Source organism: Hyaena hyaena, unplaced genomic scaffold, assembly GCF_003009895.1.
Source record: "Hyaena hyaena isolate Hyena2069 unplaced genomic scaffold, ASM300989v1 scaffold_8, whole genome shotgun sequence".
In the NCBI taxonomy this organism is placed as follows: domain Eukaryota; kingdom Metazoa; phylum Chordata; class Mammalia; order Carnivora; family Hyaenidae; genus Hyaena; species Hyaena hyaena.
The window spans coordinates 2010783-2252124 of record NW_024080640.1 but is presented as its reverse complement, the minus strand read 5'-3'; the positions used below and the strand labels follow the sequence as shown (position 1 = coordinate 2252124).

The following is a 241342-nucleotide window of genomic DNA, read 5'->3' as shown; positions in this document are numbered from 1 at the left end:
CGAGCCCAGCGGTAGGCTCTGTGCTGTTAGTTCAGTGCCTGGAGCCTGCTTCAGATTCTGTGTCTCCTTCTCCCTCCCCCTTCCCCTGCTTATGCTCTGTCTCTATCTGTGTCTCAAAAATAAAATAAAAACCTGAAAAATTTTTTTAAAATCTTAAAGAAAACCCAACAACCTAGTTTTTAAAAAAAGTAATTCTGAAGGACCAAATTCTACAGGCGCCTGGCTGGCTCAGGAGGAGTGTGTGACTCTTGATCTTGGGGTGGTGAGTTCAAGCCCCATGTTGGCTGTACAGATTACATTAATTAATTAATTTTTAAAAAAGGAGGAGCCAAATTCTAAATGTCAAGAAGTTTTAGGACTAGCTTAACAAATATAGTTTGTAGTTTCTTTTTTATGCAAGCGAAAAACCCAAATATGATAAACAGGTCATAGAGAACTCTTTAAATAATTCTAAAATAAAGATTCTAAGTAATTAAACCAAGTGAGGCAAAGAAGAGGAATATACCCTTCACAGAAAGGCAGGGTGGCACCTTGCCGCTACCCTTTGTTTCTCCCTCCCTCCAACCCGGCTTGTCAGGGCCCTGCTGTGCCTCTCTGACTTCCTCCCAGCTCTCAGGAGGCTGACCATTGTCTGACTTCTATCAAGCTTCCTGACTGTCCCAGGGGCCCGGACAAAGGGCCCACCCTCATTATGGGAGGCTGCAAGTGACAGATAGACAAGTCAGGGTCCTGGAAGGACACAGGTGGCATTAAATGGAGGCAAGTTGGCAGAAATGTGAACAGTGTTATGGAAGCCAGCAGGCAATGCCCAGGCACCCAGGGCTTAACATCATCAGGAACCATTACCACTCTTTGAGGGACACCACCCAGGACCTGTGGCCACACAAGGTGAGCGCACAGTCTGGACCATGTCCCTGTCCCCCTGTCTCCTGTCAATGCCTCGCACTAGCCAAAGCCACCCAGAATCCAGAGGCCAAGGGAGCCCAGGACCTGAAGACTGCAAAGGCCAGCCTCATTGGGGCATGGAGTGAGGCAGAAGAAGGCAGAGGATGGTTGGGGGAGGGGTGGCAAGAAGAGAGAAAGGGAAGAATCTGATGGGGGGTTGGGCGGCATGCCCTAGAGCCCAGGGTTACCTCAGGCTTCTCCCCTGGGACAGCCAAGACCCCCAGCTCCTCTTCCAGTCTGGGAGTTCCTGAATGAATGAGTGAATGATGAATTTGAGAATATGGGTGGCGGATATAATGGGAAGAGGCTGGCTCGTACCAGCACTACGAACAAGGTGGATTGTTCTCCCCAGGATTTGCACCCTTCTTGGCCTTTAAGGACTGTTTCCTAAGTACTCACTTCAAGGCCCTGCAAAGGATCCCGAGCTGGAGAAGCAGAGGCCATGGCAAGGGTAGGGGGTGCCATCAGGCACTGGGAAGTCTATATGGCCCTTCTTGCCGGGGAAGCCTTGCTTCTCCTCCATCTCCCTGGAAGCACACTCAGGAGTTGCCCACCCCCTACCCACACCGCCATCCCCACCCCACCCCTACCCCCACCACAACTCGCACCCCCCCACCAAGACCCCACCTTCTCCACCTGGGCCACTCAGGGCTGAGATCACAGGGCTCAGTTAGGTGTTGATGCTGCAGGGGAGGGGAGGGGAGGGACAGCTGGGTGGAGACCAGAGACCAAGGGACCTGTCACCCTGATTAGTATAGTGTGCACATCTGCAGAGTAGCACCAGCTCCCCAGAGCAAGCCTCCTGGTGGGAGGAGCAGAGCTTGGCCTTGGGACCTCGAATGTTCTCAGAGTGCCTTGGGAGATAGGGACGGTGGTGGCTAATGGGGAAGGGGAGGCTTTGCCTTCATCAGCTGGCGGTGTCAGGAGGGGCCTGGCACTGTGCTGGGCATGTGCACCCTTGTACATGTGCATCGTCTGTCCTAGAAGCTTCACCCTGAGGGTCCGCCTCTCCCGCGCCCTGCACCCCTTTCAATTAGGCCGGATGTTTAGTGAAGGCTATTTGGGTCCAAGGGTACCGAGGCAGAGAGGTGGGGAGCCCCGAATCTCCAGGGGAAAACCTCATGAGGGCTCAGTTTCTGAGGTCCAAGAACCAGCCCTGGGGTGGAGATACGGGTCAGGATGGGAGGGTGAGAGGCCTAAGGCAGGTCCCCTTCTGAGAGGTCTCTCCGGGAAGTCCTCAGACATCCTACACCCCACTTCTACTTTGGACTGGAGCTTGGAAAGCAGCAAATCCTGCTACTGAGCATCACCTGGGATGAGGGTCAGTGGCCCAGGGGAGGGTTCAGGGGCAGAGGCCCCCTCATTATGCTTCAGCCTTGCCCCCACCCCAGTCTTCAGTCTGGGTCCTCACTGAAGACTGAGTGAGAAGCACGCAGCCCTGTCCCCGGTGAGTAAACTGACCTCTGGTGTGTGAGTGACCCGGGTCCTCACCTTGTCCTGTGCCCCATCGGTTCCCTGTTCCCAGGTCTGTTCCCAAAGATTTTCAGATACATTGACAGTGGTGTTCCAATAGAGACCTTCTGCTTTCTTAGCAGGGCCGCTGGTTGAATGAGAGGCGGAAGGCTTCAGCAGCTCTCCACCCCCCTCCCAAGCTTCGTCATGTTCAAATCCCTCCACGCCACCCTTTGCCTGCCCTCCAGCCCAGCTCAGCTCAGGCTTCGAATTTTAGGCTACCCCAGGGAAAGAGCAGGGGGTAGCTCCCATTTCCACTGAGCCCTGCCCCACAGCCTGTTTTTCTCTGGGAGCAGAAGGGAATGTGGACGAGCTCAAGGGGTTATACTGTGAGGTATTTAAGGTGTAGGAAGGAGCCGCGGGGGCATTTTCCAGGGGAGCCTGACCACAGGGCTACTAATGAGCTGCACCCAGACCTTAGGTCATGTGCTTTCCTGGGCCTGAACATCTGACTCATGAAACCTGAGGTGATGCCTATGGCTGTGCAGCCCCCCAAATGCTCCATCAAAGCTGCAGCCTCCGTATTGCTCACTGGGGCCACCGTGTGGCCATCTCAGTGCCTCCGCCCTTCTCTCGGCGGCATCCCTTATCCAAGGCCATTCTTGCTCAGGCAGCTTTCCTGCCTACACACTGCCCAGGACCTTCCCTGGGGACAGCTTAACCTGGATGGGACAGGAAGACAGTATAGTAAGCTGTCCACAGGTTAGCCTAGAGCAACCACTAGGAAAACTACTAAATAAATAGTAAAAAAAAAAAAAAATCATTCAGGAGTAATTTAAATCTTATACTAGAAAATATTCACCATGTAAAAGAAGGCAGCCTGGGAGAAATAGAGGAACAAAAAAGGCATGAGATATTTGGAAAACTAGCAAAATGGCAAATATAACTGTGTCAATAATGCAAATGGATTAAGCAATCCAAGCAAAAGGCAGAGATCATCAGTTCAAATTAGAAACCAAGATCCTACAATATGCTGTCTAGAGGAGACAGATTTTAGATTTAAAGATATAGGGGCATGCTCTCTCTCCCTCTTTCTCTCTCTCTCTCAAAATGAATAAACATTTTTAAAAATTAAAAAAATAAAATCTATCACATCTAGTATAGCCCAGGGGGATATAGTCAATAATGTGGTAACAACTTTGTATGTGATAGATGGTAACTAGATTTATTGTGGTAACCGTCTCATTATGTATATAAATATGGAATCGCTATATTGTGCACCTGAGACTAAATACAATATTGCGTTTCAATTATTCTTCAATTAAAACAGTAATATAATGATGGCATATATTGGAAATCTAATGGTTAATTTAAATTCACATTTACTATATTTATGTTAAACATAAACTTTGTTCTTTCTTTATTTTTTAAAAATGTTTTATTTATTTATTTATTATTAGTATAACCTCTTGAGTTTTCTTATGGTTGCTGTTTGAATGCTATATCTTTTTCTGTCCTTTTACTTTACATCTATTTGTATCTTGATTTTTTATTTTTAATGTTTATTTAGTTATTTATTAATGTTTTGTTTATTTTTGAGAGAGAGATAGAGACAGCGTGAGCAGGGGAGGGTCAGAGAGAGAGGGAGATACAGAATCTGAAGATAGGCTCCAGACTCTGAGCTAGCTGTCAGCACAGAGCCTAATGCGGGGCTCAAACCCATGAACCGTGAGATCATGACCTGAGCCGAGTCGGACACTTAACCGACTGAGCCACTCAGGTGCCCCTATTTATTTATTTTGAGAGAGAGAGTGCAAGCAGGGGAGAGGCAGAGAGAGAGGGAGAGAGAAAGAATCCCATCCAGGCTCCATGATTCTAGCACAGAGCCTGATGCAGGGCTGGAACTCACAAACTGTGAGATGGTGACCTGAGCTGAGCTCAAGAGTGGGATGCTTAACCGGGTAAGCTACCCAGGCACCCCCAGACCTGATAGATTTTAAAACAAAGGAAGGTACTAAAGATAAAGATGGACATTTTATCATGATTAAAGTTTAATCCATCTAAGTGGTGACAATTATAAGCATATACACCTAACAACAGAACTATACTTCACACCCTATACAAAAATTAACTCAAAATGGATCAGAGACTCATGGTAAGAGGTAATACCATAAAACACTTATAAGAAAATATACAAATAAATCTTCCTGACTTTGGATTGGGTGATGGTTTTCTAAATATGACACTTGAAGTATAAGCAACAAAAGAAAAAAAACCAGATAAATTGAACTTCATCAAAAGTAAAAAACTTTTGTGCTGCAAAGGACACAATAAAAAAAGTAAAGAAACACCCCACAGAATGGAAGGAGACACTGGTTAGCTATATACCTGACAAGTGATTTGTAACTATAATACACAAAGAACTCTTACAACTGAATAATAAAAAGACAACTCCATTAAACCTGGGAAAAGGATTTGAATAGACATTCCTCCAGAGAAGTTATATAAATGACTAACCAGCACATGTAAAGATGTCAACATCATGAGTCATTGGGGAAATGCAAATCAAAACCACACTGGGATACCACTTTATTTTTTTTCTGAGAGAGAGAGAGAAAGAGAGAGAGGCAGCGTGAGCAGGGGAGGGGCAGAGAGAGAGGGAGAGACAGAATCCGAAGCGGGCTCCAGGCTCTGAGCTAGCTGTCAGCACAGAGCCCGACGAGGGGCTTGAGCCCACGAACCATGAGATCATGACCTGATCCGAAGTCAGATGCCTAACCAACTGAGCCACCCAGTTGCCCCTGGGATACCACTTATACCCACCAGGATAGATATAATATATATATATAAATGAGCATTCCAATATATATATATATAAGTCAGACAGTAACGAGTGTTGTAGAGAACGTGGAGAAATTGGAATGCTCATTTATTGCTGGTGGGAATGTAAAATAGTACAGCCGCTTAGGAAAACAACTTGGCAGTTCCTCAAAAAGATAAAGACAGTTACCACACGATGCTTCAATCCCACTTGGCATACACCCAAGATACATTAATGCATAAATCCACACAAAAACTTGCACATGAATATTCACAATAATCCCAAAGTGGAAGCAGTCCAAATGTCTATCAGCTGATGGATGAATAAATAAAATATGATATACCTACAATGGAATATTATTTAGCAGTAAAAAGGAACAAGGTACTGATGCATGCCACAACACGGAAGATGCTTGAAAATATGCTAAGTGAAAGAAGCCAGACACAAAGGACCACATATTGTAAAATGTACTTAGATGAGATGGCCAGAATAGGCCCATAAATCCATACAGAAAAAGTGTAAATGAGTGGTTGGTTGACAGGGGCTGGGATATCGGTGCTGGTGGGAAATAGGGGGTGACTGCAAAGAGCACCGGGATTCTTTGGGGGTGACTAAATGTTCTAACAGTTGATTGTGGTGATGGTGGTGAAAACGTTGATTGTGGTGATAGTTGAGTATATTCACATCTGGGTGAATATACTCAGTTACCGAATTGTATACTTTCCCCCCTTTCTTCGCCCCCAGCAGCGCCCTGGGAAGCCCGCGCAGCCTGGACCAGGTGCAGGGTTGGCTTTAGTGACAGTGCTGTCTCAGCTGCGGTCCACCACAGCCACACATCCCAGTTTTTGTTTCTTTGTTCAACTTTATGTATGCTTTCGAGTGCTCCCTCCCCACCCCCGCTGCTGCTGTCACATGAGATCCCATGACTTTCAACTTCACTCATGGGCTGCTCGGCTATCAAATCAATGGCAAAGTTTTCATTCACCCCTTTGTGACGACCTACAAATTGGATCTTCCTACATGGTGGATATGTGTAACCTTCTCCCGGAGGGACGAGGATCGCACTGGAAACGCCTGGCACCCACAGCTCAGGTCCCGCAGCTCCAGGTCATCGCTGCCGCCATCTTGTGGGCTCTGAATCATACTCTTTCAACAGGTGGATTTATGGTATGTGAATTATATCTCACTAAAGTTGCTACCGAAACACAAACCATAAAAAGGGAACCTGAGGCTACCTCTGGGTACGAGGACATCTGATGCCTCATGATAGTCCAGCTGTGGTTTTGATCTCCTGGCCTCTCCCCCTTGTCATCTGATCCCTCTCTGCACATTATGTGGAAGGAAGAGCTTCCCTTCCCTTAGTCCCTATCCTAGCTCTTGTTTTTCTCTAAAACTGTGGGGTGGGGCTGTGGTGTTGGGTGAGACCAGAAGCTTAACCAGCTTCTGCTGGTGTGGTGCTTCTGCTTAACCAGAAGAACCTCCTTGGCCAGTCTTTGTCCAAACTCCAGTGAGACAGCGTCTCCTCCGGCCAGCGTGAGTGGGAAGGCAGGAGCAGAAGCTGACTGTCAACGGAGTCAGGAGAATGGCAGAGAGGGGTGCTGAGCTAATCCAAAGCAGAGGGCCCTGGGCAAGTGTAGGCAATGCCCCCTATTCCCCAGCCTCCATCTGGCTTCTCAGAACCACAAACTGAGTTGGGTCCGTTCTGAGGCAGGCTGTCAATGATAAGCTTTGCCCTTGCTTGGGATCTGAATTCTGGGGCCCTTGTCCCAGAATCGCAGGAATGGGGACCAAAGGAACTTCTGAGACTCAGTACCCCCACCCCCATCCCAATTCTTGGGTTTTATAATGGGGTTGAGGCAGTGGGAAGAGAGACTCATGTGTGCCCATCCACCAGTACCCGCCAAGCAACCCCCATGGCCACACCCAGGGATTAAAGCAGAGGAAGGGAGGAGCTGGCAAAGTGGACCTGCGGGAGGGGCGCACCCAGCCCATTGTGCAAGGGAGAATAAGCGGCAATCTTGTAAGTGCATGAGTTCCCAGTGCTGTGGGAGAACCGAGGAGAAGCAGACGCTCCCCGTGTGAAGCAGTCAGGGGTGGTGGATGAAGAAAAGGCAGACATCTCCACAGCGGCGAGGCGTCAGAGCAGGGTGGAGCGCCAGTCCCCCCACTCTCCAGCTGAGCGATCCTGCCTGGGCTGCTTCAGCTGTCCGAGCCCCAGTTTCCTTGCCTGTCAGAGCCACGAGGGATAAGCAAGAAGAGAAATGGGTGGGAAAAAGAGGGAGTGGCCGGCTGGAAGCTACATGTGTGTATCTTGCCCAACTTCTTAGCTGGAGCCACAAAAGAGACTGAAGACCCCCTAGGTTGGAATAAGCACAAGAATGACTGGCAAGCTCCCTTCCAGGCTGGAACCTCAAGGAGGTCCCTGTATGGGCGCCTGGAAACCTCCTGCCCACCCCCAGCTCCTTGTTCCAGTGCAGGATTCAGATATGCAATCTGACTGCATCAGTCTCTCTCCGCCAAAACCAAAACAAAAAAATGTACACACACTCCTAAAATCCCAGCGGGTTCAATCCAACAAGGAAGTATTCGGTTCCAGCTGTGAATATTAATCTGTGCAGTGTTGGTCAAGTGTGTGGACTGGCATTTCGTACTGAGTAGATGTGCTGCGGCTTGGCACAGAGCCTGGAACACTGTGAGGTGGACCTTGGCGGGCATTTAAAGGACAAAGGGTGACCTTCCTGGAGGGGGACTGGTGGGCTACTTATTCTGAATTTGGGGGAGGGGTAGCCAGGCTGTAGGATACGGTTGTGGAATTCAGATCTCAGATCTCTGATAAACAACACATCCCCCACCTGTCAGCCATGGTTAGCCTTTGCCTGGGGTGGACATGATGTTGGGAGCCAGGAGGAGGGTCCTGGGGGGAGTCAGGAGGCTGAAGTAGGAGCCGCTGAGATTGCAGACTCAGGGGCAGGTTGGCAAGGGTTGTGGGGGGGTGGGGATGGGAGCTGGGATCCTGCACAGCCTGTTGCAAATTGCCATCTCTAAACAAAATCGTGTGGCGTACGCATGCTTGCATATGGTTGCGAGAGCCAGGTGAAGGGTGTGGAAGAACATACCTGTGTTACCCTTGGTCACCTGGGAGGGGGGAAGTAGATGGGCAAGGGAAGGGGCTGGGGCAGATGTAAACGATAAGCTTTGTCTTTATACCTTTGTAGCATCTCATCTCATTTGTTACAACTGGTATGATTTGAAAGATATCAGGTAAAGTACAAGAAATTAATCATTTACTAATCCTTTCTGTCCCTCCCTCCTCACCACTGCCTTTTGCTCCCAGCCAGCAAACCCAGAAAGGTTTGCTACTTGGCAGTACAACCTGAAGCAGGTCAGGACCGAGAGGTTACTTACGCTGGGGTCTTCTGTGAGCCCACATGTCAGGCACACGTACACACGCATCGAACTCTCTTCACCTGCACTAGGGGTCATATCTTCATTTTATAGGTCAAAGATTTCTGCTGAGCGAGGTGGAGTAACTTCGTGGAATAAGTAGTGTGGTTAGCATATCGGCTAAGGACCCAAGAGAAAAGAGAATTGCCTTCCAAAGGGTTTAACTAAGGAGAACTTAAAGAAGGGACTACTTCCAGACCTGCAGATTCCGTGGTAAGAGAATCAACAAGGGATGTTGAAGACCAGGGACTGACAAGACCAGGAAGCCATCACCACCCCTGGGCTGAGAGGACTCATGGGAGCCCAGGGGAGCAGAAGGAGGGAAGAAATACCCGGAGCCGCTCTCCTCTCCTGCCTCCCAGCCCTTGCCTGTGCCTCTCATTGGCTGACCCCAGAGGAAGCCAGGGGGCTGCGTCTGTAGGGGCCGAGAAGGAAGAGAATGAGTGGGAGTGGGTAGAGATGGAGAACCACCAGCAGAGACAGTGAGTGCGGAGTAGGAGTTGAACTCAGAACTTCTGCTGCCCTACATAGCAATATGTGCTCCCGTGTCCACACATCCCCCCGGCCCCCACACACCACTCTGGATGTGGGGCCATCCTGCCAAGTAAGGGCCCAAGCCCGAGTCTTTCCTTCTTTCTCTGTCCGGAATGTTCTCTTCTAAGGAAAGGGCTGGGTTTTAGTTAGGACAGCTCCATCCGGCAGAGAAACGTGAGTCCTGTATTCCAAGCCTGACACTGGTGTGCACCTATGATCCCGTGCTCACACTCCTCCTCTGCCAGGAACTGCATTTCCCCTTCTCTCCACCTGCATGGGGCGTTCCACCAAGGATCATGTTTTGTTTATTGCCATATCCCTGTATTTGGCTTGATGCCTGGCACAAACGAGGCTCCCGGTAATCACTCACGGTGGAACTCAAACGACTCTCAGGATGCTCTTTCTTCAGGGCCCTGGACTTTATTTCACTGAGTGGGTTTTCCAGAAGCTTCTTGACCTTCTGTTGCAGATAAGGAGTGCGTCGAGTCCTCTTTCCAGCCATTAATTCACATAGCCTTCACAAAACACTCTGTTGGAAGGATGCTATTAGAGCTATGCATCACAGCTAAGAAAAATTCGCCACTGAAAGTTAAATGACTTGCCTGGGGTCACCAGTAGAAAGTCCCATCAGACTCAGAGCTTGGTCTAGCAATTCTCACCAGAGTCCGCTTGTAGCCTCTGCTCCACCCAGTCTCCCAGGGGACCTGCCTTGTAACCCGCACCGTTTTCTTTAACTTTGATGGCACTAGGGCTGCCACTTCCCTGTTTCTGTTCTGGCCTGCTGGCCCTGGCTCTCCTCTGCTCCTGTGAGCCTAGCAACAGGCCTGCTGAGGCCAGGTCTCGGCATCACGGCTGCCCCTCCCCCCATTGCCAATTTCTTAGGCCTTTTTAGGGGTCCACACTCCTGCGGAAAGATGCTGCCCTCTCTTAAGGTGCATGGGGAGTGGGTCAGCGGGACCTTTAGTCCCTGCCTGGGCTAGGGGGAAGGGTGGCTTCTGCTTGCTGGCCTTTACAGCGGGGAGGGGGAGGGAGACTGCTTTGGCAGGACTCAGGGCTCCACCCTCAATGTCCCTTTGCCTGTGAGCTTGGGGCCCATCCCCACCTCCCCCTGCTTCCCAGCTGCACAAAGGAGTTTGTGGCCAGCTTTGCTCTTTCCTCACTTCCTCCCTTTGGCCCCCTCTGCCTGCTGAGCCCAGGGCCCAGCCCTGCCCCGAGTCCAGGCTCCCCCCCTCCCCCCCACCCCACCAGGCCTGACTTTTTTTTTTTTTTAATATGTTTTATTTATTTCTAGGAGAGAGAGAGACAGCGTGAGCAGGGGAGGGTCAGAGAGAAAGGGAGATACAGACTCTGAAATAGGCTCCAGGCTCTGAGCTGGCAGTCAGCACAGAGCCCGACCCGGGGCTCGAACCCACGAACCGCGAGATCATGACCTAAGTGAAAGTCGGACACTTAACTGACTAAGCCACCCAGGTGCCCCACCGCCAGGCCTCACTTTAGGAACTGGAAAATGGGCAGGGACCAGCCAGCAAAGGGGGGCCTTGGCATTTGGGGCCAAGCCTGGGCTTACTGGAGGTGACTAGGGGTGCTGAGTAGAGCCTAGGAAGGAAATGTGTAGGTGGATAAAGGAGGAGGAAAGTGGGAGCCCTTGATCTCAGAGGCCTGGAGCAGCACCTACTGCTGTTATTTGTATTTACTGAGCACTTAGCATGTGCCAACCACTATCCGAAATTATTTCTATAATCTCACTGCCAGTCTATAAAGTAGATAGTATAATCCTCAGTTTACAAACAGGGAAACTGAGGTACAGTTAGGGGCCTAAGGGCACACGGGTTTGGCTAAATAGGGTTTTGAACCCAGCCCAATCCTCTTCTCCTGAGCAAGAAAAAAGCTGAACGGGGGAAACCCAGAGCAAATGGAATAATCCAAAGAGGGGCAGGAAAAGCTGCTGTACTGGGGCCCCAGAGTGATAAATCTGTGTGTATTGTGCGGGTCTCCTCCAGGGATCACATGCAGGAGAGGGTCCCAGCTTCCTGCCGCTGGGGCTGCGCTCCACCTCACCTCTGAGCCAGGGCTGGGGTCAGGATGGAGTTGGGGTCCAGGGCTCGAGGTGCCAATCAGGGAGGCAGGCGCCGCCGGGCTGGATGACAGACTCCAGAAGCCCTCCCTGAACAAAGACTGGGTGGGAGGCGGCCTGGTGTGTCCCCACCCCGCCTCCCCCAAGCGCCTGCCGAGCCGCGACCACAGACAGCGAGGCGGAGCGAGCATGGCGGGGCCCCGGGCCGCTCTGCTGCCCCTCGTCCTCCAGCTCACCAGCGTGGCCGTGGCCTCGGCGACGGACGGAGGTAAATCGGGGCGCTGAAGGCCTGGGGGCGGCCGGGAGGGACCCCATTTCTTATTCAGCCCAGCCTGAGGGAAGGGGCTGGGGCCGCGCTGCCTCTCCCGACACCCCGCCTGGGGTACGGGCGCCTCTCCGGCCGGCCTCAGTCCTCCCCGTCGGTGGGGCAGCCAGCAAGGGGGCGCGGCCCCGAGGCTGAGGTCAGGGGCCGGAGGAGAGAGAGGGGGCTTCCTGCAATGGCTGGAGAGGAATTCCTGCAGGCAGCGGTGGGGGAGAGGCTGCCTTGGAATCTGGGAGTCTGAAGTTAATTATTTGTCTTGAGAAAGGGGGAAAAAAGGAGGCCCGCTATGGGAGCTGCGTGAGTCTGTGTCTGGCCGCCTTCTAGGGGGGCAGGCAGGAACAGAGGGGACAGTGCAAGGACTTGGCAGCCGGCTGGGGAGAGGGGAGCCGAGGACAGCTCCATGGGGAGCCATCAGGCTCAGTGAAACAATCCGGAGCTCTTTATCTGCTGAACTCTCCAAGCAAGGGACGGTCCCGTCTTCCCTGTAGGAGACCCCCAGCCTCTCCCTGACTCCCTTATTGTGACTGCTAAAATAGGCCTGGAGAGGTGGCCTGAGAGGAGGGGTCATGGGGGTGGGGGCGTCAAGCTGGGACGGGGTGGGAGGGGGATTGAAGATACTGATCATCTTCAGCTGCCCTTCAGGGCGCCAAGAAGAATGCTAGATACGGGAGCCGAACCAAGAGAGCACGGTTATAGCCGGCAAGGGAGGGGGAGGGGAATGTGCACAGGAGCTTTGGGTGCCGGCCTTTGTTGGGGCGTTAGAACCTGGATGTGCGGACTAGCAGGGCAGCCCGGCAGTTGCAGAAGGTCACATTTGGACTTGCTGCCGGGAACCTTCAGATGTGTGGCTTAGAGAGGTGGTGCCAGAGAAGAGGGCAGGCGGAGGCAGGGAGGCCGGCTCCGGCCTCCTGAGCGGAAAGAGGGGAGAGGAGAAGAGGGAGGAGTGGGTTGGGGACAACTAGGTGAGACCAGAGGCTGATGGGTCGGGGGGTACAAAAGAGGGAAGCTGAGCCCCAGATTTCTGATAGGCGGGGATAGCATTAACCAAGGCAAGGAACTCCAACCAAAGCAGGTTTGGAAGGAAGAAGAGAACTTAGCTTTCAGGTTAGACTCTCCAACCCCCACTCGGGGGGTTGGGGGCAAGGGAGTGGATGACACAGTCCCCTACCTCACAGGACCAGTGTCTTCGAGAAAGTGTCTCTCTGTCCCCCTCTTCCTCCTCCAGTCCCTCCACTGCCCACCCCCACCCCAAAGAGCGATCTGGTCTGGGATGTCAGTGGAGTCAGCCTATCCCCACCCCACGGTTTTTACTTTCCCGAATGAAGAGGAGGGATTAAAGTGAGGTGGAAATGGCTGTCCAACCTCAGGCCTGAACTCAGAGGAACCCCTTTTCTGACAGTGTCATCAAAACCCAGGGACAGGCTGTCTTTATTCTGCCTGGTGCCTTGGGAGCTAGTGGGCGCCCTGCCGACTCCTTCCCCCAAACCCCTCAAGAAATACAGCCAAGTTACGGGGTGCCTGGGTGGCTTAGTCGGTTAAGCGTCCGACTTTCGCTTAGGTCATGATCTCGCGGTTCGTGGGTTCGAGCCCCGCGTCGGGCTCTGTGCTGACTGCCAGCTCAGAGCCTGGAGCCTGTTTCAGTCTGTGACTCCCTCTCTCTCTGACCCTCCCCTGCTCACGCTGTCTCTCTCTCTCTCTCTCCTAGAAATAAATAAAACATTAAAAAAAAAAAAAAAGAAATACAGCCAAGTTCCACCTTCTGCAGCTCACTCTGCCCAGTGTGGGGTCCTGTCTTCCAAACCATGCAGGGGGGGTGGGTCCCCCTGCGCCCCACCCCCATCTCCCTGCCCACTCGCCCTCCAGGGAAGGAGAAAAGGTCTGCGAGGAGGGTGCTGGCATGAAAGCGTGGAAGGAGGAAAAGGCAGCCCTGGGTGGACCAAAGTGACCCAGGCCAGCTTTCCCAAGTAGCAAGAACCTCTGTTCTTGAGTACAGAATGTGGGGTCCCAAGGTGGGGTCCCCAGGCCCTGGAAATAGTGACAAGGCTGGGTGCGGGGTGGGGGTGCAGCAGAGGGAGCAGCTGCTCTCCTTGTGCACGTTCTCCAACAGCAGTGCCCTTGCTGACAGGTGACGACAGGCAGTTGGGGCGCCGGGTCTGCTCACACCAGACTCCGGGCCCCTTGAAGCAGCCCCGCCTTGCACATATCCTTCTCCCTCTCCCGCCCTGCAGCCTGCGCTGGTTTCTGGGCCCTCCCTGCCTGACTTGTGGGCTCCCCGGGCTAAACCTGGCCAAGACCCTGGCCCGTGTAAAGATGGATGACCCTGACACGCTCCCCATAGCTGGGGACCCCTACAGCATCAGGGAGCCTACAGGGAGGCCCTGATCTAGACACTCCCCCCTCGTATCCCCAGCAGGCCAGGGTCCCTGGGGCTGATACCTGACAGAGAGGTTCTTGCTACTTGGGAAAGCTGGCCTGGGTCATTTTTGTTCACCTTCTCCCTTCTCCTTCCATGCTTCCACTCCAGCACCTTTACAGGCCATATCTCCTCCTCTGGAAGGTAGGTGGGCAGATGGACAGGGGTGGGGCACAGGGTGACCCCTCCTTCGTGGTTTGGAAGACAGGACCGAGGAAGTCTTGCTAGGAAGCCCCTCACCCACAGGCCCCCCTTGGTTGCTTGTACTCTTCAGGTGGGGTCATCCTCCAGAAGCCCCCTGGGCACGCTGACATCCAGGACTACCAACAACAGGCACCAGCCCACTCCTCATCTCATGCTGGGGCCCCACGGGAGCAGTGGCGCCCCCTGGAGGAGCGACTGGAAAGGCTGGAGCTCCAGATAACGGAACTCATAGAGCAGGTAGGGCTGAAGGCTGGAGGGCTTGTGTGTGGGGTAGAACAGATCTTGTGTAGTGAGAGGAAAGAAAGGTGGGCTAGGAACTCTAAAACAGTGTTTTATCTTATTAGTTTTTAACGCCAGCTTTTTGGCTTTTATTATTTATTTATTTATTTATATTTTTTATTTTAGAGAAAGAGCACGAGTGGGGGACAGGGGCAGAGGGAGAGAGAGAGAATCTTAAGTAGGCTCCATGCTCGGTGTGGAGTCCGACTCAAAGCTTGATCCCACGACCCCGGGATCCTGGCCTGAGCCAAAATCAAGAGTCTGACACTTAACCTACTGAGCCATCCAGGCACCCCGAGTTTTATTTTAAACGTACATGTAGAAGTTCTTATATGAACAGTTCTTCACACTGATTCTTTCATATAAATGAAGAACTTCCAGCATATTTGTTTTTTCAATTTAGATTTTCATATTCCTTCAATGTTTGACAAATATGGAGCTCCTACTATGCTTAAGGCATCATCAGGAAAGACTTTGGGTGGATAAAGGACTTTAACTGTTGGAGAGAAGGGATTGGGTCCCCTTCTGTCCAAAGGAGAGGTCTGGGGGCCCCAGGTCCCCCGGAGAGCCTGTCCAGACTCTGGTTCCTGAGAACCGTGTCTAAGCCGGACGCTGTGCGGAGGCCGCCCACCTCTCCCCTGGAACCGTCAGATTTCCTTCTCGTCCCGCTCAGTCTTCACGCCCTGCAAGTCTGCGGGATGTGTCGGGTAGCGGGGAGCTGAGCCAGGGCTTCCCACCTTCCCCTCTACCTCTTTCCCCAGAACAGAGAGCTGCAGGCGAGGGTGAGGCAGCTGGAGTCCTGTGAATGCCGCCCAGCTTCTCCCCAGTGCTGGGGGCTGGGGCGGGCCTGGCCCGAGGGTGCTCGTTGGGAGCCCGACACCTGCACAGCCTGTGTCTGCCAGGATGGAGTCGTGCACTGTGACCCCAGGCCCGACCTGCCCCATTGCCATGGTGAGTGCCAGCCTGTCTGCCTGCCAGGACCACCTCAACCCCTAGAGATGGCCGCGACTGCCTGAATGACAGCACTGTCTTCTCCCCAGGCTGCAGCCACTATGGTCAGTCCTATGGCAATGGGGAGACCTTCTCCCCAGATGCTTGCACCACCTGTCACTGCTCGGTGAGTTCCTATGACCCACCTGGGTACCCCATACTTTGCCCCCTCACCTACTTCACTTAAGCTACTAGTCACTGTGGTCTGGTGTGCTCAGTCTTATGTAATGGAGTCTGTTTGCCCCTCCCGCAAAGTCTTGCCACCAGTGAGTGGCTCTGGCTGATTCCAAGTGGCTCTATTTTCTGGGGCTTAGCCCCCCACCCCCCACACATGGTGGGGGCCCCCAAGCCCCTCTGATTTGGGCCTGGCAAACAGCGGCATGGAGGGCAGTGAGGATGGAGTTTCTTGTCTTCCTACATCGCCCCTTCTCCTGTGGACCCTCACTGTCCCTGCTCATTCCCCTGTCCCCGTCATCTACCTGCCTGTTCTGTCTCACTTGGCTCCTCATCCACATTCTTCTAGCCTTTCCTTCCTCGCTCCTCCATTGAGGAAGTTCTCAGTCCCTTCCTAGGATCTCTCCACTCTGGGAACTTGCTGGCACCTGGAAGAGATGCTTTCTGGGGGCCAAGAGCAGCAGGAGATGATGGGGGTGGGGGTAGGAAGTCTCTTTCTGCCCTCAGACCGAAGGTACCCCTGTACCCTGAGCTGCCTCAATTCTTGCTCCTCTGGTGTGTCCCAGGCTGGGGTGAGGTGTCAGTCCCAGAGGTCAGACCCTCCGGGGCTCTGATGGCCATGCAGCCATAGTCTGCTTCCCCGCAGGAAGGAAGCGTAACTTGTACCCAGAAGCCATGCCCAAGAGGACCCTGCCCGGAGCCAGGAACGTGCTGTCCTCACTGTGAGCCAGGTCAGCCTCCTGCCGGCCTCATCTCCTGCACTCAGTCTGGGGCCCCCAGAGCCACGCTCTGCTGCCTGCCTCATGCCCAGAGGATGCCCGCCTACCCACTCTGGCAGTAATTAGGGGATTCACAACTGAAGCACAGTCAGCAGTACTCACTGTGGCCTGGGACTGATCCAAAGGCTCTGTATGATCTTTCTCCTACCCTCAGGGAACTTCTAATCTAGTTGAGAAAATAAACAGATAGTTAATATAACAAGATTTACAATCCAAAGAATAGAGTAGAACGTATAGAAGGCAGTATGTAGTCAGCTGCCAGAGGCTCACTGGTAACAGACTGCTGTAAGCCTTGCATTTTGGACTTTCTTCTGTGGGCAATGGGGAGCCACTGAAGACTGCAGAGCCAGAGCGTGGCTTGTTCAAAGGAGTGTTTTAGGAATAATCATCTGGTATGGGCTAGATGCAGACAGACTGGTTAGCGGGCTCGTACACGTTGTCTAGGCTTGGAGCCAGGGATGGTGGAGGCTGCAGGGGAGGGCTGTTTCTGAGAAACGGGCAGGAGCTGGTGGGTTAGACCCCATGCAATAGTGGGAAACTTGGAAGGCAGTGGTGCCAGTGACATGAAGAGAACCGGGAGGAAGTGGAGGAAGCGGCTCTGCTGAGGGGTGTTACTAGCCACGGGGCAGGGAGATGGAGTTGTCTGATTTAGCCAAAAAAATACAGGATACCTTGTTAAATTTGTTTCACCTAAACAACACATGCTTTTTTTAGGTAAGTATGTCTCATGAAATACTTGGGACATACTTATACTAAAAAATTATGGATTGTCTACATGGAATTCAAATTCAGCTCAGCATTCTGTATTTCATGTGGCAGAATGTCAGCTGATAGGGGCAACTGGTGGGTCAGGGGCTCAGGAGACCAGTGAGGTCTGGAAACGTAGCCTGGAAGTCTTGGCCAGAAATGAGGAGTGGAATCTCAGGAGTTAACAGATCTTAAAAAAAAAAGGGACACACAAATTCACACACACACACACACACACAGATTTCAGGACACGTGATGCCTCAAGGCCACTGCTAGCTCATATGGTATCTTCAATGAAATTTTTTAAAAAGCACCCTTTCCTCAACACTTGCATCTATTGTAAGATAGCAGAAATCCAATTACGTTTGAGTCAGATGCTTTACTGCCATCTGCTGGAATGTTGTAGTAAATACACAAATCTGTTGATCACCTGAATGGTGCCCTTTGATATGCTTTCCTGATGGGTGCTTTTGTTCCAGTACTCTGGGTCTCTTACTTGGGGGCCTGGCCCTGGTTTTGCAGGCTGCCCTGGAGGCCACAGGGCTGGGGAAACATGGCAACCAGAGCCCTGTGTCATCTGCACCTGCCAGGTAAGGGAATCAAGCCTCACCCCGGCCGTCAGGCGCATCCCTGATGCTCAGCACGCATACTCCAGGCCTGGTGGTGCCACGCCCGATCTGGGGGCCAGACAGAGCTGCTGCCGCCACCCAGGCATCGAGGCCTGCAGCCTGCTATAGGCCCACTAGGCCAGCAGAGCAACTCAGCTCGGGCAGTGGAGAGGGAGGGAGGGCTCAGTGTCTGCCCTGCAGGCAGGGACCGTGCGGTGCCAGGGGCCCTCATGTGCAGAGCTCAACTGCCTGGAGAGCTACACCCCACCTGGGGAGTGCTGCCCTGTCTGCCGGCCAGGTGACCTCTCGCCCTACCCTGCCCCTCCATCCCCTCAGCCCCGGAGGGTCCGGTACCTACTTAGGGTCATGCCTTCCCTTGGGTGATGTCCACTCACCCTGCTCTTTGCTGAGCGGCCTGTCATCTCGGCAACCCTCCCCAGGCTGTGAGTATGAGGGACAGCCTTATGAAGAGGGGGCCCACTTCCTGTCCAGCTCCAACCCCTGTCTCCAATGCTCCTGCCTGGTGAGTCCCCACCCCTTTGTCCAGGGCTCGCTCTTCCATATATTCTTCCTGCTCTACCTTGGGTCGTACCTGCTGCTCTTTCATCACCTCGTATACCTTCCACGGCCTCCTGCCAGTGAACCTCATCCTCCATCCCGGTCCCGTGCCCCACACCTCCAAGGACGTCTGACACTTGCCCACCCTGCCCTCTCTGGGAGCCAGACCGGGTAGCTTTACGGCTCTTGGTGCCTTACAGAGGAGCCTGGTTCGCTGTGTCCCCATCAAGTGTCCACCCAGCCCCTGCCCTGAGCCAGTCCCAAGGCCTGGCCACTGCTGCCCGACTTGCCAAGGTGAGAGCCCTGACCCTGTCCCTTCCCTGGCAGAGCTCCAGGTGGGGATGTCACACCATTTCTTTAACTCCAGAGCCCATTCTGCTGGCTCGGCCCTGGGGGCTGTGGTCAGTGGGGAAGTGATGCCCGGCCAAGGCTGCTCTGGAGCTGAGGTGCTGAGGCTCAAATCCTGTCCTTGCCATTTCATGCCTGTGTGCCTCTGAGGGAGTTACTCTGTGCCTTGATTCCCCATTTGTGAAGCATGGATAATGCCCTTGATAAATGTGGAGCATTTTCATTAGCTATGTGCACAGAAGACACAGGGTGGGCCCTCCAGGCAGACCACTAGAGGGTGACACTGAGTCACACACCAATACTGTCGCAAAGACAGTATTGGAAGCAGGTGCCAGGTACTGCGTAAACTCGGAGGAAGGAGACCTAATCCAGCCTGGACACAGGAAGGAGAGCGTCCTGGGGGCAGCATGTCCTGGGGGAACCTTCAGGATAAAGAGCAGTTAGCTAGGTGAAGGTGGAATGAGGCAGAGGGTATCCAGGAAGAGAGGAGAGCTTGCACAAAGGCTCGGGACTGACAGCAAGTGTGAGGTGGGTGTGTGGTAGGTGGGAAAGTGCAAACATGCACGAATGGCCAAGGCTTACAGTGAGAGTACAGTGAGAGTGAGGAGGGGCGAAGAGCTGGGGGGAGGTGGGCGTGGCCACACTGGGTCCTGGGAGGCCTTGCACTGGAAGCCCTCAGGAGTCTAGGCAGAGACATGGCCTGGTCTGGTCTGTGCTCAGTTGTGAATCCCCAGAGGGCATGTGAAAGACCGTAGGGGCCGGCTGAAGCTGGTTTCCAGGCTGGCCCCTACCAGGCTTCCTCTGTGCCCATCTTTACCTCAACCCCAGGCTGCACGGAAGGTGGCTCTCACTGGGAACATGGCCAAGAGTGGACTGCCCCTGGGGACCCCTGCCGGATCTGCCAGTGCCTGGTGAGCCCCGCTGCTGCTCCCACAGCCCACACCCCCTCCCCATCCCCAGGCCAACCATATATCCATTCCTTCATTTCACTGAGCACATCCCATATGTACTGGGAGGGGACAGAGGTGGAGAAGACCTGATCCTGGGTGCTATGAAGGTGAGGACAGGCTGTGCCCATCTGTATGCCCAGTTCTGAGCATAGTAGGTATGCAGCATGGGTTTGTGAATGAACTCAAAGAGCTTGCAAGCTCCAGAAATGATACAGGTCAGGGTATGACAGGCAGCAGCAGCTCCAGGGAGAGAGAAATACAGATTACCTCAAGACATCTAGATCTGTGCTGTCGCATCTGTAACCACTACTGCGTGTGGCCATTGAGCCCTTGAAATGCAGCTGTCCACTAACAATAGAACTCCCTTATGACCCAGCAATAGCACTGCTAGGAATTTACCCAAGGGATACAGAAATGCTGAGGCATAGGAGCACATGTACCCCAATGTTCATAGCAGCACTCTCCACAATAGCTAAAACATGGAAAGAGCCTAAGTGTCCATCAACAGATGAATGGATCAAGAAGATGTGGTTTATCTATACCATGGAATACTACATGGCAATGAGAAACAATGAAATCTGGCCATGTGTAGCAACATGGATGGACCTTGAGGGTGTTATGCTGAGCGAAATAAGTCAGGCAGAGAAGGACAAATATCATATGTTTGCACGTATAGGAGGATTAGGAGGAACTTGACGGAGGAACAAGGGGGAGAAGAAGGGCGGAAATGGTGGGGGAAAGGGAGAGAGGCAAACCATGAGAGACTCTTGAATGCTGACAAAAACTGAGGACTGATGGATGTGGGGGGGAGGGGGGGATGGGCATGGAGGAGGGCACTTTGGGGATGAGCACTGAGTGTTATGTAGAAACTAATTTGACAATAAACTATTTGTAAAAAAAAAAAAAAAAAAGAAATGCAGCTGTCCAATTTGAGATGCGCTGAAGTAGGCTTAGTACAAAAGAAAGGAATATAAAACATCTCGTTGCTACTTTATGTTGTTTATATGTTGAAATAACTTTTGGGGGGGGCACCTGGGTGGCTCAGTTAAGCAGCTGACTTCAGCTCAGGTCATGATTCCACAGGTGGAGGTTCGTGAGTTCGAGCCCTGAGTCGGGCTCTGCATTGACAATGTGGAGCCTGCTTCGGATTCTCTGTCTCCCTGTCTCTCTGCCTCTCCCCTGCTGGTATTCTCTCTTTCAAAAATAAATAAGGGTGTGTGGGTGGCTCAGTCAGTTAAGCATCTGACTTTGGCTCAGGTCATGATCTCTAGGTTCATGAGTTTGAGCCCCACATTGGGCTCTGTGCTGACAGCTCAGAGCCTGGAATCTGCTTTGGATTCTGTGTTTCTCTCTCTCTCTGCCCCTCCCCAAACTCATGCTCTCTCTCTTTCTCTCAAGAATAAATAAACATTTAAAAATTTTTAATAAATACTTTTTGAAGTTTTTAAAAAAAGAAATAACTATTGGATATGTTGAGTTGAATGGAATATATATTAGAATTTAGTTTCATCTGTTTCTACTTTTTGAAATTTGACTACTAGAATAATGTTATTTATTTATTTATTTTTTTGAGGGAGAGAGAGCACGTGTATGCAAGCAGGGGAGAAGCAGAGAGAGAGAGAGAGAGAGAGAGAGAGAGAGAATTCCAAGCAGTCTCCATACCCGGCACGGAGCCCAATACAGGGCTTGATCTCACAACCATGAGCTCATGACCTGACCCAAAATTAAGAGTCAGAGGCTTAACCTACTGAGCTACCCAGGCGCCCCTACTAGAGAATTTAAAATGACTTGTGACTTGTTTCTACTAAGCAACACAGATCTAGAAAATCTTCATGGAAGGGATGGTGTTTACCTAGGTCTTAAAGGGTGAGTAGAATTTAAGCAGGAAGAAAAGGGGAAAGACACCCCAGTGCTATGAACAGAATGTTTGTGTCTCCTCCAAATTCATATGTTGAAATTCTAATCCCAAGGTGATGATATTTAGAGATGGGGCCTTTGGGAGGCTCCGCCATCATGAATGGGATTAGTGTCTTTGTTGAAGGGACCCCAAAGAGCTGGCTCCTCTCGGCGGTGTGAAAGCACAATGAAAAGGCAGGTGTCTAGTAGCCTGGAAGCTGGTCCTTGTCAGACACTGAATCTTCTGGCGCCTTGATCTTGGACTTGCCAGCTTCCAGAACTGGGAGGACTAAATTTCTGTTATCTATAAGCTCCCCAGCCTATGGGGTTTCATTACAGCAACCCAAGTGAACTAAGACCCCAGGTGTAGGGAAAAGTCAGGGCGAAGCCTGGGGGACAAAGGTGGGGACACGGAAGCCTCGTGTCCAGGCAGGGAGCATCCTGAGAAGGGCTGTTTCGAGCCAGAGCCATAGAGCTTCCTGATAGCCTATCGAGGACTGAGAACTCCACTGCGAAGGAAATGGGGCATCCACCCCCTTTGCAACCACGTGTGTCCCTTCCCTGTTCATGTGGACCACCCTCCCAACACTTGTGAGGAGAGTCACTGGCTGCCCACTTCCGGGACTGGACATAGTGAGCCCTGATGTAGGTGTGAACTCAAAGGGCAGGGTCTGTCTGGGAACAGCCATGGGGAGTAGCAGCAGCTACTGTTTACTTGCCAGCTTCCAGAGGTGGATGTCACACCAGACACCATATCTCATTTCATTCCCATCACAAGGCTTTGAGGACAGGACTGTTACTGTCTTTTTTCAGATGGGTAAACTGAGTCACAGAGAGCTTCAGTAACCCGCTAGGTTATACATCTGTATTACTTTCCTAGGGCCACCATAACAAAGTACCACAAAGGGGTTGCCTTAAACAACAGACATGGAGCATCTCATGGTTCAGGAGGTCAGAAGTCCAAGGTCAAGGTGTCGTCCACAGGGCTGGTTCCTTCTGAGGGCTGTAAGAGGGAATCTGTTCCAGGCCTCTCTCGGGGCTTTGGGTGGTTTGCTGGCAATCCTTGGTATCCCTTGGCTTCTGCCTTTGCTTTCACCTGTTGCTCTCCCTGTGTGTGTCCCTGTGTCCAAATTTCCCCTTTATTAATAAGGACGCAGTTTTTGGAGGGGCCACCCCACTCCAGTATGACTTCATCTTAACTAATTATATGTGCAATGACCCTATTTCCAAATAGGTCATGTTCTGAGGTGCTAAGGGTTAGGACTTCAACATATGAATTTGGTGAGGGGGGCACAGCTCAACTCATAACATCTAGTAAGTGGATCAACTGGCATTTCTCTCACCTGATGGAGCTCTAATGGCCCCTTCCCCTGCCCACTCTGCCCCCTCCCAGGAGGGCCACATTCAGTGCCGCCAGCGAGAGTGCACCAGCCTGTGCCCATACCCTGCCCGGCCTCTTCCAGGCACCTGCTGCCCACTGTGCGACGGTGAGTCCGTGGGTGGAGTCCGGAGTGGGGGTTCAGAAAGCTCACCTGTGCCCCAGCTCAGTCTCCCATGAAGGCCAAGACTTCAAGGCGCCCTCTTCCCCAACAGGCTGCTTCCTAAATGGGCGGGAGTACCGCAGTGGAGAGCCCGTGGGCTCTGGGGACCCCTGCTCGCGCTGCCACTGTGCTGTGAGTGTGGCTGCCTGGCAGGGAGAGTCTGGCTTCTGGGCCTGCCTCCTGAATGCTGATCAGGCCCTGTTGGCAGAACGGGAGTGTCCAGTGTGAGCCTCTGCCCTGCCCGCCCGTGCCCTGCAGACACCCAGGCAGGATCCCTGGCCAGTGCTGCCCGGTCTGTGATGGTGAGCTGGGGACTCGAGTCACCAGGAGAGGAGCAAGCACTGGCCCAAGAGAGGCTCGGGAGGGGGGCGGGGGCCGGCGTTTGTAACTGTAGGCAGCTCCCTTGAACTAAAGTACAGGACAAGTCCTTGATAAGCCTGGGCTCCTGTCACCACTAGTGAGGGTCACGTTCTCAGTGTCTCATGGCAAACTGGGCACCATGGTGGGGCCCTTGATCCTGGAGGCAGGGGAGGCTGGCTCATGGGGGGGAGGGGGCGGGTGGATGCTTCAAGGTGGCGTGAGGCTTCCCCATCAGCATCCAGCCCCGCCCCCGGTCCCCCTGTCCTCCCGTCCAGGCTGTGAGTACCAGGGACACCAGTATCAGAGTGAGGAGATCTTCAGGCTGCAAGAGAGTGGGCACTGCATCCGCTGCTCCTGCCAGGTAGCCAGTCACGCCCTGTCACACCCCAGATCCGCCTCGTCCCTTGAGGACCTCTCACCCAGCATCCCTCCTAGGCTGGCGAGGTCTCCTGTGAGGAGCAGGAGTGCCCGGTCGCCCCCTGCACCCTGCCTGACTCTGGCCCCCAGCTCTGCCCAGGTATGTGTGGGGAGGGAGAGAAAGAGGAACAGCTTCAAAGGAGGCCACTTCCAGCCGCTGAAGGTGGAGACGTTCCTTCCCAGGAAGGGGGCCACTGTCGGGCCCACCGACCATTCCCAGTGTGTGTTTAGAGGCCGCCATAGGCATGGCCAAGCCAGGGCCCTGTGGCCTGGGAAGGTCGGGAATGGCAGGAGGTGTCTCAGTTGCCATGGTGACAGCCACTCTTGCTGCAGCCTGCGTGCTGGATGGAGAGGAGTTTGCTGAGGGCGTCCAATGGGAGCCTGATGGGCAGCCCTGCACGGCCTGCTCCTGCCATGATGGCGTGCCCCTGTGTGGGGCTGTGCTCTGCCCCCCAGTCCCCTGCCAGCACCCTACCCAGCTCCCTGGTGAGTGCTCCACTCTGACCTGGCTTTCCCCCCCTGCTTCGTCCAGCCCACCCTGCTCAGCTGGGCTCTGACCAATCTGCCTACCCAGGTGCTTGCTGCCCCAGCTGTGAGAGCTGCACCTACCACGGCCAAGTGTATGCTAATGGGCAGAACTTCACGGACGCAGACAGCCCTTGCCGTGCCTGCCGCTGCGAGGTACCACCCCAGGCCTGCTACTGCCCTGCCGAGCCCTACCTGGAGCCCACCCCCATTGCCCTCTCCCCTGCTCCCAGGATGGGACCGTGAGGTGCTCCTTGGTTGACTGCCCTCCCACAACTTGTGCCAGGCCCCAGAGGGGACCCGACCAGTGCTGCCCCAGGTGCCCAGGTATGTGCTGACTGCACCTGTCTGGCTTGCGGGCCCTAGAGCCAGCTCTCGCACGGCCCCACGGACTCAACAGATACCCTGGCAAGCACCAGCCTTCTGAATTGTTTTCAGTCTCACACAGCTGAGAACTTTCCGGAACTCACATGGTTCACATCACTCACATGGGTGGGAGGGAGAGTAGAGGTATGTTTATCCCTCGATGTTTTTATATGTCCCTTCCCTCGCATTCTATATTTGCTCTTCCAATACCCCTACCAGTCAGATATATATTTGTATGTCTATATACAGCAGGTTCCCGCCACAAACATTTGGGTGTGGTGTGCGGGAGGCTGGGTGCCAGGATGCATTGTGACCTGGTCCCTGCCCTGCCCTCTTGGAGAGTTTGTGCCAGAGTGTGTATCACCAACCCAGGCACATTTATGTGCGAGCTCCTTGGCTGTTCACCCTCAGAGGCATACACACATGCATCCTGCAGGTCAATGGGCTCAAACACACACACACACACACACACACACACACACACAAGCGTGTGCTCAGAGAGGTACCCACGCCTGCGTACCCAGACCCCTCCTCCACTCTCTCCACGGTGCTTCCTACTGGCATCTCCTCAGTGGCCCTGGACTCCAAGGGTATGGGCTGTCAGCCCATCCCTAGAACCGTCAGTCCTTGCCCCCACTCCTGCCCCTCCCCCCACCCCAATGCTCAGATTGCATCCTGGAGGAACAAGTATTTGTGGACGGGGAGAGCTTCTCCCACCCCCGAGACCCCTGCCAGGAGTGCCGGTGTCAGGAAGGCCAAGCCCGTTGCCAGCCTCGGGCCTGCCCCAGGGCCCCTTGTGCCCACCCGCTGCCTGGTCCCTGCTGCCAGAACGACTGCCACGGTGAGGTGCATGCGATGGGGAGGGGGGGGTGTCCCCTGGGATGGCTTGGCCCCATCTGGGGGCTTTTAGGGCCCGATGGGCAGCCTACCCAGGGAGGAGTGGGGCCCCTCCCAGGTCTACAGCTGCCCCCTCCCCCAGGCTGTGCCTTTGGCGGGAAAGAGTACCCTAACGGAGCAGACTTCCCCCACCCCTCTGATCCCTGCCGTCAGTGTCGCTGTCTGGTGAGTCTGCCACCTGGGTGAGAGGAGGAGGCCAGGGGAGTAGGGGTGGCCCTTGGAAGACCAGGAGAGGTCCCCCAAGGTGGCAGTCAGAAGGAGTGGGGGTGGTCTCTGCCCCCCGCCACGAACCGGGCGTGGCGTGGTCCCACTGTTGCAGAGCGGAAGCGTGCAGTGCCTCTCCCGCCGCTGCCCGCCGCTGCCCTGTGCAGAGCCGGTCCTGCCGCCCGGAGAGTGCTGCCCGCAGTGCCCCGGTAGGATGCGCACCCCTCGGGCACGGGAGGGAGGGGCGGGCGTCCGCAGCCTCTCCTTGGACGGCTGACGCGTGCGCGCTCTCGCCGCAGCCGCAGCCTCCGGCTGCCCGCAGCCGGGGGGCGGGGGGCCGGCCCGCCACCTGGAGCATTTCTCCCCGCCCGACGACCCCTGCCGCCGCTGCCTCTGCCTCGACGGCTCTGTGTCCTGCCAGCGGCTGCCCTGCGCGCCGGCGCCCTGCTCCCACCCGCGCCAAGGGCCCTGCTGCCCCTCCTGCGACGGTAACTGGCGCCCCCTCCCGGCCTGGGCGGCAGCCCCACCACCCCCGCCACCGGCTCCCTCCAGCCCTGCCCCCAGCCTCACCCTCCCCGGTCCCCTCTTATTACGTGTCCCCCTTTCTCCAGCCGCTAACACTGCGCGACCCCAGTATCCCCCTTTCTCCAAGCCCACCACTCCCACGTCGGGGTTCTCACTAAGAATGTGGGGGGACACCGCCCAGTTGGCCGGGCCAGGGAGGCCGTGGTCCTGGCTGACAGCCACCACGACCCCGCCACTGTTTCGCCGGCCCGCCTAGGCTGCCTGTACCAGGGGAAGGAGTTTGCCAGCGGGGAGCGCTTCCCCTCGCCCACTGCCGCGTGCCACGTCTGCCTCTGCTGGGAGGGCAGCGTCAGCTGCGAGCCCAGGGCCTGCGCGCCTGCTCAGTGCCCCTTCCCGGCCAGGGGTGACTGCTGCCCTGCCTGTGATGGTGAGGGGCAGGGGACTGTGGGGAGGAGGGGCGGGGAAGGCTGGGGCAGCGACATCCTTACTGCCCTAGAGTGGGTCCGCAGTATCTGTCACAGTCACAAAAAAAATTGGACTAAAACCTGGAGTTTCTTCTGCTGCTGATGCTACTTGGCTCTGTGACCCTGGACAAGTTACATAACCTCTCTGGGCTTAATTTTTCTTAATTAAAAAAATACATTTTTTAAACTGTATTTTTGTAAAATACATATAACATAAAATTTACTACTTTAACCATTAAAAAAAATTTTTTTTTTTTTTTTTTTTACCATTTATTCACCCTTGAGAAGACAAAGCAGAGAACCAGTAGGGGGCAGAGAGAGAGGGTGACAGAGGATCTGAAGCAGGCTCCAGGCTCTGAGCTGTCAGCACCGAACCTGATGCAGGGCTTAAACCCACAGACTGTGAGATCATGACCTGGGCCGAAGTTGGAGGCTCAACTGACTGAGCCACCCAGGCGCCCCTACTTTAACCATTTTTAAGCGTAACTCTAATTTTAGTTCCTGTAAAAAAGAGAGGGCTTAACAGGGCCCACCCAGTTCCCCAGTCTTTGGTCACTTTTGTACTATCTTAGCAACACTTGCTACTTACCCTCTCATACTTGTAATTTTATTTAGTTAACTATTTTTCTTCAAATTAAATTTTTATTTTATTTAAAAATTTTTTAAATGTTTATTTAGTTTTTTGAGAGAGAGAGAGAGAAACAGAGTGTGAGCAAGGGAGGGTCAGTGACAGAGGCAGACACAGAATCCTAAGCAGGCTCCAGGCTCTGGGCTGTCAGCATAGAGCCAGACGCAGGACTCAAACTCGTGAACAACGAGATCACTACGTGAGCCAAAGTTGGACACTCAACCAACTGAGCCACCCAGGTGCCCTACCCTTTTATTTATTTATTTTTATTAAAAATTTTTTAAAAGATTTATTTATTTTTGAAAGACAGAGAGACAGAGAAAGAGCAGGGGAAGGTCAGGGAGAGAGGGAGACACAGAATCTGAAGCAGGCTCCAGGCTCTGTGCTGACGGCTCAGAGCCTGACGTGGGGCTCGAACTCACCAGCCACAAGATCATGACCTGAGCTGAAGTCGGCCGCTTAACTGACTGAGCCACCCAGGCACCCCACCATCCTTTTATTTTTAAATCTATCTAGAAAGGAGTCTTCATATCATACTGTAAATGAATTAGATTTTCCAGGAAATGAAGATTACCCTAACTATTAATACAGTTAAAACATCAAATTTGAGTCAGATACTTTTGCCTGCCAAGGCTTTGAGACTGAGTCTCGCCCCCTCTCTCTCTTTTTTCTGTTAAGACTTTGTTTCTTTACGGGAGTTTTAGGTTCACAGCAAGAGTGAGGGGAAGGTACCGAGATTTCCCATGTGCTCCCTGCTCCCACACATGCACAGCCTCCCTTCTTACCAATGTCCCCCACGGGGGATCTGATGTGGTTTCTATTGATGAGCCTACACTGACACATCATTATCACCCAAAGCGCCCTCTGTTTTCAATAAAGGAGGTCAGGGGCGCCTGGGTGGCTCAGTGGCTCAGTCAGTTAAGCTTCCAACTTCGGCTCAGGTCATGATCTCGTGGTTCACGAGTTCTGGCCCCGTAACCGGCTCTGTGTGCCTGGAGCCTGCTTCTGATTCTGTGTCTCCCTCTCTCGGCCCCTCCCCCACTCATACTCTGTCTCTCAAAAATGAATAAATGTTTAAAAAAAATTAAAAATAAATAAAAGAAAAAGAAAAAAGAAGGTCAGCAAGTGTCAAAGAGCTGCTTGCTACCACCCTGGGATCCCCTCCCCACCCCTGATTAATCAGAGGGCTTGGAGGAATATTGGAAAGAGGATAGCTTGATCAGTGTCTCCTAAGGCATCTCAGGCTATTTCCAGCTCTGGCTGGGCAGTGGCCTGACCTAACTCTAGGGACCGATTCTGTGTGGGTCTTTCCAGATAGATTACAGGCTGAAAGGGGAAAGTTTGCCCTTTGGCCAGTGCCCTCATCCCAGACTCCTCAGCTCCCCTTCTCCTGCTGGGATTGAGCCCTCCCCTCACCCCCAGTTGCTGTGTCTTTGAGGCCTCATCTGGGGCCCAGGTTTGGAAGCGGATGGCTGCTCACCTCTCACCCTCTCTGCCCCCTGCCCTGCCCCTCCCCGCCCTCTCTCGAAGGTTGCGAGTATCTAGGGGAGTCCTACCTGGGCGGCCAGGAGTTCCCGGATCCCCGAGAGCCCTGTGATGTGTGTACCTGCCTTGGAGGCTTCGTGACCTGTGGCCGCCGGCCCTGTGAGCCTCCGGGCTGCAGCGACCCGCTCACCCCGGCCGGACGCTGCTGCCCGACCTGCCAGGGTAGGACAGCACCTGCCCTCACTGCCCCTTCTGAAGCCCCCAGGGGCCCAGAGCCACCTGGTCTCACCACCGTCACCCCACAGCAAGCCCACAGCCTGTGCTTCCCTCAGACCCCTCTCACGGGATCCACGGCCTCCTGTCTGTCCCCGCTTCTTCTCACACTGACTGTTGCTCTCGTCAAATAACTGGTCCTTGTGCTTCCAGAACTTCCCACTCTTAAACTATCTCGTCGCCTTCCTAAAATGTCACATCACCAGATTCAAACCCATCGGATGACTCCTATGCCCCGGAGCGACCAGTCACGAGGGGCAGCGTCCCTCCCGCCTGGCTCCCTTTGCCCATGATCCTGAGCCCAGCCCGTTTCTTGCCTTCAGTCCCGAGTGTACCCACTCCTCACCCGGCGCCCCGCAGACGGGAACTTCCCAGCAGCCTGTGACCCCGCCTCCGGACCTTACCTCCCTTTGGGCACACCGCTCACTCACAGCTGGCCAGGCCTCTCCTCCTAGCCCCTCCTTCCCGGCCACGGCGGGGGGGGGCGGGGGGGGCACACTCAGCTCTCGCTCTCTGACTCCCGAAGCGCTGGTAGAGTCCTCAGGCCCAGCGGTGTGCGTGGCCGTGGAGGGCCCGCTCATGTCTGCGCTTTCATTACATTTCCTGCTCTGCCAGGATGCCTCTATCATGGGGTCACCGCGGCCCCCGGAGAGACCCTCCCTGACCCACTTGACCCCAGCTGCTCCCTCTGCACCTGCCAGGTGAGGTGGCCTTTTGGCAACATGGTAACCTTGCGTCCCCTGATCCTCCTCTCTGGCCCGGAAGAGCTTGTCTCCAACACCCAGGTCTCACAGGGCACCGTCTAGCGGAAGAGGGTTGGATTCCAGGCTCCTGGGCCAAGGGAGGGAGGTTGAGCCTGGCAGGCTCAGTATGGGCGTCCTCCCACGGGGCGGCGTGTAGCCTGGTTTGAGGTTGCGACGACGTGGAGTCGAGAAGTAGCAACTGACCTCTCTCCCCCAGGAAGGCTCCATGAGCTGCCGGAAGAAACCATGTCCCCCAGCTCTCTGCCCCCGGCCCTCTCCAGGACCCTGCTTCTGCCCTGTTTGCCACAGTGAGCTGCCTTCCACGTGCCCCAGCACCCCCCGCTCATCCCCACCCCTACCCGCTCTTTCTGTCAGGCCTGAGTGAGGCTGGACCGGGCAAGGTGGCACAGCCCCTCACCCGAGAAAGGTGTTTCCCGCAGGCTGCCTCGCGCAGGGCCAGGAGCATCAGGATGGGGAGGAGTTTGAGGGGCCCCCAGGCAGCTGTGAGCGGTGCCGTTGTCAGGTAGGGCGGGGAGGGGAGGGGGGGGCTGGAGGGGGGGGCGGGTCACCGCGCCACTGGGGCACCTGGCCTAGAGGGCAAGTCACTGAAGCTGCGTCTCCCACAGGCCGGCCAGGTCAGCTGCGTGCGGCTGCAGTGCCCACCTCTGTCCTGCCCGCTCCAGGTCACAGAGCCGGGGAGCTGCTGCCCTCGCTGCAGAGGTACGCCCTGCCCCATGCGGCGCCCCCTAGCTTCTGCCCCTGGGCTCAAGGCCGCCCCACCTCCCCCTCCTTAGCTCTCCTCCGGCCTTCCCCACTCCCTGTCCACCCACCCGGCCCTCCCACACCTTGGCCCTTAAGCTGTCAGCCTTGCAGGTCCTCCCTGTCCCTCCGTGCCCCAGCTTGCCCAGACCACACCCACTCATACCAGCGCCTTCCCGACATCACTATTCATCACCATCATCATGATAACTAACATTTGTTGGGCACATACCATATGCCCGATTCTGAGCTCTGCACTTCACGCAGATCTCATTTGATACACACATCGTCACATAGAAACTATTCTTATTTCCATTTTATAGATGAGAAAACTGAGGTACAAAGAGATAACATAACATGCCTATGGTCACGCAGCTAGTAGGGAGCAGTCAGGATTTGCATCTAAGCGATCTGGTTCTAGAACATGAGCCTTTTTTAGGCTGCCTCACCCTATACGCTGCTCAACAGGGTGTAGCTTCCACAGAACTGTCACAGCGTCTCGTGTGCCCTTGAGGTAGGCAGGAGAGATGAAATCCCCATTTAACCGGGCGGGGAGATGGAGGCTTGGAGAGACTGTTACCTTGGGCACATGGTTAGTGATGGAGCCTGTCTGTTATCTCACATGCATTTATTACATGCCTGTTGCATGCCAGGTACTGTGGCTGGTGCTGGGCAAGCCAGCAGGCGTGGGATGGGATAAGAGCCGGGCGTTCTGAGCCTAACCCAGGTCTTTCCCGTCCACCACAGAGAGCAGCAGTGCCTCAGGCCGTCTTCCCACCTTGTCCCTCTAGATCCCCCCTCCGGGCTCGCACCTGCCCTGCTGACCACCCAGGGTGGGGGGACAGGAGCATACATCCAGAACCAAGACTCAGAGCTCATCCCTGCCCACCTGGGACACAGGCTGCCTCACTCATGGGGAGGAGCATCCCGAAGTCAGTAGCTGGGTGCTCCCCCAAAGCCCCTGCTCCTCCTGCATGTGTCATGAGGGCGTCATCAGCCGTGCTCGTGTCCAGTGTGTCAGCTCTTGTGCCCAGCCACACCAAGGGCTCAGTGACTGCTGCCCTTGCTGCTCTGGTACTGGGAGCCTGGGGCCAGGTAGGGGAGGGCAGGGAGGCAGCACCGGGGCTAGGCCGCAGAGACAGGCTGCTCCAGGAGAAGTGACCCCCCCATTCTTGCACACACCCCAATCTCTGGAGCTGGGGGCACTATGGGGGCAGAGAACCCCACCCCCTAGCATTCTTGCCAGCCTGAAGCCTCCCTGGTCCTGTTCTGCCTCAGACTGTGAATATGAAGGCCGGAAGTATGAGCCAGGGGAAAGCTTCCAGCCTGGGGCAGACCCGTGTGAAGTGTGCATCTGTGAGGTGGGTGAGGGCAATGCTGAGGGGCCGGGCACCACAAAGGGGGCAGCCTGGACGCCATGGGGAGCCAGCAGCATGCTGGGAGATAGGAAGGTGCCCCCTGGGGCCAAGACAGGTGCTGAGTGGGGTGGGGGCAGGGGGCGGGCCCTCCTGGCCGGGGCTTTAGGGCAGGTGGGTATGTGAGGTAGGGGGAGACACCTGGGAAGTGCTTGGGGGGCATGTTAGGGAATTCCATTTGAAAGGAATGGTGAGCGGATGAATGACGTCCTATGTCCGCAGACTTGGAAGGGGAGCGGAGGAGGATGGCGTGAGAGTGCAGGGGGTCCACAGTCATGAAGGTTCAGGCCCAAGTAACTGGAAAGAGAAGGGGACATCATCTCTCGGGACTAGGGCATGGGGTGAGGAGCAGTCTGGGGACACGCTGAGTCTCTGCAGACCGGAGTGTAACCTGCCCCAGGAGGAGGTGCAGCAGGTGGACGGAAGGGCTTGGAGTTCAGGGAAAGAGGGTAGCTCTTGGCTTTCAGGGCCTGGGACCGACCCTGTTTGCTCACTCATTTTTGTAGCTGCAGCCTGAGGGCCCCCCCAGCCTTCAATGTCATCGGCGGCAGTGTCCCAGCCTGGTGGGCTGTCCCGCTAGCCAGCTCCTGCCCCCTGGGCCACAGCACTGCTGCCCCACCTGTGCCCGTGAGTCCCTGGGTATGGGGGTAGATAAGAGGGTAGGACTGCCATCCCCAGAGCCAGCCACTCTCCTCAACAGTCCCGGCCCCCACCTTTTTTTTTTTTTTTCGAGTCCAATGGACTATTCAGGAAGCCCTGGCTGAGGAGGCCTGCATCTTGCCCGCCCCCATCCGGAGAGGGGAACTGGGGAAGCTGGTAGGGACCCCTGGACTCTGAAGCCAGGGGCAGTTTGTGGAGCATCTTGCCCAGCAGGTGGCGCTGTGGGATGGGCGTTTCGCAGGTTGCTGGCTTCTCTAGAGCAGTAATGTGAGGCCAGAGGGGCTACAGAGGAATCCTTATCAACGCTTGTTAGCATATGTGTCCGGGAAAGAGAAAAGGACTAACATTTATTAAGCGTCTACTGTATGCCGTGCCTTGGACTTGGTGCTTTTACTAAACACTCTCATTTAACTCTCATTTACTCAGGGAGTGGTATTACTATTCCCTTTTACAGATGAAAAATCTGAGGTTCAGAGAGATTGATTAGTCTGCCCCAAATGGCCCAGGCACTGAATGCTGGAGCCAGGATTAGAACCTGGAGCACCTACCTTGCTGTCTGTGCTTCCTTGTGCTGTTTTAGCCAGGTAATATGAAAGGAAATAGGAGAGAGAGCAGGCGAGGCAGGCAGCCTGAGGGTCCTTAGGGACCGTAGGCCGAGGAAGCCACACCTTGTCCACTCCCAGGCCCTCCACCCTAGTAGCCTGCAAAGTTCTTTTTTAAAAGCCCCAGCTTTTCTTTGCTGAGCCAAGTGGAAGGAGGACTCATCCTCCTGCAATCAAAGTGCTCGGGATTATGGGTATGCACTGGCCCTAGGAAGTCTGGGGACACCGCGGGTAAGTGGGTTTTTGCCCCCTGCTTTTCCTCTCCATCCCCAACACTGAATTCTTGTCTTCACAGAGGCGCTGAGTAACTGCACAGAGGGCCTGCAGGGGTCTGAGGTGGCCCTGGCGGACCCTTGCTACACCTGCCAGTGCCAGGTGAGCCCCCTGCCCCGGGGACTCCCAGAGCCCTCTATTCGTCCTCCTCTGTGCGCTGTGGCCGCAACTCCTCTCCTGCAGCGGCTCCAGGCTCCCTGCTCACCCCGACGCACATCCACATTTCTTGAATCGTATCTAGCCCACACCCTGCTCCCTCCCTGTTCTTCTCTACTGATGGTGTTCACGTGCCCTTCCACAGGACCTGACGTGGCTCTGCATTCACCGGGCCTGTCCTGATCTCAGCTGTCCCCAGTCGGAGCGCCACACCCCCCCTGGGAGCTGCTGCCCCGTGTGCCGAGGTCAGTGCCTTGATCTGCATCCTCTGAGCGTGAGCCCAGGGGGGAGACAGAATGGGTGGCATCCAAAGGCTAAGTGGGTAACTTGAGGTCTATACTTCAAATGCAGGCTTTGTTCTCTTGTAGAAATGAAGGGTCATTCACTGGGGTGCAGAAGGCAGAGGGAAGCAGAGAACGAAAGGTGGATTCTCAAGGCCTGGCCTGAGGCTTGTCACTGGGCTCAGAGGCCCCAGACCCATTGCATAGGCATTGCACTGAGCTGGCAGCTGGCCATGGGAAGGGTCCAGCCTCTGGCTCTTTGGGCTTCCAGGACCCTTTCCACTTCCTGAGCACTGGTTGTAGGGACTGCCATCTAGTAGGTCATTTGGGTACCAGGTGCAGAAATCAGTACCGTCAGGGTGCTGGCGGAATGGCGCCGACCTTCAGGGTGAACTCCAGGGAGGACCCCGTTGGAAGGACAGTGCTCCCCCATCCTTGCTTCTTCCTCCTCAGAATGTGTCGTGGAGGCTGAGGGCCGGAGAGTGGCGGATGGAGAGAGCTGGCAGGACCCTGGCAACGCGTGCATTACTTGCACCTGCTATGTGAGCTGGGGGTGGTGGGCAGGTACAGGGTGGGGTGGAGGACCTTACAGATGGATAAAGGGAGGAGTCTCAGGACACTGGACCAGTAAATATGGGGTCCTTGAGGTAATTAGAAAAAGGCGCCCCCTCTGGGTGAGAGCGGGCAGTGGCGTTCTGTGCTGGGGCAAGGAACTAGGGGCTGGATTTCATCCCCCTCTTGAACATGAAATGGGTGTTCTTGTGGGGCAGGGGCAGAGAGAAGGGGCTGCTGTCTCAGACTGTGACCCAGAGGCTCCCAGAAGCGTGAGGCTAGGGACCCCAGGCCCTGTAGGAAGTCCCTAGAGCAATGGCATCTGTCCTCAGCGGGGCCACGTGGAGTGCCACCTGGAGGAGTGCCCCGCCCTCTCCTGCCCCCAGGGCTGGGCGAAGGTGCGAGAGGCTGGCAGCTGCTGTGAGCGATGCCAAGGTGCCAGCCAGAACGATGGGAGCTGGGGACGAGCGAGACCCGGTGTGAGGGACGGGCAGTTGACGCTACCCCGCTCCTGTCCCCTCAGCCCCCGCCCAGTCGTGCGCGCACGAGGGCCGGGCGGTGGCCTCCGGGGAGCGCTGGGCCGTGGACGTTTGCACCACTTGCTCCTGCGTGGCAGGCACCGTGCGCTGCAAGAGCCAGCGCTGCCCGCCGCTCTCCTGTGGCCCCGTGAGTGCCGCGTCTCGGGCGGTGGGGTGAGTGGGCACGTGGCACCGCCTTCCTGGTAAGACCCCGCGGGAGGAAGGCAGCAGAGCTTGGGTAGCGGCCGCGGCGCGGGGGGCAAGGAGTGGGGGTGGGGTTGGGGTCGGAGAACCCCACGGCGGTGCAGTTCCAGGTGCGGCCACAGGGCGGTGCCCTGAGCCCGCTCGCGGTGAGCCGGGGAGATTCCCGGGGGATCCTCGGTCCCAGGGGAGGGTCTTCGAGGGGCACCGCCGAGAGGGTCTGACGAGATCTGGGGCTGAGGCCAGGACGAGGCCCCCGCCCTGAGTCCCGGCAGCTGCTGCCCTCGCTGCCTGCCCCGACCCGCCTCCTGCATGGCCTTCGGAGACCCTCATTACCGAACATTCGACGGCCGCCTGCTGCACTTCCAGGGCAGCTGCAGCTACGTGCTGGCCAAGGACTGCCGCGGAGGGGACTTCAGGTGCGCAACCCCCTCTGCCCTCTCCCTAACTCCTTACACCTGTCCCTGCTGACCCCCTGCACCTGGGCCTCTCACGCCACAGAGTGCACGTGACCAACGATAACCGGGGCCGGAGGGGTGTGGCCTGGACCCAGGAGGTGGTGGTGCTTCTCCGAGACGTGGCCGTGCGGCTGCTGCAGGGCAGAGAGGTCACGGTGAGCAAAGCTGAGGACCCGGGCATGGTTGATCCAGTGCTTTCCACTGCCCCGACTTCGCCCCTCCTCCTGCCTCCCTCCTCCAGGTGGACGGGCGCCCGGTGGCCTTGCCCTTTCTGCAGGAGCCGCTGCTGTACGTGGAGCTCCGGAGACGCACGGTGATCCTGCATGCCCAGCCCGGGCTCCAGGTGCGGCTCAAGGCCCAGTGGGGATGTGGGAGCCTTGGACCTGTTCAGGCGTCTGTCCGTAAAGGGAGTGGGAATACCAGCTAGGTCCAGAGCCACATCAGGCCAGTGAGGTCAGAAAGGTCTGCTGGATTCTGAGGGGAGGAGAGGAATCATGGTCCGGGACCTTGGGTGCAGTGAAGGGAGTTCTGAGCCGGCTTTCTAATCTTGGTTCAGCCACCAACACAGTGGGACTCTTCTGCCAGTACCAACCCTCTCTAGCCGTTTTCTTATTGGTAAAAAGAGGGAACAATTCCTTCTTGACAGAGGCTGTCAACTAAGGCCTCCTGGGTGGTTTCTGAAATTCCTTCCCAATCCCATGTCCAAGGGTAGGTTTCTCCCTGCCTTCGGCAAGAAGTACAATTTGTAAATTCATACAAGTCTTGTCTACACTTCTGATCTGGACTCTAATTGTGTTTCATCCTCTCCAAGGCCCTAATGCCGATGAGAAAGTGAATCTCAGAAGCATTTCAGCAGGGGGCCCAGTTCAGGGGTGCCCACGGGAGAAGGTGCCCTCCTGCCAGGGCTGTGGGCAGCTCTTCATGTCTTCTGTGTTTGCCCAGGACTCACACAGCACGTGCCCACTTGGCTTTGGCCAGGGCAGCCCCCTCTCCATGGGGAGCCTCTACCCGCCCATTCTCCTGCCCTGCAGCATGGAGTGTGCTGGCAGTGCCTGGGGCCAGGACGGACCATGGGCTTCTTGGGGTCCCCACATTTCCCCACTCCCCAATGTCAGCCTCTCTGCACAGGTGCTGTGGGATGGGCAGTCTCAGGTGGAGGTGAGCGTGCCCGGCTCCTACCGGGGCCACATGTGTGGGCTCTGTGGGAACTTCAATGGCTTTGCCCAGGATGATCTGCAGGGCCCTGACGGGGTGCTCCTGCCCACAGAGGCTGCATTTGGGAATAGCTGGCAGGTGAGTGGCCCAGGAGCCTGGTGGCTGAGGAAGGCACGGTTGAGTGCGAGTCCTAGAGCAGCCCTCCTACATGGAAAGGAGGGTGGGCACAAGATGGGCATTGCAGTTTCAGGGTGATTTGGGGGCTTCTTGCCTGTCATGGTGCTGGGGGAGGCAGGTTGGCCCGCTGAATGAGCCCTCATCATCGGAATCCGCAAGCCCTGCCTTGCCACATCTGAGGCTGTGTGACCTCGGATAAGTCACTTAACCTGCTCAGGGCCTTGGCGTGTCCATTTGTAAAATGGGGACGAGGAGAAAGTAGCTGGTGCTTCCTTTGCTATTCTTGTAGGAAAGTTTTTGAAGTGAAACCAAAATATTTAGTGGAAAGTGTCTTGAAGAACATAGCACACAAAGGTCAGCCGCCAGTGGATGCTGTCACATCAGGGTCACTCTTGCCACCTAGGTCCCAGAAGGGCCGGGCCCTAGTCGGACATGTGCCAAGGGCCGCGAGGTGGATCCGTGCAGGGCAGCTGGTTACCGTGCTCGGCGTGAGGCCAATGCCCGGTGTGGGGTGCTGAAGTCCTCCCTGTTCAGTCGCTGCCACACCGTGGTGCCACCAGAGCCCTTCTTTGCCGCCTGCGTGTATGACCTATGCGCTTGTGGCCCTGGCTCTTTGGCTGATGCCTGCCTCTGTGATGCCCTGGAAGCCTATGCCAGCCACTGTCGCCAGGCAGGGGTAACGCCTGCCTGGCGGGGCCCCACACTCTGCGGTGAGGGGGCAATGCCCAGTGCGAGTTGGGGAAGAGGGAGGCACAGAGGGCTCAGGTGTGGCTGCGGTAGGGTCAGGGAGGGCTGCAGGGGTGAGCAGGGCCCCTTGAGCACTTCCCAGGTGCCCCTGTGACTCTGCCTTCCACTCCCCCTGCAGTGGTGGGCTGTCCCCTGGACCGCGGCTTCGTGTTCGATGAATGTGGCCCGCCCTGTCCCCGCACCTGCTTCAACCAGCACATCCCCCTGGGGGAGCTGGCCGCCCACTGTGTGAGGCCCTGCGTTCCTGGCTGCCAGTGCCCGGCAGGCCTGGTGGAGCATGAAGCCCACTGTATCTCCCCCGAGGCCTGCCCCCCAGTCCAGCTCACTGGGGACCAGCCACCCAGACCTCTGCCCAGCCCTGGCCAGTAGTCCCAGGGGGCACCCTGAGCCAGGATGCCACCAGGACTCATCAGGTCAGAAGCCTCCCCTCCAAGAACAGCTCCCACCCTGACCGGAGCCACGGAAAGAGTGCCCCACCCAGGCACTGGTGGGAGCCCGGGCCCATGTCCCACAAAGACTTCCCCATGTTCAATCAGAAGCAGTAAAAGTGGGGCCTCTCCTACAGCTTGTGTGTATGTGTGTTTTCTCCTGGTGCTGGGATGGTGGCTGCTTGCAACATGGGGTGCAGTGGTCAGCATCCCCAGAATCAGAAAGGTGGCAGCTGTGGGAGCTGAGCCCTCACTTCTTGTACCTGCCTGGGCTGCCCCCACCTGCCAACCCTGGTGTTACCTGGGAAACCCTGCAATGGACGGAAGGAGCACCTGAGTATCCTGGTCCCAGCTCTGTGCTCACACTATGTCACAGGCGTAGCCCAGGGTCCCCACATTGGTACCTCTGTGGATCCCTGTGGAATCCTAGGGGGCTGAGGAGTACAGAGAAGGGGGTCAGTTTCTCCACACAGCTTTCCCTTTCCTCCTGATTTGGGGGACACCAAAGGCTAGGCACTTCTAACAGCTGGTGACATAGGGACCCCCATGCCTGGGGTGGGGAACAGGAGACACAATAGACTGTGACGAAATATGGACACATATGCATGCATGCACACACAGACACACACACACACCCCTCAGAAACACATATATAAATGTGTGCAGCACATGCACAGACCCATGTGTGCATTCACAGCCACACCCACCCTGGATGGACACGTGAACAGGGGACATCTTGTAGGGGAAAGAACATGGGTTTTGAAATAGACAAAAAGCCTATTTCATTGAAAAGTCTCTTTTCAAAAAAAACTCTGTTTTTGCCACCTATTGGTTGTGACCTTGGTGTTTTAGGCACCTGGGCTAAAAGATTGGGGTGTGGGGGGGTACTCCATTCTCATTGCCAGGTCCCTAATCTTTCAGCAGGAGTGAAGAGAGAGTGTTGGGCTGAACTGAGATCTCCTGCCCTGCGAGCTCAGCCCACTTCTGCTGAGGCCCACCTGGGAGAGGTGGCCTCTTTCTCTCACGGAGGGGTCACAAAGCCACAGGCAAGGCTGCTCCTGGCAGCAGGGGGTGTGAAACTTACGGTTTGTACCTCCCCTCATTATAACCTGTACAAGCTGTGTTCTCATCTGCTGTATCTTACGTGTCCTGAGGAGGAGTAAACAGGGTGACCTGTGGCCGGCACTTTGCAAGGGGTCGGCTTGGAGCAAGCCCCTGTCCTGCTCACCATTGTCTTGCCCATGGCTGCTTGCATGGGCATTTGCCTCCAGAGGAAGGGACATTGCCACATGTTAGCTAGAGTGCTTTACTGTCTAGGCCGTCTTCTAATCTGTAAAATTGGGGTGATAATGATAGCACCCACTTCTCAGAGTTGCCTCCAGAATGGATTACACGCAGGTCGCATTTTGTTTCCTGCATGGAGTAAGTGAGCTGTTGGCAGCTGCTGTTTGTGTTGGGCATGTTACACGCTGATAGGATGCACTTGCAAGCGTCATACGTATACATAAAATACATACTCTTTCTGGATTGCAAACAGGCATGTGCACATGCCTCTCCCCAGCACTGCCATCCCCTGCAGCCAAGGAACCCCGCTCAGAGGCGGGCCAGAGTCTCTCGGAGACTTGGCTGCGGTCCGGGCCCTGGCTCAGATGTCAGGTCTATGCATTATTGAGCTCAGGAGCCTTTGTCTCCTCCTCATTCCTGGTCCTCCCTTCTCCAGGCTCAGCAGCAGAGGAGAGGAGGGAGGGGACACCGGCCCTGGCTCCCCAACTCCATGGAGCAGGCAGCCATACCTGGGGACCCAGGGCTCCCTTGTAGCCCCAAGCAGGCCTTGGCTCTGTACCTGCACCTCTTCAGATGCCCTGCGGGCCTGGGCCAGCTCCAGGCTGCCCTGCAGCAGGTGAGGGAGGTGGGGCATCGTCTCTAACAGGCAGAGTAGAGGCCTGATGCCATTTCGTTTCCCCCCCAGGTGCAAGAGAGCCGGGCCTGTCCCTTGGGACTGGAGCTGCCTGCTGTGTTGCTGGCGATGGAGCGGACCCGGCGGGCCCAGGAACAGGTAGGGGTTGGCTGAGTGGCGTGGCAGGGGGCAGGGTGAGCACTGCTTCGTTACCCTGGCAGTGCGTCTTTTTGCAGCTCCTGTGGGACTTGGAGCTGCTGGCTGGGGCAGGGCTGAGCCTCTTCTGGCCCCCCCGGGCCCAGTTCCACGGGCTGAAGGACCAGGCCCAGTGTGCATGGAGCCATTACGGCAAGCCCCGTGGTAGGAGGGGTAGGGGCTCTGAGCAGCTGACCAGTTGGGTGAGCAAGGGCATGGCTGAAGGCAATGGGGTCAGTGTGACATCGAGGTGATTGTGGTTGGGAGGGAAGGGGAAGGGGTATGGGCTTTGGACACACATGGGCCTGGGTTGGGTCTCCGGTTTGATGCTCCCTATGGACTGTAAGCCTCTGTTTTCTCAGCTGTAAAATGGGGAAGATAGTAGATCTTACTCAGAGGGAGCACCAGTGAGCTCATTTGTGGAAAGGATTTAGCACTGTGCCCAGTGCACAGGGTCTGTTCCTTACATACAGGCTGCTATTGCCATCCTGCAATTAACATCTTGGTCAAATCAGTTGTGCGGTGACATCTCGAAGCCTGTAGCCATGGCAGCAGCATCGGAGGCACGCAAGCCTGGCACAGCTCCTGAGGGCCAAGGCACCAATGCTTGGCCCAGGGTACACAGACCCTTCCCTCCGGGGCTGGTGGCTGGGCTGACCTCTCTAGGAGGGAAGGTGCTATGGTGACTGGGAACTAGGACCGTGCCTCCTAGTCTGATTCCCAGTCACCAGTTGTCCACGGCACTCTGGGCAAGTTGACAGCCCTGTCTGAGAGCTCAGGCATCCTCAGCTGTGGCAAGAGGGGGGTGTTTGTGGTGACTGCTAAGGAAGTGTCCAGCTGACATTGTTGGTCAGGGCCACGGTCTCATCTGAAGGCCCGAGTGGGCAGGAGGGTTCCATTTCCTCCCAAGGAGGGGCAGAGGACAGGGCCATACGGGGGCATGGATACCAGGAGGAGGGGTCATTGGGGGCCACCTTAAAGGCTGCCTACCACACTGGGGAAGGATGCCCTGTAGACTGGGGCACCCTCTACCTTTCCAGAGTTCTAGGCCGTGTCCATTGCCCCCGGCTGGGGACTCCCTGAGCCAGAACCATCGGCCTCCTGAGGGGTGAGTCTTTCTCTTGGGAAAGCCTGTTTCGGGTTGCCACACAAAAGGGCCAGGCACTGGCCCCTTTTTCCTATCTCCTTCCACAGCCCTGCCTAGTGCCTCTTTCTTGTGCCCAAGGCTCATCCTGGGGCTCTCACTCAGATGCTCCCGAATGGTTGCTCCCACAGCCCCTAGAAAGGGTTCCCCCTGAGTTCCAGCTCCTGGGATCCAGTGGTGGGTGCAGGGGCTGGGAGAGGCTGCCCTGGACTGGGGTGGGGAGACTGGAGACGAGCTGCCTCCTCCCTCCAGAGCCCATGGGCCACAAGAGGCGTATCTGAGGCAGCCTCTGTGCTCCTGCAGGGGGCTGGCAGTAGACCCATCATCAGCCCTGGATCTGGGTGAAGCTGCGAGGGACAGAGACCCAAGGTGGGCGAGCCCTGCTCTACCTGCAGCACCCACACCTGGTACGCTGACACCCTGGCAGGGCGGCCAGACTAGGCGGGATGTCCTCCTTCCAAGTGCCAGGATTCCAGTCGCCTCCCCACTCATTCTTCGTCTCATACTGTATATTGGGTGCCAGGAGCACCCAAGGACGACAAGCAGGTTTTATTTTATGTCCCCGTTCTACCTGACTGGTACTAGCTGCCCCAGGCACAGGGTCCGGGAGGATTCTGAAGCTAAACTGGGGCTCAGGGAGAGTGTCCTGGGGAGGACTGTCCATGGCAGCCTAGTGAGGAGGGAAGGGACTAGAAGCTCCTGCCACCTATCTGCTACCCTCGCACCAGGCCCCTGAATATACAGAACACAAGAGAGACTTGGGGGCCCCAATACTTGGTCCCTGTCTCTGAGGAGAGCACAGCCTAGTGAGAGTATGACAGTAAATGGGCAATTAGAATTCTATGGGATGGATGCTGTGAACTCTGGGCCTATTAATTTAAATGAAACAGACTCTCCAGTTATTTGTTAAATTAACACAGTTAAGCATTAAGCTTTTAATTGTTCTGTCGTGCACAGGAGAGAAGAGCCAAGTTCCAATGGTTGTTTGTCTGACTGACAGAAAGTTTTATAAACAGAAGATCTCTTGGGGAAAGAGAGATATTAATTACAATATTATAACCAGAGAGACAAATTATCTAGTAAGACAACAGATGAAAACTGTGAGGGGACAGGGTTTGGGGGTTGTGTTCCCTGTTCATGGCAATCTTTTTTTTTTTTTAATGTTTATTTTTGAGAGAGAGAGAGAGAGCGCATGAGCGAGTTGAGGAGGAGCAGACACACACACACACACACACACACACACAGAATTGGAAGCAGGCTTCAGGCTCTGAGCTGTCAGCACAGAGCCGGACACAGGGCTCAAACCCATGAACCATGAGATCATGACCTGAGTCAAAGTCAGACACTTAACAGACTGAGCTACCCAGGCGCACCCATGACAGTCATTTCTAAAGACCAGGGAGTCTTGTTACAGCCTCCTTTGTTCAAAAATTCTTCAAAAGACATTTCTTTTCGCAGAGAATATACCTATTTGGTTACTGTTATGCAGTGTGGACATGTGAATATTCATAAAGATGGAATTAACTTAAAAGTTCTCCATTTAGGACCTTACGAAATCAAGTTCTTTTAACCAGTTTTATGGGAGGCAGAATGACTCTCCTTCCTCCACAGTTGCAAGGGAGCAGTGACAGTTCACTTCTTTCGATTTCTTTTGTTAATCATGAAACTTGCAGTTTTTAGGCCAGGCTTCAGCCTAAAATGTCATTTGTTGAGTTTCATTTGATTTTACTGTCAGCAATCAAGAAGGAGCTAAAGAGGGTTTTTCTTACTAATAGTAAAATAAGGTGTATACAGGGGGTTTCTTTATGGGCCGAGGCTCTACCAGGATGAAGGGGGAGGTGTTCTATGTGGGCCTGACAAGCCTGGCTGACACACCCTTCCTGCCCCCAGGCCTCTCCTGGTGGTTTTGGGGACAGCATGTGCCATGCCTCTGAAGTGCCCTGCCTCCGCTGGGAGGGTGAGGAAGATGTGGTGGGCTGCTTGCTGGCGGACAAATCCGACAGGCGGGCACGCAACAGGCAATGTGAAGAAGGGTGGACCCGTGAACTGTGACAGCCTTGGAGTTCAATCAGTCCTCAGGGCATCCCCTTCCCCTTGTGTGCTGGGGAAGGCTTCCCAGTTCCAGTTCAGGTGGAATGTGAGGGGCTGGGACCTGAGCAGAGAGTTCCCGACATTGGTCTTTCTCCTTCAGGTTGCCTGCGAGGGCCGAACCCCGCCACCAGCAGTAGCTTTGGGGACCCAGGAGGTTCTGAGTTCAAGGTGAAAGAGTCAAATGTCCTGGGCAAGGGCCCTCTCAGCTTGGGAACAGCAGGCGTGGGGTCTGCCTGGGGGGAGCCTACTGGGGGGCGGTGGTGCTACCTCCTACAGCCAGGGGGAGGAATGGACCTCACTGAAGTACATTTCAACCCTACATAAAAAAGGCTTAACGAATTCAGGAATCAGGGAAGGGCTGTAATGGAAGTGATGCCCACTGGGACAGCCACTGAGGTCCCCAGGGTCCCTTGGGGGAAGTGGGCCTGGCAGGGGGATTCCCTCACAAGCCTGGGCCCAAATGCTTTTGCTTCTCAGAACCTGGCGCAGAGGGAAGAGAGGAGACCCGCAGGACCCACAACCCAGAGGCCCAATGGACAGCCATCCACGAATGTATGTGGTAGAAAGCTCACTCAGGGAGCCCCATGGCCCTCAGGCCTGCCCTCCCAGGGCCTGCCGGAAACCCAAGTTCCCCTGGAGGGGCTGGGCTGGAGCCTGCGCCAGGAGAGAGCAGAACTTCAGAAACTGCTGGGAATTGAGATTCCTCTGAGGCAGAAAGAGGGGGACCCTCGGGAGCAGAAAGGAGAGAGCCCCCGGGGTCAGAGAGGGGAAGCCCCCCTGGGGGAGAACAAAGAAGTTCCTGAGAGACAGAGAGAGAAGACACACCAGGGTGAGAGTGGGGAGGCCGCTGGTGCTCTGAGAGAGGAGGTCTCTGAGTATCCCTGGTGTGCGCCTCCCCAGAGTGTGAGGAGAGAGTCTCCTCAAGGTCAAAGAGGAAATGGCCCTAAGTGCCAGAGAAAGAAGGCTCTCCAGGAGTCGAGAGAGTGGACTCCTCCTCAGGGCCAGGAAGTGAAGACCCTTCGGGCTTCCCCAGGCCCGAACTGGGAAGTGGCTGAGGAAGAGGTGCCCACACAGCCCCCAGAGGAAGGCGGCTCCCTGGGAACGTCTAGGGATTTCTGCAGGGCCCTGGGAGAACAGATTCCGCAGCCCAGAGGTAGGGAGAGCGCTGGCTCCGGGAAAAGGACCAGCCAGCGGCGAGAGTCGGCACCGGGCACGGGAGGGCAGAGCGCCGCCGGCGAGCGGGTACGCACTCCCCTTCCACCCCCGAAGCCCCCGACCCGGCCGCCGCTCCCAAGCCCGGGGACCGAGACGCTAGCGGCCCCAAGCGCTGGAGGGGGCTCCGGGCGGCAGGAGCGCCCCGCAGCTCCCCCCGAGCACTCAGGGCCGGTGGGCGACCCGCACGGGCTTCAGGACCCGGAAGCAAGCCCTGGCCCGGCGGAGCAGATGCCGGGTGCCGTCGGGGAGCCGAGGGGCGACGTGGAGGCCCCCGAGGCCTCGAAGGCCGCGTGGCCCCGGCCCCGAGGCAGGGAGGAGGCGTCGGCGGGCGTGAGCGCAGCGCAGCAGGAGACCGCTCTGCAGAGGCTGCTGGAGCTGCACCGCGCGGCCAGGCGCCGGCGGCGGCAGGATCGCGAGCAACAGCGTCTCCGCGTGCGTCTCCGCAGCTGCCGGGCCGGCCTGGGGCGGGCGGGACGCGAGGGGCGAGGGGCGGCCGGCCGCTGACAGCCGTCTCCCCCCGCCCAGGTCTGGGAATGCCTCCGCATCGCCAGGAACCGCCACTGCCGGGTGCACCCTCTGGGGCCCTCACCCAACCTAGCTCAGCTCCCGCCACAGGCAAGGCTCCCAGGAGAAGGCGGTGGCGCCACCACATTCCGGGCCTGGGCGGGGGTGGGGGAGGGGCGGGCTGGGTCCAAGCTGGGCGCCCCCTGGGTCCCTCTGGAGTGCGTGCCTAGCACACTTGCCCCGACCCAGATGGAGGGCGGGGAGGGGGTGTCAGTCCGGGTGCTGCCCCCTGCTGGCTCCATCAAGCCCGCGGGGTCCAAGGCCGGGGGCGCTCATCGCTCTACACCACCCCAGGAGGATGCGGCGGGGCAGCGTCGCGCCCTGCGGCAGCAGCTGCAACAAGTGCACCGGGAGAGGACCGGGCGGCTGCGGGCCCTCGGGGCCAGGTGAGGGGGAGGGCGTGGAGGCTTAAGGGGCGATAATGGTTCCCCTTCTCTGCCATCTGGGATGACCGGCCACTCTCTTCCAGGAACACTCAGAACTTCCAGCAGCTACTGTGGCGGCCTCGCACTGAGGTCCCTTTCCCAGGAGAGGAGCCCTCGTCCTTCCCAGCCCCCTCTAGTCATTGCTGAATCCTCAAAGGGATGATTAAAGAGATGGGGATGAAAGAAAAACCAACTGCAGGCTAGAGGTAGTTCCAAGAAAGGCCCAGAACACGGTCTCGGGCCTGGGAGGGCCAGAAACACACACACAGCAGTTCAGCCCCGCGAGGAGGCCTGTTATTTCTTCTGCCCTCCCCTAACTCCACTGCCAGGCCAAGGTCAGAGAGCCAGATCACGGGGGTCCAGCACCGTGAAGGCCCCATTCTTTCGGAAGAATGATTCGATGCGGCACATCTTACAGGAGACCAGTTCTTGCTTCACCGGGGGTCCTGGAAAAAGATGCCAGAGGCCAGAAATGGGTTCTGGGAAAGGGAACTTGACCGCAGCATGGGAGCCCTGCCTTCAGAGCCCTAGGAATCTGCCTGTATTGTATCCACTTTGTATCCTTTGTGAAGGAATAAAAAGTGCTTCTGACTAATGGGGGCCTTGGGCAAATTAAGGAGCCTGCTGGTGCCCAGATCAGCAGCCAGGCAGAACCAGCCAGTCAGCATATGCCTTCATTTCCCCCACCTCAGGCTCTTCCACAGAGCGGCTGGTGGGACACCCAGCAAGGCCTGTCACAGGGACAGACAGAGTTAGACATCTCTGGGAGAGACAGGGCTTCCTTCTACTTCCTGTTCCCCTGGGACTTGCTTCCTGCTTTTGTTGGAAAGTTATTTCCTCTCCCTTTAGCACCCCGGGGACAGTGGGGGTAATTTTTAGGCAAAACGTCAACTGTGTTTATCCCAACCATCCACCTATGGATGGCATTCAAACCTGTGGAGAAAAACCCATTACTGAGTAGTCTCACTTGAAATTCATGACCACAGAGCAAAGGGACACGGCGTCACCCAGCAATCCCACAACGCTCCCTGGCGTGTTCCCTTTCCCAAGCCCTAACTTCATCCTCAACTACACCACTGCCTCCCCACCCTCCTTTCCCAATGGGGACCCTTGACTCAGCCTCCCAGAAAAGGCAGACTCAGTCCAGATGGATGAGCCTTACCGCCAAAACCGTCACACACACACACACACACACACACACTCCCCAACCCTTCTCTGTGCCCCTGACCTCTCCTATCAGATTCCAGCATCTGGAGATCCCTGGACGAGCTTACCCAACCTCAGGCTTTAAGTAGCACCTATATTCTGACGATCCCCTAATATGCACCTTCAGCTCTGGCCTCACTCGAGGGGACTTGCGTACAGCCACTTCACCGACACCTCCAGCATGGCCAGGGCTGCTCTGTCCTCACACATACCCCAGCCCCACTCCTCTCTGTCTTCCCTGTCCAGCGGCCTGAGCCAAACACCTGGACTTCCCCGTGGCTCTCTTTCCCCTTCTGTCATTCAGTCCATCAGCAGGCTTCAGAGATTCTTCCTCCAAAACAGAGCCTGAATCTACCTCAGCTCTACCGCTGATCACCCTGGCCCAAGCCATCCTCCTCCCTCCCAGGATAACTCAGATGCAGGCCTCGTCTGCCAGAGCTCTTTCTCTGAACAAAGCCACTACTTACAGAATAGTGTCCTACCAGCACCATTCACAAGCAGTTAAAACTCTCAATGGCTACCTCTCCCACTTGGAATAAAATCCAGATTCCTCCACTGTGTCACTTAGCTTCCAGCCTTTAGGTGGGTCCTCAGAGAGGCCTTTCCTGACAATCCCATCTAAAACGTCTCATGCCCCCTGCCCCTCGCCCCCATCGCTCCCTAGTCTCATCGTGGAACTTGGCCCTCTCAGATGTTTCCTTTGTCTTATGTTTATGGCCTGGACCCCCCGCTAGAATGGACACCCCCACCCGCACGTCCTGTGTGCCTAGTGCCAACAGCATGGCCTGGCGTGTGGCAGGAGCCCCGGGTTTGTGAAGTGAGTGAGTGCTGGGAGGTTGGGGCTCACCCAGCTGCCAGCCGTACGTGAAGTTGGTGGTGATGGGGAAGAGGTAGCGCATCTCTGGCATGTCCAGTTTTCGGGTGTTGAGGTAGCGGTAGCGCCCCTGGAAGTCGTGGGAGATGCCTTCATACAGCAGGGCCCGGGTGGCGGGCAGTACTGGATACATTTCTGACTGAATAGGCGTCTCCGGGGGAGGGCTGGGGCCCTTGGAAGGCACCGCTTTGGGGGCAGGTGGGGGTGAGCGTGGGGCTTTGGGGTGCAGGGTGGGCAGTGTGAGGGGTAGGCGGGTTGCAGCCTTAGCCTTCTGCTTGGCCTTCACCATCGACCCGTACTTGTGGTGCCATTCACAGCGCAACATCTTCTCCCGCAGATATTCCTCCTTCCAGAAGTTCTGCCGCAGCGTATCCATGTTGAGTTGCCGCGACATGGTAGCAAGGGCAGGACAGGTATCGGGGCGGCTGCAGCTGAGGGGTGAGCACAGCAAGCAGAGTCCTTCTGACAGCAGGTGGCTGCCACGGACAGTCACCTGGCAACCAGGCCTCACCTCACACAGGGCCAGGGTTCTACTTGCCATGGCCTTAGCAGACCTCACGTGCCTTGATCCACACGCGGCCTCAGGCCGGGGCCCGCTGGCAAAAGCCCTTGATCCCCAAACCTCTTGCAGGATCCAGGGCCAGTCTCGTATCACAGGCCTTTAGGTTTCCTGCGTTTCTGCTCCCAGCCCTTGGGGTCAGGTCCCTTCCCAGCCCAATAGAGACCGAAGTCGGGGAGCCAGAGGCCTGTACACCAGCCTCCTCCTGTCCCTCCCCACCAGACCAGGTCACTGTTGATTCAGAGGACCCGTCCCTGAGTTATGACTTCCGGGAACCATCTACCTGGTCCAACTTTTCTACGCCTATATCTTTGGCAGAACCTTTCCCAGCCCTGCCAATCGAATCTCCCCGACAGCCTTGTCCCACGCGTGTCCTGTCTAGCACCCAGCCTCAGCTTAGAGCGAAGCAATAACATTACTTTAATTTAACATCAACAGTGACACCGAGTGACAGCACAGGGAAGAGGTAGTGGAGAGAAGACACTCAGGCTTCCTGTTCCCTAACCAGCCTTGACTTTAATGGCAGAGTCCCCAGCAACCCAGAAGCACCTCACCTGGCCTCTCAATGCAGTGGGAAGGGACAGGGACTTGGAAATCAGAGGCTCAAAACTTAGAGGACCGAGGGCAAGCTGGGGGAGATGCTGCCTGGCTGTGAGAAGGCCCTAGCGCAGGTCTTCGGCCGTGAACATGCCCCTGGCCCGGCGCAGGATCGAGTCCTTGGCGGCATCGTAGGGGTGCTCCTTGGACGGGATCTCCAGAACAGCCGGGATGGAGCGCTGGTGGGCATCGAGCGCGTGCCGCACCATCTCTGCGATATACTGGTTGATGAGAATAATGCCGATGTCATCCCGGTTTAGAAACTGCCTGTTGGGAGAAATGAGAAGGGAGTCCAGGGCAGCCCGCTCCAAGGAGGTGAGGCTGGGCTGCGGAGGCAAATGTGCTTGACCCGGCGCGTGCAGAGGGCAAGGGCAAAGGCTGCTAGACTGAGCTCTCTCCATTCTAACCAGAACCAACTTCACTCAGAGTCTAAGGGCCCTGGCTGTCAGGGTTGGCTTCCACCTCCCCTGCTTGGAAGGCTCCCAAGTGAGCTGGTGCTCAAGATCAGGGCACATGCTGATGTGATCTGCTCGCTGCGCTTACGTGAAAAAGAGAGAGAATAAGAATATATATGTCTGCCCCTTGTATGTGCATAAAGAAAAAGCAGAAAGATAAGTAAGGAATTAAGTGCTTTCAGGGGTGGAGGAGGGAGGTAATGAAGTGGAAAAAGACGGGTGGGAGTGAGACTTCTCAATATGTATAACTTTGAAATATTAATTTGCAAACCCCATGAATACCTTAACTTTTCAAAGGAAAACAATTTCTCTAAAGGGGCTGAAGAGACCACTAAAGGCCTCAAGGTCTATACTGAAGTTTGGCATGGGCCAAATACATGAGCCAATACAACACACAAAGAGGAAAACCATACTTCCCCCACAGAAAGGACCTAGCACTAGGATCTTCCTTTCTTGTAGTCACCCAGGCATTATTTAATATATTAAAAACTATTGGGGCGCCTGGGTAGCTCAGTTGGTTAAGCATCTGATTCTCGGTTTCAGTTCAAGTCATGATCTCACGGTTTGTGGGATGGAGCCCTGCGTTGTGCTCTGCGCTGACAGTGCAGGGCCTGCTTCGGATTCTCTCTCTCTCTCTCTCTCTCCTCCTCTCCCCTGCTCACACACTGGCACATGCTCCCTCTCTCTCGAAATAAACAAACATTAAAAAAACCCATACATCTATATATAAAATTATTTTTACTGAGCACCTGCTCTGTGCCAGGCGCTAGGGCCGGTTAGACTTGACGATCTCTGGGTCTCTTTGGATGGAAACATGGAATGGTCCTGGAGTAAAATCTGTCCTTCTCCCATGACAACTTGGGTCACTTTACCAGAATGCTTAGCGATCAGGCCAGTTCAGGCCTATCATCCCTAGGCAGCAGGAACTAGTCTCAGCCAGCAGCTCATGGCTGGACTGTTTAGGGGAAAACAGGTGAGAGTGGTTTGTTACTGAGACTTGGCACCAGGGGCCTTAGAGAAGGGGTGAGAAGACACAGGGGGCTGGCATCCTCATTTCAAGTCACCAGGGCAACTCCTGAGTTAAGGGACATGCCTGCATCCACACTATGAAGCTATCACTCTTGACCCAGGACAGGAAATGAGGACTTCAAACGCGAGGTCTTTTTGCTAAATGCACTTATTCTGGTGGCTTTTTTAAAAGAATCTTAATTATATTCTCTGTACTTGTCATATGCAAATAAAGTTTTTCTTCCTTTTTGGTTAAAAAAGGGGGGAGGGCAAGGTCTTAGCACAAAGTAGGATACAGTCCTAATATTCTGCCGGTTATGCTCAGGACAATGGGAAATTCCAAGACTGAAGAGTTGGACCTGGCTTAAGAGAGTTGGGCCTGGGTTCAAATCCCCACTCCCTCTCTCCCAAGTGGTGTAACTTTGGTATGTGCCTTAACCTCTGTGAGCTCTAGTTTTCCCACTTGTAAGTGGGGATAATAACCCCTACCTTAAAGGATGATTGTGAGCCTCTAAGGGACATGAATATACGAGAAAGCCCGACCCACCGCCTAGGTGTTCGCTCAGTGTGTGGTTCCCTTAGGGGTCAGCTCCCCAAAGAGCTGAGAGCTAGCAATGCTGGCAGCCAGCTCTATGGGTGAACGGGGGCGGGGCTGAGACAGGTCCCAGGGGCCGGATGGGCCGAGGGGCGGTGCCCGTCACGAGCTCCGTTCCCCTTCTTTCCTGACACACAGTCATATGACGGATGAGCTCGTGGATCTGACACAGTCCGGGTCCCCCGGTACCCCAAAAGAGAACTTGGGGCACAGAGGCCTCCTCCGGAAGGGCGGCGGGGCAGACTTCCTTGATCCTCGAGGTCAGGGTCTGGAAGCCCCTCTCAGACCCCGAAGGCTGGGTCTCCGCGCTACCACCGCCTATTCCCCACGCTCCGACCCAAAGCAGAGGGACCCATTCGGGCCTCGAGGGCTACCGTACCGGAAAGTGTCTTCGATCTCATTGATGGTTGTATCCTTCTCCACCACCAGGAAATTAGGGTGGCGGTTCTTGTTAAGCTCCCCTATGCCGCCCAGGAGGAAGCCAGTAACTGTGTCCTCGTCTCCGATCACCGCAATTAGCTTCCCCCTACCAGCCATTCTCGAAGACAGGTAGGGCTCAGCGGCGACAACCTCAAGTCCCCGAAGCCCCACCTCCGCAGCGCACGGCCTTTATGACCGCACCTCCACCCTTTAGACATGCGCGGTTCAGCACGTCTCCTCCCGAGACATGCGCATTATTAGTAACACGGCCTCAATCTGAATACGCCTGCGCTGTAAAGCGAGGCCCCGAACCTGGGGACTACGATTCCCAGAAGTGCGTGCGGCACCACGGACTCACGCTGGCGCGTTCCATCGCTTGTTCAATAAACCAGTTAAACCCAGCGCTGTCAGACCCTGAGACCTCGGAAGAAAAGATGTAGGTTCTGTTCTCAAGGGTAAGGTCCGAGCCTGTATCGTGTGTGTAAGTATTAACTATGGCACATGGTTAACAACTAGTACGTATTTGTTTCGTAAATAAAAGATTGAACAAGTTAATGGGGACACTGACTAGTGAACAGGCAATTACAAAGCGGTTTGTTAATTGCTAAAATGTGAGAAGGACATGAAGCATCCACTGTAGGGGTAACTGACCATAGAGCGATGGGGGAAGAGTGCTCAAAGAGGGTCGCCAGAAGGATTCAGGGGAGAGAAATAAGGACAAGAGAGTGTTCTAGGAAAGAGGAACAGCATATGCAAAGGTTTAGTGACTAGAGAGCGTAAGTGCCCTAAAAAAGAGTTAAAGAATCTGGAAGTTATCCTGAGGACAAACTATCCTGAAGCGACTGGAAAATGATGTCATGAGGTATGAGTTCTAGAGCTTGTGCTGTCCCGGGGCTGTGTGCATACCACTGTGGTAAGAGATATGTGGAGCGGTGGAGAAGGAGATGGAGTCAAGAGATACTTATTTAGAGACAGAATGGACAAAACTGGTTTTCAGACTGGATGTGTTTGGGGAGTGAGAGAGAGAGATCCAGGTGACTCTCAGGTTTCTGGCCATTGCAACTGGGCGGGTAGCAGTAACTTTCCAGAGAGAGTGAGCTCTGGATGGAATACAGACTGAAAAGGAAAGGTCCAGCTTTCCTCCTCCATTTTTTTTTTTTTAATGTTTTATTTACTTCTAGGAGAGAGAGAGAGACAGCATGAGCAGGGGAGGGTCAGAGAGAGAGGGAGTAACAGACTGAAACAGGCTCCAGGCTCTGAGCTGGCAGTCAGCACAGAGCCCGACGCGGCGCCCGAACCCACGAACCGCGAGATCAAGACCTGAGCGAAAGTCGGACGCCTAACCGACTAAGCCACCCGGGCGCCCCATTTCCTCCTCCATTTTAACAAACAGGCATCCTGGTGTTCAGCCTGTGGCTTGTGAATTTAGAGGGCTTGGAAGCTCCAGATGGTCTCGTCTAGTGGTTATTTGTATGATTGGCTTGGGATTTGGGCACACCTGGTTTGAATCTTAGCCCTGCTACTTAGAGGCATGATTTTTGGATTTATCACCAAAATTCTCAAGACCTTGAGTTCTTCAAATAAAGTATGCCCATCTGATAGGGCTGTTAAGCTTAAGTGAGATAGAGCCCATAAATGCTTGGCGCCCAGGGCCGTACTGGGGAAGAGCAGCTGGACGCCTATAGACACACAGGTGGAAGGCAGCTGATGCTGAGAAGGAGGCCAGCAGGCCATCCAGGGAAGTGCTCACATCTGGGGTGAGTGGGGAGGGAGGGCAGAGAATGAGGAAGGATGTGCGTAGAAGCACCCGGGTTAGTGCCTGGCACAGAACGGTCACAAATGGTTGGGTACTTAAGAGAATGGACCCTGCCTTCAGTGGTTTTAACCGGTAAAGTTAAGGAGCTAGATACATTCATCAAACACTCATTCATTCAAACAGCGTTTATCAAATGCGGCCATGAGGAGGCTGAGGACGCAAGATTGATAAAATATGATTTCTGTTCTCAAGGGGCTCCCTGTAGGATGGAGGGGAGGGTGAAAAATATGGAGAGGAGGTCAAACACACAATAAAGAAGGTCTTGGTGGGCGCCTGGGTGGCTCAGTCAGTTCAGTGTCTGATTGTTGATTTCAGCTCGGGCATAGTCTAGCGGTTCGTGGGTTCGAACCCTGCATCATGCTCTGCACTGGCTGTGTAGAGTCTGCTTAGGAGCTTAGGATTCTTCCCACACACACACCCCACCTCCTCCCCTCCTGCATGTGTGCACTCTCTCTCTGTCTTTCTCAAAATAAATAAATAAACTTTAAAAAAATAAAGAGGCTCTGGAGGAATCTTAAGAGGGCAGGATTCAGAGCAAGGAGGGGGAAAGGAAAGAAGAAACTTGATAAGGATCGAGGAGGGAGATAGGCTACTGAGTAAGGAGGTGAGGAAGGTGGTTCAGAGCTGGGCCATATGTGTTGGGTCTTCTCTGGCTGGCCCACCACTATGTGCTGAAATGTCCGGGACAGGTCTAGAGGTGGGAGATCAATTGAGTGAAATGCTTCTTTGCCCTGCGCTGGCTACTGAGTTACTCATTTGTCACACCTGCCTGTATTAGGCCTTCCAGGGTCAGGGAACTCAGGCTCGTGGGGAGGAGAGTCTGTAGATGCAAGGTCACAGATCTGTGTAATAACACAGGCATAGATGTACCCTCAGACATCCCAGTTCGGGAGCTGGTGGGGCAGATCCAGGAGGGGTGGGGAGGGGACCAGGAAGATGAGGAGAGTGGAGAGGCAAGGGTGTTTCTGGACAGTGGCCCAAACTCCCACATGGGTCCCCCGGAAGCTAGAAGCTGTGAGGGTTTGGAGTGGAGGGCGTGGTGGGGAGAGAGCACGCGGAGGACTCAGGATTCCTTGCATGAACAGGTAGGGGAAGCTGGTGTTTGAACCTGGAGGCCTAAGAAGCCTTGTTAGAAGAGTAGATGTTGGCCTGGGACAGGCGAGAGCTGTGGAGGGGCTTCAAGCCAGAGAGACGCAAGTTCCTGTAATGTGAGCCTCTCAGGCTTCAGTGTAAAGGGTGGGCCCGGGATGGCTAAGGCGAGGGGCTGGCAGCCCAGTGAGACTAGTTAAGTGGCTAGTGGGCCAGGGAGGCTAAGTGACCAGGCTGTAGGGCCAGGAAGACTAGTACACAGGTTGGTGACCAGGGAGGCTAAGTGAAGTGACTGGTCAGCCAGGGAGGCTAGTAAAAGGCTGATGGGCCAGGGAAACTAGTTAAGCACTGGTGGAACAGGGAGACTAGTTAAGAGGCTGACAGGCCAAGGAGGGCAAATGAACAGATTGGTTGGCTGTGGAGACTAGTTAAGAATCTGGTGGGCCTAGGGGCCCAGTTCAGAGGCCAAGGAATCAGGGAAGCTTAGAGGCTGGCAGGCCGGAGAGTCTAAGGGAAGAGGCTGTGGAGCCCAGAAGGCTAGCTCAGAGGTTGGTAGCCAAGGAGGCCAAGGGAAGAGCTTGGTGGGTAAGGGAAGAGGCTGGTGGGCTAGAGAGACTAGTTTAGATGTTGATGGGCCAAAAAGTCGAGCTTAAAAGCTGATAGGATAGGGACTAGGGAAGAGGCCAGTGGGCCATGGAGACTGGTTAATAGGCCAATGGGTCAGGGAGACTAGTTAAGAGACATGCAGATGAAGCAGATTAGTGAATAGGCTTATGGACAAGGGAGGCTAAGAGAAGTAGTCTGGGGAGGCCAGGGGAAGAGGCTCATGGGCTAGGGAGGCTAGTTACAAGTAAGGGACTTGTTAAGGGACTGGCAGTTAGGGAGACTGAGAGGCTGGTGGGCCAGGGAGGCTAAGGGAGGAGGCTCGTGAACTAGGGAGGCTAAGGGAAGGGGCTATGGGCCTGGGAGACTTGATAAGAAGCTGGTGGCTGGGGAGGCCATGAGAGGAGGCTGGCGGGTCAGAGAGGCTAAGGGAAGAGTCAGTGGCCTCAGGACTTGTCAGTGGCTGGAGGGCCGGGAGACTAGTTCAGAGGTTTGCAGGTAAGGGAGAACACACAAGCAGGTGGGCCAGGGAGACTAGCTAAGAGGCCAGGGGCCAGGGAAGCTAATTGAAGAGGCTGTGGGCCTCGGAGACGAGTTCAGAGGTTTGTGGGCCAGGAAGGCTAAGGAAAGAGATTGGGCTAGGGTGACGAGTTAGGAGGCTGGTTTCGGTTGGGGCTCTGAGCAAGGTCAGAACTGCTGGTGCGGCCAGAGCAGGTCCAGACCTGACCCTGGACTTAGCCAGATTGAAGTTTCCTGGGTTTGCATGGGGTTCTGCCTGTCTGCTGGGTGAGGAACATTCCTGTTTGAGTCTGTGCCGTTTTAAGGACCTAATTTGTTGAAAAGTCTTTGAGGTCAGGCTCAAGGGGAGCTGGCCTCCCAGCAGTCATAGGGCAGTGTTCCAGAACACAGTGTCCATTCACCTCCCCCTCCCACCCCCGGCTCCCTAGGAGTCTGAGGACCAATCCTTGGTTCTTTCAGGTATTTCACCGAGATCCCTGACCTCACCAAATACATGATGGCCTCCCACAGAGAGCACGAGAACAGCCAAGCCTCTGCGACAGGCCACACTTTATTTGGAGTTTTCCACTTACACGACTCTCAGCAGAGCCGCATGACATGTGCAAAAGTCCCCCCAGAAAGCTGGGCCTCGCAGTGTGTAAAAAAGGCCCCCCCATGGGGCAGAGCTGTGCAACCGTAAAAAAAAAAAAAAAGAGGAAGAGAGAGAGAGAAAGAAAGCAGTCCTCCAGGAAGCCTGGCTGAGGCCGATGTGAACCGCTCTGGGCCAGGCCACGCGCCAGCGCTGCTGCTGGTCCTGGGTCTGTTTTCTCCTCCGATTGTGCTTTCTTTGCAAGTCCTTAACACTCTGGGGTCATGGCCACCAGAGGGGCCACACACAGTCCTTAGCAGTAAGGTGGTCTGGCCGGCAGTGCGGTTTGAGGGTGACCTCTCTCACACGTGCAGACACCCCCAAACACATGCTTCCCCACCGGCCTCGACCCTCCCCCAGCCCACCCTCGTGTCACATTCACGGGAGGAACACTGCCCTGAGACAGAAAAAGCCCTCCAACCCCTGGGGTCATGGCGGCGGGGGGGAGGCTAGGCCTTCATTTCACACCCCAGGGCAGGTGTTTGTGGGATCTGATTGTGTGCGTGTGCATCTAGGTGTGGTACGTGTGTGTGTGAGAGTGCATTGGCCGGAGGTGGGGGCTGAGGCTGGGGGAGGCACTTCAGGGATTCAGGGCACGTTGACTTTGAAGGGGCTTCCGGGAACACTTTCATCACCCCACTTGACAATGAGGATGTAGTCCCCTTTCTCCTTGACGGTGTAGGTGACGTTGTACACCCGGTTCCCCATGTGCTTCACGTACACCTCCTCACAGGGGGTCTTGGGCCCATGCACGCCCACCATCATCATGTTGGTGCCTGGAGGGGGAGACAGAAGGGGCAGGCTCACACCAGGGACCCACAGCCCTGTGGTGCCCCCCACCTCCCCACCCCCAGGAAACCACCCTCTCCTCCCTCAGCATGCCTGCTTTGCTGCAGTCCACGGTGAAGGAGTTCTTCTGGCCCACAAAGGCCTGGGACAGCCCAGGGCCCCGTGTCACCACCTTGCTGGCATCCGAGGAGAACTTGGGGATGGAGCTATAGCTGGAGCCACGGCTGGAGGAGGATTTGGTCACGGTTTCTACCAGAACCGTGGATGTTTCATGAAGGCTGTGGCCTCCAGACAGCCGGGGACCTGAGGGACAGCGTGGGATAAACACGAGCAGGGTCAGAGGTCTGCTGCCCAGGGACCAGCACCAGCAGCCCATGGGCCGCATCCCTTCCCCTTGGCAGCAGCCAGCATTCCTAGAGTGCCTGGCTGTGCACACCAGCTCCCGCTCACCCCAAGCCCCTGGGCCTCTGCTGGCTCCAGCATGAGGTGGGAACTCAAGTCCCAGGGTAAGAGTCTTGCTTTAAAAAGGAACATATATCCACTAATCCTTCACACTGCTTCCAAAAGGAAAGCTTGCTAAATGTTTCCTGAGCTCTGTGTTCTAGAAAGCCAGAAACATATGAAACCGGCAGGGGTAGGGGTGGGTGTGGGCAGAAAGTTAAGCTAAAGCTTGGGAGCCATTGCTGGGGGAAAGTAATCAAGTGACAGACAACAGTGAAGAGAAGGATGTGATTTTCAAAAATGATTCTCTGTGGCTCCACAGGATGGCATGCTGTGGAAGGCCAGGCCCACTGTATTCCTGGTAAGTTGTCTGTGGATTTTAGGTCGGACTATGACTGAGTGTGAATGGCCTCTGGAGTCATCCAGGCTGGGCTGCAGGCTGGGCTGGAGGGATGGCCCCTGCCCAGTGCACTCACCTGTGACTTTGGCCTTGAAGGGGCTGCCCACGATGTGCTGGGGGCCACCATACTTGATGGCGATGAGGTAGTTGCCAGGAGCCATGGGAGTATAAGTGACCACATGGCCCTCAGGACACTCCCGACAGTCTAGCTGCACCTTGGAGGGGCCGTCAATGGTGACAGACAAGGCCCCTGAGCCCGCGTTCAGGGTGTTGACAATGAACTCTGATGGCACGCCTAGGGGCCAGAGGTAGCAAGGCTGTAGGTTAGGCCCCACACTCCCAGAGCAGACCTCTGCAAGGACTCGGCCCTCTGGGACAGGACAGTATAGGACCAGAGGCTGAGTGCCCGGGTCTGACCCTCGTCCCTCGCCCCAGGCACTCACCGGTGGTGCCTCCCTCAAGTCCAGGACCATAAGCTGACACCAAGCCTGGGTCCCCAGCCTGGCTCTGTTCCCCAACGCGGATCTTGAAGGGACTGCCAGGGATGTGGGCACCGTTGAACTTGACATCAATAGAGTGGACACCGTTCTCATGGGGGATGAAGCGGATGGTATGCTTGTCTGTGGGGCAGAGGGTTGGTGAGTGAGCCTTTGTCCTTCCCCTCCCCATCCCAGAAGGGCCTGGTATGGGTGGGCAAGGCCAGGGCCAGCTCACCGCTGTCCAGCTCAGAGACGTAGCACTCCTCCACTGCACCCGAGGGCGTGTGCACCCTCGCATCGATCACGCCCCGAGCACCATTCAGCTGCACCGCAAAGGACGCCGGCTGGTTCACCTTGAGCCCCGTCTCCTGCAGAGGCCACAGAGGGTGCTCAGACTCCTGGGAGGGTCTGGAACACTGCTCTCTGCCGCCTGACTGACCCCAGCCCCAGGCTGGCCTAGCTCAGGGAAGCTCTCTATAAGGCCATGGGAGGAGGAGGTGGGGGCTGGGCCTCTGGCCTTGGCATCTGCTAGGAGGCGGGCTCACTTGGTTGTGCTGGGCACAGTGGGGGATGAGGGGGGATGAGGGGGATGAGATGATATGCCCTGTCCTGGCTAAGGAGGTAAGACTCAAACACCATAAAGCAAGTCAGTGTCCAGAGGCCCAGAGGAGGAAGGATGTGGCCTAGACTGGCCTAGGGAGGCTCCCTGGAGGAGGTGAGTCACTGAAGAGGACTTGAAGAAGCACAAGATGGACAATTGGAGGTGGGAGTGTGGGAAGATGATCCTGGGGTGAGGCATGGCGCCCCCTTGCTGTACAGATACTGGGAAAGAGGGAGAGACATCTGCCTGACTGTCCCTTCCAAGGTCACTGCTAAGCCCCTAGACACGTGGACCTGCCTTCACCTCCTACCTCTCTCTCAGGATGGCAGAGGGGCTCCATTCCGTGGCACATACCTGGAGGCTGGTGACGGTGAGGCGGCGAGCGTCATCTGAGAGGGAGGCCACAGGCACCACAAAGGGACTGTCTGGTATGTGTTCATCATTGAACTTGATGGAGACCTCATAGTCACCTGGGGAGAGAAGGGTGGTCAGCACAGGCCCCTGGATCACGCCACCCACCGCCTCTCAGGACAGGCTCCTTGGGTCAGGACTCAGGGTCTAGAGTGCTCCGTGCACACTCCCAGGGGTGTGGGGTGGAGGGAGATGGGGTAAAGAAAGAGCAGGGGCAGTTCTGCAGCCATCTCTCTGCTCTGGTCAGTGAGCAGAAACCCAGTCTGGAAGGTCAGGCAAGCCCAGCCCCCACCTCCATCCTGGACACCCACCTGGTTCCTGGACAACATAGGAGACCCCACAGGAGCCATCTTTTCGGTCCTCAAATGCAATCTCCGCCTTGCTGGGACCCTCCACAGCAATAGACAGGCCTCCAGCACCCGCTTCTCGGGTCCAAATGCTGAATTCAGCTGGGGACAGGGAAGCAGGGCAGAGGCAGTCCTTTAGCACGATTGCCCATCCTGCCACTGCCCTACCCCCACCCCCTCTCCTGGACACTGTCCCTCACCTGGCACGCCAGCCACCCCTCGCTCCAGTCCTGTGCCTCCGGCCCGCACTTTGTGGGCACCACCTTCACCCAGTGGCCCCACAGTGAACTGAAAGGGACTGCCAGGCACGTGCTGGCCACGGTACTTGACAGTGACTGTATGGGGCCCCATCTCCTGGGGCACAAAACGCACACTGTAGGCACTGTCTTCTCCCTCCACAATCTCTGCAGCTTCCATCTTGCCCGATGGGCTGGTCACCTGTGCAGTCATGTCCTGGGAACTGGCCTCACCTGCAGGAGGTGGGGATGGTCAGGGTGACACTGGGGCTGCTCCCAGCCTGGACCTTGCCTCCCTCCCTCCCTCAGACCCCCTTCTCTACCCAGAACACCCTGGCCAGTTGCCCATGCCCTCCCCAGCCTGTCCCAGGGGACAGAGGCCCAGCCTCCCTGTGAGGACCCTGGCCCAGCATGACCCTGCTTACCCTCCTGCTGCCGGGTGATGCCGCCAAAGGAGCCCATGCGCTCCCGGCCCAGGAAGTCCCCGAAGACCGCGGGGAAGGGGTCCCCGCCAACCTGGGTGGACTCCTCCACCCGCACCTCACGCTTGGTCTCTCCACCCCGCGTCTTGCTGATCTCGGTGCGCTCTGTGCGGGTGTATGTGTGGCTGCTGCGTGTGAAGGTGCGCGTCAGGCGCTCCTGGGCAGACACCATTTGGAACCAGTTCCCTGTGGGACACAGCAGTGGAGGTGAGGGCGCCGGCAGGACAGAGCCCCGTGGAGGTAGGCTCTGGGCCCCCCCCACCCTCTCCCCCACCCCCAGTGCCCTTCCAGGCTCCTCCCGGCTCACACCTGGGATCTTGAGGTTGAGGTCACAGGTGCTGCCGATGGTGGCAATGGAAGGTGCCTGTCTGCGCCGTGTGATGCTTTCCTTCATGCGACCCTCGCCGGTAACCTTCACAGTGAATGGGCTTCCTGGAGGGGGAGAGGCGAGGGGAGCAGATGGCTCAGACCACTGGCCTCCCAGCCTCTCTCTGCCCAGCTGTGGCCCAAAGCTTACCAGGCACGTGCTTGTCAGCAAATTTGATGTTGATGATATAGGTGCCAGGCTCAGTGGGGCAGTAGGTGACTTTGCATGTGCCATCTTCCATGTCCTCACAGTTGATGTCCACCTTGCTAGGGCCTTCAATACTCAGCCCCAGGCCCCCATAACCTGGCCGGAAACAAAGGACTCATGTCCCTCAGGCCCTGCCACCCTGCCCTCCCCTCCCGCCCCTACAGGCTCTGTCTGGACCAGGCACCCAGCACACATAACCGCTCATGGAAGCTGGCTCTGCCGGAGGAGGGGTAAGCATGCCCTGAACCAGCCAGCCAGGGATGGGCAGTATGGAAAATTCCCTCAGGCAGGACTCTTAGGTTCCAGTGAATGAGGGAGACTCAGAAACTTAGGAGAGCTGAACTTTCTCTTAACATTTGAGAGGCATGACCTGGAACATAGACTTTCCCCCAAATGGACCCCAGAATGTGAATCCCAACAGAGACTGGGCCAGGAAGTTCAGGAAGGAGGCAATGGCTAAGGGGGTGCTGGGCAGGAAAGTTCAAGTCCTTATCAGAAGCACCAGCCAAAACAAGAGGTTTCTGGGGCAAGAAGCACCTGCGTTGCGAGTGTCCACGATGAACTCTGCCACCTGGAAGGTATGTCCCTCGGACAGGCCCTTGCCCCAGACCCGCACCTTGCTGGCATCTCCGATCTCAGATGGCCCCACCAGGATCTTGAAGGGGCTGTTGGTGACATGCTTGCCACTCTTGCGCACGCTTACCACATGCTCCCCAACCTCCTTCGGGGTGAAGGAGATGCCTGTGGAAAGGGGTGGGGGCTCAGGCAGGGTGCCCTAGGCCTGGCGGAGCACCCCTTCCCAGCCCCTTTCAGGTCTTTCCTCCCCTGAGGTCCCTCCCCAGGGCCCCAGGCTCACCGATGTGCCTGTTGGGCAGGCGCTTCAATAGGCAGGGCTCCTCATTGCCTGAGGGGGCGCGGATGCTGGCGGTCAGCAGGCTCAGGTCACTCTCTGTGATCTTCAATGACACATCCGTGGAGGTGCCCACGTTTAGCTGTGAGGTCCTCATCGAGTCGTCACCTGGTGGGGGGGTTTGACATGTCAGGTGGTTAAGATTCCAGGTAGCATGTTCTCATGGGGCGCAGGAGACCTCCTAGCAGGACCTCCCCCCTCAAAGGGCAGAGAAGCCCCCAAGAGAGCACGGTCTTCATTCACGTGTTAGCTGCCAAAGATTATAGATGCGCCCACTCCCCCAGCTGCCTTGAGGGTGCCTCCAGCCCGAATAGAAAAAATCCCTAAGCTGTGTGTTTTAATCACAAGTCACATGGTTTCATGGAACCAAAACACTAGACCAGTCGGCACAGACCCCTTGCTTGCTTTGTGGCTCTGATCAAGTTGCTTAGCCTCTCTGGGCCAACCAGTGTATCAAAGAGGTTTATCAGTACACTAACTTCACAAGAGTTACTCCAAAGCCTAAGTGAAATGATGTATTTCAAAGCCTGAGTGGTGCTTGGGTATTTCTCACCTGCTCTAGGGAATGGAATGTTCTTGATACTTGCCCAAAAATGCCCTCTTCCACCCAGAGGGTCCCCTACCCTAACACCCTGGGTTACTTGAACACGCTGGTCTTGCACATCCATCGTGTGCTGGGGCCCGTGTGCCTCCTTCCACCCCACCTGTGATCTTGGCCGTGAAGGGGCTCCCTGGGATGTGCTTGTCATCAAAGCGCACGATGATGCTGTAGTCCCCAGGGGCCGTGGGGAGGTAGGACACGGTGCAGGTGCCATCCTTGTTGTCCTTGCAGGTGATCTCTGCCTTGGATGGGCCCTCCACAGCCAGGGACAGGCCCCCTGTAGGGGGGGGTGGGGCTGAGATCAGAGGTCCCGCCCTCATCCCTGTGCCTGGCCCCCTCCCCCAGCCCTCTGCCTAGCGCTCCCCTCACCTTCGCCTGCATCCTTGGTGACAATGGTGAAGGTGGCCGGCTTATTGACCATGCCGTGGCTCAGGCCTGGCCCGTAGGCACTCACGTGGCGGCTATTGATGGCATCCACGTAGAACTGTAGGGGGCTTCCTGAGGGAGACCGAGAAAGGGGACTGGGTCAGTAGTGAGGATGGGAGCTGCCTGAGCCCCACCATGGCCCCCAAGTGCCTTCCTGCAGCTTTCGTGTCTGCCTCCCACCAAGATACAGCCTCCCCAGGGCCCGGCGTGGTGTCTGCACACAGCAGGCGCTCAGTGAGCATTTGTTGAAAGAAGGCAGGCAAGAATGAAGTCAGTGTGGGTTCCTCCCAGCCTGGCCCCACTTACCAGGGATGTGGTTGCCGTCATACTTGACCCCCATCTGGTGCAGGCCTTTCTCGGTGGGCGCATACCTCACCGTGATGGTTCCATCCTTATTGTCAGTGATGTTGGGCCGGGCCGTTTTCCCAGAGGGCATCCGTACCTCCCCTGCCAGGGAGCACAGTCATGTAGGCGACCCTGTTCATCCTACCCCAGCCCACCCTGTCCCTGCTGTCCCAGGCACCAGGAGACAGCCTGGAGCAGTGAGAGGAAGCCTGAACAGGGCCACAGAAGGCTTGAGTCTGAATTGCAGCTCTGCCCTAACCTTGGGTAGTTCACCTTCCCGCTCTGGGCCTGGAAGAAGTGCCCCCTCCGAGCCCTCCTGCCTCGGGGCCCCAGGACAGTACCTGTGAGTTCCCCTTTCTGCACAGTGAAGGGGATGACCAGGTTGAAGGGCCTCAGCATGGACTCCATTGGCTCTACAGGCACCACTGGCTCCTCTGTGGCCTGGGGCAAGGGGAGAGGAACAGTCATGGGCTGGGGAAGGCCTAGGGAGCTTGGCCTGAGTCCCAACTGAAGTCAGAGAAAGTGCGGAAAGAACAAGATGGTTAACGGTGAAACCAGAACGGCAGGAGAGGTGTGTCAGCTGCAGAAGAGGTGCCGTGCTCAGCTCGGGGATCCGTCTGCCCAGCCTGGCTCCCGCCTGCTCCCCAAGATGGCTCCCAGACCGTGCCCCAGCCCTTGGCCACCAGGATCAGAAGGAAGAAATGAAGGAGCAGGAGGAGGAGGAGGGTGAGGTATCCCCCAGGTGGGTGGCGGCAGTACCCAGTGTGTGGGGTAGGGGCCGGGCCGGTGTGGCTGCAGCACGTCGGGAGGCTCCTCCACGTGGGGCATGGGGTCGCACGCCTGGGAGACAAGGCATGGGAGAGCACGGCTCGTTACCCGGTAGGCCAGTTCACGCCAGCTTGGGGGAGTGAGAGCTGACTCCGAGGCTGAAATCTTGGGCTGTCCTTGAGGCCGGATGGATAATCTCGGTGCTTTACCCTCTAGAGGGCTTCATCGTCCTGCACGGCCACCGTGGGGGGAATGTATAGGGACAGGGGGCCTGAGGATCAGAGAACTTGGCAAATTCCTCCAGGGAGAGCCGACTGAGCACCGGAGGGGCCAGAAAACAGGGGCTGTGCTCAACTCCCAAGTTGGGAGGCTGTGGGAAGCCAAAGGCTTGACTCGAACACTCTGGCCCCAGAGTCCATCAGATGTGAGGACAGGTTCTGGGATTCCTTTCTGCTGCTAAGAGGGCCCATCTCCCCAGCCGCTGTCCAGGGCCTTGGAGCTTACCAGCACGTGGAAGGGGCTGTTGGGGATGTGCTCGCCTCCAAAGCGGATGGTGATGACATACTTGCCCGGCTCGGGCGCTGTATAGTAGATGTCAAAGGTACCATCGTGGTTCTCAACCACGTCCACGTCGAGCTCTGCCCCATCCGGCGTGGACACTGTGCATGTCACCTTCCCCTTGCCTGCCGCCTTGGCATCCACCGTGATCACGGTCTCCTCCCCGATCTGGATGCGGGGTCCCAAGCAGGCACCTGCCACCCGGCAGAGCCAGGTTGAGAATCTGTGGGGGCTGCGCCCAGTCCCCCTCCATTCCCAGCTGCCCCTGCCACCGCAGCCCACAGCGAGAAGAGAAGTAAAGGGGCACTCACCCAGGCCATGGCCTCCAATGGACACTGGAAACAGAGAAGAGTGTGAGGCCACGTAGCCGTTGGGAGGGGGCGGGGGGTGGGGGTGGGGGCACGGGAGGTTGGAGAGGTGGGCCCTCTGACCAGCAGTCCCCTGGGACCCGGGCTAGGGACCTGGAAGAGCAGTGAGGGGTGCTTGATGGTACACAGGGGCGGAGGACGTGGGGTGGCGGCCTACCTGTGACGAGACACTTGCTGGCATCCCCAGTGGGCAGGGCATGGATGCGGAAGGGTGAGTAGGGGATCTCGTCACCACCATACTTGATGGTGATGGTGTACCGGCCACTCATGTCCGGCAGGTAGGAGACAGTATATGTGCCATCCCCGTTGTCTCGGATGTTGGCTTTCTTGGGCTTTCCCTCAGGGTCCTGGGTGGTAAGCAGAGGTCAGGGCCTGCCTGTGCCCAAACCCTGAGTGGGGAAGCAGGCTACACACAGACGCACTCACCAGGATCTGGACGGTGAGCAAACCCTCCCCAGCATCCCGGGCATCGATGGTGAACTCCACGGGCAGGCTGGCGGGGATGCCAGAGGCGTTGAGGCCGGGGCCGCTGGCCCGCACCTTGCTGGCATCATGGGCAGGAAGCACCTTGATCTTGAAGGGGCTTGAGGGGCAGAAAGGATGGACAGTTGGCCGGGAGTCTGAGGGGAAGACTCACCTCAGACATGAACAGGAGGGATGACTGTGGCAGGGGGAGGAAGGAACAGACCGCATCCTGAGTTTTCTGGGGGGACTAATCGAGGGTACCCATGACAGACCCTAAGAATTTCTGCATTCTGGGGAAGATGCTGTGGTTGGTTTAAAGAAGAGGGTACAGGAGGCTGCCTTCTCCCAGGGCACTCATTTTGTAGGTATGTGGTGGGAAAGCCTGGCCCAAGGAAGAGCAGGTGGGGTGGCTGAGACTGAGAACAGATGAGGCCAGGATGGTGGTGGTGAGGGAACCCCCAGGGCCCCAGCAGAGGCCTGCAGGTAGGGGCCCAGTAGGAGTGCCCCAGAGCTCAGCCACAGCATGGGAGCCCAAAAGCACTTCTCACCTGCGCGGCACTTCCTGGTCAGCATACTTAACGGCTACCGTGTAGGGCCCATCAGTGGCAGGGGTGTAGTGGACGGTGTGGGTGCCATCTCCATTGTCACGCACCTCTACAGGTTCGGCCACACCTGAGCAAGGGGGGCAGGGTCAGCAGAGCCTCCTCGCATCCTGCCCTGCCCCCTTCCACCCTGCCCCAGACATTCTGTACCTGTGGGGCCCAGCACGGCCACTTGCAGTGGGGCCCGGCCGGCTTGGCTGCAGTCCACTGTGAAGGTCTGGGGTACCCGGGCCCTGACACCGGCCCCCAGCCCCGGCCCTGAGCACTTCACCTTCCCAGGGTCCACCACATCCTTCACTGGCACCCGGAATGGGCTCCCTGCAAGGAGAAGGACGTCAACCCCTGCCCACCTGCCCGGGAAGAGGTCTTCCCTGCCCTCCCTGCCTTTGAAATACCCCCGAGAGGCCAAACCAACATGTGCAAATGCTTAAACTGGGTCAAATAAACCTGGCCGCAGACTAAGGTGAGGCAAACCTCATGTGCTGGGTCACAGGAAGAAGACCTTCCTGCGATAATAAAGTGCTAAAAATGGATTATCTTAAAATACACTTTGGACCATGAAATTAGAAAAGTGGGAAAAAAATGCCCAATTTCAGCATGCTCAAGCTCTTCACTAACGGAAGACATGACCTGCCCAAGCAGCTCAGCCCTGTTTATTGCAGACAGAGCAAGAAGGCATGAGAGAGAGAGAGAGAGGCTCTCTGCTGGTGAGAGCAGCCTGGACCGTATCTGAGTGACCCAACTCGTGAGGTCTGGCGCTCCAGGCAAAGGCCGGACGCCAGCACTGGGCCTGTGGGAATGAACTGAAGGGTTGTCCCATCAACAGCCACCACTGCTCTGCCTCGGCCACAGCCTCAGCAGCCATGCGTCATCCCTGCTGCCTTCCCTGCACCCCCCTCACCCACCCACCCTCTGCACACCTGGGATGGGCCGCCCTCCAAAAGTGATGTTGACGTCGTAGTCTCCAGGGGTGAAGGGGATGTACTCCACAATACAGCTACCATCTTTGTTGTCCTTGCAGGACATCTTGGCTTCCGAGGGGCCCTCGATGGCCAGGCCTAGGCCTCCGGTGCCAGCTCCCCTGCAAGGTAACACTCTTATCAGCTCTGCTAGGAACAGTGAGCAGGGAGAGGGAAGAGTCTCTGAAGGAGGTGTTTGGAAGACAGAGGACAGGCTGCCAGGTGCCCGGCTGAGGAGAGATAAACTAAAGGGGCTGGTCTGGAAACACCGGGGGAGGCCGGCTCCTAGGTCACCCTGGAGGGGGGAGGGGAGAGGGCGAATGGCCGGATCAGGGTGGCTACCGCATCCGTGCCCCAACTAGGGAAGGGAGAGGGTACCTGGTCTCCACAGTGAAGTGGTTGGCCTTGTTGACCAAGCCACTCTCCAGGCCCGGCCCGAAGGCCCTCACGCGGGTAGGGTCGCAGCCCTCGGTCACGCCCACTCGGAAGGGGCTCTTGGGCACAGCTACCTCATCATACAGGACCTCCACCAGATGCATGCCTGAAAGCCAGACACACGGCGGGAGTCAGGGTGGGCGCAGCCCCCAGGATCCCATCCACACTGAGAGTCATCAGCTCCCCACCCTCCCCGCTCAGCCCATGTCCTCACCCTCTTCGTAGGCTGTGTACTGCACTCGGTAGGTGCCATCCCCGTTGTCGGTCACATAGGTGTCCGTCTTAGCGCCCGAGGGGTTGAGCACACGAGCTGTCACGTGGTTCCCACCGGTGGCTGTTAGGGATCTTGCATCCACGGTAAACTCTGTGGTCACCTCACGCAGGACACCTGGGTCGCAGGAGAGGAGCACTCCGTGTGAGTCAAGGGCAGCCTCACATAGTCGCTCATGCCACCACCCTCCCCAGCCGCCAGGCTCTTGCTCTTGTCCACCTGCTACGTCCCATCCTGGGCCCAGCCACCGTCTGCACCCGTGCACTCCAGGCCCATCCCCCACAGCCCCTGCTTTACTCCCATCACCACCCTGCGATATTCTGTTCATGTTGGGCACCCTGCCAGGCTGTGGGCTCCTCGAGGGTGGGTCTGGGTCTTCTGTCTCCCTAGACCTTCCACCCTCATGCCTCACCAGGGACTGGCCTCCAACAGGTGGCCACTCACACTTACTGAGCTGGGCTGAACTAGCTCCTGACCTTCTACCCCAGAGCTTTCCCTCTGTACTCTCCACACTGGGGTCCATAGCTTTCTCAGACCAGGCACCTAATCTGAAAGCTGGGATCTCCCCAGAAAGAAGCACATAGTTGGCCACGTGAGCAGAGGCAAAGCTCCACGCCCAGCCTCTGGCCCTTGGTGCCTTCTCAGGGTGTCTGAGCCCTAAGGACTCCAAGCCTGCCCCCAAGCCCTCCTTTCACCTCTGCCTTGGCCCTGCCTGAGCCCTCAGCCCTGCTCGCTCCCTCCCGACGATGACCAGGGCTCCCTGAAGGGCTCCTCTCACTCACCGTGAGGCTCCACTCCAGGCCCCGAGACCTTGATTCCACTAGTGTCGACAGCGGGCTGCACATGGACGCGGGTGGGGAATTTGGGGACAGGGTGCCCGCCATACTTGATGGTAATTGTGTAGATGCCAGGAAAGGCAGGGCTGTAGGTGATGTGGTAGGTGCCGTCGGCGTTGTTGTGGATCAGCACCTCGGCCTTGACACCGGCGTCCGACAGGATCTCGATGGTCAGCTCAGCCTCGCCAGCCTCCGAGCAGTCCACAGTGAAAGTGGCTGCCTCGCCAGCCTTGCCACGCTCCAGGCCCGGCCCACTGGCCCGCACCTTGCTCGGGTCGAACACAGGCCGGATGGTGGCCTTGAAGGGTGAGCCAGGGATGTGGGCTTCGGCAAACAGGATGTTGATGGTGTACTCGCCAGGCTCCGTGGGCAGGTAGCTGACAGCACATGAGCCATCACCATTGTCCTGGCACTCAATCTTGGCCTCACAGGGGCCCTCCACAGTCAGCCCCAGGCCTCCTGTGCCAGCCCCCTTGGTGTCAATGGAGAACGGTGCTGGGGTGCCTACCAGGCCGCCTTTGAGACCAGGGCCATAAGCGCAAACCTAGGGAGAGGAGCAGGTATATGGGTTCCTTACTGGCCTCTACCATGCCTGGTCTTCATTTCTCCCCACCCAGCTAAGCACCTTTAACTGCAGCAGCTACAACAGACTGAGTCCTTACAACAATTCTAGATGAGGCAATGGAGGCAAAGAGATTAAATAATTTGTCCCAGTTAGTAAGCTGGAATTCAAGCCCAGGTGTGATCAAAGGCCGCACTCTTAATAACTAGGCTGTCTCAAAGACAGGTCCTGAGATGGAGGATCACCATGGCCTTGGATCCCTTGGCTGCAGTCACTCCAGGTACATGGGCCCTCTGGCCTCCGTGACTCATCCGTTTTCCCTATAAACCCTAAATCCCAGCTCCCTTCAACTCCTATCTCCTCACCTTGGAAGGGTCAGGGGGCAGGACACCCTCCACAGCAAAGGGGCTGCCAGGCACTGGATGACCGTCGTAGGTGATATCCACCTTGTAGGGTCCCTCCTCAGGGGGCATGTAGCGCACGGCCTGGGTTTCAGCTCCACCCCCAGGCTCCAGCTTGCAAGGGATGGGGCGGCGGGAGGGTGAGGTCATCCGCACATCCAGCTGGCCCTGACCACCAGCCCCACGTGTGTTCACAGAGAATGCCTGTTCTTGTCCCACAGCCACCTCTGCGGAGAGATCAAGGGGCAGTGAGCAGAGACTCCGGCCCACGCCACAGCATCCCTCCCTTCCAGCGCAGCGCCTGCCCCACTTACTGCTGTTCAGGCCCTGAACTTTGACTTTGCTGAGGTCCAGTGGAGGTGCCACATTCACCACAAAGGGGCTCTTGGGGACAGGGTCCCCACCATAGGTCACTGTCACTGCCATGTTGCCCTGTTGGGTACAAAAGGAGGTTAGAAGTGGGTGGCTTAGACACAGCCTGGCAACATGCCCTTGGCCGATGTGGATTTCGGGTCCAGCCAGAGAGGATAAGTGGCAGGAAAGGGGCCAAGACAACCCAGAAGTGGTCCTGGGAGACGCACGGAAGGAGATGCACAACCAGGATAGGTGGGGCGGGAAGGAAGCGGGACACACCTGCTGGACGGCTGTGTACTTGACAGTGTAGGAGTAGTCATGGTTGTCGATGATTTCAAAGTCCCGCACAGCCTCACCCTTGGCAGCCCCGGCAAAGTGCACATCCAGCTTGGCCTTGCCGGCTCCCTTGGTTAGCACCGTGAAGTGAGTGGGCTTCCCAACTTCCACACCTGAGGAGCGCCCCCCACAAGACAGTGGTGAGGGCCTGGTGGACACGTAGCCTCAATCCCAGCCTATCCCAGCCCCTGCCCAGACACCTACCTGTGCGGTTCAGCCCAGGGCCCTCAGCCTTGACCTTGCTGGCATCATGGGATGGGTCCACCTTAATGTGGAAGGGGCTGGCAGGGATCTCCTAGATGGAGAAAAAGATTTGGTCAGCGTAGGCAAAGGTAGCTTCTGAAACAGCCCCTTTGTTTCTTCTGAGGCATGCTGCCTGCACACAGAAAGTGCTCAACTCATGGCTGTGCCACTGTCCCCAAAGGACAGGATACCAGGCTGCAGCTTAGGCATAGAGGGTGCGGGCCACCAGGGACTGCCAGAAGCCAAGGGTAGAGTACCTGGTTGGCAAACAGCACCATAATGGTGTAGCGGCCGGCCCCTGGGGGTGTGTACTTGACTGTGAAGGTGTCATTGTCATTCTTGATGATGTCAAAGTCGATGTCAGCTTCTGCAGGGCCCACCACTCCAGGGGCGCACTTGATGCCAATACTCACATCACCTGAGGGGAAGCCGGTGCAAGGCCATGAGTGGGGTCTCAACAGCCTAGAAGCTGTAAGCTTTCTAGCTGTAAGCCTAGAAACTTACCTAGAAGCAGGATCTGGCCAGAGTGTGAGCCCCACCTACCTGGACCCCACCTAGACTCTGCCCTGGACCCCGCCCACTCCCGACTCCCACACCCAGGCACACCTTGTCCAGCCTCGCTGCAGTCCACTGTGAAGTAGGTAGGCTCGTTGGCCTTGAGGCCCGTCTTCTCCACGCCTGGGCCATACACCTTCACCCGCTCGGGGTGACTGCCTTCTCCCACGTTTACCTGTGGGGAGGGGGTTGATGCTCAGCCCAGGGCCCCTCCCACAGGCCCCATACATCACTACCCACTTCAGCCTTAATGGGACCAGCCTTAGCCTCTTTGTGGGCTTTGAGGTGGGAAGTAGACACAAAGGCCCAGAGACAACCAACATCTCCCATGTGGGGCTCCGCCCTCCCTCTGGGGCCCTAGGTGGCAGGGGACAGGACAGGAGGACACACCCGGAAGGGGCTCTTGGGCACATTGACGCCTCCCCAGGAGATGATGATGGTGTGTTTAATGGGCTTGGTGGGCACGTAGGAGCAGCGGAAGGTGCCGTCGCCATTGGGAATGACCACGATGTTGACAGGGCAGCCATCGGCATCCTGTGGGCGTCAGGGAACAAGAGTCTTAGAGCACTCTGGCCTCCTCAGAGCACTGGCTCCCCCTGCTGGCCTCAGGCAGCCCTCAGGCCTGGAGAGCCCAGCCCCCCGTGCTCTGGTGGTCAAAGCAGGCCCTGGGGGCCCAGAGATCTGGCTCTAGGACATTTGTGTGGCCCAGCCTCCCAGCCTAGGCATCTGCAATGTGCTGGCTGGGGAAAGGCTGGGCTAAATCAATGTTTCTAAAATTGAATAGTGAACATTTTAAAGGAAAATCATCCTCTTGAACCCAAGAATACATTCATTAACTTCTAGGGATTAGTGAACACCAGCTTGAGAAACTGACTTGGGAAGTAACTGTCTTATTCAAATCATCTTGCAACTGCAAAATTATTAGTACAAAAAAAATAATACATTTTTGGTAAAATATGTTCATAAGGTTATCATCAGAAAACACAAAATTTTTAAGTTTCTTAAAACTTTGGTTCTTTTGGTTCCGTGAGAGGCGAGCCAGGCCAGTGATGCTGCCGTGTCCTCTGCCTCTTACCTGCCTCCACCTTCCCAGGGTTCCTGCCCAGGGCAACGGGGGTTGCAGGGACCGGCAGCACCTTACCTGGGCATACAGATTCAGGTCTCCCTTGCCAGCAGCACGGGCATCGATGGTGAACTCTGCAGGCCTGTCCACGATGCAGCCAGTGGGCTCCAGGCCAGGACCAAAGGCCTTCACCTGTGCAGGGGGAGGAGCAGAGGGCTAGGTTGGCGACTGGAGGAGAGCCTGCTCACCCCATCCTGGGCGAGTATGCAGGCCCAGGGATCCCACCTTGTCCGGGAAGCAGTCAGGTGCGGCTGGCTGGATGTGGGCAATGAAGGGCGAGTCCCGGATGTCCTCATCATCACAGATGACATGCACGGCATACTCCCCGGGCTCCGTGGGCCAGTACCGCACGTCGCAGGAGCCATCCCCCTTGTCATCGCACTCAATCTTGGCCTGCGAGGGCCCCTCGATGGAGAAGCCTGGGTGCGAGGGAGGGAAGATTGGGGGGTACAAGAGGCAGCTTGGACACTTGGGCAGGTCTCCTGTTGCTCCCTCAGTCACTCCTCCGTCCCACCCTGTCTCATCCTGATACTACCCAGCATTCCCGCCTCCTGTCCCCAGGCACTTCCCGTGTCCATCGCACCACTCCCCAGCGTTTCCGCCTGCTGCCACCCAGCCACTTACCCAGTGTCCCCACCTCCGTGCCAATGGCCTCCACCACAAAGTCGGCCGACTTGCCCACCTGGCCAGTTTTCAGGCCGGGACCCCAGGCCCGTACCTTCTGTGCTCCTGCCTCTGGGCTCACCTGTACCTCAAAAGGACTGGGTGAAGAGGGATCTGGTGTCAATGTCAGGAAGTTCCTCTGCCAGAGGTACCACTCCTCTCTTCCCTCAGGTAGCCCAGCTTCCCTTCCTTCCCCTCCCCGCATGGCGGGTGCGTGGTGCTTACCTGCGTGGGATGGCATAGCCGCCCCACGTGATGGTCACCACGTACTTCCCAGGCACCACAGGGTAGTACTCACACTCGAACACACCATCCCCAGCCTCTCGCACTTTCACCGGCTCTTCTGTGCCCTCTGTAGAGATGGGGAGCAGAGAGGGAGGGGATCAACCATCTGGAAGTCACTGATCCTCAGTTCCCTCAAGGAGCCCTGGGGACCCAGGCTCAATCTGAGGGCAGTGCTACTAGTGGGCAGAGCTGAAATTCCAGCAGGGACTACATGCCATCCCAGTGCATGATAGCCAGAGTAGCATGTAGGGAGAAGAGGATCATTCCCAGTTTGTAGGTGGGAAACTGAGGCAAGAGAGGAGACAATGTGCCTAAGGTCCCATGGTACCTCTGGTCAGCATCTCCTTGGAGTCTCTCCAGGGATCGGGGGAGGGGGCATGGTGCTGGCGGTCACTGCCCTCAGGAAGTGGGCCGGCGCCATATTTCCTCCCTGCTCTCCCACCCCCCAGTCCTGGGCCCTGGCACTCACTTGGCCCCTTGACAGTGACCTTGAGCTCCCCGCTGCCAGCACCCTTAGTGAACACCTTGAAATCAGCCACCTCTTTCACACGCACACCCTTGGGCTGCAGGCCCCGCCCAGAGGCACGGCAGGCATTAGGGTTACAGGCTGGGGGTTGGAGAGAGAAGATTAAAGGTGCTGAGGGGCTGAAGACAGAGCCTCAGCCCCTCCTCACACATCTCCCACCTCAGTGGGCAGTCCTTCTGACCCTCACGGGCACAGGCTACGGCCTCATGCAGCCCTCCCCTGTGCTCCCTAGAGCCCCTGACACAACTGGGGCCCTTGGGAGCCATGCTGGACGAGGCGCCTGCTACAAGAAACCCTCCCTGCTGGGCTTCTCAGAGTCAGTGTCACTTGGGACACAGAGCATGGCAGAGCCTGGGCAGAGAGTGGGGCAAAGAGAGATAGGGGAGGGCCCTGAGCCATCCAAAGCCACCCACCTAGAGCCATCTGAGGCTTCTCAGGCAGAGCCACCATAGCAGCCTTAGGACTGAGTCATGCCATAGAACACTAAGCAAGGCCACAGAACGAGATATTCAACATAACACGAAGCCTTCCGCAGGTCACAGGCAATGCATGGAAATCAGCCTGCCACAGAACACTACCAACGGCAATGAACCCAGACCTTGCTCAAAGAAGGGTGATCTCAGACTGCCACGGAACACATAAAATGGCATAGAGCCCAACAGGGTGCCAAAAAACAGTCAAGGACATATAATCCAGGCCTACCACAGGACACAGGCAATGGCACGGAACCCAGGGCCTGTCACAGAATGCCATAGAAGGGGGGCAATTCCACACTGCCTGGGCCATGCCACACAGCACAGGCGAGGCCAGTCAGCTATGGCCATGCTGGCCCCGCCTCCCCTGGACAGTACTAACGTGGCACCACTTTCTTGGCCTGGTGGACAATGGGCACGGAGGGGGCATGTGTCAGCAAGCGCTCTGAGCGGCAGGGAGAGAACCAAGTGGTGGGAGTCACCACCGAGGGCCTGGGGTATGGGTGCCTACCACATAGGCCCCCACAACCCTTGCAAGGTGTCACCTGCCTATATACTTTGCTGTGGTCTCCTGACCCTCCCTCGGATAGTAGGTGGAGAGATGATCAGGATGAGATCTCTCCAGAGCGACCCCCTTCCCCCCATGGCTATTCTACCTATTTTAAACCTTCGGCGGGCTCCCCTCCTACCCCTGGATTTAGTGCTTCATTTCCTGTAAACCCTCAGACCCGGAATTTGGTGGCAACTCTGTGTCCTGGCCTCAGGGAGGGTGGCTGTGGGGATGGGTGAAAGGCCTTTACCTTCTGCCACATGGACAGGGAAAGGACTGCGGGTGATGGGGGCACCAGCGAAGGCCACATGCACCGTGTGGGGCCCCTCCATCACAGGCCTGTACGTGCATCGGAACGTGCTATCGCCCTTGTCCTCCAGGGCCACCTCCACTGTGTCCCGCCGGCCCTGCGGGTCCACGATCACCACCGCCACATCACCAGTGCCGGCCCCTGCCACAGACAAAGGCCATCAGTGCCCCCCTCTCTGGACACACACAGCTGCTCGGGGCTCCCTCCCTCTGGGGCCACCTACCCTCTAGCTGAGACCCTGCCCGTGTCCCCCATCCACATCACCCCATGTAGTCACGCACTGCCTGCCTGACATCCCCCTGGGGCCCATCCTTACCCGCGGTATAGATGTCAAAGTACGTGGGTTTGTTGGCCACGTTGCCCACAGGCTCCAGGCCAGGGCCACGGGCTGACACCTTGTTGGCATCTCCCAGAGCCATGCCCACGTTCACCTCAAAGGGACTGCGTTCGATATTCTGGCCAGCAAAGAGCACGGTCACCTGCAGGTCAGGGGCCAAATGTTAGCTTCTCGGGGGAAAGCGGTTCTTTTTTTTTTTTTTTAATTTTTTTAATGTTTTATTTATTTCTAGGAGAGAGAGACAGCTTGAGCAGGGGAGGGTCAGAGAGAGAGGGAGTCACAGACTGAAACAGGCTCCAGGCTCCGAGCTGGCAGTCAGCACAGGGCCCGACGCGGGGCTCGAACCCACGAACCGCGAGATCATGACCTAAGCGAAAGTCGGACGCTTAACCGACTAAGCCACCCAGGCGCCCCTGAAAGCGGTTCTTTTGAGAGGGGGTGGAGGGGCAGAACGGAACCGAGGAGGGGGAGAGGTGGGCTGCTGGTCAGGCTGGAATGGGGTGCAAGCTAAGAGGGCTCCACGCAGACAGAGCCAGAGATGTGAACAGAATGGGGAGGATCGTAGGGAGATACCTTGTGCAGCCCAGCAACCTTGGGCACATAGGAGACAGCGTAGGTGCGGTTCTTGTCATTGTTGGGAACCACCTTGGCCTATTGGGAAAGGAAAAGACTGGAAGTCACAGTGGCTGCAGCCCCTCCTGACCCCGCAGGGCCTGGCAGCACCCATGGGTGGCGCTTTCCCCCCAGTCCCCAGCCTAGTAGTTAATCCTGGCAGCTGTCTCCAGGCCCGTCCTGCTGTTAGCCTGCGGTCTCTGGTTCCAAGCCCATGCCATTCCCTCTCTTCCCCAACAGTTCTCATACCTCCTCAGTGTGGCCCTCAGGGTCCTCAATGTAGACCAGCACCTCGCCCACGCCGGCGTCCACCGTCTGCACAGTGAAGTGGGCAGGCTGTAGCACAGTGTTGCCGTGGGGCTCGATGCCTGAGGGACAGATGCAGAACCACATTACTCAGGAAGACCCCTCCTGGGATGGACCCAGCTGCCCAGGGAAGACCGTCAGGGGCTCAGCACGTACCAGGCCCATAGGCTATGGCCTTCTTGGGGTTCAGCTGTTTAGAGCGAACAGGGGCACCAGGTTTGAGTTTGGCCTTGGGGAACTGGGACAGGTAGGTCATGACAGAATGCTCATCCACGTTGGGGTCCACGATCTCCTCGGGGGCAATCACCTGCCACGGGGAGTAAAGGAGTTACAGGGCGCCCTCTACCTAGTCACCTTGGCCCTCTCCCACATCTCCACCAGGCAGCCTCAGACACCCAACCTCCATCCCGGCCCTTCTGCCCTTCCCCTCTCCCCCGCCCTCCTTGCCCACGTACCTGGGGCACCCCGAGCCAGTCATCCGCCTGCTGCATGGCCTCCCGGGCGTTCTCCACGGGCTGGTTAGGATCCCAGGCCTCCCAGTCAGGGCACAGGCCTACAGGATGGTAGAGGAAGGTAACGGTCAGGGGAAAGCGCCAGTCAGAATGCAGGGCATCTGCTCGCCTGACACCCTCACAGGCTGGGGCTTCACGCCCGCTGCCACGCAGCTCTAGGCCCCCCACCAGCCAGGTCCCTGCTGATGCCCTACGTTACGGCCCCTCGCCGGGATGCCCAGCGCCATGGAGAGGCGCGGCGGCCCTCCCTGGCGCCAACAATGAGGCCTTTCTGCCCTGGCTGACATAGCCTGGCACCACCCCTGCCGGTCAGCCTCCTGCCTGCCCAGGCCCCAGCGCAGACCTGACAGTGTAGACCCTGTCAGGACAACCCCCCCCCATCCCTCCCGCCTCACTCCTGCAGGGGTGGGCAGAGGTAGGGCAGAGGTTCCGTCCTGGACATGCCTCTGACCCCATCCTCTACAAGGTTTCCTCACAGCCGCCCTCAAGTCCTAGAGCTCCAAACACTTCCCACCTCAGCCTTAGGGCCCAAGACACCCTCTCCTTCCTCACTACTCACTTGGGGAAACTGAGGCACACAAGGGCCTGTTTTGAGAGGATGGGTTCTCCTCTGTGGCCACCCCAAACCCAGCCCTCCTAACAGGAAGAATGCTGAGGCAGCTCCAGATCGCTCCTGTCAGGGGGTGCAAAGGTCAGGGGGTGCCTGGTCCAGGCCAGAGCTGGAGGAGGGGTGATGCTCGTTGGCTGGGAGGGGGCCGGCTCAAAGGCTGGAATCCATGACCGGCCGGAACAGCTGAGCTCACTTCTGGCGGCCTCACCAGCTGTGGGCAATGGCTCAGCAGCTGGGAATGCTTCCCGGGCGGCTGGTGCCCCCGCCTCCCACCCCCTGCTCCCCAGCTGACCCCAGACTGGGGGAGGATTCTCCCAAGGGGCCATGGCTCCCCGGAGGCAGAGCTGACCGACTCAGGTTAGAAGGCAATCTCTTCTTGGGAGGTGATGGTCAGAAAGGGAGATGCATGTGAGGCGGGGCTCTAGCTGGTGATGCCTCAGTCTTCTCATGGGCCCTGACTGCCCCCACCTGACCAGGCCAGGGCCTACCCTTGGAGAGGGCAGGGCTAGTCCACCTGCCACTGGGGAGCAGCACACCAGCCTCAGTCCCTCCTCAAACCTCTGCTAGGGTCTCACAAAGAAGAACCTTCAGGGTCTAACTCCTGGGCTTCTTGCTACAAGTCCTACCACATTTCCTTTCTCTCAGCTCAGCAGAAACGGTACCCATATGGCAAAGCAGAAAGCTCAAGGAGCAGGAAGCTGAGGCCTTGGGCTCAAGTTCAGTGCTGCCGCAGATAAGCTGTGTGATCTTGGACAAGTCACTGGCCCTCACTGCCCTTGTCTGTAAATGAAGAACGCTCAGCCTGTTGCTGCAACTGCAGTGTCTGTCACACCTGTCAGGAAGGCCCTGTCGCCAGCAATGATTCTCAGCTGGAGCAGGGGGCAAGCCCCACAGGCGTTGCTGACCCCCTGGCCCGGGGATATGCATTCTGACAAGCATGGGCCTCGGTACCACCAGCGAAGGGCTCCGTGAGGGGCCCGCTGGCCCACTTACCAGGGGCACAGTTGTCCACCAGGGCACCCAGAGCTTTGCCGTCCTGCCAGTCACGGTTGAAGTTGGTGATGGGCAGCTGGGGCACCTTGTTCTGGATCCAGCCGAGCAGACGCTGCTTGGGTGTCTGCTTGCGGGCGTCCTCGTCATCCTCATCCTCCCACATGGGCATGGAGATGGAGTAGTGTAGGATCAGCGTCCAGATCAGACCCAGGATCAGCTTCAGGTTCCCATCCACGATGGCCTTGCTGTCTGCAGAGCGGAGGGGACAAGCTGGCTTCGGTGAGGGGGCCGCCCTCCCGCAGCTCAGCTCGCGAGGCAGCCGCGAGAGCAGGGGGGTCGGACCTCCTGCCCCTTTCTCTGCCTCCCATATTCTCAGCCCCATGCAAGGCCAAGGCCAGACCCAGAGGCCTAACGTTTTGGGGCCCTCCCATTGGAATGAGGCTGCTTCCCAACGCGCCCACAGCAGGACTTTCACCTGTGGAACAGCGTGTGCGTGGTCCTCCATCAGGCTACAGGCATCCTGGCAATCATCCGCGATTGTAAGCCTCGTGGGGCTGGCGCGGTTTTCATTTTTTAACAGTTTTATTGAGCTATGCCTGACAAGCCGCAGGTATTACACAACCGTACAAGCTTTGACAACGTGTATGCGCCCCTGACGCCATCACCACAGGTCACACACATAGCCATCTCTCCCTAAACTTCCTTGCACGTACCCCCTGTGGTCCCTCCGCCCGCCCTTCCTGTCTCCCTTTCCAGGCAGCAACTGGTTTGCCCTTGGTTGCTATGGATGAGTTTGCGTTTTCTAGAGTTTTATACCAATGGAATCATATAGTATGTACCCTTTGGCTTTCACAGACACAATTTCTCCATACGCAGAGCCTAGAACCTAGTAGGATCTCAGTAAATACTGGTTGAATGAATATGTTAAAAACTGAAATTGCAGAGGAATCGAACTAACCTGGTCCCAGCCAAATTCTCCTCCAAACACCGTAAAAGGCTTTTGGAACAAAGCTCGGAGAGAGGGAGGGGGTACAGTGCATGCTTGGGTAAGGCTCGAAAATCATGTTTTCAAATGCTGGGGACAGTGGGATTTCACACGAGCCAGGAGGAATGTCACCCGTGCGGACTCAAGTCTCAGTCAAAAGCTGAGGCTCTTCACCCATCCCCACCTTAGAGGAATACTAGGGACCAGAATAGGTCCCCCAAATTTGGGAGACCTAGCTCTCCTTCAACAGCCAGAGAGAAATATCCAGAAGCTGGGACCGGGGGGGGGGGGGGGGGGGGGGGGGGGGGGGGGGGGGGGGCTTCAGTACGAGTCTTTGGAAACCAGCTTATTTGTAAAGGACAATGCAGGCCTGAAATCCATCAGCTTCCCAGAACACCGCTTTTAGGAGGCTGGGAGGGGGCAGAAGACTCAGCCTTGTTTACTGGTGTTGCCTGAGAGATGGGAGAGGGTGGGGCTCGAGGCACACCCCCCCCTTATACAACTTTTCCTCGTCCTCTAGATGTTGGGAGAAAACAGGAGACCAAAGGCCTGGGGAACCCTCGTATCCTCCACCCCATCCTCTGGGAGGGGAGGGGGAATCGCAGCCTCTCTGTCCCTCTGGCCTCCAGCTCTGGCCCCCTTGGCTCCCCCACCCTTCCACTGATTCATCCTTCCTTCCCCGGCAGCTCCCCAGCCCGCCCCCTCTCCCCCTGGCCCCGCTGCAGCACAATGGTTTGGCAGCTTTCAGATTCCGTGACACACTCCCTCCCGGCCTCCCGGTGCTTCAGGGCGCTCTCTCAAACACACAGGCCGCCATACTCTCACACAGTCCTGACACCCAGTGCCCCACAGCCTCTCACCACCCTCACAGCCTCCAAAGCCAGTGCACCAGAAGTGCTTCTTGCAAACTGGAGCCAGATTCCTGGGAGGGAGGCCTTGAGGCCGCTGGGGGGTGGAGGGGGTGTCATTCATATTTGCTGCAGGGAGAAGTCTCTCCCCAGTAACTGGCCCTGGGCCAAACAGCAAGTGGTCCACTGCGGCCTGGGGCAGGAGAGGAGCCCGGAGTCCTCCTCCGGAGCAATGACCTTCCCCTCCCTACCCACCCCGGCCCCAGGCCAGGCACCTCCCTCACACCCTGATCCACCACTTCTCCAGCTTGGGGACACCCCCAAAGGGGCAGGAGGAGCCCTACAGCCAGATCCGAGGCCACCCCAGGCCTCAAGGGGGGTGGGGAAGGAGAGAGGGCCCTGGCGAGGGAGGTGCCTGCACAGCTGCTGCCCCCTCCTGCCCCTCCCTCAGCTGTTGGCTCTAGAAGGAATAGCAACTGGGGAACAGCTGCGGCACAGAGCTGCCTCATTAGGCCTCTTTGTTTGGAGGGGCTGAGGGGGTGGCGGGGGCTGGGTTGGGGTGCTGGGGTAAGGGCACACAGCTCCTTCAACCCAGGCTGAGCACCCCCGCCTTCGGGTGGACTTCCCAGCCCCCACCCCACTCTTGGGAAGGGAAGTGGGGAGTCTTACGCCCTCCCAGGTGCCCAGATGCTCCATCTCAGTCTGAGATAATACCCAGAGGAGGCCCCCTGGACAGCCCCTTCCCACCACCGTGGACAGAGGGAACTAGAGGAAGCAGAAAGCCGCCCTGGTGGGGAATCCCTTCGCGTCTCCTCAGGGTTGAGCAGCCCTGCCGCCAGTGCCCCTCCCTCCACCCTCAGCCTCAGGCCCGGCCCCAAATTGCTGACAGCTTATCTCATCAGCAAGAGTGAGCCACTTGGCCCAAATGGGGAACAGTTCCCCTTCCTCTCAGCGGGAACCCAGGAGCGTCCCTCCCACCCCCAAACCATCTTTTCCTTCTTCCCCCTCTACTCTGAGCCGGCCCCTCCACAGTAGAGCCAAGGGGCCCGAGCCAGGCACCGCCATGGGGGAGGGGAGAGGTGAGCTCAGGAAGGATGAGGCCTGGAGAGGGGCCGGCGGCCCCCAAACAGGGAGGGGAGAGGAAGGCTGAGCAGTTTCCTATAAAGTCCTGGTGAGGCCCCAGGCCCTCCCCTTGGGACCCCACCTGGGACAGCCCTGTCCATCAAATCTCAGCATGCAGGGGACAACAGCCCCAGGACTGACTTGGCTCTGACTCCCCCACACAAACCCTCTGACGACCCCCCCCAACACACACACACATACGAATGTAGTCCTCACCCCCACTACCAACACCAGGGCCCCCTCCCCCACCCCCTGTCCTCCTGCTTGTCCTTCTGGAAAGCTCAGAGACATCTGCTGTGTCACGGAGGCAGGGCTATTTCCAGGCCAGAGTGGGTGGGGTGGGGGGGCAGTATTGGGGCAGGAGGGGTAAGGCCTAGAGAGGGGACTGGACAGGGCAAAGGGCCCCGGACTGACTTCAGCTGCTAATTCAGGAGGCCTAGAGATGCCCTGAGGGAGAGTGGGGGTGGACAGATATCCAATCTAAAGAAGTCTTTGCGGTAGCCTGGTGGGGGAAGGCATTTGACCCCATGTGAAACTCCTCTCCTGGGCCTTTGGGGTGCGCCCCCGAGGGGCCCTTTCATGTAAATTACAGCAAGACTCCACTGGGGTAGGGGGTCTTCCCCAGGCCCCCAGCCAGCAGGGAGGGCTGGAGGGCTGTGAGGGGAGGAGCAGCCACTGACCACTCAGAGCCCACCCTCAGCTCCCCAGGCTCCCAGGCCTGGAGTGCTTCCCCACCCCCACCAGCACTGATACACCTTCCAAATCTGGTTACACTCAATGACTTCCTCCCTTCTACAGGCCTTCCCCTCCCTCCTCTCAACCCAGACAGTTAGCTGCAGCCAATCCAGGCCTAGGGGGTGGGCTGGGGGCTTGGCATGGACTTAGGGCAGCACCCTCCTGGGCAGGCTAAAGCAGGAGGTGGATAGGCAGGGGTTAAGGTTTTCTGCCCTCGCTCAGTGCCTTTTTAGGTTTCTGAGGCTGGGCCCTGCCTGCCCTGGCCCAGGGGCCTGAACCCAGCTGCTAAGCACAGGCCTGTGGAGGGCCCCCCACCCCATGCCTGCCTGGCCACCAGCTTCCCCGGACCTGCCTTCAGCCAGCTCCTCCCCCATGGAGGTGCTGGGAGGCAAAGAAGTTATTTGCTTTGTTTAGGGAGTAAATGCCCCCCAGGAATCAGTAATGGGCACCCTGTCTTCTCAAACATGGGCTGGGATGGCCCGATGGCACGAAAGGGGACAATGAGTAGCGGCGGTTGATGGGAGTGTGTGCGGGGAGGCTGAGCTGGACGACCTAGAAATGGTAAGCTCTGGCCTCCCCCGGCGACCCCCAAGATGCCGCTGAACGGACAGAGGGCTGTGAAGGCAGTGCCCATGCGGCCTGCATGGATGGAGGGAGAGCAGGGGCCAGGGGCCTCTCCCTGAGCCAGGGGGCCACTCTCTGCCCTATCTCGGCCCACCCGACACCTGTGTCCTCCGCTGCCCCCGCGGGCCAGCCCTTTCTTGGGGCACTTCCCCCTCCCCGCTGTGCCCGTGCACTGCTCGCCCGCACTGACCGATGGACACGAGCTTGATGTGCTCGCGCTCCAGAAACTCGAGGGCCACAGACACGTTCTCCAGCTTCATCTGGCGGAAGTTGGGGCGCGGGTGGAACTTGCGATACATGCGCTTCTGGCTGAGCACCTCGAGCAGCGCGATGAGGCGCAGCCCGTCGCTGAGGTCTCGCTGCAGGTCGGTCAGGCGCTTGCCCACACACTTAAGGTGCTCGTTGCACCAGCGCGTGAACGTGTTCTGCTGGATCTTCTTCCACGGCGCGTCCTCCGCCAGGTCCTTCTCTGTGGACGGCATGTCGTCCACCTCGTCGCCCAGGCCGAGGCCGGCGGCCTCTGAGTAGTTGCTGTTGTTCATCATGCTGGCGTGGGCTGGGGCGGGGGCTGCTCTGCCTGCTGGGGTCAAGCTGGGCTCGGGCTGGAGCGCTGTCGGGGCGCTGTCGGGGCGCGACCGCGGGACTCGCAGCTCTGCGCTGCTCTGCTCTCAACTTGTCTCGGGCCCCTGGCTGGCGGGACTCGGCGGGCCTCCTCGGCTCCTTGGCCGCTGTCTCTCTCTCTCTCTCTCTCTCTCTCTCTCCCTCCGGGGGCGGAGCAGTGCTCGGGAAGTGCGGGCCGGGCCGGGGCGGGGGGTTTAAGAAGCCCCCGGGGCCGCCCCCCCACCACCACGCCGCGCTTGCGGCCCCCGAGTCCACGTCAGAGCGCCGGCCTCCCAGGAATGCCGCCCGGCCCGCGGGTGGGGGCTGAGCCGAGCCGGCGGCCCCGCCTCCTTCCTCCCCTCCCCTCACAGGGCCCCGGTGGCGGGAGGGGCTCCCCCCCAAACACACGCCCCCCAGCCTCGGCCCAGGTCTGCGGGCCCAGGCGGGGCTCCCTCCCGCGCAGCCGCTCTGGGGAGTTGGATCACAGAGCTGGAAGGCGAGGGGCGAGCGTCCCCAGTACCCCCCAAACCAAGCATTGTCAGTTCGAGATGAAATACACCCCTTTCATACGCTGTGGGACTACAGAGATAAATGGGGAAACTGAGGCTAGTGGTTGAGGCAAAACACACTGAAGCAGTGCTGACAGAATTTTCTGGATGAATTAGTGGCGGGACCGTTGACAGGGCTTGGGAGTCCTGGCTCCCTGCCCAGGGTATTGTCCACCTGCAGGGGAAAGGAAGTGTATGTGCTTCAGTACAGACAGACTGAGAGGAAGCAGGGACACTGCCCAGGCCAATTAGAAAGAAGGCTTGGGGGTGCTCCACTTTACAGGTAGAAAAGCCTCATTTGAAGCCCAAACCCAGGGTCCCAGGGGAAAGACTGAGGCTGCCCCTGACTCAGTGTCCCTGTCACCAGGGACCTCATCCCCTCAGAATGAAGCTGAGCTCAGGAAAATAGTACCCAGTGAGTCACACTGTGTCTCCCCCCCACCCCACCATGTCTGACTCAACAAAGGTGATGAGAGGGCAGGGAGAGACTCTGTCCCTTTGTGCCAGGGAGCCCCCTGGGCAACGTGCCCATTTGGGCCACAAGGCAGATCCTTCCAGCAAAAGGACGGGTTAGCCAGACAGAAACAGGGAGAGCCTTGCCCAGAACAGCCAAGGGGAAACGTGACGGGACTGGTGGGCAGGGAGAGCTCAAGGGAGCCAGCCAGAAATCCTAGGCAGGACTGGGCTCAGGGTAAGCCAAGGGCGGCTGGAGGCCTCGGGGATGGTGACAGCAAGGAAACTGAGGCACCCAGAGGGGCTGTTGGGAGAGGAAAGAGCCATCAAATGTACTTATATAGAGAATATATAATCTGCAGCTCTGTGTAGCATACATGTGTTCTATGTCTCCTGGTCCCCCTTTTAGGCCAAACTTCCTCAGCTGCCCCATCCGTCTTGACCCAGTAAGTTTGGGCCGGACAGTCCCCGACTCAAGCTGTGTGATGATTGACATTTGAGAAGGTTCTGGGACCTTCTAGGTGAATCATTCTGTCTTATTCCTCATTTATCCCCAGGCAGTGTGAAAAGGAAGGAGACTGGGCATCTTTGAGGGCTGTCTCTTCAAGGGCAGGATGAAGGCCATCCCTGTTACCGAGCTCAGAAAAAGAGGGGTTTGGTGGCGGGGGGGCAGTGCTTATGGCAAAAGGAGTCCACGCATGATTTCTTTCCGTTCTCATCAGGTAGGGAGGGGGAGGAGTAGAGAAGGGACCAGAAACAGAAGAGGGACCTGCTGTGCGTGGCTTGGGAGGGGGGAGCTCTGGGGGCCCTGATAATGACAGGCGAGGTATAAATAGCTTGGGCCCTGCGGCTCATGTTCTGTCGGCTGCCTGTGACGAGGTGCTCAGGAATTCCACTCTCCTCTTGGCATGCCCCCGTCTCCAGAACTCTCATTCCCCCATGCCACCTTTGTCCCATGTCCAAAACCAACCATCAGGCATCAGTGCTGACCATCTACTTGAGAGGCTAAGCTCTCTCCTGTGGAGAGATGCCCAGCTGGGGACACATGACACATAGCTGGGGCCCACAGGGAGGGGTGCGCGCGCGCGTGTGTGTGTGTGTGTAAAAAAGGTAGACATTTGACACCCAGTCTGAGGTGCCAGCTCAGAGTTCAGTGAGGTTGTCATTGAAGCCCAGATGAAGAAACAGGTACAGATCTGAGACATCTCTCCCGGGGAGGAGAGGGAAGAGTAGACGGGGTTTGCTCGGAGCTGACAGCCTCTTTACAAACCCCAGTGGCTCACAGTCCTGTTTTGTGGGCATTACCCGAGGTCCCCCAGCAACTTGAGGGCATCTGTTAGGGAGCTGGGATTTCAGAGGGAAGCCAGTGAGTGAAGAAAGAACTCCCAAGTATAGCCCACCTTCTCTCTCTCCCCTCTCTCCCTCTTCTCCTTCCCTCTCTGCAAGAGAGGTTTGTGTGCGGCTCCAGGGGAGTAAGTGAATGGTTGGCAGACGAGGGAACCTGGTGCCAAGGATGGTTCCCGGCATCCTTCTTGCCCCCTCCCGCAGAAACCCGAACCTGTTGCTCTCCAGGATAAATCGGGGCCTGACTCAGGCCCCAGCCAGCCAGTCACAGTCAGCCTGACCCAGGCGCAGGCTGGTGACTCAGCCCTCAATATAGCCCATGAGCCTAGGCCCAGCCATCAGCGCTGGAACAGGCCGTGCACAATGCCGCTGCTGAGGCCTGCCAAGTGGGGCCCCCCCTCCCTGAGGAGGGCCGACGTGCTCCTCCCCCCTGAGTCAGGCACAGAGAGGGGCTTACAGGGGGTTTCATCAGCTGAGTATTTGGGGCAGAGCTGGCTGGGGCCAGAGGCCTTTTATAACCCCCTGACTCACCACCCACTGACCTGTCTCAAGAGACCAGGTTGCTGGCCATTCACCTGGCCCTGCCTTTCCCATCAAGGGGCGCTGCTTGTCAGTTACTGGCTTTGGCCATAGTTTAACCTGGGCTGAGCAGAATCTAAGTGACCGGGTCCAGCGGGTCATGTTTGAAAATCTTGTTTCTCTGGAGTCAGGGACGTTTCCAGAGTCACCTATGAGGATACCTGATAGGCCAAGTTCATAGCTGGCACTTCGATCAATCAGTGATACTGACCGTAGCCCTGACTCACGTGCCGGGGACACTCTGGTAGGGTAGAAAAATCTATAGGCCTCTTCAGTTCTGGCTCTGCCACCTTGGGCAGGTAATATGTAATGCTTTTGGCCTTCTATTTTCTAATCTATAAAATGGAGTTAATAGTACCCTCATAGGAGATTTTTTGTGTGAAGATGAGGAGAGAGAACAGGTGAGGTGATTAACACAGTGTCTAGCAGCTAATAGGTGACCAGAAAAGAGCAAGTTTGCTTCCTGCGCTAGTACCTGGTAGACCACAAGGTTTCTAGCGAGCAAGCCCTTCCTCACAGCTGTCCCCATTCCCTGCAGAGTCCATTGCCAGACTCACTACACAGTTCTCCTCTTCCCTTCCCTGTGTCTTAACACTGCACCTTCCAGAACTGGAACTTCTGATCATTGGAACCGCCCAGGAGCGGCAGGTGGTGGCCCGGGGAGAGCAAGCAGAGGGGGCTGTTGTGCAGAAAGGGAGCAGCTGTCCAGAGCTCAGCAGCAGGGAGATGGAGAGCCCCTGGGTTTGGTTCTAGCTGTACCTCGACCTGGATGCCTGCCTCGCAGTGGCTTGTGAGAGACACCCCTGTAGAATTCAAACTAGCTCAGGTGACTGTTTCACATTCAACACGAGAGCCCTCTTTATTCGGGCAACAGTTATCAACAAGACCAGGAGGCACAAAGCCCCAAATGATGAAGACAGCTTTCTAAAATGAGCAAAACGGCTGGGGGGAGAAAGCAGGCCCACTTTCCTGCCCATTGCTCAGGCTCTAGGCTCAGGCCTGGGAAGGACTAGATAAAGTCCTAACTGGAGGCTGACTGCCTACCAGATCGTGACTTCCATCTTGGCTTCTAGTTACAAGTTAAATCAGCGATCCTCTCTGGTAGGTAATCTTCCAGTCCTTTCTACCACATATGTTCTCCTGCCAACTGGTGGTCAGAGTAAAGTGGATAAAAAACAGGGTTCCCCTACACTCAACAGCAAGGGGCCAGTGGTACCAGAAGGATTGTGAAGGAATTTCTTCAGTTTAGGTTACAGCTGAGCACACACAACCTAATGTCGCTGAGGGCAGTTCCCTAATTCTAGTGTGCATTCTAATCAACTGAGGATCTCGTTAGAATGCAGATTCTGTGTCAGTAGGTTTGATGTGGGGCCTGAGATTCTGCCCAACAAACTAACAGTGCTGATGCTGCCGGTCTGTGGACCACACCTGGAATAGTAGGGGGCTGGGCCACCCCAAATCAGCACCACCTTCAAAGAGGAGTCCTTTACAGGGAGCAAAGGAATGTGTGGCACTGTCCTCAATCTGCCTAAGTGCAGCTCTGTTTACAGTGACTGGTCATGATTTTAGCACTGGCCCCAGGGCCCCCTGAGGAAAAGGCTGAGTAAGAAGTGAATTCATTTAATGCTTAGCAGTGCCCAGTACAGCACACACTCTATAGGTACACATTACTTTGGATATTTGGGTGAATGGAACAAACTCCTTTGGCATCAGGTAGAAAAGAGGCAGAGGAGGGTTCCAGTAAACCAGCAGTCATGGCGCCATTTTGTCCACTGTGGTTTATGAATACACTTGAGGGCTCTCCTATGGAAACATTCATACGGAACAACCAATCACAAAGGGTTCCATAGAAACAAAGGTAAACAAGGACACTCATAAATTACCTTATTGTTCTGCCTATCTCCACTTTGATCCCCTTTCCATCTTGTTCCCTGCTCTGAATTCCAAGAGACTGACCTTAGGTCACCTGGGCATCACTGTTCTCTGGGATCACCCATTGAGAGGTGCCAACAGAAAACTGACTGGTGGGGGGAGAGGGTGTCAGGCTCTGACAAGGGCCGTACCCCTCTGTGGGTCTGGGGCCCCTTTCCAGGCCTTTACCCTCCCCTCCGCCCCTCTCTCCTTCAGGTCTGCAGTGGGAGACCCTGTTGGTGGTGTCTGGGGACCTCACTATTCCTTGCTGGTTCTCTAACTCTGCCTGTGTACAGAGTCCCTTCATTTAAACATTCTTCAAGTTAAGGCTCTTGAGCGTGCCACCTGTTCACTGCCGGATTCTGCATGATAAGTCCTCGCTGAGACCCAATCCCACGAGGACTAAGCCACGAAGGCTCATATGCAGATCTTCTCAGGGCACTCTTCTCACAGCAGATGGGTGTGGGCACGGAGCTAAGGGCAAGTCACCTGGCCCCCCTCACACAGTGTCCAGCTTATTCCATTTCTCTGTGCTCGGATGAGCTGCTGGAGGTAGGGTTTATATGTGCAGACCTATGCATCTGCGATTCGGCTGGAACACAAGGAGCCACCCTCATCTCTGAGGTCATCTGTAGGGTGAGAAACCATATTTAGGAGCCCGATCCATATGGGAGGCACCCCATTAACGGGGACCCGCTGTTTGGGTTGTGAGGTGTTTCGCAAATAAAAAGCCACAAAGTCTCATGTAATTAGGTTGATATTTAATTACACGGAACCCAGGTTCTTATACAAGGCAGGAGACGGCAGCCAGCAGCTCCCCATAACCTTTCCAGCCTGGGTGACTGAGGCTAAGGAGATGGGGACACACGGGACACATGGGAGGGGAGGGGACTCTGGCACAGTGTGAGGGTAGTGGCCCCTGGGGATCTGCCCCCTCGGCTGGCCCAGCTCTGCCATCACTCCATGAGGCAGAACTCTGGCTCCTGCGGTCGCATGTTGGGTAACACATACAGAGCCACAGCTGCGATAGCCAAGAACACGATAGGCTTCCACATCCCAAACATGTTCTGTGGGGACCAAAGACAAATGGTGAGTGCCCAGCCTTCTGAACCCTTCCCTAAGCCAGAGAGTCCCCTGCCTAGTGGCGCCGGAGAGACATCGGGAACCTCCTGGTCTGGCTCTCTCTCGCTTCCTGGGTGACGGCTGAACAGTGTGGTCCTAGTTCCAGAACAATGCTACACGTGTCACCTGAGGTGACTTCGTGTCTTCACGTCCCACGGAATGAGGAGAGGACCCGCTCGTAGGCGTAGAAGCGAGCTCAGGAGCCAGACTTCAAAGAGCATCCAGATGGTGGCAGTGAGAAAGAATCAAGTGCCATGGCAAGAAAAAGAGGGTAAATCGGGCCCTTTGGGGAAAGCAGCGATGCCTCGTTGGCTTTATGCAGGCAAAATGAACTCAGCCAGAACGATAAGACTTGGGGGTGGGGGGTTAGGGAGTAAAGAATACACTGTGGAGTGTACGCAAATAGGAGGTTCTTAGGCAGCCCCGACCTTTTGTGGAGAACGCTGTTGGTTTGAGGAAACTCAAGGAAGCCAGTCACTGGCCCTGGGAGGCAAATGCCAGGGTCCTTAACACAGCCCCGGTCACCAGCGTGTTGACTGACTTCCTGAGCATGTGCCCGTGCGCTGAGGCTTCTGGACTCCGAGGACCATAGCAAATCCTGCTGATTCATGGGACAACAAAGCATCATTTAGGGAACATGAAATCCTGGGCAAGAAAATACATACTTTGCGAAATAGTTCCTGTTTTTATTACCTTTTCTTACTGTATTACTTGAAAGAATTTGGGTTTTGAGTTATAAGCTATGGTGTGATAAGATATGGTGTTTTAGGTAAGAACAGAGGATAGCCCATTGATCCAAGGAATGCATTTGCTCAGAGAATAATGGATCTAAGAAGAGGATTTTAAGTCAATTATAAAGAGCAAAGATCTCCTACATTTGTAGAAAAAGTTACTAAAAAGAACTGAAAAAATGAAATGGAAAGTGAAACAATGCTGGAAGTGGGTATACAGAGTAATTTATGTAAGAAAATAACTGGAGGAGCACCTGGGTGGCTCAGCTGGTGAGGCATCCAACTTAGGCTCAGGTCATGATCTCACTGTGGGTTCGAGCCCCATATCGGGCTCTGTGCTGACAGCTCAGAGTGTGGAACCTGCTTTGGATCCTGTGTCTTCTCTTTCTGGCCCTCCCCTGCATGCTCTCACTCTCTCTCTCTCTCTCTCTCAAAAACAAACATTAAAAAATTTTTTTAAAAGAAAATAACTGGAAAGGAAAAATATTTACATGCTCAAATGCTTATTTACTAATGTACACTGCTAAAAACGTCAGTCTGGGGGTGCCTGGGTGGCTCAGTCAGTTAAGTGTCCTACGTTGACTCGGGTCATGATCTCACAGCCCCGCATTGGGTGCTCTGCTCTCTGCACAGGAGCCCGCTTCAGATGCTCTGTCCCTCTCTCTCTCTGCCCCTGCCCCACTTGCATGCTCTTTCTTTCTCTCAAAAATAAACAAAAACATTAAAAAATAAAAATAAATAAAAACGTCAGTCTGATGTTCTCGAAGGACAGAGCTGGACCCATAAACGTGAACTTGTACCCTTCACACCAGTCAGAGGCAAGTTCCAGACCGGCTGAGTGGAGGGCTGGTAAGTCGTGTCAGGCTTTCCTTTCAGGCTGCGTTACGAAGTTGACAGATCAAACAAATGGTTTTGGACTTTATCGAGAAGTCTGACAGATTTTCCATGATCTTGGAGAGAAGAGGAGGAAATAAGAGTAGGGTGCCCACACGGTTTGCTGTGTGACCAATTGTTAAGTGACCAAGGAGCTAGATAAAAGAGAGCCTGGAGAGACACCACTCAAGGCTCGGCCCTCATCTTTTTTTTTTTTTTTTTAATGTTTTATTTATTTTTTGAGCGAGAGAGAGACAGCATGAGCAGGGGAGGGTCAGAGAGAGAGGGAGACACAGAATCTGAAGACAGGCTCCAGGATCTGAGCTAGCTGTCAGCACAGAGCCCGACGCGGGGCTTGAACCCAAGAGCTGTGAGATCATGACCTGAGCCGAAATCAGATGCTTAACCAACTGAGCCACCCAGGCACCCCTCGGCCCTCATCTTTAATGTTTGTGAACACGTGGAGGCAGGCTGGTCACCCCTGAGGAGGGTGTGGAGCTGGCAGGGAAAGGGAGAATTTGAAACTACAGGGTCAAGATTAAATAAAAAAAAGAAAAAAACAGGGGCACCTGGGTGGCTCAGTTGGTTAAACATGACTCTTGATTTTTGGGCTCAGGTCATGATCTCAACGTGGTGAGGTTCTGGGCATAGAACCTGCTTAAGATTTTCTCTCCCCCCTGCCCGCCCCCCCCCTCCCCGGTCTATCCCTCTCCCTCTCTCCCTCTGCCTCTTTCCTGCCCTTACATGTGCATGCGCATTCTCTCTCTCAAAAAACAAAACCAAAAAAACCAAAAACTTCACAGATTACATCAGTGGACTATACCTAATAGGAACGAAGAAGAAAAAGTTCTGCCTCAGATCCAAAAAATCAACTACAGGTAGAGAATGGCAGGAGGATACTTAGCATATGCAACACGGCAAAGGAGCTTTGTAAATCACATGCACAGGAAGTTGACAAGGTTTGATACTAGTTGTCAAGAGAGCTAATGCAATTGGAAGCTGTGTGAAGACGAGTGTGAGGGCTTCCTAATTACTGCTCACAATGAGGAGAGATGGTAAGAGGGGGAGAGCGGGACTGGAATTTTATCGTTGCTACTATCAGTCCTTAGAATCCAATTCACAACTCGCTGGCTGTATTACTTGACCTCTCTATGCCTTAGTTTCATTACATATAAAATAATAAAAGCTACCTCGTTGGGCTGTTGCAAAGATTAAATGAGTTAATGTATGTAAGGTAATTAGAACAGTGCCTGGACCAGAGCATGTACGATGGTAAAGCGTGTGTTCTTCTTAAATGATTTCTGTGGTGTTTTATCATTTATGAGACGCTTTCATAAACATGAACTCAGGTGATCCTCACATTAGGAAGGCAGAGGTTTCACTATCCTTTGCTTGTAGTTGAAGAAATTAACATTCTGATTATACATTTTGCCTCCTGGGTCTAAGTGGTAAGAGGCAGAGGCAGACCTGGCCAGGGGCTCTGACTGCCCATCCACCACACTTTCCACAGAACTACACTCAGTTCCTGGATGAAGAGCTGCAGAGTGAGGCACAGCCAGGCTCCCCACGAACACCCTGACCCAGGACCCTCTTCCGCTCACTCTGCCTGAGCCCTGCTGAGGAGGAGAAAGGCTACGGCTGAAGGCTTTGGGTCTCCTCCCCGAGGGACTGAGAAATCTGGATGTGGACAGAGGGAGAACAGGCATAGGGAGAGACCCTGTCACTAAAGGAGAGAGTAACTGGCGTGCCTTAAAGAAGAGAAAGGAGAAAGGAAAAAGAGTAGAAAAGCTAAGGGGTGAAGGAAGGAGAAAAGTGCTACCGACGTATGTTTCAGCTGCTCCCCCAACTTATGCATTAAACCAGCTCCACTCCATTTACAGGAGTGAGGGGAGGGGGCAGTGACGGGGGAGAGGGGAGGGGAGCAGGAGAAAGGAACCAGAACAGACCAGGAGAGAACAACTGATTGGTTCTAAAGACAGGTGGAACCCTAGGGCTATACCTTGGGCCCCAAGACCACACTCTGTCTCCTAAATTTGGTATCCTGTTGACAGACTAGATTACAGGGATCGCGGCCAAGTGGAAGGTGTCCAGAATATGTCAGCCTTGGTGCCCTGAGAATACTCGCACCTCATTCTTTTCGCCAGTACCACTTTCTCTCCAAAAAGCCTGGCTTGGGAAGCCAATTACAATAGAATCTGGCCCCTAAAAGGGATGAAGAAAGAACTATAAAACATTTCCTGGCATTCTTGTTCTGATTTTTCTGAAGACCAGAAGTCCCAAACCAGACAGCTTCTCGGTAGAAAGTACATGATAGGGTAGAGGGTTCTGTTCTGTGTTCACCAAGTGTGAAGGACAAATTGAGGCTGCCCTCCTCCAAATGCCCCTCAGCAGGGGGTTAGGATTAGGGTTGGGTTGGTCACAGCTCTCTAGAATTCCTCTCTCACCCAATGGGGGAGGCAGCAATTCCTTAATTTGCCGTCCTGGGTGGCGACAGCAGTGAGAGCTTGGCTCTGGGGCAAAACAAAGACAAAGAGCACTCGGGTCAGCCTTGCAGACAGACATCAGCTCATCAGAAGTGGTCAGGCATTTTTGAAAGTGGCAATAGCGCTGGAATCACCCAAAGTTTTCCCAGCCAGGAAACAGAAAGTCAAACCACGTCAGCAGTAATGCATTGCCACTCGCTGTGTGTTAGGAAGACATGCCCGTGCTTAGAGATGCTGCGGGCTTTGCAGTTGCCCAAGGAGAAGCCAGGGGGCAAACCCAGCCCTGAGTATCCTGTTGTCATATGGCTAAAGCAAGAAGCAAGCGAGCGAGAGAAAAAGGAAAGAGGAGAGGCCAGGGCAATCTGCACCCCCCCCCCCCCGTCTACCCCTCAGAAGGAGAGGACTCGATACCAGTACCTGTATTAGGACGACGTCTCGGCCCACCAGCACCAGAGCAAAGCCGATATGACCACCAGGCCTACAAGAGGCAAGGAGAAGATGGGGGGCTCGGGGGCAGGGGATGGCTGCAACATATCAAATGAGAAGGAAGCACGAGGAGAGGCCAGGAGGTGAGGGGTGGTATAAAAAGACATAAACATATGAATCCAACGGATAATGAAGATGAGAAAACAAAGGGAAAAGAGAAAGAGATCAAGAGGTTAAACAGGCAGTGAGGGCAGCCGCATCTCTTCTCTGCGCCCTGGGCCTGGTTCTTCCCACTGGCAGCCTGCGGAAGATGCAAACCTGAATGGGTTAAGCAGCTGCTGAGGTCCAAATCAGGCGGTGGGGCCAGGGTCCTGGCTCCTCATACCCCTCTCACATCTTGGCAAGCAGGGGTTATCTGCCCTAGACCTTCTTGCAGGTCAGTAACTCTGGAAAAGTGAAGCTCCGAGAGTAAAGCTGGGCTCTCCAGATGAGGAGGACGTATACTTCTCCTAGGTCACTCAGGGAAGAGCCAGTCTCCTGTCAGGCCACCTGTCCCTTTGTGAGGCTGCACGTTCTGGCTGCTCTCCACCAAGTCTCAACGTTCTGGGCTCTGGTCCCTATGACCCTCTAGGAGTCTAATGCTGTTGTTGGGAGACAAAATGCACGAAAACAGGCTAACAATGGAAGAGTGTTAGTTCTTTGCAACAGTCTTCCAGAGAGAAAGTGAATTTGCAGGTAGTAACACACATTCCATTAGATCTGCCTGCAAAAGATGCAGGACCTGCAAGGCAGAGGGATACCTCCATATGTAGACCCGAGGAATGTGCTCGACTTTGAAGTACAAGAATCTGGTTTGGCGTTTAGAGATGTGGCACCCAAGACAAGAAAATCTAGGAGGCTCTGACCCATCATGTGGTAGAATACGATGAATTCAAAGACACAGAACACTGGAGAAGAGAATGTGGTCGCTCCTACTTTTTACATCCTAAGTGACGGTCCTCTGGCATGCAGAGAACTGCATGCTGGATCCTCAGCCAGTGCTGCAGACTGAGCTACCAGAAAATTCCAGGTAGCCTTAGACCTCACTGGGGATATCCCACCGTAAGAGACTTATTTTCTTCCCCTGCATTTAGAGAGATGGAAAGAGCCTGTAGTGTAAACCGAGGACTTATTCAGGAAGTAGTCACTCTTCAAGGAATCAGAGCCCCCAGTTAACCTCAACCAGGGCAGGAATTCAGCTGGTACATACCTGTACAAATGTACCAGTAGTTACTTTGTACAGTTGGTAAGCTACTCAGGAAACTCCCATCCCAACCTCTCAAGATCTAGCGTGTAAAGGGTTAGGGCTCCAGCTGCTCTTCCTCAGACTGGTCAATGCCCCTGCTGTATGGACTGAAACATTCAACTACTTCTGACCACCCCCAGCTCCCTTCCTCATACCCTGTGATATACAGAGCCCATAAGCAACACCAGCCTCCCCACATCCCTAACAGCAACAACAAAGGCCAACCTAATAGGGCACCTTGGGGAAGCAGGACAGAGCGACACGCTGACGAATAGCCTGAACACCGCACACTGTGTCCTCAGTGCAGCGCCAGTTGAGGGCTGAAGAGCCCTCCTGATGTGAGGAACAAGAGCTACCACATAAATGAAAGGAGGTCGGGCTGCAGTGACCCCACCCTGGTTCCCAGAACAGGGATTTCCGGGACACAGGTCCACAGCAAATGGGTCTCAGGCCGCAGTTTCCCGCAGAGAGGCCATCTCCGCCACTGCCGGGCTCCGTCCCCACTCTCCCCCAGCGCCACGCCTCAGGGCGTGCGGCCTCTCCTCCTGCGGGAGTCCGTCCTCCGTCCTCCTGCTGGGTCACCCTCCACACCAGCGCCCTGGAGCCCGGGAGCCCACTTCCCACTTGATCCGGTCTTGGACTGTGGTTACCTTTTTGCTCTCAGAAAGCTTGAGGGGGTTGTTTCCCTCCGAAGCTTCAGGGCAAGCGCCGTCACGCGCGTCTTTGTCGTCTTCCGCCTTGCCCTCCTGCTCCTGGGACTCTTCAGAAGGCCCCTCTTTATCTTCTGCGGACTTCATCTCTGCAGGGCCTGATGCCTCAGAAGCTTCGTCCTCCCGGGACTTGTGCTTCGTCTCCTCTCTGATTTCCTTCTTTCCCTTCTCCGTTTCCTCCTTGGTTACACTATCTAAATTCGTGTGGCTGGCCTTGTAGTACAGCACCACCTCCGGACTCTGCGGGGTGGAGGCAGGGCGGGATGGGGGCTGCGGTCACCTGCGAAGATGACTACCTTCATGACCAAGCTGGGCTATCTCAAGAGCACTCCGCTTCCCAGCATGGCACGGTGGGCAGGCAGCCCCGCGTTGTGGTACTGGGTCTCTCCCTGCGCACAGTGTGGGGGGCAGTCACGCCCGGCCTCGGGGCCCACGCAGCCATCTGGCCACTGGCCATTTCAGACGGCTATCAGAGGGACATTCCTGAGCTCCGCACCTCAACTGCTACTTCCTACCCCTGCGGGGCGACTGCGACTCCTATTTTGCCCAATCCTCTCTCACTTATTTACAGCTGCTCTGAATAAATTCCTCTCTCTCTTCACCCATTTGGTCCCACTCTTCTGCACGTAACCGAGGAAGAAAAGGGGCCCCAGGAAACTGGGCTGAGCTCCCTGGAGCAGTCGTCCATCCTCCATCCTCCGGGCGATGGGCCTCTGGGGCTGTGCCTCCGGGTAGAAGCAGTCTGTATTCCACTCCCCTTAAAAAACCTCACTGGAAAAGGGAGAGCCCAACTGCCACCAACAGGGAACTACTCTTAACACATCAGAGAGACCAGCAGCTTCTTTACAAATACCTCACCTGGCTGAAATGGTGGTGGAGACGATTCTTCTTCCCCAGATCTCTGCTTATCTGCACTAAGGTCATCACTCACCTTCCCGTTCTCATAGCTGTATTCAGAGCCGTCCAGGCTTGGTCTGGTCACCTTTTTATTTTGAACCCCGTTGGCGTTTTTGTTCATATTCTTATTGCCATTTTCCCCCTTGCCGTCTGTGGTGACAGAGGACTTCTCCTTGAGCTGGCGCAGCTCCTCCTGGCAGCACTGCAGCTGCCCCTCCAGCTGCTCCTGCACAGCCAGAAGCCGCCCCTGCTCGTCCATGCTGGCCTGGTACTGCAGCTGCAGCTCCCGCAGCTTGGCCTGCAGCTCTTTGATCTGCGAGGGGCGGAGCGCCAGTCACCCACAGCCCCTCCCACTCTGCGGGCCGGGGCCCTGCCTGGGGGCCGCAGCCTCCGACGCTGCCCTGCTAAGGCCCATGGGGAAGCAGACAGGAGAGGACGCACTAAGCTGCGCAATGCGAGCCTCTAAAGAGGTTCCACAAATGGTTTCTCTTTAACTGAGGCCCCTGATGAGTTACCTCTAACGTCATCAAAAAAGGATTTAAATTATGTTTTTACCGTGACCTCTCTGGGGAATAGCTACAGGCCTAGCCCTTCTGAGCCTCAAGGCTTTATTATTGACACCTGCTTCACTCAAGCAATTCTCTAATAGGTACAGCTGCCCAAAAACTGTGTTGTCTACTGCTGGGAGTATACATGGACTCCAGAACCTTGCCCTGGAATCAGAGGCAAATTCCAGCCCTGCTCCCTAATCTCTGGCTTTGTCTTTCCCGACTTCTGGCATCACAGGCTCCTTGGTAGGAGCCAATGCTAAGCAGCCTAGGCCCACATGTGGCTTGCTCTCCGAACTCTCCCACGCACACAAGGCGAGCGCCGCTGGGCTGTGGACGGCTCTAGGGCAGAAATGCTGCCTTCTGTCCCAACCCTCATGGATGCAGGGCACCCTTCCTGGCATTAAAAGAGATCCAAGAGGAGGCACGGCTTTGCCCTCGAGGTGCTCACAGTCCAGATGAAGAGACAAGACAAATACACTCAAAAATAACTCAAGGTGAAAAAAAATGCAACTCTATAGAAGTGCTCTGGGACCCAGCAAAGGAGAAGCGTGGCAAAAGGAAAAAAGTTATTCGGAGATTCCTGGTGATGAGTAAATCTCAGGACAGTGAGCACCTGAGGAACACCCATCAGTGACGCGGGGGACTGCCCAGCCTCCTGGGACTCAGTCCTTGCTCCGTTCCTCTGACCAAGAAGAGTGAGCAGTGAGCTCTCCAAAATGAGCTGTGACCTACGACCTCCTCTGACTCTAGGGGCTCCTAGAAGAAACCTTGCCTCCCAGATAGCCGTTACCTCGTTCTTGTCATTTGAGGAGGCAACAGGCTTCTCGAGGCTTTCCATGCACTCCTTGAATTCCTTTTCACAGGCATCCAGCTCTCCCTTCAGCTCTTTCTGTTGTTCCAGCAGCTTCTTCATCCGCTCTTGCAGCTGGTCGTGTTCCCCCTGGCTGAGCTGGTACATGGCCTGCACTCCCTGCAGCTTGATCAACACCTTGGCGACCACCTCCTCACAGTGCTGTGGAGGGTGGGGGAGTAATGTCTGCACCCTGGCAAGCACTGGCCCTCTGCCCGCTCTCTTTGCTAGGCCCTTTCTCAGGCACAGGATAATGGCCACAAGGATCCGAAGCTGCCCTGGGGCGAATTCCGTATTTCTTCCCATAAAGCACCAGCACTGTGATGGGAGCATCCCCGTATCAGACAGACGGAGTGCCTCATTCATCTCCAGTGAGTTGCCCAGCGCACCTTCCGACCCCGCTGCCCACCTCACTTCTTGCACCCTTCCCCGCTGACCTATCTAATAAGACAAGAGCCTTCCGTCCCTGTCTGACCTCTCATCTGGCTACTTTTACCTCTATGTCTTCAGGCTCAGCAGGCTCATCGTCAGCGCTGCTGCCGTAACTCTTGTAATAGGTGTCCGAGCTACTGCTGCTCCCGTAACTCTTCTTGTAGGTGACGCTGCTGCTGCTGCTGCTGCAATTCCTGCCACAGGTCTCGGGGGTACTGGTGCTGCTCTCATAGCTCTTGAGAAAGCTCTCATCACTGGCCTGGGTGCTGCCGTAACTCTTGTGATAGCTCTCATTGTCATCGACGCTGCTACTATAGCTCTTACGATAGCTCTCGTTGCTGGCGGCTATGCTGCCGTAGGTCTTCTTGTAGGACTCAAGGCTCATTTTTATGCAAGGGGACTGCACTTGGAGCAGCTGCATTTCTTCCAGGCAGAGCTGCAAGTCCGCCTGCAGCCTCTTCCGCTCCTCGAGGAGCCTGCCCTGCTCCTGCTGCAGTAGCTCCTGCTCGGTCTCAGTGCCCTTGTACAGCACCTGCAGAGCCTGTATCTGGGTGATGATCATCTTGGACTGCCAGGAGTGGGCGGGGAGACATCATCATTACTCCAGACCCTGCCGTCCTTCTAGCTGCGCCCCTCCTGGGGCAGACGTCTGAGAACACACTTCAGAGATCTGCACACCCACACTCGTCTCCCCACAGCCTAAGTCTGCGATAGCCCACGGCTCCTGGCAGGTGTCAGTTTCTTGCTCCTTGGGGGAAAGTCCCCCCAGGCCAGCTACTCTGGGATTTCCAGGCTCCTGTCTCTGCTAGTTTCAAAACTGTGGTTTCCAAACTCTCCCTGCAGCTGAGTGGGTATCAGGAACACTCTGGCTCCCTACCCTACCCTCTTCTCAGTCAGGATATACCCATTATCCTGATCTTGGGGCTCAATCCCCCCCCTACCCCCACTTCTAAAATCAGCCCTGGCCTTGAATTGAGCCTACAAAGAATTCCTCCCTCAGAAGATGTGGACCTGGAATTAAGGTCTCACTACAGGTCCCTGCACCTCCTGCCCCAATTCTGAATCTGGCCTCTGGGCGTGTTTCCCAGGCCCTCTGGGCCTGGCTTCTTGGCTGCAAATGCTCAGGCTGAGATCTGATCAGTTAAGGAAATATTTTATACCTGGTTCCTGGTCTCTGTGTTTTCCAGGCTGAAATCTGATGCCTCTAGAAATCTGACCAAATCTCAGTTGGGACTTCTGCAATTCCCTTGGTCTCCAGATCTGGGCTAATATTTGAATGAACAAATCTAGCCTAAATTGAAACTGTCTACCTGCTCTTCCTTGCCCACCCTGAGACCTCAGACCAAATGCATCTCTTAATCCTGAATAGACTTATGTGGAAATCTCCACCAGTGCGAGCAATCTCAGAGGCATGACCCCTTCCTGGCGCTTGAGATGCAAGGATTCTTTAGTCTGACCCCCCTTGACGTGGCTGTTATTGCTACCAAAGTTCTAATGAAGACAGTGTGGCCTGTAGCAAAAATGCCACATGCTAGGAATTCTTCCCTCAGAAATGAATGGCTCCAGATGTGTCTCATGTAGAATACGAACATAGGTTTTGGTCACTGAAAAGTGTACCACTCAATTATCAACTACCTTATAAGAAAAGGATGACACGCTTAGAGTCAGTCCCACGGAATCCAGACACTCAACTGATACTATAAATATGGAAGATGATATGTTGAAGGGGCTGCATCAAATTATCAGACACTTAGATTCCCGGGTCACCCGGTTCTCCGTGTTCACAGAGCTTCCATTGGGCATGTATCTGACTGAGGTCCTCAGGCCATAGCTAAAGCCACAGCTTAATGAGCCTATGGGTGGTCATGGCTGAAGAAGGGCAGGGCCTCAGTCTCACCCTTACTCCTGGCCGGAGAGGCCTTCCTAACTCTGACCCTTCCACGAAACCCTCTTCCCTACCGTGCTATTGTCCCCGGAACTGTCCCCCTGCCTCTTCTTCTGGTTACCTTGTTAGGACCGCACTTGGAGGACTTAGACGATTTGGAGTTCTCGGGATTCCCCAACACTTCCTGGAAACGAGCCTCTTTGAAAAGATGCAGCTCTTCGTGCAGGTATGACTGTTCTTTGAGCACGCGTTCTTGATTCTGTACTAGTATTTTCTGCTCTTCCTGCATACCTTGGTAGAGCACCTGTAGCTCACACAGGTCTTGTAACTTTGTGAGTAGCTCCTGACTCTGTGAGGTGGAGTGGGAAGGAAGCGGGCGGGAACTGTGGGGGCCACATGGGAAGACCCAGGCCTCCTTCCTGCTGGGGACCCCTCCCTTGGGAGTCTCTGGGTTGGCTCTGAGCAGCCATCTGGGACGGGGTCGGGGTGAGGGGGTGGTTTTTCTATGGAGATCTGCCGGCTGAGTAGTCACGATCTCCTAGGTCTGTAGGTATTCTGTAGTTTACAGGGTGCACTCGGAGTACATTTTCTCCAGATGGACTAAAAATCTAAATAGAAAGCTGGATGGATTTCAGGGTACAGTACGTATTTTAAGATTTAAAACCCTAATCAGCTATAGTGAACTTTTTGGTTTGAAGAGATCGGTGCCAAAGGAAGGAGTGGCTGATTCAGACAAGAGAAGGTCCGGTCCCCACCCTGTTATTTTTCCCAAGTACAGTCACACCTGGGATGCTTCTCAGAGCAGCCTCTCCATGGCGAGCAGCCGTTCCCTGGCTGGGGTTACCTTCTGGAAGAGGCCAGCTTTGGGGAGCGGGAACGTGAGCCTGTGCAGCTCCTCCTGCAGCTGGCCCTGCTCCTCCTGCATCCTCCTCTGCTCCTCCAGGAGCTCGCACTGCTCCACCTGCAGCTGACCCACCTCCTTCTGGCTGGCCTGGTACTGCTCCTGCAGTCCTGTCAGTCTGGACAGCAGGGTGTCACACTGTGGGGGGGGAGGGCGGGTGTGGACGGTGGTTGGTTACGCAGAGGCACTTCTCGGCGTTGTCTGTGCCCTCCTGCCTCTAGTGGCTCGCCAGGGGCTCCCTCCCCGTTCAGTCCCCCGGGACTGACCGTCCCGAGCCACGCTGCGCCCATACGGGTTTAGACACCGAATGGGAAGCCCCAGCAGGCCGCTCATGAATGCTTGGCTATGCTGTAAATTCTGTCTACTGGCCCCTTCTGAGAGCCCTGTGGGGGGAGTGTTATCGACGCCCCTCCCTCCTCATTCGCCCCGCCCCCGCCCCCCCACCTTTCCTTTGGCCCTTCCTGTCGGTACACACCGTTCTCCCAGCCTGCTGGGAGTTCTAGTTCCTGTCACTGTCATTATCCCCAGTTGGTTTTATATCTAATTATATTCCTTGCCAATAAAAAACTTCACCTTCTTTGTCCCCAGTTTTGTTTTCATTATCATCTTTTTAAATCTTGAAAAAGATGAGCGACTGCTGACTTTGGGTTGCGAAGACTAAATTATCCCATGATTCCAGAAACCCAAACCTGCTAATACCAAACTCGTCTCAATGCTGTGTCAGGACAAGAGGAAAAGCTGGCTGTGTCAGCATGCTCCTCCCTCCCCATAGTCCCTTCCAGAGGAGAAGAGGGGGTGAGCTCGCCATGGGCACTCGGGGCCTCTAAACTGAGTAGGAATGGAAGAAGGAAATGTGAGCCTGGGAGTCGAGAGGCAGACGGACTGTTGGAGTGGCCCAAATAACCTCCCCGCTCTGTGTCTTCCGAGGCCTTTCCCTGGGGACACAGCCTGCTGCTGGTTGAGGTGGCAGCCATGAATAATCTGGCAGAAGGTGGCTCGCTCCACCATCTTTTGAGAATCCTGTGCCTTTTCTCAATCATGTTTCAACACCTTCTATTTCCTGTCAGTGATCAGGAGCTGAAAGTGCTCACCACAGGGTAACTGAGAATGACTTGCATTTTACACACTATGGAAAAAGAGAAAATGAGTAAGGAAGGCCTTATTTATCACTACTAGGATTTATTACTAAAGGAGGTGAGAAAAGAGCAGTATTCTGTTCAATTTAAAGAGAGTCAAACTCAAGCTCAGAGAACTTCACTATTCTGAAGTCACAGAATAAACCCTGAAAGAACCGAGGTCCTTCTAATGTCCCATCAGCACTCGGGACACAAGACCCATGTCATTTGACAACAGCATTTGCAATCGGCCTGAGGAAACTGGGCCTCCTCTTTCTAGGCCTAGTGATAAAGGCTGTAGATAAGGGCTTTTGTGTATGTTCTTCTCCACGAATGATAATATATCATGACAGTTGGAAGAACAAGTATAAATGTCTGCACACATGGAACCAAGTGCAAAACCCTCAGGTGTTCAGACTGGATCCAGCTATACAGCTCCTACTAAGCTGTGGCTTGGACTGAAAGTCAAGATCAAGGCAAATTGTTTAAAATTGACCAGCGTGAGACTCAGCCTTTGTTTCCTCCCTTGAACGCTCAGCTGTGATGAGACTGGGAGCTCATCAAGCCCCTTTGCTGGATGACTTTCACCTTTTGCTTTTATACCTCCTTCCTCCAGAGGAAGTACCCAGGAGATCTCACCTCTCTTAATTACAATTACCTTATTAGCACATTTCCCCTTGTCCTCTGGGACGGGCTGGGTGGTCTTGAGCTCCTTCAGCTCCTGCTGGCAGAGCAGGAGGTCCTGCTCGAGCTGATCATACATGTGCTTCTGCCGCTCTAGCTCTTCCTTGCTGGACCGGTACAGCCGCCTCATCTCCTGAAGCTGGGTGTGCATCTCTGCGTTCTGGGGTAGGGGAGGCAGGCCCCGCCATCATCCCAGAAGCCCCTGCAGCTGCACTCGCATCTCTCAGACAGGGATGAAGGGAGCCGACCTGGTCCTTTCAAGTCCCAATCTCATCCCAATGGGGGCTACCCAAGATGGACCAGACCCTAATGGGATCAAGGAGACCTTCCAGGGCTTCCATTTTGGGGAGGTGGGGAAGAAAGAGGGCTCCCTTTTCATAGGCTGATTTTCTGATTTAAAAACAAAAGAAGCTGGGGCACCTGGGTGGCTCAGTTGGTTAAACATCCGACTCTTGATTTAGGCTCAGGTCATGATCTCACAGTTCTCTCTCTGCCCCTCCCCCACTCGCACTCCCTCTCTCAAAATAAATAAACTTAAAAAAAAAAAAAAAGGAAGCTGAAAGCATTGTGGCTTTCTGAACTCACCTTTCCTCTAAGCGCCTCTTCCCCCACCCCCGCCTGCACCGATGGATGTACCACAGGACTCCTACCATGCCCCTCCTCCTCAGCATTATCGCTCTCACAGAATATCCCACCTGGCTACATTCTCCCTCACCTGGAGTTTCTTTTACCTTCTCACTGCTCTCCTGGAAGGAGGCCACGACGTCCTTGAGGCGCTGCACCTCCGCCTCATGGTACCGCAGGTCCCCGCACAGTTGCCGCTGCACGTCCAGCAGCTTGTCTTTCTCGCTCGTGATGTGCTGGTACTGGAGCTGCAGCTTCTGTAGCCGGCACATTAACTCCTGCCGTGCGGGGGGGCTTCGGGAAGTACCTCTGGGATCCTCAACCCGCTCACCCTCCCTGAGTCCCTCGCAGACACAGACAGTCTGAGAGCTGACCGGTCCCTGCCCCTTGCTGGCCTCTCATCGAGCGTAGCACTCGAGTGCGGCCGCAGGGCCACCGGTGCTGCACAGGGGGCAGCGGCGCTTATTGTGTCTCTCTGCTCTGGTCCACTTCCCCCCAAACCTCTTGGCACCTAAGTTGGCCCTCACCTCCTTTTGTTGTTACCTTCTCACTCGGGCTTTCTTCGACCGTGGATTTCATGACTTTGAGCTGCCGGAGCTCAGTCTGAAGTTGTAGCTGCGCCTTCAAGAGCTCATTCTGCTCATCCTGGCTAGCATCGTACTTTTGCTGCAGGGCGCAGAGTCTGGTCTTCAGCTCCTCGTTCTGTGGTGGGAGGATGTGGGCAGAACAGTTACTCTCGAGAAACAGCAGACCCCTCTACAGACCAGTTTGGTTCCTTCCCAGATGCAGACATCTTGAGGATGCTCCCACAGATCTATGGTTTGGTTTCTTCTCTGAGGCAGACACTCAGTACTGACTACCGTTGCTGGAACGCAATGCTTTGTGACTTCTCCAGCTAGTCTCCAGCAGACTGTACCCTTGATCGCAGGGCAAGAGGTAGCAGAGCACAGCCTTGCTCTGCTTTCGTCCTTCCCCGATGCAGCAACTCCACGGAGGCCCTCCTGCCCTCCCCAAATGCTCTTTCCCTGTCCGTGTTTACCTGGGCGGCACTGTGGGAAGTCTGAAACCGAAGCACCTCATTCTGTGCACACTTGAGCTCCCTCTGTAGCCGCTTCTGCTCTTCCTCGCTGGTCCGGCGATGATGCTGTAGTTCTTGCAACTCACAACACAATTCCTTACACTGTGCAGGACGTGGAACAGAAAGGCTGCATGAGCACAGGTACCACATGCACTTGAAGAACAGGCTTAGGAGAATATGGCGTTCTTTTCACTGGCATATTTACATTGGGCAAGCGAGACCCCAGAGTGCTACCTCCTGCCATAGTGCGTGCCTCCTCTGTCAGCCCTGTGCCCAAGGAGATGTTTCTACTACAGGCAGGAGAGGGTAAAGGGGACAGTGAAGGTGCCTGTCTTCCCCTACCTTGTTCTGCATGTCATGCATCTGCTCTTCAGCTCCCAGAAGCTGTTGTCGTAACAACTGGGTTTCAGGATCAGGTTCTAGAAAATCCATTTCTGAAGTCTGAGACTCTGTTGACATCGTATTCTTTACCATTTGGAACTCCAGCCACTTCTCTGTTGCTCTTCGTGTCCTGTAATCCAGAACCCCAGAGCCGTGTTTGGGAAAGTGCTGTCTGGCATCACCTGCTTAGCGTGTTTGGTCCTGAGATCTTTATTTTAGGCAAAAGATAGTAAAGAGCCTTCTATGGTGACTTATCTCCCAAACGAGCATGCTGAGCAGGTGAAGAAAAAGTTCCAGCACTTCCATCAGGGCACGTTTGGCTCTGGGAGACTAAAGAGTTCAAGTCTAGTTGGGCTCAAGGCTGGGCCTTGTGTCAAGCCAGCTCCAATCTGGAGGCACTACACCATTAGATGGGGACCACAAAGGAATCACTTCTGATCTACTCTGGGGAAGGCAAACCAGACCCCAATTCCCAGAATGGAAGCAAACTCAATGTTAGGACTCAGGTCCCGGGACTGCTGGGTCCCCATGCCTGCTTCTAGGCAGTATCCATACCCTTTGGATACCATGGAAAGGACCAGCTCTCTAGGAGTAGAGGGACGTTCATGAGCCTGGCATCTGCCTTCACCGGTGCTACTCAGGCAAAAGCTCAAAGCGGGGTCCTACGGAGCCCGGGCAGCCTGCTGGGCTGTACCTCTCACTCTCCAGATCTGCAAGCTGCCCCGTGAGGCTGCTGTTGCTCTCCTGCAGGGCCCGGTACTCCTCGTTCAGGAAGCGGTAGCGTTCCCGCAGCTGCTGCAACTCTTCTGCAGAGGCCAAAGGGAGAGATGTGAGCTCCTCGGGGAAAAGCACTGATGATCAGCCCCTAATTTTCCTGCCTAGAAATCTGACAGCAGAAGGCTGACTAGCTTCTCTCTTTCCAAAGACAGAAGAGATACCACATGCAGCGGCTTAGAAGACAGGGCCCCGGAAATTCCACGTCGCTTTGTGTCCTCCTTCAGGGAGCTGCCCTTCTTTTCATCTTCCCAGATCTGCCCCGCGTGCCCATCTTCGAAACCCCAAGCAAGGCAGGGTCTTGAGATTTTTAGGAGCTCATGAAGGTTTTAATTGAGTTTCTGGGTTATTGTATTTCAAGTTTCCATCGAACTGCTTATGATTATCTTCTTATTACTCTTTTAGTACAAAAGCTGAGGGATGTAGACTCCAGGTGTCACACTGCCAGTGCTGGTCCTTTCAGAGACGGCCCAGGCCTCCTGAACATCCTTTTACTTACATGGACTGCATGCAGTCAAGAATTCTTTCTAATGATCTTTTATCTGCTGACCGAAGAGCCCGCCCCAACCAGACCCACATATCATCCTCAATCAGCAGCAGAGATCTGGCTGAAATGTCCCAGAACATGTCCCTAAGTACCAGGAACCAATACTTTTTAAAGTTACAATTATACAAACACCTCTGTTTTGTTTCTTCCTGATTTAGGAATTATTTCTCTTATGGGGCGCCTGGGTGGCTTACTCGGTGGAGCATCCAACTCTTGGTTTGGGCTCAGGTCATGATCTCTTGGTTTGTGAGTTTGAGCCCTGCATCGGGCTCTGCACTGACAGTGTGAAGCCTGCTCAGGATTCTCTCTCTGACCCTCCCATACTCGCTCTGTCTCTCTCTCAAAATAAACTTAAAAAAAAAAAAAAAAAATGGGGGGGGGGAGTGGCACGCCTGGGTGGCTCAATCAATTAAGCATCTGACTTCAGCTTAGGTCATGATCCCATGGTTTGTGAGTTTGAGCCCCGCATCGGGCTCTGTGCTGACAGCTCAGAGCCTGGAGCCTGCTTTGGATTCTGTGTCTCCCCCTCTCTCTGTCCCTTCCCCACTATGCTCGGGTTCTCTCTCTCTCTCTCAAAAATAAACATTAAAAAACAGAGTTAAATCTTTTTTAATTCAAAAAACTAAAAAAAGAAAAAACCAAAACAGAATTACTTCTTTTAGAATACCAACCCCCCTGATATTTAAAGAACATTAACTTGCTCCATTAGAACACAAGGCCTATCTTACCTATGTAAGATTCAACACCTTGAAATTCACTTCTAATGTCCCCTCTTTGTTCCAATCAAAAGTCCTTAGAATACTGCAGGTTACCAGAAGGAAGGAAGGAAACTAATCTTTAATACAATCAACCATGTACCAAGCATCAGACGTGATGGTTTCAGCCTCAGATTCAGTTAGTATATGAGTACTTCAACATAGTAGGCATTTCATTTAATCCCCAAAATAGCGCTATAAGGTTTTCTTTTTCTTTCTTTTTTTTTTAAAGTTTATTTATTTTGAGAGAGAGAGAGTGCACACACACTTGCAAGTGGGTGAGGGGCAGAGAAAGGGAGAAAGAGAATCCCAGGCAGGCTCCACACTGTACAGAGTCCAATGCAGGGCATGAACTCACAACCCATGAAATCATGATCTCAGTCAAAGTTAGATGCCTAACCGACTGAGCCACCCAGGTGCCCCTTTCTCTCTCTTCTTTTTTAAATAAACTTTAAAAAAACATTTTATTTTTTAATTAATTTATTTTAAAATTTTTATTTGTTTATTTTGAGAGGGAGAGAGAGCGAGCGAGAGAGAGTGTGTGTGCACGTGCACATGAGCAAGGGAGAAGCAGAGAGAAAGAATCCCAAGCAGGCTCCAAACTGACAGCACGGCGGAGGGGGGGGGAAGGGGGGGCTCTAACTCATGAACCATGAGATCATGGCCTAAGCCAAAATCGAGAGTCAAAAGCTTAACTGACTTAGCCACCCAGGCACCCCTAAATAAACTTTTAGTTTTACAATAGCTTTAGATTTACAGAAAAATTGCAAATATAGTGCCAAATTCCCTGGGAGAGTTCTCACCTCATTCCCCCTAATGTCAGCATCTTACCACAGTACGCTTGTCCCAACGAAGGCATCAACATTTATACCTTATTGGGGCGCCTGGGTGGCTCAGTCGGTTAAGCGTCTGACTTTGGCTCAGGTCATGATCTCACGGCTCGCGGGTTCGAGCCCCGCGTCGGGCTCTGTGCTGACAGCTCGGAGCCTGGGGCCTGTTTCAGATTCTGTGTCTCCCTCTCTCCCTTCCCCTCCCCTGCTCACGCTGTCTCTCTCTCTCTCTCTCTCTCAGAAATAAATAAAACATTTAAAAAGTTAAAAAAAAAAAACATTTATACCTTACTGAAACTCAACAGATTTCCCTCCATTTGCCCTAAGGTCCTTTCCCTGTTCCAGGATCCCCTCTGGCTGTAAAGTTTTATTAACCAATTTTTACAGATCCAGAAACTAAGGGTCAGAGAGTAATAACCAAGCCAAGTTCATCCCGCTAATTAGCAGAACTGAGATTCTGAATTCAGCTCTGTTGAACTTTGACCCAAGCCTTCCCACTGTGCTGGCCTCCCATTCCTGGCACCACCAGTCCACAGGCTCTTCTGAGAAGCTTGTTACAACTGGGAAAACTTGCAGTTCTTTGATTCCTTGCTGACTGCCTCTGCTTGACCTGGCCTAATACATGGCCTCCCATTATACCCAGATCATAAATCTAGCCTCAGAATAAAGGCAAATTCTCCGATGTCATGAATCCTAGCAACTAGCTGGGAGACTCATTGTCTGAAAGCAGAGCTCTAAGCTTTTTAGTACCTCATGTATTACTGGAAATAACCTCTTTTCCTCTCCAGCTGTCTTGTGCTCTGATTTGTTGTCCCCTAAAGCTTCTACATTGGACAGGGCAAAAGGAGCCTAAAATTAGCATTCTAGGACCTGGGAGCAGGACTGGAGGCCCCCCATAAAGCAGTCCAGGCAAATAGCCACGATGCCAGAGCAGAAGGTTCCAAGGTGACAGGCCCCTCATCCTCCCATCCTGGAATTGGAAACTTTCTCCAGAAGTGCCTTCCCATAGTCACAGCAACAAACATCCAAGGTCTCTCTGAGAAAGAATTCTCAGGGTACATCCCCATCGTGCCATTTCTGATACCACCACTGACTGGTTATATGACATCTGGGTAAGTTTTTCTCCCTTACAGTCTTAAATATAACCTGGAGGTCTTTTCCAGAGGTTCCCAATTCATGGTCACCTTCCACCACCTTCTTGCATACTAACTCCCTCTGCTTGACTTTCCTGACGGATATGGAAGGTTTGCCCTCTCATACCTTGCATCCCAGAGAAATCTGAGAGACTACTGGATGGTTCAGAGCTCTTCATTTCCAATTCTGCACGGAGGGAGGTGATCTCCATTTCATACTCTCCCCGAATGCGCTCCATGTCATCGAGTTCGTTCTGCATCCGGCAGAGATCCTCCTGCAGGGATGCTATGTCACTCTCATGTTCAGTCGCGGAATCCTCTGCTGCTTGCCGGAGATTATGGATCTCAGCCTGGGCTAAGTGCAACTCCTGTTCTATTTCCTTAAGTTCACTTTCTTTCTCACGCTCTAACAGGGAAATCTCCTCTCGCAGAGACCGCAGCTCACCTGCAAAGTCCAAAGGTTGGGATGGTCAAGAGGATAAGTGAACTCATCTACCATGTTCTAGATTCAAAAAGTTAAAGGCAGACTTATTTATGATCTGGAAACTACTGGCAACCTACTCTCTACCGCATTAGAGAAGTATAGCTTCATCTGATATGGAATAGAGGGAAAGCTGAGAGGAGTGAATCCATGTAGTAAGGTGCAGTAGAAAAGTAGATTTTGAGGGACACCTGGGTGGCTCAGTCGGTTGAGCTTTCGACTTCAGCCCAGGTCATGGTCTCACGGTTCGTGATTTCGAGCCCACATTGGGCTCAGTGCTGACGGCTCAGAGCCTGGAGCCTGCTTCGGATTCTGTGTCTCCCTCTCTTTCTGCCCCTACCCCGCTTTTTCTCTTTCTCAAAAATAAATAAAAACATTAAAAAGAAAGAAAGAAAGAAAAGTAGATTTTGAGGCCTGGCACCAAAGCAACACCTTAGGCTATTGCAAACAAAAAGTATTAAGTGTATCTACGTTGTAGACCAAAACTAATTTACAGTATTTTATGGATGCATTGAGTCTTTCCATAAATTTCCTGTCTAAAAAATTTTACACAATTATTCTCATCTATTCAGTCTGCTACCTTAGATATTACAGAGCCTTGGAGCGCCCACGAACTGCCTGTCGTAAGTACTGGCCCCCAAACAATGTATAGAGTTCACAGATGAAATTAAAATGCAGGCTCACCACATGACAGCCAAATATGGCTATGACCTTCACTTCCCCACTACATCCTTGATGTTAGGGTTCAAATTTCCCTTAGGTAACCCTCTGGGGTCTGGTCCTTCAAAAAACAAAAAAACAAAAAGGCTTTCTCGGAGCCACTGGAGAATGGAGGAAGGTTTCCCTCAGCCAAAAAGCTCCAATTTGGAGCACAAAGGGGCAGAGCCCCTCCAGGGTGGAGGGGCGGGGCTTCCAAGCCTAAGGGGGAGGAGCTTATCCAAAAGCTGGGCGGGGCGGACCCTGGTTGGGAGTTGGAAGGGTCGGACAGGGTTTCCAAAGAGGGAGCGCCGGTTGCCAGGGGGCCTGGGACCGTCGGGGCGAAGCCGAGGGTCTGGGAATTGGGCTGCGGGGCAAAAAAATGGGTTCCTACTTACTGGTTATTGCCTCCATCTCATCGGCCCCCCGCAAGAGGTCTCCCTGGGGGGCCTCCCGCCGCCGGCCGGTCCCAGCCCCCGTGGGGCTTTGGCGGCCGGAACGGCCTCTCAACACCAGCTACCTCTGAGGCCGCGCGCGCCCCCTCTTGGCGGAAACGGGCAGCGCGCGTGCGCAAGGACAGTCTTTATTTCCTCCCGTGGGGTAGCTTGAGCGTCTGCATCAGACTTGTTGCCCCTAGCTTGCTGGAGCATAATCTCATGCCCAGTAGAAACAACCCTACTGAGTGGGTTTCTGTTTCCCCAAGTTGTTGCCTACCTGTACCTCTACTGACTACCCTATTTTTAAGGAAGAATATCCCTTCTCCAAGCAAAGGCCTTTTTCTCCTCTACTGGATTGCTTCCTTCATGGTACAAACTAATCTAGTGTAGTGGGTCCTCAAACAAACAAACCAAACTTTCGACACAGTTAATTATTATCTCTTTGAAACACTTTCTGCTCTTGGGGTCCAGGGCATGAACCTGTAGTTCCTCCTCAGTCATTTTTGTTCATATCTCCTCTACTGGACCTTTAAAGACTGGACTATCCCTGGGACTGGGCCTTTTCCTCTTCTTCCTTTATCTCTCCATCTCATTTCTTAGTGATCTCTCAGGGATTCAAATGCCATCTATATGCTAATGACTCCCAAATTTATATCTCCAGCCTTGATTTCCCCCCTGGTTCTAGATTCATATATCCAACATATTTATTTAGATATCAAGAGCCATTTCAAACTCAACATATAAAAACATGTCTTAAATGGTTCCCCTGGCCCTGAAACTTGTTCTTTGCCAAGTCTTCCCCATCTCAGTAAATGATAGCACTGTCCAACCAGTTTCTTAAGGCAAAGTCAATTTTCAGGTCTCTCCTATTCCCAATCCCATCCCCATGCTTCACCCCATCCAATTCATCAGAAGTCCTGAGAGCTCCACCTTCAATATAAGACTCTCCCGTGTCTTTTTACTATACAGTACTTAAAATGAAACCTCTCAGATGGCCTCCAAGGCCCTTTGTAATCTGGCCTTGGCCTGCCTCTCAGAACTCTCTCTTACCAGGGTCCTCCACATGCAGTCTGCTTCAGCCACGGGGACTGTTGTTCTGTCCTTCAAACACATGAAGCTCATTCCTGCCCTTGAGCTTTTACAGTTGCTATTCCTTCTGCCTGGTATGCTCTTCCCCCAGATCTTTCTCATTATTTGGGTCATAGCTCAAATGTCATCTTCTCAAAGAGGCCTTTTCTAACTGACCTATTAAATAAATTCCACAGGGTGCATGGGTGGCTCAGTCAGTTGAGCCCCCTACTCTGGATTTTGACTCAGGGCATGATCCCAGGGTCATGGGATTGAGCCCCTCGTCGGGCTTCACATTGATCACGGACCTTAAGATTCTCTCTTTCTCCCTCTGCCCCTCGCACCTGCTTGCATTCTCTTTCTCTCTCTCTCAAATAAAAATAAAATACAATAAAATTCCCAACTCACCCATCTCTCTATACCATATTGTTTTTAAAGGGTTTGTTTGTTTTTATTTTGAGAGAAAGAAACAGAACAATTGGGTGAAGGGCAGAGAGAGGGAGAGTGAGAATCCCAGGCAGGCCCCATGCCACCCGTATGGAGCCCAATGTAGGACTCAAACCGAGGCAAACCATGAGATCCTGACCTGGGCAGAAATCGAGAGAGCTGGACGCACAACCAACCTGAGCCACCCAGACACCCCTCTATCATATTGTTACATTGTCTTCATAGCATTTATTGCCCTACCTGAACTTATATTGTTTATTTTCTGCTTCTCCCCCATTAGAATGTACTCTTCATTAGGGCAGGGATCTGGTCTGTCTTGTCCATAGCTTGCCCTCCAAGTATACACGCACTCAATAAATGCATGATAAACAAATAAAATAGCCTCGTTTTACTGATAAGGAACTGAGTCTCAGAAAGATAAAAGTGATTTGCCAAGTCCCCAAAGCTTATGACATAGCACAACTGGACCCAAGAATCTAGGTTTTCTGAGACCAATGCTCACATTCTTTTCCCCGTGCAATGCATCTCCTGCCATTTCTCTCCCTTGCCTTCTCCCCATTCATTGTCCACTTCTCCTGCGTCTACCTTGGCTCCTATCTTTCCTTCTCTTTTTCCTCCCCTTCCTCCACCGTTGCTTGCTGCTCTTCAGGCCTGCTTTTCCGGCCTTCCTTTTTTCTCCATTTATATTTTTCTTTGGTTTGATTTCAGTTCTCCCTGGAGAGTCCCTGCTGGTTTCTAGGGCAGCTCCCCTAAACCTTCTGGAAGCCCACAGAAATACCAAAAGCTGCTCCTTTATTTGGTGATGCAATGGAATGTGGGACACCTGCCTTGCTGCTTCCCAGAAACAAAGGAGTGTGGGTGTTAGAAGAAAGGGATCTGGGGCCACAAGCTCTGGTCCTGGGAAGCAAGAGAAGCCTTCTCGTCTGCTTCCCTGAAAAGATGCAGAGTCCCTTCCAGTCACTTCTCATTGGCTCACTGCTCTTCCCATGGTGTCCTTTGAGGCACAGGGAAAAGCAGTTTGTTTTGGAATTCAGCCCTGATTACCTCCCCCCAGACCTGCAGAGCAAAGTAAAAGGGATACAGGTGTGAAGAGAGGAGTCTGGAGGAGGGAAAAGGGAGAGTGTTAGCCAGAGAGTGAAGTGGGAGGGCAAGAAAGGGCAGAGAAGGGCAGCAGAGCCAAGTAGAGATGCCAAGAAGAACGGCAATTAGGTAAAGAAGAGAATGGAGAGAGGAGAACAAGGTGAGACTAGTAAGGGGGAAATGAGGAAGAAGTGCTGAATCAGCTCCTATTTGGCTGCTGCTTCGGCCAACCCCGCAGGTGGATGGCCACCCGCCCTCCAGCCCAGGCGCTGGGCGTTACCTTGGAGCTGCTGGATCTGCTTGGTGAACACCTCCGCCTGCTGGGCACTGGCCAGCCGTTCATCCTCCAGGAGCCCTGCAGTGAGAGGGGGAGCAGACGTGATCGTGGGCTCCAGCGGCCCGGGCCCTCGGGCCCCATCCGGGACACTCACCCTGCAGCTCCAGGGAGTCATCTTCGTGCTGCCCCGCCAGCTCCCGGGTCTCCTCCAGCTCTGCTACCAGCTGTAGCACCTGAGCCCTCAGCTCCTCCAGCTCCGTCTCTGTGAGGCTCAGCCCTCGGTGCTTGCTGGCCGACAAGGAGCCCACACTGCCACCTTTCTGCACTTGCTCTTCCTCTTCTTCTGCCGCTTCTTCCTCCTCTTCCTCTTCCTCCTCATAGAGGGCTGGGAGTAACACTTCCCCTAGGAGAGAAACCCATCCCACCAGGGGGTCAGAGTCAGCTTCCTTTCCAGGGCCTTTCGAAGGCCCTCAAGCTCAATGTCCCAGGGCAGCGATGGTATCATAGTGCCACCTGCTGTCCCCCAAGGAGCTCCTGGGCACGACCTGCACTCATGATGAGTCCTCAGGTGTAAGGGTCAAATTTGGAGGTAGCCCATCCCCCACCCAGGCCCTTTCTGGACCAACCTTGTACCAGGTGCCCTCCTATTACTGTCTTTGGGCAAACTGAGCAGCTGGGTGCTGGCAGCCATATGAGCTGTACAAGGACACCTGCTTCTTCCAGACCTAGTGGTCTCCGTGGGACAAGTACTCAAGAAAGGATTCAGGGCGCCTGGATGGCTCAGTCGGTTAAGCATCCAACTCTCGGTTTGGCTCAGGTCATGACCTCTGGGCTCAGTGCTGACAGCGCGGAACCTGCTTGGGATTCTCTGTCTCCCTCTTTCTCTGCCCCTCCTCCTCTCAAAAATAAACATTTTAAAAAAGAAGAAGAAAGGATTCAGACACTGGGTGTGTCTTTAGGCTGAATGGGCCAGGAGTTACAGTTTGGGGGTCTGTCCAGTTAAAAAAGTACCCAGGTGGCTTGGAAGAAATTAGCTTTTTCATAGTAAGAAAGTGCTGCCCGTCAGTAGGCAGATAGAAAACATCTGGATGAAATGATTCTGAATGTTTTACTTGACAAACACCGGGGCCCTTTCAAATGTATTCTATCATAAAGCCTTTTTGAAATTTTCTGCAAGGTCCACCTTCCTTTTCTCTGCTGAGTGTCAGAGCATTTTCTGCAAGGACCCCCCCTCCCCAGGTGCTGTAAGTGTCCTCCTCCCCTGCTGACCATAGGGCAGCCTTCAGGGGAGGTCTGAGGTTGTACATGTGTGTAAAAGAAAGCCTGCCATTTTAATGCACTAAGAAACTGGGGTGTACTGGTCCACAGCTCTGGTTGGCGAGTACCCTCTCTTTTGCTGCAATGCAGTTCCTTGAAATAGCAAAAATTTGGTCTGGATTCTGATTATTTGCTTTGTTTTAAAATTCTGGATCCCTGGCCTGACTTACAACAGCAGCCTAAGGTTCACCTGGAACCCCTTGCATCATCTGTCACCTTTAGGGGAGCAGGGTTGCCCACGCAGCGTGCGTAGGGGCCTGGGGATACTTCACAGGAAGTCCTGGAAAATGGAACAGCATCCTTCCAGGGGCCTGGTGTTGGCAGCAAATGCCAAGTCACGTGGGCGCGGTGGGGCTATGTGGGTGCCGGGAAGTTGGCCTTCTCACCTGCCCCCTTCCAGGCAATTCTTTCAGGCGGTAAGGGATGCTAGAGGACCAAAGCCACAAGGCTTACATTCAAAGTTAGTGGTGATGGCACCAGAAAGACAATGCTGACTTCACATGCTCACTTCCCTGCTTTTCAAAAATATGAGACAGCTTGGGATCTGGGTCGGGTGGCAGTGAGAACAACCCCCCTGCTGAAAGGCTACTTCAAAGCTGCCCAACGAGGCCTCTTTCTCTGTCTGGCAGTGCCACCACCCCCAACCCCAGGGGGACACACAACCTGGTTAGCTGGTGATTAGCGCCCCAAAGGGAAAGCACCCAGAGCCTCCCTCAAAGCCTGACCCTGAGAAGGGGTCAGACTCAGACCTGAAGGGTAGAGGGGGGCTCAGGTGAGCTGGAGGAAGGGCTCTGTCCTGGCTCAGAGTTCTGGGGGCCAGATGGGAGGAGGAGGAGGGAAGGGGCATTGGCTGAGGGGAGAGAAAGAAAGCTTTTTGGGGAAACTCACCCTCCATAGCTTGCATCCCCCTCCGCTCCAGGGACCCCCAGCGTTGGCCTTTCTTCCTCTCACAACCCTCAGACATCTCATAGGAGCCTAAAGTGGTCACTGTGGGTCCTGTAAGCAGGGAGAGAGGAGGTACTGTGGAATGCTGGGGGGAAGGGGGGGCTGGGACTGGGGTGCAGGGCAGAGAGAAGGGGACGTGCCTTCCAGCCCTATGGAGCCCTGGAATTTTTAATCCCGGTGGAAGTGCTCGGCTCACTTGGCCCAGGCTGCGACTCCCCTCCCTCAGCCGCCCCTCGCGCTGGGCCTGTGGGGACCCCGCCCTGCGCTGCCCAACCTCCTCAGCACCCGCTTTCAGGCTTCTCTCCCTGCACAGACAGAAAGGGTGTGCGCCTCTTTAGCCGGGAAGGGACAGGGAGGATACCGGCAAGGATGGAAGAGAGGTCAGGAACCTGGGAAGAGGTTGAAAGGGTGAGGTGGTGCGGGCAAGGGGAGGGAGATGCTGCGGGATGGGGGTGGGGGGGTGTGGTAAGGGGATCTGGCCCGGAGCCGCTCCCCTCCCCTCCCCTCCATTCTCTCCCTGGACCTCGTCCACCCCACCCTCGCCCTGCGCTCGGAAGCCTTCGGGCCGGAATGGGTGCAGGGTCTGGGGCCCCCAGGGCTGGACAGATGGGGTGGAAAGGGTTCAGGGCGAGGGACGGCCAGGGAGGATGCGGCCGGTGTGGGGAAGACCCGCCCGGAAAGATGGAGATCGGGCCCGGGCGGGGGTCAGGATGGAGGAAGGAAGACAGGACGGAAAGGTGGGAGCAGCGGAGGGAGGCGGGGAGGACGAGGGGGTCTGGAGGGAGGAGAGATGGAGAAGAGGAAGGAGTGGCGGTGGAGAGGTGAGGGAGGGGCGGCTCTGACCTGGGCCGGGGCAGCTCCAGCCCGCGGCGCCCGCGCCGGCCCCGGCGCCCGCCTCCATGGCCGCTCGCGCCGCCGCCGCCGCCGCCCGGAGCAGACGCCGCAGCCGCGAGGCCGGGGACCCGGAGCCGGTGCGCAGGGGGAGGGAGGGAGGGCCGAGGGGGCGGGGCCTGGCCCGGCCACCTGACGCCGCCCCCGCCCGGAAGCCCTCCCCCTCTGCCCGGCTCGCAGACCTGGCGGAGGCTAGCGGGCGCGGCGAGGGCAAGGGAGCGCGTCCCCAGACAAACCCCAGGGCCCGCGTGTAGGAGGTGGGGAGCGGACGCTAGCCATTCGGAGCTTGAGGTTTCCCCAGGAGTGGCCGCGACGTCCCCTGGTTCTGGCGAAGGGTCCTGTCCGGGGTCGGCTGCGCGCGGGGAACCCTCGGGGCCATGTGTCAGAGCCCCGTCCCTCGCCATGATGGGGGCGGAGAAGGCAAAGCTGGACGAATCCTCAGGTCCTGTTTCCTCCAAACGCGCAGACACTCACACGCCCACCTCCCCCACCTCAGCAGTCAGCGCAGACCCCCGGCCGCCGTCCCCATTCCCGCAAGGTGGCCTCTCGCGTCCCAGGACTGCGTGAGGGCTGGAGGAGGGAAGCCGAGACGGAGATATACGAACTACGGGGCCCTGTTCTCCTTCTTTGCTCCCCCCGGGCCCGCAACAAGCCAGAACCAGGGACACTCCCAGGAGGGCGGCTCCTGACCCCACGCAGCCCTCGCTGCCTGAAGACCTCTTCGCTCCATCACTGCGCCTTCTCACCTGGCCCCACACCCTGTGCGCTGCGAGCCTGAATCCCTACCCACCCTGCCCCCTGTAGCCTGTTCAGGGTGAGCACTGCTGATTCTCACTCTCATACAAGGGAGATGTGGAAACCCAGAGGGCTTATTTCACTTATTCAATCATTCGTTCATGGAACTCCTACCGGGTGCCGGATCTTGAGTTGTTCTTTCTCCACAGGTCGCAGCCAGGGAAGAAGTGGGTACACTTGGGAACCAGGCAGTCCCAGCACATCCAGAAAAGCGTTAGGAGGTTTCTGAGCCAGGGACACACACCAGTCCCTTTTCTTGCATACCCACTCCCCAGGTTATGGGCATACGTTGTCTGTGTTCGCCACACAGGCTTCCAGTTTCACAAGCCCCTTGGACACCCCCTACTTATTCTTCAACCCTCAGTCACCTCTACGCAGCCTTCCCTGCAGGAGAGGACTTCTTGGCCTCTACCCTGGCCTCCTTCCCTCTAGGGCAGCACCGGTCAATGTGAGGTGTCTGTTTACTCTTGTGTCTGCCCAACTTCCGAAAGACTGGGAAGTATGTTAGTCATTTGTATCTCCGGCATCCCCATCTCCACCATACACGATAAATGAGAAAGGTAAATCTCTCAACTGCACAGTTAATACTCTGTTTTATCATGTAATACATGATTTCACACTTAGGGAGTTAAATGTTGGCTGTGAACTATAATTTTGCCCTATAAGTCTCTTTCTCCCTGCTCTGTCCTTTTCTTCTCTCTTGCAAACCCCCAGCCTGGTGCTCTGAGAGATGATGAGCACAGATCAAGGAGGTTTCATTTGCTCCCCCAGAGGACAGGATTATACCCCAGATCCTGTGGTCAAGGTGATCCATTCGTAGGGAAAGGCTGTTGAACAAGCCCATGAGGACCCCTTTCAGAGAGTCTGCTGTGCATAACAGGCCCGTCCAGACATGGCTCCCATGGGGTGGTGAGGTGTCAGGATGAGGGCATAGAGCTCCAGAGACCGACAGAGACTGCAATGTCGGAACCCCAGTGGCTGTTCTGCCCAAACACACTCCTTCTAGACCTGGCTCAGCCAGGAAGTTCAGCTAGCAGTTGACCTTGACTGCTGACTTCTTGGTTCATGGAGGGAGGGGCAGGAGAGGAACTTGTCAACTGTGACATCCAGTGATCCAGGCTCTCCTCAGGGAGTTCTGATCCTGAGTATTAGGACTAATCTCTCCCTGTCTCCTGGGGTGCAGGTCACCATTCACCTTTGATTTGGGGAGCTTTCAGGAGAGACCTGAGCCAGTCAACTTTCAGGACCCAAATCTGGGCAAATCCAGGACAGATCAGTACTGGGTTGAGAGTAGGGGTGAAGTTAAGGGCTTAGCAGACATGGGGGGGGGTGGAGTTGACTGTGGTCCAGGGAATGCATATCTGAAGGGCCAGGAGTTGTGGCGACCCCAGCCAGGTAATCAGCTTAGGGGGATGATCTGAATTAATCCTTATAATCCCTGGACTCTGGACTCAGCCTCTCCCCTAATCCCATCCCAGCAGATCATCCTCTCTGATGCTCGATGCAGCCATTTATCCCCCTTTACCCTTATTTCTAAATGCCCAGATCCCTTCATTAAAGAAAAAAAAAAAAAAAGCAGAAAGGTACAGTACAGAGTATATAGCCACACACAAATATCCATGTACTTACCACTGAAGTCCAGCTGTCCATTCTTGCCACATATCATTCACAGATAGCCCTTCTATTTATAGTTTTACAGTTTTACATTATATGTATCTATCCACAAAAAGCAAAATATTGATTTGTGTATTTAAAAAAAATCTATCTGGGGATCCCTGGCTGGCTCAGTCAGTAGAGCAGGCGACTCTTGATATCTGGGTTGTGAGTTTGGGCTCCACGTTGTGCACAGAGATTACTTAAAAATAAATAAATAAAAATTCTGCAACCTTTCTTTATTTCTCAACTTTTTTTGAACAATTTATCCAAGTTTTACTTAGCCCCAATTCACGAATTTTAGCTGCTGAATACTATTTCAGTGTTCAAATATCCACATCTACTTCTCCATTATTTTGCTAATGGGCATTTAGGTTGTTTCCAGTTTTCTGTGTTGGAAAACAGTGTCTTAGTGGTTAGGGCTATGCATGCCTCCTAGGCACATATGTAAGCACTTCTCTAAGGTAGGTACCAAGAAATAGAATTTCTGAGTCATAGAATATGTGCAAATTGATTATTGCCAGACTGCTCTAGAAAGCAGTCGGATCAATTTACACTCTGCTAACAGTGGTTTTCAGTGTTTGTTTAGATTCACTAACATTTATAAATTTTTCTGCTCACCATTCCTTCTTGCATTTCACTCCTTTCTTATTTGCTCCCTTCTTATGAAGTATATCTTTTTTTAAAATGTTTATTTATTTTTTGAGCGAGAGAGAAAGCACAAGCAGGAGAACAGCAGAGAGAGAGGGAGACAGAGGATCCTAAGTAGGCTCCACACTGATAGCCTGACAAGGAGCTGGAACTCATGAACCTCTGGAACTCTCACCATCTGAAATAATGACCTGAGCCGAAATCAAGTGTTGGATGCTTACACAATCGAGCCACCCAGGAGCCCCTGAAGTATATATCTTTTGGTGGTATTTTGGTGACAGTCTTTGGTGAACATTCTCAATCTTTGCCTTAAAATGTCTTTACTTCATATAATTTATATTTTTAAATGTTTATTTATTTATTTTGAAAGCGAGAGCATGAGGGAGGGGCAGAGAGACAGGAAGGAGAGAATCCCAAGCAGCCTCCATGCTGCCAGCACAGAACCTGACTGGGGCTCAATCCCACAAACCGTGGGATCATGACCTGAGCCAAAATCAAAACCCAGATGCCCAACCAACTGAACTACCCAGGTGCCCCTATATCATTATAATTTAAATGGAAAAGTAATGGGCATAGAATTTTAGTTTGACAGTTTTCTCTTGGCCTTTGGAAGATATTCTATTTTTTTTCGTATACTCTTTTGTTGCTAATGCTCTCTTATGCTTTCCCTAGTGTCTTTTAACTATTCTTTCATATTTTCAATCTCTTCACTTCCCCCTCTCCGTACTTTGAATGATTTCATCAGCTCTATCTTCCAATTCACTAATTCTCTTATCAGCTGGGTCTAGTCTACTGTTTAATTGGTCATTGAGTCTGATTTCAATGGTGTGTCTTTCACTAGGTTTTATTTTTTCCCTTAATAGTGTTTTTCTTAATAGTGCAATGTTTTCATTATGATTTATTTTGTCTTTAATCTTTGGTAGTTTTTCTTTTTTTTTCTTTTTTCTTTTTTTTTATTTTTAAACATTTTTTTAAATGTTTTATTCATTTCTAGGAGAGAGAGAGAGACAGCATGAGCAGGGGAGGGTCAGAGAGAGAGGGAGTCACAGACTCTGAAACAGGCTCTAGGCTCTGAGCTGGCAGTCAGCACAGAGCCCGACGCGGGGCTCGAACCCACGAACTGCGAGATCATGACCTAAGCGAAAGTTGGACACTTAACCGACTAAGCCACCCAGGTGCCCCTAATCTTTGGTAGTTTTAAGTATGCTTATTGTATAGTGTTTCTCATGTTTTTCTATTATGCACAGTTCTTGGAATGTTAATTCTCCTAATTGTTGCTCTGCTGACTCTTCCTTATGGTGGATTGCTTTCTTGTCTGGGTTATGATATTTTATTGTGAGCTCTTCTTCAGTGTTTGTTTGTTTAGTGAGAGTCTCATATGCCCTGGGTTATGAAAACATTGGGACAGAGCTCTTTCTTGCTTTCTGTGGGGCTACATGGCATTCCAAGGATCCTAAACTGGGTTTAGATTTAATTTCACTGCCTGAGGATCCAGTGTAGATAACATAAATCCAGATGCAATACAAGCATTTGCTTAGGCTGGGGACTTTAATTTCTCTGAGTTGACTTGTGTTTCTATTTCTTATCATTTCATATATCCTTGGACTGGTATGTGCCATTTTTCATCTTCTTTCCATGGACAAAGTAGATCTTTGCTGTTTGTTTGGTTTTTTTTTTAAACTCTTTTTCATTTTTGAGAGACAGAGTGCAAGCAGGGGTGGGGCAGAGAGAGAGAGAGGGAGATGTAGAATCTGAAGCAGGCTCCAGGCTCTCAGCTGTGAGCACAGAGTTTGACGTGGGGCTTGAACTCACAAACCATGAGATCATGACCTGAACTGAAGTCAGATGCTTAACTGACTGAGCCACCCAGGTGGCCCGATCTTTGGTGTTCTGATCTTGAGCAGGGTGTTCAGTCCCAGCTTCTTTTCTCCAGTGGACTGATATAACTTTTCTCCAGTTATATCCTATATCTGGAAGCACTAAACACAGCTCCGGGTCCCTGGGCATATATCTGCGTCTGAAATCCACCATGGGCCACCATGACGGCCTCCTTTTCTCTTTTCTTTGGCTTTGTATTCCTTCTTTAATTCTGAGAATTTCCTTTAAAAAAAATAAAGTTTTGCATTATTCAGATATTAATTTTGTTTTAATTTTTTTTTATTTTTAAAATAATCTCTACACCCAGTGTGGGGCTTGAACTCATGACCCTGAAATCGAGAGTCACATCCTCTACCAACTGAGCTAGCCAGGCACCTTGATATTAATTTTTTTTGTTTATTTATTTATTTTTTTGAGAGAGCATGTGAGCCAGGTAGGGGCAGAGAGAGGGAGAGAGAGGATCCCAAGCAAGCTCCATGCTGTCAGTGCAGAGCCTGACTTGGGGCTGAAGCCCAACATGGGGCTCAAACTCACAAACTGTGAGATCATGACCTGAGCTGAAATCAAGAGTTGGATGCTTATTCGACTAAGCCACCCAGGCGCCCCACCTAGATGTTAATTTTTAACTTATATTTTATGCAGGGGTGCCTGGGTGGCTCAGTCAGTTAAACACTTGACTTCAGCTCGGGTCATGATCTCACGGTTCGTGAGTTCAAGCCCCGTGTCAGGCTCTGTGCTGACAGCTCAGGGCCTGGAGCTTGCTTAAGATTCTGTGTCTCTCTCTGCCCCTCCCTTCCTGCTCCCCCACCCCATCTCTCAAAAAATAAATAAACATTTTTAAAAGTTTAAGTCTATTTTATGTAATCTTTCTGTGTGTGTTTTTGGGGGGCCCTGAGTGAGGAGATAGCTACATTAGTTCAGCCTGTCATGTTGCCAGAAGTTCCTCTCTAGATTTTTCTTTATTTCCTTTTCTGGGTTTTTGTTAAATAAAAAAAAATGTTTATTTATTTTTGAGAGGGAAAGAGAGACAGAACATGAGCATGGGAGGGGCAGGGAGAGGGAGACACAGAATCCGATGCAGGCTCCAGGATCTGCGCTGTCAGCACAGAGCCCGATCCGGGGCTCAAACCCACTGACCAGGTCATGACCTGGGCTGAAGTTGGACACTCAACCAACTGAGCCACCCAGGCACCCCTCTGGTTTTGTTTCAAAGTAGGCTTCATGCCCAGCGCAGAGCCCAATATGGGGCTTGAACTCACAACTCTGAGATCAAGACCTGAGCTGAGAGCAAGAGTCAGACACGTACCCAACTCCAGCACCCAGGCACCTCTAGATTTCCTTTATCGTTAGCGTTATCCCAAACAGTCCTTCTGTCTGTGAGGCACATTGTAGTTTGCAAAGGGCTTTCACATACAACCTCTGCTTTAAGCCTTCCAATCACTCTAAGAAATAAGTATTACTGTTCCCATTTTACCAAGAGGAAAACTGAGACTCAAAATGGTAACTTTAATCCTACTTTTCAGACTTTGAATCCAGTGCATTTCAGAGCTTGGGTTTATAAAAGGAGCTTGCCTTTCCATGCCCTCCAGCTCAGACCCACCCTTGTTCTGATCACTCCCTCTTCACATGAGGCCCTCTGAGAGGCTCTCTCTGCCTGACGCAGCGCAGCCTCTGGCTCTGACCTTCTCCAGCTCAGCTCCCGATGCTATGCCAGTCCCCTCCTGCCCCATTTGGCCTCAGTGGAAATTATGGGGTATTATACAGGCCATGGCTAATGGGGAGACAGACCAGCAGCTTGTCCTCAGGGTCTTTATTCACTCACCACTAGGCCATCTTTATGCCTCTACACTAAAAAGGGCAGGCATTGCATATGTGTATGTTGGGCCAGAGGAAAAAAAATTAGGAAAACCAGGGCTCGTCCGGGATTTGAACCCGGGACCTCTCGCACCCTAAGCGAGAATCATACCCCTAGACCAACGAGCCACTGATGGTTATGTCTGACCAGATGTGCCTTCCTGCCACATCAGCAGCAGGCACAGTTTGTGGTTCCTAGAGGCAGACTCTTCCCCAGCCTGGCAGCCAGCCCAGGTCGGCTGCACTCCAGCGGGCCTTGCCTCCCTCTTGGCTCTCCGCAGCCCCCTGGCCCACTGCGGAGCCACGCAGATGCCTCGTGCTCCGGGCAGGGCCCCTTCTTCCCCACTACCAGCTACTTCTCCCCCAAGGCCACCATGTGGACTTTGTGGGAGGCGCTGGTGGGAAAGGGTCCAGCAACCTCCTTTTCCAGAGGAGGCCCAGGCCTACGGGAGCCCGTCTGCCGGCTCCGGTACCCCATAAAGAACAACGCTTCTTTATTACCTCCAGAAAAAAAAAATCCTCTAAATCCATCAGCCTCCTAGACGAGGAAGCAGAAGACTGATCAGATCACCTTGATAGGTAACATTTGCTAAGTCACTCAGTTGCTTCACCTGTCAGCTGGGGAAGGGACACCTGTCCTGTGTGCCTTATGGGGCAGTTCTCACCTGAGGATCAGGTGGGGCAGTGTCTGTGAAGCAGTCTGCAAACTGTAAGGTGCTGTACAAAGCAGAGGTAATTGTGATGGCAACATGAAAGTGGGGGGCGGGAAATCATTGGAAAGTTGGCCTCTAAAGCTCTATGGGCCAGCGTGTTCTGTGCTTTACGGATCTTATTTAGCCTTTAACTAACTACCTTGTGAGATAGGCGTCATCCCCACTGTGAGAAAAAGAAACTTCTCTACGTTCAGCTTACAAGAGGCACATTTATCTAAATCCGAAGGCTGTTTTCAACGCAGTACACACCACTACCCAGACTTTCTAGAAAGCTGGAGATGGGAAAACATCCTGCAAATACTCACACTCCCTCCCACACCCCAGCCTACCCTGCTCACCCTGCCTGGGGACACGGCAGGAAAAACCTGCTAATCGGCTAAGTGGGCCTGGGTGGTTTCCTTCTAGTTGGGAGTTTCCCAAATGAGAGTGAGGGGGAGGCTCAGAGACTGGCGCCCGGTGGGCTCTGCCAGGCTCCCTTTCTTGTGCTTCCACTGTGCTATATCCGTCCCCCCCCCCACCACACCTCGCCACCATCTTGCTTGCTGGCGGAAGGCAAAGCCCTGTCTTCTTGGTCTTTGCGTCCAGCCTTCCATCAGTCCTGCTGACGAGTGACTCCAAGCTTCTCTGTGAGCTGGGCTTTGTGTAATCACTTTACCAGATTCATCTCATCTCATCTGCACAGCACAACTGTTACTGCAGACATCACTTAGCAAATGTCTGTGGAATGAGTGAATGAGTGAGTGAGTACGTGCAAGAAAAGTGTCAGGGGAGTACACAAAAAATCACTCGTGGCAACAGAGGTTCAGGTCAGTCCACAACTCTTGGTCCCAAGTAGAAACCATATGCCTTAAGAAAACCTCCTGCTTTCCAACCTTTTTTTTGTTTATGTCTTTATTTTTTTAATGTTTTATTTATTTCTGAGAGAGAGAGAGAGAGTGTGTGTGAGCAGGGGAGAGTCAGAGAGAGAGGGAGATACAGAATCTGAAGCAGTCTCCAGGCTCTGGGCTAGCTGTCAGCACAGAGCCTGATGCGGGGCTCGAACCCACGGACTATGAGACCATGACCTGAGCCGAAGTTGGATGCTTAACTGACTGAGCCACCCAGGTGCCCCCTCTCCAACCTTTTAAGCAGGCTTCCTAGGGAACCAGCTCCTCTCTCGGAGGTTAGGCAGCAGGAATGGCCCCTCACCTGAGAGAAAGGATTGGGGAGCATTCTTTTGTATCCAGGGCAGTTTTGTGGTCTCCATCCAGGAGTGCCAGACCAGGCAGCTGGTTGGGCTACCTAATCGTGGCCAGAGAGAAAGGCGACAGCTCATCTCTTTCCACCACCAAAGAGACTTTTTTGGGTAGCTGTTCCCCAGCTAGAAACTGGCTGATAAATAATAGCACACTCAACGCTTCATTCCATTACCTCAGCACACATTCCCTAAATTGCTCCTCTTGGTGGATGTGCCCGGAAGTGAGGTCGCTCCAAGAAAAGGCTCCTAGGGGCTGAGAATGTTTCAGGGATGAGACGGAGGTTGGATTCCAGCCAGTGCTTCTCTCTGGGGGTGCTGTTTGAATCTGTGGCAGGATCATTCTTCTTTATGTGGCCTGTCTGGAACAGTGCCCTGCCCACTAAATACCAGTCATCCCTTCTTCGCTGTAGAGACAGCCATGAAACACCCCCCGCATACTTCCAAATGCCTCCAAGATGGCAGGGGTCTGGGGAGATGAGAGCTGCTCAGGTGGGGACCCACCGGCACTTACCATACATTTTTTTTCTGGCCTAAAATCGCTGTGGCCTTGCTGTGGGCACTAGGACATTAGGCCCTCAGTGACTTGTTTGTGCGTTTAACTAGCCACAGATGGAATTCTCTGGGGAAAATGGTGGCTCTGTTTCTAGGAGCTTCCCCTTTCCCTCCCAAGAGGGGACAGCTCTCAGTCAGGCAGGTCCTTTGATGATTCCTCATTTCTACACCAGTGGGTAGACCTTACTCTTATCATTTGTCTGGAGAGGACTTATAGGTCAGTATTTAACAGACAGCAACTGTCACAACACATCATCTCGAGCTCATTGTCACCTCCTCCCACCTGCGGGTGAGCGTATGTGGAGTGTATGTCTGTCTATATGCACACATGTACATCGGGACATCAGTGTCTCACAAATGACTGCCAAGGCTCCTTCTAGCCTTTCTAGCTCAGGGTTCCAAGGACAGAGATTTTAGCCTAAGGCATGGCCTTTTGGAGTTTCACATGGGAAGCCAGAAGTGTTTGCCCAGCTCCTCTAAATTGCTGGGAGTCAAACTCAAAACTCAATCTGCTCAGGCTTCAGACCTCTAGCTCTTGCTCTTTGCTGGGCTCCTCGGTTGCTCTCCACACATCTAGCTCAGCAGGCAGCCTAGGATTTGAGGGGAGTTTGCATGCAGATTTGAAGGCTTCCTCTTCTGTGGCTTCCTTCCTTCTAGAAAACCCACCTTCGGTCTATCTTCTGATTCTGCAAGCCATAAAGGCTGGGACTTTCTGCTTGAGCTCCAGCTATCCCTTGCCGTGTAGACTGGGGAGTGCCCTTGGGAAAGAATCCATTTTAATGTAGATGGTTCTGGTCATTCAAGGATTGGGTCGTTGCCATTTCTGCCTGCTTTGGGGTACTTTATAGCACTTTCCAGTAGTCATTTCTCATATTTTGTCCGGAGTTTATAATTTTTACCCATGGGAGGGATTCATCTGATACTCCTTTCACTTATCTGTATTTAAAGTGTGTCACTTTTATCTCTGCATTCTGGGTCTGCTGTGGTGGGGAAGACAGTACATTCACAGAGCTGAGGTATAGTGTTGAGTGTAAGCGCAGGTGGAGCTTAGAGCAGAGCTGGCCTCACTGGGTTGGGGAGCTGCACAGAAGTGGCCTTGAGTTAGGCTGTGAGAGCCGGGCAGGACTCCAGAGCAGATGGGGCAAGACTGTAGTAACTTGGGTACTGCTGAGCTAAAGGCAGGGGCCGTGAGCAAAGCAACCTCAGCCAGGCTGGGGTCTGAGTAGAAAACATACATTCTCTGGGTAGACTCAACATGAAGAAACAGAGGCAGCCAGGGAGGCCTGAGACCTCAAGCATTGTCAAGTTGCCCCTGTACTGAACTATGAAGGCTGTTGACTAAGGTGCTCCCCAGGCACTCCCCATTCACTGCCCCTTCCTGCAGCCTGAGGCTAGTTCCCAGGCTGGCTGTGAACCCGAGACCTCTAGAAAGGGAGACTTACAGGGGTGCAGAAACCTATAGGGATGTGGTGGTGTCAGAAGCCAAATGGAAAGTCATGCCCTCAATAGCTCCACTCAGAGAATGTGCACAAAAGTGATGGAGCATCTCTGTTAAATATGGGTCAGCATCTCCTAGGTTGCAGTGAGCTGTTTCTTATTCATTCCGGCCCCCAGCACTGCATGTTGATTCTTTGAGCCCAATATTTTTATCCTCTCAACACGCAATCGGCTTTGCGCCCACAAAAGGAGGTTTAGGTGGGGGCTTGGACATCTCTAATCTCAAACTTTGTCCTTAGGAGGCTTAGAATCAGTACTGATCATTCAAGGAGACCAAAAGTGGCTTTGGAGAGAGGATTCTTTGCAGGGTGGGGGAGAGGTGGTGGGACGGTATTCTATAAGAGGAGTCAGAGGGTGGGGGACATCCCATGAGTAAGATGTCAGGGGAGGAGGAGGAGTTTTTTCTGTTCAAGAACATCTCCTTGGTGGGGCCATGGGATGGGCCTCAGTACCACATTGCCCCTGTCTGGGCCTTCCACCTCCAGGCAGTCTTCATGGGCTTTGTCTTCTTTGTAGGAACACCACTCAATGCCACGGTGCTGGTGGCCACCCTGCGCTACAGAAAGCTGCGGCAGCCACTCAACTATATTCTGGTCAATGTGTCCCTGGGGGGCTTCCTCTACTGCACCTTCTCTGTCTCCATTGTCTTCATCACCAGCTGTTATGGATACTTCGTCTTTGGCCGCCATGTTTGTGCTTGGGAGGCCTTCATGGGCTGTACAGCAGGTACGCAGGGGAAGGAGACTGGGGGGAGACAAAGGACTGCTCTAGGATTGGAACCAGGAACCAGACCATTGGGTTAGAGCGGGCCCCTAAAGAGGAGTCTTGGGGAAAGGAGTTTGGTGCTCTTTATCACTAGGGTATAAAGCAGCACGGACTAGAAGTTTGACCGAGTCCCAACTCCGTACCAACCGTCAGTCCAACCCTCTGTCTTCCTATGCTTGCTCCACCCTGTCAGTATTCCACTCTGTCTGCCAGGCTGGGTAGGCCCATCTACCCCCAATTACCCTCACGTTTCACTACAGGTCTGGTGACAGGCTGGTCATTGGCCTTCCTGGCCTTTGAGCGCTACCTGGTCATCTGTAAGCCCTTTGGCAACTTCCGCTTCGGCTCCAAGCACGCACTGATGGTGGTCCTGGCTACCTGGACCATTGGCATTGGCGTCTCCATCCCACCCTTCTTTGGCTGGAGCCGGTGAGAGTGTAGGGCAGTGGCGCTAACTTAGCTAGGAGCTCAGGTTGGCGTGGGTGGAAAGAGTTGGGTATAATCCTAGTCTCTGATCTCCACTTTTTTAACGAGCTGGTGGAGTAGGTGAGGGCAAGGGCTGGGGGAGGCAAGTGCTAACGTTTACCCTGCAGTTGGAATTGCTATGGCCTCAGCTGTTAAAGACAGAAACCACCCTGAAGGTCCGTGGTGGAGGAGCACAGTCCAGGAGCTCAGCTCACTTCACTCATTTTTGTGGTGAATCCTGCGGTGAGCAAATGCCTGTCCAGCGGCTGAGTGCTTGGTCCCTTGCAGGTTCATCCCTGAGGGCCTGCAGTGTTCCTGTGGCCCTGACTGGTACACCGTGGGCACCAAATACCGCAGCGAGTACTATACCTGGTTCCTCTTCATCTTCTGCTTCATTGTGCCTCTCTCCCTCATCTGCTTCTCCTACATGCAGCTGCTGGGAGCCCTCAGAGTTGTGAGTGATTTTTGTGAGGCTCAGGGAGGACGGGATTGGGGGCTTCAAGATGAGAGGGAAGAATGGGTGAGTGCTTTAGAGCATAAGACATCTGGGAGTGCGTGGCTGGCTCAGTCGGAAGAGCATACAACTCCTTGATCTTGGGGTTGTGAGTTCAAGCCCCACGCTAGATGTAGAGATTCCTTAAAAAAAACAAACTTAAGGAAAGAACATTAGACATCTGGAAATGTCCATAGCCAGGTAGAGATCTAAAAGCAGTGGAGGAAGTGGGGCAGAGAGAATGATGAAATGGTGTGAAGAGTAGGAGGGGGTCCTCTCTGCTCAAAATTGTGTCAAGAGATTCTTGAGATCCCTTCCAATGTCACAGACCAGAGAGCCATCTCCATCCTGCCTTCCTCATGGAAGGAGAACAAGAGGCGCTAGGCTAGAAGCTGGGACAGAAGAGAGGCAACTGGAGTGCATCCCCCACCGCCCCGTAGAAAAGGGTTGAGTTGAAGACCAGGAAGAGGAGGTTTCTCTGTGCTCTGCCCAGGTCGCAGCCCAACAACAGGAGTCAGCCTCGACCCAGAAGGCAGAGCGGGAAGTGAGCCGCATGGTGGTGGTGATGGTGGGATCCTTTTGTGTCTGTTACACACCCTATGCTGCGATGGCCATGTACATGGTCAACAACCGTAACCACGGGCTGGACTTACGGCTTGTCACCATTCCTGCCTTCTTCTCTAAGAGTGCTTGTGTATACAACCCCATCATCTACTGCTTCATGAATAAGCAGGTAAAGCTCTCCATTTACATTCCTAGGAGACTCTCATTTATGACACCTGGTTCTTCTCTCATCAATGACTTTTAATTCAGGGCACCTTGGACTCTACTCAAAAGGTTTCTAGGGGTGAACAAGGGAAGCTCTTGGTAAGTATAGGGAGAAAGGTGTGGCCATCGAAACAAGGGAATAGAATCCAGAGAAAAAGAATCTGAGCATAAAAATCAGGTTGCTCCAAAGGGTTTTGTTTTCTTGAGAAACAAATAGATTTAATCATTACCCTAAATTCCTAGTTCTTCCATTTCATGAGTTCTTAATCCTTCCCAACTTCCAGCCTGCAGGAGCATATGCAAAGCACAGAGATCACAACATTTGCATAAATCTTGAAAACACTTTATCATCTGAAGTACCAGGTGGCCTCCTACCCCAAATCCTGAATCGGAGCTAATAAAAAAACCCCCAAGTTCAGATGAATCTAGGAGATTTCCTATCTTGTGGGGCAAACTCCCTGCTTTGAGAATTATTAATAGCTATATTGTTTCCTTAGCCTTCAGAGATGGATTCAAAACTCCTGGATGGAAAGAAAACTGGCAATTCTTTTCAGTTGGGAGCACCTTCTAGTAATGGTGGGGTGGGTGGATGGGCCTACTCTGGCACCACTTTTGAGGGTTTAAATGAAGCAGGTTGCTTTGTGAGGTTTCCCAGCAGTGGACCCTCTGAGCCAAAATGTGTAGGGATTACTACTGTAGACCCAGCAGCAGCTCTCAGGATTGGGGAGATGTATGCAAAACTACGAGGAGATCCTGGGTATATGGCACTGTATGAGCCTTTGGGGATACAAAGAATGAGATCTCTTCCCCTGTCTCCCCTACCCCATTTCCCAATGTCATCTCCTCTGTACTGGTCTGCATGGGACTATCTTCAATTCCTCCCTTTCCTTCCAGTTCCGAGCTTGCATCATGGAGATGGTGTGTGGGAAGCCCATGACAGATGATTCTGAAATGTCCAGCTCCCAGAAAACAGAAGTTTCTACTCTCTCTTCCAGCCAAGTTGGTCCCAACTAAGGAGCCATATTGGCTTATTTGCAGCAACTAGGATTTTACATTTAGGGAAATTCCTTTTTTCTCTCAAAAACCAAACTACTAGCAAAGCAAAAGATGGGAAGGGGAATAATGGCAATTTGGGGCATCAACTTTCCATTTTCCTACCATTCCTTTCCTGCCTACAAAGCTACTGTTCCAGGCGGGTCTACTTTAGACCACTCCAAAGGCTATCTGAACAATACTCAAATTCTATTCCTAAGTGGCACCATTCACAGCACTGGGAGAAGTGATTTTTACATATGGGGCAACTATAAAGGAGCCCCATATGTAGTATGTTATTCAGTGTATGGATAACAATTATCTTCCTTTTCAGTAATTTTTTTTTTCCTACTGGGGAATCTCTTTAAGATGATACAATCTGAATTAGAACAAACACAAACACCTTAGAAATGGGAGACAGAAAAAACAAACAAAACCTTGAGTAGGCCCAAAATAGGGGTTTGAAAGAACTTCTGTATGCCATCACTGCCAATAATCACTATAGCTCTGGCATGGACAGCTGTGTCCAGAAGCTCCCGAGTCAGCAGGACTTATTTCAGGTGTTCCCCACTCAATTAGGCTAAACCTATATATCTGTCTTAAGCTGTGTATTAATAGTTAATTCTCTTCATGTTTTCAAAATGACTTTACATACCTTTACACAGTTTATAATGTTCAAAAAAATGCTCAAAAAATGGTTTTACCTTATACTTTATGCTCCCCCTGAAAAAAAGCCTTCTGGAAATAAAAATCAAGATAAATGTTGTGTGTACATTCAGGAATGGCTTGTGTTTGGTATCAGATAATTATGTAATGAGCAGCTGGGCTCTTCTCCAGTTATATAGCCCAAGGAAAGCAGAGAAGGGTTACAGCTGTAGTGAGAAGGATGACAGAAGATTTCAGAAGAAAGGAGTAACTAATCTGGGAGCAGGCGGAACTTCTCTGGGATGGGAGGGAGTACGGTAAACCTTCCAGGGGATCTCCTTTTCTTTGACATTTTATAGCACCTTTAGTTTTAAGGAAGGGTTCTATTTCTTTAAAGAATAAAGGACATACATACCCCACAATGAATGTAAACAGTTTTATTTAGAAACAGATAGGTACCTGTTTGCATTATAGAATATAAAACTTGGTTTACACTCTATAAAAAATAATCAGTATCCAAATTCAAGAGAGCTAGCATTCACAGAACACACAATGTGGGTGTGTGGCCACTGTTCACCAGCCTCAGGCTTGACTTAAACCAAAAAGATAATCCAGGGGGATCATTAGAGATTAGAGTACAACACTTGCTGCTGAGCACCCAGCTTCCAGAAGTTGCCATTTTAGCATATGAAGGTTTGCTTTCTAAGTGCATAACTTTAACATAAGGCCTGGGTTCTCTGTACCTAGTGAGCTGTGAGGCTCTCCTGCCCCACAATTCATGTGCTCTCTATAATCCTGGTTGACGTTATTATCTCTGATCTTAACAATAAAAATGGGGAATCTGGAGAGCAGAGAATTTCCATTCCCCTATGCTGGAGTTAAACTTTAAAAGAGTGTATCTACTCTCAAGAGCTCAATGCAAAGGCCAGGATGAAGTTACATGATAATCTGGCTTTTTACGAGGCCAAGTAGTCCCCCTCAACATGATCATGGAAGACCAAAGGATACACCTAGGTTCAGATTATAATAATCACCCAGCACCACCTGAATGTATTATCCATAAAGATATATGAAATAATAAAGGTTAGATATACATATATTTATCTTAGTAACCTGAGGGCTAAAAAAGTTTGGAATACAATTCTTCTTCTCAAAAGAGGTCCATCTTTAAGAAAGGGACCAAAAAAGACAGAGTTCGTTTTACATAAAATATGAGTAAAGTGTGTTGGGAACAGAAGGTGGCTTCTTCAGCTCTTTCTACAATGTCCCTCTCCTTGACAAGGATTGGCAATCTGCTGAACCATGATAAACTTTTTGGGGGCAGCGGGAAGAAGGGGAAATAGAGGCAAAGTAAGTGACGGGTCAAAGGCAAGAAGGTTGAGCAATGGTCCTCAAACCAAAGAGTCCTCTATGTAGGCCCTCTCATCTTTGAGTCTGAGTTCAAGCTCTTCAGCTGACACAGAAATAGGCCTGGTAGTAAGTGGTTAGCATTCTGAGGTATGAGGATCCCTGGTAAATTCAGCAGCATGTGGTTTTTGGAAACCAGCCCACAAGATAAGAACACTGCAACCAAGCTCCTAACTAATACTGCTATTTAACCACTGTCTGAAAGAGAAAGGAAAGAAAAAAAAAATCCCCAATACATTGGGAGGTTGTAAGCTTCATTTAAGGTGGTCCAAATAATCTAATTTACCTTAGGGTTTCTTAAAAGAACCCTCATTTAGTAATCATTTCTCTTATTAAAGGCACTTTCAATGAAGTAATTGGAAAGGAGTACAATTTAACTGCAGTGAAAGCAAGATTAATTCCTCAGAACACCTGGGGAGACAGGCGCTGAATGGGGCCCTTCCAGTGAATTCAATGGGCAAGACAGTCTTGAGCACTTCAACAGATGCACACCCAGAAAAAAGTATGCCCTGAAAACACTGGTATTTTTCCCTTAATTTTCCAGCTGTTTCTATGTATAACTCTGTAAAGAGATCACACTACTTGATTGATTTTCAAGACACTGGCCCTAACTCTTCCCACACACAGCTGTGCCCAGCAAAATTAGCAAACAGCTAGTCCTACTGGGAAGAAAAAAAAATGAATGAAATCAAGTCGAGCCAAGTTTCCTGACAGCACAGGGATCTGTACTTGCCCAGATAATGCCACGATCAATTGCTGGACTTATAGCAACTGAATGGACTGTGTGGCCCCTACCACTTATAAAACATACTTTTCAATAGGCAAGATTGTTTCTCTAAATATTAATTGTGGGGCATTTTTCCCCTTTTTCTCTCTCCTAAACATTTCTTATTGATCTCAGGCTTCAAAAAATTAGGTAAGTCAGAATGATAAAAATTACATAGCAAGGGTTGAGAAAGAGTGAAGGGCTAATATCTGCCTATGAGCGTGAGTTGAGGATGTTGATCCTTCATATCATACTCCCAACCAGAGAACAAATACAAAAATAAACATACCATGTTATACATAATACAAAGTGTAAATCTACAAACACAAGTGTACTAATTAGAGTTGTTCCTCAGAAGCACAGTTCCCTCCAGTCCCTCAAAGAGCAGGAGGAATGGGGACGGGATGGTTTTCATTACGCCTTTTCAGGTCTTAAAAAAAGTTTGTGATAACAGTCTCAGTAGCGCAAACAATTTCATGTGAAACCAGAAGCTGTAAAAATAAATTACTTTTGAAGACATGTGGGTTCCTCTGTCTGCAGCTCAGAACTCATCGTGTCGTACTAAGGCCTCACCAAAATCTGTGGCCTGGCTGCCCACAAATAAATCATACTTGTCAACAATCTCCTCCTTGGTAAGCTTGCCATCCTGAAATCAGAGAGAAGAGTGGATTGAGGCAAAATAGATTTCCCATTCCAAATTTAGAAACACTGTATAGAACAAAAGGGGTAGTCAGGATTTAAGATTCTAATCCCATTAAATTAAATGGGAACTTAACCCTCATCCCTGACCCCCTCCACATACACACAGAGGAAAGAAAATAGCAATTAATACATTTTTCTTATTAAGTTAAACTGGAGGGATGGAAATAATATAGCTCCATAACCTAATGCTAGACATACGTCAAGCAAGATGTGGAACATCTCCTCCGTATAGGTACCAGACAGGAAGAGCTGGGTAAAATAAAGTGAATCAAGTCATTGCCTCACAGGAACATCTGCTAACACCCTCACATAGTCCTCATCCCCACTACACTCTAGCCACCAATCAGACTGCAGACACAACCCCAAATGAAGGCTGAGACACTCATCTCAAAAACTATCTAGGACAGATTCCCAAGATTTGACCTTGTGAGTTTCTTTTTCTCACATGGCTCAGGACGTAGCACTTGGCTACTTTAAGTGACTGAAGTAAGAACTCTATAAACAGACCAACCCTTATAAAGGCTCGATGCTAAGACACTGTATAGACAGAAGACTAGCCTAGATAGGAGAAATGTTCAGAATACAAACCCCCCCCATCTATAGATTTTCAGCTCACTCTAGGCAGAGAATTCAAATCGCTGAAAAGGTGACAGGGCTTAGTAATAATACCACTCTTTTAATAAACCAAATGCCTCAGATAATTGATCAAGGACAATTTTAACAGGCTCCAGAGGAAAGCTGATTTACAATCTAACTACTAAGAATTTAGTTTTAAAAAGCATATTTAAGAAGGAAATGACCAACTTTGAGTAGGCAAAATGTGCCTATAATAGGTAAAAGAAAAAAAAAAATAATGAGGAAAAAAAAAGCAGGGAAAATTTCTTGAGGATCCAAAGATAACAGATGACGCATGCTGGGCACAGGCTACGCACATAGGCTCTTTTCTGAAGCCAAATGCCTCCAATGGTGTGAACACTGGGCAAAGGGATTTCTAAGACAAGATCGGATAGCTAGCACTGCCCTGTAAGTTTTTAATCGCCAACTTAAGATTTGCAGCAGACTTAGACTAATTAAGACTTTACATGCTCCATGTACCTCAACAGCAATGTTTTAGGTAATCCCCTAGAAAAAGACTTTGATCACTGCTAGGTTGTCTGGGCCTGGCCGGACTTACCTTGTTCTGGTCTGATTCATAGACTAGGTGCCTGGCTTCTGCCTCTGCATGATCATAGTCTGAGGGCAGGATCCAGTCTTTGGTCTCTTCCTTGTCCATCTTCCCATCACGGTTCTTATCTCGAAACTCCACAAATTGTTCTCTTTCTGTCTTTACCCATTCTGGCTCATCAACATTTCCATCATGGCTGTACATGTCACCTGCATGCACAGACACACATGATATAAAAGGTGAGTTTGTTTTTTCCCCCAAGACTGTCACATGCTAATCTAGCTTAACTTATTCCCCATCTGGAACGTAGTAGCAGTTACAAGGCTATTTTATAGGTCAGAGAGGCCTTAGAAATCAAGGCATTTTCCCAAGGTTTAATTAGTATTTCCAGCTACTGATTTTGAGTTAATGAGTCCAGAGTCCTTGGCCCTTAAAAAATGAAAAAGGGAGATGACTAACATCCAGAAAGATAAAGGCTAACTTTCAAAAGATAAGTTGTTTCCTACATTCTATTTCAATCCAAGGCAACTAGTTAAACCTGACTACTGGTATTAGAAAGGTGTTATTTTAAATCCTCAAGAAAACTTGAGAAGTGTAGACTAGAAGCTCAAACTGTCTACCAACCAATTACTAAGGATACTTCAAAACGTATTTCTAAAAATGATGGGTATATTCTTATATAGCCACGTCATTATCACATTTCACAAAATCAATTTTTTGGCATTCCTGAATACTCAGTCCAAATCTTAATTTTCTATTATCTTCTAAAGTTAGTTTGTTCAAATTACTCATATGAATGGTGGTGGCTAAGAAATTGTTATTGTACCTGAATTTTACTAGATTTAAGAGTTAAGGTACTTTATTTACAACCAACAGAGATTATTCTTTACAACTGTTTAAACTTCTATTTAAATACTGTAGATACCAATTTTAAAATGTGTAATAAAATATTGTTTGTCAAAATTCTTTTAGGGGTGCCTGGGTGGCTCAGTCAGTTAAGTGTTCGGCTTCAGCTCAGGCCGTGATCTCACAGTTCGTGGGTTCAAGCCCTGCATCGGGTTCTGTGCTGATGGTTAGCTCAGAGCCTGGAGCCTGCTTCAGATTCTGTGTCTCCCTCTCTCTCTGACCCTCCCCTGCTCATGCTGTCTCTCTCTCTCTCAGAAATAAATTGAAAAAAAATTAAAAAATTAAAAAAAATTCTTTTAGAATTATGTGAATGAAAAAGTCTGAAGACTCCCGAGGTATACATCCAAGTCAGTGTATGTGCACTGGATGCAAGGTAGGGGAACATGCCTTGTATACGTCTAAATAGTTTCTAGCAGTTCTAGGCAAAGGTAGCTACTTAGTTGTGGTAAAGATTGTATATGTAGGAACCCACAAAATGGAGAGTGCTCCAGCAGACGGCCCAAGCCACAAAACTGAACACAAGTCAGCCTGCACTTAAGGAAACACCATACTGCCAAGGAAATTTAACACAGACCAGTCACAATCCTCCAACTCAGATTTGGTTAGTTTACCTGACCCTAGAAAATAGGACCTGCTACTCAGTCACACTGTTTCTATGCTGCTTTTTCTAATGCTCCAGAAAACTCGGCTCTTGCCCCAAATCCCTTGGGAAGAGAGCGGCCCTACTTGTTAGGCACTGCACTCCCCAGACCACGGACTGTTTTCCCTTGAATCAAGGATGAACTCATTACTAAAGTGTATTATTGTCACTTGACAGTTGGTACTGTCATTTTCCTGAACTTGAGGGCTAAGATTAGAACTACTTCTGTTTTAAACAAAGGAGGTACTAGTACCTCAGGACAGGACTTGCCTGTTTTTTTCTATGCTACAGCACATTCAGAAAATGTAGTATTTGTATGATGCACTGGGCCAGTGCCCTGCCTTAGCTGTCCTGTGTGTTACTTTTATAGTACACATATGGGGAAATTCTGAATTAGAGAGGGAATAAATATGTTTTTAAACATTTAAAAAAAATTTTTTTTAATATTTCTTTTAATGTTTATTTTTGAGAGAGGGAGGGAGACACAGAATCTGAAGCAGGCTCCAGGCTCTGAGCTGAGAGCCAGCCACCCAGGGGTAAATTATTTCTATGGGCAAACACAGTTCTACAACTTCTCACCTTCTTCTAGGAAAAACAGTAGAAAGAGACTTACCAATATACTCTTCCAGGTCAATGAAACCATCAGCATTCTTATCTATATCCTCCATTGTTTCCTGGACAAAAGAGAGTAAGAAGAGACTATTAAAGTCCGTACCTAGACTTTAATTATTCCAGGTTTAGGCAATTATTTATCACTCATTAAAAGCACACACGAACGTGTGGGTGTAGTTACAGTGTCGGGGTGGCTTAGTCAGTTAAAGTGCCTGACTTTGGCTCAGATCATAACCTCACGGTTCGTTAGTTCGAATCCCACATTGGGCTCTGCGCTGACAGCTTGGAGCCTGGAGCCTGCTTTGGATTCTGTGTCTCCCTCTCTCTCTGCCCTCCCCTGCTCACACTCAACCTCTGTCTCTCTCAAAAATAATAAATAAGCATTAAAAAAATGATAAAAACACACATGTACACGTGTGGGTATGGTTAAAGCATAGGAAGTTGCTGTTTTCCTAGCAGAAAAAAAGGTAAAATATTAACTATTTTTTATGCTTCAACCCAAAATAACTAGGAATCTTCTCAGAGGAACACTGGCACTATTTAATAATGACCTATCCCACCAAGCCCATAATGATGTGGAATAGCCCTAGTCATGCCGAAGTCATTCTAATATGACCAATAGGTCTATAACTATAGTCTACCTTTCATGTTTACAAAACTAAAGTCCACAGCTTATGTTTTACTTCTGTGAGAATTCTTCAATTATTACTGTTATTAGAGTCTGATCACTGGTTATGGGATTTTTTTTTTTAATGTTTATTTTTGAGAGAGAGACAGAGAGAGAGAGAGGAAGGGAGGGAGGGAGGGACATGAGCAGGCAAGAGGCAAAGAGAAAGAGGAATAGAGGATCCAAAGAGAGCCCCATACAGGGCTTAAACTCTCCAACTGTGAGATAGTGACCTGAGCTGAAACTGGACATTTAACTGACTGAACCACACAGGTGTCCCAGTTATGGGATGTTAAGATTAGGATATTCCTAGGACACCTGGGTGGCTCAGTCAATTAGGCGTCCAACTTTGGCTCAGGTCATGATCTTGAGGACTATGGGGTCATGCCCTTCATCAGGCTCTGTGCTGACAGCTCAGGGCCTGCTTCAGATTCTGTGTCTCCCTCTCTCTCTGCCGCTTTCCCACTCACTCTGGGTCTTTTCAAAATAATAAATAAACATTTATAAAAAAAAGGACTTTCCTGGAGCACCTGGCTGGCTCAGTCATTAGAGCATGGGATTCTTGATCTCGGGGTCATTGAGTTCAAGCCCTACAATGGAGCTTAGAGCTTACCTAAAAATAAGTCATTCTTCCAAATATAGGGAAAGGCTTAAGAGAAAAGATAGTGTAAACAACAAAAAGAGAAACTGAGTTTCTGTTGAGAATCACTGCTCTCCACAGACCTGTACTACTATGTCTTTCATGTAGTCATACTCCTCAGGGTGCAGGAAAGCTGTGAATTCTTCCTTTGTGGCAATAAGGTCTCCATCCTTGTCTGCCATTTTAAACCTCCGCTCATCTCTAACCATCATTTGTTTATAGTTAAATCCATCATCAGGGTCTGGATCATCTAGAAGACAAAACATTTAGGCCAAATCTTAACAGACTTCCACAAAACATGAAAATGTATGGGCTGAGGAATCAGTTTTCAAGAAGGACAAACCAAGCAATGAAGAAACAACCTAAATCCCCAGGTAAAATTGTAACAGTGTGAAAAAACATTCAGTTTTGGTCATCAAAGTCAGGTCCAAGTTGAATGAAAATGTTTGCCATCTAACATGGAACCCTGACTTCTTGGCTATGTAATCTATGTAATGCCTCACTATTTTTGGTGTTAAGGCTACTAAAGGGTTTGACTTTCTAGTTATATCTGAAAAGCAGTGGTAATTCTAAAGTCATACTATTTGAATTTGAATCCTAACTCTACCCACCTCCTAGCTGTGTGGCTGTGGACAAGTAACTTAACTGTGCTCCAATCTACTCATCTGTAAAATGGAGGTGATAATGGTGCATGTCTCATAGGACTGCTATAAGGGTAAATGAGCAAATAACTAGGTGTTTAGAATAGTGCCTGGCGTATAGTTGGCTTTCAATAAATGTTAGCTATTGCTATTTTTATTAAACATTCGAATCCCACTGAGAATCTAGATATCAAAGGCTTTCTATCTCATATTAAGGTCACTTTGATTCAAGCCTACAGCATTATTATCCTTTGAAAAGTCAGGTTACTTTTTTCAGCCAACTCAAACTGTCTACCAAGAATTATAGGTACTGTTTGCCACCCCTTTCCCTCAACTACGTAAGATTCTAGGATGCAAAACTAACCTAGAGTTATACAGAATAGGTTGCCTAGGGATAGGGAAGGTAAGCATGATTATAAAGGCACACGAGGAAATTTTTTAGGGCGATGAATATATTCATTTATCTTGACTGTAAGGATGGGTTCACTGGTATATACCTATGTCAAAACTCATTAACTGTGCATTTTAAATATGTGCAGTGTACTACATCCAATTATACCTTAATAAAGCTGTTACAAAAAGCAAACATTAGATTACAACCAAATTGAATCTGGACCTATCCATGTGTTATGATGTTGAACTATATATATATATATATATATATATATATATGCAGTAGTTATTTAGTCTCTTGAAGAATGAAATTCAGCTCTTTAAGTTGAAGGAGTTATCTGTAGGAAAAAGCCCAAAATAAATGAACAAAAAAATCTTTTCAATCTGCTGTGTGGACCAAAAGATAGCACGTGAAGATATCATGAAATGTAAAAGACTCCACATTTAAACTAAAACAATTGTTCCTAGAACATACTGATTAAATAAAGATACGGCACTAGTTTTATAAAAAGACCCACAGGGTCCCTTTAACAATAGCACCACACTGCTGACTTTTAATACCAAAGTTCAGTCCTTCCATACTTTAAGCACAGTTTGGAAAACAAAAACAAACTACCACTCTATTTTGAAAGTGGGGCAGTTTGAAACCTCATTCTTTGTTGACTGTCAAAATTCAGTAAGACGGAGGGGCGCCTGGGTGGCTTAGTCGGTTAAGCGTCCGACTTTCGCTTAGGTCATGATCTCGCGGTTCGTGGGTTCGAGCCCCGCGTCGGCCTCTGTGCTGACTGCCAGCTCAGAGCCTGGAGCCTATTTCAGAGTCTGTATCTCCCTCTCTCTCTGACCCTCCCCTGCTCACACTGTCTCTCTCTCTCTCCTAGAAATAAAGAATAAAAAATAAAATAAAAAAAAAATTCAGTAAGACGGCTTACTGAATTGTGAGTATACATGATACTCAAAATCATAATAGGTTGAAGATGGAGAATTTAAGGAAAAGACACCCACTGTTTAAAGATACTAAGTCATCTAAACAAAGAAAGTTTCAGTACCAACTGTGTAACAAAAATAAGAAAGACAGCAGAAGACAACTTACACAATAAGACTAGATTCTTAACTAAGAGCCCTTCTCTCCATCTCAGGGTAACATGTGGTGACTGGAATCAAGCAGCCCGATAACATGCACACAAATGATAAAATATTTTTAATAACTAAATTCATGTGTTTGCTGTCACTGCTTGGAGTGCCACATCTATCCTAAGTACTGTGCTAGGCAGCCTGCAGTTTCAAATAGGCTTTTGATCTAGTTTTGGCATAGCCAGTATGGATCTCAGTATTCCATATTTTACTTGTAGCAGAGACAGTGTTAACCTTCCTTTTGTGGAAAGCAGATTCATTAGGACAGATTTTAATTAAAAGCTAATATGACTTACACCTGAACTCAAAGATTAAATCAAGAACATACTCTCACAAAAAAACCCCGCAGCACTTCTGTAAGCCACCTCCTTACCCTAGTGCTATCCACCCACATGCCTCCAGGGAAAGATGCCTTATAAAGATATTGCTTCTCTAGCCAGTGCTTCAGCTTATTCAGTCTTAAGTAGAAATACCCATTACATTGAATCATTTGACCTGAGAGAGCAAAAGAGCTCTCAACAGATTTTTATGTACATAATCATACAAAGAGTTTAAAATTCATTTTGGGTAGCAAGTGCGTGCCTAGGTCTCTGAACTGAAATTTATTAACACACCATTCTGTTTAGATCACCAATAGCCTAGCCTTTGCTCTATATTTGTAAGTCCGAATGAATCAGGAGGGTGCTGGGTCTTAGCCAGAAAGCAAGAAGCACGGGTGCCTCTCCATCTGCACTGACTTCTTAATACACATGTTCTTAATTGGGTGAAGGATATGTTTGGTTCTTGGCTAAGTGTCAAGCATGAAGAGAGATTGCCACTTTAGTCTTAGCAATGAGAACAAGCTCAATACAGAAATAAAAGTCTCTTCACTAGAAATGCATGCAGTCCTGTAATTAACACAGACAGCTGGCTATCCAGTGGGGGAAACAGACCATTATACACTCACTGCTTGTTAATCAGTGGTGGAGAATGCCTGCTTTAATCCAGAAATTTGCCTAATTTCTAGGATAAAAATGTAAGAAGTAACATTTATACATTCTTATCTCAAATTGTAACCACAAAGAGGAATCACATAACAAAAACACCCTAATCATCAACTCAGTAAGACTGCCACCTCTCATTCAGCAACAGGCAAGTGTGATAAGTAATAGAAGATTACTAACAGGTGGCCCAAGCATACAAGCTACCAAATCAACAGAAAGCAATCACATTTATTTGCCTTGAAGCATGTGCATAGCAGGCTGACAAACTCATGTGCCAGAGAAAACAAATGGGAAATTTTCATTTCTAAACCTCAGTTAGCAGACATACTAAAAGTTAAATTTTATCCAGGAAAGGTATTTGATCTTTATTTTATTATGGAAAGTCAGTAATTTTCCTATTCTCACCAGTTATAAAGGAATCTAGTTTGAATTTCAGGGTCACCACTTTAATGTGACCATGTCAAGAGATATTTCAAAGTCTCTTGCTTTGCATTATTGAAACAACACAGCCTTTTAGAGGAGATCTGCCCCCAAAATGGTCTGAGAGAACACAGAAAGAAAAATTGCTAAAATATTATCTGAAATGCTAAAGATGTAGAAGATACCAGACCTTACAAAACTAGAATACTTAATATACACATTTAAAGTTAATAAGATTAAGGTAAATCAGTTCATAGCATTTGGACTATTTTTAAAGAGCACAATTTCGTCCTTTCCTTCACTGTGTGACCCATTTGTTTCTTTGACTCAAGACCATGGTCTCTATCAGGCTGACACCTTGCCCCTTACCCAAGTAAGTGCCATAAGTCACGTTTCTGTACTCATCCCAGGAGATTAAGCCGTCTTGATTCATATCAAACTCGTGCCATTGGTTTTCAACATTGTCATATATGTATTTCTTCTGGGCGTGCTTAATCCAGGATTTCAGCTCCCCCTCCGTCACAAACCCATCTTTATCCACGTCTATTTTATCTACAATCATTCTACAAGACAAAATAGTTACGTTTCAAGGTGCCAGCTCCACAAGGCTTTTTCCCCCAGATAGTAGGGACCTACCTAAAACGTAGCCGTAGGTGGCATTTTTATACTCCTCCCAGGAAACGAGGCCGTCCTCATTGAGGTCATGCCCCTTCCACTGTCGCTCTACATCCTCGTAAATCCAGCGCTTTTGTGCAAACTTAATCCAGTCTTTGAGCTCATCCACAGTGACAAACCCGTCCTTGTCGCCATCTATTTTACTTACAATCTTTCTGTAGAAAATGCAGAGAAATCCAGCAAGAGGTTAAAAGGACACAAGGCTCTAGACTTAGCCAGGTGTGTGCTGTGACCACAGGTGTTGCCTAGGGCTAAAGCATGGACATAAAAATTGTCTCCAAAAAAACCTTCCAGACAGGCAACTGAAAATATTTCTCTTAAGTGGACTGTTACTGGTAATGAGCCATCTAGACGAGGCAAGCACAGTCCATGGCTGGTGCACTTACATGCAAAGGCAAACCCAGTCTCATCCTTTCAGGGGCGAGGTTACAGCCAATGGTCAGAATCCAGAAGTGAATATCCATTCCTATCTGGGTTCTCCATTCTTTGTATCAAACAACATGCAAATCTTGTTTTATTAATATGGAACGCTTCACAAATTTGCACGCCATCCTTTGTGAAGGGGCCAAGTTAATCTCCGTATCATTCCAATTTTAGTCTATGTGCTGCCGAAGCAAGCACAACACGCAAATCTTTATGCTTTTATTGCTTTTAGAACAATCTAAATTTCTTGGTAAATAATCACAAATCACTGATAGGGTTTTCAAAAAATTCAAAAATTTAAACCAGACTTAAAAAAAAAAACCAGCTGCTTAAAAAAAAATAACACTTTTGTTAAAAATGTAAGATATCAAAGATAGTTCTGAGATCACTTATACCTCAAGTCAAGATTATTAAAAAACAAAAGCCAAAAAACCAAAACCCAAACACATACATAAAAAAACACCCCAAAAACCAAAAAGAAAAAAAAAAAAAAACCACAGGTACACGAAGACAAAAGGATAGACACATGCTTCTTATAAAAAATAGCTAACAGCTAATTATATACTATGTTGATTTGGACTTTCACATAGAACCACAAAAACAGAGAACTCAGAGGAAATGATGTGGTAAGAATGTCCACCCCTGACATACATGAGATTATGAGACTGTTAGTAAGTTGAGAGGGTGAGAATACATATGATAAAGCAAAACTACAAAGCTAAAGAATGAATATACTTTGCCCTTCATGTGCTTTTCTTCCAGGCTTGGCATCTCAGTTTAACTTAAGAATTTCAAAATATGTGCATGATATGAAAATCCCTAAAGATACAACCACTCACTTATAGAGACTAAGACAACCTATGAAAAGTCAACCCAAGTAAGTGGCCCAGTTTGAAATGGGAGCTTCAAATCAAGATATCCAAGAGAAGTGAAACCTTCGCATACTCCTATGCTCTATTATTTGCAGGACTGAAAAAGACTGTCACTTGGTAGCAAATAATGTCTTTTCCTAGTCTGCATTCATTTTATGAATACAACATTGGAAAGTGATTAAAATCACAGACTACTAGTGACACTATGAAAAGAGATTCATCTTGATATTGGTATGTTGTTAGCCTTAACTGGCTAGTACTTAAACTCTATAATTTAACAAGCATACTCCTTCAGGAAATGTATAATCTTAGAGCTTTTATGCTCAAGTGTTAATAGAATAGGTAAAAGAGTAAAAAAAACTTTCTCTTAAATACCCTCCTCTATCTGCATGGACATGAAAGGTTTTTTGCAATTTTAACCCTGGAGTTTTAAAAAAATATCAACACATTAAGTTACACTGGTATTAAAAACTTTTGCATTATCTTTAATAGGACCTAGTTTATGTCCAAATGGTACTGACTACCAAGAATGCTACTGTACCATTAAGAAAAAAAGGGTAAGGCATCAGAATGCCTGCCATTCTCAAATGAAAATTTTAAACTACTATAAACAGCCTAAAGTGGGTCACTCAGATAAATATCATTCCGATAAACACAGGACTGCTCAGAATGGGCTTTTGTTAATGAAGTTGGCTGAATCCCATTCTATTTATTCCAACCAAAATACCTCAGATGGTTTAACGCAGAGGTTGGCAAACTTTTTCCGAAAAGGGACTGATAAATATTTTTGATTTTGTGGCCCACATATGGTTTGTCACATATGTCTATATTTCAATAACCATTTAAAAATATAAAAGCCATTCTTATCTTGCTGGCCATCTAGCCTGCAGGCAGCTGTGAAAATACACTGGAAATGGGTATGTCCTCTTTTAGGCACAAGCTCTAAACTCTGGTCTCTAAAAGGCTGTGCACATTTATGAAGCTAATGGTGTTGTTTTCCTGTGACCTGACAGATGTAGTTATGATGTCATCAAATAAGCATTTATTCCAGGGTAGACACAATGCACGTAGCGGACCTGGTTATTTCTCCTAAGAAGTAACACATGCCTCTACTTTTTTTAAGAGTCAAAAAGCAAATTCTTTGTTTTTTTTAATGAACCTGCATTAGTAAGTAGATTCTAGGAGAGTTCATAATATTCCTGAAATTTTCAGCATGCAAAATTTTATATATCCCTATGTGAACTGTTCTGAGGAAGAGTCTTTTGGTTTCCTTAGACTCTCAAAGGGGTTGGCCTGTGACCTAAAAAAGGATGACGAGCTGCTCTAGTTCATTTCCAAAGCAAATATATCAAGTGTGAGAACCTTTTAATATTCAGGATCACCGCCTCAAACAAATAAACCCTCATTTGAAGGACACCTAAACGAAACCTAGGTATATTTAAGATCACTTTGGGTGAGTGTGGGTGAATACACACATAAGAAAACATGTTCTATTTGTCAATATTCTTAAGAAAAAAGGGAAATTATATTAAATTGTTTTAAAATGTTTTTAGATATTACTAAAGATTTAAAAACAGTAGTGAATTTTTGCCAACTACAGGTATAAACAGTGACCTCTCTATCACTTGCTTTCAATATAGATGGAAAAGAGGAGGAGAGTTTGTTGTTCCCAACCTCTGGTATACAGTCACCTACCAAAACAATGTTTAAAATGCCACAGTGAATAAGCTTTAAAAAAAAACAAAAGTTCATCTGGAATCCTTGCTTACAATAGTGCATTACCTCATTTGTCATTACCTCCAAAATTTAGGAGAAGCAAATAGTACTCGTTCATACATTCTATAAAAGATATGATTTTAACCATCTTATTCTAACCAAATAAGATTATGTGTTGAATTTTTGTTATTTACTGATGACAAAAAAGGAACATTCTCTCTACGGAAAACTGCTAGCAGAGCTATTCCACCACCTATATAGAGCCAGGACACACTCAGTAACACCAAGTCTAAAGGCCCTTCATTATTTAAGAGTAATTCTGTGAAGAGCCATGTATAGACCCAAATATGGGTCAAACATGCACATTATTAATAGGTGAGACATGAAGACTAAGAACACTCTCATGCACCCCTATTTTTGGCCCAAATGTTAGCATAGTTATAAGATTAAAATTAAAAGTAAGCGTAGTCTCTTAAAATTAGAAAAGCAACTAACAGAAGACTGACTAATGTTATTTGTTTTTGCGGCCTATTTTCAAATGAGATAGTTTCTCATTCTACATAGCAAAATCTTTTGGGTATTTCTGAAGTATCACCCAAAACAAACACTATAATGTCTCCTAATCATAGCACTATCCACAATGGCAAAATACTTTTGGAAATTCCTATGTGGTACAACTTTCCAAACAAATCTCTTGAATATAGTTCAGAAAGTTACACCAATGATGCTCATTAAGGAGAAAATGTTCACTAAATTAACCTGCATTTTCTTGGGGGCATCCCACTTTGGTTCAGGTCCTGATCAGGTCTGTGAATTTGAGCCCTGTGTCGGTCCCTGCTGTTAGCGGCAGAGCCTGCTTAAGATCCTCTGTCCCCAACCCCTCTCAAAAACAACCTGCATTTCCTTAAAAAACAAAAAAAAACAAGGCTTCAGAAGAGCCAAAAACAAAAACTACCAAAACAAACAAACAAAACATTCTCAGATGCTCAGAAATGATCAACTGGTATACCATCAAATCAACTTTCCAGGTAAAAAGATGCCTGCTGAGAGCTACAGGACCCAACTATGACCCAGCTGTCATTGAAACAGCAAATAATACTCTGACATTAAGACCATTACTTATTACAATCTTCTAAAAGGCAAGGTTGGTTTGCTTTTGTTTTTGATTAAGCAAATATCTGAGACTGAAAACAAAGAATGAAGGATATTCTCAGAAATCATCAATTTTATAGAAATTAGCCTACGGGTATCATTTGCAGTTTATTATCCACTCAAAGGCTTGGCTTGGGGCACAATGAATAGGTCACAGATCATTTTTAAAAATTAAAAGCATCAGGGATGAGAAGCCTCCCATGTAATGTGCCTCTAGGAACAAGATGCAATTCAATCTGGGTCCTGTAGCATTTGGTACTTTATGCAAAAATGACTTTGCTTTGTAGAATGAGGTAAAAAACATTATTCAGTGGAGAAATGTATGAAAGCAAGCAATTAACTAAGTTTTAGTGGTAGCAATTCTGTGGCTAGCTTTCAGAAGATGTAGTTCAAAACAGCTTTACTGGGTTGCCAAGCCAAAAGAGAAAAAAAGAATGAGCTGGCTTATAAAGAAATGTTGTTACTTTAGCCCCTTGAGAGCTGGCACCTTACCCAAGCCTTTCCTTGCTTTCTTCTGGTGTCAGCTGATCAAAGGTCTTTGCCTCTTCAGCACCCAAGAAGGCATCATGGTCATAATCAAAACTCTGAGCATCATTGTGAACTTTGTCGCTGAGTTGAGGCTCATGGTGTACACGGTCTTTCTTTTCTGTGGGCTTGCTCAAAGCAAAGGCTGTGCACAAGGACAGGCACATAAGAAACTGTCGCAGGTCCATGATAATCAGATCCTAAAGAAAAACAAAGGTTAATTAATTCCAGAAGCAGTGTGCTTTGTAATTAAACAAGAAATTAAAAGCTCACATCCAGTTATTAATTTGCTATCACCTGAAATATTATTACTTAATCCACAAAATAAGAATGGTAGAATATCAGACTTTCCAATTTTATGGTAAGAAATTTTCACCAGTTTCCTTCATTTGACTGGAAGCTGACAAGGAATCAGTTAAAATACCCACCTTGTAAGTAGGCCCCCTTTAAAAAACACCAAAGTAGAATATTAATCTCTTTAAAAAGTGAAAGGACCAACATTTAAATTCAAATTTACTTACTGACTCCCAACAACTTTACTTTTCGTGCTACATCAGAAGTCTGGTCTTTAAACCTGGCTGGTTATTAGGATTACCTAAGAAGCTTTAAAACAAACTCCCCCAATTGAATTAGAATCTTTAAAGTTGAATAAATGCATCTGCAGTTTTCAATGCTTCTCAGGTGAGTCTGATAATCATTAGATTAGGAACCATGAACTATTTGAGCAGCGTCCTTCTCCTATATATAGCACCAAGTTGTCTCCCATTATCCATGCTCAATCTCAAATCATCTTCAAAGATCAAAGCATTCAGACGGTACAGTGATGGATAACAACTGCTTTAGCATTCCTTACACTGTGTTTCCAAACTTGCCCAGGCATAAAGACCGCCTGGAGTGCTGTTCAAGTACAGGTTTCCAGGTCCTACTCCATACAGTCAGAATCTCAACAGTCACAGGTGATTCTAATGAACAAGCATAAGACTGGTACACTTTATTGAAAAAATGATTAAAAATTACAGAGAAGCTGCAGGATGCTAACTTATTTAGCACACTCTACAGATACCCCTCAGTACTGTCTAGAGAGGTTACAGTCTTAGAAAAAAAAAACCATAAAATTAAAATCAGAAGGAAAGATTTTCCCAATTTTCATATTTTAACTAATCTTTCACCAGTAGAACATGGATTCTGAATGCTTTCCCCCCTGTAGTAAGTTTTTGTAAATTCACGTAATCTCTTACTCATTTCCGTTTGTGATTAGCGGTTCCCTTACTGGATAGATAGGTGGTTATTAGGCATGAAGTTTGTTGTGGGTTGAACTGTATATCCTCCTAAAAAGACGTGCTGAAGTCCTGACCCTGGTACCCACAAACGTGACCTTATTTGGAAACAGTATCTTTACAGAGGTAATTACGTTTAAAATGAGGTCATTTGGATTAGGGTGGGCTCTAATCCAATGACTGATATGCTTATAAAAGGAGGGAAGTTTCGACAGACAGAGAAGAGAATGCCAAGTTATGGAAAGAGGCAGAGATTGGAATGATGCATCTGCCAGTCAAGGATTCCTGGCAACCCCAGAGACTAGTTAGAGGGAGGGAAGCATCCTCCCTTGGAGCCTAAAGACAGAGAGTATATGGCTCTGCCAAGACTCTGATTTCTGATTTCTAGCCTCTACAGCTAGGAGAGAATACCTGAACTTTTAAGCCACCCAGTTTGTGGTAATTTTTTACAGTAGTCCTAGAAAAGTAACAAGAGGCTCACTATACAGAAGGTCACTGCATCACATGAAACTTAAACACATTACCTTATCCTAATTTGCAGATTAAACTAGCCAGACTTCACTTTCCCCAGGATGTCACTAGTGGAACCATCTAGTCCAAGGGCTCATAATTTTTATGTAAATATTTTTGAAAACATGAAAATTCTTTCAGCATAACTTAACTCAGTGGGGCTCTCAATCCAGACTGACTGCACGCTAGTATCACCCAAAGACCTTTAAGAAAATATGACCACTAAGTCCCACCCCTATTAATATTTTTAAAAGGCAGCCAGGTTGTGAACCACTATTTTAACTAACCTCTCAAACAGCCATAGTGATATCTTAAGAAATCTGACCTGAACTTATACTTAATATAAAGAAACTGCATATATCTGATCCTGCCTCAAAACTCTGAGAACTAGAATGAGCTGCTCCAGGGCTAAAGAAATTAAATATGCCAACAGATTAGACATATTTCAATGTATCTTTTTCTTGTAACCAAATAGCAGTTAAATGAAGTTACATTGTATTACCTTGGATTTAGAGTTCTTTAAAAAAATTTTTTTTTAGTTTTTAAAAATTATTTTTAGGGAGGGAGAGGTTTTTTGTTTGTTTTTAGAGAGAGAGGGAGAGAGTGAGTGTGCACGTGGGAGAGGGACAGAGAGGGAGAGAGAGAATCCCAAGCAGGATTCCACATTCAGCATGAAGCCCAGGAACCCATAGCGGGCTCAAGACCCTGTGATCAGGCTGAGCCAAAAACAAAGAGAACACTTAACCGACTCGGCCACCAGGAACCCCTAGAATCCTTTGGATTCAATAAACTAAAAAATGTTTACCACAGCCATTGGTAAGCATGTTATACAAAGATTCCTTAAAAGCAGAAGAAAAGCGAATAGAAAAATATGTTTAATCCCAATGCAACCTAGAGAGCTGATTATACAAAAGAAAAACCGGAGGCCTCCATGAATAACTTTCAGCCTGTAAATGCATACAAGGACACCGTATCCCACATCTGAGACAGCAGCACACTGGAGAAGGGTGAGAAATAAGGTCCTGAAATGGCAGAGGAGGATTTGTCAATGTAAAGTGCTGTATAAGAAAGTTCTGTAGAATAAATAAGAATGGAAGGCAGTCACTCCCCCGAATATCCATTCTCCAAAGTAAAAGTACTCTCACTTGATGGTTATTAAGACTGATGAAACCCTGCAGTGCTTGGGTGACTCGGTCAGTTAAGCCTCTAACTTTGGCTCAGGTCATGATCTTGTGATTTGCGAGTTCAAGCCCCATGTTGGACTCTGCTGACAGCTCAGAGTCTGGAATCTCCTTTGGATTCTGTGTCTCCCTCTCTCCCTCTCTGCACTCCCGCCACCCACACTCTCTCACTCAAAAATACACATAAAAAAAAAAAAAAGACTGATGAAAACCCATGAGAAGAAGCAATGTGAAAGAACAAGAGACTCAGAGAAACGGGAAGAAGGTGGTACTTAAGCAGTTTCCACCAATGTTAGAACTCAGATAAGCTTTTTTCTCAAAGCTTACTGCATTCTGTTCCATGCTATTCCATTAAAACACCCAAATTTGTATACAAAGGCACTGGCACAAAGATTTTAACATTGACAGTTTATAATGATAAAAAAAAAGGAAAACTAAACCACAGAACTAGTAAATACATACTAAATCTGTATTATGGAACAGTACACAAAGGTTAAAAAGAATGAGGTAGATCAGTCTGCACTGAAATGGAAAATTCACTGACATGTTAAGTTGAACAACAAAAAAGCAAGTTGCAAATCAATGTCAAGATCTCATTTATGTAAAAAGAAAAAACCAAACAGCCTCCCAGATTGTTTATATTTGTATAAAATATAACACATATGCACAAAAATGGCATGGAAGGATAAACATCTGTAAACAGTGGTAACCCCCAGGCTCAAGGAAGAAGAGATGGGGTGGCGTGATGAGGTTGGCTTGGGGTAAACTTTAATATTGTACTCTGTTGCCTATATTTTGTAAATGAGTACACATTCACGTGTATTATCTGTATTATATATTTTTTAGATTTATTGGAGGGGGGTAGTGAGGGACATAAAGAGCCCTGCACTGTCAGGCAGGGCTCAAACTCAAGAACCGTGAGATCATGACCTGAACAGAAATCAAGAGTTGGATGCTTAACCGACTCAACCACCCAGGCACCCCTCTGTGTATTTTTTAAACAATATTATAAAAACTCTTTTCAGTATTAGTTGGAACGTCAACATTTTCAAGACGTTTCTGTAGAATGAAAAAAGGAAATTGAAGAAAAAACTATTCTTAAGACATAAAGTCTTTTCAGAGTAAAACATGCCATTCTAGATAACACTTCAGCATACCCTTCAATAATTCAACTGATCAATCAAATCTGTGAACAGGAAAGAGAAAATTAGATATTTAGTGGCTTTCTTAAATGCCAAAGTGAGTATGCCTTTATCTTAGGGCAAAATAAAACTTCCATCTTAAACTAGAAACAAATCTTTAGACCAACAAAACTCTTCCAAGACAAAGAACAAATTTCTGTTGTTATTTTGTGACATATCCAAACAATATCTAGAGGTTTACAAAATCAAGTAAAATCAAGTCACTGCAACAGAAGATTTTCCTTATGCCTATTAATACAGAAATTTCACATTTAGAAAAACTTTATAAATGACTAATTATATTCCCAGAATAAAATACCCTAAAAATTCTGACATAACACCCTAACAACTCCTGTAAACCCCAAATGTTACAATATGAACTTAGCTTATTGCTAAGCTCATTACCAAGGCCTGGAAAAGATACATGCAAAGTTTTGATACATGTAACAGAGAAATGTAACTGATTCACTGCGATTTAGATGGAAAACAACAAATCAAGTTTCAGGCTTTACTTTTTTTTTTTTTTTTTAAGTTTATTTATTTATTTTGAGACAGAGAGCCCACACACACAGGCACACAAGTAGTGGAGGGATGGAGAGAGAGAGAATCCCAAGCAGGCTCCATGCTGTCAGCGCAGATCCTGATGCAGGACTTGAACCCACGAACCCAGGAGATCATGACCAGAGCTGAAACCAAGAGTCGATGCTTAAAGGACTGAGCCATCCAGGCACCCCATCAGGCTTGACATCTTTATAAGAAGAAGAAGAGAAGAATTCCAGAGTAAAAGTCAAGAGCTCCTGTTTTATCATCTATCCAACTTCTTCCTTTCCCGCTCTCAACTAACCTTCCAATCCCACTCCTCTAAAGGTTCCTTCCTCTATTCTGTCAATCAATACTTCTCAGGTCTCCAAAATCTAAAATCAGTCTTGCCCAGACCTTGCTATTCATTCAGGCTTGCCCTTCCCTTTCCTTCACCCACAGGATTGTCTCTACTGCTATCTCTGCTTCCTCACTACCTACTGCCACCCTGAAATCTAGCTTTCTATCTACCACTGATGAAACTGCTTACAACAGTAATCAAAGACCACTTGATGGACAAACCCAATGGTCCTACCTTCATCTCTCTGTAGTGGGCAACGAAAAGCCCTGCACTTTATATATATATATATATATATATATATATATATTTTAAATATACACTCTCTGTGCCCACATATATCAACTCCTGGTTATTAGAAACTTTAACAAAGGCCTCTTGTTCTATGAATATAGATACTTAAAAAAGACTACTAAATTTATCTAAATCCATATAGCATATAAAAAATGTTCAAGTGGAAACAAAGACTATCCCCCAAGACAAAGGATATTTTACGTGGGAAGATGTGAGAACAGTACAACTTTTCACACAAGGTATTTGAAGAACGGTATTAGTGCAGTTATTTCTGAAACATCTCTTTTCAACCAAACTGAAACCAAATGATAGGAAACTAAATGGCCCTTTTTTTCCTTCGCTCTTCACTATAGCTACACATCAATGGATAACAAGATATCAGGAAAACTTAAACGAAGGACTTACTTGTATGAATTTTTACCACGTGATCTAGAAGGTAAATCAATGGTTGTGCAAAAAGCATCTCCCCATCTATTTCTCAAGTTACCTATAAGTTTTTTCCTTCTAAAATTCTGTCCTTCCCTCACCAAGGGTAACAGCTAATATTTTTCTTAAAGTAAAAAAAAAAAAAAAAAAAAAAAAATCTGGACCGGTACTGTTCAGGACAATAGTTACTAGTCACATGCGGCTGCTATGCACTGGAACTGTGGCTAGTGTGAATTAAGATGTGATAAAGTGTTAATAGAAAGAAGGTATTTTGTAGGTACTGGACTTAAATTATTAAATTAACTTAAACTGCTTTAAAATTTCAGGTGAAATGTATTCATGTGACTTGTACTCTATTTCTATTGGGTAGTGCCACGTTAGAGTCACAAACTAAATAGAACAGAAAAATACCAAGTAACTATCATCGTTTTGAAGTATGTCACCAATAATGGTCTTTTGCAAAGTTATTCTCATGAATTGCTCCAGTTAATTTAGAAGGAGAAAACATTAGTATCATAAGCTTGAATTTTTTCAATAACAAAGATTAGCCTGAATAATCCATTTATTTTAGCCATTCAAAATTTTCCTTGAAAGCTCTAATTCTTGCCATTTTCCTTCCTTCCCAGTCATCGGTCACAGAACACTTAAATTGCTTCAGGGAAATTTAGATATCTGGATTAAATACAACTTCTCAAGAACATTAGCACTGAGTGATCCCACAGATATTCTGGTTGATCAAAGACCCATTGCTCAAAGTTAACAAGTGGGAGAAATGGGTGTGGTAATAAAATTCCAGTTCTCTGAGCTGGATATTCAGCAAAAAAGGCAATCCTAAGTGACTACTTCAATTTTGGACTGGAGGAACAGACTGGGCCTATAATAAGGCCCAGGTTATGAAATCTAGAAATTAAAGCTATCTGGTAATCTGACACTCTTTACTTACAACTTTAGTACAAGTACCACCAATGGATTATCACATTAAAGGAATAATGTCATCCTTCATGATCTGATAAAAGTTATGATAATGACAAGCCATTTACTCAATGTTTCTCTGGTGATGATCAAATTTAGATTAGTTCATTAACACCTATTTTATTTTATATTTGAGAGAGAGACAGAGAACGAACAGGGGAAAGGCAGAGAGATGGAGACAGAATCCGAAGCAGGCTCCAGGCTCTAAGCTGTCAGCATAGAGTCAGACTCCGGGCTCGAACTCAGGAGCAGTGAGGTCATGACCTGAATTCAGACGGTCAATTGACTGAGCCACCCAGGTGCCCCAACACCTCTTGATTAAATTATTTAGGGTATTGAGAGCACACATTTCTAAGACAGCTGAGAACAGAAAACTGCAAAATTTGTCTATAGAAGAACAGCTTTAGGAATGACATGCTTCATGAACTCTATATCCAAAGCAATCTAGTACAAACTTAACATTGCTTTGGCTACAGAGAAAATTTTTAAGAAAAAAATTCCAGGACATTCTGGGAGAAAAAAGTTTCCTTTGGGGATGATGAAACTCTAAAACATAATTAATTGCCACAGGAATGCTTTGCAAAATTGCCACAGGAACTTTGTTTTCTACTTGTAATTTTGCCATACATGTTTCACATGCATAGAGTCCTTGAGAATTTGGTAGTTATTTTAGCTCAACCTCCCTTCTGTGCCAAATGTCTATAAATAATTTTAAAGTCCTAGATAAAAAGATCTATCTACTATGATTACTCCAGCTGGATGTAATCTGTACCCATTACTCTCAACTTTTATAAAATTTGTACCGCTCCACAATAGATCGTAGGCTACTATAAGTTGTCTCCTTAGCTCCCCTATAGATACTATATTTTAACTTTTTTTTTTCTTTTTCTTTTTTTATGTTTATTTCTAGGAGAGAGAGAGAGAGAGAGAGAGCGCGAGCAGGGGAGGGTCAGAGAGAGAGGGAGTCACAGACTGAAACAGGCTCCAGGCTCCGAGCTGACAGTCAGCACAGAGCCCGACGCGGGGCTCGAACCCACAAACTGCGAGATCATGACCTAAGCAAAAGTCGGACGCTTAACCGACTAAGCCACCCAGGCGCCCCTATTTTAACTTTTTTAAATGTTTTGTTTATTTTTGAGAGAGAGACAGAGTGTAAGTGGAGGAAGAGGAGACACAGAACCTGACGCAGGCTCCAGGCTCTGAGCTGTCAGCACAGAACCTGACGCAGGGCTCGACCCAAGGACCGTGAGATGATGTCCTGGGCCCAAGCCAAGCGAAGTCAGACACTTCACTGATTAAGCTACCCCAGGTGCTCCTAGATACTACCCATTTAAAAGGCAGGACTCGCAGCTAACAGAAACTAGTATCTTTCTACAGTCCCTAATACAGTGTCTTGCACTTTTTATATACCAATACATTTTACTGGGTTAGCTGTACAATACTTGGCAGAAATGCAGTTCCTGACTGCTCCCAAACCCCAATTCCCCTTACCGGATCTGGCCATCAGAAAAGGGTCATTTCAGCTGTTTTAACTCTAATACATAAATTACAACATCAATGACACCCATATTTAAGAATTCAGAGAGGATCTAGGATGTTATGGCCTCATATCTCCAATGTCTATGCCTGGCTACACCTCTGTCTTTCTAACACCCCTGGGACACCCATGTTATAGAAAAGTTGTGTTAATATTAATTACTGATCTCCTATACTGGTGCAATGTAAATAAAATGCCACCAATAAGTATCTTCTGACACATGAATGAATGGAAGCAAACAATTATATTGAGAATGATGAATTGATTTCAAAGCTGTAAGTAACTGAGTACCATCCACTCAGGCATACCCAATTAATTCATCTTTATCTGTTCATGGGCCTCCTCGTTGTAATCCTCAAAAAAAATCCTATTGGACACCCCAAATCATTGTAAAACTCAGACAAGGTATAGGAAACCTATCCTCTACACACAATTACAAGTTACAGGTTTGTACTGTGAATGTGTTCAGTGATGGCCATCGTTTGTCACTTGGTTAACTAAATTTACTGAATGAGGTCAGACATGCATTTGTGGTGTGTCTTCCGTTCTAGGGCAAAAAAAAAAATTTTTATGGGAAGTTGCACGGTCTCCACTTCCCAGTTATAAAACCATATTAGAAGCAACCTTATTCCCAATTCATTAACGTTGACTTTATGGCTCCTGCCGGCAGGAAGTGAATGCAGTTCAACTCTCAGACATCATTCCAGTAATTTATACACTTAGTAATTGAGATCAAGGGCCCTAAAATTTTAGCAAGAGACCCAGAAAACTTCTGCCTTGACGCAAAAGCTGCTTTCAAAACTATCAACCACCGACTATGCTCTTAAACAGGGCAGCTGTAGGGAATTAAGTTTACTGCTGAACACAAGATGCCAAAAAACAGAACTAGGGTCCGGACCTATGAGCAACAAAACAAGGTAAAAATACAATCCCCTAATAAAGGTTTATTTTTTTTTATAAAATTTTTTTTAATGTTTTATTTATTTCTAGGAGAGAGAGAGACAGCGTGAGCAGGGGAGGGTCAGAGAGAGAGGGAGTCACAGATTGAAACAGGCTCCAGGCTCTGAGCCGGCCAGTCAGCACAGAGCCCGACGCGGGGCTCGAACCCACAAACCGTGAGATCATGACCTAAGTGAAAGTCGGACGCTTAACCGACTAAGCCACCCAGGCGCCCCCCCAATAAAGGTTTTAAAACTCTTTTCTGTCGCTGACAGAACCATGCAGCCAAACAGGAGGCTCTCGAAATAGTCGGCTTTTTTTTAAAATTACACCAAGTTTTATTTTAAATCACAAAGTGTCTCCCCGCCCCGTTTCTACACCCTCGAAGTCGGTGAACACAACTTTCTTGGCAGACGCACCCTCCTCTCGGGATGTGGCCTTGGGGCTGGAGGACACAGGTAGGCCGGGCAGCGGGAGGTGGCAGAGAACTGTTACAATACTACTACTCCACTGCCCTCCGACCTTCAGTAGGCAAACACGAATGACCCTCTAGTCCGAGGGACTCAGTGAGAGACGCGACCCAAGGACGGAGGACGTGGCAAGGCAGGCACAAAACAGGACCCCACACAACGCAAAGCCGGGAGCCGGAGTTGGCCGAGACCCAGGCCCCTTCCCAGAGCGCGCGGGAGTGCGAGCGGCGGCCTTCAATTCAGACTGCGCGCTGCGGGACCGGGGGTCGCGAGCAGGCTCAAGGCCCGTAACTCCGCGTTAGCAGAAACAGGGGCCCCGAACGAAGGGTACCCATGCCGCGTCGAGAGAGAGGACCGAAACAGAGCGAAAAATGGAGACGGTGCGGAAGGACCGAGGGCCACGGCACCTACCTTTCCTCTTAGTACCCACAGCCAAGGTTGCCGCGGCCGCCGCTCACCCACCGGCTCCGCTCACGCGCGCAAGCACCGCCCAACCGGAAGCGGTTCCGCGCCCCGCCCCCATCCGCCTCGCCGGCGTCCTCCTGACCAATCACCAACGAACCCGCCGCTGTCGCACAGCTTCCTCGGACATCCATTGGCCCTACCGTCGTGTAGCCGGGATTGGCTGGAAAGCGCCACGTCCCCGCGAGCGCGCCGAGTGCGTGGACCGGATTCCCGCCCAGCGCTGGTCCCCGGCCGTGTGGGGTGATGCGCCCCAGCTCCCGACTCCGGGAGGCGTATGGGCGCGGCTGTCTGGCAGCCACGTCCCTGTTCACAGCGCATGACTCGGCCTCCACAGGGCTTCTTGGATTACCGTGCTAGTTATCTCCTTGCCCACCAGCATGTAGGGCCGAATTAATACGCCTGAATTAGTCCTCAGCTGTATTGAATAGTCCTGATTTCTTTCCCTTCGATGCTACCGCCCTGATCGGGTAGCTTACAGAGAGGCTCTACAGTCGTTGACTCCAGTATTATCTTTCTGCTTTATCTCACTACTCCCGCTCACAGACCTTGTGCTCTGGCCACCATTAGCTCGGTGTTACCTAACTGCCGACCCTTTCACATCTCTTCGGTCGGCTGCGTTCAAGCGACCTCCTTCGCCTGGACAAAGTGCGTTTTCCCGACTCTTTGCGTTATGAGTGTCCATAGAAGTACCGGTTAGCTTTTTGGAAGTCTTTCCTGGCCCCACCAGACATAATAATCCCCCCTTTATTCGCCTTCTTAACACTTTGTATCTTCAATACACTTTGCCAAATTTTGCTATAAAAAGCTGCTTCTCCATTGTCCTCTTCTAAGCTAAGCTCCAGGGCAGGGACAGGACTTAACTCATCTTTTTATCTACAGCTCTGACTTGCTGCCCAGTTCAGAATAAATGCTTAATAATGTTAAGTGAACGGAACGGGCGACAGCATTTTCCTGATTTAAGAGGAATACAGGAAATGTTTCACTCATTTTCTTGTCATGAAATTCAAACAAGCATTAAATGAGGGCCACTAGTTTTCAAAACAAACGGAACAGAAACCTATGTTCTTAGCAAATAAAGCCTCTATAATTTAAAATCCAATGGAAACACACAGTATGCTGATGAAAGAGTTAAATACAAAACAAGTTAATATACTTTTATGTGCCAAGGTGAGAGATTGACAATGAATGCTTTGGGAATTCATACAAGGGGTGACAGTGATCCTTGGTGGTAGCCAGAGAAGTCTTCAAAGAAGGTGTGACTCGGGCTGGACTAAGGGATTCTTGAATGCAAATACTCAGCAATAGCAGTAACAGGAACAAGGGCACGTGGGGGGCAGGGGAGCGAGTAAATTTTTATGCCAGGTTGGTGATGAGAGGGGTAAAAAAGTGGGAGAGGGGCATGAAAAGAGCACAGATATAAGTTTCTCAAAGTAACGCAAAGTCTTAATCTGAGGAGAGCTGAAGGCAGTAGGAATTGTCGGTCTTCTGAAGGCTTATAAGCTTGCACCTTTGTGGGAGGGAGGAGCTTGAAAATGGTTCTTTCTAGAAGGGATATCTCCTAAAAGGGATTGACGACAGAATCGACTGCATCAGGAAGTATTTTAAAAACTTAAAAAAATGCCTCCTTGAAGTCAGGCACTGTGCCAGGGTGCTGATAAACCCACAATGAATAGGCCATGGTCCCTGCCCCTCCTGGAACTGCAGACCAATGGGAGAGCCACCCGGCTTGGAAGTGTCCTAGGGGAAGCTGGGTAAGGTTATGGGACTCTGCCAGAGATGGGGCCCTGCAACCCTGAGATCCCCTGTAGATATGGGCTTTGCCTGGGCAGAGCAAGGAAAGTGGGAGAGAACTCCTAGATACAAGAGAAATTCTTAAAGTGGAAATAACAAGTCCTGGACTTAGTGACTTAGATGAAAGAAATGAAGAAGCACTCAGAAATTTAAAGTTTTCATCATAGGAAACTGGGAGAATGCGCTCAATGGGTGGAAGAGAAATGAGTTGAGTTCAAGACATGGAAAGTCTAAAATGATGGCAGGATGCCAAAAAAGAAGGAGCCAGTAGGCTGGAGGAGATACTTAGAAGGGTCATTGGCCAGCAGGCAGCTGATGGAGCCGTGAGAACCAGGAAAGCACAATAAGCTTTAAGGGGGTAAGGGGGCCCCAGAGTTAGAAAGTAGGTGGAGGAGGAAGAGAACCTGAGGGGTGACATGCGTAAGAAATGTCACCTTACCTGCACCCAAAGCCCATGAGGCCTGGATTTGTCTCTGAGAGAAGCGCTGAAGGAATGTTTGTGGCAGGTGTGATGTCAACCTCAAAAGGCTGATGCTCTTCAGGCTTTCCCTATTCTGCCCATAAGGTGCTACTAGACATTTACTCCACAAATAAGTGTATTGTTTCCTGTATGCCGGACACTGTTCTAGGCACTGGGATCCAGCAATAGACAACATGGACCAAACTGTCTTCTGGTGCTTATGTTCTGCTATGTAGCTAATAATCCAGGTAAAAAAGCAAAATATATAGAACAGGAGGTAGTGACAGGTACCAAGAAAGAAAGAAAGGCAGGAAAGGAGAGAAGAGAGTGCTGGGACTGTCCAGCGTGGCGATGGAATTGTAGAAAGAGTGGCCAGAGAAGGCTCATAAGGAGGATGACATGTAAGTGAACATCTGAAGGCAGTAAAAAACATTCCAGGAAAAAGGAAAAGGGTAAAGGCCCTGACCTGAAGCATACTTGGAGTGTTTGAGAAGCAGCAGGGAGCCAGTTTGGCTGGACTGTGGTAATTAAGGAGTAGAAAAAATGAGGTCGGAGAGGAGGTAGCAGTGATGGGGGTGAGGAGGGGAGGAACACCATGTAGAGCCTTTAGGCTATTGTAAGGACTTTCACTTTTACTATGACTTAGAAGGCACGGAAGAGACTATTTACCAAACTCGTTCTTCTTCCTTCTATGAACACAGCTAGACGGCAGTGTGCACAGGTAACTGAGCTCTGGCCAAAGGAAAAGTAGCAGAAATGATGTCTACTACTGTTATTACTTGCCATACAAACCTGCCACATGCCATTCTCCAAGCTCTTTCTCTTTCCATGACAACCCTGGAAGCTGTGTATTGCAGATGGCCCATCACAGGATAGAAGGAGCCCAAGTTCTTGTTAAAAAAACACTCCCTGGGGGCGCCTGGGTGGCTCAGTTGGCAAAGCATCTGACTTATGGTTTCAGCTCTGGTCATGATCTCACCGTTCATGGGTGCAAAGCCCTGCATTGGGCTCTGTGCTGACAGCGCGGAGCCTGCTGGGATTCTCTCTCCCTCATTCTCTGCCCCTCCCCCACTCGTGTGTGTGTGTGTGTGTGTGTGTGTGTGTGTGCGCGCGCGCGTCACACACACAAAATAAATAAACTTAAAAGAAACTGCTCACTGAACAGGGATGCTGTTTGGGGACTTTTTCTGAGAAACGAACTTCTATTGGCTATTTTATGGCACTGACATATTGGAATTTATCTCTTACAGAGCTAGCATTTCCTTAGCTGGTACAGATGGCAAGACATTGGAAGGTTTTGCAGAAAAGTGACGTGATTTAAGATTTTAACAAGGTTACATGTGGCTGAAGAGGGTGAGAATAGAAACAAGCCACCTGTTGCGGAGGCTCTTACAACAATCCAGGTGTTGGTAAAGTCAGTGAAGGAGGAGAGCCAGGAGAATACATTGTTCTAGAAGCCAAGTGAAGAAAGTATTTCAAAGAGAGAGGAGTAATCACATAAGTCACATGCTGATAACAGTAAGATGAGGACTGATTAGCCGCGGGCTTTAGCAATGTGGGGTCAGGTTTGGTGGGGAAGTGGGTTCAAAAACTTATCAGAGGGACTCAAGAGAGAATAGGAAGCAAGAAATTGGAAATGCTTTCAAGGAGTTTGCATTAAAGGGTAGAGAAAATTGGAGCAGAGGGGGAGAGAGACCAACAGAGGTTTTGTTTTATTTTATTCTATTATTAAAAAGAAGAAATAACAATATGTTTAGGAGAAATACCAGTTTGTTGCTGTTGAGAAGGATCTAGGAGCAGGGATAAAACTGATGTAGGAAAAAGAGAGAATTGCTGGAGGAATGTCCTTGGGTAGAAGAAATGGGATAGGAACTAGTACGAAAGGAGAAAAGCTGAACTTTGCTTAGAACTCAGTTCTTCCATAGTAACAAGGAGAGAAACTAGATCTACAGGTCTGGTGCCAGGTAAGTAGTGGACATGGTCATGAGAGCTTGGAGTTCTCTTTCAGTTGCTGCTATGTTCTGGGTGAAAAAGGAAGCTGGGGGGGGGGGCGGCACCTGGGTGCCTCAGTTGGTTAAACTTCCAACTTGGGCTCAGGTCATGATCTCATGGTTCTTGAGTATGACCCCTGCATTGGGCTCTCTGCTGTCACCACAAAGCCCTCTTTGGATCCTCTGTCTGCCTTTCTCTCTGTGCCCTCCCCTGCTCCCCGCTGGTTTTCACGCCTCTCAAAATAAATATATAAACTTTAAAAAAAAAAAAAAGAAGCTAGGTCATCAGAAGGCACTGGTAGGGGTGTACGTGAGGCAGAGGTGTGAAATAGCCATTCAGCAGAGAGAACAGATGAGGGGAGCATAGTATGATCTCCAGGCAACATTAAGGACCCTCCTGAGGCTTGAGATGATGACTTGGAGGGTCATGTGACTGATATGTCACATGGTTTTCTCCAAGCAAGTTTTGCAGCATGATACAAGAACGGAGTTGGCAGAGAGTTTGACTTAGCCAAGTGTATACAATCAAGTGGAAGACACACAGGGTGCTGGGGGTGCATGCTGAATACAGAGTATGGACTCTACACTTGAGGGGAGGGAAATGACATGAGGAGACTGAGGAACAGTGAAAGTCCAGAAGGAGCAATAGCTTGTGGGATTGGTGGGTGGAAGGGTTGTTGGACTCAGGGAATGATAGGAGGTGGTAGAGCTGCAGAGTGGGCGTAACAGGGTGGGGTGCAGTTATTAATGACAAACCAGGATAAAATCATGGGAATCAGTGGCTGAAGAGAGGTGTGCGCAGGATTACTGGGCAGCAGATCGAGGAACTGTGACCAGGGCATGGGAAGGATCATCTAGGTAGATATTGAAGTCACCAAGATTTAGGACAAAACCCACCCTTGGAAAGAGCGATGGTGATCCAGGAACTAACTTTTTAGCCCTCCAACCATTTCAATCTGAAAATTACTCCCGTGAAGGAAAAGACCTTTCTAGAATATCTTAAAACAAAGCAAGACATCTTAAAAAAGTTTTCCACTTGGAAGTCTGGGCAGTGTTTCTGAAACACTCATAGTCTGTTTTTTACTGAATATGAAATATTGTACATTTTAAACAAAGAGGCCAGTCCATCGGCCACCTGACAGACACTCCTTTGTGTTTCCCTTGACCTATAATTTGTGAACCTCTGATTTTGCCTTTACTTTGAGCCAGGAACCTCTGACTTCCCCATGTTTTGAGGCTGTACCTCCTCTCTGAGGAATCGCTAGTTTAATAAGCACTAATAAGGTATGTCAACATTTCATGGGGGTGTCATATGCAAAAGAAATTGACCCAGTGCTAGTAGGACTGAGGCACAACAGGAAACTTAGAAAGTTTGACCACAAAAAGAAAAATTCCCCCTACCTCACACACCTTGTCTTAACACTGCCTCCTGCAGGAAACTTTCTATGGCCTCAAACCCAAACCTTCATTTGAATCGTCAGAGCTAGGCTAGCAAGTCCAAGTTAGGGAAGTGAGCTAAAGAAGGAGGTGTGAAGCTTGAATCAGAAAAGAGGCGCGATGATCACCACCACCACCACCACCAAGAAAAAACTGGCAAAAAAGAAAACTTAAGGAGAGGTCCTCAGCTGGAATGAGTTTCTGGCCCCTCATATTTATCCAGAGTTATCTGAACAGAGAAGAAAAGACATTTCTGTTTTGGCATATGGCCTTACTTTCAAGTTTTAAATTAGATAAATAGAAGCTTGGCGAGGCATCTCTCAGTGGTATGTTTCTTCTCTTATCCTCCTCAGCTTCTTTTTCAGGTCCCTCTGTCTCCTGTTACCACCTCTCTGCGAGATCTCCTCTCTTCTTGGACTTCCTCCCTCCACCTCCTCTCTTCACCTCCATTTTGGTCTCTTCCACCTCTCCTCCAGTGCTGCTTCCCTTTCCTTCCTTCTCTCCATCTCTTGGCCTTGGCCCTTCTGAGAGCATGTCTTCTCGTGCTCGCTCTGATGGCGGAATGGAGGCGAGGTGTGGTGATAGGTGGTGGTGCGGGCCCAGAGTGCATGGAGTTACGTACTGGAACCATGCAGGAATAATGCTTCTCACCCAGAACCGTGCTCCCAAATGGTTCTCCAAGGAAAGACTATGCTATCAGCATGAGATGATTCTAGCGATTCCTTAGTTGCAGCTTTCTCCTCCCCCACATCCAGATAGAGTCCCTCAGAAAGCTGAAGGCTGCAGAGTGGTGTTGGTGAGGGCTGCATAGATTCTCCCCAGTATGAAAGGGTGATTCAGATAGAGTTTCCTGTTAGTGTAAGAGAGAAAAATGTCCAATGAGCTATAACATACCTAAAAGGTTCTTCTGTGGGCACATAGATATGCTATTTTTTTCATTGTCAACTATTAATAACAGGTGTCTTGTCATTGTCAACTATTAATAACAGGTATCTTGTAAGAGTTAGTGCTTTATTAATAATATTTGACTTGAGAAGACATAAACCACTCCTCCCTTCTTTAGGGATTAATCTCTGGTCAGACAGAGGCACCTAAGAAGTGCTTAATGAATATTTGCCAGATGAATATATGGATGGATGCATGAGTGTTGGAACATGGACAGATAAGAGCTGGGCTCCAGAGAAGTATCACCTCCACGTCCCCATTTTGGCCTAGCTCCTCCTCAATCTCTGCAGAAGGTTGGGGCTACCCAAGAGCTCTGGAAAGGCAAAGGGAGAGCCAGCTTCCCACACCCTCAGAGAAGAGCCCCAAGAGGCATTCCGTGTAGGCAGCCCCTCCCACACAGCAGGAGAGAAATCAGGTCTAGCCACAAGTGTTGTCCTGGTCTCTGTCCCTTCAGGGCCACTTGCAGGAAGTCCCAGGGGCCTCTACGGGCTTTGGAACTCCCACATTTAGGGTTTCACTCAGCCCAGTTGGATGTAGAGAACAGGGCAGAAACAAAGATGGTTGACTTGCCTTTGGCTGGCACCCGCCACTCCCGCTCCCAGCCTCCTGGAATCACCCCCAGGACCCTAGGAGCTGACCCCGGGCCTGAGGTGGAACTCCAGGCCTGTCCCATGAAGGCAATCAGATTAATCCCATCACTGTACCTATGAGTGGGGCCAGCTTTGGCCCCATGGAGGCTGCCAGAGTGCTGAGGAGCGAAAGGGGCTGTGGGCCCGAGGGGTTCTCTCTTTCCCACTCTCCATAAGTGAATGAATCCCTCCAACTGAGGTCGCGGGTGCAAGGGATGCTGTCTTCACTGGGTGTATCTTTCTCTAGGTCAAAAACAGAATGCATTTGTTTGTACTTTAATTCACAGAACCGTCTCACAGGTTATGGCTAACACATGTGGGGCGCTTATTATGGGCCAGACGTGGGTCCAAACAATCCCATTTATTAATGCTCTTTTACTCCTCAAAACAACCCTGAAAGGTCAGTGCTGCTCTAGTCTCCATTTTCCTGGGAATCTGAGGCCCAGTGAAGTTCAGTCACTTACCTATGGTCATATACTGAGGAGTCAGAGCCAGCATTCAAAGCCAGGCAGCTAGGCAATAGAGCCCATGTTTTAACCATTCTATCGTTTGAACAAGGCAGTGCCAGTAAAAGGAGGGAACCAATGTGGCTTGGAGAAGATCACTGAGTGAATTTCCCCAGGAGATTCTGCTAGCTGCACTGGCAATGGCCTTGAACCCAGATGGCCTTAAGCCAGAGCCTGTTCTTTTTTTTTTTTTTTAATGTGTTTTATTTATTTCTAGGAGAAAGAGAGACAGCGTGAGCAGGGGAGGGTCAGAGAGAGAGGGAGTCACAGACTCTGAAACAGGCTCCAGGCTCTGAGCTGGCAGTCAGCACAGAGCCCGACGCGGGGCTCGAACCCACGAACTGCAAGATCATGACCTGAGTGAAAGTCAGATGCTTAACCGACTAAGCCACCCGGGCACCCCTGCCAGAGCCTGTTCTTGGTCCACTTGGCTTCGGCTACTCAAAGAGTGGCTTGCAGTCCAGCAGCTTTGTCTCACCTGGGAGCATGCACGGCCTTGGGTCCACCCAGACCTACTGACCCAGAATCTGCATTTTAAAAAGATCCCCAGGGACTATTTGCACATTATAGTTTGGTAAGCAGTGCAAGATGCCACACCACCCACACTGATGGGACGTCGAAGGGTTCAGCTACACAAGTAAGTTTTGGGACGCTGGTTTTTCTGAATGGAGCTCTCTCCTTCTTTTCATCGAGAAGTTCCAAGAGGCTGGGGTGTGACTGTCCTTCCAGACTCAAAGGATACACTATCTGGGTCCAAGGAGGAAAAAGGGGTTCTTTCAGTTCTAAGGAAAGAGGAGGGTCCTGAGGACATCCTAGGATAATTCATTGAAGTCAGCCTGGGGACAGCTTGGGAGTGGTAGTCCGCATGACATACATATCCTTTGACTCTGAAATTGAAGTATTCTGTCTTCTTCAACCATAATCTCATGGGGTATGTTTTGAGTGTGGTGTGTGATCGACTGTAAGTGTGAAAACATTTAATACAATGAATCACCATTATGTTATCGGTTACATGACATGAGAAAGCGTTCTTAGGCTTGGGGAAAATGTGGGCCAGCGTCAGCTCTATTCACCATTTAGAATAGGGGCTGTGAACTGGCAGCCTCCAGGCTGAATTTGGTCCGCAGATATATTTAGTTTACCTACTAAGTGTCAGCCTATGCTGTGCTTTAGTTTTTTTTGTGGGGCAACGGGTAGGTCACATAAAAATCCAGATTATCGGCTTTTCTTGAAAAATCAGGGTATCTGGCAACACCAGATCTGTGTTCTTGCATGGTGACAATTAAAGTCTTCATTGAAACCTTCACTTTGTCATTGTCACTGTCCCTACAATGTCCTATTATTGCCTCCTCAGTGCTGAAACCAAGTGTCAGCCCAGCTGTTGTTTAACTTACAATGGAGCTGAGAGAAAAGTCAACCATTTCTTATACGACACCCAGACTCTCTCCAGATGTTTGAGTTTTAATCCCTGGTTTGGACGAACGTTGGCAGAGCTTCTCTGGAATCTACACATTCCTCTAAATTCCTAAATAGGAATTCTGGTTGCCTCTTGGGCCAATGTGGATGGATAATTTATCAGTGGTGTGGTGCACGGATACTTATTGAACCCCTAGAGTGTTCTTAGCCCTGTGTTTGCCACTGCAGATAACACAGAGCATGAAAAGAAATCAATGTTGCTTGAAGAAGTAAGACTTAAGCCTATTGAGTAATTAGGGAATAATGTAAGAGAGGTTATGACTAAGGAAAGATTCATCTGGAAGAATAGGGAGGATTTAGGGTGGAGCATCGGGGGAAGGGAGCAGACAGGATGAATAAGGCACAGGGAAGTATAGCCAAGGCTTGACGGGAGCCGATTTGGGCTGGAGAAGAAGATGAGACATGGGGCTTCTATTTGAGGAGGAGAAAGTGATCAGGTGAGATGGGTAAAAGGGGAAGTTTATGCAGGGTCATACATGCCCAGATGAGTGGATCTGGGATAAACTAGAACCTGGAAATACATAGGGAACCGGCTGCTGTTTCCAGAACGTGTCATGCTCTCTCACACAGACTTCTCCTCCTAGCATGACCTGCCTCCTCCGCTTTGGCCAGCCCTGCTTGTACTCATCCTCTAGGACTCAGCTCAGACCCAGGCCTTCCTGAAAGCTTCCTGGGAGGAGTGAGGGACCACAGGCATGAGTTTTGAATGTTGCCTAGACAGTTTTTGTGACTTTAGGATTTACCCATCTAGTCTCCACCAAATTATAAACACTTTCGAGGGGGGGGGGTACTGTGTCTTTTTCTTCATTGTGACTTCAAAGTCTTGGCGCTTACCAAGGGCTCGCTGTGTGCTTTTGAATGAGGAAATGAATGAATGAACTTGTGGAAAATGACTGCAGGCCAGGCATGAGCTCACAAGGTGGATTAGGGTAGAACCCATGGGAGTAGAACTGAAGTAAAGAATCTGAGAAACATTTCAAAGGAAGAAATTGACAAGATTTGTTGCCAACTTGACTCTGGTGGCCAAAGAGCCCAGAGGAGCTCACACAAAGGTCTGGGAGGAAGTCAGAGATCCAGGAACGCTGGGAGGGGGAGCTCGAGGGGAAACTTCTTCCTCCATCTGTGGAGCAGAAAGTTCTCCAAGAAATGGGTGTCCTGTGCCCTCGGTTACCTGAGCTGTCCCTTTTGGTCGGTGTCTTTTTGCTGCTCCTGGAACTCCAGCCATTTCAGGATCAAGGAAATGAAGGTCAAAAGGAAAAAGAACAGAGCATGAAACTCTCATTTTAGATCTTGTCTCTAGTTCTATTTTGCTTGATGCAAAAGCTTTAGAGACAGATATAAATATGAAAAAGGCCAGCTGCAGCTACACTGGGTGGGTGTGACGCATATTAAAGTACCAGAAGAAAAACTAGGGAAGGGAGTGGAGGGTCGGGGTGGGGGGTGGGGGTGGGGGGGAGGTGGGGGGGGTGGGATGGGGAGCAGAATCCATGCTGCTGATTTTACTGAGGAGGAATGGGTGTGACTCCATCTGTTTGGTCCTTGGTCTCAGCCATTTATTTTTATTTGCTGTAAGCTGCTTGTTATTACCAATGTGCAAAACTGATATATAATCACAGCCAGACTAGAACCTGCCTGAATTAGGAGAAAAATCATCACTCGGAGCTTCAGCCTGGGAAATTAAAGAGAAGAAACCAAATGCCTGTACAAAGCAATTGTTGAGATAACAGCACAGCAAAAAGCCATTTCTCCCTATTTCTGGCATCCCTCTGATCCTTTTGGGACGTGACAGGCCAGATGAGGTTGCCCCAGCTTCCCGGCTCGTCTGTCCATACCTACTCTTCCTCCCTTCAAATCAACCATCACTGCAGCAGCCAGCATGACCTTTTCAAAATGTAAATTGGATCACATCACTTCTCTGTTTAAAATGAGGCTAAGGCTCCCATAACACAAGTCTAAATTCATTCCCATGGCTTCCCAGGCTGTGGCTCAGCTCCTGCCCACTTGTACTTAGGTCCTTCCACCACCACTGCTTCCCCACGGGCCTTCCTTCTCTTTCTCCAAACTCACTCTTCCTCAGGATGAAGCTTCATTTGTTCCCTTAACCTACACCGCACTCTCTACCCTTTAGCTGGTGGATGCCTATTGCTCTTTCTGGGCTTGCTCTCCTCTGACCTCTGGAAATGTTAAAAGCTGTCTGTGCCAGAATTGGCCAATAGGCGCCTAGTATCCCTTCTTCCCTTCTCCCTTGGGGGCAGAGCATCTAGTATTATGTTAGGCACATGGCTATGCACAATGATGAGTGAATTTCCCAGCTCCCTTGTAGCTGGGTATGACCACGGGACTGAATTGTGGCCAGGAATATAAACAGAAGCTATCCTTTAGTGAACAAAAAAAAAAAATCCATGCTTTCACATTTTGAGACAGTCATAAAGTTGCTTCAATATATCTTGCTCTATTAGAGTCCCAGGGTCGCCAGCTCAGCAATGCTACATCTTATCTAGAAATTTCTTAACTACAGATCTCTGTATGATATGCAGAGTGACAATCTCCAGTATACATTCTTTAACAGTGGGCAACTAACAAGTCTTTTTCTTGTGTTAATACTCTACAACTTCCGGCCCAAGTTAATGCTACAAGTTAGTATTTATTGAGAATCTCCTTCCATCTTTCTCTAAATCTGCTGAGGAACCTGCCAAGTACTGACGCACGAGTGCATTTGATCGTACAGTATCTGAATGAGGTTGGCACTATCATAGTTTCCATTTTGCAGACCTGAAAACTTAGGACCAGAAAAATGAAACAATGTGTCCAAGGGCTCATAGTCAGAGCCCTGACTTGTGCCCAGGGCTGCGTGAGCTCTTAACCACTGTAAGACATGGTTCCCTCCAACTCTACTGGCTTACTACCAGCACTCTGGGAAAAAAAACTTTCCTTTTGTTTTCTGGTGTGTTTGAGTTGCTGGTACCTGTTGTGACAAAAGTCTTCTAAAACCTCGTTTTCTCTTCTGGTGACATTTACTAACTTATTTCTGTTTTCTCTTTTAGACCGTAGATCAAGATGGCTAGAACACTGGTTCCCATGTTATCTTTGTGCTCTGGTCGTGGTACCCTGTGGTCTAAGTGCCCTCAATGCCTGTCTCACACCAACCAATCTTAAGACTACATCTTAAGTCACCTGCACAATACAGGGACATTACCTCAGACATGGATAAGATGGGCTTGGACAATGGAGATTTCCAGAGCAGATTATGCATTTAGAAAACAACCACAGAAGCTCCCTGAATCCAAGCAGAGGCCAGGTGAGTAGGTCAGTGAACTCAATGAGTAGATAATGTCTGATACAGTATTTTAGTTATTTCTCTGTAGAACTAGGAACTGGATTCCAAATAAGGTTTTACTTTCCCACCTGTGCTACTAATGTATTCTTATAATTAAAGTTACTTTTCTTATATAACATTCCTGCTCTGGAGTCACGCCTCTGATGCTTGCTGTGTGGAGGAGAATAAGGCAAAGAGAACTGGCAAAAGGTTGCCCTGAGTCCCGGGTGCAGCTTGGGTACTGAGTGGCAGCGTTCCATGCTCCTCCCTCTGCTCCTTTTCCAAGTTATTTGGTTTCTGGATCTCCTGGCCAAGGCAATCTGGGCTGCAGATGGGGTGTCAGACTGGCCTAGTTCAAGTCAAGTACCTTAACTGGCTGGGCTTGTGCAAGTCGGCAAAAATCTGAGAGAGCGCCTCACTCTCCCCCTTGGCCATCAGCTGCAAGAGGCTCTCGCTGGGCTGGGAGGCTTGGAGTGTCTTCTGTACTAACTAGAGGGAGAAAAAAAGCAGAGCCAGGTGGTTAGCCCCTTAGGGTCTCTGCATCGTCCTCATCATGGTCCAGACCTGAAAGTGTTGGAACTCACACTGTTCCACTGGGCTGCCTTGTCGGCTGCTCACAGAGGCAATTCTGAGGCTGTATCTGTTTGTTTATACTCCCTGTATTGTTGAAAATATCCTTTGGTGCCTTAAGGATAATGTCGTCATTGAAAAGTTTAGACATAATTTAGCAGATAATCCTTTTAATCTTTTTTTTTTCTTCAAATTTTTATTTAAGTTCGAGTTAGTTAACACATACTGTAATATTGTTTTCAGGAGTAGAATTTAGTGATTCATCACTTATGTATAACACCTAGTGCTCAGTAGATAATCTATTCTTTTTTTTTAAGTTTACTTATTTATTTTGAGAGAGAGAGTGGGGGAGGGGCAGTGAAAGGGGTAGAGAGAGAGAGTCCCACGCAGGCTCTGCACTGTCAGTGCAGGGTGGAATGCGGGGCTTGAATTCACGAACTGTGAGATCATTACCTGAGCTGAAGTGGGACACTTAACCAACTGAGCCACCCAGGCTCCCTGATAATCTATTCTTATTAACATACCTTCATGTGTTACCGAAGAGCCTATTCTTATAAACTTTAATAAAGCTTATGCTACTTGTTTTTAATCTTTTTTTTAATGTTCATTCATTTTTGAGAGAGAGAAACAGAGCATGAGCAGGGGAGGGGCAGAGTGAGAGAGGGAGACACAGGAATCTGAAGCAGGCTCCAGGCTCTGAGCTGTCAGCACAGAGCCTGATCTGGGGCTTGAACTCATGAACTTTGAGATCGTGACCTGAGCCAAAGTTGGACACTTAATTGACTGAGCCACCCAGATGCCCCTTATACTTGTTTTTATATGTAAATGTAGGGGCATCAAATATGTGTTATAGGAATTTAATGAATGTTTTTTTAATTTATTTTATTTTATTTTTTTATTTATTTCTAGGAGAGAGAGACAGCGTGAGCAGGGGAGGGTCAGAGAGAGAGGGAGACACAGACTCCGAAACAGGCTCCAGGCTCTGAGCTGGCAGTCAGCACAGAGGCCGACGCGGGGCTCGAACCCACAAATCGCGAGATCATGACCTAAGCGAAAGTCGGACGCTTAACCGACTAAGCCACCCAGGCGCCCCTAATGAATGTTTTATAAGTTAATTTCTCTAAGAAAAATCCTATTTCGAGCTGCTTTTTACACCGGGGTCAAACTGTCCTCTTTCCTGCTGCCTGTGATCCTCCAAAGGCACTCCAGCTGTGCCTGCTGCTCATATGCATTTGTTCATTCATTCATTCAATGTGTATTGGATGTCAGCTATGTGCCAGGCACTAGAGATAGTGCCAAGAAGGCAGAGAAAAACCCCTGACTTCATAGAGTTTATGTTCCAGCTCTAATTGGTCTTATGTCACATGTTAAGGCCTGGGGCAATGCCCAGGTGACTTCACTGGTGACTTCTATCAAATATTTAGAGAAGTGATAATACCAATTCTTCACATACTCAGAAAGTAGAGGGGGAGAGAACACTTCCCAAGTCATTCAATGAGGCTAGTAGTACCCTAAGACCAAAGCCAGAATATCAAAGGTATCTCAAAGAAACTACAGACCAATATTGCTAATGAACATCAATGCAAAAATTCTTAACAACATGCTAACAAACTGGGGCGCCTGGGTGGCTCAGTCGGTTAAGCGTCCAGCTCTTGTTTTAGGCGCAGGTCGTGATCTTGAGTGTTCAAGCCTCTGCGTTGACAACGGAGAGCCTGCCTGGGATTCTCTCTGTCTCTCTCTCTCTCTCTGCCTCTCCCCTGCTCATGTTCTCTCTCTCAAAATAAACAAAAATGAACATTTAAAAAAGATGCTCACAAACCGAATCCAATAACATAGAGAAAGGATTATACACACTGTGATCAAGTGGAATTTATTACAGGAACATGAGGTTGGTTTAACATCTAAAACTCAAGTAATGCAAGACACCATATTAATAGAATAAAGGACAAACCACGTGATCATCTCAGTAGATGCAGAAAAAGCATTTGACATAATCCAATACCCATTCATGGTAAAAATAACAAAAACAACAACAAAAAACCTCTCAGTAAACGAGGAATAGAAGGAAACTTCCTCAGCCTGATAAAGGGCATCTACCAAAATATCATAATGAACATCATACTTAATGAAAGACTGAACGTTTCTTTTTTCCCTAAGATTGGGAACAAGGCAAGGATGTCTGCTTTTGCCACTTCTTTTTCTTTTTCTTTTTTAAAGTAGTCTTCACACCCAGTGTGGAGCCCAATGCAGGACTTGCACTCACAACCCTGAGATCAAGACCTGAACTGAGATCAAGAGTCAGAGGCTTAACTGATTGAGGTACCCCTCAGGTGCCCCTACTTTTGCCACTTCTAACAAATATTGCACTGAAGATTCTGGGTAAGGCAATAGGCAATAAACAAATGGATCCTGACTAGAAATGAAATGAAACTGTCTTTACCTGCAGATGACGTATAACAATAAACAAATGGATCCTGACTAGAAATGAAATGAAACTGTCTTTACCTGCAGATGATGTATATGCGTACATGTATGTATGTATGTATGTAGAAAATCCCAAGGAATCCACAAAAACTACTGTATCTAATGAACAAGATTAATATACAGAAATCAATTGCAATCAACTGATTATTGTAATCAATTGTAATTACAATTATAATTGTAATCAATTATAATCAATGAAGGATGCAAACATGAAATTAAGAAAATATAATTCAATTCACGATAGTATCAACAACAATAAAATACTTAGGAAAAAACAAAAGAAATGCAGAACATGTTTACTGAAAGGTACAAAAACATTAAGGGAAATGAAAGGAGATCAAAATAAATAGAAAGATATTCCATATTCACGTACCGGAAGACTCAATATTAGAAAGATGGCAATGGTTCTGATTAACTCCAAGTTAAGGTTTAAATTCAACATGTTCTTATAAAACTTCTGCAGGCTATTTTGTAGAAATTGACAAGCTGATCCTAAAATTTATATGGAGATGCAAAGGATCTAGAATAGCCAAAGTAATTTGAAAACGAAAAAAATTGGAAAGTGTACATTGCCTGATTTCAAAATGTAGTATAAAGTTATATTAATCGAGACAATGTGGTATATTGGCCTAAGAATAAGCAAACAGACCAGTAGAACTTTCTGTTAAGAACCCAGAGGTAAATCCTTAAATTTATGGTCGATTTATTTTCAACAAAGTTTCCAGGACAATTCAATGGAGAAAGGATAGTCTTTTCAACGAATGGTGCTGGGACAATTTATATCCACATATTTAAAAAAGTACTTAAATACTTACACTATACACAAATAGTAACTCAAAATGAATTATAGACCTAAATGGAATCTATAAAACTTATATAAGAAAACATAGATGGGGCACCTGGGGGCCTCAGTCAGTTAAGTGTCTAACTTTGGCTCAGGTTATGATCTCCTGGTTCATGAGTTTGAGCCCCACGTCAGGCTCTCTGCTGTCAGTGCAGAGCCCACTTCGGACCCTCTGTTCCCTTATCTATCTGCCCCTCCCCAGCTCATGCTCTGTCTCTCAAAAATGGATAAACATTAAAAAAACCCCATATGATTGCAAGTGACTAAGATATTACTGAGATATGACTGAGATTTACTTTTAGTAAATATTTCTAAAAAAAAAAAAAAGAAAAGAAAACATAGATTAAATCTTTGTGACTTTGGGCTGAACAAAAAAGTCTTAGCTACAACATCAAAAGCCTGATCCATAAAAGAAAAAATTTGACAAACTGAAGTTCATCAAAGTTAAACACTTCTACACAAAAGACACCATTAAGAAGATGAAAAAGAAACTTACAGACTGGGAGAGAATCTTTACAAAACATATATCTGATAAAGGTTGTGTATCTAGAATACACAAAGAACTCTAACAACTCAATAAGAAGACAAAACACAATTTAAAAATGGACAAAAGGCTCGAATAGACATTTCACCAAAGGAGACACATAAATGACTAATAAGCCCTTGAAAAACTTTCTCAAGATCATTAGCTATTCAGGAAACCCACATTAAAACCACCATACATCCACTAAAATGGCTTTACAAAAAAACTTAGATAACACGAATGTTGGTGAGGATATGGAAAAACTGAGGCCTTCGTGCATTGCTGATGGGAGTGTAAAATAGTGCAGCCACTCTGAAAAACAGTTTGTCAGTTTCTTTAAAAGTTACATATAAGTCACACAAATATATGACCCAGCTATTGCATTCCTTGGAATCTACGCAAAACACATCAAAACATGTCTACACAAAAACTTTGAGGGGCGCCTGGGTGGCTTAGTCGGTTAAGCGTCCGACTTTCACTTAGGTCATGATCTCGCGGTTCGTTGGTTCGAGCCCCGCGTCGGGCTCTGTGCTGACTGCCAGCTCTGAGCCTGGAGCCTGTTTCAGTCTGTGACTCCCTCTCTCTCTGACCCTCCCCTGCTCACGCTGTCTCTCTCTCTCCTAGAAATAAATAAAACATTTAGGGGTGCCTGTGTGGCTTAGTCGGTTAAGCGTCCGACTTTCTCTTAGGTCATGATCTCGCGGTTTGTGGGTTCGAGCCCCGCGTCGGGCTCTGTGCTGACTGCCAGCTCAGAGCCTGGAGCATGTTTCAGTCTGTGACTCCCTCTCTCTCTGACCTTCCCCTGCTCACGCTGTCTCTCTCTCTCTCTCTCTCCTAGAAATAGATAAAAATATTTAAAAAAAAAAAAACTTTGACACAAATGTTTATATCAGCATTATTCATAATAGTCAAGAACTCACAATCCTAACATCTGCCCACTGGTGAATGGACAAACAAAATGTGGTATATCTATACAATGGAATGCAATTCAGTGATAAAAAGGAATACTGATAATCTGACTCTGATGCAGAGTTGGCCCCATGCTACAATGTAGATGGGCCCAAAAAACATTATGCCAAGTGAAAGAAGCCAGACACAAAAGACTATAGAGATGTAGGATTCCATATATATGAAATATCCAAGAACTATGAACTTATAGAGACTGAACAGAGATCAATGGCTGCTTAGGGCAGGAAATGGGAGCATGTGAATGACTGCAAATGGGCACAAGGAAATGTTTAGGGTGCTGAAGTATTCTAAAGCTGGTTTGCAGTGTAGGTGGCACAGCTCTATACAGTTATTGAAAAGCGTTAAACTATATACTTAGAATGGCTGGGTTTCATGCCTGTAGACTCTGCCTCCATAAAGCTGATTAGCAAAGGCCTAAGGCAGGGATCACCCCCACAGTTGCTCACATACCAGCTCACCTAAACTCCATAGCTCAGCTCTGGCCTTTGCTGGAGGTGACAATGGTGCCTACTTACGTTAGACTCTCCCGAAGGGCTGCAGCTGTTCTTGGGTACCAGACAGTGACTGACAAGAATCGTAGGGTCTTTGGTGGTGATGGACAGGCCCTTATGCAGAATTTGAACCAGTCGGATCCAGAAGTGGAAGACAGTCTCTGGATGGTCAGGGTGGAGCCTTAGGTAGTAGATCTTTTCAGTGACTGTCCTCAGCCGCAGGATGCGTTGAAGCCGGTCACAGACCTGGAGCTCCACAAACTTCAGTGGGAGAATCCTAAAGCCACAAGGGAAGACACACGTGGGCAACCCTATTGCGTCGGATCCAACCCTCTCTTCGTTAAAATGAGGAGTGTCTCCTTACAGGGCTGAGGCTTTGGGGGGTAGGAGAGAGAGTGCTTGGCACAGTGGTGCTCCAGCTTTGGGGAGATCAGCTTCACCTGGGGGAGTCTGATTAAAATGAAGACACCTGAAGATATCCCCTAAAACTCAGATTCAGTAGGTCTGGGGTGGGGCCCTGAAATCTGCCATGATTCTCATGCTGGTGTTCCCTGGGGCCCTGCCAGCCCTGGAGTAAGGTGACTGGGCTCAGAGGGTTTTTCAGTTTCCTTCTGGATGGCCTAAAGAGGACTGCCCTCCTCTGCCACAAAGTTGGCACGTTCATTGACCCTAATACTTCAATTACTCTTCTCAAAGGGGCTAAAGTTCAGGGAGCTGGCTATATGTTCCGCCTCATGGGGAACATAAAGGTGAGGTTTGTCACTGAGCCAACAGGCAGAAATGAAGGGTTTACCTGGCTTTCTGGGAAGATCTAGAGATTCTTGAGATATCCTACAGATTACTTGGAGAGGTCCAAACATCAAAAAGGGCTGTTTCATCCTAGAGGAGCGTGATGTCACTGTATGTTACGGTTCTAAGTGAGACTTAGTTCCACTCGTTTTACTAGTGGGAAAATTGAGATGCAGCAAGTAACTTATGACTCAAAAAGTATTTGAGTCCGTTGGATACCAAAGCCTAGAACCTGTGTCTCCCAACCAGTGCTCCAATTGCTGGACTTCAGTGCTCCCATTGCTGGACTTCAGTGCTCCCTTGCCCCTGGGCCCATGGTGGAGGGATTTCCTATGAATTCAGTGTGGTGAGTGCAGCAAGAAGGGAAGTGGGCTGTTGACTGGCTTCTTGTTACGGGCCACATGACACTTCCCTTGGCCCCCCACCCCTTAGCCTTCATGCTTCCAGTGTACCCTCTGCCTTGGGCTACCATTTCTAAAAACAGGTCACTGCCTATGACTTCTCTGTTTCTCCCCATCTTGAGTTTAGTCACAAAGCAGCCTCTGCTCTGGGTCTGCCCCTCACCCTACTCCTGCTGTCCCCTCTGTGTTGCTTACCTCTTCAGGATGATGTTTGGGGCTTTAGATGGTCTGTTCCATGTCTGGCTCTGTCCCTGGTGCCATTTGACACTAGCCATGAGGAGGATATTGGGAAGGGGCAGGCAGGGCACGGAGGAGGTTACCCCGACGGCCATGGTGTTAGAGGCTTTGTAGATGTCTATCCAGTTCCTGCCCTTTTTGACCTGCAAAGCAGTCCCAGGGGCACAGCCTGAGCAGTTGGCAGAAGCCACACAGTGTATTTTAGCTGAGGGTTTCTCAAGCCTGGCACTTCGGGCTGGACAGTTCTCTGGGGTGGAGGCTCTCCTGCGCTCTGGGGATGTTTAGTGGCATCCTTGGCCTCTACCTACTAGAGGCCAATAGCAATCCCTTCCCCACCCGAGTTGTGACCATCAAAACTATCTCCAGATGTTGCCCAATGCCCCCTGGTTGGGGAGGGGGGTGCAAAATCAATGCTTGTTGAGAACCACTGTTTTAACTTGTATTGGTTAAACAACTATAATCGTATGCACACTACCTCCTGTTAGCCATTGCCCGTAAGACCGGTAACCCTGGAGCTCCCGGACATGTGTCACATTTCTGTGACTCCTCCTCACAGTTTCCTGGCTTGTCTTAGAAAGATTTGTCTTTAGGCCCTTTTTTGAGGGGCCCTATAACCTCCTTGCCCTGAACTGTAAGGGTCCCTTGCAATCCCAAGGTGGGTTTATTCTGGGTTCCAGCTGGTCTGAGAGCCCAGGCAAGAAAACAAAAATGCACTGAGTGCCCTAGTACTTAGGCCTTTGCTTCCTGTGTTTGCGTGTAATAACCAGGTTGGTCCAACCCGTTTTACAATCGAGGAAACTGGGATTCAGGGCACGCAGGTCGCTTGCACAATGACACCTCCTGATGAGGAAACAGATTCTGAGCCCTGGTCTCTCTGGGTGCCCAGCTCCTGTCTCTAAACCAGTCAGCCTTTCTGTCACAAACCCTCAAAGGGCAGCTCATTTCGCTGCCTCTTCGTTCACCTCTTTGGGCTGACAGCCTGGAGGAGGAAGCAAATTGAGGGATTCGGATACCAAATCCTCTACTCAGAGCAGAGAATACCTGATCTCTCTCCCCACGCTGACAAGTGTCTGCAGAAGCAGCCCTGCCTGGGGCTCTGTGAAGTCAGGGTCAGATGCACCCCAGGCCCACTGACTCCTCCTTGCCTCTGTTCTCACTCCACTCCAGTCCCAGGGACAGACTCTCCCGGTCACATCTTGGGAACTGGTTTAGAACAATCAAGGAGTGCCATTCTGAGCGACCCGAGAGTACCTGGACAAAGTTGCTTTCAAACACCACTGAGTCAGGAAAGAGGTTGAATTCTGGCGAGTGAACCATCTGGCAGAGCAGTCCCTCCTCCACACCCAGGCCCACGCCAGGGTTTGGCTCCCCATCCACAGGCAGGAGGCCCCTGACTTCTTCCCAGACATTCAGGGAGGGGAAGGTTGGATAGGATCTTGTGACTTTTACCGTCTTCTTTGATTTCCACCGAGTCTTCCTCTGTGGAACTGATGACAACATTTCCGCACATGCTCAGGGGCCTGCTGCAAGTTTGTCCTGGTATCTCTCTCTTCCCTCCTGACCTTGGGCAGCTGGCCAAGGCCTGGGACCGCCAATCAGCTCACAATGATGAATGGATGACATCATGAAAAAAACCAGGGCAGGCCTGCAGGAAAGGAAACAGCAGAGGAGCCTCCCTTTTCCTCCAGAGCAACTTCACGGCTTGTTTAGGCCCCAGTATTCCCCAGCCCCTGTCGGAACCTGGGGACCTAGTGCCCCCAGAACTTGCTGAGCAAGTGGCCACGTAGAAAGCAAGGAAGGAAGGCCGTGCGTAGGGAGGGCATTTTCCTCCCTACCTTTCAACCCTCCCTTCCTCCTAATGCAACCTGCCACAGTTGGTTTTAAGGGCTGTTGTCTATTTAAAACCCAGCCTTTCAGAGCATTGCAGGACGAGGGAACATGCGTGCCCTGGTTTATCTGCAGGAGGCTTTTCCGTCTTGGAAGGAATTGCTGGGCTCTGCTCCATGCTCTGCTACGCCTGGGTGGTTACTTCTACGGGTCTTATTTCCCTTAGGAGGTCAAACTGAAGGAGAAGTACAGTAATTAGTTTCTTACCCAGAGGCTGGCTTTGTGAGGGTGCCAGCTGAGAAGAATAGACCTGGGATGGGCATTTCTGCCGGATTAACAAGCCACTCCCCTTCTCGGAGAGTGATGGCCTTCCTCAGCCTGGAGCAAGAAGCCCGTACCCTGCGGTGGCTGGGTCAAGGGCAAGAACCCAGCAGGGTGACCACTGTTCAAGTCCACTTCAGGGAGAAATTGTATTCTGATTTGGACAAGGCTCCAGGATTTACTAAATGATGTATTATCCATCGTGATTGAATGTGATCAATTTATAAAAGCGATTGGATGGGGCACCTGGGTGGCTCACTTGGTTAAGCGTCCAACTTCGGCTCAGGTCATAATCTCGCAGTTTGTGAGTTCGAGTCCCACGTCAGGCTCTGTGCTGACAGCTCAGGACCTGATGGAGCCTGCTTTGGATTCTCTCTCTCTCTCTCTCTCTCTCTCTGCCCCTCCCTGCTCATGCTTGCTCTCTTTCAAAAATAAACAAACATTAAAAAAAAGAATGAAAAACAATTTGACAACCAATATACGCGATGTACAAGCAGAGAGATCTATTTTTGTATTCGTTATCAAGTCAGAGGGATGACTGAAAGGTCATGAGGCTTTTCTGATCTGATTCCATCAGCCCCTCACCTGGTCACTTCTATTATGCACCTGTTCAAGCCCCTGAAACAGCTCCCAGGTTGGTAAAGCAACTTCTGCGTTCACGTTCCTCATTTTCTTTTGTTTATCATGTGGGGAAACTGTCCTCCATGAAACGTTCTGTAAGGATAGGGTCTCTTGGCCCCCCTGTGGTTTACATTTCCCTAAAAATAACACACAATACAAATGTGATGGCAATTAACACACTGATAGAAGTTAAAGCTTATCCACAACAGTCAAGCTTATTGGCCTAGATATACGGCTCGGGTATATTTGGCCACTGAGACATCCAAAAGTCCCCTTCAGTTGGGAAGATGACTTTTTCTCTTTTCTGTACAGCCTGTTGAGCCCACTTCCGTGGTCTGTGGAAGAGGCTTTAGCACCCAGTCTAGAAAGCTAATTGTGAGGAAGTGAGCTTTCGGCTCTAAACAAAATGCTAAGCAATGATAAAATGTCTTTAAGATGTCTACCCTGCCGGGGGCGCCTGGGTGGCTCAGTTGGTTGAGCATCTGATTCTTGGTTTCAGCACAGGTGGTGGTCTCATGGTTTGTGAGTTTGAGCCCCACATTGGGCTCCACACTGGAGTCTTTCTCCCTCTCTCTCTGCCCTTTCCACATGCACTCTCTCAAAATAAACAAACATTTAAAAAGTAAAATGTCTACTTTTCCTATTTGCCCCCATCAAACCCCCAAACCTAGCACACTGAATCTTTTTAAAGACCATTTGAAAGATGCTTAGTTGCCTTTCCCAATATCCATTCTCTCCATTTCTTTATTAATGGAATGTCTGATTTTTAGTTGGGCACATTTCTAAAATAAAAATTACATTTCCTGGTCTCCTTTACAGCTAGGTAAGGCCATGTGACTATGTTCTGGCAACAGAGATGTAAGCTCAAGGTGCAACTGCTGTGAGGAAACATTGTAGGAAGGGGCATGCTCTTTTCACTCCTTATATTTTTCTTCCTGGCTGGAATATAGACTTGATGGTTAGAGCTTGAGCAGCCCCATTGGGTCATAAAGTGGCATGTTACGGACAGTAGCATAGCAAGATAAAAGGGCTCCAATTCCTTCATGATCATAAAACTCCCATATGAGTCCTGGACTGCATACCTCCAGACTTCCTTATGTGTGAGAGAAATAAATTTGGGTGTTCCATTGAGCCAGGCTTAAGACTTGCTGACATAGCGGCACCTGGGTGGCTCAGTTGTTTGAGGGTCTGACTTCAGCTCAGGTCATGATCTCACGGTTTGTGAGTTCGAGCCCCACGTCAGGCTCAGTGCTGACAAACAGCTCAGAGCCTGCCTCGGAGTCTCTATCTTCCACTTTCTCTGCCCCTGTCCTGCTCATGCTCTGCTTCTCTCTGTCTCTTAAGAATAAATAAGTTAAAAAAAAAAAAAAAAAACACTTGCTGAAACAACTCTATAAAACTATCTACTCTTCTGGACCAATTTTACAGGAAATAATGGTACTATTTACCAATAATTCTAAGCAATGAATAAAATAGGGTTAATGTACAGGAAGGTAGGATCTTAAGAATGAAACCCTTGTTGCTTCTGGGAAAAAACAAATAGCATTTTCTTAATTCCCAGAGAACATCACTGTAACAACCTTGGAGGTGTGTGTGTGTGTGTGTGTGTGTGTGTGTGTGAGAGAGAGAGAGAGAGAGAGAGAGAGGTTATACTCTAAAAATGGTTTTATAACTTTTTAAATAACCTGTATTATTTAGCCAACACTTTCTACTTTGTATTTCAGTATCCTTTTATCTCATGTCATCTCACTTCTAGGCCATATTAAAATTCCTCCTAACTCCGAGTATTCTTATGACTGATTTATCCAAATCAGCATTCAATCCAGGACCACACAACCCCCTTAAGTTTACTGTACTCTAGAACATTCTCTTTTTTAGGACACCTCCTAGTGGAAACAATTGAGGCAGTTGTCCTACAGAATATCCCGTCTTCTAGATTTGGCTGGTTACTTCCTTGTGGTAGTTAGTTTGCTTTTCTAGCTACTATCTTTCCTATGAAATAGAATTTACATCTACAGGGCAGATGGATTCAGGTAAGTATTTTTCTTTATAAAAATAGTCCCTATTTCTTAGTGACGAGCTACCATGGGATCTGTTTTCAATATTACTCTTCTCTCCCAAAGAATGTCCATAGGAACTCCTTATAGTTCCTGTGAAACAAACGAACAAACAAAATCAGATGCCAAAATGAGACGAAGAGAGGACTCGGTGAGTTAAGGGGGGAAAAAAGGAAGCAAAACCCACTCAGGGTCTGACAGCCACGTTAGAAGCCACAAGCAATGGAGTCGACATGACAGCAAACCAGGTCAGTGACGTGGATAACAGGTGTGAGACTCTCACACAGAGCGCAATAAAGAAGGGCAAGAGACGAAGAAATGGAAAGAAAGTGATAGATACGTAAGACGTTCATGTTGAGCCAGCATACAGCTAGAGTCCCTGATGAAGAGGGAACAAATGGAATTGAAAAAGTAGTCAAAACCATAAAAGAAAAGGCCATTTCTGAAACAAAAACTGGCGGACAGGATTTACTGTATTGCAGGTAAACTGAGTAAAAAAACATTGAGACCCACATAGCTCTTGTGAAGTTCTTAAGTTTAGGCAAAACAAAAGCATCCTGCTACAAATAGCCAGATAGAAGAAGCAGGCACTCTACCGAGGGGAATACAATGAGACTGACTTTAGATTTCAGCATGTTTAGGTGCCGTAGGACAATGGAATGATGTAAAAGAATGTTGAGAAACGATGTGACCCAAGAATTCCACAAATTTAAATTGAATGACATTCATTCAAGTGTAAAGGAAGCCAAAAGAATCTTAAAATCCTAAGCACTCTGGAATAAATAAATCCATAAGCTGGTTCATTGAAAAAAAAAATTAGACCACTAGCTAAGTTTCATTTTTTTATAAAAGGAAGACATAAAACATACAATGTGAAATAAGAAAACACAAATAAGTACAAATAGCTAAGGAAGTACACGCTTCTGGGTAAAGGTAATGTCATGAAACTGTATTATTTATACTATAGTTTAGGAACTCAAAAGACCTCAAAATATAGTGACTTAAAATAGAATTTTGATTCTCTCTTACACAGCAGTCCACAGACGGGCCATCCTGAGCTGGTAGAGTATCTCTGTCATTCTCAATATGTCACTCTCTGTCTCTGAGTTTCAAAGTGGCTGCTTCAGCTCCTGCCATCATGTTTGCATACTGGCCAGTGAGAAGGGGAAAGAGGAAGGGGAGGGTACACTCATTCCTTTTAAGGGCATGACCTGGAAATGGCATAATCACTTTTGCTCACATCCCATTGGTCGGAATTCAGTCACATGGCCACACCCAGGTGCAAGGGAAGCTGGGAAATGTAGCTTTTAGCTGGATTGGCCATGAGCCCACCTACAACTGGTGGGTTCTCTTATTTATTATTTTAGGATTACAGACATCGGTGCATAATCAGCAGCCTCTGCAAAGAAGCCATGTCACAGAATTACTCCCTCTGACATCCACAGTAAATACACAATAATTTTTTTAATAGTAAAAATTTAACTAGTGGCAACTGAACAAGAGGTTAAGTGGTGGCCAAAAATAGAGCAGAAAATCTGGATGTGGCCTGATAATAGAGAAAGAAAGCTACTTAATCTGTGTGTTCTTACAAATTATCCATGCTCACTCCCCTCAGATTAGAGAGAGACAGCCTGAAGGAGGGAATAATCAGCTCAGGGAAAACAAGAGAAAAATCTTCAAGAGTAGAAGCCCCTATGGGTCACAGCACCGTCTCAGCAGAGGCAGGAAAGCTCAGCTGGGTTCTCTATTTTTCAGGTCTTCAGGCTGAATTAACAAATATTATCCCATGAGGACAGGATATACCCTCAACTAGAAAAGAGCACATTTAAAAACCTATCAGGAGATGGGGTGCCTGGGTGGCTCAGTCGGTGAGGCATCCGACTTCGGCTCGGGTCCTGATCTCACGGTTTGTGAGCTCAAGCCCTGCGTCGGGCTCTGTGCTGACAGCCAGCTCAGAGCCTGGAGCCTGTTTCGGATTCTGTGTCTCCCTCTCTCTCGGACCTTCCCCTGCTCACGCTGTCTCTCTCTCTCTCTCAGGAAAAAAAAAATTTTTTTTAAATAAATAAAATGCCTGGGATTCTCCTGTTCAGCCAAGGGGCTGCCAGATGGTCATCGAAGGCACTGGGGTCCCAGCTGAGGTGGGGCGCCATCTGGTGGCAGTTATCCACTCTGCTTACAAGTGCTTGTGAAGGAATGCCGGATCTTGGGGCGGGCTGGGCACCTTGGCTTTAGCTGAGCCTACAACCAAAGGTCTCAGTGATGACGGATGACAGGAATGGGCACGATGGGGACTGACGTCTGTGAGCAGAGGCCCAAAGGCCATTGCCCTACTGCCCTCTGGACTTTGAGATTCATGGGCTGCCCAAAGATCATGCCAAGCTATTCCAGGCTTTACTTTTCACATCTATGAAGTATGGTTCATGATAACAGCCATCTCATACAATTATGAGAATCACCTTAGATTGCAGATGTGGAGAGACGCCTGTGTGACTCAGTTGGTTGAGCCTCCGACTTCTGCTCAGGTCATGATCTCATGGTTCTGGAGTTTGACACCCCCCCCACCCCCCGCCCCCAGTAGGACTCTGTGCTGACAGCACCCAGCCTCTTTTAGATCCTCTGTTTTCCCCTCTCTCTGCTCCTCCCCCCTCTCTCTCCCCCAAATAAATCAACATTTTTAAAAAAATTGTAGATGTGGAGACACTTTTAAAAATGCAAAGCATTTACATATAGACTGTCCTGTGTGTGCATGTGTGGCAATCTCATACTGCTGGACACATTCTTCTTGCATCTAGATATGTCCTTTGAATGGCAGTGAAGGGAGGGAATGGATGTGACAGAAATTCCTTTCCTTCTTTGTGCAAGGCAGTGTGCCTAACTGGAGACTTTAGGGAGCCATCAAACCACTTTAGAATAAACCATCTGTGACTGTTTCTTTGCCTGTCATGGACTCACGGTATGTTTTCTATTGCAAGTATGCACATTCAAAAGCAGTGTTCTGTTTGGGCATAATTAAAAATTTTAGTGATATTTTAATTTAAAAAAAATTATTCACACCCCCAATGGGGAAATTAATTTATTTGTCCTAAGTCAGGTGGGAATCAGAGACAGAGCAAAAACCAGAATAGCCCCCCTTCAAAATATCTTTAGATTATTGTATTTCTGCCTCTTTTCATTCATGGTATAGCTTCTGTAAATAGCTTTAGCGTTAATAATCCTAAATGTTCATTTTTAAATGCTTGTTTTCTGAAGCTTTACCACTTTTAGTTGTTGTTTCCTTATTTTGAAACCAGTCTTGGATTTCTCAAAATTGACACCTTGTGGGCTTTTATGGATTCTTGCTTTTGTTGTTTTGTTTTGTTTTTCAAGCATGGTAAGGAAGACATCATGGGGGGCGGGGGGAGTCAGGAGGAGGCCATCACAATAGGCAGAGGGACCCCTGTAATGGAATTTTGTGGTGGGGGGAGGCACTTGGGCTCCACTCCCAAAGCTATGTAGGCAAGTGGGAATGTGTAGCCAAAGGGCAGGGTGAGAGTCGGTGGATGGAAAATTATTGAGGAAATATCATGAGTAAGGGGGATTCTGGTGAACTTGACCTAATAGTATTCTTGCTGAAGATAAGAGCCCAGTGTTTTGTTTGGTTCTCTAAATCAAAGGCCTGTGGTTCTGAGAGTTCATTAGTCAACCCCTTGGTACCCTCAGGATGGAAGTCAGGACAACTCATTTCTACATTTTCAGTGTCCCTAGGATCTCTGCTTCCTTTACCTCCAATCTCATCCACAACGCTCAAGTCTTAATTGGCCAGCTATTTGTTATTTTTCTCGAGATTTATAAGGGCATTTGTGAGGCTTTATAATCTCATTTCATTGCACGTTTTAAGTAGGTCTGTTCTTGGTATTACTCCTTGAGAACATTTTCTTTTTTCTCTGGATTTCATTTCAGAAACTTTGAGAGGCATTTACATTGTTTTGGGGATTGTTTTTTGCAAATGTCATATCCTGATGGGCTCTAATTGACTCTGGATCACAATGTTTTGTTTCCTTTCTTTCTCTTTTAAGTTATGTGTTCATGGGGTGCCTGGGTGGCTCAGTCGGTTAAGCGTCTGACTTTGGCTCAGGTCATGATCTCATAGTTTGTGGGTTTGAGCCCCAAGTCGGGCTCTGTGCTGACAGCTAGCTCAGAGCCTGGAGCCTGTTTCAGATTCTGTACCTCCCTCTCTCTCTGACTCTCCCCTGCTCATGCTCTCTCTCCCTCTCTCTCTCTCAGAAATAAATAAAACATTAAAAAAAATTTAAATTATGTGTTCTTTAGTTATTGAAAACTTTACTAATCCCTTATGTGATGTTATTTTCATCTAAGAAATTGTTTCTGGGAAACCAATTTCAATGATAAGTCCATTCAGCAAAGGCCGTCATTTCTTCCCTTGTTGGGGGCAGGGGTGGGAGGGTGAGGGAGAACAATGTGGGACAGCCAGAGCTGGGGGCTATGGCAAAAATGGCTTTATTTAACCGCCTTTAATTGGGTGTCTAGCAGGAGCCAGGCACTGAAGGGTACACAAACGAATAAGATATCTATGGTTGGCATATTTGCCTACACAACATCCACTTTTCTGGGAACAGCACCACATTGTTAGGCTTCATGGTTGTAATCATAGAAATTGACAGGTCAACCTAAGCCAAAGGGAATTTCTTGGAAGACTATTGGCAGGTCTCTACCACAAATGAACGTTAAAGTAACCAGGCTTGGGAGACAGGCAGAAACCAAAAGAGATGCAATAGCCTGGATGGAAGCCCAGCAAGGGCTGCCTGGTCATGGTCTTGGAGCTGGGTGAGGGTCTATGGATGGAAATTTACCAGGAGGAAACGTCAGAAGGAAGGGGGATGATGCCCCTGCTCCGTATATAAAATTCAGCTAAGTCCTTACAATGGACCTGATGGATTAGCAGAGGGAATGGTTCCTGAAACTAGGAAAATGTTGAGTAGAAGAGGCCACCCTAAGAAGAGCAGTTGCTTTCTGTTTAGGGACACAGCCCACTGAGGCGACTACAAGAGATGGAATAATGGTCTTGACCCCATTCTCCTCTCTCCCTCTCATCTACCTGGACTTCCTACTGGGCAAACCCACCTGGACACCAGAGGCAATGGGTCCTTCAATGTAGACCATATAGATCAGCTTGGAGAACAGGCAGGAAGGAGATTTGGAAGGAGAAGGGAGGATATCTGGCACATGGAGGCATAAGGCCCAAGGTAGGATTCCTGGGACACTGAATGTTAAATGGATAAGCACAAGGCCAGAGCACATGGTAGGGACTGAATGCCAGTGAGTGTCCCAAACAGACTGTAGATTAAATCCAAGTCCTACATCCTTGGCGGAGCCCTGGGTCAGCTCCTTCCAACCTTTTCAGTTTCTTCAATGATCTCTTTGATTCTGTGAACCATTCTCAAGTGGACAGAAGGGCACAAAACCCAGGCTCCTTCTGCCTCAGAGTTGTCCTTGTTGATTGCACCTAAAGAACTCTGGTTGGTACTAGATTGGTACAGATTGGTACTAGAGAGTGGGCTGCAGGTTATATAGGTCCCCAGGGCATTTATTACCCCAACCAAATGGAATAGAATGCAGCAAGATTCTGGCGTGAGAACTTGACTGTCAATGGGCCACAGCTAATTAAATTGCCAGTTGTTGATAATTAGGACCATCTGACAACAGAGGTGTCTGCTGGAAGTAGGCGGTTGCTGCCTTAGGACAAGGTAAAGGGCATGAGGGATTCCAGAACACTGGAGTACAATGGGTGCTTCTGGAGTATAATGGGACACTGAATAACTCAGTGAGAACAAAAGTTAAAAGAAAAGACTCACATTTGGTTCTCTTGGTTGTTGAATTATGAAGACTGTCGAGGTCACAGCTTCAAACCAGTCTCTTGTGTGATAGAGGCACAATGTAACAGCGAGACTCTAACAGTTGGAAAAGACCTGAAAGACCCAAACCCTCGAGTCCTTCTGAAAACTCCCCATTGCCCATCCCACGTGAGAGGAAGCCTTTCCCTCCTTGCAAAAAGGGTGCTGAAAATTCTCTTCCTATGTTACCAGGCCAGTAACCAGAATTCAAGTCTATGATGCCCCAGCGGGTGTGAGTAGGTAAGTATGGAAATCAGCGTAGGGAAGAGAAAACATTTACCTAGAAAAACATATTGAAGGAATTGGGCAATTTCTGTCTGTAAATACCGATGAGAATAAATTTTAAGGCACTCCATCAAGGAGAGAGAACATAATTTTTAGATAGGGTTGATCTTACTGAAATCGATGCTCTTACCAGAGATTACATCATAATTGTGCTATTTCTTACAGCTCTGTATACATAGTTTGCTGAGTTGGCTGAAGAGAACCTCAATTCAGCCCAGTTCACATTAAAGGACAACGAGAGGCCAGAAATTCCTTAATGTGACGTAGAGAAAGGAATTCAAAGCCTTTGGGAGACAAGAAACTTGACTTGGATCTATCACGTACCTACTGCCGCCCTTGCCTGACTCCATCCTTTGAGAAGGCCCTGAACACTTGTACATCCTCAAGGTTTTGAGAAAGTGTTAGAATGTTTAAGAGACTCTCTTTAAACTAGTAAATAGGCTCTGTAATCTCGGTGGTGAAAAGAGAATTCTGGGGAACCCTCAAGGACCAGAAGCATAGTTATGCATGATGATCAGAGTTGAGAATGGTTTGACCTTTCGAGATTCTGTGTCTGTAGTTCATTAATCAAGGATGCTTTCGGGACATTTTTCAAGGCTTCTGGCTGCCTGTACTCCTTTTTGGGGATTTACATATTGAGAGTTTCGCTTCCTCGAGGGGGAAGCCAGACCTTACTTTTGCAGCCTCCTTTTCAGCTCAGGTGCATCCTATAACCTGAGTTCTGCCAAGGAGACTCACCTGCGTGAAAGCTTGACTTGGGTGTGAGCAACATAAGGAAGCTAGCACTACATAGTCTTATTTCCACATAGTAGTGTCAGTGGAAACATCTAATTTTAGAAGGCAGGGACTCCAGGGGCGCCTGGGTGGCTTAGTCGGTTAAGCATCCGACTTTCGCTTAGGTCATGATCTCGCGGTTCGTGGGTTCGAGCCCCGCGTCAGGTTCTGTGCTGACTGCCAGCTCAGAACCTGGAGCCTGTTTCAGTCTGTGACTCCCTCTCTCTCTGACTCTCCCCTGCTCACGCTGTCTCTCTCTCTCTCTCTCCTAGAAATAAATAAAACATTAAAAAAAAAAAAAAAAAAGAAGGCTGGGACTCCAGACCAGGGTCACTGGTGAGAGCTGAAGGATGCGTGCAACAGTTGGGGCTACGAGGTTTTCCTTGGGGCAGTCCTGCAGCTTGGTTGGGATATTGTTCTTGTCCTGGCTATGTAAGCCCTCAAGCCTTTCCAGAAAGTCTGTCAGCTACTGGATATCCTTTGAGAGGTTCATTTTATGCTTGAACTAGAATTGGTTGTTGATAACTAAAATATGAGGACTGATTTAGGGTCTCTAGGAATCAAATTGATAGACGACGACTTGGGTCATTTGTATCAGCAAATGAAAGCTGGCTCTGATGAATATGGTTAGAGAATCATGGCTTCTCATCACTCCTCAGTCCTCAGTCAGTGCTCACACTTGAGATCCTTGAATGAAGGGAAGGCTGGGATCCTTAACCAGGGACCCTATTACAGACACTGTAAACCACCTACCATGAATGTTCCTTCTAGGCATCCCCAAAGAGACCATAGGCCATTTACAGTGATAATGTGCTTTCATAAAAGGGAAACACAGAAAATTTCAGGAAGCACAGGGTACTGACTCTGAGTTAACACCAATGGGGAGAGGCAGGGGACCCAAAATGCTACCGTGCAGTCTGCCAGTCAGAATGGAATCCTTCAGACGCAGTGTTGAGTACAAAAACTGTTTCAAAGGCACATGCAAAGTGTAACACAGTCCATCTAAACTCTTCATCCCTAGCCAGAAACACGCAAGTGAGCAAAACAAGCCAGGATGCACGGGGATGCTTAAGGCCCATGGCAGGGTGCCTTGCTGAACAGATAGCAAAGGGTCAGATTGTGATGGACATCTGTTGTCAGCCACCAGACGTCCATTCCCCTAGCTCTTCTCTTGTGACACCCTCAATTTCCCATGGGGAAACCACCCTGCCTACTGCATTTGACAAGATGTTTGATTGGCCACCCTTACCTGAATCCCCAGAGCTGCTCTGATGTCAGTGCATTCCAAGACTGGCTCCTGAGCTGGCCTTTGAGTCTGCGAGCTAACCCAGATCCTTCCAATAAATTCCCTTTTGTTTAAATTTGAGTCAGCTTCTTTTATTGGCAAAGAACTCTAATATAAAGTGGCATCTGTTCTCAAAGAGTTCCTAGTCCCACCAAGGAAATGGACATGTAAACAAGAAGAAAGGTGTGAGAAGGGCTGTAAACAGGCAGACACAGTATACAATAGTAGCATAAAACTCCATCAATAAGGAGAAGTATCATGACAGCAACAGGTAGAAATACAAGGAAAGCTACTTGCGTAGAGTGAAGGACGTGTGACACCCTTGTAGTATCTAAACACCTGGTGCGTTTTGGAAACGACAAGACATTTAGCATGGCGGGAATGTGAGGTTCAAGGCAAGCAGCCTCTGGAGAAGTGGAGGGGCTGGAGAAATAGGCCTGGCCATTTCATATCAACAAGTTTGGTTTTTATCAAGGGTGAAACTGTGGTCAGAATTATGTTTCAGAAAGATTGCTCTTTAGAAGTGAAGAAGGGATGTGGATTGGGAAGAAACTGGATAGATTGGGACAAACTCAATGGACTTTGGAGTTAGACTGGGTTCAGGTCCTGGCCCTGCTACTTACTCCCTCTATGACCTTAAGCAAGTTCTTTTTTTTTTTTTTTAATTTTTTTAAAATTTATTTCTGAGAGAGAGACAGAAGACAGCATGAACAGGGGAGGGTCAGAGAGGGAGGGAGATACAGAATCTGAAGCAGGCTCCAGGCTCTGAGCTGGCTGTTAGCACAGAGCCCGATGTGGGGCTCAAACCCACAAACCGTGAGATCATGACCTGAGCCAAAGTTGGACCCTTAACCAACTGAGCCACCCAGGTGTCCCAACCTTAAGCAAGTTCTTGAATCTCTCTGAAGCTCATGCTCATCATCCATAAAATGTGGTAAACAAGAGTATCTACCTCCCAATGAGTTGCATGGATTAAGCGATCTCTGTGAAGTTTTAGCATAGGGCCTGGCACATGGTTAGTTGCTGATGAAGTTAGCTATTATTGTCACAATGTTGAGAGCTTGGGAGGCCAGCTGGGGTAATCACAATAGTCTGGGTGGGAGTCGATGGAGTTTTAATCCAAGGCAATAGAAGTGAGGGTGGAGATCCCCTAACCGTTTGTAAAGACACTGTATCAGTTGAGTGATTGGCCATTCATACAGGGACACTTTGAGAGTGGCATGGGATGGGTACATATCAATAATCATATAGGACCACAGACATAAATCGGGAAGCATGGTCACCCTTCCCATTAGCCCCTTCTAAGTTCTGCTGCTAGATGTCCCTCACCAGCACCAACACTGCTCAGCTTGATTGTAACAGGCTGGAAGGAAATTCGTTTTGTGTTTATTTTGATTGGAGATAAGAAGAAACCCACAAGCATTGGGCATACTCTCAGCTCATGTCTTTTATGATCCAGTTGAGCCAGGATTTACAGTTCAGCCCACCTGTGTGTGCACAAGGGGAGGAAAGCATGTTCTTTCTCACTTTGTCACTCTATTTCCTACCGTGTGAACTCTAGAAAAGTAGGTCCTCTAGCCTTGATTTACAGACCAGTGGCTCAAACACCATGCCCATCCCAATGGGCTTCTTGCGTCTCCAGAAAAGGACTCAGCGTCTCTCCCACACCCTCCCTCAAGGCAGGTAACTTGTCTTCTTGGACCCCTCTAATATACCCAGCATCAAGCATGGTGCCTGGCACCTAGCGGGAGTTTGATAGGTATTTCTTGAATCCTGTGGTAGTGTTGTCCAAGTAGATATCCGCCATTTGTCTAGAGATTGGCCAAAGCTCCTGCCCCATCCCTAATATACACAGATACTATGTCTTCCAGTGGACTTTCATTAGGTCCAGGGTAGGAAGAACCAAATCAATGAGGACTTCCAGTGACAGGTGGTCATGGTCATCTTTACCAGAAGCCATGTCTATTAGCAACCAAAGTTTGCATGTCCCAGGGTGAACCTTCACAGCTGTACACTAGCATGGGGATTGGGGTGGTAAAGACTCAGTTTCTTGCTTGAAATTGAACACAAAGATATCTCCCAGTCAGTCAGCGTCATTCTCAAGATTTCTTTGACCTTGGGTTTGTAGCAGCCCTGCGTCTGTTTCCTCCTACCCCTCTGAATGAGGAAGTTGGCTTTTTCCTCAGGCCCTTTCTTCTGGACTGGCCATCTTGGCTTTGCTCGGCTGCTTTGGGGTTTCAACTGAGCAGATGGAACATTTTCCCCATTTATTTTCCTAAGGGGTGAGCTCCTGCTCCTAATTAGTTCATCCCCAGCCTAAAGCCCTGCGGCGCACAGCCTATAACAATTAGGAACTCACTTGGAGGTTTATTGGTGGACATACAGAAGCACTTGGTTATAAACACCATCATACCTCTCCCATGGTCTTTTGGCCCACAGTGGGAAAACAGCATCGATAGGAGGTGGTAGCAAGTGCACCAAACAAAGCTTGGGAAGATCACCCCTTTCCGGATAGGTGTCAGGGTCCAAAAAAGTTCTCTCCTAGGGAACTGGCAACGGGAGCCTGCAGGAAGTGCTCGTCTGGATTCTCTTGTTCCCAGAGGCTGTGGCTCAAGGCGGCTCTCATGGGTATATTCAAATTGACTGGAGATGCCACTCGCGAGGGGGTCTTATAGCTGTCCAAATTGTTTATTTTGATGGCAACATTGGTGTTACTGTTGGAGCCCAGGAGTTTTGGAGTCATTGAAAGCAATAAAAGAGAAAGAAAGCATTGTTAAAAGTTTAATTTAAAAACTGTTTCTAAATTGTATATTTTCCAGTACAAGTGCCTTGAATATAAATGTGGATGTGGGAATGATGACCAGGGACAACATGTATAAATGGTATGGTGTATCAAGAGTGACTTGGGGCACCTGGGTGGCCCAGCTGGTTAAGTGTCCGACTTTGGCTCAGGTCATGATCTCATGAGTTCATGGGTTTGAGGCCAGCATCAGGCTGTGCGCTGACAGTGTGGAGCCTGCTTGGGATTCTCTCTCTCTCTCTCTCTCTCTCTCTCTCTCTCTCTCTCTGTCCACCCTGTCCCCACTCACCTGTATGTGCACACGTGCACGCACGCATGCACGCTCTCTCTCAAAATAAATAAATAAACTTAAAAGAGAGAGAGAGAGAGAGAAAGAGAGAGAGAGAGTGTGTGTGTGTGTGTGACTTGAACAGAGAAAGCCAAGCAGGAGGGAGGCTCCGGCTAAGGTCTGCTCTGCTGGAGTGGAACAGATACCCCTCCAAATCTTAAGCATCACTTTTAATGTGTTGAGAACCTAATTTGTTAACTAAGACTCAAAGGCAAGATCTGAGCCCTGTGAGATCTGCCTGATTCCCACTGTAACCTGACAGTTATCAGCATAAGGAAAAGAAAACCTTAAGATAGTTCTCTAAAAGAATAACAACTTTAAAAAAAGTCACAGCCACTGAACGTATATCAAAAAACACAGAGTGTGGCTAACATTTAAAAAATTTTTATTCTAAGTGAAGTACATGGTTATTTTATTTTATTTTTAAAAATTTTTTAAATTCAATTTGATTTTTTTTTTATGTTTACTTATTTTGGGAGGAGGGGCAGAGAGAGAGAGAGGGAGACAGAGGATCCAAAGAGGGCTCTGTGCTGACAGCAGAGAGCCCATTTGTGGGGCTCACACTCATAACCTGAGCCCAAGTCAGACACTTAGACAACTGAGCCACCCAGGCACCTCTGTGTTTTTTGTTTTGTTTTGTTTCGTTTTGTTTTATTTAAAAGAACCATGTAGGGGCTCAGTCAGTTGAGCACCTGATTCTTGATTTTGGCTCAGGTCATGATCCCAGGGTCACGGGATTGAGTCCTGCACCCTTTACTGAGTGTGGAGCCTGCTTGAGAGCCTCTTTCTCTCCCTTTGTCCTATGTCCCTGCTCTCACGCATGCGCGCTCTCTCTAAAAAAAAGTAAAGTAAATGAAAAAAAGGGAAACCACAAAAAAGCACCAAATGGAAAATAAAAATCACTCAGATTGTAACTATTCAAAGATAAGATGCAGTGGGTTGTTGCTGTTGTTTTTTTTTTAAGTGAAAATAAGTTTCGAGTTATGTAGCTAGGGCATGGCAAGATGGCCAAATAATCTAAAAAATCTTTGCCATAAAACACCTAGAAGTGCTAGATAATCACATAATTGAAAATGTATTGTTAAGCCCGCAAAAAGCAAAGAAAAATCCCAGAGGTTGAAAATTAAAGCCCGGCAAAGTGTGGGCGGAAGCTGGGGGTGCCCGAGCGACTTGCCCGTCGTGGTGATGCGGGGCTTAGGTTTTCCCTACTTCAGTTTAGGCCAACATGAGTCCCACAGGTAAAGGCCTGTTTGAGACAGTTCAGGATAAAAAATTAGAGCTACAGACTGCTCCAAGACGCACACGGGTCCGTATCTGTGTATGAGGAAGCACAGAGAAGCAACAGGGTATCGGATGTGTCTGAAAACAGGAGAGCCCCTCCCACAGGTTCTCAGTGGAAAGTGCCACCGGACAGTTTGAGGAGGAGGAAACTGGCAGGGAGTCCAAGGGGTCTGGCTGTAGTAAGTTCAGAAGAGGCTGGAGCCCTACATGCCTTATGATCTCTTGAAGCCATCGGAACACTCTCTCTTGCAAGACACAGCTTCACACTAAGGAAAAAAACCACTGGAAATGGGATCCAAATTGAGTAGGACGGGAACAATAAAAATAAACAAAAGAGAAAGATCCGCTAAAAGACAGGAGAGAGGGGCACAGCCCTATCAAGTAGAAGGCCATAGGCGCTTCCCCGAAACAACACAAGAGGGAGCTCTAGACCCAAACCAGAAAGCTACCTTGACTGACCCTCGTTCCCAAAACCATTTTCGTATTAAAAATAACCGCCAGAAAAGGGTAGTAATCAAACCCCACACAAAATTATATAAGAAGAGTATATGAAACATAATCAATGCTTACAGACAATGAAAGCACACTAAAAAGATATGCCTGCAAAACAAAGGAAAAGCACAACCAAGCATTTCAAAATGAGCTGAAAGAAATTAAGAAAGTGAAAGTACAACACAAGTCAGAATTTAAAGGATTTGTAAACGGGATGGTAAAACCGAGGAAAGAAGCAGACGTTTTTAAAAAAACAATTATTTCCAAAATGAAGCCTAAACCAAAAAGAATACAAGAGCAAACAAAGCAGACAATGGCTTAAAAGGAAGAGAAGAATAAGAGGAGAGCTTGGAGAAAGAAAAGGAGAAAGTGACAGCTCTATTATACAGGCAAAGATGATCCAATATTCGAATAACAAGAGTATCCAAAGAAGAAAATTTTACATCATAATTCAATAAAACGATCTTGAAATTAAAAAAAAAAAAAAGCTGGGGGCAGGGGTCCTGGGAGACCCAGTAGGCAGGGACACAAGTCCTGAGCAGGAAATCTGAAGGGCAGGAAAGATGGAAGAGTGGCTCACTTGAGTGGTGGAGTGAAGAATTCTTCCTGTGTCCAGTGGCTCATCAAAGTCTGAGAGGACATTTCCTGAGGATCAGAGAGAGTGAGAGAGAGCCAGCCTAGAGCCATGGTAAGCCCTGCCCAAGGGATGCCCTTTATAGGGAGAAGGGGATATTGACCCCTAGTGCCGGGGTGGCATGGATGCCCACAGAGCCAGGGCCTGAGGGGGGTGGTAGCTGGAGGAAAGGAAGATGTCAGAGCATCACCAGAGTTACAGTCAGGGGTGAGAGGGGTGTCAGGTATGGGACTTCAAAGAACCCAAGGAAACTCCTAAGAGAAAAAAAGAGCTTTAAAGTTAGGAAACAGGGGGCACCTGGGTGACTCAGTCAGTTGGGCATACAATTTCTGCTTAGGTCATGATCTCACAGATCACGAGTTCGAGCCCCGAGTCAGCTCTGTGCTGATAGCTCAGAGCCTGGAGCCTGCTTCAGATTCGGTCTCAGTCTCTCTCTGCACCTCCCTCTCTCTCTGAAAATATAAATAAACATTTAAAAAAAACTTCTTTAAGTTAGGAAGCAGAAGGAGAAGAGAAGTGAAAACCCAGTGTGCCCACTGTGAAGGGCCATCTTAACATGAGGCCAGGCTGAGGGAAGGTGTGAACAGTTCAGAGTTTTGATAATTATCAGGCACATTTTAATTTCAGAATTGACGCTGCTTTTGCAATTTATTTTTTATAGTTTTTAAATGTTTTTTTTATTTATTTTTGAGAGAGAGATAGAGACAGCGTGAGCTGTCAGGGTCAGAGAGAGAGGGAGATACAGAATCTGAACACAGCCTCCAGGCTCTGAGTTAGCTGTCAGCACAGAGCCTGACGCGGGGCTCAAACCCATGAACCCGTGAGATCATGACCGGAGCTGAAGTTGGACACATAACCGACTGAGGTGCCCCTGCTTTTGCAATTTAAAGGGACCAGAGGACCTTTTATACTCTAAGAGGGAGCCCATATGCTTACAGGGCCTGTCAGAGAACCAGCTTTTATCTAAGGGCAAGACGAAAACTTCTTCTACTGAAAAAATTATAAAGGGAAGACAAAACTAAATTTACATTAAAAATTTTTCTTTATCCGTGGAACAGAATAGAGAACCCAGAAATGGACTCACAAACATATGGTCAACTAATCTTTGACAAAGCAGGAAAGAATATCCAATGTAATAAAGACAGTCTCTTCAGCAAGAGGTGGTGGGAAAAATGGACAGCGGCATACAGAATGGACCACTTTCTTACACCATACATAAAAATGAACTCAAAATGGATGAAAGACCTAAGTGTAAGACACGAAGCCATCAATATCCTTGAGGAGAAAGCAGGCAAAAACCTCTTTGACCTTGACTGCGCAACTTCTTACTCAACATGTCTCCTGAGGCAAGGGAAACAAAAGCAAACATGAACTATTGGGACCTCATCAAAATAAAAAGCTTCTGCACAGCGAAGGAAACAATCAGCAAAACTAAAAGGCAACCGACGGAATGGGAGAAGATATTTGCAAACGACATATCAGATAAAGGGTTAGTATCCAAAATCTGTAAAGAACTTATCAAACCCAACACCCAAAAAACAAATAGTCCAGTGAAGAAATGGGCAAAAGACGTGAATAGACACTTCTCCAAAGAAGACATCCAGATGGCTAACCGACACATGAAAATATGCTCAACATCACTCATCATCAGGGAAATACAAATCAAACCCACAATGAGATACCACCTCATACCCGTCAGAATGGCTAACATTAACAACTCAGGCAACAACAGATGTTGGCGAGGATGTGGAGAAAGAGGATCTCTTTTGCATTGCGGGTGGGATGCAAACTGATGCAGCCACAGTATGGAGGTTCCCCAAGAAATTAAAAATAGAACTACCCTATGACCCAGCAATTGCACTACTAGGTATTTATCCAAGGGATATAGGTGTGCTGTTTCGAAGGGACACATCCACCCCAATGTTTATAGCAGTACTATCAACAATAGCCAAAGTATGGAAAGAGCCCAAATGTCCATCGATGGATAAATGGATAAAGAAGATGCGGTATATTTATACAATGGAGTATTAGTCAGCAATCAAAAAGAATGAAATCTTGCCATTTGTAACTACATGGATGGAACTAGAGGGTATCATACTAAGTGGAATTAGTCAGAGAAAGACAAATATCATATGACTTCAATCATACGAGGACTTTACAAAACAGATGAACATAAGGGAAGGGAAGCAAAAATAATATAAAAGCAAAAATAATATAAAAACAGGGAGAGGGATGAAACATAAGAGACTCTTAAATATGGAGAACAAACAGAAGGTTGCTGGAGGGGCTGTGGGAGGGGAATGGGCTAACTGGGTAAGGAGCATTAAGGAATCTACTCCTGAAACCATTGTTGTACTATATACTAACTAACTTGGATGTAAACTAAAAAAAAATAAAGTACAAAGACTTTTAAAAAATTGAAAAATATCATTTGACTTATAAAATTAAAATTTTTTTTTTCTTTTTTGAGAGAGAGACACACAGACAGAGCATGAGTGGGTGAAGAGGCAGAGAGAGAGAGGGAGACACAGAATCCAAAGCAGGCTCCAGGCTCCGAGCTGTCAGCACAAAGCCTGACACGGGGCCTGAATCCACGAACCATGAGATCATGACCTGAGCTGAAGTCAGATTATTAACCAACTGAGCCACCCAGGTGCCCCAAAAATAAACTTACATTTTGATGGTATCCTGCAGGTTGTACTCGTTCAACGTATTGATTTCAAGATTTTGTTTTTGTTTTCTGGCACTTGTTGCACAGAGTCTCAGACAATTAGTGAATTAATAAATGGCTTTGGAGTCATCTCTGCTTTGGGTTACTGTCTATTCTGTCCATTTTATGGAACAGAGAAGTGAGGTGAAGAGAACTCAGAATTGTCTTACCCAGGGGACCCTGGAGAACTGGGATTGGAGATAGTCCACATCTAGCTCCATGAGCCCGCTTTATCAGCTTACCCTCCTTTGAATTACTTACTCACCCCTCATTCCTTTAATTGAGCACTGTCCATGAAGGCGCTGTAGTTTGCCTAGGGAATATTCAGACCAAACTGCCACAGAGCCTGTTTTCAACAGGCTTATAATAAAATTGAGGGGAGAAATCATATGCATAATTGTCTAGATTAAAAAGAAGGAACTGAGACAGTTTGGCCGAGGGTGCCACCATCCCCACCCACGGCTCAGGGCTGTGGGAAGGGACCCCGCAGCTGCGAGCATGGAAGACCCACCTGTCTGCTGTGAGCGGGGGCCTTCCTGTGATATTCGAGAAACTGTCACTGGTCTGCTCCGCTGCCAACAGCATGAGGCTTTCGCTGGGCTGGGCGGATGACGGGAGGCTGCTCTCAGGCTGGGTGGAGAAACTTACAGTCAGATGACCAGGTCTGCCCTCAGAGTGCTTGGCCTCCTGGGCCAGAAACTTGAAGGAACTCAGCCTTCAGGTCTCAAGGCTTGTGTCTTCCAGGCTCCACCTGAGAAGCTCTTCCTTAAACATTAAGCCCCAGAATCATCAGAGCATAACTGGGCCCAGGCAGCAGATCGTCCTCTCTCTGATGGGCTGCCATGGCTCCTGGCCCTGAACATTAAGGACCAGCGCAGCACAGCCGCAAAGCTCACTTTGGAAGGCAGAGAAAGCATGCCTAAAGCCTTCAACTTAGACAAGAGGAGGAAAGGGTTTAGGTTCTGAAATCTGAAGGTGTTAGGCCATCTGGTCTATCGCTCTCTTTCTGTGCTTGTTTGTACCCAAAGCAGGTCCTGGAAAAGCCTAGGTGGGAGCCTCAAATAAACTGAAAGGAAAAAGTGAATCCTTGGGGGAAGTATTTGCAGAAACTTCAAATTCAAGGGTTAAAATTCTTATGTCTAAAAAGCTTTATTTTACAAATCAGTTTAGAAAAACACAAAGATGCCAATAGAAAAAGAGCCAAAGAGCACAAAAAAACTGTATAATGGTGTTCAAACTCATTGAAAATCAAAGAGCTGCTACTTTTTTTTTTTTTACCTATATTAGAAAATGTGCGAAAATTTATACTTCACAATTGTGATAAGGATACAGTGACATAGACACTCATTACTGGAGAGGGTATACTTTGGCATGAGGTTTCTGGAAATAATCTGGCAATATGTATTAAGAGCCTTAAAAATGTTCCTACCCTTTGAATTCTGCTTTTAATAATCTATTCTGAGAAAACAAGCAGAAATGTGGTCAATACATATAAATGCTTATTTTAGCCTAATTTATAATAATGAAAAGTTAGAAATAACTCTAAATGTCTGATAATAGGAGAATGGCAAAGTAAATTTTAATTCATTCATACAACTAATGAACAGCATGAAATGATCAAAGTGATGTGATATGTATGAAGAGCTTTAAAAAAATATGGGAAAATGCTTCTGATATAATGTAAATTGATAAAAAGCAGCATTCAGAAATGTATTATATATTTAATATCCTCAAATATATAAATTAAACCTTAAGACGGAAGACTGTTAAGAAACAAAACAAATAAAAATCGGGGGGGTGGGTAGTGGCAGGAATATGAAAACCAGGAAACAGACTCTTAACTATAGAGAACAAACAGGGTTGATGGAGGGAGGTGGACGGGGGATGGGCCAAATGGGTGATTGGCATTAAGGAGGGCACTTGTGATGAGCACTGGGTGTCGTAGGTAAGTGATGGATCACTAAATTCTACTCCTGAAATTAGTATTACACTGTATGTTAACTAACTGGAATTTAAATAAAAATTTGGAGAAAGAATAAATAAATAAATAAATAAGCATTAAAAAAAACCTGGCAAATTCAATCTAGCCTCTAACTTTAAACAATAAATGTTTTCAAAGTCTTAAAATATTCAACAACATGAAAGCACATCCAAAATTTTTCAGTTGATATTAAGAAGACAGCACAACTTTAATGCCAAAACCTATTAAACATCAAACAAAAAAAGAAAGAAAGAAAAGAAAAGAAAGTAAATAAGATGGAAGATTGGAAGGAAGTATGCCAGAATGTTCCAAGTGATTGCCTGGGGTTGGAGAGAAGTAGGGGTGACTTTTCTGTGATTTTCTAAGTTTCTTCAGGGAGCATTATTCTTTTTTAACACTGAAAAAAAACCCCAAACCCCAACAGAAAACAATTTTTAATGGAGTTAAGCACTTTATAGCTCTTTTTTTAGGAAAACGAAATTAATTTGTTTTTATATGTTTGTAGAGCCCAGTTTGATGTGTGTATCCTTGACCCTTGAAAATGAAGTCTGCCCCTGCAACACTAGACTTGAATTCCCATCAATCCTCTGAGGCACTAGGCTTCCCATCCCCCATCTCGCAGCACGTATTGGCGGGAGGCCCCACTTACTGTTATTTCGGTGGAGCTGTTGGACATTTTGGGCACCAGGCAGTGAGTGAATTGGATTCTCGGGTCTTTGGTGGTGATGGACAGACCTTTCTGCAGAATTTTCACCAAGCGGATCCAGAATTGAAACACAGCCTCTGGGTGTTTTTCGTGGAGCCTCAGGTAGTAGATCTTTTCAGTCACTGTTCTAACCCTCAGGATGCGTTGGAGCCGGTCACAGATTTGTAGCTCCACAAACTTCAGGGGAAGAATCCTAGACACAATGGAGAAATCCCCATAGCAGAGGGGCCCATGCGTTCAGTCAACCATGCTGTGCCTACCTAGAGCCTGGCCCCATCTCACTAGGCTCCCATCTCCGGAAGATGGGTCTCTCATGGGAGATGCCTGTGGGAGAAAGCTCATGGTCTGAGAGTGGGAATGATTACTAAAAGTAAGTCTTCTCTGACTTTCAGGGCCTTCATCACTAAAGAACCCACCCACATTGACAACAATGGCTGATAGGTGATGTGTAACCTCTCATTCAATCCTCTCAACGCTTTGATGAAAGAAAGGTAGTTTTAATTCTGCTTCACAGATGTTGAAACTGAGGCTCAGAACACCTAACTGATGTGCCCAAGTTTAGATCATGTTAAGTAGGAGTTGGAACTCAAGTGTTCTGACTCCATTTCCATCCAGATCTCCATTCTGTATCCTGGTTAACCGTGTTGAGAAAGTAAAAAGGATGGACGTGTCCTGTATATCTAGTATTTTTTTTTTCCAATTGTAACACTCCATAATCCCATCTGACTTTCATACCCCTTACCTTTTTTTGGGGGGGGATCCCCTAAGTCTATGGTGACAATATAAAAGTAAAGAAAAGGAAGCCAAGATCCTCAAAGACCAGGCTGAGACAGGGACTAGGCCTCTACCATTGCACCAAGCACAGTATCTGGTACATCCAGACACTAAAGAAATGTTGTCAGTGAATGAATTCTACATGGTTTATACACTATCCATAGTGTATACACATAGCTTATACACTGTCCTTTCTATCTAAAATCCAGCTGTAAAACCATACAGTTGTCCCACCCCTTCTGGCCCCTCCCTCAAGCCTTTCTTTACCTGCTGAGGGTGACCACTGGAGCACAATCAGGTGAGCTCCAGGTGGAAAACTGACCCCGGGGCCAGGTGACGTTGGCCATCAGGAGGACGTTGGGGAGTGGCAAGGAGGGCACCGAGGAGGTCACCCCGAGGATCACAGTGGTAGAGCCTTCATAGACATCCATCCAGCTCCCGGGCTTAGTGACCTAGAAATCAGCCCCAGGTACATGAGACAGTGAGAAAGAGGAAGACAAGGGTGGGAGAATACAGGTTTTGGAAAGTAGCACTTTAACTTGGTGACATGCTCAAAGCAAGAGTGTGACGTGCTGGCCTGGGCAATGACCAGCATCCATCCAAATAGACCGGCTCATTAGCAACAGGAAACTGTGCTGCCCTCCTTTGTGTCCTCTCCATTATCTGACTTTAAAGGGTTGCATTAGTAAGAGAAAGCTAAGAGGCATTGACATCGTATTCCCCCATCCTCGTGTAGAAGCAGCCAGCACAGGTTTCCAATGATCTAGAAGGGAGGTTGTGTAAAGAAAGCTCCGGAAGAGGAGGAGAGTGAAGGAAGAGCTAGTGAATGGGGAAGACTCGGTCCAGCTTGAGGGACATTTGGGGAGCTTCCCACACGATGAGGGAGGGCCTGGCTTGTTGCCAGATCTAGTATGAACCTGTTCCCTTGCAGCATCGGAGGCTGTGGCAGTCCAGGGAGATTGTATGCTTGGCACTGGGCACAATATTTCAGCTAAGACACGCCCGCCTCACTGTCCAACGTGGGCAGAGAAGCTTCCAAGGAACCACAAGGACCAAGGTAAGGTAAGGAACATTTGAGGAGTGACCAGCCCAGAGAGTCTTCTCCCAATGTTCTAGATTTTGTAGGACCAACGGAACCATTTCACAGTCATGGTGGAACTGGGGACAAGGGGAAAGCCCCAGGAATAATCGAAATTTAAGTTCCCTTGAGCCTAGTGAATTTCTGTTTTGAAGGGAAAAAAAAAACCATTTTTCGCAGCCCACATTGTGGAATGACATTCACATGTGCTACAAAACACGGGGGCACTCATCGAGAGCAAGTGCTACGTAAACGTTTGTGGGTGCTGTTTCTTAGAGGTGACGGCAGAGAGGTGATACTGGGGAGAAGGAAGAAAGGGAGCCACCTGGCTGTATGGGGTGGCTTCCCTTTCAGAGAAACTTTTCACTCTGTCATGGGGCAGCTCCGGCAGGTAGGCTTTGCCCTCCCCGGTACAGTCCGAGTTGCCTGCTGCCTGAGTCACTAAGTGTCCACCCGGACAATCTACACAGTTTTAATAGCAGGTTAAAGAGAACAGATCAAGAGAATAAACCTCCTGCCAAGACCTCACACCCAAATAGAAATGACTGGAATTCGGGATCCTGAGTCTGGATCTGCCATGTCTCTGCTCCTTCTCCACAGAGACTGATAGGAAGGAGCATGCCCGCAGGCTGTAGCTGGTGGCCCCAATCTGCAGCCCCCCAGAGCAGTGCAGGAACCAGGGCACCTAGAGCCATGAACTGGCTCTCTGAAATCTGGGGGGCTCCATCAGGGGTTAGCTTGCTGCTCCATGAATGCATCTTCAAATTAAGCTCAAATTGTCTCCACTCTCTCTTGTGACTCCTCACTGCTTTGTGACCCCATCACATGGATTCCTGAACACAGACTCTCCTCACGCGCTCTAGCCTCCCAACTTCACCAAGGTAACTTGAAGTCCTTTGGCCTGCAGTGTCCTCCTCCTGGCTCTTCCACTTATCAAAGCCTTAGTGATGCCTTAAAGAATGGCTTAACCTCCTCTTCTGGGGAGCCTTCTTCAACTGCCACACTCCAAAAAGTGCTCTAAACTCCCTGGACACTGGCACCCCTCTCTCTGCTTATGCTTTAGGGATCAGCTGGTCCAAACCACCTGACAGAGCTTTTTTAGCAGTTACCATGTTATAACATGCCCTTAAAATTGACAAATTCATAAGCTCCTAGGCCAGGGACACTATCGATCTCTCTTTGCATCTCCTTCCCACACAGAGCACACAGCTTGCTGACTGAGAAGCTGGCTATGCTGCACCTGCAAAGGAACACGGAGGTGCAGGTCCCAGCTAGACCTCTAGAGGGAGGCGGGCAGCCCCTCAGTAAGATGTCACACACCATTTTCTTTTTTAAGTAAATGCTACCCCCAAGTGGGGGCTTGAACTCACAACCCCAAGACCAAGAGTCACATGCTCTACTAACCGAGCCAGCCAGGTGCTCCAGGATGTCATATGACTGCCCCATACTCCCAGTGGCCTCATGCTTCCCAGGCCGAAAATGCTCACTTCCAATGGCCATATCACCACTTGTTAGGGGATGTAGAATCTGGGCAAGGCCGATTCTAGGGGCTTGGCTCTCAAACAAGGCTATTTCTAAATCATCCCATGGAGAGGAGGTTGGATTTCAGAGCAGGGATTCTAAAAGCAACCTTCATTCCCTCTAAGCAACCATCCCCTCCCTGGTGGTCCTGGGATGGTGCCCATAGACCCTGGCTGGAGAGTGAGCTCTCAGGTCCCCTTTTGCAGGTTGTAGTTCTATTTCCTGAAAGCATATGACCTGCAGGGATCCCCATCATGCCGTAGGCACAAACTGAGCTGAACTTGGGATCCAGACCCTCAGGTCGTCTCTAGCCACAGTGGCCTCTTTCTCCTCCCCAGGGCTTTCAGAGGCCGCAGCATTTTTGGACCAAGCCTCAGGAACAAGTATTGGAAAGGGAAAGAAAGTGGGCTCTGAGCTGCACAGGGGTACCTGGATAAAGTTGCTTTCAAACACCACCGAGTCAGAGAACAAGTTGAATTCTGGAGAATGAATCAGTTGACAGAGAAGGCCATCTTCCACCCCCAGTTCCACTCCAGGGCCTGGTTCCCTGACCTCAGGTGGGAGACCCCTAATTTTACTCATTGGTTCTTGTGAAGAATGGGCTGGGGAACATCTCCGGGGCTCCACGCAGACCCAGCCCGGTTCCAAGGTGTTGGTGTGACCGCTCCTACCCCCAACCTCCACAGCTCCCCCTCCCCTCCTAACTTACAGGCTGTCCACCAGGCCAGGGAGGGCCTGTCGGCTCACAATGGCAGGCATGACATCAAGGAATGTGATGGGTAACAACAGGAAAGGAAAAATAAGAGAGGCAAGGAAGGACTGGGGGTGAACAGGGCTCTTTTCTCCCTTTTCCTATGCACTACAAACTAGCAGTGACAGTGGTATTCCATTTTTCACTCAATTTCTCTGTATACATGAGGGAAATGCACTATGGTCATGGCAAGACAGCAGTGAGCTGGCCAGAACAGCAAGGCACTTTCTCCAGAAACTCACAGCCTTCAGTCCTCTCCCCAGACAGTGAAGCCCCTCACAAAAACGTTATCTGTGTGAATTCCCCAAAGTCAGGCCCTCACCTGGCCAGAGGAGCTCAGGATGAAGACAAGCAACTCACTCCAATCTTCCCTACCTCATTTCATGGGATAAAATGAGAACTGTTTTTTTTTTGTTTTTTTTTTTTTTACAAATAGTTTATTGTCAAATTAGTTTCCACATAACACTCAGTGCTCATCCCCAAAGTGCCCTCCTCCATGCCCATCCCCTCCTCCCCCCCACATCCATCAGTCCTCAGTTTTTGTCAGCATTCAAGAGTCTCTCATGGTTTGCCTCTCTCCCTTTCCCCCACCATTTCCGCCCTTCTTCTCCCCCTTGTTCCTCCGTCAAGTTCCTCCTAATCCTCCTATACGTGCAAACATATGATATTTGTCCTTCTCTGCCTAAATGAGAACTGTTTTAAACACCAGGCTGTTAACAAAGTGAAGAGGCTAATTTCTTTGGAAACAGTGGGCAAAAGAGGAAGTGCAGCACAGTGGTGTGCTGGAGCCTGCATGAAAGAGATTGTGAAAACTATTTGATTTTCAGGAATTTTACAAGTCAGTTGTTAAACACAGCCATTATTAAAAATTTAACTATGTAAACTTACACTTCAATAAATCATATAAAAACAAAGGTAATGACCCAGACTCACCACTTCTTAATTATTTTACTGTATTTTACTACTCTCTATACCCTTGAGGTTATTTACATCTCTTGTATCTACAGGGTAGAAACACTATATGATGGTGCGCTACCACTGCCTATCTTCTTCTGTGTGTGTCCAGAAACTTCATGTTGGTCATGGTCTTGAAACTAGCCATGTTGGGAGTTATTTACACCATGGAAATCAATTAGGCCTTGATTTATTGTTTTGTTGGCTGTCTAAAGGGATAAAGGGGTGCCTGGACACATATCAGTTGGTTAGGCATCCGACTTTGGCTCATGATCTCACGGTGGTGAGTTCAAGCCCCACATCGGGCTCTGAACTGACAGCTCAGAGCCTGTAGCCTGCAGCCTGCTTTGGATTCTGTGTCTCCCTCTCTCTTTGCCCCTCCCCCTGCTCACAGTCTGTTCTCTGTCTCTCTCTCTCTCAAAAATAAATAAACATAAAAAAAAGGGATAGAGAAAATGTTGGTGATGTAAATTGAGTGTGGCTGTAGCTGTCATATTGTAGGCACACAAAAAATCTGAGGAGTCTCCCAGTATTTGAAAGCTATTATCTGATTTAGGAAAGAAGTTGCTTAAGTCACTGATGACCATGTAAAGTTCCAACATACAACTAGGTTAGTTCACTTTCACCTTACTCATTAACATAAGTGGAAAACTCAGCCAACATTCAGGTCGGAACTGCACTTGTCAGTTGTGTTGGTTGGCTAGGATACAAGAGTTTGACAAAAATTAGTGAAAGATTTCTGTGAGAATCAATTGGCGAGATGAAATGTGCAAGAGTACTGTACATTTTATTGTTAGTTGTGAGCTGGGTGCTATACATACCTCATGTCAGTAAAACTGGAGAGAAAACATACATGCATAGATGTATGCATACATGTACATACAGGTATATGTACACTCATGTAATATTATATAATTATATATAGTTATAATATAGACTTAATATGACTAATTATAATAAATTGTAGTTATAATACATATAACACTATAGTATGCTACATTATGATATATGTGTAATAATAACATGTGTTTGTATGTATGATTATTTTACATATTATATAGCCCCAGTCAGAGAGCTGGTGTCAAACATTTACTCGTATAGCATTGTAATGGCACTCCCCTCCCCTTGCAATCTCCTACCTTTGGTTCCAGAACAAGAAACTTCCACTCAAAGACTTCCTCAGGATGCAGGAAGTTGAGGAAGGGTGAGGTATCAGTTATCTTCTCAGACTATGGCCGGATAGCTAGCAGGCCCTCTCACCTGGGTGTTTGTACAGGAGCAAGCCAAGGAGGTAAGTCAGTTCTCTCACGTCTTTTAAATTCTCAAGACACACACTGGCACAATCCTCCCGTGACGAGGGTTAAACATAGGGTGGGAGGACGGCTTCCCATAGGTGTTTGTCCAAACCTGCTACGTCAGAGGCAGCAGTTCATATCTTAGTGCTTTATTTCTCCCTAAGACTTGCTCATTGGAAGGAAAAACTTTTATAATTTTTATGGTATGTATTTTTATTATTTATAATTTATATATAATTTTATAAACAAAGTTTATAATCGTAGAAATTTAAATATTCAAACAACCTTCAAGGTCATTATTTTTGCTTTATCACAGTACTCTCTGTTCTTGACATTCTTTCTCCTTTCCTTGTAAAAGGTAAATGTCCATCAATACAACACCAGTTAAATTATGATACTTCCACATGAGGTGATGTTTTGCAGCGATTAAAGATAAGGCAACTTTATATATACTGATATGGAATGATTACTGAGACCTATAAAGCTAGAAAAAGATGAAAAACAGCATATATAAAATGCTATCATTTGGGTAAAAGAGATTTAAAAAAAAGGATATATGGGGTGCCTGGGTGGCTCAGTCGGTTAAGCGTCCGACTTTCGCTCATGATCTCACGATTCGTGGGTTTGAGCCCCATGCTGGGCTCTGTACTGACAGCTCAGAGCCTGGAGCCTGTTTCAGATTTTGTGTCTCCCTCTCTCTCTGACCCTCCCCTGTTCATGCTGTCTCTCTCTCTCAGAAATAAGTAAGAAATTAAAAAAATTTTTTTAATCTTTAAAAAATATTTTAAAAAGGATATGTACTTATATATGCTTGAACATGCCCAGATAATTTCTGGGAGGATAAAAATGTGCTTGCCTCAGGAGAGGAGGGGCATTGGTGGAAAAGGGACTTATTTTTCACAGCTTAATTTTTGTACTGTTTGAATTATTTACCATAAGCATGTGTTTTCTTTTTAAATAAGTACATTTTAAAATAAAAAGTGGTAAAGAAATTTCCTACACATGGCTCTACAAATACTTGCTGAGAAGGAACTGTGTACAAAGTACAAAGTACACTACATATTGGAAGAATCATTATTAGCTCTAAAAGTAGTCTGACCAGAGTTGTGGACACATGGTCAGGCCTGTACTGGACATAACTGTTTACTTCCCAAAGTAAAGATATATATTTGAAGGAATAAGAGCTGGAAGATTTCAAATATAGTAAAAACTATAAACTTACATCTATACAAAGAGTAAGTAATTACTGGAAATTCTAAATACATGAGTAAAAATGTATATATATATATATATATATACACACACTCACATAATTTTTGAAATTCTTTAAACAAAAATTGAGTATTTAAAAATGATAACAATGTAGGGGCATCTGGGTGGAGATCAGTGGGTTCAGCATCCAACTCCTGATTTTGGCTCAGGTCATGATCTTACAATCATGAGATAGAGACCCATGTAGGGCTCCATGCTGAGTGTGGGTCCTGCTTAGGATTCTCTCTCTCTCTCTGCCCACCCCCCACTCTTTCTCTTTCAAAATAAATAAACATTTAAAAAAATTAAATGAGAACAATGTAATATGAAACATTAGGTTTAGAACATACGTAGAAGTAAAATATATGACAAAAATGAAACAGAAGATGAGATGGGGAAATAAAGGTGTAGTATTGAATGGCTTTGCTATTACACCTGAAATGATAAAATACTATTTGAAGTCAGACTGTAGTAAGTTAAAGATGTTTATTATAAATCCTAGGATAGAGGAACCATTAACAAATTAAACAGAGATCTATAGTTAACCAATGAATAATGAAGATAAAATAGAACAATAAAGAATTCACAATTAATCCAAAGGAAGGCAAGACAAGAGGGAAAATGGAACAAAGAAAACAGATGGGAAATAGAAAAGAAAATAACAAGATAGAAGATTTAAATCCAACCCTATGGATAATTATACTAAATTTAAATGGCCTAAACATTCTAATGAAAATCAAATATTGCCAGTCTGTATAAAAAGCAAGGTACAATTAAATGCTATCTGCAAGAAATCCACACTATATAAAAACACGTAAGTTAAAAGGATAGAATAAGATAAACTTTGCAGCCGCTAATCATAAGTCAGCTAGAGTGGCTATATTAATATCATCAAAGAAGGCTTCATGATAAGGAATAATACAACTTGATAAAGAGGGGCATTTAAAAAAGATAAGGGGGTAGATTTAGTAAGAAGATATAACAATCCTAAATGCATATGTCTCCAATAAGCAGAGTTTCAAAAAACATGAAACTAAAACAAACAGGAAATCAATAAGGATACAGAAGCCTTAAATTACTATCAACTAACTTAAAAAAAAATTTTTTTTTGACAAAGAGAGAGAGAGACTGAGAGACAGAGCATGAGTGGGGGAGGGGCAGAGAGAGAGGGAAACAATCTGAAGCAGGCTCCAGGCTCTGAGCTATCAGCAAGAGTCTGACGCAGGGCTTGAACCCACAAATTGTGAGATCATGACCTGAGCTGAAGTCGGACACTTACTTAACCGACTGAGCCACCCAGTGCCCTACCATCAACTAACTTTATGTCATTTTGTAAAAAATCATTTTTTCAATACTTTGGATAAAAATTATTTTGTACACTTTCTGTAAAACACAGCTCACTCAATAGCATAATCCACATTCTTTTCAAGTACACATTGAACAAGATATACCATATACTGAGCCATAAAACAAGTCTCAATAAATTTCAACTAATTAAAATTATACAGGGTATATTCTCTTACCGTAATCAATGAAATCAATGAAAGAAAAAATATTTGGAAAATGTCAAGGTATATGGAAATTAAACAACCTACTTCTAAAGTTAATTTTTTTCAAATTTTTAATGTTTATTTATTTTTGAAGGAGAGAAAGAGACAGAGCGTGAGCAGGGAAGGGGCAGAGAGAGAGGGAGACATAGAATCCAAAGTGAGCTCCAGGCTCTGAGCTGTCAGCACAGAGCCCTATATAAGGCTCGAACTCATGAAATGCGAGATCATGACCAGAGCCAAAATCAGACGCTTAATAGACTGAACCACCCAGTCGACCCCCACTTTAAAAAAAATTTTTTTTAATTAAAATTAAATTTTTTAAAAAGAGCAGTTGGGGTGCCTGGGTGGCTCAGTCAGCTGTGTCTGACTTTGGCTCAGGTCATGGAGCCAAAGCCTGGAGCCTGCTCAAAGCCTGGAGCCTGCTTTGGATTCTGTATCTCCCTCTCTCTCTCTGCCCCTCCCCTGCTCACACTATGTCTGTCTGTCTGTCTCTCTCAAAAATAAACATTAAAAAATAAATAAAAGGAGTAGTTAAATTTCTAAAAATTGAGAAACCTCTAGTTCATGAGATCTAGAAAAAAAAAGAAAATATGCAAATTGCCAATCTGGAAAAAAAGAGGGGATATCACTATAGATCTTGTGGATTTTAAAAGTATAATATGGAAATAGTTTTAACAACTTAATGCTAGTAAATTTGGCACCTTAAAAGTTCTATACAAATGTCATCACATAGATATTACTAAAACTTAGGGGAAAAAATGACTTAAAAAGTGACTTAGGAAAAATCAAATAAATATACATTCATAAAAGTAACTGAATTTGTGATTATATTGCCACAAATAAAACTCTGAGTTCATATGGCTTCACTGGAGGAGTCTATCAAGCTTCTAAGGAAGAAAGAATATTAATCTTCTACAAACTCAGGCAATGGAGTAGGAAACAGTTTCCAACTCATTTTATGAACCAAGCATTACCAAAATCAGATAAAGACAATGCAAGAAAAGAAAGTAACAGACCACAGACCAGCATTACACATGAACAGAGATACATAATTCTTTATCAACAACAGAAAGAAAGATATACTATGTTCATGGACTGGAAGATTCACTATTAAGATGTCAATTTACTCCAAATTGATCGTTAGGCTAGGGTCCAAGGTGGCTCAGTAGAGCATCTGGCTCTTGATGACCAAGTCATGATCTCACAGTTCATGGGATTGAGCCCAGTATCAGGCTCCACACTGACAGCACAGAGCCTGCTTGGGACTCTCTCTCTCTCTCCCTCCCTGCACCTCTCTCAAGATAAATAAAAACTTAAAAAAAAAATCTGCAGGCTCAATAAAATCCCAGTTAAAAATCCAAAAGGCTGTTACAATAGAAACTGTAAAAGGAAAAGATTATAGGCATTTAAAAATTGAAATTTATAGGGCCGCCTGGGTGGCTCAGTCAGTTTAGCGTCTGACTTCAGCTCAGGTCATGATCTCAACATCTCATGAGTTCGAGCCTCACGTCGGGCTCTGTGCTGACACCTTGGAGCCTGATTCAGATTCTGTCTCCCTCCTCTCTGCCCTTCCCCTGCTCATGTTCCGTCTCTCTCTCTTAAGAATAAACATTAAAGAATTTTAAAAAAATTAAAATTTCAAACAAATACCACATTCATGAGGTATAAACATCATAAACTTTCAAATGGGAGAGTGAGGAGCCCCTTCCCACTGCATCATTGGCTTAGTTCCCATCACACTTCCCCCCAAATGAAGCCACTGTTGTGATTTTTTTCTACCCTTTTAGAGAATCTTTATACATCCTTATACCAGTATAATACATTTAACTTTTTCTGTCTCTTCTTACATGAATATGAGTACACTATACTAGTAAGTCTTAGGAACATAATATTTTCCAATTTAGAATTCCTCAGATCACATAAAACTACCTGCCTTTATCAATTATTTATTTCTCAATTTTCATGTTAACAGGGAAAAAAGAGTCCAAATTGCATTCATACTATTACAATGTAGCAATGTCCAATGTGTATGAACAAGGTCTAGAAAGAAACATGATGATAAAAAGTTAATGTTCAAGTGATGAATTATGAATTATTAAGTTGATATAGGTTGCCATGTAAAGCAAGCCAAGGCTGAGGCATTACTGACAGTCTGTGGGCAAAGCAGCATGTAAACACTGCCAAGTTACAGCTATTTCATAATTTTGAGTTGTAACAATAGGTTTTCTCGGAAAAAAAAAATTTCACGTGTCCACACAAGAATTACCTTGAGGGCGAAAAAACACATTATTGACATATTTTGCTATACTGCATTTTGAAGAGTTCTTTTAAAAAAGTAATCATGTAGAAAAAAGAGCCACATACTAGGAAATGACCACTCATTAATTCAACGATATTGTCTAACTTACTTAGCTTCCTTCTGTTTCCTCTGTAGTCAAATGAAAAGCTCTATGCTGTCCAATACAGTAGCCACTAGCCACATATGACTATTGAGCACCTGAAATGTGGCTAAACCCAAATGAAATATGTTCTAAGTGTAAAATACCAATATAAATACACACTTAGGACCAAAAGAAAATGTAAAATATCTATCTCATAAATAATTTTTTAAGTTGATTACATGTTGAAATAATATTTTAATATATTGGGTTAAATAAAATGTGGTTAAAATATCTTTTCCTGCGGCGCCTGGATGGCTCAGTTGGTCGAGCGTCCAACTTTTGATTTCTGCTCAGGTCATGATCCCAAAGCTGTGGAATTGAGCCCCATGTTGGGCTCTGTGCTGAGCATGGAGCTTCCTTAAAATTCTAAAATTTAAAAAAAAAAGTATATATATGTGTATATATATGTATATATATACATACATACACACACACACACACATATATACATACATCACATACACCTTTTCCTGTTTATAATGTAACCACTAGAAAAATTTTAATTACATATGTGACTTGCATTATATTTTTATTGGACAATATTAGACTAGATCATACCTTCCACCCCTTAATATTCTGATATCCACCATAAGCTGTAGAGGCACAGCCCTTCAAATCTGTAAAGCATTACACAGCGTAGATTTAGTGTTTCCTTCTTCCTTAGAGTCCACTAGGTGGCACTAGTGCTAAGGCTTCAACCTAGTAACAGGGATTTAAAATATGTACCTGGCAGTTTTCTAAATATGCTGTGTGCTTAGGCTCATCTCTATGTCCTTGCTCATGGTTCCCTCTCCTGGGAAACTCTGAACTTGGGTACCTATTCATTTTTTAAAATTCAGATCCTTTAAGAAGATTTCCCTTTCAATATCTGCCTCTGGCCAGCAGGTAACTTTATGTCCCTACATCCTATACACATACTTCTGTCACAGAACCCTGAAACATTATGGGTTTGTTTATAAGTTTTCCTTCTACTGTCTTATGCATGTTGTCTGAAGTAGGTAATCATGAAATCTTAGTCGATGTGTGTTGCCCAGTAGGTGCCAAAGGCAATGTATCAAGTCAGGACAGGCCAAGTTAGGCTGCAGATGCTTGACACAACAGAGGTTTCTTTCTCATCTATACTACATGTTCACCAGGGATCAGTAAAGGGCTCTGCTCCTTGGCTTCCTCACTCCAGGACCTACTTTCATGGAACAGTTGCATTTGGAGCATTGATAGTCACTGTAGTGGAGGGAAAAAGGTTTTGGAGGTTTCTGAACCAGTGCTTAAGTGTTCCAGTTTAGAATCAACATAAGTCACTTCTACTCACAACTCATTGGCAAGAACTAATTCACGACCCTGTCCAACCACAAAGATGTCAGAAAGAGCACTTCTATCATGTGCTTGAAAGGCAAGGGCAGAAATACTTGGAGAATATTAATGACTACCACTACTGACCCTTCTAGTGAATAATCATTCAGCTCACTATCCCTCCTGCGGCTGGGAATCCATTCAGCCTACCTCCTCCAAAGGAACAACCCACAAATTCCCCTGAGCCACAACATCAAGTCCAAATTAAAGAATCTGAGTGAGGCACAATGGTTTCTATACCAGTTTCTGATATGGCTTGAGATGGAGAGCTATAGACTAAAAAGACAAGCCCCACACAGTGAATAAATATTGGTGGAACAGGAACAAGATGAATCAGAGGGGAAAGGGCGAGAATGGGAAACACAGCAGCCTTGTGATTATGATGTGCCACTGAGCAGATGCAGTGAAGGGAGAAGGCAATATTCCTTGATTAGGCCCCAACTCTGCTTCCTAAGAGTGCAGCCTTAGGCAACTGTACTGTTCCAAGCTCCTGAGAATTTAGGGTTGTTGCCGCAGCCTAAACTAACCTAATGTCCTTGACTGATAAGGAGATAGGAGTGTGTGTGTGTGTGTGTGTGTGTGTGTGTGTGTGTGTGTGTGTGTGTTGGGTGGGTATGTTTAAAAAAACAAAAGCCCTGGGGCGCCTGGGGCGCCTGGGTGGCTCAGTCGGTTAAGTGTCCGACTTCAGCTCAGGTCATGATCTTGCGGTTTGTGGGTTCGAGCCCTGCATCGGGCTCTGTGCTGACAGCTAGCTCAGAGCCTGGAGGCTGTTTCAGATTCTGTGTCTCCTTCTCTCTCTGACCCTCCCCTCCTCGTGCTGTCTCTCTCTCTCAGAAATAAATAAAACACTTTAAAAAAATTTTAAAAAAAGCCTTAATATGTGTGGCATTAACTTACTTGGAGGGTAGCAAAAAGGTCTTATTGAAAGATGGCAAGATGGCAACTCATGTTATGCAGTAGCAAAGTATTTGGTAAAACTGTTGCCTGCAGTAACTTAAATTCTGTCACACATAATCTAATCTAGCTAAGAAGAAAAAGTCAGAAAACAGAATTTTAGCAGCCTGAATTGGAGACTGTTGGTTACCATCGACAAAGTACAGAATTAGCTCAGACAAGACCCGAACTGGCCATTTTGCAAGCAACACAAGGGATGCAGAGACACTACAGAAATCAGTGGTGGGCCTGCAAGGTTCACAGACACAATGGCTTCTTATCCCTAACTGGCTAACAGATAAAACCAAGAAATGTTTGAAATGACAAATGCCGGGGTGCCTGGGTGGCTTAGTCGGTTAAGCGTCCGACTTTCGCTTAGGTCATGATCTCGCGGTTCGTGGGTTCAAGCCCCGCGTCGGGCTCTGTGCTGACTGCCAGCTCAGAGCCTGGAGCCTGTTTCAGTCTGTGACTCCCTCTCTCTGACCCTCCCCTGCTCACACTGTCTCTCTCTCTCTCCTAGAAATAAATAAAACATAAAAAAAAAAAATTGAAATGACAAACGCCATTTTGAACTCCTGTTTTTCAGGTAGGATAATGGATTGACTTCTCTTACCCATCTAACTGACAACCAGGTTTACCTAGACCTGTCCCAGTGTTAACTCTGAGTGCTACACCCCAGAAACTCCCTCTGCCAGGCAAACAGGGACAGCAGGCCACCCTACTCATAGAAAGACCGAAACAGTGGTACGGCCATCGTATTCACTGTTAAAACCTCAAGTAGGTCCAACCGTCTTAGAGCAAAGACCTCACAAAGGTTGTGGCACCCCGTAAACCATTTCAGTTCATCTGCTTGGGGAAGAGACTTAAGGTGCAGCTCTCCTGCTTAAAGTTTGAAATACACCAAATGAGGTGGAGACATGAGAAAAATATATCAAATTTAAGAAATATGTCTAGGAAAACTACTGCACATGAAAGTGCCTGAGATCAGAGATAAAAAAACCAACCACAGGTTTGATTGTACTGTGCTACCGAGAGACAAGTCACATAAGCCCAGCCGTCCACCAAGGGTCAGGAAGCCTAATCATACTATGTTGCCCAGAAGGTGGTAAGCTGGAAATACTTGGTAAATGGCATTAATGACCGCCACGGTGCAATAAATAGAAGTGATGTCCAAACCACTGGCTTCTAGAGGGTGGCACCTAAGTTTAAGAACAACCTAGGAAGCAAAAGTGGTTCAGCAGAGAACAGCATACTCCAGTCTTACCCTTGGGCAAAAGTAAATCAAACTCACCTTACATAAAACACAAATCAAGAGTGTGAATGGATCTATATTACCAGGGGCAGAGGAGTGAATGCACTTGAACATGGAGTAAGGGATGCAGGAGTGGAAAAAAAAAAAAAAAAAAAAAAAAAAAGCCCTCCATTTCTGTGTAAAAGCCACGCTGCATAGATCTGGGAGTGAGCAGAAACAACTGTCGTAGGCGCGGGCATTTTGCCAACTGACTTGGAGAACAATCAGAGTTGAGCCCTCATTGCTTGAGCAATGCAGAAGGAAAAAACCAGAGCCTACTGGACTGATAGTCTCCTTCTCCCAGAGACAGAGGTGAGGGTGCTAGAATAATCATTTTTCTTTTTCTTTAGAAATGGAGAGCCAGGGCACCCGGGTGGCTCAGTCGATTAAGGGTCCGAGTTCAGCTCAGGTCATGATCTCACATTTTGGGAGCTGGAGCCCCGCGTCGGGCTCTGTGCTGACATCTTGGAGCCTGGATCCTGCTTCAGATTCTGTGTCTCCTTCTCACTCTACCTCTCCCCCACTCGCACTCTGTGTCTCTCTCTCAAAAGTAAATAAACATTTAGAAAAAAAAAAAAAGAAAGAAATTGAGAGTCAAGAGAATACTGGAGTATTCTTGGCCCACGATCAGAAAACTTGTTGATATGAGGCAGATGCGACTGCCCCGGCCTCCAAATTCAGGTATATTTATATTACGTTTTAAACAAAGTGTTTTAAGTTTCTGCTTCAAAGTTTTTAAGATGCCAAACCCCAGGTCTAAGAATTAAGACCTTTCCCTACCACTAATTTCAAGGGTAGAGGTCAACATGACACAAAGTGGAAATATATACTCAACTTTTATTTCACTAGAAAAACCCACTTAAGCCACATGGTGGCCATAATGCCACATCCTGAGCAGGCTTTGTCATCCCACTGTCCCATTCAGACCAATATTCATTCACAAATTCATGCTGTGTTGGAGAAAGGACATTTAACATGTGAAACAATGAGAATTGGACACTATTTCATCATCCCCCTCCCATACACCAACCCATACACCACTTCAACTGTTGTCCACACACAGACAAGCTCTCAGGGAAGGGAGGCTGGACACCAGACAGATTGACCATAAGACACCAAGTCCGAAGGAACTCTTGGCAGATGCTGAGGAAGCAGGGATGAAGATGACACCATCTCCAGGCAGCGGAACATGAAGCACAAGCCCCTATCTAAGAGATGTCAGAGAAATGTTGTCAAGGACACCAGAGGGTACAGCAGACCCTGGGAAGAGTGACATCATTCCCTCGCAGTCACAGGCAACCCATTCACATCAGGCAGGCTCTTTTTCCAGGACAAGGCGCATCCAGAGGGGAGAGGCCCTTCAAGGGCCTGGGAAACAGTTTGATAACACTGATGTTCTGAGCCTGCCTGTGCAGCTCCTGCCTGGACCCCTGCCTGGGGTTCCAAGGTTATAGCCGGTGGAGTGAGGTCTTATCACACCCCTCTGGATGGACGGTGCGGAAGGCCCTCGGGGGCTCTGTGCTGGCTGGCTGACTTCTGGCAGTCCAGGAGCTCCCAGGCAATGGGCTCTCCAGTAAGCCTCCCAGGGACTCCATCAGTCTCACGAAAATGGAGAGCAGGGTGAGCACCACACCTAAGAGATAGAGGTTCAACAGAGGCTTCATGGCTGAAAGGACCCCACTCCTCTGTAGAGAAGTAAAGCTGTATTCTGCTTCTGGAAGGCCTCTGGATGCTGAGGAAAGAGAGGAGAGGTTAACCTACAGCCTTTTGGGATATGGATGCATCTGGCCCTGACTTCTGTCTTCCCATAGAGTTCAGGGTGAGGCTCAGCCAAGCAGGGAGATAGGGACCAGCAGATGGTCTTCTGCAACAGAATCTCTCAGCATATTTACACTATAAACTCCATGGCCCTAGAGCTAGTCTTCCTTGGTGGACTAATTCAAGGGCACTCCTTAAAACTTTCACATCTTCTAGGGCGCCTGGGTGGCTCAGGGTTAAGCTTCCCAACTCTTGATTTAGGTTCAGGTCATGATCTCACGATTTGTTGGTTCCAGCCAACAAATGCAACAGCACAGAGGCTGCTGGGGATTCTCCCCCTGCCCCTCTGCCCCTCCCCCACTGGCGTGGGCGCCCTCTCTCAAAAATAAATAAACTTAAAAAAACCCAAAAAGCAACTTTCACTTCTTCTAAAGCAAAGCCTTTTACTTCTCTTGCCTGGTGCAACACACAATCCTTGTGCCACAACTCAGCGCACAGAGGGACCAAAAATCTTCCAGAACCGACTCTTTCTGAGGGAGGAGGTTAAGAACATATCCTTGAGAAAGCAACCTGCCTTGAGGTCTCCCTCACATCTCAGTCGGGTTCCATCCAGTTAATCATAAATTTTTTGATGCCGTCAAAATAATTCTAAGGCAGTCAAAGCCATCAAGTTCACTTATTTAACAAATACACCCTGAATACCTACAGTGTGTTAGGCACTCTGCAAGGTACTAGAGCAACGCGGGGGGGCCGTCAGCATGAACCCTGCCCTCCTGGGGCTGATCGAAGCAAGACAATAGGCAGTTACCCCCCCCACCCCCCCACACCACGCCAAATGCTGTGACAAGAAGGGTTCTTTGGGAAAGCAGGCCTGGGACACTTAATCCAGGCGTAGGCATGGGGAGGGCCACATGTAAGACAGGGTCACCCCTGAAAACAGAGCTGGGGGGCTGACTCCGGACCCGGGTGCAGGCGGAGGAAGGGGCACGGGTTCCAGGCGGCGCGGCCGCAGGCCGGGACCCCGAGGTGGCCCGAGGGGCACGCAGCCTGGGGAACGGGGGCGCGAAGGCGCGGAAGCCCACAGGGCCGCTCACCTCGGGGAGCAAGCGCCAGGAGCCGTCCGCTCGCGGTAACTGCGGGTCGTGGAGGAGTCGAGGAAGTCTGCCCCGGAACAGAGCTAAAACGCCACCAGGAAGATTCTCGGAGGACAAAAGCGCAGCCCTCGGCAAGCGACACTGGGAGGCCTGCCACGCCTCCCGCTTATAGCCACATCCCGGTCCTGGAGCCCGCGCACGCGCACTCGGGCAGCACGCACTCTCCCTGAAGCACGTCCGCGGCCCCGCCCCCGAACGGGGGCGGTCCGAGGTCTGGGTGCACGGGCCGGGCTCTCTGTCCGACCTGTTACAGAAAGAACACAACTTGGGGTTCTGAGTCACTGAGGTCAGCAGTAAGATCAGCGTGTGTGTTAACTTAGACTGTTTTTTCCTGCTGCAGGAAGCTTTGGAAGGAATCAGCGCATTTACCTCCATACTAAATGGATTGAAAGACACACCTGAAGTGCCCCAATCCGAGGGCCCTCAGGTTGGATGAAGACCGGTCTGCGGAGGAGGGCTTCTTCACCAGACCTTCCAGCAAAGCACAGATTGTCAGAAGGCATCAGACCCCCCCCCCCGCCCCCAGGGTTTAAATTCCAGGGACTGAAGAGCTGACTTTCACTTTCTAGAAATACCAACGTTCCAGGCACCAGGCCACCCCCCACCCCATTCCAATCCTGAGGTTTAATTTACTATTGATATTACTGGAATGAGGAGGCGTTTTCGCATCGTATTAAGTTCTGCTTTCTACGAAAGCTTGTCATGTGTCAGAAAATCTGAAACACTCAGCTGGCCCTGGTGTTTGTGCTGTCACTTTGTACTCACTGGGCCTCAGTTTTCTCACCTAAAATGTGGGCACTAGATTTTTAAAGATACTTTCAGATTGAACCAAAGAGCTAGGAGGTGACAGTCCAGTCTCATCCCTAGACTGGGGGGGCTGGGAAGCCTTACTAATCCCACCCCCACCCTCCGCAAAACCAGAGAAATGTAGACGTTCTACTGTGAGAGCACCCAAAGGCGGATCTCGGAAACTAGAGAGTCCTGGGAAGACACTGGGAGTCAGCGGGCCCCTGGGAAGGAAACTTCCGGTAAGAAGGCTGCCAGTGGTTTCCTTGCCTTCCTCCTGGGGAGGAAGAGGAGGGCAGAGGGTCAAAGCGCCGGGGCGGTGACTCTAGGCTGGTCCACAGAGCTGTGGGACTGGAGGTTCCACGTGCCAGGGGCAAGTGCCTGGGCTGGACGGGGGAGGACCCAGGACGGGGAAGAACCCGGGAGCTGTGCTCTGCCTTTTAGTGAAAAAGGACTGAAACAGCAGGAAGGGAGGAGCCAAATCCCAGCTGTGACTTTTCCCCTACTTTCTGGGCTCACAGTCTGGTTTTTCAGGAGTGGGTGGGGAAAGGAGAAAGTTGGGAATTGAGACGTGCTGGCAGGCAGGCACTTAGAAACTAAATTTTCTATTTAGCTAGCAAGAATTTTTGGTCTTTCCTAAAAGTTCTGTCTGCTTTTGGGCTGGACCCAGTGACTCTTGCTCTGTTAGAAGACGCTGGAGCTTCAAAATCACAGTGCCAGATGTCCCAAAAGCTGTCGCTTGCTAGCTGGGGGGTTTGGGCAAATCCTTTAACTTTGCTGTACTTCAGTTTCCTCAGTTGTTATATGATAATAGCCCTCACCTGGAAAGTAAATGAAATCATCACACAAAGAATGGTGTCTGGCACACAGAAAGCATTGCTTGAGGGGCACCTGGGTGGCTCAGTTCGCTAAGCATTGGACTCTTGGTTTCTGCTCAAGTCATGACCTCTCAGTTTGTGAGTTCAAGCCCCACATTGGGCTGTGTGCTGACAGTGCAGAGCCTGCTTGGGATTCTCTCTTCCCCTTTCTCTCTGCCCCTCCCCTGCACTCTCTCTTTCTCTCTCAAAAATAAATAAATAAACTTAAAATAAATTAGAAAACATTCCATGAGTGTCAACATTATCTGTATCATTGACCACAAAACTCCCAAAGAGGGGGTTTGTTTATAGTAGCCTATGTTTGGTGCTCGAACCCAGGAATTCCACAGTAACCCTTTGGAATCTGCTTACTGTGAGCCTTAAATTTTTATTTTCACATAGCAGGAAGGAAGAGATGGGCACCTCTCCAACACTTCCTTCTCCTCCATATTCACTGTCATTGCTTGAATGTTATGCCAGCTGAAGATAACCAGGGTTTGGTGGAATATAGATAGCCCTGTGCTTCCCAACTATCAGCTACAAACATTATTGGCTGTCATCTTTGGCATGTCTAAATCAGGATTTTCATCCTGTCTCCAACACTGGCCAAGTTAATTAATCTATTTGAACCTTAGTTTCCTAATCTGTAAATTAGGGAAAATAATATGTAAATAAATAAATAAGAGATGCTAGATAAGTAGTGGCTATCGTTTTCCTAAACCATTTAGAGGCAGACTTTTTTTTTTAAAAGAAACATGTTTATTTATTTTGAGAGTGGAGTAGGGGCAGAGAGAGAGAGAAACAGCAGGGGAGGGGTAGAGAGAGAGGGAGAGAGAATCTCAAGCAGTCTTCATGCTCAGCATGAGCCCTACTCGGGGCTGGATCTCATGAACAGTGAGATCATGGACTGAGCCAAAATCAAGAGTCAGATGCTTACCCGACTGAGCCACCCAGGAATCCCAAGGCAAATTCTTTTTAATTTCATTTTTGTTTTTTTTTTAAATATAATTTATTGTCAAATTGGTTTCCATGACAAATTCTTCTTTAAAAGTAATCCCTATGCCCAACGAGGAGCTCAACCCTGAGGTCAAGAGTCACTTGCTCCACCAACTGAGCCAGCCAGGTGCCCCAAGAGGCAATTCTTATCCTAAGCAAGCTCTCATCTTGTTGGATTGATAAGACCTAAAAAATCTAACTACCAGCCCCAGGTGCTGTAGGTGTATTGGCTAGAAATTAGTCACACTTAAGCGTGATTCCTGCTCTGTAATTTGTTAGTTATTGTCTTCGGGCTCTGCTTGCCTCAGTTTTTTCATTTATATAATGGGAGTAATAATAGTTCTAACCTAATAAGACTGTTATCAAGATTAAAGAATGGATGTAAAATACTTAGCATAGACTAAGGGCCCATTAAATGGTGGCTATTAATCTAATTAGCTCCCAAAGCAGACTGTCATGAATGTACCTCAGTGCTTGGGAGCCCAGAAATAGAGGAAGAGAGAAAACTGGGAGGTAGAGAAATATGAAGTAAGAACATATCTAGAGTGGCAAGGCCTTGCTTGGGGATCTGGAATTGTAACGTTCACCATGAGTAAATGGAAGGCTAGAAACAAAGTAAGCATTCACCAAATAACTGACATGTGCCAAGCTTTTGGCTACATGAATTACGTATTATTATTTAACTGAATACCCATAACAACAATTCCCATTATTGCCTCCCTACTATATTTGTTAACCACACTTTTCCCATCAGCTAAAAAAGAAACTTCCCTTCAGCTAGTCTTTTACTTACTCATCCTTCAAATCTCAATTCAAACACATTTCCTCTGGGAACTCTTTGCTGACCCTCAGACCCTTGCTACAGGCTGCAATAGCATGATACACATTTCCCTCACTATTTGTTACCTTACCCTTAGTTGTATTAATGTCTGCTTCCCTCTCAAAAGCCTGAAAGCATCAGTGAAAGGGGTATCTGGTCTGATTTTGTTTTCATTTCATCCTAGTGCCTAACACCGCATAGTGGGCTTTCAATAAATGTTGGTTGATTGAAGAAATATAGGAACAAATGGTTATCTTACTCATCATCTTTAATAAGGCCCCATTGTTCCACCAAAGAAGGGTAGACAGGGCCCCAAGACAAACTCCCTTCATGTTCTACCTCCTTCTTGGGAACTGCTAATCAAGAAAAGCTCCTTATGAACCCTATTTTTATCCCACACCCCTCAAGAGAAGTGACTCCAGTCAGGCTACATAGGAGTACCGTGCAAAGATTCCACTATCTTCACAAATTTGATCTATGATCCTGGGGCCAGTTAAAGAACATGTCTTTGCCTTGCTGGTGAGTATAAATTGGTACACCGTATGGAAATCAATTCGGTAATAGCTATAAAAACAAAAGAATGCATTTGCCCTTTAACCTAGAATTTCACTTTTAGAAATGGTCATTACAGACAAATTGCTGCATGTGGAGAACAGGGTATTTAGAGGCAGTCATTGCAGCACTGTTTATGATAGAGAAGGTTAGAAAGAAACACAGCAGCCTGTCAGTAGGAACTGGTTTAGTAAATGACCGGGATTGCACATTCATACAGTGGGTCACCGTGAAGTCACCAAAAAGAATAAGCAGTTTTGTACACATATATTAAGTGGAAGAAGCCAAGTGTATAGTGTGTGTATAGTATGCTACAGTTTGTGTTAAAACAGACTCACAAGATAGGATGTACAAAATGAGATACCATCTCCTACCCACTATGATACCTACACACATATATACATGTTTTTTAATGTTTATTTATTTTTGAGAAAGAGCGTACAAGGGAGAGGCAGAGAGAAAGGGAGACAGAGGATCTGAAGCAGAGTCCACACTGACAGCAGAGAGCCCACTGCGGGGCTTAAACTCATAAACCATGAGGGGCGCCTGGGTGGCTCAGTTGGTTAAGCGTCCGACTTCAGCTCAGGTCATGATCTCACGGTTTGTGGGATCGAGCCCCGCGTCTGGCTCTGTGCTGACAGCTAGCTCAGAGCCTGGAGCCTGCTTCAGATTCTGTGTCCCCCTCTCTCTCTGACTCTCCCTTGCTCACGCTCTCTCTCTCTCTCAGAAATAAAGAAACAAAAAAAATAAAAAATAAAATAAACTCACAAACCGTGAGATCATGACCTGAGCCAAAGTTAGGTGCTTAACCAACTTAGCCACCCAGGCACCCATATATATATATATATATATACATTTTTAAAGAAAATAGAATAAGTGTGGGTGGGGATGTGGAAGTCCTATACATTGCCTTGGGAATGTAAAGCGGTCAGCTGTTGTGGAAAACAGTTTGGTAGCTCCTCAAAGAAGTTAAACATAGAGTTACTTTTATCCAGCAATTCTACACTTAAGTATCTACCCAAGACAACTGAGGGCATGTTCACACAAAAACTTATATGCAAATGTTCATTTCATTATACGTAATAGCCAAAAAGGTGGAAACAACCCAAATGGACATCAACTGATGAATAGGTCAACAAACTGTGATACAATAGAATATTATTTAGCCATAAAAATTAAGTACTAATACGTGCGATAATATGGGTGAACCTTGAAAACATTATGCTAAGTGAAAGAAACCAGACACAAAAGGACACGTATTGTTTGATTCCATTTACATGAAATGTCCAGAAGGGGGAAATCTCCGTAGATAGAAAGTAGGTTAGTGGTTGCCCAGGGGCTGGAGGGAGAGGGGAATAAAGAGTGACAGCTCATGGGCACAGGTTTTCTTCTTGGGATGATGAAAATGTTCTAAAATTAGACAGTGGAGCTGGTTACACAACTCTGTAAATATACTCTACACCACTGAATTGTACACTTTAATGGGGTGAATTTGGGCATGTGAATTAGATCTTAATACAGCTGTCACTCTTTAAAAAGGAAGGCAAACTGAAGACATCTTTAAATGGCAAGCAAAAAGCAGAACGAACCCCCATAGACTCTTATTAAGGAAACTTGCAAGCATTTACCTGAAAAGAAAACTGAACCTAGAAAAAATTGTGATATTCAAGAAGAAAGAGTGAATAAACATTTAGAAAACATACGGATAAAACCGAACAAATTATGACTACTCAAAACCACCTTTCCAGAGCAGAAGAGGGTAGGACACCTGGCAACAGAGTGCAGCGTGTGAGATTGGAGAGGTCCTTGCCCAGGACAGACAGCAGCAGGACCACGGACGAAACCCACCAGCGTTAGTGGCTACAGCTGCATCAATGTGAACCTGCTGGCGGGACCATTGCAATGTGGACCCCCAAGATCCGAAGGTGCTGGGGAAGTACATGGCAAGTGTTTCTACTGCTTGGCAACTTTAAGTCCAAAGTCATTTCAAAAATATATGTATATAAAGGTTAAGAAAAACCAAAAAAACCATTTTTGATAATACCATTAAAAAATGGTAAACATTTAAGTTGGGAACGGTGAGCAGAGAAAGTTGAATGGGTCTTCTTATTGGGGAGGAAGGGAGATATTGATTAGTTTTAGCATTTTAAGTCTTCATTAAAATGTTAAGGGCAGCTTCCTGTTCCATTTTTGAACAATTCAGTCTTCAAACCACTGAGTGGAGTGGAGTGGGTGTGCTGAAGGAGATGACTAGTGGCCCAGAGGGGAATATCTCTTTTATTCTCCACTGTATCCTTAGTGTCTGAATCATGTTCAATAAATGTTCATGGAACAAATGGATGCATGAATGAAAGGCTCACTCTCTCACCTCCTTCTGGACTTCCTTCAAACGTCACTTCTCAGGGAGGCCTTCCTAATTGTCGTATATAAAACATGGCCCCCCCAACCCTGTCCAGCTCCCTTATTCTGCTTAATTTTTTCTTCATAGTACTCAATACCACCAAATCTGTTTTATATTTATGTGTTGATCATCTATCTGTCCTCACTAGCAGGTAGCTCCTTGAGGACAAGGATCTGGACTTTTTTGTCAATTACTATGCTAAATCCAGGGCACTGCCGGGCATGTAGTAGGTGCTCAGCAAATATTTGTTGAGTGAATAAGGAACAGCTGCTCAATGATTGGTTTCGTGTATTTGTAGTTGTGGCACAACATTTTAATAATGAACGTTGCTGGGTGATACAGTTATGAGATCCGCCCCCCACCCCGGGGTAATCTCTTGCATGCACATGAGTTACTTTTACAATGAGAGGGAAAAACGTTAAAATTTTAAACTCACATTTTACAAATTGATTGCTTGTGCAACACTGACAACAGCGGATATGCAATGAGGGGAAAACAGCCAAAGTTTGGATGGGGAAATTGGGTCAAGAGCAGCGGCAGCCATGGGGGGTGGGGGGTGATTGGGCAGGCTAGGGCAGTGCAAGGCACCAGAGGAAGGTGGAGCCGAGGAAGGTAGAGCTGATCTCGAAAGATGGGCAAAGGGCACCCAAGGCAAACAGAGGCTTCTTCGCCCCCTACCCGGGTTAGGGGCCTCAGTTCTGAGTGTGGTTCTGATGCTAACTACCCACAGACCTGGGTCAAGTTACTTTTCCAGACCTCAGTTTTTCACTTCTGTGAAATGTAGGGATGAGGGAAACGATCTGTTTCCGCCTCAGAGGCGTGTGGTTCCAGAAGCTGCAGCTTGGGCGGGAGTGAGTCCGGAAGGCACTATAGACCTCTGTCCACAAGCCCCATCTGGGAACTACTGGATGAGCGATGCAGAGTAGAAAAGATCAGTATTCAAAACTATATGGACCGTATACATTAACCATGATAAATATATATAAATATGGAGAGAGACTGGCAGTATGGACTCTGAAATACTAACACTGACACTGTTTTTCATTAGGCAGTTTCTTTAATTCATTAGTCACAATAGGCTCAGTGCCAGGGACCTACAGACTTTTCAAGGACTCTTAAAAATATTTGAGATGTGGTAAAGAAAATATATTGCTTCAAGATTTTTTTTTTTTTTAAATTTGTACTTATTTCTAGGAGAGAGAGAGAGAGAGACAGCGTGGGCAGGGGAGGGCCAGAGAGAGAGGGAGTCACAGACTGAAACAGGCTCCAGGCTCTGAGCTTGCAGTCAGCACAGAGCCCGACGCGGGGCTCGAACCCACGAACCGCGAGATCATGACCTAAGCGAAAGTCGGACGCTTAACCGACTAAGCCACCCAGGCGCCCCGCTTCAAGATTTTTTAAAAGGCAAAATTAAAATGAATAAACAATCAAAGGTTCCCCAAATATGATATCATGTCAACTAGACAATTTCAGGTCAACCGAATAACTTTAAATGTGGGATACGGGTGTATTTTAATGCACTGGAGACACCCACTTCATGTAGGCTTGTGTGGGGATCGTGAAAATTCTTAAAATGGGTAGGTGGTAGATTTTGAATTAGTTTTGTAGTTTCCTGTAGTTTCCAGTTTTCTACTCTAAGTATATATAGTAAGAAGAAAAAGAGGGGCGCCTGGGTAGCTCCGTTGATTAAGCCTCTGACTCTTAATTTTGGCTCAGGTCATGATCTCACGGTTCATGAGTTCTAATCCCACATAGGGCTTGGCACTGACAGTGAGGAGCCTGCATGGAATTCTCCCTCTCCCCAGCTCTCTGCCCCTCCCCACCAAAATACATAAATACATTTTTTAAGAAGTTAAAAAAATAAAAAGAAGAAAACGTCAATGAACTTCGGAAAAGCACGTGGACGGAAAAGCCTGGGAAAATATAGGGCAAAGAAACGCCATTTCCTCATCTCCACAAAGACCAAGGACTATCTAGTCCTCTGATTTCTGTGGGTAATAATAATCAGAAGGGAAACTCAAAGTACATATTTTTAAAAGTTTTCTCTTTCTGTACTGTCAACCAAGTTGTCTAACCTGACAATTAGAATAAATCTGTGTATTGACATTTTGCTCCCTCTTTCCTTCATGTCATCATGACATTATTAAATGTTGAGACATAGAGCAAGTCTCCCTTCCTCCTGTCCTCTGGTCTTGGCTGTCACAGTGGGCTGAGAGCTGGGAGCCCAGGGCAGCTGTGACGAGCCAGGCACGGAGCAGAGTGAGCTCCGTGTGGCTTGGCAAGTGGCTGCAGGAGCACCAGGGAGGAGGCCGGCGTCTTGCCTTTGTGTCAGGGAGATGGCGGTTGGGGTGGAGGGCTGGGGAGGCCTGGGGTTGTCCTGATTTCCGGTGCTGTTTTCATTCATAATTACAACACATACTTCCCTCTCTTCTGTGTGTGCTACACACCCACATGCCCTATGTTTACACACATGTGCCCACATGGGCACATTCTATCTCTTTCTGTCAGGCTGGCACCTTTCCCCCAGACGCAGATGCCTAGACATTTCTGTTGCCAGCCGGCTGGCTGCAGGGCTCTGTTCCAAGTTGGCTATTGGAGGGCAGGGGTGCCGCTCTGCTGCCTCTTATCCCAGCCAAGAAGGGCAGAAGCCGCTGCTGGCAAAGACTGTCCAGTCCCATCCTTTCCCTTCAACGGTGATGGTCCCGGCCTTTCTAAGCCCTACCCAACCCTCAACCCCAGCCTCCCTCCCAACCCACCTCAACCCCCCCTCCCCATGCTTCCCCCAACACCCTGACGGATGCTGAAAGGCAGCTAAATTCATTTAGGATGTCAGGCTCCCAGCTCTCTCATTTGGCTCTGGAAAGCTCTCCAGCCCCTCACCTCTGGGTCTTTTGCACACTGAAGAATCACTTCTTGATGTCATAGTATTCAGTGTTTTGTCTCTCAATCGATAAGGGTTTTCTCTCTAGAGAACTTCCTGTTCCTCCAGAACAAATGCTTTACTTATTTATTTATTTCTACTGTTAGGTTGTAATCACTTTGAGAGAAAGGGTTCCTTTAAAAATTAAAAGTATATTGGGGCGCCTGGGTGGCTTAGTCGGTTAAGCGTCCGACTTTCGCTTAGGTCATGATCTCGCGGTTCGTGGGTTCGAGCCCCGCGTCGGGCTCTGTGCTGACTGCCAGCTCTTAGCCTGGAGCCTATTTCAGAGTCTGTGTCTCCCTCTCTCTCTGACCCTCCCCTGCTCACGCTCTCTCTCTCTCTCTCTCCTAGAAGTAAATAAAACATTAAAAAAAAAATTAAAAGTATATTATCTTTTTTCTCTGTGCCTTGTGCAAACCAGATGTTCAGTGGTTATCTGTTGATCAATCTCTTATCACACACGAGCAGTAAATATCAGTGAGCCCCCTGAGCTCACTCAACCCTTTAGCTAGACTGAACTTGCACCCTCCCTGCCCATCTCACCCACATCATCAAACTCAGACTTGGCCACTTGGCTCACATGCCCAGCCTGAAGCAGTGGGGCAAATCTCTTCCTCTGTCCAGCCTCAGGGTCCTCTGTTAAAATACAGGGACTGAGCTCTATAGTGCTCTACAGTTCCTTCTAGTGGATTAGATTCTATAATTCAGTGCTTTTATGGCATCCTGGGACCTTCCTGTCCTCCAGCTTCTGGAATAAATTCATAGTTGTCCCCTGCCTCTTCTGTCTCTGCAGAACAGGGAGAAATCAAGGAAAAAGAGAAAGAAGTGGATTTGAAAATCCCCCTTTCACAGTAAAGAAAACCATCAGCTCAGGGACTCACGCAAAATGAGGGCCCCCAGAAGAAGGAGCGTGGTATATAACGGGACATGTAAAGTCCAAGGGGCTCTGAGTGTGTGCATCAGGGCAGGTGTGTGCACACTTAGGAACCTTTGCACTGTCGGTGGCTCTCAGCCTGTTGATGTTCTCAACGTTGGCGTGATTCCTGCTGCCCCAGAGTCCCTGGGCATGTGGCTTTCACGGCCTCCTGGTACAGGTCACTTAGTCAATGGCATGTGACTATTGCTGTTTTGGGTACCTGAAACTGTGCTGGGCTCAATCACTGCAGGAAGTTCAAGCTCTTTGGTTGGATTAGTGAATCACCCAGTAAATAGTGGGCATGGGCTGCCTGTAGCTCCCTTACTTCTTCCAAGCCAGGGGAGGGATTACCCTCCATGCTCCCAGAGGCCAGCACACTTGAACTGCCCCTTCCCACAGATGCATTGTGAAATTATCTCCTGAGGACAAGACATCACTTATGAGTCCCCGAATGGGAGAGACCCAAAGTCAAAGTTATTCCACAGTCTGGAGACCAGACACTGGCCCGGAAACAAGCTCAGTAACTAACCTTGCATTGCTAGGTTCCCAAGTCACATTACTTGGTTCACCAAGGAAAAGATATTTTCCCATGCCAGACAAAAATGAGAAGTTGCTGCTTTCAGTAGAGCCCAGATTTCAACAAACCCTACTCCCAAGGGTGGGCTCCCCTGACCTGTCAGGGCAAGACAGAGCTGGCTCAAGCCCCACGGAGGATGTTACCTCCTCCCGTGGGAGTGATGTCTGCTGCCAGAGCTGGACTTCCTCCCCAAAGGATGGGCTCACCCTCTAAACCCTTCTCAGTAAAGTCATATTCCTGCTCCCAAAGCAGAAAGCTCATCAGTGTATACCTCTGCTTTTTCTGGCTGCTTCCCTCAGCCCAGGCCATCGGATCATCCTGTCAGAACACGCAGTAATCTGCCTCCTGCCTTCTTGCTTATCTGAAAAAGGTCCATCCCAGCTTTGCTGCTAGGCTTCTTGCATTTCCTGACTGAGTCCCCCTTCTTACATACCCAAGGTCCACTTATCCTCATGTGGTCCCCTCTGCTCTCTTACAAAATTAATATGCTAAGTCCCAGGACAGGTATGTATCTGGCATTGCCATTTGTTGCATTGAAGATTCCTTGTTTTTCTTATCAACTTTCCAAGTTCTTGATATATTAAGAAGTTGAGCCCCTTCCTGTTGTATTTATGAAAAAAAATATTTCCCTACTTGCTTTCAGTTTTGTGTATGATTGTTTTCCTCTTTTTTTTTTTACACTCGTTTATTCAACAACTATTTACTAAGCATCACTATGATAAACACTGGGCAAGGCATTTTAGAGCCTGCACCTACTTGCCTTTAGGATGCAACCTCCCTCTTAACCTTCGACTTACAGGTCCAGAAGCTTATCAGTATATTCATACTTTTGGTTGATAAAGCTCTGGGCCTTATCACTTAAATTTATATGTAGCTCACTAGTATAAGTAATAAGAAAGTAAACTGTAATTTAAAATGTATAATATATGGTTAATATAATAACTCACTATTAATAAAACTCATATGTATATAAACAGCATATTAATGAACTTCCATTTATTAGATCACAATGAGAAATAAAACCTGCTTGTGCTGAATGGTCAATGAGTGCTTTCTTTCCTCTGTACAAAAGTCTACTTGGGAATCTAAAACACAACAGGAAGTAGCTTGGGGATGTAGAATCAGAGCTGGAGGGGGGATCTCAGAGGTGAGCGTCACCAAGCTCCTTGGGCTCACTGTCCTCAGTGTTCCTACAGGAAGAGATACAGCCATGAGGCCAGACTTCTTCTGGTGGTATTTCAGGGTTAAAAGCAGCAGCTTCTGGGTCAGTGGAAGCTGAATTGAAGCTCATCTTCACAACTTCCTGACCAGGTGACCTTAGATAAATGACCTAATCTTCCTGGGGCTTGGTTTTCTCATTAGTTGCCTCTCAGTGAGAATGATGATTCTTCACCCCATAAGTCTGTTTTGAAGATTAAATGAAGTTACATAATTTCATAATGGCAAAGGATTTGGCAGTGTCTGGCACTGATGTGCTCAATCGATGTGGGTTATGTTTTATTATTATTATTATCATTAGTATTACTCTCCTTATGTTACATGTTAGAGGCTGGCTATACTGGGTGCTGGGGATGCAGCTAGGAACAGAATAGGCAGGGCCCTTGTCTGTTTCCACCTCCAGGGATCTGATGCCCTGATTCAACTCCTCATACCCACACTTGATCAAAGGAGGCTGTTTTGCAGCACCAATAAGATAGCCTCAATTCTACATGTGACCTGGTAGCTCCCTTCTTGCACTGCCTTGGTGAGAAAGTCTATTTATTTATTTGTTTGTTTATTCAAATTTTTAGGGGCGCCTGGGTGGCTCAGTCGCTTAAGCGTCCGACTTTGGCTCAGGTCATGATCTCGTGGCTCCTGGGTTGGAGCCCTGCGTTGGGCTCTGTGCTAATGGCTCAGAGCCTGGAGCCTGGTTTGGATTCTGTGTCTCCCTCTCTCTCTGTTCCTTCCCCACTCATACTCTCTCTCTCTCTCTCTCTCTCTCTCTCCTCTCTCAAAAATAAAGTGAATAAATAAATAAATTAAAGACATATATTTTTATTTTAGACAGAGAATGTGAGCGGAGAAGGGGCAGAGGGAGAGAGAATCTTAAGCAGGCTCCTTGTGGCGTACGGAGCCCCATACAGAGCTCAATCCCATGACAATGGGATCATGACCTGAGCCAAAATCAAGAGTCTGAAGCTCAACCAGCTGAGGTGCCCAGAGAAAGTCACTTTAAATCAAGGAAAATCTCAGACTAGAAGTTCTCTGAGGGCAAAAAATTAACTTATTTCTTGTTCTGCTCAATGGCATGACACATGTTTGGAAAATGACAAATGAAGAGGAAAATTTGGACACAGACAGAGGGAAGATGGCTGTGTGAAGACTGGGCCAGAGATTGGAGATATGCTGCCGCAAGTCAAGGAATGCTTGGGTTACCTGAAGCTGGCAGCAACAAGGAAGGATTCTACCCTAGAACCTTCAGAGGGAGCATGGCCGTATTGCACCTTTGGACTTCTGGTCTCAAGAACCGTGAGAAAATACATACTGTGTGCTCTGTCATGGCGTCCCTAGGGAAATCATACAGATTTCTAACACAAATTGACATCATTTACACATTTGCAGGAATGTCAGATTAACTCACTTTAGGACACCAGAAAGCTATGTTAGATCATGGGGAGGGGAGGAAGGCAGTGGGGACAGGGGGAGGCGGAATGCACTGTGGGACACTAGGCATCTAGGGGATGAGCATATCCGGGGCCAGATCAGGGGTGAGCTGGGAGCAGAGGTCCAGGGGAAGGCAAAGGCCTTAGAAGGGGTGCTTTCCCATCAGTGTCAACCAAGGAGTAACTGTGGGGACAGGTCACACTTCTGGGTTCTCCAAAGGCAGAAGTTCCCATTCTTCTGACACTAAGGACTCTTTAGCCTCATCCATTAATCCACATTTCGATTCTCTCTCCCCCCAGAATTTGCCGATCAGAGATTCTGATTAACAAGTGAGAACTAATAATAATTTATTCATTGACGTCAACTTTTACTATATGCCAGGTTTGTGCTCTTTGGTGGTGAAACGAAAGAGGTGCCTTCTCTTTTCTTCCTCAGCTAAAAGAATTCTAGTCAAAATTAAATCCCTTGACATTTCAGTTAGCTTAAGAACCCTAACGGAAGGGAGTGTATGGGTTATATCTGGATTTTTGAAGTATTGAAAATAATCCTAGGGAGCTTCGTAGCATGGATAAGGCTGATTTCCTAATTCTGAAGGGTGTAAAGAGAGTAGAGTCTTTTGTTTTCCAACTCTACGAACCCCACATAAAGATCACAGACCCTACAATACAAATAAAATTAAAGCAAGATTTAATGCCACTCCCCACAGACCTTCAGATGCAGAGGCAATGACAAAACAAAATAAAACAATAAAACAGAGGGTAAAAAGTGTTAACAAGGATGTGGAGCAACTGAGACCCTCAGGAACTGTAGCTGGGAATATAAATGTTGTTGCTCTTTGGAAAAAAATGCACTAATTCCTCAAAAAGTTACACATGGAGTTACTATATGCCTTAGCAACTGTATACTTTATATGGGTGGATTTTATTGCATATGGACTGTACCTCCATAGTAAAAAAAAAAAAAAAAAAGTCTCAAGCCCTAATGAGTAAGGATGCTGAGCATCTTTGCTCATGTATACTGGTTATTTGTTTACCTTTTTTGGAGAAAAGTCTTTGTACTCCTTTATCCATCTCTAAATTGGATTATCATTTTGTTGTTAAGTTGTAAGAGCTCTTAGATATTTTGGATACAAGTCCCTCATCAGATACATGATTTGCAAATATTTTCTCCCATTCCATGGGTGCTCTTGCTTTTATTTTTATTTATTTATTTTTAATGTTTGTTTATTTTTTGAGAGAGAAAGACAGAGCATGAGTAGGGGGTGGGAGCAGCAGAGAGAAAGGGAGACACAGAATCTGAAGCAAGCTCGAGGCTCCAACTGTCAGCACGGAGCATAGGGCTCCACACGGGCTCAAACTCACGGACCATGAAATCATGAACTAAGCCAAAGTCAGATGCTCAGCTGACTGAGCCACCCAGGCACCCCTCTCACTTTTATTTTTTTAAGTTTATTTATTTTGAAAGAGAGTGTGTATGCATGTGTGGGATGGGGAAGGACAGAGAGAGAGATCCTAAGTAGGTTCTGTGCTGTCTGTCTAGAGCCCGACCTCTGGCTTGATCTCATGAACCCTGAGATCATGACCAGAGACAAAATCAAGAGTCAGATGCTTAACTGACTGAACCACCCAGGGGCCCTTGTGTTCTCGCTTTTAAGTGCTCATTTGGCTAAGTATAAATGTTAGTTTTCTAGTTATTTACTCTTAGACATTTAAAATATTATTCCTTTGGGGGCGCCTGGGTGGCTCAGTTGGTTAAGCGTCCGACTTCGGCTTAGGTCATGATCTCACGGTTTGTGGGTTCCAACCCCATGTGGGGCTCTGTGCTGACAGCTAGCTCAGAGCCTGGAGCCTGCTTCTGATTCTGTGTCTCCCTCTCTCTCTGACCCTCACCTGCTCATGCTGTCCCTCTCTCTCTCAGAAATAAATAAAACATTAAAAAATTTAATATTATTCCTTTGTCATCTAGCTTACATTAATGATGCAAGGTGAGCACTCTTGTCATTTGTTGCTTCTGGACAATTATCAGCCACCATCTCTTAGAATATTTCCTCTATTCTATTTCCCCTTACAGAACGCCAGTCCCATGAATGTCAGTCCTGATGTTAGTCTCTCTGGTCATCATGTCTCTTAGTGTTTCCTTAATATTTTCCTTCTTTCTGTCCATCTCTGCTCTATGGTGTGTAATTTCTTAGGTTTATTTTTAGTTTACTAATTTTGTCTTCTACCTAACCTGCTGTTTAACTTGCCTACATAGTTTTAATTTTTGATTATTATGGCTTATATTTCTCCATAATTAATTTGACTTGTTTATCAAAACTCCTTTGTCTTTTTTGATAGCATGTGGTGCTTTTCTCATGTTTTCAGTTTCTTCTTGTTTTTGTTCAACATTTTTAAAAAAATCTTATTTTTTTATGCTGTACCTAATAATTCCATTATCAGGAAATGGAAGGGGTCTTACACAACTGTTTACTGGGTATGCTGATATTTGCTCACGGAGGTTTTTTTCCTCTGTTTTGTTTTGTATTTGAACGTTACTTGTCCAAACTTTTTTTTTGGGGGGGAATCCTATAGACTCTGGGGTGAGGGGTAGCTCCCCAGAGAAGCTTTGTGCAAAGTTCTTTTTTTTTTTTTTAATGTTTATTCATTTATTTTGAGAGAGGGAGGGGAAGAGCAAGAGTGAGCAGAGGAGGGACAGAGAGAGAGAATTCCAAGCAGACTCTGCCCTGTCATCATGGAGCCCGATGTGGGGCTTGAACCCACAAGCTGTGAGATCATGACCTGAGCTGAAATCAAGACGCTTAACTGATTGAACCACCCAGGCTCCCCATGTGCAAAGTTCTTTTAAGAACCACCAATCATTCTGAATTTTTGTTAATGTTTCCTCTTGTGTTTTACCAGACCAGGTATAGTACACATTGTAGTCTCAAATTCACCTGAAGGGCGTGATAGCAAATCCTCAAGGGAAATTTCTTTTTTCAAGTCTGGAATGCACACAGAGACAGGCACATTATCTCTGACCCCTCCCTCTGCTGATGGCTAGATTTCTCCTGGCCCACCCTTCCTCAGGAGCACAGCCCTGAGGGCCCCAGCTCTTTGCTAGGTTCTGGTTGTTGAGATTAGCCAACACCCACAGAACAGCCCTGGCTCCAGGTCCACTTCGCTTTGTGTATTTGTCTTCTTCCTCTGGTAGAGTTCTCTTTCTTTCTTTCTTTCTTTCTTTCTTTCTTTCTTTCTTTCAATCCAAGCTCGGCTATGCATTTAAAAGAATGTTTGTTATATTTTCGGTGTTTTGTATTTGGAAGGTTGTCCTATTATCTAGTTCTTATATTGCCTGTAATAAAACTCCAAGGGGGAAGAATGCACAAATAAATACATGCTATCTAGTGTTCGAAGCCCCACTGCAGTCCTTAAGGGTCCGTATGCTTCAGAAGATGGGTTAATCAGACAATGGAGTTCCTTTTGCTGTTAGGTATTAGATGTATGGCCTTATGGGGTATCGGGTAAGTAGAACATTGACCCAACCAGAATGCATCACCCTTTAGAGGGGTTTGAAAAAGTGAAATCAGTGTTAAATCTTTCAAGTAGTCATAAGGAGAGATATTAGAGACAAAGATTGGACTTAAACCAATCCCTTAAACCAATCCCTCTCCACCTAACTCTCCTATTTGGGGCTCTAGAGGAAGACCTGTGAAACACAGTAGCTGGCACATAGTGAGTGCTCAATAAATACTTGCTGACTAATGTTGACTGTGTAACTGAGTCATTGTGTCACAAGACGACTCCCTGATTTTCGGCAATAAAGTCCTCAATTTTTTAAATGTTTATTTCTGAGAGAGAGAAGATGAGTGTGCACGCATGAGAGTGGTGGAAGAAGGGCACAGAGAGAGGGAGAGAGAGGATCCGAAGTGGGCTCTGTGCTGACAGCAGAGAGCCTGATGCAGGGCTTGAACTCACACACCATGAGATCATGACCCAAGCTGGAGTTGGACGCTTAATCAACTGAGCCACCCAGGCGCCCCTATAAACTCCTCTATTAATCTGACCAACTCCCAGGCCAGTGTTGGAGAATGAGTTGGTCAAAACAATATAGAGAAATAAAGTACATCGGGGTGGTATATAACAGATAGTCATTTCAGATTAATCAGAGATGCCTGGGTGGCTCAGTCGGTTAAGCATCAGACTTCGGTTCAGGTCATGATCTCAACAGTTCATGGGTTCGAGCCCCACGTCAGGCTCTGTGCTGACAGCTAGCTCAGAACCTGGAGCCTGCTGCGGATTCTGTGTCTCCCTCTCTCTCTGACCCTCCCCTGCTCAGGCTGTCTCTCCTCTCTCTCTCTCAGAAATAAATAAAACATTAAAAAAAAAGATTAATCAAAATACAGGGTGGGGGCAACTGGGTGGCTCAGCCGTTAAGCTTAAGCATCTGACTTCAGCTCAGGTCATGATCTTGAGGTTCGTGAATTCGAGGTCTTTGTCCTCAGGCTCTGTGGTGACAGCTCAGAGTCTGAAGCCTGCCTCAAATTCTGTCTCCCTCTCTCTTTGCCCCTTCCCCACTTGCTTTCTGCTTCTCTACCAAAAATAAACGAACATTTAAAAAATAAAATAAAAATACAGGGTGTACTTGGGGCTGAATGACCAAAAAACTGGAGCCACTCCAAAGCTTACATACGAATTGTGAAGGGTAATATCTAACATGTATGGAATGCTTATTATAGGTAATCATTGTTCTATGTTCTCTTCCATGTATCAATTTGTTTAATCCTCCCAACAGCCTTAGGAGCTGGGTATTGTTATAATAAATCCTGTTTTATTATTTATTTATTTATTTAAAAAAAATTTTAATGTTTTTACTTATTTCTGAGAGAGAGAGACAGCGTGAGCAGGGGACAGTCAGAGAGAGGGAGACACATAAGGTGTCATGGTGTCCCACTTGGAGCTCTGTGCTGATATCTCAGAGCCTGGAGCCTGCTTTGGATTCTGTGTCTCTCTCTCTCTCTCTCCACCCCTCCTTCCATCAAAAACAAATAAACATTTAAAAACAATTTCTTAGAGGCGCCTGGGTGGCTCAGTTGGTTAAGCGGCTGACTTCAGCTCAGGTCATGGTCAGGTCATGGGTTGAACCACAGGATCGGGCTCTGTGCTGACAGATAGGAGCCTGGAGCCAGCTTCAGATTCTGTGTCTCCCTCTCTCTCTGCCCCTCCCCTGCTCGCACTCTGTCTCTCACAAATAAATAAACATGAAAAAAAATTAATGACAAAATCAGGATTCAAACCCAAGTTAGGAGTCTATGCTCTTAACTATTCTCCACATCGCCTCTCTTTAATGCCTCCTGTGTGTTTCCTGAGGGTGGAAGGGGCCGTGGGAGACCCTTCCTACCTCCTAGCGGCTGGGGTTACTTCCCTGGGGAAGTCCAGAGTGCGGCAAGCACCGCTCTTTGATGCAAGGGCCAGGATGATACCAAGTTCGTCCCAGGAGGGAAGGGAAATCTAAGCGAGGCACCCCGTTGCTGCGGTCAAGAACCGCCTTCTCTGGCTGGACAGCACCGGCGTCCAACGACCAGAGGGGCCCGGGACCCCCGCGCAGCCCTCCGCTCCTGGCTCGCCCCCTGCTGGAGCTCGCTCTGCCTCGCGGCCGCGCATCCGTCAGGCCGTAGGCCCCGCAGCGCCGCCGCGGAGGCTGCCCAGCGGCCCAGTGGCGGGAGGGAGGGAGCGGGCAAGTCCCTGTGGCCACCCAGCCCTGAGCTGACCCGACCCGTGCTCTCCCCGGGAAGCTGACTCAACCGGAAACTGCCCTGGGCCGCTCTTAACCGTAAGGAGCCCCTGCTCACCTTTCCCCTGGAACAGACTGACTTCGAGGCAGGGAGAGGCAGCCGACCCCAGGAGCCAGAATCCCTCCTCTCCGGGCGAAGCTGGGCAGGCGGGTTTGGGGGTGCTTTGGGACACCAAGGACCCCCAGTCACCTCGGGAGCCACCTCTTCTTAGCGGGGGTCCTGCCAGTGCCTGTCCTACACTGTTCTGTGTGGAGGGGCCTCCAGAAGGCGATGGTTCCAGAACTGAGGGGCAGCAGCTCCACCTTCCTGAGGACGGCCTCACAGCGAGCTCGAGGATAAGCCCCAGGGAGCCCCCAATGCCTGGACCAGATGTAAACCGCCCCCCGAGGCGTGGCAGAGTCTAGTCTCCTTCCCCCAACCAGAGGAGTCAGTCTTCATGTGACAGGTGTCTGCCCGCACTCTGTAGGGATGTCGCTGGGGCAGGGAAGTGAGTGGGCAGGAAGGAGGTGAAAGGTCCTTGTTCAGCTAAGCCACCATCAGCACCGGTGAGGTCAGCCAACCTGGGCTAGGCAGGGAGGGCCAGAGCGAGTCTTTCCGGGAAGGGCATAGGCCCTGCCCTAGTCACAAGCAGGTAGGTCAAGGGCTGAGCAGCCAGCTGGAAGCCAGTGGCGTCGCTCCTTAGGGGTGATGTCCATCCTGACTGAGTTCACTTATAACCTTTTTATTTTATTTATTTATTCTTTAAAGACGCCGAGGTTGGTGTTTTACAAAAGTGACGAGGTTGCTCTTTCAGGTAACTCAGAGTCCCAGGGCGGGCATGGGGGATGGGCAGCAGGACTGGCCCTGGGCGTCCTGCGCAGCAGCCCCTCTGTGGACATCAGATAGCAAGCGTGTTGAATTGGCTCTCCCGGCACTACCCACCCCAATCCCCTGTCTTGCACAACCTGGGAGCTCCAATGGTTTAAATAGAATAGGCCAAATCATCCTTAGCTATCTCCAGGATTTGGTGCCTAACCCTCCCCTAAAAAAGTCAATGCTATCTTTGCCACCTTCCCCTCTGCTTAAGTTTCTGATGGAGCAATGAGATGCCTCCAGGCCCCTCCAACTCAGACGAATGTAGTACGGCCTTGCTATGTCACCTCACGTCTGACCCACTGCTCCTGGAAGCTGAAGGGTTAATATGGACCCCGCCTAATGCTGGCACAATTCTCACTGGGGCTGCTAGAATCCAAAGCGGGACCATAGTGAGGACATATGAGACTCAAGACTCAAATCAGGCCTGCCATCTAGGTAGGACACTAGCTTGTGGTCACCAGAGTCTTAAGGTAGTGAGTATCTGGACGTAGCGAGAGAGGAAAGATTAATGTGGGGCTCGCACTGTTGTGCGGTGTGTGGGTCTCTTCATATACACAGATCCCACACAGCTCATGGTGGGAGCTCAGTATATAGTCATTAAGTGAAAACTTTGGGCAAAGTTTTTGACTCAAAAAGACTCAAAAGTGGTCATAACTATGTCCCAAACCTGTGCACAATCCTTTGTACCTAGCTCTCGTCCACTCTGCTTTTCCATCCCTGGACTTTACCTGTGCTGCCCTGTTTTCTTCCCCTGGAATGCTCCCCACCTTCTCCACAGACCTCACTCCTTCTCATCCTTTAAGTGTCAGTCTAGACGTCCCTTCTTCCAAGAAGTCTTTGCTGACCCTCTGAGTGTGTATTCTGCGCCCTTCTTCTGTGCTCGCATAAGTCTATGCTTCCTTCCTGTTAGCATATGTCACACGGGATTTGTAAATGCCTGTTTTCCAGCCTATGCCCTTTAGTAGACCATACACC

General features: G+C 49.4%; 11 protein-coding genes, 2 long non-coding RNA genes and 3 other non-coding genes across 28 annotated transcripts in view; 6 read left to right on the top strand and 10 right to left on the bottom strand.

Moving 5' to 3' along the window:
* The first annotated feature begins 11459 nt into the window (after window positions 1–11459).
* LOC120238959 (kielin cysteine rich BMP regulator) lies at window positions 11460–38454 on the top strand. The gene is made up of 40 exons (XM_039243038.1): window positions 11460–11538; window positions 14280–14446; window positions 15250–15439; window positions 15529–15605; window positions 16299–16383; window positions 18227–18309; window positions 18545–18638; window positions 19521–19603; window positions 22932–23025; window positions 23132–23211; window positions 23288–23381; window positions 23715–23800; window positions 23875–23956; window positions 24190–24342; window positions 24431–24537; window positions 24615–24708; window positions 25415–25588; window positions 25727–25809; window positions 25964–26057; window positions 26148–26336; window positions 26630–26800; window positions 28996–29172; window positions 29839–29924; window positions 30184–30274; window positions 30407–30489; window positions 30593–30686; window positions 31626–31799; window positions 32004–32086; window positions 32647–32767; window positions 33698–33777; window positions 33977–34076; window positions 34566–34654; window positions 34997–35099; window positions 35188–35330; window positions 35630–35802; window positions 35885–35996; window positions 36083–36184; window positions 36970–37134; window positions 37577–37883; window positions 38039–38454. Exons 1-40 carry the CDS (start codon window positions 11460–11462, stop codon window positions 38287–38289), a joined length of 4893 nt encoding a protein of 1630 aa, XP_039098969.1. The 3' UTR covers window positions 38290–38454.
* Window positions 38455–40122: 1668 nt separating this feature from the next.
* Window positions 40123–46057, top strand: LOC120238948 (basic salivary proline-rich protein 1-like). Its single transcript, XM_039243029.1, has 10 exons — window positions 40123–40248; window positions 40318–40404; window positions 40482–40643; window positions 41481–41548; window positions 41888–41991; window positions 43776–43843; window positions 44153–45322; window positions 45416–45505; window positions 45749–45840; window positions 45924–46057. Exons 1-10 carry the CDS (start codon window positions 40123–40125, stop codon window positions 46024–46026), a joined length of 2070 nt encoding a protein of 689 aa, XP_039098960.1. The 3' UTR covers window positions 46027–46057.
* A 90-nt stretch (window positions 46058–46147) lies between these two features.
* On the bottom strand, window positions 46148–48604 carry ATP6V1FNB (ATP6V1F neighbor). The gene is made up of 2 exons (XM_039243701.1): window positions 47933–48604; window positions 46148–46325 (listed from the first exon to the last, which is right to left on the bottom strand). Exons 1-2 carry the CDS (start codon window positions 48498–48500, stop codon window positions 46216–46218), a joined length of 678 nt encoding a protein of 225 aa, XP_039099632.1. The 5' UTR covers window positions 48501–48604; the 3' UTR covers window positions 46148–46215.
* Window positions 48605–49014: 410 nt separating this feature from the next.
* On the bottom strand, window positions 49015–51807 carry ATP6V1F (ATPase H+ transporting V1 subunit F). Its single transcript, XM_039243714.1, has 2 exons — window positions 51553–51807; window positions 49015–49382 (listed from the first exon to the last, which is right to left on the bottom strand). Exons 1-2 carry the CDS (start codon window positions 51708–51710, stop codon window positions 49181–49183), a joined length of 360 nt encoding a protein of 119 aa, XP_039099645.1. The 5' UTR covers window positions 51711–51807; the 3' UTR covers window positions 49015–49180.
* Window positions 51808–51972: 165 nt separating this feature from the next.
* Window positions 51973–66595, top strand: LOC120238755. Of its 2 annotated transcripts, XR_005530309.1 has the most exons (5): window positions 51973–52074; window positions 57801–57839; window positions 59280–59386; window positions 63710–64032; window positions 66331–66595. It is a non-coding gene; the product is annotated as an uncharacterized LOC120238755 (long non-coding RNA). The 2 variants fall into 2 exon arrangements; XR_005530308.1 differs by lacking the exon at window positions 57801–57839.
* Window positions 56102–83162, bottom strand: FLNC (filamin C). Of its 2 annotated transcripts, XM_039242669.1 has the most exons (48): window positions 82808–83162; window positions 78304–78552; window positions 76644–76741; window positions 76345–76495; window positions 76132–76250; window positions 75844–75921; window positions 75250–75412; window positions 74874–75074; window positions 73544–73681; window positions 73015–73141; window positions 72751–72887; window positions 72352–72545; window positions 72145–72258; window positions 71394–71537; window positions 71055–71178; window positions 70706–70866; window positions 70410–70500; window positions 70149–70318; window positions 69830–69947; window positions 69480–69742; window positions 68499–69096; window positions 67660–67833; window positions 67389–67551; window positions 66972–67132; window positions 66202–66369; window positions 65998–66121; window positions 65411–65567; window positions 65142–65331; window positions 64928–64951; window positions 64563–64810; window positions 64050–64130; window positions 63632–63731; window positions 63252–63392; window positions 62889–63017; window positions 62623–62796; window positions 61865–62026; window positions 61546–61749; window positions 60952–61104; window positions 60744–60866; window positions 60378–60620; window positions 59917–60186; window positions 59681–59818; window positions 59313–59428; window positions 58593–58725; window positions 58322–58498; window positions 57955–58173; window positions 57131–57340; window positions 56102–57024 (listed from the first exon to the last, which is right to left on the bottom strand). In XM_039242669.1, the coding sequence occupies exons 1-48, from the start codon at window positions 83160–83162 to the stop codon at window positions 56837–56839; spliced, it is 8163 nt and encodes a 2720-aa protein (XP_039098600.1). In that variant the 3' UTR covers window positions 56102–56836. The 2 variants fall into 2 exon arrangements, with proteins under 2 accessions (XP_039098600.1, XP_039098609.1); XM_039242678.1 differs by lacking the exon at window positions 64050–64130.
* A 5631-nt stretch (window positions 83163–88793) lies between these two features.
* On the bottom strand, window positions 88794–116768 carry CCDC136 (coiled-coil domain containing 136). Of its 4 annotated transcripts, XM_039242691.1 has the most exons (18): window positions 116711–116768; window positions 115811–115918; window positions 113760–114008; window positions 113609–113683; window positions 109247–109564; window positions 105775–105886; window positions 105042–105210; window positions 104661–104801; window positions 104165–104323; window positions 103729–103899; window positions 102972–103157; window positions 101142–101336; window positions 100419–100646; window positions 98477–98980; window positions 97921–98142; window positions 96614–96892; window positions 95623–95922; window positions 88794–89119 (listed from the first exon to the last, which is right to left on the bottom strand). In XM_039242691.1, exons 1-18 carry the CDS (start codon window positions 116766–116768, stop codon window positions 89009–89011), a joined length of 3585 nt encoding a protein of 1194 aa, XP_039098622.1. In that variant the 3' UTR covers window positions 88794–89008. The 4 variants fall into 4 exon arrangements, with proteins under 4 accessions (XP_039098622.1, XP_039098641.1, XP_039098634.1 ...); XM_039242697.1 differs by lacking the exons at window positions 88794–89119; window positions 113609–113683; window positions 113760–114008; window positions 115811–115918; window positions 116711–116768 and adding exons at window positions 89128–89775; window positions 110695–110822; XM_039242703.1 differs by lacking the exons at window positions 95623–95922; window positions 96614–96892; window positions 97921–98142; ... (1 more) ...; window positions 100419–100646; window positions 101142–101336 and adding an exon at window positions 93679–93785 and having other exon boundaries at window positions 89034–89119.
* TRNAQ-UUG lies at window positions 108039–108123 on the top strand. The gene has a single exon. It is a non-coding gene; the product is annotated as a tRNA-Gln (tRNA).
* A 6878-nt stretch (window positions 116769–123646) lies between the features above and the next one.
* Window positions 123647–123718, bottom strand: TRNAP-AGG. Its single transcript has one exon. It is a non-coding gene; the product is annotated as a tRNA-Pro (tRNA).
* A 4238-nt stretch (window positions 123719–127956) lies between these two features.
* OPN1SW (opsin 1, short wave sensitive) lies at window positions 127957–131093 on the top strand. The gene is made up of 5 exons (XM_039242646.1): window positions 127957–128314; window positions 128614–128782; window positions 129107–129272; window positions 129805–130044; window positions 130974–131093. Exons 1-5 carry the CDS (start codon window positions 127957–127959, stop codon window positions 131091–131093), a joined length of 1053 nt encoding a protein of 350 aa, XP_039098577.1.
* A 1467-nt stretch (window positions 131094–132560) lies between these two features.
* CALU (calumenin) lies at window positions 132561–158348 on the bottom strand. 2 transcript variants are annotated; one of them, XM_039243409.1, is made up of 7 exons: window positions 158268–158348; window positions 148160–148392; window positions 143466–143659; window positions 139345–139511; window positions 137956–138016; window positions 135806–136005; window positions 132561–134575 (listed from the first exon to the last, which is right to left on the bottom strand). In XM_039243409.1, the coding sequence occupies exons 2-7, from the start codon at window positions 148378–148380 to the stop codon at window positions 134471–134473; spliced, it is 948 nt and encodes a 315-aa protein (XP_039099340.1). In that variant the 5' UTR covers window positions 148381–148392; window positions 158268–158348; the 3' UTR covers window positions 132561–134470. The 2 variants fall into 2 exon arrangements, with proteins under 2 accessions (XP_039099340.1, XP_039099348.1); XM_039243417.1 differs by lacking the exon at window positions 143466–143659 and adding an exon at window positions 143199–143392.
* LOC120239684 lies at window positions 144021–144125 on the bottom strand. The gene has a single exon (XR_005530485.1). It is a non-coding gene; the product is annotated as a U6 spliceosomal RNA (small nuclear RNA).
* A 5846-nt stretch (window positions 158349–164194) lies between the features above and the next one.
* On the bottom strand, window positions 164195–188930 carry FAM71F1 (family with sequence similarity 71 member F1). 6 transcript variants are annotated; one of them, XM_039242505.1, is made up of 9 exons: window positions 188859–188928; window positions 180914–181086; window positions 179432–179825; window positions 178139–178323; window positions 176778–177030; window positions 171240–171361; window positions 168728–168771; window positions 165650–165817; window positions 164195–164850 (listed from the first exon to the last, which is right to left on the bottom strand). In XM_039242505.1, exons 3-9 carry the CDS (start codon window positions 179678–179680, stop codon window positions 164837–164839), a joined length of 1035 nt encoding a protein of 344 aa, XP_039098436.1. In that variant the 5' UTR covers window positions 179681–179825; window positions 180914–181086; window positions 188859–188928; the 3' UTR covers window positions 164195–164836. The 6 variants fall into 6 exon arrangements, with proteins under 6 accessions (XP_039098436.1, XP_039098464.1, XP_039098484.1 ...); XM_039242533.1 differs by having other exon boundaries at window positions 168728–168765; XM_039242553.1 differs by having other exon boundaries at window positions 179630–179825; window positions 188859–188927.
* A 4658-nt stretch (window positions 188931–193588) lies between these two features.
* On the bottom strand, window positions 193589–208505 carry FAM71F2 (family with sequence similarity 71 member F2). 2 transcript variants are annotated; one of them, XM_039243959.1, is made up of 5 exons: window positions 208391–208505; window positions 203215–203399; window positions 202117–202366; window positions 199998–200116; window positions 193589–193955 (listed from the first exon to the last, which is right to left on the bottom strand). In XM_039243959.1, the coding sequence occupies exons 2-5, from the start codon at window positions 203376–203378 to the stop codon at window positions 193760–193762; spliced, it is 729 nt and encodes a 242-aa protein (XP_039099890.1). In that variant the 5' UTR covers window positions 203379–203399; window positions 208391–208505; the 3' UTR covers window positions 193589–193759. The 2 variants fall into 2 exon arrangements, with proteins under 2 accessions (XP_039099890.1, XP_039099884.1); XM_039243953.1 differs by lacking the exon at window positions 208391–208505 and adding an exon at window positions 205976–206266.
* Window positions 208506–218179: 9674 nt separating this feature from the next.
* Window positions 218180–220410, bottom strand: HILPDA (hypoxia inducible lipid droplet associated). The gene is given in 3 exon segments (XM_039242631.1): window positions 218180–218873; window positions 218876–219094; window positions 220215–220410. Coding segments are annotated over 2 exon segments (189 nt in total). The 5' UTR covers window positions 219027–219094; window positions 220215–220410; the 3' UTR covers window positions 218180–218835.
* An 18971-nt stretch (window positions 220411–239381) lies between these two features.
* The window catches only part of LOC120239506, a 3478-nt gene continuing 1517 nt past the window's right edge, over window positions 239382–241342 (top strand). The window contains exons 1-2 of the long non-coding RNA XR_005530444.1: window positions 239382–239550; window positions 240260–240305. This is a non-coding gene — a long non-coding RNA (uncharacterized LOC120239506). The remainder of the gene's footprint in view (window positions 239551–240259; window positions 240306–241342) is intronic.

Coding starts and splice junctions, on each gene's coding strand:
- LOC120238959 (XM_039243038.1), top strand. CDS start 11,460: ATGGCGGGGCCCCGGGCCGCTCTGCTGCCCCTCGTCCTCCAGCTCACC. Junction 30,687..31,625: donor CTGCTGCCCTCGCTGCAGAG/GTACGCCCTGCC, acceptor CCTGGGACACAG/GCTGCCTCACTCATGGGGAG. Junction 31,800..32,003: donor CTGCTGCCCTTGCTGCTCTG/GTACTGGGAGCC, acceptor GTTCTGCCTCAG/ACTGTGAATATGAAGGCCGG.
- LOC120238948 (XM_039243029.1), top strand. CDS start 40,123: ATGGAGCAGGCAGCCATACCTGGGGACCCAGGGCTCCCTTGTAGCCCC. Junction 43,844..44,152: donor CAGGAGGTTCTGAGTTCAAG/GTGAAAGAGTCA, acceptor TTTGCTTCTCAG/AACCTGGCGCAGAGGGAAGA. Junction 45,323..45,415: donor GCGAGCAACAGCGTCTCCGC/GTGCGTCTCCGC, acceptor CCCCCCGCCCAG/GTCTGGGAATGCCTCCGCAT.
- ATP6V1FNB (XM_039243701.1), bottom strand. CDS start 48,500: ATGGCAAGTAGAACCCTGGCCCTGTGTGAGGTGAGGCCTGGTTGCCAG. Junction 46,326..47,932: donor CACGTACGGCTGGCAGCTGG/GTGAGCCCCAAC, acceptor ATCTTTTTCCAG/GACCCCCGGTGAAGCAAGAA.
- ATP6V1F (XM_039243714.1), bottom strand. CDS start 51,710: ATGGCTGGTAGGGGGAAGCTAATTGCGGTGATCGGAGACGAGGACACA. Junction 49,383..51,552: donor GAGATCGAAGACACTTTCCG/GTACGGTAGCCC, acceptor TTCTCCCAACAG/GCAGTTTCTAAACCGGGATG.
- FLNC (XM_039242669.1), bottom strand. CDS start 83,162: ATGATGAACAACAGCAACTACTCAGAGGCCGCCGGCCTCGGCCTGGGC. Junction 71,538..72,144: donor ACCTGAATCTGTATGCCCAG/GTAAGGTGCTGC, acceptor TGACGCCCACAG/GATGCCGATGGCTGCCCTGT. Junction 67,552..67,659: donor GTACACAGCCTACGAAGAGG/GTGAGGACATGG, acceptor TCTGGCTTTCAG/GCATGCATCTGGTGGAGGTC.
- CCDC136 (XM_039242691.1), bottom strand. CDS start 116,768: ATGGAGGCGGGCGCCGGGGCCGGCGCGGGCGCCGCGGGCTGGAGCTGC. Junction 115,919..116,710: donor CTGGAGCTGCCCCGGCCCAG/GTCAGAGCCGCC, acceptor CCCTGCTTACAG/GACCCACAGTGACCACTTTA. Junction 105,887..109,246: donor AGATTTCTCTGGGATGCAAG/GTATGAGAGGGC, acceptor TGGCCTCTGCAG/AAGAGTTGCAGCAGCTGCGG.
- OPN1SW (XM_039242646.1), top strand. CDS start 127,957: ATGAGTAAGATGTCAGGGGAGGAGGAGGAGTTTTTTCTGTTCAAGAAC. Junction 129,273..129,804: donor TGCTGGGAGCCCTCAGAGTT/GTGAGTGATTTT, acceptor TGCTCTGCCCAG/GTCGCAGCCCAACAACAGGA. Junction 130,045..130,973: donor ACTGCTTCATGAATAAGCAG/GTAAAGCTCTCC, acceptor CTTTCCTTCCAG/TTCCGAGCTTGCATCATGGA.
- CALU (XM_039243409.1), bottom strand. CDS start 148,380: ATGGACCTGCGACAGTTTCTTATGTGCCTGTCCTTGTGCACAGCCTTT. Junction 138,017..139,344: donor TGAAAGACATAGTAGTACAG/GTCTGTGGAGAG, acceptor TCTTTTGTCCAG/GAAACAATGGAGGATATAGA. Junction 134,576..135,805: donor ATGAATCAGACCAGAACAAG/GTAAGTCCGGCC, acceptor CTCTGATTTCAG/GATGGCAAGCTTACCAAGGA.
- FAM71F1 (XM_039242523.1), bottom strand. CDS start 179,680: ATGTTGTCATCAGTTCCACAGAGGAAGACTCGGTGGAAATCAAAGAAG. Junction 168,772..171,239: donor CACAAGCCCAGCCAGTTAAG/GTACTTGACTTG, acceptor AAATGGCTGGAG/TTCCAGGAGCAGCAAAAAGA. Junction 165,818..168,727: donor GACCAAAAGGGACAGCTCAG/GTAACCGAGGGC, acceptor TTTTTGACCTAG/AGAAAGATACACCCAGTGAA.
- FAM71F2 (XM_039243953.1), bottom strand. CDS start 206,128: ATGAGTAAAATTAGGGGTCTCCCACCTGAGGTCAGGGAACCAGGCCCT. Junction 202,367..203,214: donor CCAGTGGTCACCCTCAGCAG/GTAAAGAAAGGC, acceptor CATTGTGTCTAG/GATTCTTCCCCTGAAGTTTG. Junction 193,956..199,997: donor CCCCCGCTCACAGCAGACAG/GTGGGTCTTCCA, acceptor GGGCTCCAACAG/TAACACCAATGTTGCCATCA.